General features: G+C 44.3%; 1 protein-coding gene across 1 annotated transcript; it reads left to right on the forward strand.

Annotated features, from left to right (window-relative positions):
- Positions 1 to 19,648: 19,648 nt before the first annotated feature.
- On the forward strand, positions 19,649 to 174,394 carry SSTR5 (somatostatin receptor 5). The gene is made up of 3 exons (XM_086940538.1): positions 19,649 to 20,242; positions 106,272 to 106,358; positions 171,794 to 174,394. The coding sequence occupies exon 3, from the start codon at positions 171,855 to 171,857 to the stop codon at positions 172,947 to 172,949; it is 1,095 nt and encodes a 364-aa protein (XP_086796664.1). The 5' UTR covers positions 19,649 to 20,242; positions 106,272 to 106,358; positions 171,794 to 171,854; the 3' UTR covers positions 172,950 to 174,394.
- The last annotated feature ends 113,964 nt before the right edge of the window (positions 174,395 to 288,358 follow it).

A 288,358-nucleotide genomic window follows, 5' to 3' on the forward strand; every position in this document is an offset into this window, starting at 1 on the left:
CTAGCATCTTCCCATGATGGTGGGGGACGGCCCTTTTGAGCTTCTAAAAACGTTGCAAGCATGTCAGTTTTAATTATCGGGAATAGAATTTGATAAATTTCTAATGGGAGTTTATCAGGGCCACAAGCCTTCCCCAGGGCTAATTCTTTCAGGGATGTCTCAAGTTCTTCAATTGTGATTGGAAGCTCTAATTGTTCCTGCTGTGCCAAATCTAATTGAGGCAATTTCCAATTTATCTATATATTGGTCAAGTAAATCAGATGAAGAATCTTCCTGGGTATAAAGATTTGTATAGTATTCATAAAACACCTGCAGTATCCCCTCTGGTGATTCTATTCGAATTCCCTGATTATTTTCTAAAGAATTTATACGCTGCATAGTCTGTCTCCCACGCATTCTCTGTGCTAAACATCTACCCACATTTTCCCCATATTCATATCTTTCTGCGCGGAACGCCTTATATTGTTGTGCTATATCCTGGCTCCAGATCCCATTTATCTTAGCTTTATGTTTCGCGACTTCATTTTGTGAAGTTTCACTATTTCGTTGTAGTCTAATATCGCGCATTAAATCATGCTCTGCATTGGCTAAATCTTGTATTAATTCTATCATTATATTTTTCCTTTTCTTTTGTATACTCCAGCTATAGCTAGAGGTTTCACCACGTAACCTTGCCTTAAAACAATCCCATACCATTGCATAAGATGTAGAAGCTCTATTATGATCGAAAAATTGCAGAGCCCAGTCCATAATTTGTTTCACATATGTTTCATCTAATAAGAATTTCCTATTAAAAGTGAAGGATCTTTGTGTTCGATGAGTGTTAGATATAGGTAAATCCATAACAATTGGGGCGTGATCTGAGGTGATACGTGGTTTAACAAACATGCTAGATCCTTGTGCCATATATCTAGGTATGAAAATATAATCTATTCGCACAAATTTCTTGTGTGGTGAAGAAAAATAAGTGTATCCAGGATCTTTCAGATGAGTCACAGGCCATCCATCAATCAACCCATGTTGAGATAAGAGTTGACGTAATGCCTTAAATACCTTGGGCTTCCTACCTAGATATCTAGTAAATTTTGGATCCCATGTATTCAGTTCCCCATGAATATTGAAATCACCCAGTACAAATAATGGAGTACTCCATAGGGCTAATTCTACATTTAAATATTCTATCACTGCAGTGTCATCCATATTGGATCCATATATTGTACAAATCGTAGTCACAACATTTCCGATGACACATTCCGTGATTGCCCAACGTCCTACACTATCTACTTTGACTTTCCCCGTCGTGATTACAGATCGTCGACCCAAAATAGCCACCCCTCTGTTCGTAGTAGATTGTTGTGAGGCAGCCAACACTATAAATCCAAGATCAGTTAATACTTGTCTTTTCACCCATGGTATATGCGTCTCTTGGATACATATTATATCAGGTTGTATTAACCGAATTTCATGCATCACACGCTTACGCTTTTGCACATTATTGAGACCACATACATTAAAAGAACATATTCGAAAATTAGAGTTTGCCATAGCAAAAATAGAAATTCATTGCAAAAATTAAATTATACCATTGTACCATTCCAACGACAAAAAAATAACTATTCATTTCAACATGATATTCCATGACTTTGACTGAGTTTTTTTCCACCTTTTCGCCCCGAGCACACCCCCCGTGAACATCCCACCCCACCCAGACCCCAACCCCAACCCCAGCGTTGCACCCCACCCCCGTGACCCTTCCCCAACATTAAGGCAAAGGGGCCTATTGCCCCGGTGATGTATGTGAGAGAACCACAGATGTTTGGGCGTATCCAAGACTCCAAACATTAGAGAGAGTGAGTTTATACCATACTATACACTTAATCTCTGATATTCAAGTCTTACTTCTCACTCTAATGTATTCAGATATGCCTTTGCTAGAGCTTCAGCGGCAAAGCATCTATTTTGACCCTTATATACAATCTTTAGTGTGGATGGTTGGAGCAAAAAAGCTTGCGCACCCTTTTTTTCAAATGGTTCGATCATTTGGCGCATTCTCCAACGGTTTTCTACAGTAGAGTGGCAATAATCAGGGCGTATGAAAAATTCTATACCCTTCCCAGAGCGCTTCTTATCCGGCCTTGCCAGATCATACAATTTCTGTCTTGCCAGGAAGTTATTCAAGGATATCAGAATGGCTCGAGGGTATTGCCGTGTTTGGGTGTTTCGTGCCGTTTGTTTGCGAAAAGGAAAGCGATGTGCCCTCTGAATCTCCATAGACCAGTCCCACTCTTTAACATCGGGAAAGGCTTCTTCAAAAAGTTCGACAACAAACTGTCGTACATCATGCCCCTCACTTCCTTCTGGAACACCCAAAACTTGCAGATTGTTGCGACGGAGTCTATTCTCTAAATCAACCAGTTTAGAATTCACATCTTCTTTCAGCCCCTTAGAATCATCAAGACTGGTTTTAATGTGTGTTACATGATCCTCTAGTGAGGATATACGTCCTTCCGCTTCTGCCATTCTATCTGTAAAATCATTACATGATTTAACTAAGCGTCGCACCGTGTTCTGAAGTTTTTTACACGCATTGTGCGTTTTCAAGTGCTCGGCTTTTGCCTCTTGTCGTTGTTCCGAAATAGCTTTCAATATAATATCAATTGGCATTTGATTAGGAAGTCCAGGGCTAGAGCTGGTTTGTTGAATAGAGTCTGCTAAATCCTACTCTAGATCTTGATCTATGATGGTTGGATCACCTTCTGAAGTTTCCTCGCTCCAAGATCTAGTTGCTCGCATTTCGTCTGTAGCACTAGCATGTGCTTCTTTACTTGTATTCTCCTTACTCAGATTTTCAATCTCCTCCTCTAAGTCCTCTTCCAGGTCAGACCCCTCAGAGTGTTCTGATAGTGAATAAAATTCGCTATCTTTGCTGCCAGTGGGGTCACCATCGCCTTCTACCCCTTCAACTCGGGTGGGTCCAATTCTGCAGCCCTTTCATCCTCCCTTTCATCGTTACCATTGAGAGCAGCATCATTTTGTATTTCTGACAATACGAGGGGGTCAGATGAAGAGGCATATGTGGATGGAGTAACCAAAGAGGTTGTCGGAGAAACAATCAACTGTTCGAGTGCAGCTACCAGAGTCTCATCTTGGTCGTTGGCCAGAGCTAAGCCGCCCTTTTCCGGTCCTCCACCATCATTCTGAGGCTTGGTATTAATTATTATTGTTGCTTTTCCCTTGGAATTAAAAATTTGTGGAATTTTTGGGGTGCCCAGTTGGGTGCTATCCGGGTCGTTGTTGCTAATATCTTGCCTTGATTTTGCCGCAAGTGCAGCACGAGTCCCGATCGGATTATCACCGCTGGGTCTAGTTTTCCCACCACGCGCAGTTTTAGGGGGCATATTGCAGAATCCTAATACTATATAGTTTATACAGGTAATTAAAAAGACCACCTTTCAACCGATAAGCTCCACAGATTCTGCCGTTTAACTGCCGTTTATCAAGTCTCTCTGAGCCCGAGACCTCCTGAGACCCCCTTAAATCCTTTTAGCCCCTTCAGAGTCCGTTTTTTAGTAGAGAAAGAAAGAATAATATACCAGCGTTTTTCTTTTCTCACCACTAAACTTAAATCTGTTTTGTTTCAGCTTCAAGGTTTATAGAGAAATCTTACTCGACAGTGTTCGGTATTCAGCGTTTTCTAAAGCATCCGCTCCGTGGTGTTTCGTTCAACCCTCTGCTGCACCGAAAATCAGCGTGTGATTTGTTCCAGGTGCCGCTGCAGCATCCACGCCCGTCCCGGCACAGCAGGCGCCTCCCACCCGGGCAGAGGATTACGTTCCCCAGCCAGAGTGCTCCAAGAAAGCTCCAACTCCAACTCTCCAGGACTCCCTCCACACGGCTGTTGGATGCAACGAAGCACGGGGAAAACAGCAGCGGAACACCAGCGGTCAGAGACGCATTCCGGCAGCCACCCGAAACGCCGCCAGAGCTCAGATATAGCAGCTTGTCAGGATGCCCAAACGGAGCTCTCACAAACACGCCTGACGTGCAGGCGCCATCTTGCCTCTGTTATGCCAAATCTCGTTTATACATTATTTGCAGTGTGGATTTTTGTAAAAGATTTTCATTTATATGGAATATATACACAGATACTTGCTCTTACAGCATCTAATTCCTTTTGCATATAAATATATTTGTATAATACATTATGAACTGTAAAATTGGTTCACTACCAATTATGGATGTGTTTATTTAACTATGCCTATGCTACAAAAAGTGCCAGTGTGGGTGAATGAAATTAATGGTGAAAAAGTGCATGTTTTTGAGGAACAGAGTAAGTGTGGTTCTTTTTTTGGCCATTATTGGGCTTTCCTTAATGTCAGTTTCAGAGGAAATATTTCTATCCTTTTGGCTTTCCATAATACGTGATGTTCGTATACAGTATCATATAGTCAATAGCTCTTCCCTTTCTGATTATTTGAATGGGGAATAGCATCAGTGCAAATTTAGGCAGGCTATATACTTGTTTAAATACATTATTGATAAAATTGTTTAAAATCAATAAATAAGCATCATGATATAAATACAAATAAGTACAATGGTTTATAAATATATGTAACAATATATACATAAATATAATTTCATATTGGTGTTTGTAGGATATAAATAAATAAATAAACAATCATATTAAATACCAATAAAATTGTAATATAATTCTTATTACCACATATGTGTTATAACCTCATTACCATTCCTCCTAATATCTACAACTATTCAATTACTGCTACTGATGGTGATGGTGTGCAAGTTTTTCTGTAATCAATTAGCTCTATATATAGATATTTGTATTATATTATAAATAATCACATTTAAAAACCATAAAACAATTTCTATTTTCATTGGATGCATTCGGCAACCAACATTTTAGCCCATACATGTATGTAAGTGCTCAGTGGCATTGAGTCCCCATGGTGCTTTCGAGTCTAACTGCAATAAATACCTAGTCTCCATCCTTCGTAACTTATTTTCCCTGTCCCCGCCTCGCCTACTGGGTGGGACACTATTGATAACAAAATACTTGAGGCCTGTGTTGTTAGAATTATGTACCTCCCTAAAGTGGTGTGCCAATGGATAAGTGTTATCCTGATTGCTAATAGCTCGTAGATGTTGCAGGATGAGTTTATGGACTTGCAGTTTAGTGCTGCCTATGTACTGGAGGCCACAAGGGCACTCCAGCACATAGACAGCATATTCAGTTTTACAGGTAAGGAATTTATGTATTTTGAAGTTCTTGCCACTGAATGGTGTTATATATGTGTTTTTATTTACTCCATGGACACATGCTTTACACGTCCGGCATTTAAAAAATCCCTTTTTGGTTTGAAGCCAGCTTGTCTTTTCTATTACCTCTGGGCTGGTATTAACTAAAGCTTGCAGCAGAGTACAAAGTTCCCCAGGGGAAGTGTAACAGCGTGGAGAGAGGAGTTGGTATTGTCAGTACCGTGGCTGGAAGGGTACCCTAGTCGGAACTTAGAGAGCCTCACACACCCAGAGAATTGGGTGTGAAACACACCATTACTGGAGGGTGTCCAGTGTCATCATCGACTCACTGCCCCTCGTCAGACCGGCGCTGCAATGTCTGGCGGAGTAGCCAAAGGTACTCTTTTGGCGGGGTTCTTTTGTTCCTTGCCGATGGTGGGTGTAAGTGAGGATGAAGAGAAGTGTAGTCAGTGCAAACGTGAGTGAAGAGAATAAAAAAGGTAATCAGTCCACAATCCACTTTATTAACGTGGCTGGTTCCTTAGTTAAAAGGGGGTGAGAGGGGAGTTAGAGACTGTATAAGTGTACAGAACACTAACTCAACCCCCTGGTGTGGTCAACATGTTTCTCGCCAGGCGGCGATTCGTCAGGACCTCAAGAAAGTACTACACAAAAACAAGTATGCACTCAATGCTCAATCTCTTTGAAGAAAGCAAATAGAACCTCGCTGGGTCGGAGGAAAAAGAGGGCCACGGGGTCCTGCTTTATTTAGGCGACCTAGAGGTAGGGAAGAAATATAACAAAGAAAGAACAAGTCAAGTCAAATATTACATAGTGACTTCATGCTCAGATAGTGTACCGTGACTTTGGTGACAAAGGCTCCACACTGTGAGGAGTGAGGGGGGGTAGTGTGTGTTGGAAGGGGGAGCACTTGTACCGGGGTATGGGTGCAGAGTCCCTTCTGAGTCATACTAAATATGACATGAATAAAGTTTCACATTTGGAGGATTTTCATAGTGCGTATAAAACATAACTGTGGTGTGACGCCAAAGCTTACAAGACAACACCCAATACCTAGGAAACAGCAGCAAAAGGCAGCAATAGTCATGTCCTTTCCCTAAGGGGATTGTATAGGGCCTCACAGCGTACTCCCGTGAGGCCAGCGCTATTAGGTTGGATGCACCTATGGAGTATATAAGGAAGGTAAGGATTGGTATGTGGTTAACCAGAAAAGAAATGGGGAGATAAAGGCTAGTGGTATAGAGGAGACTAGTAGTACAATTGACAACAGTGTTGGCGCCCCCAGATAGCGTAGGAGACACTATCCAGAATGAGACTCACAGTCAGTGAAGGTGGGAAAGACTGGGAGGAATTATCTCCACTATATCGAACCCCCCCGTATCACAGCAGTGGAGCGTTAAGGATACACCTCACACTCCAGTCCACAGCATAGCACAGGGTTGGAACCATAGATGTGGATATAGGGTATTAATGTATTATACCCGGCATGCCTGAATACCCACGCCGGTAAAGAAAGTCAGGGCAAACCCAGTATGGAGTTTGCAAGATGAAACGGAGGTAGACAAAACCTGGGGTCATGCAGATAACGCAGGTTGTCCAGGGTGCTGCCCTAGTTCCATTCGGTTATTGGCCGGGCAGAGTGGGTGCAGGAATGGGTAATGGCCGGGTGGGGCATATTACCGTGCTAGATCTAGTGCCTATTGACTAGCGGGTACTAACTAGCGGGACAAGGGGAAGGCTGGCAAAAATCAAGGAGACTCGTCGCGGGTCCAGTCAAATTATATGGAGGCTTTACCCGGTGTTGACCCACGGTCTAGGCTCCTGGCAACACTACATGGAGCTTCGGGGGTAGCGACGAGGGCTTACTTTTGGTTATGCGCTGGAACGGCGGATCACCTACCCCTCACACTCGCGGCACCTGGTCAGGGTGCGGAGCAGCTGGTGAGGGTTTCCACCGGTGGGTGCCGTTATGACGGAAATGGACCTATGACGTAGGGACTGGTCCGGTTGTGGCGCGTCAATAATGCGTCATGCGCATGCGCATAACCCCTTCTAATCGACCAGGAAGTGTCTATTCTCGGGTGGCACACAGTGGGGGCCATCTTGGAAGGGGCAATTATGTCGAGAGTAAAGGATCGCTTGGTCAATAATATAACAGGTAGTGGGGTGATGTTCCAGGAGCAAGTGACCAAGCTTGGAGTCCAAATAGGAAGCAAGTTAGTAAGTGATAGTGTGAGAGTCGCACGGACTGCGTCAATGTGTACACAGTGAGTCGGTCTGTCCCTGTATCTATGGTGAGATGTAGGGATACAATGGCCACATCTGGTGGGCCCGGGGGGCGGTGAGGGGGGGGGGGGGTTTGAAAAGTGAAAGAGCCAGAACTAGTGACGGGACAACGTAGAAACGACGTGGAATATCGGATCTACAGAGTAGGCAGGGTTATTTACCCTTATGTCATTGGAGGCTCCCATCACACAGGGCTCTCGTCAAGTTCATAGGAGGCCCCTCTAATGTGCCAGAAGTAGTTGGCTTTTAGGGTGTAAGGCAATGGTCAGTTGGATCTTGAACGGGGCCCAGGATAATGACTAACTAGTACTGGTGAGTAAACAAGGTGTAGGACTAATGATGCTCTGTTAAGGATAGAAGGGGGTGAAACTGGGTGGGGATAACACTCAGAGGCTGGGTTGGGTTGTTAGGTGTCCTAAACCGCTGGCCAGGAGTTTATAGCTAGAGGTATGCGCCCCGGACAGGCTATTGGGACGGAGAGGGTACCTGGGGGGTCGTCTGGAGGCTCTTATCTTATGACACTCGCCCAGGGAATGGCGTCATTCAGCCCTATTATGTCTAGTTGGAGACGATGAACCCATCTTTGTTCAAGCCTGAACAAAGCTTGTCTGGTCATGGCTGGTTGGGACTCAAGCACTAACCATTGGATGCTGTCAGCAGGGTGATTATGTAGTTGGTAATGTTCATAAAGTCTCGTGTGGGTCTTGGAGCATCGTATGTTGCTTTTATGCTCCGTTATTCTGAGCTTCACCTGTCTCATGGTCATCCCTGCATAGAATTTACCACAAGGACAGATAAAGAGGTAAACACACTTAGAGCTGTTACAATTAGTATGTCTATTCAGTTTCCATGTGAAAGAATCTGTTAGCTTAATTTCTTTGCACTGTATAGATTGGGGACAGACCGCACAGCCTCCACAGGGGTAGTGTCCAACAACCGGTGGGAGGTCCCACAGTGTCCGTTGTCCAGCACCTGGTGGTTTCTTAGGACGTGTGTGTATCAAGGAGTCTTTTAGGTTAGTTGTCCATTTAACTGCGAACCTAGGTTTGGGTAAATAAGTGCCCCCTGAGTTGAGAATGCCCCAGTGCTTATTCACTGTTTTTTTGATGAAGTTAGAGTTTCTGGTGAAACTGGTGACACATGTTATTAGATCGTGTGTTCTTTCTGATGTACTTCAAGGAGGGCCTCCCTATGGTTGTTGAGGGCTCTCTTACTAGAGTCTCGTATCAATTTGGTGGGGTACCCCCTGTCATGTAGTTTACGTTGTAGGGTGTTAGCTTCCTGCCTGTAGTCATCCCTTGAGGAGCAATTTCTACGTACCCTCAAGAATTGGCCAAAGGGAAGATTTTTGCGTAGTGCTCTGGGGTGATGGCTGTTAAACAGGAGGAGGCTGTTTCTGTCCGTCTCCTTACGGAACAGCGTTGTGCTCAGAACGGCTGGTCCCAGCCGTATCGTGAGGTCAAGAAAAGGCAGGGCTGTCTCTGACATGGTACCTGTAAATTTCAAGTAGGGATTCTGTTGGTTGATCCAGGTGCAGAACTGATTGCAGCTCTCTCGGTCACCCCTCCATAATATCAGAATATCGTCGATGTAACAACGCCATAGTGTAAGATGTTGTCTGAAGGGGTTGGAGTTGGGATAGATGATCTGGTTCTCAAAGGCCGCCATGTAGATGCAGGCAATACTAGGGGCAAAAGCCGAACCCATAGAGGTACCCCTGATTTGGTGGTACAGCTGTAAACCATATTGGAAGACGTTTTCCGTCAGGGCGATACTCGCGCAGGCCATGATGAATGATATAGGGGTAGGTGAGGACCATTCCTGCTGCAAAAGGGCAGATTCCACGGCCTCTAATGTGGCTGCTTGGGGAATGTTAGTGTATAACGCTTCCACATCAAGCGTAAGGAGTAGGTCCACCTCTTCTCTACCTTCGATAGACTCAATGAGGCGCAAGACATCTCTTGTGTCTTGTAGGAAGGAGGGTATTTCCTTTACAATGGGTTGAAGGAATACATCACAAAACTTTGATAAAGGTTCTAATAATGAGCCAATGCCCGAGACGATGGGTCTACCTGGGACTGGGCTGGTCCCTTTATGGATTTTGGGCAACGTGTAAAAATAGGGGACCACTGGGTCCTTCGTCAGAAGGAACTCTGCCTCATGTTTCGAGGGTACACAGTCAAAATATTGAGTAGGAAATATCGACCTACCATAATATCGAGAATGAAATATCGAAGGAGCAGAATATCGAAGTCAAGAATATCGTAGGACAGAATATCGACCCTAAGGTAAGTAATATCGAAATTCTTTATATCGATGTAAGTAATATCGAAGTTAGTAATATCGATAGCATATATATCGATGTTACTAATTTCAATGACACTAATATCGATATTTGTATTATTTTATAGTTTTTTATTATGTATGTGTTATATGTTTAACTTAAGTATTTAAAATAATTACTATTATATGTGTATTAATTTTATATAATAATAAATTAATTTATAAGAAAATTGTATGTTTTAGTACCGGAGCGGGTTGTGGGTTTATAGAGGAATAGGGTGAGAAGTAATTTAATTATGGTAAATTGATTATTAATTCGTAGGATTTATTAATAAATTATAATTAATTGGTAATTATTTGTAAATAATTGGAAATTAATTGTAATTAATTTATTAATTGATATATATGTTCTGTAGCGGGTTGTGGGTTTATAGGGGAATAGGGTGGGAAGTAATTTAATTATGGTAAGTTGATTAATAATTAGTAGGATTTATTAATTAATTATAATTAATTGCTAATTAATTTTAATTATTTGGAAAAAAAATTTAATTAATTGATTAATTGATATATATGTTCTGTAGCGGGATTTGGGTTGATAGGGGAATAGGGTGGAAAGTAATTTAATTATGGTCCATTAATTATTCATTAGTAGGAATTATAACATAAATTTAATTAATTGGTAATTAATTTTAATTAATAGTTAATTAATTTTAATTATTTGCTAATTAATTTTCATTAATTCATAAATGGATAAATGTGTTATGTTGTGGGTAGTTGTTTTATAGGGAAATATGGTGGGAAGTAATTAAAATGTAATGAATTAATAATGTATTAACAATAATTGTATTGTTAATAATATAAGTGTTAATTAATTATTAATTGGTAATAAAATATTATTAAATGGTATTATTTAAAATTTATTTTAGGTTAAATATATATCGCTAATCGTGTATTTTATAAATATGTATAGGTATTGTATATGGTTTATATTTATTTAATAGTTTATATTTTTATAATTACAAAAATATTTTCTTTATAAGTATGTTATTTTAACCCTTATACTATCCAACACTTTCCCTACTGTTGCACTCTCTGGAGTTGGAATAGTATTTTTTACCCCTACACTATCCAATGCTTTCCCTACTGTTGCACTCTCTGGAGTGGGAATAGTAATTTTAACCCTACGCTATCCAACGCTTTCCCTACTGTTGCACTCTCTGGAGTGGGAATAGTAATTTTTACCCCTACGCTATCCAATGCTTTCCCTACTGTTGCACTCTCTGGAGTGTGAATAGTAATTTTTACCCCTACGCTATCCAACGCTTTCCCTACTGTTGCACTCTCTGGAGTGGGAATAGTAATTTTTACTCCTACCCTATCCAACGCTTTCCCTACTGTTGCACTCTCTGGAGTGGGAATAGTAATTTATACTACTACGCTATCCAACGCTTTCCCTACTGTTGCACTCTCTGGAGTGTGAATAGTAATTTTTACCCCTACGCTATCCAATGCTTTCCCTACTGTTGCACTCTCTGGAGTGGGAATAGTAATTTTTACCCCTACGCTATCCAACGCTTTCCCTACTGTTGCACTCTCTGGAGTGGGAATAGTAATTTTTACCCCTACGCTATCCAATGCTTTCCCTACTGTTGCACTCTCTGGAGTGGGAATAGTAATTTTTACCCCTACGCTATCCAACGCTTTCCCTACTGTTGCACTCTCTGGAGTGGGAATAGTAATTTTTCCCCTACGCTATCCAATGCTTTCCCTACTGTTGCACTCTCTGGAGTGGGAATAGTAATTTTTACTCCTACGCTATCCAACGCTTTCCCTACTGTTGCACTCTCTGGAGTGGGAATAGTAATTTATACTACTATGCTATCCAACGCTTTCCCTACTGTTGCACTCTCTGGAGTGGGAATAGTAATTTTTACCCCTACGCTATCCAACGCTTTCCCTACTGTTGCACTCTCTGGAGTGGGAATAGTAATTTTTACCCCTACGCTATCCAATGCTTTCCCTACTGTTGCACTCTCTGGAGTGGGAATAGTAATTTTTACCCCTACGCTATCCAACGCTTTTCCTACTGTTGCACTCTCTGGAGTGGGAATAGTAATTTTACCCCTACGCTATCCAATGCTTTCCCTACTGTTGCACTCTCTGGAATGGGAATAGTAATTTTTATTCCTACGCTATTCAACGCTTTCCCTACTGTTGCACTCTCTGGAGTGGGAATAGTAATTTATACTACTACGCTATCCAACGCTTTCCCTACTGTTGCACTCATTGGAGTGGGAATAGTAATTTTAACTCCTACGCTATCCAACGCTATCCCTACTGTTGCACTCTCTGGAGTGGGAACAGTAGTTTTTACCCTTACGCTATCCAACGTGTTATATAAAAATAATTGTTAAAAAATTAAATGTTTATTTAATTTTTTATATTAGTTACATTTTATTTATGTTATTGTTTTATGTTTGTAAATGTATTAGTAATTTAGAATATATTTTATTAATTTATAAATTAGTAAAATAATAATTAATACTTATTGTTCAGTACATATATATTTATATTTACTGTATATATTTAATTAATGTATTATTAATATATATGTATTATTTATTCATTTTAAACATTATTAGATACTTTTAACTATGTAGATTTTATTTATTAGTGTTATATACTTTATTTTACATTTATATATTAAAAGAAAAAAAACGATATTTTTAACATCGATATTTTTGACATCTATATTATTTTTTCGATATTTTTGTACTTACCATGTTGTAGATAGGATGTCGATATTCTCGCTCTCGATATTGTTGACTCGATATTCCTGTAGGTCGATATTTAGGAGGTCGAAATTCTGTCAGTGATCCTGTTTCGAGATCCAGCCATTGGCTTCGCCTTCAATGATGAGACTTGAGATGTCTGTGATCAGTCTATTGGTTGGATCTGCTGGAAGGGGTCTATAGTGGGTAGTGTTGGCCAATTGGCGCTTAACTAAGACATCTTTCATAGAGGGGGATTTGCTATAAGTAATATATATATATATATATATATATATATATATATATATATATATATATATATACATTCTTTCGACGAGTGCGTGTGCGGCGTGCATCCAGAACGTAGCGTGTGCTCATTACTCACCCGCGCCTGGGCGTAGATATACCAATAGTTCTCCTTGCTTTTTTCCACACAGAGGCGGCACTCCCTGTAGTGCTTGATAAAATAATTTATTCTTTAGCAGACATAAGCGTCTATGTGTTTCAGTTCCTGCTGAGCCTTATTTTCAATGACTTGCGTCATGAACAAGGCTCAGCAGGAGCCGAAACGCATAGAATCTTATGTCTGCTAAAGAATAAATTTCAAGCACTATGGGGAGTGCCGTCTCTGTGTGGAAAAATGTGCGGACAACTGCTTGCATATCTATAGCTATATATATTAGCTATATATATATATATATATATATATATATATATATATATATATATATATATATATACACATATTTATATCTATATATATATAGAGAGAGAGAGATAGATAGATAGATAGATAGATAGATAGATAGATAGATAGATAGATAGATAGATAGATAGATAGATAGATAGATAGAGCAGTTGTCTTTCTCTCTCTCTCTCTCTCTCCCTCTCTCTCTCTCTCTATATATATATATATAAGTGGGGGTTAGGGGCTTGAATTAAAAATCATCATCTATGATATTGGTGTGCTGGTCATTCTTCTAGCCTGATTGGAGTGGATCGTGTGGAAATATATATATATGTATATATATATATTCATTTTGTTTGTCCAAAAAGCCCAAGAGCTTACAAGAGGGCAGTCGACAGCGCTGCTGCCCTCACGCATAGTTTTGCAGCCTTCCTGGAATTCCCGGCAATTGTGGAAAATGCTGATGCATTTCAAAGATCAATGCCTCTTCTTCTTGGGCTGTATGTTTAAACGTGACAACGAAGGCTCACATGACCTTATTCCCAGCTTTATTTATTTAAGTAACGGCCCCCAGTGGGCGTTGTTTCATGCAAGTGTATTTTGTTGCATCTTGGGAGAAGTAGTCCCTCATGTGAGAAAACAGTTAATTTCCTTTAGCGGTTTCGATGCACATTTATTATTAAAACCATTGTTGTCCTTAGTAGGATTCAGAACTTACTGCAGGCTTAGTTAGCATTGGGGCGCTGTGCTGCAATAGTGTAGATCCCTGCTACTCCACAGCCCCATGTCAGTAATCGGAGGTGCTCCTCTCCACGACAGGGCAGCCTTGATTATGATTATTTTGCCTAAAAAGCCCAAGAGCTTGTGAGAGGGCACTCAACAGCGCTCCTACACTCAGGCATCATGTTGCAGCCTGCCTGGCAGTCCGGGTAATTGTGGAAAATGCCGACGCGGTTCAAGGCTCAATGCCTCTTCTTCTTGGGCTGTTTGTTTAAACGTGACAATGAAGGCTCACATGATCTCATTCCCAGCTTTATTTATTTAAGTAATGACTCCCAGTTGGCATTGTTTCCTGCAAGTGTCTTTTGTTGCATCTTGGGAGAAGTAGTCCCTAATGTGAGTTGACAAAACGAGCTGCAGCGAGGCTTGACAACCTGATGGTGAAAGCGCTGTGGAGTGCTCACTCGCTGCTTTTGGGCTTTTTGAACTTACATATATATATATATATATATATATATATATATATATATATATATATATATATATATATATATATATATATATAGAGAGAGAGAGAGAGAGAGAGAGAGAGAGAGACAGAGAGAGAGAGAGAGAGAGAGAGAGAGAGAGAGAGAGAGAGAGATTCACTGGAAAAAGCAAAGTTACAGAGATGTTATAATTAGGCTGATATTTCACTTGTACATAACCAGAAAAATTCTAGTGAGCTAACTATAACTTGCACCCACGCCATGCACTGCTTATGACCTCACATCTTACCTCACACATGACATGGTCTGGACATCAATGATGACATCTCAAATTACATCACATACACTCACTCACTTACTCATACAGACACTAACACGTACTCACTCATCTATACAGTCACTGACACAAGCACACAGACACCCATACAGCCACTCTCACATTCACTCACTCATCCATACACTCATCCATACAGTCACTCACATATCACATATCCATTCACTTACCTATACTACCTTTCACATACCCAGCTACTCACCCTTATACCACTGACACATGCACTCACTCACCGACACACCATACACAAACTCACTCACCCATACAACCCCTCACACACACACTCACTAACCCATACAACCACTGGCTCACCCAGTCACTCATCCATACAGGCAGTCACACACCCTCTCACCCACCCACACAGAACTTCAGACACCTATAGAGGTACTCAGACAACCAATCACTCACCCATACAGAAACTCTCATACCCACTCACACACCCATACAGCCACTTAGACACCAACTGACAAACAGATACAGACACATGGCAGTTTGTAAAAAGCCAAAAAGTGCTTTTTGAAATGAAATTGCAAAATAGCACCAGCTTGAAGTGTGTGGTAATTTGTGATTCCTTAAGGCAAAATCGCAATTTGCAATGCCTACCAGCATAGCATTTAGAGAATCACAAATTGTGATTCTCTAAATCAGAGCTTTCCAAACACTGTGTCGGGACACAGTACTGTGTCGCCTGCCATGTGTGAGTGTGTCGCGCGATGACTGTTTGTGTGCAGTGCGTGTGCCCGCCCGAGCGTGAGTTACCAGCACAAAACTCACCGCCTCTGCCAGAAGGCAGGCTCGAGGCTCAGCCAAGTTAACCCTATGCCAAGGTTACCTCTTTCGTACGACGAGCCTTTAAAAAATGCTTTATAGAGATGCAATTTCCTATGGATCTCGGGAGATACTGAGTCTGGCTACCTGTCGCTTACACACTGAGATCACAGTGTTGGCACTCAGCTGGCTGTATTATTTTGCAGCACCTAGAAAACCTCAGATCTAGCTGAATAATAATATTGAATGTGTTTCCTGTTGGATGGCTGTTCTCTGCGTGCACAGGCTGCAGCCCACCCAGTCCTTCCTCTGCTGCCCCTACCCCTACCGGCTGTGACAGTGTTTCTCTCTGTTAGTCCCCCGGCCACGGCACCTCCCGGCCCCCTCCCAGCAGCAGTAAGGCCCCGGGCGAGGAACGCAAGCAGGGAGCACGCAGCAGTCATGAGATGTGATAAGAGCTGAGTCCTGTGATGTCACTCAGGCAGGAAGGCTTGTTGAGACCCAGAGGATAGGCCGTACGAACGGAAGGGGGTTTGGGTATGTTTGTGCGGTCTGACAAACACGAACGTGTATGTGGCACTGTCCAGCAGCAGAAGGAGTGGCGGGTGAATGTGACACAGTCCGCACAGAGATAGAGAGACATGTATGTGCCTCCGTCAGCGAGCAGAGCAAAACACGCTGTGTATTTGGCATCGCTGGGGAGCAGAAAATGGCATGTATATGTGCCCACGGCCTCCAAAAAGAAAATGGGGCATGCGTATGTACCACTTTCTGCAAATAGAAGATGGCACCTATGTGACCCATTGTGTAGCACTAGGAAGAGTGGCCTTTGAAGGACCCACTGGCTGCGAACAGAGAGGCAAGTGAAAGTGTTCATGCCTAGTGTCAGGAAGAGGGCATGTATATGTGCCCCTGCATGCCAATGGAAAGATGGCATGAATATGTGCCAACAGTCTAACATGAAGAAGAGGGGCATGGTCAGGACCTACTGCGCACTGCCTGGCATCTGATAAAATTTGTTTGAAAATGCACCATTTGCCAACTTTTTTTTCAAACCCCCTTAGGTGGTTCAGGCTCGCTCGCTACGCTCGCTACACGTCTTTACCATGTCGCAAAATGATGCATGTCTAGAAAGTGTGTCACCAACATCAAAAGTTTGGAAAGCTATGCTCTAAATGCTTGTGCAAAATAAGGAATCAGAATTTTTGCGATTCCTTATTTTGCGTGCGGGTATTTGCCTACCTACATTCCTCACAGCCAAATTGCGATCACAAACGCTGGAATTCTGTGAATTTCAGCATTTGGGATAGCAATTTGGCTTCCTACATCTGGCCCTAAGTCTTTTGTCTTTTCTACAGAAAAGTCTTTAAGCATAGGACTAGCACAGTGCTGTCCATGCCGAGCTGCAAAATGTTAAAAGCCATTTACCACTCCAGGATCAGTATTACAGCTCTGAATTGGTGAAATACCAAGCAAGCCAATCAGAAATGCGTAAAAGAAGCCCCTGACACAGTGTTTTGCTCTACTTAGAGCTCTTCTGAGAGGTATAGCTTTGTCCAGACATAAGGGAACACCCAGTATAAGTCAAAACAATATCTTCTCAGGCACAGAATGATGAATAAATTATGCAAAAAAGAAGCGGAGAACTCTGGGTAGTTCTCAAGTTTAGGTGGAAAGCAGATCCTGTTAGAGCACTCTCAACACCAGCGACACTCTAGATCTGCTCACCTCAAATGACAGCCTTTTTATCAAAGTCTTTAAGCATTGGATTAGCACAGTGCAATCCACGCTGAGATAGAAAGGGACAAAGTCTTTTGTCATTTCTACAGCAAATTCTTTAAGCATAGGACTAGCACAGTGCTGTCCATGCTGAGCTGCAAAATGTCAAACGCCATTTACCACTCCAGGAACAGTATTACACCTTTGGATTGGTATAAAACTAACCAGGTCAACCTAAAAAGAGTAAAAGCAACCTCTGACACAGTGTTTAGCTCTACTTAGAGCTCTTCAGAGTGGTACAGCTTTGTCCAGACACCAGGGAGCACCAGTATAAGTCTCATCTAGAGGACCTACATCAAAGAGGCATCGCAAATCAGTGCTTTTGAAGAACTGCAGAGCCCTGCAATGGGGATGTGTCACACAGCAGTGGTTCCAATGCGGAGCTGTGAAGAGATGTATTGCGCTGCATTGGTACTGCCCAAAAGGACCACAGCTGGGCAGGCAGAGCATCTTCAGGCCCACTTCCAATGATCCAGGACTGGGGCAGCCCCACTGGATGCTGGGGGTAGAACTCACAACAGGCAGAGTCCACGTACAGAGCTCAAGGTGGTTGAAGCCTTTTCTGTCCTTAGGGTTCTGATCATTAGACCGGACAATTAGCCCTCAGAGTCACTCTGGTATTCCTGGGTTTAAGATGCAGGTCCAGTCCTTCTCACTCAGGCAGCAGAGCAGCATAGCAGTCCTTCTGGGTCTTTCACAGGTCCAGCAGTGTACTGAAGAGTGGGGTCTAAGGGTACAATATTTATACCTGGTGCCCACTTTGAAGTAGAGAAGCTTCTGGAGAAATCACCCTACAGGGGTGTTTGGAATTTCCTGCCTCACTGCCCTGGCTCCAGATTGTCTGGGGGCACAAAAGACTTTATGAGTGTGCTGAAGCATAGCCTTTGCGAAGTTCTAGTTTGGTAGGTGACAACTCCGGCCCCCCACCCTGTCAAGCCAGAGATGGCCCATCCTACCCACCCTGATTCTCCCTTTGTCTCACTATCTGGGAGTAATACACAAAGACAAACTGCCACCTACACCTAGTTATGTGACCTAGGATACAGGCTGCAGGCACCAAATGGTTAGGACAAGAACGTGCCAACTTTCTAAAAGTGGCATTCTCAGAATTGTAACTTAAAATCCAACTTTACAATTAAAGAGGGTTTACATTACAATTCTTTAGAGAATAAACCTGACTTTCCTACCTTCTATCAGTTTAAACGTATCACTTATTAAATGTAATAAGGTAAATCCAATGTTATCCTACAGGAGAGGCAGGCCTGGCAGCATGAAAAAACAAATATAAGAGTTTTTTCCCTATGAATACATGCCAAAAGCTAAAAGTACATGTCCGGCATTTTAAATACACTGGATCCTTCCTTTTAGGGCTGTTTAGGGCCTACCCTAGGGGTGACATATGTAGTAATAGAAGAAGGTTTAGGCCTGGCAAAAGATTTATTTTGCCAGGTCGAAATGGCAGTTTAAAAATGCACACACAAGCTGCAATGGCAGGCCTCAGACATGTTTAAAGGGCTACTTAAGTGGGTGGCACAATCCGTGTTGCAGGTCCACTAGTAGCCTTTAATATACATGTCCTAAATGCATGTAGTACCACTTTACTAGGGACTTAAAAGTAAATTAAATGTGCCAATTGGGTGTAAGTCAATATTACAAGGTTTTTAGGAGAGAGTAGAAGCACTTTCGCACTGGTTAGCAGTGGTAAAATGTGCAATATCCTGAAAGCCAACAAAAACTAGTTCAGAAAACATGAGGGTGAAGGCAAAATGTTTGGGGATGACCCTGCAGAGAGCGCCAAGTCCCACGCACATTAATCTCTTCATCAAATTGTGATATTGTAAACTGTGTCCCTGCTTGAGGACCAAAAAAAATAATCAAATAAATGTATTAAATCGTGTTAGAGTCGACTTTTCATTTCCTGTAATTGCCGTGAGAGTGGGGTCCCCAACCTCATGCTGTCAGGAAAGCACAACCCCCCTACAGCTCCCCTTCCCTCTAACCTCGACTGGCTCTGGATATGAAGGTCCTCACACAATCCTTAATTATTGCAGGAGCCCCTGAGACCAATCTCCCCAGCAGATTCGATTAGACTGTAATGCCACAAGAGAGGGGGGGGGGGGGTCTTTTGCGCCAGCCGGCTCCCTCACTGGAATCAATCTGAGAGCCCTGACAGCCAGAGGTGGGGTGAGCAGGGCCAGGCTCCCCCCTCATATAGGCGGGCTGGAGGAAGGGCAGGTGCCCACGGTGCGTGTCCATGGCAGAGAAGGGTGTCTGGAAGGTGCACGTCTGACTCCACACGTCCCTCTTTGGAGAGAGAGATGCGGCCACTTCTGGGTGTCCTGAGCGCAGAGCCCGCCTGCGCCTATCCTGGGCAGTGCCAGCAGCAGCCACGCGCGTGCACGGGCAGGAGACAGGCGCGCGGGGCTAGGGGGCCAGCAGGGCGCCTCTGTGTGGGCTGTGCGTGCTCCGGCGCTGTACACACTCCCGCGCATCCCAGCGCCCTGTTGGAGGCTCAGCTGAGGGGGCAGCGCGCACTTGCATTAGTTACCTGGCAGCAACTGGCACAAACAGACGCGTGCCACCTGTAAGCATGACTTGAGCGGGCTCCTTCTCCGCGAACCACCAGCTTGGGAGCCAATGCAGTGCTGTGTGCCGGACTCTGACCAGGCAGCACTTTAGTCATTGAACCTATGAGAGGGGCGGGGAGAGGACCCCCACTTTTGAAGAGTGACCCACACAGCTTCAATTCCATCACGCACCCTCTGTGCTCGGGGATATAATCGGAAGTCTGCAGCGTATAGGAAGAGAGAAACTTCCAGGAGTGGAAGGGGGAACTCGCCGAGGCAAGGTGAGTTAAGAATGCAATGCTATCTAACGTGCGTGTGCATAAGGCGCACCTGCTTTGGCTATTACCACCTGTGTGCCTAAAAGCGCGCTGTTTCCTCTCGGCGCTTGTGTGCTCAACCTGCGCTGATGTGTCTCTTACCTCTTGTGCGTAAAACGCGCGCCTGGTGTGGCTCAAACGCTCGTGTGCATAACGCGCGTGCTGCTGCTGTGGATTCTTTGCTCGTCTGTGCATAACGCATGTGAAGCTGCTGTGGCCTCTTAGCGCTATTTAGCGCGTGCTGCTCTTGTGGCTTCAGCCTGTGTGTGCATAACGCGTGTGCTTCTTCTGTGAACTCTTAGCGTGTGTGTGCATAACGCGCGTGCAGCTGCGGATGCAGCGTGTGTGTGCGCGTGCTGCTGCTGGGGACTCTTAGCGCGTCTGTGCTTAACGCGCGCGCTGATGCAGCGGCCTCTTAGCGCTATAATGCGCTTTTGTGGCTTCAGCCGGTGTGTGAATAACGCGTGTGCACCTTCTGTGCACTCTTAGCGTGTGTGTGCATAATGCGCGTGCTGCTGCTGTTGACTCTTTGCGCGTCTGTGCACAAGGCGTGTAGCTGCTGCGACCTATTAGCGCTATAATGCGCGTGCTTCGGCTGTTGTGGCTCAGTCGGTGTGTGCATAACGCGCGTGCTGCTGCTGTGGACTCAGCCTGTGTGTGCATAACGCGCGTGCTGCTCCCTTTTAGCGCTATGCCACGCGCGCTGCTGCAGTAGCCTCTTAGCGCTTGTGTGCATTACGCGCCGGCTGATGTTATGGCTTCAGCGCCTGTGGGCTGACCAGGACACTTGTGAGTTAGCTGGAGTGCGAGGCGGGAGAACACGCGCATTCTTAGAGGGTTTTCCGTAAAATATCGCGGATATGACTGGTTCACAGGGGTTTGTGGTGGGAGTATTTGGGGAGGGGCTGTTTTAATGTGAAAGCCAAAATGAAGGTATAACACGTACCCCAGGGTGGTGATAGAGCGTTTAGATCGTTTGCTCGATATAGCTAAACACTTGTCTATAGTGATCATTATCCATTGCTGAATGCATGGATCAATCAATGTCTCTCCTATTCATTCTGGCATGTTTCCATCCATCCATTCATTAATGCGTGCATACATTCACGGCTGCATCTATCCACCCACGCATTCATCTATCGGTCCATGCGCTAACATCTTCGTGCTTTCATGTCTGCGCTCATCCATCGCGTCGATCTGTCGAGTAATTAAGCCATCCATCAATTGATTCTTCCATGCATTCGTGTCTGTATCCGCCCTTCCTTTCACGTGTTGGTTGATTCACTCGCGCATTCAGTGGTCGGCCCATTCACGAGTGCGAGTGAAGTGTAGCGCTGCTCCCAATGCCGAGTGCCGCTACACTTTAGAATGTGGCGTATGTAGAATGTATGTCAGTCCAAAACAACAAAAGAGTATCTAAAACTATAGTACATACAAAGCTCAAAAAGTAGAAACGGTGAGACGACCTGTCCACCACCCTTAAGTGCCTTATATCAGAGAGTGAACTGTGTCAAAAGGATAGTGAATTCCCAGTGTGGAAAAAAGGAACCCTCAGGCACCCTCTCATGGTAGGTAGCTGTGTTTCTTCATCGGGTTCCTGTAGTTAGTATGTGTAAGGGTATAATAAACCAAACAGGTGCAGATTAAAATGGGTGTAGACCACTCCCTCGACCAACACTTTTAATAGAGGGGTGATTCTAACCCAATTAAAATGTACGGACAACAAAGGGTTAAGTAAATTTGAACCCCCTGTCCTAAAAATCGGTCGACATGTTTCAGCTTTAGGGTCCTGTTCGACCCAGCATTCCTCAGGACCAGTGGTAAATTCTCTCCCAACGGGGCAGGACCAACCCTAAGTAGCCTACTCACATTGGAAGGAAGATAATCAGCTATACGTATGTCTTTTTAACAACTTGTAATCGCTGTACTGATAAAAGCTCAGGTGCACAACCTCTGTTCTATGAGGGATATGGAATTCAGTATATTTTCCGACTGTTTCCTAAACACAGATAAAGGCAAAGTTTTGCCTCAGGATTCAGATGATCCTAAATGTAAGGCTTCATGAGTCCGTGGTGGGGGAATTCTTCACGTCAGCATTCTCTAGCTGGCGACTCCCCGCATGGTATCTATTCCGGTCTCTTCCACGGCTCGAAAATGTAGATTGTATGTAGAATGTAGGCCTTGCATGTCTAAAGTGGTCCACTTGGCGGCGCCCTCCATGGGAAGTGCCCCTTCCTGTTTGAGACTCTGAATAGTGAACTCCACGGTTTCTGGGGAACTAACCGGGACGGGTCACAATTCACGCACTGGACGCGGCTGGTGACGTCACGTGCTCGTCTTCAAGGGTTGTCGTGATTCCGCCACCTCAAGGGGAGGGGCCTGGTATTTTAAGGGAGCATCTTCACCAGGCACGAATCGTGTCTGTTTACTTGTAAATGCAGAGGCTGGCATTTAATAGGCACCACTGCCATGGAAAGAGCACAAAGCAATGTCCACACTCACACGGAGGACCCATGTATCAAACTGTGCACACACTGACGCAGATCCGGCACTCTATACTTCGACAATAAGTTAGCAAGATACGTGCACACGTAGCACAAAGTGGAAGAAGGCACACAGTCGCCATTAACTGGAGCAGAATATGCACATATCAGACTGTTCATAGACTGCCACCGAACATGCACATATCACACTGTCCATAGACTGCCACAGAACATGAACATATCACACTGTTCATAGACTGCCACAGAACATGCACATATCACACTGTCCATAGACTGGCACAGAACGAACATGCACATATCACACTGTCCATTGACTGCCACCGAACATGCACATATCACACTGTCCATTGACTGCCACCGAACATGCACATATCAATCTGTCCATTGACTGCCACCGAACATGCACATATCACACTGTCCATAGACTGGCACAGAACATGCACATATCACACTGCCCACAGACTGGCGCAGAACATTGACATATAACACTGTTCATAGACTGCCACGGAACATGAACATATCACACTGTTCATAGACTGCCACGGAATATGAACATATCACACTGTCCATTGACTGCCACAGAGCATGCATATATCACACTGCACGTGACTGGCACAGAACATGCATATATCACACTGTTCATAGACTGCCACAGAAAATGCGCACATCACACTATCCATAGACTGCCACAGAACATGCATATAGCGCACCGACCACAGACTGGCACACAACATACATATATCACACTGCACACAGACTGGCACAGAACATTCACATATCACACTTACCACTGAACATGCATATAACAACTGACCACAGACTGGCACAGAACATGCATATATCACACTGTCCATAGACTGGCACAGGACATGTACATATCACACTGCACATAGACTGTCACTGAACATGCATATATCACACTGTCCATATACTGGCACAGAACATGCATATATCACACTGTCCATTGACTGCCACAGAACATGCACAAATCACACTGTCCTTCGACTGGCACAGAACAGGCATATATCACACTGTCCATAGACTGGCACAGAACATGCACATATCACACTGTCCATTGACTGCCACAGAACATGCACAAATCACACAGTCCATCGACTGGCACAGAACAGGCATATATCACACTGTCCATAGACTGGCACAGAACATGCACATATCACACTGTCCATTGACTGCCACAGAACATGCACAAATCACACTGTCCATCGACTGGCACAGAACAGGCATATATCACCCTGCCCACAGATTGGCAGAGAACAGGCACATAACACATTGCACTTAGAGGGCACATAAAATGCATATAGAACACTGCCCACAGACTGGCACTGAACATGCATATTCCACATTGCCCATGAACTCTCACAGAAAATGCTTTTTCATACTGTGTGTAAAATGGCTCAGAACATGCATATTTCACACTGCCTTTAAACTAGCACAAGACATGCATATTTCACACTGCTCATAAACTGTCACAGAACATGCATATTTCTCAATGCATATTAACTGGCACAGAACATGCATATTTCACACTGCCCATAAGCTAGCACAAGACATGCACATTTCACACTGCCCATAAACTGTCACAGAACATGCTTATTTCTCAATGCATATTAACTGTCACAGAACATGCATATTTCACAATGCATATTAACTGGCACAGAACATGCATATTTCACAATGCATATTAACTGGCACAGAACATGCATATTTCACACTGCCCATAAACTAGAAAAAGACATGCATATTTCACACTGCCCATAAACTGTCACAGAATATGCATATTTCTCAATGCATATTAACTGTCACAGAACATGCATATTTCACACTGCCCATAAACTAGCACAAGACATGCATATTTCACACTGCCCATAAACTGTCACAGAACATGCATATTTCACAATGCGTATTAACTGGCACAGAACATGCATATTTCACACTGCCCATAAACTAGCCCAAGACATGCACATTTCACACTGCCCATAAACTGTCACAGAACCTGCATATTTCTCAATGCATATTAACTGTCACAGAACATGCATATTTCACACTGCCCATAAACTAGCACAAGACATGCATATTTCACACTGCTCATAAACTGTCACAGAACATGCATATTTCTCAATGCATATTAACTGGCACAGAACATGCATATTTCACACTGCCCATAAGCTAGCACAAGACATGCACATTTCACACTGCCCATAAACTGTCACAGAACATGCTTATTTCTCAATGCATATTAACTGTCACAGAACATGCATATTTCACAATGCATATTAACTGGCACAGAACATGCATATTTCACAATGCATATTAACTGGCACAGAACATGCATATTTCACACTGCCCATAAACTAGAAAAAGACATGCATATTTCACACTGCCCATAAACTGTCACAGAATATGCATATTTCTCAATGCATATTAACTGTCACAGAACATGCATATTTCACACTGCCCATAAACTAGCACAAGACATGCATATTTCACACTGCCCATAAACTGTCACAGAACATGCATATTTCACAATGCATATTAACTGGCACAGAACATGCATATTTCACACTGCCCATAAACTAGCACAAGACATGCACATTTCACACTGCCCATAAACTGTCACAGAACATGCATATTTCTCAATGCATATTAACTGTCACAGAACATGCATATTTCACACTGCCCATAAACTAGCACAAGACATGCATATTTCACACTGCCCATAAACTGTCACAGAACATGCATATTTCTCAATGCATATTAACTGTCACAGAACATGCATATTTCTCAATGCATATTAACTGTCACAGAACATGCATATTTCACACTGCCCATAAACTAGCACAAGACATGCATATTTCACACTGCCAAAACTGTCACAGAACATGCATATTTCACAATGCATATTAACTGGCACAGAACATGCATATTTCACAATACCTATTAACTGTCACAGAACATGCATATTTCACACTGCCCATAAACTAGCACAAGACATGCATATTTCACACTGCCCATAAACTGTCACAGAACATGCATATTTCTCAATGCATATTAACTGTCACAGAACATGCATATTTCTCAATGCATATTAACTGTCACAGAACCTGCATATTTCACACTGCCCATAAACTAGCACAAGACATGCATATTTCACACTGCCCATAAACTGTTACAGAACATGCATATTTCTCAATGCATATTAACTGTCACAGAACATGCATATTTCACGCTGCCCATAAACTAGCACAAGACATGCACATTTCACACTGCCCATAAACTGTCACAGAACATGCATATTTCTCAATGCATATTAACTGTCACAGAACATGCATATTTCACAATACCTATTAACTGTCACAGAACATGCATATTTCACACTGCCCATAAACTAGCACAAGACATGCATATTTCACACTGACCATAAACTGTCACAGAACATGCATATTTCTCAATGCATATTAACTGTCACAGAACATGCATATTTCTCAATGCATATTAACTGTCACAGAACATGCATATTTCACACTGCCCATAAACTAGCACAAGACATGCATATTTCACACTGCCCATAAACTGTCACAGAACATGCATATTTCTCAATGCATATTAACTGTCACAGAACATGCATATTTCACGGTGCCCATAAACTAGCACAAGACATGCATATTTCACACTGCCCATAAACTGTCACAGAACATGCATATTTCACAATGCATATTAACTGGCACAGAACATGCATATTTCACACTGCCCAAAAACTGGCACACAACATGCATATTTTACAATTCATATGAACTGGCACGGAGCATGTATATTTTCTCACTGCCTATTAACTGTCACAGAACATGCATATTTCACACTGCCCATAAACTGGCACAGAACATGCATATTTAACAATGAATATTAACGGTCACAGAACATGCATATTTCACAATGCGTATTAACTGGCACAGAACATGCATATTTCACACTGCTCATAAACTGGCATAGAACATGCATATTTCACATCACCAATGAACTGTCACAGAACATGCATATTTCACATTGCCCATAGACTGCACAGAACATGCATGCTTCAGTCGTCATTCTGAAATGAAGTAGCACAAAACATGCACAATTCGCAAAGCGTACACATTGGCACAGAACATGCGTGTTTCACAATGAATAAACACTGACACAGAACATTCATTTTTCACAGTGGCCATAAAACGGCACAGAAATTGAACTGCGCTGAAAACGACTGACACATGGCACGTCTCCCTATCCTTAATGTGACTGTGACGTTTCTGTGCACGCACAGGTGCATACACCAGGCGTGACATTTCACTTAACGTGTGTCCACAGTGCATGGAACATGAACGCTTCAATAGGTACTCAGACCTTCCTAGACAATGTCTATGTCAGGAAGGCGCCAGCGCACGTGACACTGAGCACGCAATCCATCTCCTGACAGTGCGCGTGAACTGCTCAGCAAGGAGCTTTTCACTCCAATTCACGGACTGCGAACGAGGGTAGAGGCGGGGGTAGGTAGCAAGAGGCGCTACACTCCGCATAATTTCGTGTTGCCATCAAAACGTAAAGAGGCCTGATTCCGTAACTGGGGTGAGGCTGTGGGGACCGCAGGGGTCTGAGGTTAGATCGAAAGTGACGTTAATAGAAATCACTCGCTGCCTGGGGGTTCTCATTCCATCAGGACTGTGTCTGCTGACGGCCGTGGGGGGAGGGGTCAGTCTTTGCTGGGGGTGGCCTTGTCAAGACGCGCTGTCTCACCGCCGCCTCGGCCCCCAGGGGCTCGCGATGATCCGTGTCCGCCCCCCTCGGGGACTCTGCTGAGGCAGGAGGGGGCCTGTGAGGGTCATGGTGGAGGGGTGGGAGGGAAGATAACTGTCTTTGGATATGTGATATGTGATATGTTAACATGCTATCATCCGGTCCGATATTAGACATGATTATGTCGCTTTATTCTTCCGCCCGCTAGTATGGCCTCAAAGCGCTTTATGGTATAGCTACTTCTTGATTTCGAGGATTCTGACACAGATTAGTCCAGGTTAGGGCTACGATCAGCACGGAGCGAAACATTCTGAGAAACGTGATATCCGACCATTAATAAAACAATTTCACTCAGGAAAAAACATCGTGGAAATTTCGCTCCCGAACCTTTTCTATGAGATAGTGAAACATCATGAAACGACACGCGAATCGATGAAAACTTGTGGATTTTAAACGAAGTAGAAATCACAAAAAAGGAGGTTCACAATGAATTTCACCGCCCCCCCCCCCCCCCAAAAAAAAACAATGACCCCCAGTTACTAAGCAGTCAACCATGCTAGACCGTCAATCGATGTTTGTGGTTCAGTTATGACGCGCCATTGGGGTGTTTAGTCATTTTTTATGTGAATGAGTCGTCAAGTTTAGTGTCAGTGTGCGCCTCGCGCTCTCACTACAGCAGGTGGGCGCTATCTTGGTCAATAGGCTTGCCATCTGCCCTCCATGTTGTCATTACAGAGCCTTAATGGAGTTAGCAATAGTTTTGCGGAGTCATGATAGCCATCGACTCGACTGTCAGGGCTGCTGGGCAAAGGCTGCAGCCAAGCTTGAGAGTGTGACATGTGACAGCCGTCAATCACTTCATATCTTGGTGAATAGCACCTTAGCTAAGCGCACTGTTCACCAGTACCAAGGAGCCGTTTGCTCCCTCCCACCATCACTGTGCACTGCCTGCAGAGTACATGCGTAGTGTTGAATATAGCCCCCAGAAGTCCCGAAAACCCATGATATGTAGCATTCGTAATAACTAGAATATTAGATAGCTGTGGTGAAGCAGGAGGATATGGTTGGCCAAGAATCACACAATTCGGCAACAATTAGAAGCCGGGATTAGAAGCTGATTCTTTGCTACCGTAAATGTAAATGTAAATGTAGACGTATTTGTAAAGCGCACTGATACCCCGGCAAGCAGTGTGTCCTGGCGCTGTACTCATACCGCTAGGGAACCCGTCCTGGCTTTTCCCCGTGAAATGTCCACTCCTGGGCATCCCTGGGGTGCAACCAGGCGTCCCCAGCGCTGTAGGGGGCCAATGCCCTCTAAGATTACAGGTACAGGCTGTTTGTGTATTTATCCCTATTTATTGACGAGTGTTGTAGCTCTGACAGCAATATTTTTATTGTAGCAGTAGAAACTCTAACATCGCACGTAGAAAGGTATGGTGTGTAGTTAGAGGAGGATCAGGTAACATAACTCAAGTATTGGAGGAGAGGAGGGGGACCGTCACATCCTCTTGTGGCAGCAGCCTCATTCTCTACCGTAGTTTTGTATATTTTTATCTGCATGCTGGAAGTTTCAGGTTAAATTTGCCCACAATCACACAATTTTTGGTCAAGTACCAAACTGGGATTTGAGTCGAGTTTTACAGGTTCCAATCCAAGGCACTACATTCACACTCTCTGAATATCTCTTCATCGGTTTGGGACACGTTTCTTTCTACACTGTTGCTCCTTCGGAGAGCCTGTTAACTTCAGCAGAAGCAGTCCACGTCAGCAGGCACGGCAGTGCTGCCTGGGGATGCTGTGAGGAGAAACTGCACCCACACTCTTTTGGAAAGCAGCGTTTGTATTTTATATTCTTACATCTGGTGTTAATTTGCTCTGCCTACAGCACTGAGCACAGCAGGGGGGCTGTGTCACGCTTTCTGACGTCACGCCGCTCAGTTTGCCCAGTTCTTATGGTATCCCAGTTCTCTTACATTCACATGGCCCTTCCCATGCACTGGGGGGGGGGGGGGGGAGGTTAATAAAGTACGCCAACAGTGAGAGTGAGGGGCCGTTCACTCCCCAGGGACACCCGGTGCTACTGCACCCGATGAACTCCTGACGGCAACACCCCTGGCCTGCGACTTGCCCCACAACAGTGAGAGTGCCGGGGCCGCTCACTCCCCAGGGATCCGGTGTTACTGCACCAGATGAACTCCCGACAGCAACACCCCTGGTCTGCAGCTTGCCCTGGACACGAATTGTGGTATCAAGGGACAGGCAAGAGGAAAGGGGTGCTGCATTTAAACCGACTATTTACAACAAGGGGTGGTGAGGGACAGAGTCTCTGAATTAAGCAGAAAGCTCTCACCCAGTCAAGAGATCAGGGCTAGATCCAACACCGTTTTTTAGCTCACTGCACCATCCCAGTTTCAGAACCTGGCTGTATGCAAATTAGTCTGTTCCTGTCCCAGTGCATGATGGGAACAGGGCAAACCAAACTACATAAGCCAATTCTTACACTGGGAAGGAAACAAGCTCCCGGGTTTTTTTTTTTTTTTGCTTGAATCCTGATGGTGCAATGAGCGGTAAGAGTGGTCTGTTTAACTCAGACACTCTGTTCATCACCACCCCCTTTTCTAAATCGTTTTTGGCCACTATAGGTGTGGCAGGGTATACTCAGACATGAGTCCCTTTCTCACTGCTCCATCAGGATTCAAGCAAGCCGGGCCGAAGAAGGCTGAAATGCCAGAAACCGGTCCCCGGTAGCTTGTCTCCTTTCTGGTGAAGAATTGGCTTGGTAGTTTAGTCTGCCCTGTTCCCATGATGCACTGGGCCAGGGACAGACTGATTTGCATATAGCCAGGTTCTGAGCTGGGATGGGGCAGTGAGATAAATAACGGTGATGGATCAAGCCCTGATCTTTGGACTGGGTAAGAGTGGTCTGTTTAACTCAGACACTCTGTTCATCACCACCCCCTTTTCTAAATCGTTTTTGGCCACTATAGGTGTGGCAGGGTATACTCAGACATGAGTCCCTTTCTCACTGCTCCATCAGGATTCAAGCAAGCCGGGCCGAAGAAGGCTGAAATGCCAGAAACCGGTCCCCGGTAGCTTGTCTCCTTTCTGGTGAAGAATTGGCTTGGTAGTTTAGTCTGCCCTGTTCCCATGATGCACTGGGCCAGGGACAGACTGATTTGCATATAGCCAGGTTCTGAGCTGGGATGGGGCAGTGAGATAAATAACGGTGATGGATCAAGCCCTGATCTTTGGACTGGGTAAGAGTGGTCTGTTTAACTCAGACACTCTGTTCATCACCACCCCCTTTTCTAAATCGCATTTAAACCGACGGCTCTTCGTATTTGTATGACACTCTGAGTCCTGACACCATAGGTTGCCGCACAGTCATAAGTCGTTTATCTCCCATGTAGTGCATAATACACGTATGTTGCTTGTTTCCAAGCGCTGCAGATTTTGACCCCATGTACCTCATGTGCACCTACTTCTTCCCCTCCATTTAATCGTACCTCAGTGCACTGACTGTCATTATAGGGTGTCATTATTCGGTGCTTTCGCTTCTATCGTTTGCAACATACATGCACTTTCCTTCGCTCACGTGGTGTTTACTCTTTGCATACTGTGATCACTGTGCCCTGGCCCGAGACGGCGGCCCCTGATAAATGGATGCGTGCTGGCTGGCGGGGTGTGCATTATTTACTCTGAAGCTTGTCGCCTCCCATTCGCCAGCACTTGTCATTTCGTTCCAAATGAAGCGGGGGCAGGGGGGTGGGGGGGGGGGGTGTGTACGAACATAAGGGGAGAGGATGCAGCCTTACTGCTAGAGCGGATGACGTGGAAGGTGGAGAACTGGGTTCGAGTCTCGGCAACAACGCTCAACATCCTGTGATTCTGGGCAAATCACTTAATCTCCCCATGTCTAACATAAAATGAATGTGTTCTCTGTTGCTATGTAAAGCGCTCTGATACCCGATATCTTAGGGTCTGGTTCGCGCTATATAAAACTAAAAGATAAAAAAACTAACAAAAAAGCCGAGGCAGAGACACTCCAGTTCGAGAGGTGCTTACTATTGCCTTATGCCTTGCGCTGGTGGCATCCGTGTTTTTGCAGGGAGTCAGCGTTTATGTATGATCCATATGTTTCCTTCATTGCATGGCATGAAATAAAAAAGGTTAGCACTTTTTATGTCACTCGCACCTGCTCTTTTGTGAGCCGGCTCCTTTGAGGTACGTCTTCCACTGATGGTTATGAGTTGGCACCCTAAACAGAAACATCCCTAACACGACTATGCACCAGCACAGAAGTGCATTCCCTGATTATAACTCAGTGGGTTGTGGTACACACTTCAAGCCTGTTTGTCAAAGGCTGAACTCAAGGCCTTTCATTCTTGATAAAATGAGTACCACTGCCAAGTAAGATAAAATGAGTACCAATGTCAGGTAATGGTAAGGCCTCTTTTCAGCCCTGGAGTCTGTTGAGCTGGCATTATACAAACAACGCATTATTATTACTATCACCAGATACGCAATGATTACCGTGGAACAAAGCTTGGTGGGTTGATGTGCCTGATGCAGACAAGGTTGTGTTTAACCAATGAGGGTGTCAAGTCTATCGCAATGCCATCCTTATGAGGTAAACTGATTGTTACCGAGTTGAGTAATAACGGTGTATCTGATATTAAACCTCGCTGACACCGCTCAAAACGACCTCAAAGTCGGGCTGGAAAGCACAGAAAAACTATAGCATCATAAATCATGACTGGGGTTTGTGCGCCGCTGTCCAGGGTGCTGAAGAGACAGTGCTTGGTCGGGACGCTGCATTCAGAGGGTGTTATCCCTGGGAAGGCGCTGATAAAGCGCAGCTCTGACTCCCTACTACTGATGTTAATGATTTACCCTCAGCCTCGTGGGGATCCTTCCTACAGAGGGTAAAACAAACAGCTGGAGCTTGTGTCGAGGCGGCAGCTGACGCACCGTGTGCTAATGGGCACTTATTCACGTCCTGCCAGAGTCTGAGCGCGCAGGACACTGGCCGAGGGATGATTAGTGGAGAGAGTGTAAATAAAGGCAGCGCCAGGAAGGATTCCTCGGCCGGTACTCACGCAGTCAGTGCATTGTTGTTGTTCCTTGAGCCACACAGGTGTCACCGCCTTTACAGAGTCTCACCTGTCTCAGGCAGATACCGCTGTCCCTGGAAGTGCTACTGTCCCTAGAGGGCCGGTGTCTCCAGGAGTGTTACTGTCCTGGAGCTGCCGGTGTCTCCAGGAGTGCTACTGTCCTGAGACTGCCTGTGTCTCCAGGAGTGTTACTGTCCTGGAGCTGCCTGTGCCTCCAGGAGTGTTACTGTCCTGGAGCGTCCGGTGTCTCCAGGAGTGTTACTGTCCCTAGAGGGCCAGTGTCTCCAGGAGTGTTACTGTCCTGGAGCTGCCGGTGTCTCCAGGAGTGTTACTGTCCTGGAGCTGCCGGTGTCTCCAGGAGTGTTACTGTCCTGGAGCTGCCGGTGTCTCCAGGAGTGCTACTGTCCTGAGACTGCCTGTGTCTCCAGGAGTGTTACTGTCCTGGAGCTGCCTGTGCCTCCAGGAGTGTTACTGTCCTGAGAGCGCCGGTGTCTCCAGGAGTGCTACTGTCCTGATAGTGCTGGTGTCTCCAGGAGTGACACTGTCCTGATAGTGCAGGTGCCTCAAGGAGAGTTACTGTCCGGGAGCTGCCTGTGTCTCCAGGAGTGCTACTGTCCTGATAGTGCTGGTGTCTCCAGGAGTGACACTGTCCTGATAGTGCAGGTGCCTCAAGGAGAGTTACTGTCCGGGAGCTGCCTGTGTCTCCAGGAGTGGTCCTGTCCATCGGAGTGGTCCTGTCTGTGAGAGTCGAACTCGTACTGGTGTTACTGACACCAGGAGTATTAATACCACTAGAAGTGTTACTATTGCTGCAGTTTTACTGTTCCCGGAAAGTGAGTGACCCCCGAAGTGCTACAGTACTCTCCCCAGCAATGATACTGTTTCTGGGTGACCTACTCTCCCCGAGAATGCTCCTGTCCCTTGGAGGGGTACTGTCCCCGGGGATCCTATTATCCACAGTAGAGCTACTGCCCACGGGAGTACCATCCTGGTAGCACTACTGTCTCTGGAGTGTTTCTGCCCAAGAAAGTGTTACTGCCTTCAGGAGGGCTTCTGTCCCTCGAAGCGCTACTGTCTCTGGGAGAAGCACTGCCCCTAGGAGTACTAATGTCTACAGGATACTTGAAGTGCTACTGTCTCTGGGAGCAGCACTGTCCCTAGGAGTACTAATATCTACAGGAGGGCTACTGTCCCTCGAAGTGGTACTGTCTCTGGTAGTAGCACTGTCCCTAGGTGTACTGATGTCTACATCAGTGCTACTGACCCTCGTAGCGCTGCCTGCTCTGTGAGTAGCGCTGTCCATAAGAGTACTACTGGCTACAGGAGGGCTACTGTCCCTCGAAAAGCCTCTGTCTATGGAGTACTAATCTATACAGGAGTGCTACTTAATCTCGAAACGCTGCTGTCTCTGGGAGTAGCACTGTCCCTAATGTCTTTAGGAGCAGTGGCGTAATAGAACCTGGATGGGCCCCCTTGCAAGATATGCTGAAGGGGCCTATCACACTTACATAAATAGGGGCTGAGGGGGGGCAGCATGGGTAAGCCTGGGGCCCCTCTCACCACGGAGGCTGCGGTGGCCTTTGTTACGTCGCTGTACAGAAGTGCTACTGTCCCTCGAAGTACTAACGTCTCTGGGAGTACTAATCTCTTCAGGAGTGCTACTGTCTCTGGGAGTACTAATCTCTACAGGAGTGCTACTGTCCCTCGAAGTACTACTGTCTCTGGGAGTACTAATCTCTACAGGAGTGCTACTGTCCCTCGAAGTACTACCGTCTCTGGGAGTACTAATCTCTACAGGAGTGCTACTGTCCCTCCAAGTAATAACGTCTCTGGGAGTACTAATCTCTACAGGAGTGCTACTGTCCCTCCAAGTACTACCGTCTCTGGGAGTACTAATCTCTACAGGAGTGCTACTGCCCCTCCAAGTACTACCGTCTCTGGGAGTAGTAATCTATACAGGAGTGCTACTTAATCTCGAAACGCTGCTGTCTCTGGGAGTAGCACTGTCCCTAATGTCTTTAGGAGCAATGGCGTAACAGAACCTGGATGGGCCCCCTTGCAAGATATGCTGAAGGGGCCTATCACACTTACATCAATAGGGGCTGAGGGGGGGGCAGCATGGATAAGCCTGGGGGCCCCCCTCAATACGGAGGCTGCGGTGGCCTTTGTTACATCGCTGTACAGAAGTGCTAATGTCCCTCGAAGTACTAACGTCTCTGGGAGTACGAATCTCTACAGGAGTGCTACTGTCCCTCGAAGTACTACTGTCTCTGGGAGTACTAATCTCTACTGGAGTGCTACTGTCCCTCGAAGTACTACCGTCTCTGGGAGTACTAATCTCTACAGAAGTGCTACTGTCCCTCGAAGTACTAACGTCTCGGGGAGTACTAATCTCTACAGGAGTGCTACTGTCCCTCCAAGTACTACCGTCTCTGGGAGTACTAATCTCTACAGAAGTGCTACTGTCCCTCCAAGTACTACCGTCTCTCGGAGTACTAATCTCTACAGGAGTGCTACTGTCCCTCGAAGTACTAACGTCTCTGGGAGTACTAATCTCTACAGGAGTGCTACTGTCCCTCGAAGTACTACCGTCTCTGGGAGTACTAATCTCTACAGGAGTGCTACTGTCCCTCGAAGTACTACTGTCTCTGGGAGTAGTAATCTATACAAGAGTGCTACTTAATCTCGAAACGCTGCTGTCTCTGGGAGTAGCACTGTCCCTAATGTCTTTAGGAGCAATGGCGTAACAGAACCTGGATGGGCCCCCTTGCAAGATATGCTGAAGGGGCCTATCACACTTACATCAATAGGGGCTGGGGGGGGGGGGGGCAGCATGGATAAACCTGGGGCCCCCCCTCAATACGGAGGCTGCGGTGGCCTTTGTTACGTCGCTGTACAGAAGTGCTACTGTCCCTCGAAGTACTAACATCTCTGGGAGTACGAATCTCTACAGGAGTGCTACTGTCCCTCGAAGTACTACCGTCTCTGGGAGTGCTAATCTCTACAGGAGTGCTACTGTCCCTCGAAGTACTACTGTCTCTGGGAGTACTAATCTCTACAGGAGTGCTACTGTCCCTCTAAGTACTACCGTCTCTGGGAGTACGAATCTTCACAGGAGTGCTACTGTCCCTCGAAGTACTACTGTCTCTGGGAGTACGAATCTCTACAGGAGTGCTACTGTCCCTCGAAGTACTACCGTCTCTGGGAGTACTAATCTCTACAGGAGTGCTACTGTCCCTCGAAGTACTACTGTCTCTGGGAGTACTAATCTCTTCAGGAGTGCCACTGTCTCAGGGAGTACTAATCTCTACAGGAGTGCTACTGTCCCTCGAAGTACTACAGTCTCTGGGAGTACTAATCTCTACAGGAGTGCTACTGTCCCTCAAAGTACTACTGTCTCTGGGAGTACTAATCTCTACAGGAGTGCTACTGTCCCTCGAAGTACTACTGTCTCTGGGAGTACTAATCTCTTCAGGAGTGCTACTGTCTCTGGGAGTACTAATCTCTTCAGGAGTGCTACTGTCTCAGGGAGTACTAATCTCTTCAGGAGTGCTACTGTCTCAGGGAGTACTAATCTCTACAGGAGTGCTACTGTCCCTCGAAGTACTACTGTCTCTGGGAGTACTAATCTCTACAGGAGTGCTACTGTCTCTGCGAGTACTAATCTCTACAGGAGTGCTACTGTCCCTCGAAGTACTACTGTCTCTGGGAGTACTAATCTCTTCAGGAGTGCTACTGTCTCAGGGAGTACTAATCTCTACAGGAGTGCTACTGTCCCTCGAAGTACTACTGTCTCTGGGAGTACTAATCTCTTCAGGAGTGCTACTGTCTCTGGGAGTACTAATCTCTTCAGGAGTGCTACTGTCTCTGGGAGTACTAATCTCTTCAGGAGTGCTACTGTCTCAGGGAGTACTAATCTCTACAGGAGTGCTACTGTCTCTGGGAGTACTAATCTCTACAGGAGTGCTACTGTCCCTCCAAGTACTACCGTCTCTGGGAGTACTAATCTCTACAGGAGTGCTACTGTCCCTCGAAGTACTACCGTCTTTGGGAGTAGTAATCTATACAGGAGTGCTACTTAATCTCGAAACGCTGCTGTCTCTGGGAGTAGCACTGTCCCTAATGTCTTTAGGAGCAATGGCGTAACAGAACCTGGATGGGCCCCCTTGCAAGATATGCTGAAGAGGCCTATCACACTTACATCAATAGGGGCTGAGGGGGGGTGGGGGGGCAGCATGGATAAGCCTGGGGGCCCCCCTCAATATGGAGGCTGCGGTGGCCTTTGTTACATCGCTGTACAGAAGTGCTAATGTCCCTCAAAGTACTAACGTCTCTGGGAGTACGAATCTCTACAGGAGTGCTACTGTCCCTCGAAGTACTACTGTCTCTGGGAGTACTAATCTCTACAGGAGTGCTACTGTCCCTCGAAGTACTACCGTCTCTGGGAGTACTAATCTCTACAGAAGTGCTACTGTCCCTCGAAGTACTAACGTCTCTGGAAGTACTAATCTCTACAGGAGTGCTACTGTCCCTCCAAGTACTACCGTCTCTGGGAGGACTAATCTCTACAGGAGTGCTACTGTCCCTCGAAGTACTACCGTCTCTGGGAGTAGTAATCTATACAGGAGTGCTACTTAATCTCGAAATGCTGCTGTCTCTGGGAGTAGCACTGTCCCTAATGTCTTTAGGAGCAATGGCGTAACAGAACCTGGATGGGCTCCCTTGCAAGATATGCTGAAGGGGCCTATCACACCTACATCAATAGGGGCTGAGGGGGGGGGGGCAGCATGGATAAGCCTGGGGGCCTCCCTCAATACGGAGGCTGCGGTGGCCTTTGTTACATCGCTGTACAGAAGTGCTAATGTCCCTCGAAGTACTAACGTCTCTGGGAGTACGAATCTCTACAGGAGTGCTACTGTCCCTCAAAGTACTACTGTCTCTGGGAGTACTAATCTCTACAGGAGTGATACTGTCCCTCGAAGTACTACCGTCTCTGGGAGTACTAATCTCTACAGAAGTGCTACTGTCCCTCGAAGTACTAACGTCTCTGGGAGTACTAATCTCTACAGGAGTGCTACTGTCCCTCCAAGTACTACCGTCTCTGGGAGTACTAATCTCTACAGAAGTGCTACTGTCCCTCCAAGTACTACCGTCTCTCGGAGTACTAATCTCTACAGGAGTGCTACTGTCCCTCGAAGTACTAACGTCTCTGGGAGTACTAATCTCTACAGGAGTGCTACTGTCCCTCCAAGTACTACCGTCTCTGGGAGTACTAATCTCTACAGGAGTGCTACTGTCCCTCAAAGTACTACCGTCTCTGGGAGTAGTAATCTATACAGGAGTGCTACTTAATCTCGAAACGCTGCTGTCTCTGGGAGTAGCACTGTCCCTAATGTCTTTAGGAGCAATGGTGTAACAGAACCTGGATGGGCCCCCTTGCAAGATATGCTGAAGGGGCCTAGCACACTTACATCAATAGGGGCTGAGGGGGGGGGGGGCAGCATGGATAAGCCTGGGGGCCCCCCTCAATACGGAGGCTGCGGTGGCCTTTGTTACGTCGCTGTACAGAAGTGCTACTGTCCCTCGAAGTACTAACGTCTCTGGGAGTACGAATCTCTACAGGAGTGCTACTGTCCCTCGAAGTACTACCGTCTCTGGGAGCACTAATCTCTACAGGAGTGCTAATGTCCCTCGAAGTACTACTGTCTCTGGGAGTACTAATCTCTACAGGAGTGCTACTGTCCCTCGAAGTACTACCGTCTCTGGGAGTACGAATCTTCACAGGAGTGCTACTGTCCCTCGAAGTACTACTGTCTCTGGGAGTACGAATCTCTACAGGAGTGCTACTGTCCCTCGAAGTACTACGGTCTCTGGGAGTACTAATCTCTACAGGAGTGCTACTGTCCCTCGAAGTACTACTGTCTCTGGGAGTACTAATCTCTACAGGAGTGCTACTGTCCCTCGAGGTACTACTGTCTCTGGGAGTACTAATCTCTTCAGGAGTGCTACTGTCTCAGGGAGTACTAATCTCTACAGGAGTGCTACTGTCCCTCGAAGTACTACTGTCTCTGGGAGTACTAATCTCTACAGGAGTGCTACTGTCCCTCGAATTACTACGGTCTCTGGGAGTACTAATCTCTACAGGAGTGCTACTGTCCCTCGAAGTACTACTGTCTCTGGGAGTACTAATCTCTACAGGAGTGCTACTGTCCCTCGAAGTACTACTGTCTCTGGGAGTACTAATCTCTTCAGGAGTGCTACTCTCTCTGGGAGTACTAATCTCTTCAGGAGTGCTACTGTCTCAGGGAGTACTAATCTCTTCAGGAGTGCTACTGTCTCAGGGAGTACTAATCTCTACAGGAGTGCTACTGTCCCTCGAAGTACTACTGTCTCTGGGAGTACTAATCTCTACAGGAGTGCTACTGTTTCTGGGATGACTAATCTCTTCAGGAGTGCTACTGTCTCAGGGAGTACTAATCTCTTCAGGAGTGCTACTGTCTCAGGGAGTACTAATCTCTACAGGAGTGCTACTGTCCCTCGAAGTACTACTGTCTCTGGGAGTACTAATCTCTACAGGAGTGCTACTGTCTCTGGGAGTACTAATCTCTACAGGAGTGCTACTGTCCCTCGAAGTACTACTGTCTCTGGGAGTACTAATCTCTTCAGGAGTGCTACTGTCTCAGGGAGTACTAATCTCTACAGGAGTGCTACTGTCCCTCGAAGTACTACTGTCTCTGGGAGTACTAATCTCTACAGGAGTGCTACTGTCCCTCGAAGTACTACTGTCTCTGGGAGTACTAATCTCTACAGGAATGCTACGGTCCCTCGAAGTACTACTGTCTCTGGGAGTACTAATCTCCTCAGGAGTGCTACTGTCTCAGGGAGTACTAATCTCTACAGGAGTGCTACTGTCCCTCGAAGTACTACTGTCTCTGGGAGTACTAATCTCTTCAGGAGTGCTACTGTCTCTGGGAGTACTAATCTCTACAGGAGTGCTACTGTCCCTCGAAGTACTACTGTCTCTGGGAGTACGAATCTCTACAGGAGTGCTACTGTCCCTCGAAGTACTACTGTCTCTGGGAGTACTAATCTCTAGAGAAGTGCTACTGTCCCTCGAAGTACTACTGTCTCTGGGAGTACAAATCTCTACAGGAGTTCTACTGTCTCTGGGAGTACTAATCTCTACAGGAGTGCTACTGTCTCTGGGAGTACTAATCTCCACAGGAGTGCTACTGACCCTTGCAGTGCTGCTGTCTCTGGGGGAAACAATGTTCATAGAAAAACTAATGGCTACAGGAGGGCTACTGTCCGTAGAAGTGTTGCTGTCTCTGCTAAAAGCAGTGTCTCTTGGCGTACTACTGTCTGTGGAAGTAGCCCTATCCCTAGGAGTATTAATGGGTACAGGAGTGCTACTGTCCCTCGAAGTGCTTTAATCTCTCTGAGCAGCACTGTCCCTTGGGGTACTAATGTCTACAGGAGGACCACTGTCCCTTGAAGTGCTCCTGTCTCTGCAAGTAGCACTGTCCTTAGGAGTACTAATGTCTTTAGGAGAGCTACTGTCCTTCGAAGTGCTACTGTCTCGGGGAGTGTGTCTAGTACAGCAGGGCCACTGTCCCTGGTAGTGCTACGGTCTCTGAGAGCAGCACTGCCCCTAGGGGTTCTAATGCCTACAGGATTGCTACGCCCCTCAAAGTGCTACTGTCTCTAAGAGTAGCACTGTCACTAGGAGTACTAATGACTACAGGAGAGCTACTGTCCTTCCAAGTGCTACTGTCTCTAAGAGTAGCACTTTCCCTAGGAATACTACTGTCTGCAGGATTGCTACGCCCCTCAAAGTGCTACTGTCTCTGAGAGTAACACTGCCCCTAAGAGTGCACATGTATGCAGGAGTGCTACTGTCCCTGGAAGTTCTACTGTCTCAGGGAACAGTACTGTCCCAGGATTACTAATGTATGTGGGAGTGGTACTGCCTCCGAAAGAACTACTAGACTTAGAATTGTTACCGCCTTTTGGAGTACTACTGTTCTCGGAAGCGTTGCTGCATCTTGGAGTGATACTGTCTAAGGTGTGTCACTGACACTAGGAGTTTTAGAGTCTCCAGGAGTGTTGGTGTACCCAGGAGAGTTACTATCACTTGGAGGGCTACTGTCTTCAGGAGTTCTCCTGTTTCTGGGAAAGCTTCTGTCTCTAGGGGTGGTACTATCTCTAGGAGTTATACTGTTTCTGGGAGTGTCAGTGGCACTGGAGTGCTTTTGTCTCTAGGGGTATTTGTGACCCCATAGTGCTCGTGTCTCCAAGAGTATTATTGTCTCCAAGAGTGCTAGTATTGCTGCAGTGCTCTTATCTCCAAGAACGCTGTTGTCTTTGGGAGTGCTAATGTCTCCAAGAGTACTATTGTCTTCAAGTTTGGAAGTGTACCTAGTGTCCTTGGAAGTGATAGGTTCCAACTAATACAGAAAAAACATAGACTATGTAGGCACTTGTAAATTTATCTTTTTTTGGAGTATACCATTTATTGCATTATTATTGCAAGACTTACTCCCCTTCCATTAGTTATCGGGGTAGTTGGTATATCCTAGAATTGTGCCTCCTTTAAACAATCGCCCGGTTCCCAATAAGTAAAATTCAGTTGTGGGACAACACATAACACACACACTTTAGTGTCAAACTGTGATATGCACAAAAGAAAAAAGTGTGTGAGAGCAAGATGGCACCTCACGGGCGCACCACCAACGGGAACCTGGCAGGTACTCACCAGGATAGCCCTGTTCTCATCATTGGCACCATCGAGCTCGAAAGGAAAGTGTCCAGAAAACACAAAAAGAGTATTGTGAAAAGATGCAGTGAAAACAGACCAAGAGGTGACCATTGAAGTGTCAAATAACATATAAAAACACACACACCAACACAGATATGCAATTTTATTCTGTCTCTTGTGTTGGGTATGGAGGTTAAAAAAGGAAAGTAGTCATGGTTACCAACTATCCAACCAATACTACTTTACTTGCCGACATGTTTCATTGCCAACGGGATTTTTGGCAATTTCTTCAGGGCGTCATGTATATTAAAGCCACTGCATATGGACAGGTTAGTCTTCACAACCTCATTCGGCCATCAGTACTCGAACCAGCCGAGAAGGTGGAGTTCTCATAAAATCTAACCGTAAAAGTCGGTTATTCTTCTCCTTCCCCTTCAATTTTCGGATCGGTGGAAGGTTTCGGGCGGAGTATCAGTGATAGGTTCCACCCAGTGTTTTCTCTTTGCAAGATGGCTATTGTCACTGAGATAGCTAGAGCCCCCAGGAGTGTTAGGGTCACAGGGAGTACTACTCCACCCAGGAGTGCTCTTCTCCCAGGAGTGCAAGTGTAACCAGGATTGGGCTTCTTGCAATAGTGATAGTGTACCCAGGAGTGCTCGTGTAACCAGGAGAAGTGCTAGTGTACCCTAACCCTGGGCGCAGTGCACGTAGTAGCTCTACGCGTAGCGACCCGAAGTGCACTTCGCACTACATGAGCTACGCATAGCTACGCGTAGCTAAGTGAACAGGGTAGTGCACTGTGCAAAATGCTATTCGCACTTATTGCACAGTGCCGGATGCTTGTCCGCACTGTGCAATCAGTGCAAACTGCATCTTGCGCAGTGCAAGCGGTCATTTTCTGCCGCTCGAGCAGCAGCTTTCTCAACGCAGACTGGTAGTTTCTCATTGCGAGCGCTCTCGAGCATACGCGACCACTCGCAATGAGAAACCTGACCTCCCCGAGTTGAGATTCTCGCTAGGAGGTTAATTTTCCACACTCGCGATCGGAACTTGATGTTGTTGATCGCGAACGAGGAAAAAGTCTCGCCGGGATGTCATTTTGCTCACTCGTGGTTCCCAACTTGACGTTGAGGACCACGAGCAAGCAAAAAAAAAAATGACTGAGACACTACGCATGTGCACTGTGCTACGTTCAATTTGCGTAGTGCGAAGTAGCGCAAACTTCGCAAACTACGCGAACGTAGCATAGTGCTTCTCCCAGGGTTAGTACCCAGGAGTGCTAGTGTAACCAGGAGTGCTCTTCTCCCAATAGTAATAGTGTACCCAGGAGTGCTAGTGTAATTATTACTGCTAGCGTAACCATGAGTGTTCTTCTCCCAATAGGGCTAGTCGACTCAAGAGTGCTGGTGTAACCAGGAGTGTTCTTCTCCCAATAGTGATAGTGTACCCGGAGGGCTAGTGTAATCAGGAGAAGTGCTAGTGTAACCAGGAGTGCTAGTGTACCCAGGTGTACTATTGTTACCAAGAGTGCTAGTGTAACCAGGAGTGCTCTTCTCTGAACAGTGATAGTGTACTGCAGCCAGGAGTCAGGGCCGTTTCTACCATTAGGCAGGACTAGGCAGCCGCCTAGGGCGGCAAAAGGGGGAGGGTGGCAATAACATGAGTTTGTGCTGACACAGGCTGGTTCATTTGTAACCAGACACGCATGTAGCCGTGCTTGTTAGAAAAAGCGCTTCTGAAAAAGATAATGTAGTTGACGAAGACTTTAAAAGGAGCGACACAGGATGCAGACACCAAAACTCTGCACGGTCGTTTGTGTGCCTTTTATTTAATAGAATTGTGTTTTTTGTACAGTGTCTGTCAATACGCTTTTTATGATATAAACAAACCAAGATGCCTTTCGAACCGTTGAAAATGAATATATCTAAAAGACAACACGTATTTAGCTGTAGGCAAAACATGAAGTTTTCCCTTTTCATGAACAGCGCGGACATCGACGTGTCTGTTGATCTCTTAAGAGATTCGTTACATTCGAGACATAGGTAAGAACTAGGCCTTAGGGCGCGCTCACTTTTTGCTCGCATGTACAATTTATATCGAGCTTTCAGGTCGCTCTCATCATGTTTAATAGTAACTTTGGGGGTATTGTGCTTTACGAGCATTTCGAGTGAGGGGCTAATGTTTGGCAGCCTCGGTAAACAAAGTTTTGCTTCTATCACTACGCTTGAACACATAGCTGGTAGGCAGTTTTCAACATAATATTTATCTCTCGGCACAGTCTAGCATTGTGAGCCTTTGTGCTTAATTAGTTTTTCCAGTGAGGAACCCATGCATGGGTGTTTTTAGGAAGCAAAGTATCGCTTCCACTACTTTGCCTGTAAATATGATTTCGGTGCAGTTTTCCATCTTATCTCGGCACAGACACAGAGCAACTTTGGGGTTGGAGTGTTGAACCATTAAACATCCCCGTATTCTTTTGTGCATAACATTGAGTAGGTATCTTTATTACATTTTAACGGCTGCGACATATAGAGTGTCATTTCTAGATATCTTCATATGTGTAGACTACACAATAGGACACTTTATAGCAATTGATCCAGCTGTATTGCATTTGCATATGTATGGTGTCTCTGAAAATTTTAGGTATATATAATAATTTCATGACCTCCGTTTGCTTATGTTTGGCGTTACAGGCTCGAAAAAGGAAGAACGTTTCTATGAGAAATAGGTTATAAATTTTGCAGTGGGCCTCATCAAGGAATTACCCTATTTTTTAAACCAGTCAGCGGGATAACGTGTTTCATATTTGGGATTCCCAATAAGTATCAGAAAGGTAATAGTTGGTCAGAGCTCACTTTTGTTATTGCCTATTGCTTTTACCTTTGTTGCAGACTCACATCCTTGAGCTTTAACGTTTGGAGACTTAGGGGCACATTAGGATGGCGGGCGGGCAAAAGGGCGGGGGTCCCGACATTGCCATTAGGATGCGCCCGCCACAGTGGCGGGCGCATTCCTCAATTTAACATTGTGGCAGGCGGTGCTCACTGCTCCGCCCGCCACAATGTTAAAAACAAAAGCACGCCTTTGCACAATCGAAGCAGCAGGCACCGCGCGGTGCCTGCCTCTTCGATTATGCAAAGGCAGGGGGGTACCACAGGTACCCCCCGTGTGACACCCCCCTTTGGCCTTCACTCTGGGGGCCCACAGGGGGCCCCCAGAGTGAACACTGCATGCCTTTGATGCCGCCACGGAAAGGCATTGTAAAAAGCCCATTGTAATATTGCGGGTGGTGTCTGACAGACACCGCCTGCATGTTACTCGTTTTCCGCCCCGGCCGCAAGGCGACCGGGGCGGAAAGGTGGCGGGCGGTGTTTGCCTCTGCTGCAGTCCCCCCGCCATTGTAATGTGGCGGGGGGGAAAGGGTGGCGGGCGGGCATTTCTGTCGGGCGGATCGCCACCGCCACCATGGCGGTGGTGATCCTCCCGACATCATAATGGAGCCCTTAGCAGCAGGGAACACAGTCATCATCTTATGATCATAGGACAGTACTTTCATTCAAGCAGACAAATTGATCGTCCACAAGCACTAAGGTAATAGCCAGGTGCAGTCTTATTAGCTGGACTTTACTGGGGATATGGCATAACAATTCTTCATTCTAAATTATGGTTTTGTCGTTTTCATTAGGACATGTTTTGCAACTACTCCAAATTCAGACATATATGAAACAGCACCAGGTGCCCCATTGTTTTACCAATATTGATGGTCCTTGAATGATTATAGACAGATCCACTTTTTAGGTAGGTCTGTCTCTGCTTGCGACTCAACTCCTGGAATGCGCCGCTTTTACGGCACAGATGTGTGACGCATCTGTGCCGTTTTTGCCCCATGGTGTGCCGCATTGTAAATGCGGCGCATCAAGGGTGGCGGAGCTGTGGTGCACAATTACTGGCGCATCCCTGCCGATATGCAGGGATGGGCCAGTAATTGTAAATCTGCCCCTAAGTGATTTGCCCAGATTCACAGGATGATTGAGCCTCCCGCCAGACTCCAACCTGGACCCCAGCTTAAAAGTCAGAATAAATTCACCTAAAAACAAACACACATCTGTGCCCTGCACGAACACGCATCCAGTCATAGGGCCTGTATTTGTAGTTCAATGATTGCTCATTTTAAATAAAATAAAGTGCATTACAGTTAAGGTGGGTGAATTCGGTACACTATATCTGAGCTGCGTCACCTGCTTATCATCATGCATAGAACCGGAGTGATGTTCCTTGGTACTCACAAGCCTCACCTGTTAATTGATTCTTCTAGCCTGGATGGCGTGGGTGGGGGGAGAGAGAGTGATGGTAGTAAAAGGGAGGGGGCGGCATTTTTCAATTCTCGCCTAGGGCGGCAAAATACCTAGAAACGGCCCTGCCAGGAGTAATAGTGTAACCAAGTGTGCTAGTGTAATCAGGAGTGCCTGTGTAACCAAGAGTGCTCCGCTCCCAAGAGTGATAGTGTACCTAGGAGTGCTAGTGTTACCAGGAGTAATAGTGTAATCAGGAGTGCTAGTGTAACTAGCAGAGCTCTTCTCCCAAATGTTCTAATGTACCCAGGAGTGATAGTATAACCTGGAGGAGTGCTAGTGTAACCAAGATTGCTCTTCCCCCAATAGTGCTAGTGTAGGCAGAAGCGCCAGTGTACCCAGGACTGCTTTTTGCCCAATAGGGCTAGTGTATCCAGGAGTGCCTGTGTAACCAGGAGTGTTATCCTCCCAATAGTGATATGGTACCCAGGAGTGTTAGTGTAACTAGGAGTGCTAGTGTTATGTTATGTTATGTTAATTTCGATTTATATAGCGCCAAATCACCGACAGGTCTCTTAGCGCTTGCTTTGGGAACCCGTCCTGGCTTTCCCTGCGAGATAACCCCTACTGGGCATCCCCAAGGTGAAGACCAGGCATCCCATCGCGGTAGGGCCGTAGTGGAGATTAAGCAAGCTATTGCCCGGAGTTGCAGAGTGTGAGCCCATGATTCGAGTAGGCACCGAGGCGAGAATTATCAAGTCCATGGACATTTTGAGCTCAAGACCCTGCCGCGTCGGGAATTGAACCCTGGTCCCGGGTCTGACCTCTGCATCAGGGTCTGCCGCTCTAACCATTGAGCCACACTTCTCCAGGATTGCTCTCCCCCCAATATTGCTGGTTTACCCAGGAGTGCTAGTGTATCCAGGAGTGCTAGTGGAACCGGGGTTGATATTCTTACAGATGTGCCCTTCTCCCAAGAGAGCTAGTGTACTCAGGAGTGCTAGGTTAACTGGGGTGACTACTCTCAATAGTGCTAGCATGCCCAGGAGTGCTAGTGTAAACAGGAATGCTACTCTAACCAGGAGTACACTTCTCCCAGAGTGCTAGTGTAGCCACGAGTATTCTTCTCACACTAGTGCTAGTGGCACCAGGAGTGCCGATGTAACCAGGAGTGTTCTTCTCACAATATTGCTAGTGCAACCAGGAGTGCTGATGTAACCAGAAGTGCTGGTGTAACCAGGAGTGTTCTTCTCACAATAGTGCTAGTGCTACCAGGAGTGCTAGTGTAACTGTGTGTGCTTCTGTTACCAGGAGTGCTCTTCTCCCTAGAGTTGTAGTGAAATCAGAAGTGCTAGTGTATCCAGGAGTGCTGGGTTAGTAGGTATTAAACGGTTAGTATACCCAGAAGTTCTGTAACTATGAGTGTTCTTCTCCCAATAGTAATAGTGCACCCATGCATGCTAGTTTAACCAGGACTGCTAGTATAACCAGGATTGCTCTTCTCCCGACAGTAATAGTGTATCCAGGAGTGCTAGTGTACCCAGGAGTGCTAGTGTACCCAGGAGTGCTAGTGTACTCAGGAGTGCTAGTGTACCAGGACTGCTAGTGTAACCATGAGTGATATTCTCCTAAGAGTGCCAGTGTCCCAGAGAGTACTACTGTACCCCAGAGTGTTATTCTCCCTGGAATTGCCATTATCCCAGGATGTGATTATGTCCTCAGGTGTGTTGTGTGTCTTGGGAGTGCTAGTGTCTGTAGAAAGGCAAGCAAGTGTCACTAGGAGTGGTAGAATGAAATGAGTACCCTTCACCCAGGAGTACTCTTTTCCTAAGAGTGCTAGTGTAACCCGTAGTACTAGTGTAGCCAAGGGTATTCTTCTCACAATAGTGCTAGTGGAACCAGGAGTGCTGATGTAAGCACGAGTGCTGGTGTAACCAGGAGTGCTCTTCTCACAATAGTGCTGGTGCAACCAGGAGTGCTACTTTAACCGTGTGTGCTAGCGTATCCAGGAGTGCTCTTCTCCCAAGAGGGTTAGTGTACCCAGGAGACCTAGTGTAACCATGATTGCTCTTCTCCCAATAGTAATAGTGTACCAGGGATGCTAGGGTAACCAGGATTGCTCTTCTCCCAATAGTAATAGTGCATCCAGGAGTGCTAGTCTACAGAGAAGTGCTAGTGTACCAGGAGTGTTATTGTAACCATGAGTGATCTTCTCCCAAGAGTGCCAGTGTCCCAGAGAGCACTACTGTACTCAAGAGTGTTATTCTCCCTGGAATTGCCAGTATCCCAGGATGGGATTTTGTCCTCAGGTGTGTTGTGTGTCTTGGAGTGCAGTGTCTGTAGAAATGCAAGTGTCCCTAGGGGTGGTAGAATCCAAGGTGTACTCCACCCAGGAGTTCTCTTTTCGCAAGAGTGCTAGTGTACATAACAGTGCCAGGGCACACAGGAGCGCTCTCTTCTCAAGAGTGCTAGTGTGCCTGTGAGTGCCAGTCACAGCGCATGTGCTGTGTCCCTCGGCTGGCTAGTGTAATCAAGAGGAGCTACTGTACCCAATAGCACTATCGCCTTTGGAAGTGCAATTGTCCCTGGGAGTGTCAATGCTCCAAGGAGGGCATGTGTTCTCAGGAGTGTTCTTTTCAACAAGAGAGCTATGTGTCTAAGAGTGAGTGTGTCTAGAGGTGCCTGGTGTCCCCAGGAGGGCTGGTATTTTAGGGAGTGCTATTCACCCCAGGAATAATGTTTTCCCAAGAGTGCTAGTGTGTCTGTGAGAACCAACATCCATAGAAGGGTTGTGTCCTCAGTAGTGTTAGTGTAACCTAGAGTGCCAGTGTACCCACAAGTGCAATTTTCCCAAGAGTGCTAGTGTCTCCAGGAGTACTAGTGTGAAATGGAGTTCTGGGGTTCTGAGGGAGTGTTAGTGTCCAGGAGAGTGCTATTCACCCCTGGGGTGCCTTTTTCCCAAGAGTGCTAGTGTCCCAGGAGCACCTGCGTACCCCAACGTGCTCTTTTCCCAACAGTGCTAGTAGCCCAGGAAGTGCTACTGTACCCAAGAATGTTGTTGTCTCTCAAAGTGCTACTCTCCCTGGGACTACTAGTCATGCTATTCATGTGCATCCCTAGATGTGCTAGTGCCCCATTAAATGTTTAGCTTGGAACGTTGCTGGTCTTAATAGCAAACTCAAAAGACAATTAGTGCGTGAATAGCTAAAAATGTATAGCCCCCAGTTAGTTCTGCTAACCGAAACTCATCTCTCCTACAAGAATCGGAATCTTTTGTTACTTGTTCAAGTTCAAGTTCAGAAATTTGTATAGCGCACTACTCACCCATTGGGTCTCAAGGCACTTGTGGGAGGGGGTGAATTATTTATCGAATAGCCAGGTTTTAAGTTCCTTTCTGAAGGAAATGTGGTTCTGTGTGAGGCGGAGGTGAGTGGGGAGAGAGTTCCAGGTCTTGGCCGCCAGGTAGGAGAAGGATCTTCCTCCCATGGTGGATCTGTGGATGCGCGGAACTGCGGCCAGCGCTTGGTTGGAGGATCTTAGTTGGCGGGTGGGTGTGTAGAAGGACAGTCGTGTGTTGAGGCATTCGGGTCCTAGTTTGTAGAGGGCCTTGTGAGCGTGGGTGAGGAGACGGAACGTTATTCTCTTGTTGACGGGAAGCCAGTGGAGGTCTTTCAGGTGGCCGGTAATGTGAGCTTGGCGAGGGATGTCCAGTATGAGTCTGGCAGATGCGTTTTGGATGCGTTGGAGTTTTTTCTGTAATTTGGCTGTGGTTCCGGCGTAGAGGGTGTTACCATAGTCCAGTCGGCTAGTGACCAGTGCGTGGGTGACTGTCTTTCTTGTTTCGGTGGGGATCCAACGGAATATTTTTTTGAGCATACGGAGTACGTTGAAGCAAGAGGATGAGACAGCGTTAACTTGTCTGGTCATCGAGAGGGAGGAGTCTAGGATGAAGCCCAGGTTGCGTGCGTGGTCTGTAGGTATGGGTGCTGTGCCCAGGGCCGATGGCCACCAAGAGTCGTCCCAGGCAGAGGGTGAGGATCCTAGGATGAGAACTTCCGTTTTGTCTGAGTTAAGTTTTAGGCGGCTGTTTTTCATCCATTCGGCTACTTCTTTCATGCCTTCATGAAGATTGGTTTTGGCGGTGTTAGGGTCTTTGGTGAGGGAAAGGATCAGCTGGGTGTCGTCGGCGTAGGAGATGATGTTGAGGTTGTGTTGTCTTGCGATGGATGCGAGGGGTCTCATGTAAACGTTGAAGAGGGTGGGACTGAGTGATGATCCTTGTGGGACTCCGCAGATGACTTCGGTGGCCTCTGATTTGAATGGGAGGAGTCGGACTCTCTGGGTTCTCCCGGTGAGGAACGAGATGATCCAGTCCAAGGCTTTTCCTTGTATTCCGACATTGCTGAGGCGTTGAATGAGGGTGCTATGACAGACTGTGTCGAAGGCGGCGGAGAGGTCGAGTAGTAATGTGGATGATCCTTCAATTATTGATGTATTAAACATGGAAAAGTTGAATTGGGAGGGAGAAAGGGTAGTAAAGGGTGATCTTAATTGTGTCATGGATTACAGCATTGATACAACTAGGTGGGGGGCCACCCACAGAATGTGTAAAACACGGGCTGCAATAGTGGAATTAGGTCGTTTGCAGCTAATTCGGGATGCATGGCGATATTTGTACCCAGCTATTCCTGGATAAACGTATTATTCATCCCCACACCATCTGTATTAGAGAATTGATATGGCATGGTGTCAGATCAAATACTTTTGACGTCAGATATGGAAATATGCCTACAAATTACGTCTGATCATAGCACCATAGTACTAACATTTCAGACGCTAGTAGGAGTTAAGATATCTAGACCATTTTAATTTGCAAGATACTTGCTCTCGGATAGTGTCTATATAGATACTGTTAGATAACAATTAGGAATATTTTTTCAAGAAAATACTGGGTCTGCTTCTCCACTTATTGTCCGGGATACATGGAAAGCAGTTTTCAGAGGAATAACACAAAAATATATATGGCAACAGAACAAAACAAGACAAATTACAAAAAAAGGTGGGTATCCTAGCTATACGGCGGGCTGAAATAGAACATACGGAGGCTGTTTTGTCTGGTACTCATAACTAAGAGCAATTGCTTTTTTCTTTAACCACATCCGTGCGGTCCCGATTTACCGCCGGTGCTGAGCCCTAATGAAAACGGGCGTGGTCATGACGGAACGGTTCCGTCATGAGCACAGCTCAACCGATGCTCATGACGGAACCGTTCCGTCATGAGCATCGAAGGTGTTAATAGACCTTAGAGTGGCTACTAAAAAGGTATTTAGAGAAAGAATAGAGGCTAGATTGAACAAGTATCGCTTTTCACAATATGAATATGGTGAACAAATAGGTAGGATCTTAGCTCATAAGGCAGGAGACGATCGGGCTAAAACCTATATCAGGGGAGTAAAAGCAGCCAATGGGATATTGTGCACACAACCGCAGGCGATCCTAAAACAGTTTTTAATATATTACCAAGAGCTATATACCTCAAATATATCACCAAAGGAGGAAGACATACAGCGATATGTACAGAGCAGATATATGTCTAGACTGAGTGAGGAGACTGCAACTACAATAGGAAAGGAAATCATAAGAGAAGAGATAGACTTAGCAATCTCTGTACTTCCTTCGGGTAAGGCGGCAGGGGAAGATTCTTCACCTTTGGAATTTTATAAGTTGTTTCAAGATTTGTTGATCGAACCGTTTAGATTGGTTACACAACATATCGTAATCAATGGTAAGGTAACTGAATCATGGAACATGACTCAGATAGTGTTCTTTCTGGACAAAAAATAAACCTCCTGATGAGGGTGGGTCATATAGACCAATCTCACTCATTAACTCAGATGCCAAAATCTTCTAAAAAATTCTTGCTAATCGTCTTGCTCCAGCTATGTCGGGTTTGGTATCTCCCCTTCAACATGGTTTTATTCAAGGTAGAGATACTACTGCCCATTTTAATACCACAGTCTGTGCTTTCGATCTAGCAGAACAGACGCCTACTCCCCTTGCTATGCTACTTTTAGACGCTGAAAAAGCATTTGATAGGGTAGGTTGGGAGTTCCTGTGGGCTATACTCACAAAGATTGGGGTAAAGGGAGTATTTAGATGATGGATTCAGGCTTTATATGATAAACCACAAGCCAAATTAATCTATTTAGGTTTGTAGTCACCTGTTTTTTCAATATTTTACGGTACACAGAACGGATGCCCACTTTCACCCTTGTTATTTGCTTTATACATTGAACCATTTATCTGTGTATTACATTCTAACCTTCAAATCATGCCATTGCGATCTGGGGCAATGTTTCCTAAAGTCATCGCCTATGCAGATGATATTGCGGTCTTTACAACAGAGCCAGCTAGATCGATTAAGCTTATCAAGGAAGAAGCAGTCGAGGTTGGCCCTTTATCAGGGTGTAAATTGAACACCAAAAAAACTCAAATAACTCTCAATTTTAAATCTAGGGAATTCATTTATGGGGTTTGTCCTGTTGCTACTTATCTGGGGGTCAAACTGTCTTCACGGATAGATTAGATCTTTGCTCTAAATTATGAATCTTTAATTAAAGATACAGCAATATTACTGAAGAAATGGCATAATTTACCTATTGGTATCATTGGACGTTCTAATATTATCAAAATGGAAATATTACCTACATTTTTGTATCTTTTTCGATCCATTCCCCTGCGGGTTCCAACATTTTCTTTAAAAGATTAGAGGGTATTTTAAGCAGTTTTATATGGGGGCTACAAAAAAGCACAGCGAGCTATTGATTTGCTCAAGCTCGCATACAAAAACACGGAGGACTTTCAAATGTATTTTTGTTCTGCATTTTCCAGTCTTTTTTGTAGTCTCTTAAATCCCTCATATACCACTTTCTTCCATCAATTGATGCTAGCAGAGGACAGCGGCATGTATTTATACAGAATTTATGACCCAAACTATTTTAAACGTGCCAAATTCAAGACCTTACGAGACACTATGTTTATATGGCGATCTATCTTATCTAGATGTGACCTATCATGCTATCATGATAGACTCCCCTTATGGGGCAATTTAATGTTCCCAGAGATTTTACAGGATGTTGTTAGCAAACGATAGGCTAGCTATGGGATTATTTCTCTTGGTGATTTGTATGATCATAATGGTCTCGAATCTTTTGAGAATTTACAACTACAGTTTAGGCTACCAGATTACATGTTCTTCAAATATATCCAAATCAGGGATTATTTTTTTAAACCTTTAAATCTGATAAAAATATTCAGATCAGAGATCTGGGATTATTTGTATCAGCAGAAGACAACATTTCTCATAAATCAAATGTACAAGTGCTTCATTAGCTATAGAAAAGGTGATGGTAAAAAACTGGCAGAACGGTGGAGCAAGATATTGGGATCTGGTTTTACGGCAGGCAATATAGAACAAAATGTAAGTGTTAACGGCGACTCCATCCTTTGTACCAACTTGCAATTACAACAACTTCATACTGTATGCCTGCTATATTATACACCAGAGAAAATAGCTAAGTGGGCTCTGCCTGGTTTTGTAAGCACTCGAACAAAATGTCCTAGATGTGACCTGTATGCAGCAAGTATTACACATATGTTTGTAACATGTCCAAAATTAGATATATTCTGGCAGCAGGTGGGCCAAGAATGCTCTCAGAGATTGGGGACAGATCCCTTTTTCATGATTAGGGAAATCTTGATTGGTCCAGAAAATGCAAACTATAGACATGCTCACTTACTCTTGATACTACTGGAAGTTGCTAGGCTGGTAATTGCTCAGGTATGGATCAGTCCGAATCTTCCCTCCATAAGTGATTGGTGGATGTTGGTTAGGGAAACGTATGAGTTGGAATACGCATTGGCAAATGTTAGGGGTGTTCGCTCTATGATTAAACTAAATGCTTTATGTGGGCTTGTATTCTAAGTTTGATTTTTTGAGATAGCCGTAAAGCTCGAATTTGATCTAAACTTTACTAGCATATTTGTATTTTATTTTCCTATATGTTTATTGTGAATTCCCTTCTTTATATGCTGTATATATGTAGCTGTTTGTTATGCCCTCTTGTTGATCAATAAAAATCATTAAAAAAAAAGAAGTGCTAGTGCTCCTGTGAGTGATTTTGTTCTCAGCAGTGCTCTTTTCCAGGAGTGATGTGTGTTTGGGAGTTCCAGTGTCCCTAGAACTGCTAGTGTCCCAGTGGGTCCAAGGGAGTGTTTTTCACTCAAGAAGAGCTTAGTTCCCAAGAGTGCTGTGTGTCTAGGAGTGAGTGTCCCTAAAAGTGCAAGTATCTGAGGGAGGGCTATTCACTACAGGAGTGCTTGTTTCCCGAGAGTGCTGTGTATCTAGGAGAGAGTGCCTCTAGATGTGTCAGTGTCCAAGAGAGTGCTATTCACCCCTGGAGTGCTCATTACCCAAGAGTGCTGTGTGTCTAGGAGTGAGTGACCCTAGACGTGCAGGTGTCACAGTGAGCGCTATTAACCTTAGGAGTGCTCTTTTCCCAAAAGTGTTATGTGTGTAGGACTGAGTGTTCATAAAAGTGCTAGTGCCAGAGGGAGTGCTTTTTATCCAAGGAGTGCTGTGTGTCTAGGAGTGAGTGTGCCTAGAAGTTATAAAGTCCGAGGCAGTGCTATTTATTCCAGAAGTGCTCTTTTACAAGTGTGCTCTGTGTCTAGGAGTGAGTGTGCCTAGAAGTTAAAAAATCCGAGGCAGTGTTATTTATTCCAGAAGTGCTCTTTCACAAGAGTGCTCTGTGTCTAGGAGTGAGTGTGCCTACAAAGTTATAAAATCCGAGGCAGTGTTATTTATTCCAGAAGTGCTCTTTCACAGGAGTGCTCTGTGTCTTGGAGAGAGTGTGCCCAGAAGTACTCGTGTCAGAGGGAGTGCATTTCACCCCACGGTTGCAATTTTCCAAGGGTGCCAGTGTGTCTGTGAGTGCCAATAACTCTAGAAGGTCTGTGGCCTCAGTAGTGCTAGTGTCCCAGGGAGTCTGTTAGCCCTCAGGAGTTCTATTTTCTAAAGAGTGCTGTGTGTTGGGGAGTCCTAGTGTCCCTAGAAGTGCTGTAGTGAATGCCAGTGTCCCAGGAAGGGCTTCTGTCCTCAAAAGTGCTCTTTTCCTAAGAGTGCTGGGTGTCTTGGAGGGTTAGTGTCCCTAGAAGTGCTAGCACATATAGAAGTGCTATAGCATATACGCTTCATCCTCCAATCATATGAGGGAAGAAGCTGGCAGTGGGTAACAAAGGCAACAAAGGCACAGCCATTTGGCACTTCGTGCTGGGCGGGGCTTCCATTTGTGAACACATCAACACCCAGCAGTGCCTAATTTGTAAAGAAGTATCGCTGCCCATGACAGTAGCAACACAACTACAAACATTTGCACTCCCACAAAAGTGAACATTCAGTCAATTCTAGGCCACCCAAAACTATAAGAATGGCAGGGGCAGCAGACATTATTATTTTTTTATTTATAATAAATCATTAAACACTGTTGTTGTGCTCATCTCAAAATTAGACAGACCGTCCCACCATATGGTGGACTGTTATGGACTGTTATTAGTGCTTGTGATGAGCAGTAAGTGCGAGTGCAGAGCACTGGGGTGGGTGGAACTCATGGAGTTTCACTCTGCGGAATTCCTTGGTGTTACAGAAAAACCCTGCGAGATTCAGCAGAGTTCTGCCAACGGGCAGATAATATGCAGCATGTGCTGCAATTTAGCACTCGTAATGTGAGCAGCACTGAAAAATGTGCGTGAACTGCACCATTTGTTGCGCATGAACGCTTGATTGTGCTGCCACTCAAGTATAAAATCTACTTAAGCGGCAGCAAAATCTACTCGAGCGTTTGCCCTCTATGTCTGCTCACAACGCGTCTACGACTGCCTGCGTTAGAAAATCGCTCAAGCGGACGGCAAATCTCACTCACACTCACCAGCGTGCATTTTCTGGAGCCTCGCAAGAGAAAGATTCCACCACAGTGAGATTGTCAGTACTCGGCCAGCTCGCCTCGTTAAAAAGTAACGCAGAGTGACTAAAATTCTGCCATTTCAGCAGGCAGAATGAAACATTCCGCTAAATGTATACGTTTAGTACGCATGCTTTAAATCGCATCCTATTACAATGCGGTCGTTACAATGACCAGGTTGTTACAATGCAGACCATTACATCGCAAGTCATTTCAATGACTTGCTGTAGGGGCAAGCTGGACTTTGGAATAGTATAATTTACTTTTCCTACTCCTGTTTGTGCAACAGCAGGGAAGGTGTTGGATTCTAAATCCAACACCTTCTGCCCCCTACAGCAAGTGATTGTAATGACTTGCGATGTAATGGTTCACGCTGTCACAACACGGTTGTTGTAACGACCGTGTTGTAATGGCATGCGATGTAAAGCATGCGATCTAAAGGCTGTTTCCCCATTTCACCCACCCTTACAGAGTACTGCTAAAATTAAGCAGTGACAACCAGGCCTTTAAGTCTGAACAATTTTTCAAAAGAAACATCAGAAATTGAAACTGTTCCCTATTAGGCCCTATAGTTGTATCCTTAACATTACAATCAAAAATGCTGATTTTTTTTCAACAGAGAACATTAAACGCATACATTAATATAAGTGAGGGGTGAAGTCCATGTTTACATTTCACACCTTTTACTTCATGTTTTATGGTTTGTGCATGCATAGTCCCAATTTCTTTGATGTTGTGTTTCTGTAGTTTTGTTTTCACATGACATATGAGTCTGCACTATATACTTGGTAATGATCTACCTATAGCTGTCTGATAATATTTCAGAGTGTTGGTTTGTGTTCATTATGGGTTACCATTAAGCGCTTTGAAGCTGGCCGGTTGTGAGTTTCACACAGTAAAAGTAAGTGGGTCCTAAAGGTGTTCAAACTGTATGCTCATCCTATTCTTGGCCTCTGTGCAGAGGGATGACCGATTATTTGCCATCTGTTGCAATATTGATGAAAGGAAAAAATTGTGGAGATTATGTAAGAGAGGAAACATAAAGAGTGAGGCATGAAGAAGGACTTCAAAAGACAGATGTGAAGAGGATAAGTGTATAAGTGTTTAGCACATAGGGAGAGATTGTTGAAGAAAGTAGTGTGATAATAAAAGTTATTGTGGGACATGGAAGAACACTCCTTCTCCCAAAAAGCATTGTAAAGTTTAATTCACAATTTTATATTTTCACAGTTTTTCAAAATCTTATCATTTCAAATTTGCAGCATTTTCAATTTTAATCATCCACAGAAAATGTTACGGTTATTTCTCATTTTATTATCTGATATTGGATAAAATCAGTACTAACATGCACTGGCAAAACCAGTACATTTCGCTTGTTTCAGGTGCACGATGGGTGATATGCTCGGATGCAGTAACAGAAAACATACATAGAGGCACCCTGATTCTGGTCAGGCAGCAGGTACACTGGCCCTCATTACGATGTCGGTCAGAGTTGCCTCCAACCGACAAAGTTGGGAACCTCCTGACCGTAGGGCAGCGGTTCCGCACACCAAATTATGATCGACTGCACAATCTTGTGTTGTGGGCGGAAACCGCCCTCAGCAAAAGCTCCCATTGAGAAATGGAAGTTTGTGAACATCCCTGCACTGTGTGACAGGCACCTCACGGGGCCTGCTACATGGTGCAGCGATGTTCAGAGGGGCACCATAGGCTCCCCCCAAGCCCAGATACGAACGGCCAAGGGGCAAGGGGGCTCTGCTAGGGGCCCTCAATGGTGCTTTCCATTTCATTCCATTCCATTCCATTCATTCCATTCCACAGCCTTTCCATGTCGAAAAGGCCACATGGAAACACTGTCGGAAATCAACATCATAATCCAGATGGCGGAATCGCCGTCCTTAAGGGATTATGAGACCTTTCCATGAGCCCGTCGGGAAGCATTGGTCAGTCCCTCTGACTGTTGTCTCTGACAGCACGCATTGTAACAAACCAGCGGTAGATGCAGTACTGTATATTGTGTTGCGGTTCAGACCGCAACCAACAAGCCCTCGGTTGATGTCCGAACCACATCGTAATTAGACCCACTGTGTCTAATTCTAGGGTTTTAGGCCATGCCCTTAATTCCATAGACAACGCTTCTTAAATATCAAATTACTAGTTACCTTCTTCAGCTACACCTCATTTACTCACCTCTCCTAACTACCAGCTCTTCCCCAGGCCCTCGTCCATTCCTCATTATGGGCATCAATATACACTTGTCACCTAGACGTTTGATGTGTGACCTTCATGCTCGTCTACCTACGATGTGCACATGTACACTTTTGCACATTTATTTAAATGCACATGGTAAAATTAATTTATGAGCGTCTCCACGTCTATGTGATGTTTTATTGCCCTTTCGCTCACTTGAAAGTATTTTTAATGGTTTTCTTTTAATTCCTGCAAAAATAAAAATTGATGGGCAGAATGCAGAACAATGTCATACATTCACCCCAGTACAGAGATCTGGGCCTAAATCCATCGTTTTTTTGTTCACCATGCCATTCCAGTTTGGAACCAGCCATATGAATATCAGTCTTGACCCTGTGCCCATGGGAACAGTCCAGCCGGAACTGCCAGGCCAGGTCCTCTCTGGACTGGAAACAATCATCCTAGTACTGGTTTCGGGCTTTCAGCCCTCATCAGCCAGGCTATTAAATTGTAATTGTACCACATTCACAGTAAAATGTTATTGATGTAACGCATGAACGTAGTGACTGGCCAGAACACAGCCAGCTGCTGTTCCTGCCAATTGCATTTTTTGCACTTGATTTAATTCAAAATGTGCACTCTGGGTCAAAATGTATGCGAGGATGCTTTTCATACAAAAAATGTAGCGCTAAATACTAGTTTGGCATTACATGGGATTTTGTCTAAATTGTGCACACCCTATTAACACAGCACAACACTCAGATGAGTGTCCAGGCACAGTCACTAGGAGAAAAGTGCCTAGAAGAGATATGTTTCGGCCCAGGCTTCTCCAACGAGTGTCTCATGATCTACTGGTAGCTCTCCAGTTACCTGCAACTAGCTCTCCTCTGTGCAGCCCAGTGAGTTAAATTAGAAGTGTGTGCTTTAACAAAACCCACCAACCACCTCCAAGCAACTCTGCAAAGAAACTGGAACAAAATCACCATCGACCAGATCTCCTCATCGCTTCTTCTAAACACCCCAGCCCACTCTTCTAACCCAAACCAAGCCGCCGCCAACTTCACCCTATGGTTATCCAACACCGCCGACACCTTAGCACCACTGAAAAAACGTCAAAGCAAACCTGGCAGCAAGAAGGCCTCATGGTTCAACGATGATCTTAAGAAGTCCAAGAAACTCTGCCGCTCCCTTGAAAAGGCCTGGAAAAAAGACCCAACCACTAGCACCAAGGACGCCTTCAAAAACGCCACCCGCACACACCACCAACTAATCCGAAAGGCCAAGAAAACAGCATTCAAGGATCGACTTGACAACAACGCCCACAACAGCAAGGAACTTTTCAACATCGTCAAGGAATTTACCAATCCCTCGGCCAACTCCAACGACATCACCCCCTCTCAAGCCCTCTGCGACTCCCTAGCCTCATTCTTCCACAACAAAATCGCAGACATCCACAACAGCTTCGACAACCAACCCGGAGACCAACCCACCCAACCATATGCTGAACATTCTCCCCCCTTGAACACCCTTAACGACTGGAACCCAATCTCCACTGAGGACACCATCCGCCTGATGAACTCCATCCACTCAGGATCCCCCACAGACCCATGTCCTCACCACATCTTCAACAAAGCAGACTCCGTCATAGCACCGCACCTCCGAGACGTCATCAACTGCTCCTTCAACTCCGCCACCTTCCCGGAAAGCTGGAAACACGCTGAACTCACCGCCCTTCTAAAAAAAACCACAGCGGACCCCACCGAACTCAAAAATTACCGCCCCATTTCGCTCCTTCCATTCCCGGCCAAAGTAATCGAGAAAGCTGTCAACAACCAGCTCACCGCTTTCCTCGAAGCCAACAAATCCCTCGACTCCTCACAATCTGGCTTCCGAGCAAAACACAGCACTGAGACCGCCCTCATCGCAGCAACAGACGACATTCGAACTCTACTGGACAATGGAGACACAGTCGCCCTCATCCTCCTCGACCTCTCTGCAGCCTTCGACACAGTCTGCCACAGCACCCTTTTACAACGCCTCAGAAAGATCGGAATACAAGGAAAAGCACTTGAATGGATCACCTCGTTCCTCACCGGAAGAACCCAGAGAGTCCGCCTTCCACCATTCAAGTCCGAGGCCACTGAAGTCATCTGTGGCGTACCACAAGGATCTTCACTCAGTCCCACCCTCTTCAACGTATACATGAGCCCCCTCGCGACCATCGCCCGCCAACACAACCTCAACATCATCTCTTACGCGGATGACACTCAACTGATCCTTTCTCTCACCAATGACCCCAGCACCGCCAAAACTAACCTACACGAAGGAATGAAAGAAGTTGCCGAATGGATGAAACACAGCCGTCTGAAACTGAACTCAGATAAAACAGAAGTCCTCATCTTAGGTACTTCCCCCTCTGCATGGGACGACTCTTGGTGGCCGGAAGCCCTTGGAAAAGCACCCATCCCGACAGACCACGCACGGAACCTAGGCGTTATCCTGGATTCTTCACTCTCAATGAACAGACAAGTCAGCGCCGTATCCTCATCCTGCTTCAACATTCTTCGCATGCTCAAAAAAACATTTCGCTGGATCCCCACCGAAACCAGAAAAACAGTCACCCATGCTCTGGTCACGAGCCGACTGGACTACGGAAACACCCTCTACGCAGGCACTACCGCTAAACTCCAGAAGAAACTCCAACGAATCCAAAACGCCTCAGCCAGGATCGTATTAGACATCCCGCGCAACGAACACATCTCAGGTCACCTGAAAGACCTCCACTGGCTACCCGTCAATAAGAGGATCACTTTCCGACTGCTAACCCACGCACACAAATCACTCTACGACATCGGACCAGAATGCCTCAACTCACGACTGTCCTTCTTCACCCCCTCCCGCCAACTACGTTCTTCCAGCCAAGCCCTCGCCACTGTACCTCGCATCATCAAGACCACCATGGGAGGCAGATCCTTCTCATACCTGGCTGCTAAAACATGGAACTCACTCCCCACTTACCTTCGCCTTACCCAGAACCACCTAGCATTCAGAAAGCAACTTAAAACGTGGATATTTGACAAGTAATCCTCCCCCCCTCCCTAAGCGCCTTGAGACCCTCTGGGTATGTAGTGCGCTATATAAATTCTTTGACTTGACTTGACTTGACTTGCTTTATTGAATTAATATATCTATACCAAAGTTGAAAAGAGTGTTTTCAAGATGAAAATGGGAGTATTTTCAGAATAAGCTGCTGTTTGGAGAAAAATAGGTGAATTATATTTAAAGCTGATAATTCAGTGATAAAAATCAAACAGTGTTGGAGAGACTATTACTAGCATTATTAACTTTGTGCTAGGAACATTGCAGCTATGGCTTTTATAGATGATCCACCATGTAGAGACCTTCCACATGACAAAACATTTGTTACATTACTGCTGGCAACCGTGCTTGGTGCACTGAGATTTTTGCGCTGCTAATCTTGCTTATGGTGGCCACTAATGTAATCTTGCCTGATGCGGTTACTAATACATCTCAAATACTATTAGTAGCTCGGGAGGATTTTCATTGAACATTGGTAGCTTTTGTTATACAAAAGGTTGGAGACCCCTATTTCAGCCTGTCTATGAATAGGGTCAGGAATTTAGAATTTTGAAGGTCGAATGAAGGAGTTTTCACCATAAAACACCTGTAACTTCATTCTATTTGCCACCGATAGGTGAACGTTTAGTGATGAATCCCATGTAGAAGTCCTGCAACCTCCTTGAAGTCCCCACAAAAACGATGCTGCACTTCCATTATGAGAGTCAGTGGCCTGTAGGTCAGAGTTTAGCATAGACTTGTTCAGATTGGTCCTCTCATCTTCACCAGTCATTAATTATCTTTAAAACTGAGCCAGATTCAATAGAGGGACAATGTCAACGTGGAAAGATTCAAATATTTTCAGAGCTGACTTTCTGTGGTCCTTGCTCCAGTGCTTCTTAGGTGGATTGCCCTCAGGTTACAGAAAGGACCAAGAAACTAAAGCATGGTCAGACAAGGGGGCAAATGGGGTAGAACATGTCCTGTGGTTTATGAATCTCAGGGCCTGATTCACATAGGGCCTCCGTACTTGTGGTGGCAGTGGCTACGCAGTCATGTGGGAGTCTCTGCACTCAGAGTAGAATCTCCGCAATGAGAATTCTCTTGGTGAAGATATTGCCCGCGTGCAGAGACTCCCCCACGACTGCGGGTCCTCCACCACCAGGGCAGATGCCTTTTGTGAATTAGGGCCTCATTGACTAAAGAGCGTGCCTTAACAAGCACGGCTGTAGTGATCCGCTGAATCAGAAGCTGTTCTGTCAATTCGGGAGGGGATGTAGCCTTACGGCTAAAGTGGTCGACCTCGAAGCTGGGGAACCGGATTTCATTCTCTGCAACGACGCTCAACTTCCTGTGATTCTGGGCAAATCACTTAATCTCCCTGTGCCTAACAAAAATGAATGTGTCCTTCTATAAAGAAACTGGTGTTCATGTAAAGGGCTCTGATACCTGATATCTTCGGGTCTAGTTTGTGCTATCTAAAACACAAAAAAAACAAGTGGTCTAAAAAGGACACATCAGCTTATAAACTTGATGTGGCCAGATGTTAAGGTTCCTCCAAACAACTAAAGGCTGTTGAAGCTTAAAACAAATTAAAAAAGTTTGTAGAGTGCTCCTTGAAGGAACCATGCTACCAAGTGACCTCTACACACAAGCGATTGTCAAGGTGAAATCAAGCTTGGCAACTCACAGGCCGCTGCCTCAAATGAGGGACAATGTAACGAGGTAGCTGTCGATCATTTAACATGTTATGGACATTTAGTGCTGCTCCCTCCCCTTGCTAGCCCGCCTATCTACCTTAACAATAACATAGTCATCTTGAAAGACAGAAAAGATATATAGTAAAAATGTTCCTTGTGTCTTGCCTCAGAAATGGGAACTTGAAGCCTCTGCTTATACTGGCTTACCCTGCCAGTATACTTCTTAGACCAAAATTCAAGTTTTTTTGAGGGGCAAAAGATCAAATGTACTCAATTCTTTATTTTTGCAAGATTTATTTATAAATATCTGGCAACACGTGTTTCATGATAACAAATGGTTTCCTCTGGGCCACTCAATCATCTGTCACTCAAGTTTTATTGAAAGACCTTCGATTAAAATGAGACACTTTACCCAGGACACAAAGGACTTTGAAATGTTGCTAAATGAACATATTTGAGATTGGGATTAATAACAATTCTGGAGAAGCAAAAGTGAGAGGACTGTGGCACCTGCATGTAACCAATAAGGAAGGACATCTAAGATGTAAATAGGCCAATGTGCAATAAATTTGGTGATAAGGAAGTGGTGGGTGCCGTGAAGCATGTGTAGGCCAAATATGTATCAAATTATGTTTCGAATAATGCAAACATAACTAGATTTGATGGGGACAGAAGCGCCGCAGTATACCCGATCTAGAATGAATATGTGCCATTTTGAGATTTTAAATATGGCGTACATGTAGATTAAGGAGGCTAGAGGGATAACTACTTTTCTAGATGGAACCTTGAGGGGATTCCCCTTTCCTTCAAAAGTTTTCATCTCCCCAAGGGCATTAATACAATTCCCAGGAGAAATGTGTTATGTTATGTTATGTTAAAAGTACTTATTCAGCGCACGTACACCAAGCCGTTTCATGGCGCTAAGAGCAAGGGGGGAGCTGCAGCAACGGGACAGTTGGCTTACTGATATGCCTGGGAAAAGAGATGAGTTTTGAGCATTTTCCTGAAATATGCATAAGGGGTTGTCGACCTCACTTCCACAGGGAGCGAGTTCCAAAGCTGCGGGGCCAAAACCACGAATCTGAACCCCCGTGCTTTTTGCGTTTAAATGAGGGGGTATTCAACAGATTTAGATTGGAAGTTCTCGTGAAGGAGTATAGTGCTGAATTCTTGAGGAGATAAAAGCTGTGCCATTCCCAGCAAGGGCTTTGAAGATGATGGACCAAGGTTAAGGCCTCAGTGGTTAAGAATCTGCTGATCTTCTGGATTCTGCGAAGGTGTAAAAAACACAGGGAGACCACTGAACCCATCTGAGCCCTCATGAATAGATTGTTACTGATCACGATCCCTAAACTCTTGACAGAGCTTGCTGGTAGTGGGGGCTATCCAGCATAGGAGGCCAAAATTTAGAATTCCACGGGTTTCCTGGACCACCTATGAGAATGAACTCAGTTTTATCTGGATTAAGTTTCAGTTGGTTATCATTCATCCAGTCACTGATAAAGCTCAAGGTTGATTGGAAGTTGAGCACTGAAGATGTGGAAGAATTAATGTCAACCACCAGGTGCAGGTCGTCAGCATAGTTAAAAGTTTTGACTTTTCTTTCTCGTAGAGACCTGACCAGGGGTAGTAGGTACAAGTTGAACAAAATGGGTGAAAGGGAAGATCCCTGGGGAACCCCGCATGTTAGCTTCATTTTTAAAGAGGAGAAATTAGCAAGGCAAACAGCTTGGAATGGATTACTGAGGAAGGCGGAAATCCACTTCAACGCCAGGCCCTTGATCCCGGCATTGATGACACGGTCGATCAGAAGACCATGATCGACCATGTCAAAAGCAGCTGACAAATCCAGGAGTACCAGGGCCTGGGTGAGGCCCTTGTCCACCCCCCCCCTGAGCTCATCCATAACTGCAAGAATAACGGACTCTGTTGAATGTGCCAGTCTGAATCCTGCCTGATGAGAGTCAAGGAAATGAGATTGTACGATGAAGGAACACAGGCAATAAGCCACATGAGCTTCAAGGATTTCCCAAGGTAAGGCAGCAAAGACATGGGATGATAATTGCTGAGCACCAGGGGATCAGCGTTGGGTTTCTTCAGAATCTGGATAATTTCTGCGCTAATGAAAATATCAGGGACAGTAGTAAGCCATGTTTCAGAAAGGAGGAGGCTATCCGGCTTATCCGAGTCGATAAGCTGGAAAATTTTGAGCTGATATTTTACCATTGAGCGGGTGTTCAGGTAACTGATTGTAATTGCAACAAAAAATATGAATGTTTGACAATGATTTGCATATGGCTATGTCTGAATTGGGGTGGCGTGGTGAGCAAAATAACAATGGATTAAACCCAGATCTGTGACTGGGGGTGAATGTTTGACAATGTTCAACATTCAGTCCATCATCTTTTTGTGTTGCATTTTCACCGTAAGTCAGAAGGGTATGCCCAGACGTGGGTCTCGTGCTCACTACGCCACTGGAGTCAAGCTATCCTGGCTGATGAGGGCTGAAAGCCCGAAACCGGTCCTAGGATGCTTGACTCTGGGCAAGGGAAGACATGGCCTGGCAGTTCGGTCTGGACTGTTCCCATGAGGCACAGGGTCAAGACTGATTTGCATATGGCTATGTCTGAACTGGGGTGGAGTGGTGAGCAAAATAATGATGGAATAAACCCAGATCTGTGACTGGGGGTGAATGTTTGACAATGTTTAACATTCCGTCCATCATCTTTTTGTGTTGCAACTGATTGTAATTCCCTTCACATCCTGTTGCTCAGGGATAGGTATAGCTGGTGGGGTCTTGTCATCAATGGGAGATTTTCCACTACTAAGTGTGTTACGGACTTCCAAGTGGGTGTCCCTAAGTGTCAGGATCCCTGCCTTGTCGAGAATGGCTCGGGTCTCAAAATCTAAGGTCCAATTCCCCTGCAGCCACCTCAGGTCTGCGGATGAGTAAGTGGGAAAACGGGCATGATGTATGGCCCCCCCGACCCCGAACGGCCGCAGATGGGTGCAGATGAGCTTGCCTTTGGTGCGCCTTCAGCATGCCCGCTGCGCGCATCCGCTACGCGACGAGGAAGGCATGCGGTTTAAGTAGGCTGAAAGCACTGGGATGCTGACAGTCCTGTCCGTCCCCAACAGCTCCCACCAACCAGAGACCAGGATTCCTGAACGCCGGCACCCTTCACATCAATCGGGGAAACCCCACAGTGGGGCGAGCACAATTGGGAAGTTGAAGTGCAAGTGCGAGTGGTAAGAGCAGCAAAACAAGTTTTAAAAACAATTCATCAGGTAAAAAACAGTGAGCTAAAATTAACGCTAGGCTTTAAGAGTCAGCTGAGACTTAATCAATTACGCCGACGGACTCGTGGCTGTGGCCATCCTCTGCGCCCTGAGGTAGGCATGCGGTTTATGTAGGCTGCAAGCACTGGGATGCTGACCATCCTGCTCTGCCCCCAACAGCCTCCCACTAACCAGCGACCAGGATTCCTGAATGCCGGCACCCTCCACATCAATCAGGGAAACCCTGCGGTGGACCGGGGTGTGGGCGAGCACAATTGGGAAGTTAAAGTGCAAGTGCGAGTGGTAAGAGGAGCAAAACAGGTTTTAAAAACAATTAATCAGGTAAAAAACAGTGAGCTAAAATTATCTCTAGGCTTTAAGGAGGTAGCCGTGACTCAATCAATTTCGCCGACTGACTCGTGGCTGCGCATGTCCGCCGAGGTCCGCGTGGTAGAGCAAAATGCTGCACAATCTCAAAACTTGCTGATTTGGGGAATGAAACAACATTTTCTGATGGCAAATGCGACTGCCTCCGTGGTCACATAACTCTCTCAGACCAAGAGTCATCTTTCCTGGAGGGGGAAGAAAGCTGAGACCATGAGGACCATGATAAGGGGTTCATCTGGGGAGGAGGATCAGTGTCCAACTCTAAACTGATAAAGGCTGGATGCCCAGGTTTGGATAATAATGTTTTCCCCGGGAGTGTTCTATGTATTTATGCCTTTCTCACACTTCTTGGGCAATTTGCTATTAAAGAAAGGGCAACAAACACATGTGCAGCTACTACTGTAATACATATTGTGTGAATGTAAAGTTAGCAATCACCCAATGAACCCTTGCCATTTTCTCATTTACCTGTATGGATTGCCCCAGGAAATGATGTAATGCCTTTGTTCAGGTCACAGTGTTGTGCTACATTTTCAATCAATCAATCAATAAAACTTTATTTCGGGTAATTTGGCCATAAAAGTATACATACAATAACATACATTTCATTCGATTTAGAGATAAAACAGTGGGAGGAAATCCATTCTTCATGTAGCAATGCATGTATAACACATAGATGTACCATACAGACATTCTATATCACAGTCAGTCCAATCCCACTAACTTCATTAAAGAGCAGGTGCAGTACATGTGCAATTTACAATGCCGGGCATAATAAGCCCCAGCTCTAGCACGATGACATAGATTACAGTAGCTTTTTGTAAAGTACTTGTATCTTATCAATTAAAAACTGTAAGCATGAGCATACGCCCAAGCCCAAAAGCCACCATTCGGCTTGTTGGCGGTCTTGCACACTTATGCACTGTTCATCAAGTCAAATATACATCAATAAAATAATAAAAAGGAGCTCATGAAATTCAAAAATGTTACATACAAGTAAAAAGACATCTAGAGTTTGTTTAAAAATATATAACAGAGATTAACCAGAGTCTATGGGGGTCAACTTCAATAATGCTCTGCGTGTACATCACATAGAGGATAAAAAAACCTGCTATTGAAAATGCTACAGGGAGGCCCGTATCATATCTTAATATCCAAAAAAAAAGGGTGTCCTGGAGTGAAGTGTGTGTACAGGCCCCTAACATGCAAATACACCAGATTCAGGCGGGAGACTCCCGATTTCGGAAGCCAGAAAATGGCTTTATTTTGGCTGTTTCCCACCTGAAATGACCTCTATTCCAATTAAAGTCTATGGGAGAAAATGCATTCTCCCGATTATTTTTTTTTAAATATCCCTAGGGCTCGAGTTGGGGGTAGACTCGGGTGGACGGCGACCACCCACTCCTTTCACAGGGTGGACGCCGTCCACCATGCCAAGAAGTTGAGCCCCACTTATATGCAGGACTCGTCCCTGTGTAATTTTGAGACACTGGGATTTATTCAGCAGTGCCTGCTCAGGGATTTATTCAGCAGTGCCTGCTCAGGGATTCATTCAGCAGTGCCTGCTCAGGGATTCATTCAGCAGTGCCTGCTCATTATCTGCTTTCCCGCAGCATCCTGCAGACGGTTGTCATCTGAGACTCTAGCTGGGCCATAACAAAGGCCGAACTTAAGGGCCCTTTTGGCCTTCTATTGTCCAAGTATCCAAGCTGGGGGCTGCCTGTAGCCTCGCACCTAGATGTAAATGCAGAGGAAAGGAAACAAAGGCATCAACTTTTTAACACTTTAAAGGCGCATAAGAGAGGCACAGATTTTGACTTTGTTATAACCCCCATGTATAATAGATATTCATGCATTGTAAGAATGTCAGATGTGTTACTCTCTCCTAGTGCAAAATAATTTAAATACCAGTATTTTGTATTTGTTTTACAGCGCTATTCATCCCAGTATAGGGTGTCAGGTCACTTTACAGCAAACATACACATTATATTGACAATAAATCGCACAAGTTTGTAAATCATTGCACAGGATGTGTTACATAAGACAGTGAGGGTTACTGGGTGTAGGAGTCACATATCATCCTTCAGAGCTCACTCTGGTATACTAGGAGGATTACAATCCAACTGCGGGTAACAAAATGACCTTTGTGTTCAAAGCAGTAACCCACTTTCTTACCTATCTACATAAAATAAAATCTGCCTTCTGCATGTTACATGATGTGCTTTGCAGGAGGCGCATTAACACTGTATGCTACTTTGTCAAAACTAAGACTATCCAAAAACAGATCTTTTCATCAAATGATTTAACCACCAGGCAACTAAAGCGATCACATCTACATGGAAATTTGCTGTACATGCAATATTACGCCTGGTGGGGTAGGCTGGCAGCAGAGTTAGTTTGTCAATCCTTGGGTAAAGGAACCTGTCCTGCTCAGTGATGTCACTTCGGGTGATGCTGTGCGCTGTGATGTCACTTCCTGTGATAATACCTAGCTTGGAGTGTCCCCCCACTTCTTTTTTTTGGATTTGTGCCCTGAATATCCCACTTACCTCTTGTAAAATGTTGGCATGGATGAGACCCTAGTGTGGCATATACCCCATGGTTGGTTGTTTCTTTAGTCCTCACAGTGGGTGGCCCAGGCTTCCAGGTAAAGATCCCTGTGGCACCCAGAGCATAACCATGATGGAACCAACTCAGGCTGCAAACAGTGGACTTGTTCCTGACGTCCTTTTGCCTTGTGGCCCGGGACGGTGTTACATCACACTGTGACAAGAAAGGCGAAAGTGGGGCACAGGCTTTCTTCTTATTCTTACCTAGCAGATACGCCCATGCCAACTTGTTTTGTCTGAAGATACTTGCTTGGCCTCTCTTTCTACATGCAACATGGCAGATAAAGGTAGTTTTAAAGAAGATTTCTTTAAAACCAGATCATACAAGACCGAAAGAAGTGTTTGAAGGCTCACCTGAAGGGGTTGAAATGACAAAAGGAGAGAAGTTGCTCTTAAAATCTATAAATAACCTCCACACCGACCTCAATCAAAAGTCAATACAACTGAAATTGCTGTGAAGGCAATAGAAGAGAAAATGCAGGGTTTATCGACTCAAGTTACGAGGCTGAAGAAAATGAATACAACGAAGGGACATAGCCGAAGCAGTGTAGAGTATAGTTACCTTTAAATATTGCTGAATTTCAGAGCATCAGAAGACCAGATTCCAAGATAGAACTGGTAGACAGGCACACAAGTGGCTCTTACTTGCAGGTGCTTGGAGAGCCTCAAGTTATAGCGGAAGAACAACTGTCTAAAGGGATATCCGGCATTCTAAGAGAGATGCTGAAAAAATGCTGGAACCAGACTGCCTTCTGCTGTCAAAACCTGTGGCAGGCTATCAGAGCCAGTGTAAAGATAATCAGATTATTTCCACCAGAAAATATTTGAAATGCCAAACCAAAATTAGACTCACTTGCTGAAAGAGTCGTATTCTGCCCTTTCTGGACCTGATCCCAAAAACGCTTACGAAAAACAGAGCAGAGTTAGAGGTCCGAAAGACTGGGCAGTCAAAAGAAAGGCCGAGTAGCATCAGTTGGTCCATGGTTGGACTGAAGGCCCTGCTTCAAGGCAGAAGATCTGTATTTCCTACAGTACTTTCATTATCACTGTTGCAGAGGTCACCTCTCTGGTCTCTTCATGCCACTGGTGATACCTCCGTAGCAGGGTTGGATTGGGATTAGAAATCAGCCCGGGCACGCTAATAAAAAGTTGCCCTTATTTGCATATTGCCTTTTCCTCAAAACACTGCTTTGGCGAAGTTTTATAAACACCTGAAAAAAAGTGAGGCCACCTTCCCCGCTCAGTATGAACACATTAATTGGCCGGCCCAGCAAGAGAAAGGGAATGACACCTCTGCTCATTGATAAAAGGGGGGTAATGAACGCCCAGTTGTCTCCAGAAATGGAACTCAGGCCCCCACTGGGCCTCTGGCGACATCTGAACACTCCAGACCCAGCCCAAATTGGCCTCCCAGGCTGCCAAAAAAGCAGCCCACAGCTGAAACATCGATACTGGCCCCCCGGCCTTTGCCCGAAGGCCCGCTTTACCCATCTGACCCTGCTCCTTATGTTGGCTGGTCAGTCTGTCCTCGTTGACCATCTGACTTAGAGTTTTCAATACTATCTTCTCTGGGGAAAGAGGGAGCACTGGGTTTGGGAGCTGGCTTCTGCTAGTTGGTTCTACCTGTCCTAAGATGAGAGCCTTTAGCGCCTCCCTTTCTCTGCAGTTTCTTGCTTGGCCTCTGTGTTAATAATGTTATGTTTATTTTGAGGATTCTGTTACGTAAAATGGTTCTGGGAATATTGCGTAGCTTTGTGATCTTTATATTCTAATGCATCTGGGTCGCGACTGTAGGGATGCTGCTCTAAGGCGAAGGTTATTGCTAATAAAAGCAATGTAAAACCCTTTCCTGCTCTATGTTATTTCTTAACGTAAAACTTCTTCCTATGGTGTTTTTCAGTGTTTTCACAATATAAAGCCTCTTCTCCTGGCACTTTGCAATGAGTTTGCAATGTAAGAGAGTTCACAGTGTAAATCCCTATTGTATCTGTCCGAGTTCACAATGTGTAAAACCCCTACGTATTGTATTTGATAAGTCTGGCGCAGGAGGTCCCAGGGCAGCCGACAGTTACTTGCCCCAGTTGTGTCAATAAGTGTCTTTGGCCTAATGTGCCCTGCAGTATCCATACTCGAGACTCTCTGAGCCCTGCTTATGGTATTTGTCAAAGAGTTCACAATGTAAACCTCCTTCCTTTTGTACTTGTCAGAAATCACATTGTAACCCCACTTTGAGTCTTTTTTTGGCAAGCCACTCAGTGTGAAACTGTTTCCTATAGTATTTTTCAGAAAGCTCACAATGTGAAACCACCTTCTACTGTATTGTCACTGGACTCCATCATGCAAAACTCCTTCCTTCTGTATTTGAGAGGGGTCTGGTTAACAATGTTCCTATCAGTGGTTCCTCTCAGAGACTACTTCTTAGGTTGCATCAACCCACTCATGAAAGCCCTTTGGCTTTAAAAAAAATAAATGACCCAGACTGCTGCCCTTGTCGCAAGTTTCCACAATAAACTGCTCAGACCTATGGCATCTGACATAACTTTTCCTCTATAAATCAACCTACACTGCAGCCTTGATCAATGGCCTATCATGATAACCAGCTGGAGCCTACCCTGTTCAGCATTTTGTGGGCAATAAAAGCATTTGTTTTCGTGGGAGCACCTAGCATCTGCCCAATCGAATCCTGTTTGTAGGTAGGCTTCGATGTGGGCGGAACCAAAAACCAAACTCTTCGTAGTGTTTAAAGCTATTTTTGGTTGATCACATAACGTCTGCAATAGCTGCACTGTCAAGCCAGACCAAAAAGTATACACCTCAGAGGCCCAATATGCCAAACTGAAGTGGTGGTACATAAAGAGATTATCATTTGCATATACAAAATCAGAGAACACATCTAAAGGTTTGTTAAATATGATTAATATCCACGAGAGAAACCACACCAAAAGTTAGTGATTCACAGGCCTTTATTTACCAGTCGAATTGCTTCACAATTCGCTCATTATAAACTGGTCCCATCTGTAATGGAAGTCAAGTGCCTTCAGTTTTCAGGCCCTTGTTACCAGCATATCAGAATACAAGGATGAGGCTGGAGGAGGATGAGACGGATGAGGCTGGAGGAGGATGAGGCTGGAGGAGGATGAGGCTGGAGGAGGATGAGGCTGGAGGCTGGAGCAGGCAGGAGGCTGGAGGAGGCTGGAGGCTGGAGGAGGATGAGGATGAGGGAGGATGAGGGAGGATGAGGGAGGATGAGGATGAGGATGAGGATGAGGTTCTTGTTGGTAGCAGTTCCACAAAATGAAAGAAATAATTAAGACAATATGGTCACTAAAATCACACAGTTTTGTAAGTGCAGACTTGGGTATATGCCTAGTGGAGCACTTTTAACTGAGATATAATACCATAAAGGCAGGATTAGAAAGTTATTCTTGTTGTGGCTTTCCTACCCTATATGATATTTGCATCAAAATTATGCGCATGGAATACTGTGTGGTCAAAAATTCCTAGCCCTAGAGATTTTTTCTAAATGTTACAAACTTTTTGTTTATTTCTTTCAAATGGGAATATTATCCTATTGCCTCGTCTTCCAAAATAGAGGCGGAGTGCTTTCAGTTTCCCATGCTTTCTCATCATCACCTCTGCCTGGTTCATAATGTTCAGGGTGCCTAGAAGTGTGTGTGGAGACGAATGACATATGCTTTGTGACTGCCCCCAAAGTTTGAGTTCTGTAGGAATTCACCACAGTTGCATGGAGAATTTCCCTAGATTCGCTCCCTGCATGCTAGGACTGTGGGTATATCTGTTGATTAGAACTAATTCTGCACACCTTCAATGCCCATTAGATTTCCCATGTTAGACTAATGTCCTGATTCGTTACCTTTGCCTCAAATTGTAAAGCGCTCTGATATCCTTCGGGATCAAGTTTGCGCTATATAAAACTTTATAAATAAAATAAATAAAATCCTAAAAGCCTCTAGGCAGCACCTGGGTCTTAGATTTTTGCATAGCTGAATCAGCAAATTGTTTTCTCACCCTCTTGTATCCTGACCGGAAAAAAACCATGATATTCTATCTCTGCTGCGTTGTTGGAGGCCGGAGAGCCCCCAATTTGTAAACCCGCCCATTTATTTGTGAAAGCACGCAGTGGCAGTACGCCAAGACTAAACTGCAGATATAGCTTCCTTGCAGCAGCCGGCCTTATATCATCCAGTACGGGCTCTAATCTGTACTGCTCTATAATTTCTAAGAACACTGTGGTGATCTTGCCTATTGTGGAGCTCCCATGGGGTGGGCCAGTTTGTTCACCCAGTAGCTCTCCTTCAGTTCCTTCCTTGATACCATGGGACAAGTTACTTCTGGGTTATGCCACAAATTACCCCTTCCCATAGTCAGATAGGTGTTCCAGATAAAAGACAGGCATAGTAGTTTCCCAACCACTGATATACTCAACACCTCTTTCAGTTCTTCCCTATACTCAGCCAATTGTGGGGTAACCCACAAACGTCAACAGAATAGAAGTGGTCTAAAGGCAGCTTCTTCTGAAATTGATCTGACCCCAAGGTCTAATCGAAGTGGTATGAGGGGGGAGCTACGTGGCAGACCAAATCATTGGCTAGCAAAGGTGTCCTCAACTTTTGCCACACTGTCAAGGAGACAGTGGCCCCAAATTTCAGCCTCATATAAGGCAGCACCTCTAGCTTGTACCTTGCAGATTTCTACTACCAGGCCCACAGATTTGTGGATAGAATTTCGGAATACCTTTGTCAGGCCCCCGTCATCTGGGTTAACTTCAGACTGGCTTTTTTAGTTTGTGTCCTCAGTCCATTTTTTCTGTAATCGTGATACCAAGATACTCAAAAACAGGCACCCTCTCCAGGGGTCTGCTTCCTGGCATGGATTTGGGTGGGTACTGTTTCCTGAGTTGAAAACCATAAATGTTGTTTTCTGTAGGTTAATCTCAATCCCCCTTTCCTTGCAGAAGACGTCAAACTTATCAAGAACCCTCTGTATACCCATGGGTGTTTTTGAAAGTAGCAAAGTATCGTCAGCAAACATCATGGCCGGGATTTTGCAGTTCGCCAACTTGGGGGCGTCTATGTCCTTCCCTGCATTTAGAACTTCAACTAACCCGTTTATAAATAAACAGAAGAGAGTTGGGGAAAGGCGCATCCCGACAGATACCTCTATCTACGGGGATGGGCGAAGTGAGTTCCCCATGTTTACCAAACCTAATTTTTGCAAAACTACCTTTGTGTAATCGCCTCAGAAGATGGCACAGGTACACTGGACCCCCAGGTCCAGTAGGAATGCCCACAGTTTATCTCTCAACACCAAATCAAATGCATATTTTAGGTTTACAAATATTAGATAGAGACTGCCACCCTCTATTCACACGGTCTTCCAGTGTAATAATTGGAGCCTAAAAACCTGATCTAGTGTGGACATTTTTTCTCAAACCCAGCTTGGAATGGGCTAAGGACATTGTGCTCCTCCATCCAGCTCTGCAGACGACCCAACTGCACTTGTGCAAATATTTCCCGACTGATGTCAATGAAGCTTATGGGCCTATAATTTGTGGGGAGAAGAGGTGAACCCTTTGTAAACAGGTACAATTTCTGCATCTGCCCTACTGGTGGAATTGCCATTCCTAACAGGATGGCATTAAATAGAGTCCAAAAATAGGGTGCCCAAATGGTGGGTTCACTTTGGAACAGGTCCCCGGGGATCTTATCAAGCCTTGGTGCTTTTGGTGGCGCTATTTGCTCAGTGCTGTAGTATTATCGCGGGGGTATCTTTTTTCTCCTTGAAGGTGATCGTGTGTGCCTCAGGACAGTTACCTGTGGGGGAGAGGTCTTATTATCTACTTTACTATCTACTGCCTCTACCCTTGAGTAGGGGGACTCAAAATGATCCTTCCACACATCTGATACTAAATTCGGTTCTATTGCCGATTTACCCTCAGAACTGACTGTGTTTACCATGTTCCAAAAAGTCCTCATATCATGAGCACTCAAGGAACTTCTCAGAATATCCCACTTGTCTTTTTCCCACCCTTTTCCATATTATTTTTGTATACCTCTCTTTTTTCTTTAATTAGCCGCCTATCCTTGGCCTTAATGGCAGCGATCAAAGCTAATTTGGCCTTACGACAACTTTCATTAAACCAGGGATGCCGATATTTTTTATTGTTCCTGATTCTTTTATTCGGTTAGAAAAAATTGGCCATGTTAGTTGTCAGTCTAGTGTGGTTTAAGGCTACTTTCGGAAGTACAATTGAGGTGCCATCAGCTAAAGCTGATTGCATCGCATTCATAAGAATTGGGATGATGGTTTGGTATAGGGAAGACAACTTTTCTTGAGATTGACACGTAGACACACATCAAACTCTCTTCCTACAGTTGGTAAGGGTTAACCTATCATCCCCTAATAATGCCGGACCAAATACACTCCCAGGGCATGGTGTTACCAACTCTAGAATCAAGGCATTGTGGTCGCTGTCATGCCGAGGCACAATCTTAAAATCTGTTACCCTGTGCCAGGATTTTGTGTCTATCAAGATATAATCTAAAATGGATGCATGCCCAGTTCTGTTGAAAGTGTGGTTACCTGCTGAATCTGATTTTGTTTTACCATTAAAAGCTCTCAGTGAATGTTTTAATGTAAGAGAATTCATCTGAAGCACCAAAGGGGTCCTGACTCTTACTAACTGGCTAGTAGTCTCGGGGATAGCCCAGTGTTGATCTTCTTCTTTGGGATTGCCTCAGTTCAGGCCATCCAGGGGCTCATATTGGCAATTAAAGTCCCCACCAAGAATCACCAGGCAGTTATGAGGGATAATAGACAAAAAAAGACGTTAGCTCATCGAGTGTCCTTGACTCTTGACTGCGACTAACCGGTCTAGAGTAAACATTGATTAGAGCAATTGTAATCCGAGATGGAAAATAAAGAAGAATACATAACATGTCATTTGAGAGTGCTACATCTTCACACACATAAACAAAGTCCCTGTGGGGAAGATCTAACTGTGTGTCACCCAGTCACTCAATGCAATCCCTGGAGCATCCCTTGACAGGGGGACTTAGGATCCCAGGAGCACACTGGGCTCCAGTCACAGACAGGCAACACCACCTCCAAAGGCAGGCTCTGTGTACCCATGCAGAGAACCTGACAGTGCAGCAGGAGGGATGTGTGCAGTGTCTGTGCAGTCATTGCCTGCATCCTAGACTTTGGGAGGGCCATGAAGCCCCTCATAAAGTGGTTGCAGTGTTTTATTGCGCCCATCCTTGTGTGGACATCCATGACCCCCTGAAGGGTCAGGTCAGCTATCATCACACACACATGGTAGGTGAAAGTGCTGCTCCATGCTTCCATGATGTGCACTGTCTGTTACACTACCTTGCTGTGCTGGCGCATGCGCTCCACACAGTGGGGCAGATTTATGTTGGACTTGCGCCACGTTTGCGTCACGCAACGGCGGCGGCGTAAACGTGGTGCATCCCTGCGACCTATTTACAACGTGACGCATCTAGGCAGATGCGTCACGTTGTAAAGCCCTGCGCCACATGTGGGCGTTCCGGCGCGGGGTGGGCGTTCCGGGGCAGGTGCGCCTCGCAAAAGTGGCCGAGTGAAATCTACAAGATTTCACTCAGTCACTTTCAGGCCAATGCTGCGTCAAAACCCTGCGCCTGCTTGAAGCAGGCGTAAGGCTTGACGCAGCATTGGACAGATAGGGAACCCCGAGCCTTGCTGGAGCTGCGTCGTGCTTGCAACGCAACTCCAGCAATGCGTCACCTTTACGGCACAGATGTGTCACGCATCTGTGCCGTTTTTGCCCCATGGTGCGCCGCATTGTAAATGCGGCGCACCATGGGTGGCGGAGCTGCGGCGCACAATAACTGGCGCATCCCTGGGGATGCGCCAGTTATTGTAAATCTGCCCCAGTGCGTCTACTCTCATAATAAGGCAAAATATTGCCAATTAAAATTTGCACGGTATATTGCAGATCCTATGGTCCGCTTTGGGGATTTTGGAGTCAATAAACCTGGGCTTCGCCTTTAGATCACTTTGTAACACCTATTTGGATCCAATGTTCTATCCGGTGTTTCAAATATTTATGTAGGACTCGTAATGTTGCTGGGCAGTATATTTGCCATTTAAAACGTACCCTTATGTTGCATGTGCAACTTACTGCAACTATTTGAACGACATTTGTGAGCAGCAATTTTAGTCAATTTATGTTCCTCAGTTGCAGTCGTGCTAATATGTAGTCTGCTCCAGTGAAGCCCAGAGCTGCCAATTGAAGGAAGCCTTCACTAGTCAGGCAGTTCACCTCGTGGACTGATCTCTGCAATTTGACCTTTTGCTGGGAATAATAACCTTCCCTTTGACAGTGCTATAAGTGCATCACACTGATTAATTTTTTCAAGAGCAATGTTTTTGTGCGCCTGAGAGCGCAGATAGGGGAAATGATACAGCCAGCATCCTGCTGGCATCCCCTTTCCCTGCCTTTATTTAAACAATCACTGGTTTAAAAGTGTCCTTCAGTCTGCAGAATCACAAGAATGTCAAGTAGACTGCACTGGAAGGTTATATCAAATGAAATGTCATAGCTCACAGGATGGTGAAGGGACACAGAAGGGAAGTTGAGACTCATACCAGGAAATGAAAGAGATTCTCTGAATAAGATATTTGATTAAGACGCTACAATTCATCCAGCCCATATCAGAATACTCCATCTGCTGCATGCCGTACAGCAGAGAGCAAGAAGCAAATTGGAACGCTTCATGGGCATGTATCGCAGCATAAAACACCAACTCGGGCCGGATTTAACACTTATGCATGCAGCGTGGTGCAGCAGCTGTAAATGTCGCGCTGCATGAGAAGAAGAGAGCAGGGGCCTTATTTATGAAGGCCTTGCGTCAGTTTTGCGCCGCCGGTGTGTCACTTTTTGTGACGCACCAGTGGTGTAAAAAATGCGCCTCGTCGCGCCATATTTAAAAAGGGACGCATCTAGGTAGATGCGTCACTTTTTAAACCCCTGCGCCACATTATACCTGCGTCAGGTATAATGTATGCAGAGGGGGCGTTCCCCCGGCAAAAAAGCCTCGTAAATGTGACGCAGTGAAATCTATGAGATTTCACTGCGTCACTTTTAGGACGCTGTTGCGTCAAAATCTTGCGCCTGCCTCACAGCAGGCGTAAGACTGACGCAAGCCCTTTCACATGGGGCTTTCCCCATGTGAAAGGACGCATTGCTGGAGTTGCGTCACTTTTGTGACACACTCCAGCAATGCGTCACTTTTGCGCTTACAGAAACGTCAGAAATACTGACGTATCTGTAACTCCTTGCGACATGATGCGTCATACATTAAATATGACGCATCAGGAATGTCGTAAGGAGTGCGCAGTGAAAAGTGACACATCGCTGTTTTCACGCAGCGATGCGTCACTTTTCATAAATGAGGCCCTAGGAGAGCACCTAGTTTATAGAAATATTGCACTCTCCCTAGCGCCAGTGCTGAAATCAGCTATCGTGCGCCACGGAGATGCCTTTGCACAATAGTGCAAGGGTTGTCTCCGTGAGTTTAACATACGTTTTGTACTGGAAGGATAGCTTTCCAGTACACAATACTATGCATAGACTGACTTTAACCCTTTTCCCTCTTTGTATGTGTGCTGTAAAGTGCATTGCACATGCAAAGTTAGAAAAGGAAGAAGAAATGAAAGCATTTCTCCGTTCTTGCACCTACTTCAAAAGAATGCAGTTTTCTGATGCTAAACACTGTATGCTTTATATAGTACATAGGGCTTCGCATCAGAAACCTTGGGTGGTTGCATGGGAACTCCCATGCGCCCCCTTGGCGCTAAGTAATACAAAGCTGCACGCACTTTCACGTTATTTCCAGTGCTAAATAGTTTTGCACTGATTTGTGTCACTTTGTAAATCTCCTCCATGGTGTCTTCAACTGGACCTGCTGCAGCTTTAGCAGGGACAGGTCCGGTAAGGGAGGTCTGGCGGGTAATGTCCAGATATTGGGCCTTACATGAAGACAGTACACAGGCACACAAGTGGTCCTTGAAAAAGTGTACTGCTGAAAATTGGATGGAAAATATCTTTCTGGTGTCCTACCAAGGCATATCTGTGTTCCAATTGTAAAGTAGATGAGCAAGCGTCTGCTGCTGCACATCGCCTGGGAGATATGGGTTGGCTAGCTGGATAGTTTGAGAATATACTTTGTCTGGCTTGTGCCTGGCGGTCAAAAACTCATGAATCATTTGAGGATGCATGATCACAATGTTTAGCATACCATGCTCTACTTGTTTACATTTGCAATTAGCTGTAATTTCTTTCCAAACCTTTAAATGCATTCAAGGGGATGCTCCTATGGGCATATCAAACCCTGTATCTCTTTACAAGTATTGCCTTAGGTTAGATATCAACTGTGCTAGGTGCAGGAAGCCTGGGGCTAACTTCTTGCACTTGTCTTGGTCTTGCCCAGATGTCTTTGCATACTAGGAGGAGGTGTTGCACATGCTTTAATCCATGGTGGTGCATGAGCTACCTAGAGACGCTAGGGTGGCTGCGCTGGGATGGGTGCGGGACATCCCTGTGTCTCGCCGCTGGTACACGGCGCTGGCATTGCTGCAGGCTTCTAGATTGGTGGCCTGCAGTTGGGATAGAGGATGGTCCCCGAAACACAAGAGTTGGCTCAAATCTTTTCTTTACTACAATGATCAATTTTAGGTGTATGCTACAGTGCTCCCCCCGTTGTCTCGGCCTAGAGATATTTGGGACCCCCCGAAAGCATTCCTACTGTCATGAGCGTGTTGATGCATATTGGCCCGGCTGTGTTATGCCGCAATGGACTGTGGAACGCTGTGCTGTGTGACCCACAGCGAAGTGCCACAATCAGGTAGCTGTCAATGGATATGAGACCAGAACTGATGATTTGAGGGAGGTGATCATGCTGGTAAATATGACCCTACATTCTGTATGAGTAATGAAGTCTGTGTACACTGCCCAGGATCAAAGATTCTGATAATGTGGTCTTTCCTGTGTGCCTTCTTGTTGAACTTTGTCATCTTCTGCAACTTAAATATATATTTTAGTTTTTTGTATTCCAACATGCAAAAAGGCAACTAAAAAACAAAAGTGCATTCAAGGAATGTCCTGAACTGTCTTAGCTGGAATTGGAAAGTGGGAAAAGAAAGCATGTTTTGAGAGGGAACAGTCTTTACACTAGTTTGTGCTTTTACCACGCATATTTTTACAATGAGTATGCCTTTGCATTGCATGCCTTTTGCACACATTTAAGGTAAGTTGGGAGTGTCTCCCCCCACAAATACATTGTTTTTATATCTAAAAACCAATGTGTGGTATTGGCATGCGTTGTAAATGCAAAATCTCGGTATACACAAGTGTGCTAAAAAATGTGTGGCAAAGGCATACAATGTATTTACCTGCATTGTACCGTTGTACAACCGTTTTGAGGTGACCTGGAATAGTCCAACATCTCTTACTTGTTTGTATCTGGTCGGTAGTAGATAATAGTGGGTCTGGCATTCACCAGCAGGGGCAGGGTCTGTGCCAGCTTCAGTGGTATCTTGTAAAATGCCCTGGGCCCTGGCACTTTATTAAATGAGGCACTGCCTGGTTCCCATCATCATCAGAACCTAGGGCCATTACTCAACTATCCTAATTAGGCACACAGTATATATGAGATATTGTTATACTTGGAAAGTTGAAAAGCTTGGAGTGTTTCAAAGGGACGGAGAGCCCTGCTACATCCCTAGACAGATTTCTATGCTTAAAGCTGTGTAATAATGTAGAATCCATGCTCCCACAACACTGCGACTGAGGGTCCCCACACCCATCTCACTTACCCGCTCAGATATTGAAGCTGATGATTGGCATTAAACCACCATCTCACAGTAGGGCAAACCTGAGGTGATAGGAGGATCTCGGCCTAATATGAACCGATAAACAATGGACATTCTGCTGTACACAAATTAGACAGGGCTGCCTAAAAAGCAGACATACAGGCACATGCATCAAAAGAAAAGCCGGTCCCAAATGGGCAGATTCTCAGCATCTGCCCCTTTGCGACCGGTGTTTTTGCATTTGGGATGCATTATCCCAAATGCAAAAGTGGCCCACATGGTACTAAGGCTGTTTGATGTAACTTGATTACTTGTGTAAATACAGTTGACTAAATGAATAAATAAAGTGTTATAAATCAAGCAATGTCTCACAGGGAGCTTCGACTAGTCCCTCGTGTTATTTGGCCCACAAATGCTGGATCGATCATCCAGGATCCGCGCTTTCTAAGATGGCCCTAATATCTCAGTTATGTCCAAAAGGTGCCCACATATACTGCACTTGTTCGATGTCGAAGATCCAACAGTGGCCTTAGAGATGGGCGTTTATACCTATACAGATGGCACTCGGCTAGTTCTCCAGCTCCCTGCCACTATCAGAAAGATGGCGAGATCCCTACGGGACACCGAAAGAAATGAAATCCTAAATGGCTGCGCATTATTGGGCTGTGAAGGCGGGAAACTGAAGGGAACAGAACAGGTTCTACACAAGCTACTTGGTAAATATAGGTCCCTGAGCGTCGGTGTGTGTCCATTTCCAACTCTGAAGAAAGTTAAAAAAATAAGGATACACCAGACTCCAGACTCTCCATGGAACAGCAAATCAATGATGGGGCTACAAGTTGCAGCTATTGATGGTTGGTTGTTCGCAGACTCCAGCCATGAGTACAGGGAAAGGACATAGCCAGGGGTGTGTTTTAGACCCCAGCAGTATGTGTCGCATGGGGGGTGGGGTCCTCAATCCTAAAGGAAGACCCCAACTATTCAAGGGGGGTCCACTTAGCCCAAGGCCATTGAATATCTTTGAGAAATGGGAAACTCAAGGGACTCTCATTCTATTCTGCAGGGCGAAAGTGTGGGATGCATCATGTTGCTTTGCGTCTCCGGACAGAGACACTTTAGTTACTGCTTAGACCACTGCATATTTTTAGGTCGAGCCTAGAGCAGCGCATGCGCTGCAGCTCGACCTTTAGTAAGGGGTTTTCAAAGTGCTACCCCACAAGCTTTTCCTGGCCTAAAGCTTGCGTGCATGTGCGCGTGAATGTGCGCAGCCTCCAATTGCCTTTCTTAATTCATTAATTAATATTTATGAGCCATCATGGCTCATTAAGTGCTTCGCACACAAGTTCCTCCTCCGCTCTCTCCCTCTGCAGCCCCATCTATGCATTCGCAGATAATAATAGCTTGCTTTTTGCACAGAAGTTTAGCAAGTCTGCATTCTTTGAAAGAGCTGCTTGGGGCCAGTTTAGGGATCAGCTGCTTTCTCCCAGATACAACAGCGGGTTTGCTCGAGATTACACCACTGGGAAGGAATCCATGTTAGATTTAGTAATATTTATGTGAACACCACAGAGAAGGCTTGTTTATTATATTTTACAAATTAAACAATGCTTTCCAGCAACAATATTTACTACCGCAGTAGTTTATATTTCTCGTGTAAACTAACAGTAATCAGCTCTGTTTCTCTTATTGGTTTTAACAATACCTTAAAAGAACACCATGTTTGGCTTTGAAATGTTATCTCAAGGGAGCACTTTGAAACAATGTGGCAAAGCTTTTGGCAACCTCTCTCCCAGCCCTCCGTGTAGCCTCAGAGTAATCTATAGTATGTTCCCTAAACATATTTCGCCCCTTTATCTCTAATTTCTGCAACTCCGGTATCTGATTCCGCTGCTCGTTTCATGATGCTACATTTGTTGCATGTAGACTTCTGAAATTGACAAACGCAGTGACACTTGCACCACCAGTAACAATTTCAATTTCGATAAAGATTAGCTACTACAGAAAAAACACGTTTTATGGTCAATTTAAAAAGTGTGATATGTACAGTTCCCGACTTTCTTATTTATTATATATCCGTCCATATACCAATAGGCTCGTTTTGGGGCCTACAAAACTGGAGAAATTAATGGCAACCGCATAATTACTACACAGTTATTCCATTGCTGCAGAGTTTTGAGTCATGTGGTAATAATGTGATGCTGCTGGGCCTTCACGTGGGTGGGAAGCTCGGGCTATGAGTTCAATGCGCACATGGTGGGGACCACCACCTTTATCCACCAGGTTATAGCTGAGGTCACTCCTCGAAGCCACCACCCAGGCTCACTGAGCTTTCCTACAGGGGCGATTCAAGGGTGATTTGGGCCCTAAAGCATGCAAGAACAGTACACCCTTCCCACTGTTCTCCCTCTAAATTACAGCTCCAGTTGGGGTGTAGTGTGACTCACACCCATAGACTCTGGCACCACTGCACCTGCTGCACTAACAATAGCTGAACCTCTGCCTGTTTCTAGACAGTGGAGAAGTGTATTTTTACTGTCCCTTGCACTCTTTGGCAGGAATACCCGGCATGAATTGAAGCAGCACACAAGCCTGCTTTTGGTTGCAGTGGGAGCAAGCACGTTACCTGGCTGCGGCCTGTGTGACGTTTGCTTGGACCTCAACCTTGGCTGGACTGGCCGTAGCGGGCACCGGGCATTTCCCCGGTGGGCCAAAGGGCTGTGGGCCAGTTTTGTGCCTGCAGGGCCGGTTTTGCAACAGTGCTACAATATCGGCCCCCTAGAAAACAAGCATTGGCATAGCCAATAGGTTTCGCCTTTGGGACCTTATAAGTGTTTAGCCATGCAACAGTTGATGTTGTTGCACCAAGGATATTGTGCTGCATAACTAAATACTTATAAGGTCCCAAAAGCGAGACCTATTGGCTATGCCAAGGCTTGTTTTACTTGGTACCACTGAAAAAACTGTTAAATTAATTTTAAAAAACTACAGAATACGGTGGCCTGGGCAGTGACCATCGCTCCCAGAGAAAATCACATTGTTTCTCTGTGCAGATTGCATTGTCCCATGGACTTCCGTTTGCACAGTCGGTGATAGTCACCACAGCCAAGGTCACTCTCAGATGTATCAGTACAAGGCCACTGATTGGTTCATAGGAGCTCTTTTCTCTTGTTGTGTCTCTGGGCGAGAGCTTCGTTCATCTTTCTCAGTATGTGTGTGCTAAGCTACAAAGTTTTTATTCATTAACATGTCACAATCCAAGTTTTAAATGTTTTTGCTTTGTCCGAATCTAGTGAAAAACCACTTTTCGCAAATTTATGTCGCAAAGGCCTGTATGTCTGCTTAACAGCAACAACATAATTCGGCATTTTATATCATTTGCAGAGAACAGTTAGCATTCTTTCCCTGAACAAACACTATAGAACATTGAACAACGCTGAAAAAGGTATACTTGTAGAGAAGCATTTTGCATACAATTCCCAGCCTGGCCGGGCCTGATTAGATTGAAAATTATCTTCCTACACAGTGAAAGAAATTGTTATCAGAATGTGTGAAAAATCAGTGGCGGCTGTCACAAACAAAGGGTGATGGGGAGGGTGGAGGAAACATGGGAGCGTTCGCGTTGCCTGGGGAGGGGGTTAGTAATAATATATCAATTTAAAAGAAGAGCTTATCTGATTCTGTTGTCCGCCTCCTGTGTCGCGCCTCTTCTGCTCTCCTCTTTCAGGTCCCAGCAGCCCCTGGGACAGACTCCCGTCCAATCACTGTGCTGCAGTTCAGGGATTGGACTGAGCGGGCTACAAAAACACTGCTCTCAGGTCAGGGAGTCTATGGTGTTTCTCCTGCCCCGCTGCTCAATGCAGCCAGGGTGGAGAAACCTAAGTTTGCATGTGTGCTTTGGACGGTCGGAGGGAACTGGCCGAAACACATATGCGCACTTAGGGAGCGCAGATAGCACTCCTCTTCTCTCTCCCATGCCTTGGCACTGCCCCTCCCCACAGCACTGGCTCAGAACTGGTAATGAAACATAAAACAATGCTAGAACATCATTTTCTTTTTCATTTGCTGGCTCTGAGCCAGGGAGTGGGGTGATGCTCCTCCGCCATGGTGGAGGAGCAGCCGCTGTTGTGTGGGTAAAGGTGAAAGTAAAGGGGGGAACGTTGCAAAGTTCACAAAGGAAAACCATCAAGAACTTTTAAAACTTCACTGATGGAAAAACATTGCACACCTCAAACTATGAACGTCTTGCTGGAATCCTGTGACCAAGAACTTTGTTTAGTTCGAAACGTGTAAGGAAAAGCAAGAATATTATTTTTTTCAAAACCGGAAATACAACTACCTAATTGAATAAATACCTGAATCAGGAGTGCTCTTTGTTTTTGGGACACACTTGTTTCATATACACACATATATATATATCCCAGCTCTTATCCTTCAGGAAAGAAAAGCACTCACGAGGATTCTGTAGCTCAGCAGCAGTTTATTCAGGACAAACGCGTTTCGGATTTACATCCTTCGTCAGTGTCGTAATATATATATATATATACACATACATATATACACACATATATAAATATATATATATACATATATATATATGTATGTATGTATGTATGTATATATATATACCTGTATATATATATATATATATATATATATATATATATATTTATGTATGTATGTATGTATGTATGTATGTATGTATGTATGTATGTATGTATCCATCTATCTATCTATCTATCTATCTATCTATCTATCTATCTATCTATCTATCTATCTATCTATCTATCTATCTATCTATCTATCTATCTATCTATCTATCTATCTATCTGTCTATCTATCTATCTATCTATCTATCTATCTATCTATCTATCTATCTATCTATCTATATATATATATATATATATATATATATATATGCAAGGGTTTACTTTTCCACAGTACAGAAACCAGAACCAAATGAATGGAGGCAGGTGAAGAGAAGGGACGGCAGAATGCATCTAACAGTAGAGAAATACTTGAGAGATTCATGCAGATCTCTACAAGGCTAAAGGACACATTATAAAAGAGCCTGATGTGGGGATACTTGTGAATATCAGGGAAGTATTGGAATAGGAGAGTTTGCAGGTTTGCCCTGAATTGAAGTAGATTTACATCTGAATTCTTCAGGAAGAAAGTTGAACAGAACTGGGAACGGTGATAAAAAAGCCTATGTACATGCCCTCTGGTTATGTACATTATAAATACAATGTAGATACATACATACCTACAAACATACATATTGATGCAGCGGGGTGAAGATTGAATTTCTTCACTTCCAATCTGAGATCCCTTAAGTTGTTGCTTTCCACCACAGATCTTTATGGGTGGTGCGAGGTAGGGTGGATGTTTAAGATGAATCTCCTCCATGGCAAGCATTCCAAGCTGGACTTGCTGCGGGCTTTAATCGGATAACTCATGTTTGCCTTTCGGTACAAAAGGATTAATAAAAAGGCAAGAATTGCAGAAGATAGTCTGTGGCAGGAGGGGATCTGGAATGACTATGAATAGTTCGTTGAACAATAGTGAGAAGAGAGAAAAGATTTGACAAAATAATGCTTGGGTGCATCATCACAGAATAAAAGAACCTTGTGGGTTTACTTGGCAGGGAAATCCTCCCTTCTGCTTCCTGCATCTTGTGCTCACTGTGAGACTGTGCCAGGGTTCAATGCTCTTGTTTAATTCATGTGCTATGCAAACAAATGATGGACAGCCTGCTGTATAAATCATGCATTCACCCCCCAGTCAAGAGATCCGAGTTAAATCCATAGTTCTTTTGCCCACTATGCCACCAGATTTGAGACACAGCCTTATGCAAATCACTCTTGACCCTTTTCCTTATGGGAACAGTCCAGCCTGAACTGCCAAGCCAGGTCTTCCCTCGACCGGAAACAAGCATCCTGGACCGGTTTCAGGGTATCACCCGTCATCAGCCAGGCTAGCGTGAATCCAATGGCACACTGAGCAAGGGACCCACGTTTGCACAAACACATCCCACTTAGGGCATTTTTCTAGATGCCGGTACTGCTGGCCATAGTGACGCTCATGAATAAGCATCCTGCCTGATGCCATCTGGGGGGTACGGTTTCACCTTTTCTGATGTTCCATCCCAATGGCGGAAGAGAAAGTTTGTTGGAAAAATGCCTAGGGTACATATTGAGGGACTAAATAAGGGGCTATGTTGGCATAGACACTCCGCTGTTGTGCCACCTTTGGTGACATATTAAACAGAGAGACACAAACAAAATCACAAAAAATAGTAAACGAAAACCCACACTTAAAAAGGGCGATAAAAGCCAACAAAAAAAGTAGCTGTAAATCGAGTGCATTAATAGTTGTGAGAAATAACACGTATGTTTAGTTGGGAAAATAAGGGGACTACTGCCTTCGTTATGAGTGGCCTAGGAAATGGGTCAACATTTCCCCACCATAGGATTTACCGATATCAGAGGTACCAGTAGATATAGAGTTGAAGAAAATTCTGTCCATTACAAGTTGGATCCTGAGGGTCTGCTAAGAAATGAGAAATTACCAGGCAAATCAGTAATTTCGATTCTGTATCTCCCACGAGTTAAATCCAGGGATTTCAGCTACTTTAAGCAGCCGAAATCTCAGGGTAAAAGTTGATATATCCACAGTGTTCTTGCCTATCAAATAATCCTGATAGGGTCGAATACTTGTGTAACTGGCCCGTCAGAATGAAGTGGCCACTATTGATTTGGATCAAAAAGATATTGTCAAGTTATCTTAAGTTGGTTAAATCTGTACCAGAAAATGAAAATATATGACTTTCTAATTTTCTTGCTTCTGTTCCTCCCTTTGGAGGGCTGCCTTTTTAGGTCAAGCATTCAAGACCTCTTGTAAATACTTTAGTATATACCTATATGTGTATGTACTTTGTGCACACTGGAGATCAGCCCCGGGACTTGCCTGCTTCCGCTTAGGAGCTTTTTTTCTGTTCAGCTGCCTCCATTTAACTGCCTTGATAGAAAACGACCAGTAGAGGTCAGTAAAATACCAGACTTGCTTTCTGCTTGTTCAACTGCCTTTATATAACTGTCTTGATAGAAAATGACCAGCAGAGGTCAGTAAAATTACAGAATTGCTTTCTGCTGAGGGATTTTCTTTTTTTGATTTTTCTGGCAACTGCCTCTATTTAACTTTCTTGACAGAAAATGACCAGCAGAGGTCAGTAAAATACCAGAATTACTTTAGCATTCTCTAGATCCCAGTCCACAGAAATTGTCTTCCACGAGCACCCATAGACAATAATATTTTTTTCACATCTTGCATTTTCAGTAAAGGCCCTGATTTTATATTATAAACAGAGCTTTGGACTTTACTATTTCCTGCTGAAAGGCAACATTTCTCTCCATGTGTTCCCATACCCGGTGTGTCATGCAGTTTGGTGTTTACTTTCCGTCCGTGCTAATGTGCTGCATAGCTAAATACATATAAGGTCCCAAAGGCAAGACCGATTGCATTGCAAATTCTTGTTGCTTCTATAGGTGTGGGAGAAGTGCTGCCTTTGTTATTAGACAATCTCAGAGAGAATTGATCCTCACATCCCTTCTTTAGATGTGATTGTGCTTTAATGCTTTAACCTACCCAGAGGAAATAATATTGTTCAAAGCTGCTTAGCATTAAACCAAATCAAAAAGTACATAAAGGGAACACACTGGAGGATTGTCAGATGCCAAATATAATTTTCGTTGGAAAGCTTAATACATAAGGTAAAATCACACGCCTGTGCACAACACTGCTTTATTTTTGAAAAGTGCCAAATATTAAGTTCCAGCTGCCGCGATAAAGGAACACACCTATGTGTGGCTCATACTGCTGTAAGGTTACCCAATGACATGATAGTGCATGGGTCAAGGTGTGTCTTGGGGTGGAGCCACTGACACTGGCATCATTGTAAAGGGTCTGATGTCTGCCAATGGAGAGGAAGCAGCTGGTACCTCCTCCTTGTGAATAAAGGAACATGGAGTGAGCAAGGGATATATAGATATGTGTTCAGCACCTGACTGCGTCTGGAGCTATTGAATAAAGTGTGCTTTGTTGCAAGACAACTGTGTGTCCTCACTGTCTCTGATACCAATCAGCACACTTGCTATCGTGCGGGTCACAAAATGGCCGACTCCTTAACTCGATGGACTTCAAATAGAGGCTGCCAGGGAGGGCAGTTGCAACACTTGGTCTGCCCTTTGGTACCCCTAGCTCTGCTGTTGGAAGCCCTGGCCTCAGGAACAATGAAGGCAGCAGCAGAAACAGCAGGGAAACAGGGAGTCTAGGATCCCTGACAAATCTCAGTATTGAACACTTGTAGCTCTTACCCAAAACCTCAGCAGTGAATGGAGTGCTTCCAGGGGGCTAATAGTGGGACTGCGGGTCAGCACAGTGACGTCGAAAAATGCTGATGATGGCCGGGAGCCATCATGGCACACAGTGCTGGCGTGCTGATGACGGCTCCCGGCCGTCATGACCTGACCCGCGATCGGAATGTGCCGCACAGGCGCAGAATCGCGGCCGCGCCCAAGGCGTTAAGGGCCAAACGTTGTGTGTTGTCACTTTTGCGAACCTTGGAAATTTGGTGATTTTCTTTTCTTACCAAACTCATTAGCATGAAGCCCAATATGCAAACAAGCTCATTCCTCCTAAAAAAGAGTAACTGGTGGAACTCGCTCAATGATGCAGCGGATTCGTGCCTCCCAAAGGTATAAAAATGTAAAAACTCAAACCATGGCTGAGGGTCTTTGGGAAAATGTGATAGTCCAAAGGCGATAAGATGGAGCAGAAAGCAACATAATTTCCTTCATGCAGGATTAGTGCACCCAGTGGCATAGAAAGGGTGTCCCTGGCTCTATTGCAAGAAAACAACACCCCCCTCATCCTGCATTCATTGGTTGAATAGTAAAATAGAGTCAGAGTTTGTGTGCAGTGAGTCCCTAATGCACCAGGACCCCGGTGCCACTGAACCTGCTGCTCTACTGATAGCTATGCCGCTATTTGGACCCTTCACCATGATAATCGCAAGGCAGCCGCTACGGTGAAAGGGCAGCACCCCTGACGGCTGCTCGGTGCGTCACACGCTGCCGGGGTGGCACGCAGTGCGGATTGTGCTCACGCGTCACTCACAAGTCAGCCTACTGAATATTCATGCTCCAGCTGCAGCACAGTATGTTTGATCCCAGGGCATACATGGTCACCAACGTTGTTTAGGTAAGAGGGCTCTACAATGGAGAAGAGTATTGCTCCTGACAGCATTACAATTAGGAATGGAAATAATGAGCTCTAATATGCATCAAAACATCCAGCCTGTCGCTCTGCTTCGCTTACGTTTGACTTCCATAGTTCTCTGGCAGTGTGGCCTGCATCAAAATATACCCATGATCCCTTCCTTGTAGATGTGCAATTGTCAGACCATGTCACTCTCACATCACCCTCTGCATTCCAAGTGATGCTGTCTCTTTACCAGATGTGAACTATCAGTCTCATTTTCATACATGACCACATATGCAGTAGTTTTTTGCCAATTGTCCACTCTTTCTTCCAAGATAATGATTCCGCAAGAGTGGGCAATGGTTGTAACCACGATTTATAGGAAAGCGCTTCTTTTGTGAAATATTTGGTTTTTAAGTGGCTTTACGTCCCACATATAGGCGCGATGAGATGGCGGATATATTCTGCAACTAGCGCTATGTATAGTATGCATACAAGTGTGCATGCTTAGTTTTCCTTTTGATCCCTGTGTGAGTGATTCTTATGTGTGTTTATGCATGTGCATTACAGTGAGTGTGCTTGGTTTCTGTGTTAGTATGTTTGCTAGTGTATCTGTGTTAGTTTATATGTGTATGTCAGTTTTATGTGTATGGTTGCTTCTATGCCGGGCTCCACGAATGAAGTCTAGATGTGGTCAAATCTACTCACCTCGAGCTGAATAAATGTTAGAACATTGAAATATTGAATGCTCCATTGAAGACAATAGAGTGCTCCGGGCTTCTAATGTCTGGTAGAAGCCCAGGATCATTATTTTAATGTTTGCCTTTCACAGCTGTTGCTGTGAGCAAAGGCCTCATGGAGCCCAAGGCGATTTCAACCCTCGTGGGCTCGTATGAGGCCTTTGTTTTACAAATTAGAACATTCTGCCCTCTAAAGATGGAATATTCTAATAGCCTTAGAGCCTGCGTAGCGGGCTTTACCGACCATTAAAGGCCTGCTCCCTTGTTAAAGGCCCTCACCTTCAGCTCAGGCCGTTAAATCTGTAGTGGGCCTTTATTTAACAGGAGAGTACGCTATGCCAGGCTTCAAGGCTATAGTAGACTCTGTGTACACTGGCAGGGGCCAGGCTGTGAAGTGGTCAGTACGGCCTGTCCAGCAGCTCTGGAGAAGGGAAGTATTGCTTTAAAAATGCCACCATCTCTAATGCCACCACCTCAACCCAGGTGATATTTTAATGGCTTTCTTGGCTGTGCCTTAGGCAAACATATATTGGAGATGAGGAAAAAGTGTGGTAATAGGTAACCTTGGGCAGAGTACTCTGCTCCGCCCGCGAAGTTTGCGAAGTTTTACCAACTCCGCGCTCCACTGGGAACGCGAAGTTGGGGCAAAACTCCGACTCCGTGGCATAGCGGAGTACAAGGCCAGTCCCTTAATACATTTTTTTTGTTCTGTGAAACTACAAGGAGCATCACTCCACATACTCCGCCCAGGGTTAATAATAAGGCATAATATATAAACACAATTTTAACACACTTTTTCCTCACCTTGCTCTCTATAAATCCGCCTTTTTGGGTAGATTTACCCCCCTTTCACTTCCGGGGTGGACATGACTGTGAGGAAAAAGCATGAAGCCTGAACACATTTTTTCATCATATTTTCTCCTGTGCTTTACGCAATTCAGCAGAGTATAAATGAGGCGGTATTTGTAATTTTCTACACATTGGCCCAGCCACTAGGCTGCCAATTTTTTGTGACTGCCAGCCCATTGCATTCGAAGGGATCCCATTTCCTTTTCACCTGGCATACAGCTTGTGCGATTTACTTCATGTTAGCTAAGCCAGTAGGGGTAGACTTGGAAAGACGGTAGTGTAGATGCTAGATGCTTTTCTCCTTCTTTGGGCCTGTCTCAAAGAGGTGCATTCTTTGGTTCAAAGCCCAGTCTGCCATTATTAGTAGACATGGCGTTGCTTCAAAATCATCGGTGGTAGTGTGCGAAAATGCATGCACTACCCAAGGTACCCCCTCTTCCTGCAAAAAACTGTTCTGCAAAGTGCTATGTTGCATTATTTTGAGCTGGAGCCAGCTGTGCACTGGAAAGGAAATCCCATATCAACACTTTGCACCAGTTTGCATCACATTTGCTGACTTTTTAATGGCAAGGAGAGTTTATAAATCTAGCCCACAGGTGATGTTGGCAGCACTAACCAGCTGAAGTCTTCTAGGCTGAGAAGAAAAGGTGCAAAAGGGGAAAATTGTTCCTAGCATCGGGTCCTAAATTCCTTGCCCATCTCTTCACCCAGAGATTTGCCGCACTGTAGCCTTAACACAGAAGTTCACCCAAGTGTTTTTGGGAGCTTTGAGGGGCGAGCAGTTCTATTGCTGAAAGACAATGCTCAGCACCCACAGAATGTGCCAGTGCATCCATCAAGGTGCCACCTCCCCTGCTGATACCTAAATGGGGAGCTGACAGGCTTTTTAATTGGTTTTTAATGGTTTTACATCCCATTTCCCCCTAGGCATTTATAGGTTTCTTAAGTCACTACAAGTGTTTATTGATACTTATTTTGGTACCCAAAGAGGTTTTTCACAATGTTTGTCTGCCTGTCTCATTTTTTAATAAACCATTTTATTTGGTTTTGTTATCAAATTTCGTGATAATGTCATTGCAGAATGTTAATTAAACAAATTACATTTTCGTTAGTGTCAGTTGTAGCGGTGTTCTTGTCAGGGTGTCAATTCTTTGTGGAGCATTGGTAGATAATGCAATGATGCCTTATATCGTGTTTACCTGTCACATGTGGGTTCCTCCATCTTGTCTCGTATCTGGTGTGTAGAACTACCAGGGGATAGTGGGGCATATTACCAACAACTAGCGAAAATTATCGCTAAATAGGCTTAGCGACAATTTTTCTATCGCCAAGCATCGCCGAATTTTATCACTGAGATAACGTGCTATTAGAAACGTTTATCTCAAAACCGATAACATTTCCGGCGATAGCGGCAAAATCCGTGAATATCGCTAAGAATACAGCGATATTCACGCATTATCGCTAATAGGGTCCTAGCCATAATATCCACCTCCCATTGGATATAATGGCTAAGAACTGGTCTGAGCAGGTGTTAGTTTTTGGAGATATTCGCGCTTAGCGCAAATATTTCCATTGGTTCGCCTGCCTTGCTAATAGGCGATAGAGATGTTACCGACTGTTTTCAGTCACTAACAGTTTGGGTACGCCCACTTTGCATGTCATTAGTGATAAATATCGCTAACATGCAAAGCGGGCCCCAAAACTGCTCGCTATCGCCTCAAAGCTGTCGCTAACAGGGCGATGTAAATAATCTAATATCGCCAAGCTTGGTAATATGCCCCTCAGTTTGTTACTAACTTTGGGTTCAAACAGGGTAGAAGTGGTGGGGAAAGGCGAGGGTGTGTTTGGGCAGGCTGTTCTGGTCTGTAATGGCTTTGATCTGGAGATTAAGGGGGCTTGTTTCTGTTTATGGCAGTCCTGCCTTTGTCGGAGCTGTTGGGTGGGCTCTTTTCGCTTATTGTGTGCGAGGGGTTCTGTGGTGTTTGGGTTCCATGCTGATCGCGATTGGGGGGGGACTGAGTTAGTGCCTCTGTGGGTGTGGGTGAGTCCTGGTGTGGTTGAGGGCCTGTCGAATTGTGTCGGAAGCATTCCAGGAGTGTGGCCCATTCTGTGGAGATGTGGCACTTTCGTACCCCTCGTATCTCTTCCTGCCTAACGGCATCCTCCTCTGCCGCTCCCCATTTACTGACCACTCCTATCCAAGCTGCTATCAGGGGTCTGGCTGGGGCCCACCATTGCACAGCTGTCCCACGCTTTGTGGTCTGCCTGTCTCTTATGTATATACAATTGTGTTTTCTTTCTTCCTTTCATCTGCCTTTCTCCCTTTAACTCCTAGTTACATAGTCGTACAAGACTTCTCAAATGAAATGTACCTAAAAGAAAAGCTGAATGATAAATGCACATAAATTCCTTAGCAACATATACCCTTGACGCCACTAGTAACTGCTCTGCCTGAATCAAGAAAACCGATAGCTGGGTCAGAGCAGCACGACGAGAACCCATCCTGCCTTCATGGACTTTGGAAGGGAAAAATATATAATAAGTAACATATTCCCATTGGACTGAGAAATAATAGTTCATTAGGAAGAGTTATTTTTCATTATTTAAGTTGAAAAACAACAAACAGTGACTGCAATCGAGGCGGAAGAAGAAGAGGAGGGTAAAATATCAACTAGGACCCCTAGCCCTACCGTGGTAGAAGGATACAATGCCTTCATTGGTTGGGTGGTCTAAGGGAGTGGCTGTTGGTGAAAGAATTTAGCATGAAGACAAACCGTAGTCATAACAAAGCCATGGAAGGCACACTATGTACTGGGGAGCAGGGTCGGGCCGGCCTCTAGGACAATCTGGCAGTGCCAGAAAGGCGGGGCTGACAGGTCAGTGTTTGTGGTTGTTCTTTGCCTGTTTGTGTGCCTGTTTTATGTTTTTTACTGTTACTTTCTCTGATGTTACCACAAACATTGCTTGTAGAAAACTCAAATGCATGCCATCTCCCATACCTTTCAAAGCACATGTAGGCGTGTCTTTTCAAGTTCAAAACTATCTCCATTTGCAAATATGGATTATTTTTTAGCCATCTGGTTCGCTAATGGGGAGCTACTTTCATTTTGGTGTGAGAGAGAGAGAGAAACAGAGAGAGAGAGAGAGAGAGAGAGAGAGAGAGAGAGACCAGCCGAACTGTTAACAAAAGTAGTGGCTGCGTAAGTCGCTGTATCTTTAAATCAAAATGCTAATTGAATTAATCGACAAAGATGGCGTCACAAATTGTAAATACTTGTTGATTGAAGTGGCATTTTTAGTAATTCACACCTTAGACAGACACTGAGTCATTGTGTAGCTGTAAAAGTAAACCCGTTTTGGGCCAGACCTAATATGTTGGCCTCTACTGATGCCCCCCAAACCATGATCAGCTCAATATTATCCGACCCATGTGTCAAATGTTTTGCTCTCCCTTTTGCCCCTATCCCCCCTATCCCCCCCCACCCCACCCCCCCTCCCCCGCCCCCTCTGCCCCTAACACTCTGTGTTCAAGGGCAGCCATAGTCTTAGGGTTGTGCATTGAAAGTTCAACGGTTACGTAAGAAATATTATTTAATCTTGAATCTAGTAGTGATAGTGTGTGGTTATGTATCACCCCTCTTGGTCATTTGGCAACGTGTGGTGTGCATGTGTGCCTGTCTGCCTGTGGTGTTATCGGTGTGAGCATGTGTTCCTGTCTTGTTATATTTTTTGTGTCTGGGCACTTGTAATGTGGGCAAGAGTGGCTGTATCTTTTCTGTATTGCCTATATTGTTGTCAGTGCACATCTTTAGGAAAGCCATACCTACTGGCTTTATCAATGTTTGTTTCTATAGTGGAGACAGGAGAAAAGTGATAGAGAGGGACAGGAGTTATAGGGGTCTCGTCATCGTTTTATTGCTCTGGAGAATTTCAAAGGAAATCTTTCCTACTTGACAAAGGCCGCGGGGTTTTACCCTTTGCCACATTTGTGTGAAATTCATGGCTTTTGCAACAATGTATTTTAAAGAAGGTTTACAGGTGTAGCAAATTCTGTGCATAGTTAGCATTTTGCATTGATAAATTCTGCAAATTGCAGAGTTGAAGAGAAACACCTGCACAGATGTTCCATCATGACTCCTTATGATTAGAATGAAAATAATCTCATAATGCAGAGAAAATGATCTCGCATTGCACAGAAAAACTTTGCACAGGCGAATGAATCTGGGGAATTTTACAATGTTATTCAGGGAGAAAATAGGGCATTCCACCCTAACTACCATCTAATAACTGGTGGTAAATTTATGCGAACAAGTGCAATAAATAAGAAGATTGTGAAAGGCTACTTTTATAAGTTGGTAGGCATTCCGAGTTGGGTGTCATTAATCACACCCTGTTAATAGTGTGCGGTAAATCTTCACCCTTTGTTACATTTCAGCAGACCAAACTTGCCGGGGTTTAAATGGGAAAAAATGACGCTATTTACAGAACAAACCGCCCGATTCATCACAGAAAATAGCGCTCGCAAAGGGCCAGATTCTGAGAATCTGGCCCTTTGCGAGAGCGATTTTTGCATTTGGGATTCAGCATCCCAAATGTAAAAATCGCTAATTGCGATCTCGCAATTTTGCGAGGAATTACATTTAAGGAATCTCTATTTGAGATTCCTTAAATGCAATTCATCATCCAATTTAATTTTGCGAATTCGCAATTTCTAGCCGCAATTTACAGCGAGGTCAGACCTCGTGGTAAATTGCGAAAACTCAGAAAAATGCATTTAAATGCATTTTTCTGAGTTGCATGTTACACACACACATGTCCAAAGGACATGTGTGTGTGCAACACCTGTGTAAAATTTCATTTGAGGGATGCTACAGGCACCCTTCAAATCGCTATCTTATTTGCGATTAGCAAATTGCTAATCGCAAATAAGGAATACTCCCCATTCATTCCTATGGGCCTTTTGGCCCATAGGAATGAATGGCGAGTTATTCCTTATTTGCGATTAGCAATTTTCTAATCGCAAATAAGGAATATGTAGGAATCGCATATCTTCATGCAATTTCTACATGAATCCCGTTTTGCGAGTCCTTAATAGCGATTCGCTATGAATCGCTATTAGGGCCTCGCAAAACGGGAGAATGATGAATCAGGCTGAAAAAGCACCAAAATCCACATGTTATTCCCCAAAAACTCACAGTAAGTGCAGTTTATCACACCTGATAAATTCCGAACCCCAGGGAGTGTGAGTGCAATAAGTACACATTGCTTCTGACCTACTAATAATAAGGGCAAACTTGTATGGCCCAGCACAAAAACACAATCTGTGCCAGTTTTTCCATTTTGAGCCACCACTTAAATCAGATCTTTTAGCTTTTCTCTGAAAAAGGAGTCAGGAGTGAGCTGTCTTGTGGCAGGAAATGATATGTTTGCAGAGGAGGCCGAGGGTGAGTGTTAGGTAGGTGAAACAAGTTACCTTTTTCCTGGGCGCAAGTCGGAGTAATGGGAGAATGGAAACACTTTTCTCATACTTACACCTGCCCTGCCTTTACTGTTCCAACCCAGAGGCCTGTGCTGGCAGGCGAGGGTCAAGGCTTAGCCAGGTTAAGGTGCTCGCAAGATCTAGGCACAAAAGCCTCCCCCTAACCCCACAAAGGTAGAATGTGAAAAGGGGACTTTTCATTTAGACAGTGGAATATTTCAAACCAATGGTATAATATTTTGCATTTATATTTGGCACTGTATTTTAACTTTCAATTAGTATCATGTTTTCATCTGAGTAATGGTGTTAATGAGCCGCCCTTTGATACATAAATACAAGGTCTTTTGATAACACTTCCACTTTCAGCTTAATTTGGTATTGTGATCTACAAAGGTTAAAGTTGTGGACATACCGCACACAAAACCAGCATGCCCTAGGAAGTGGCAGGGCGGAGGAAGGGGGGGGGGGGGGGGTAGTAAGATAAATAAATAAAACAGACCTCCTCGCCGTGTCTCTCCCTGTAGTGCCTCGTCATCGTCGTCCCTCCGCTCCGGCCGGAACCAAGAAGGAAGAAAACAGGCTCCGCGAAGCCAATCACAACACTGCAATGCAGCGTTGTGATTAGTCTGAGCGCCGTGGCTTAGCGCTCAGCCAGGGAATGGGAGCGTGGGCATGTTCTCCGCCCAAGCTGTCAATTTCTCCGGCCAGGCTGTAATGCAGCCTGGGTGGAGAGCATGCAAAGTGCACATGACTGTTGGTCGGCCCGAGACAACCGGCCAAACATTCATGCACACTTTTTAGCGGGCTCACCACTCTTCCCGCTGCTCTCAGAACATCCCCGCCCGCCCCGCAAAGCTACTGCAACATGCACAAATAAAATGATAACAACTAGTTATTATCATTTTTTTTCCCTTTATTTCCACAACTGAAAGCAGTGCGGCGACGCTTCTCCATCTTAGCGGGGAGCCGCCACTGGTCCTAGCCCGATACACATTTATTTCTTCTTTTTTTATGTGGGTTTGTCAAGAGTGCTCCACTCCTCTTCTTTTGACCACATGAGACCACTTTACATAGGAAGGGGAGTACACTTGATGGAGTGTCTCCTGTGGTGGTTTGTGGTTCTGGGTGTAACACACTCTATTCATTGGTGAAATCATGATTTGTGAGTAAACAAAAAGGTGTACAAGTCTGGGTAACTGACAGCCCAACTATTTTCTCTGGCATCCGCTTGGCATCAGGAACCACTTCTGCTTTAAGTTTTACTGCAAGAGGTTGGAAACAATCGCTGGATGCAGGGTAGCTTGGGGGTAGGGGGTGAAATCAATCGATCAATCACATGTTTGTTAAGCGCTACTACTCCCCAGTGAGGGTCTAAAGGCGCGGGGGGGGCAGGGGGTTCGCAGGTTCCAGTCCATCAAGGAGGGGTTCTGTCAAAGAACCAGGTTTTGAAGTTTCTTGTGAAGATGGGGAGAGATGGTGTCTGTCTGAGATGGAGAGGGAGGGCGTTCCAGGCTCTGGCCGTGAGGAAGGAGAAGGAGCGGCCACCTGATCTGGTCTTTTGGGTGCAGGGGACCACGGCTTAGGAGAGCTGGGCTGATCGTAGGGTCCTTTGGGGTGCGTGAAATTGGAGTCGGCTGTTCAGGTTTGCTGGTCCGGTGTCGTGGAGGGCCTTGTGAGCTTGGGTAAGCATCTTGTGGGTGACTCTAGCTTCAATGAGGAGCCAGTGGGATATGCGCAGATGATGGGAGATGTGGCAGTGTCTTGGCAGGTTGAGGATCAGTCTTATTCTGGATGTTCTGTAGCTTGTGTGTGAGGTTTTTGTTTATGCTGGCGTAGAGTTTGTTGCCGTAGTCGAGTCTGTTGGTGACCAGGGCTTGAGTGACGTTTTTTCTGTGTTTGTGGGGGATCCATTTGAAGGTGAAATTGAGGTGCATATGGACTCCGAGAGGAACCAGTATGGTTAGGCCAACCCAGCACTTAGGAGGTCAATTTCAAGTATGAAATGAGCTGGATGTACATCCTAAGTGCAGAGCCATGTCATTATGGAATCCTCATTCGAAGATGTACCATTTAGTGGGTCAAAGACCTTAGCGAGGCAGTAGGACCAAGAACAGCCATCCTTGTGCACAAGGCACAGTGCCAGGACCTCTAATTTGGGATCTATTTTAGGGAAATCAGTTTTGAGGTAATGCTAGATCTAATGTGAATCGTATGACACTGGCCTCAACAAAGTTTGAAGAAATCGTTTTTGGTCAGTCTACTGTGAAAGGTGCTGTAATAGTCCAACCTGGAAATGACTATGAAAAGTGTAAAGTTGTTTATATGTGGAAGATCATGAAGAGGAAGAACAGCAAAGATGGGAACGTTTGTAGAATGCATTCTTGGCAGTTGTGTTTACTTGGGGTGTAAGGAGGTCTCTATTGAAAAATATCTCCAAATTGTGAATCTTCTGAAGGGATGGAGTAGGTCTCTCCATTGAGTCTCATTAAGAGAATGGGAAAGCCAGACTTTTGGCTACCCAACATCATTTTTTGGGTAATTTTTCCCATTTGAGGTACATCTGGGAACCATCCACTGTCTAGTCATAGCTAATGTCAGCTTGTTTGCTAGATGGATAATGTAAACACATAAGCTGCTCAGGAAGTCGATGTGATCCAAGCATTGGCGATTATGGTGACAGAGGAGAACGGGCAAGTTTGACTACATTTCTGTGGTTGGTCAAGAATGATTAGTGATTGTTTGAGTTTTTGGAGAACGTCCTCACTGAGCAATTATATTTCTTTGGGTTTTGTTGTAATTGGAGCCTGGATGGATATGCCAGATTATGGACATTCACTGTCGATATCAGAGGGCGCATGGAATTTTGAAAGCTAGCAGGACCCTGGAAATATCATGTCTGCCAACTCAAAAGTGTAAGTTCACAATTAAGACAGTCACAGCAGATAGACATGTGGCTTTATAGATATTGAACCAGAAAGCTAGTGAAGTTGGCTGTGAATCCTGAAAGCTGGATGGTAATCGTTTTGTTGACTGTTGTTTGAGAATCCTGACCTTTTGCTTTGATGGGCTGTTGTCAGTGGTGACCCAAATGGTAGCTTTCCTGTTGCTCGTACTTGACTGAGTGCCCAGAGGATGGACAGCTGAAAAGGGCTTGAGTGACCTTTATCTCCGGGGGGGGTCTATGAATTGTGTTGAGAGTAATGCATGTGGATCCGGCGCAGTCAATAGATCTTTTGAAAATACATCAAAGAGGAATTTGGATCACTTTCTCCTGGATTGCTTCTATTTTCCCAAAACATTTGTTGTGCTTGGTGTGTGTGTTAGATGAAAACTGAAAGCTGTGTGTTTAATGGCACCATTAGCAATGTGTCTAATAACATAAACCCTTCAAGATGTGCTCAATAAGCCCTAAATGCATGCCAAGCACATGCTGGCAAGCCTAAGCCACAAGTCCTGACCTAAAAACAGACCACATAACTTTTCAACAAAACTGATAAATCTGACACAGCACAAAAAAATGACCAGGTCGCATCACAGATGCTGTGCAAACGGTGCTACAACATGACCTGGTGAATGCGGCATTTGGTCCACAGTTTCTATATCAGGTCAGGACATTCTGGTTTGACGCGTGAATCTAGTGGCTTCAGCGGATCAGAGCACGGTGCTTTGCACTCCAAGGATGTAGCTTGCAGGAAGCCAGACATGTAACTTTGGCTGCTTTGTTTTCCAGGCCTTTGGCCGTGCCGTGTGGGATGCGGTGAGCATGACCGAAGGACATGATTCTTTAAAGTCCAGGGTTTTGATTGTAGTCTATGGGAAGGAAATATTGCTATCAGGCTCACCACAAATAGGCTTGTCACAGGTATTCACAGAAAGTCTGTCTGCAATATTCATTATTAAATGTAATGGGGTGACCCTGTAACCCTCAGAACCTGGGTGGGTATTAAAACAGATAATAATGGTTCTGTCGGACCAAAATACACAGTGATATAGTATTTCCTTTTTGTGTTATTTACAATCATCCGTCCCTGTGAGGGTACAACGACAATGGTACTTATACCAATATGTCAAAAAAACAAGAAAAGGGAGTTCCCAATGATAAAGGGGAGTTAATCCTAACTCTACAGGAAAAGCCCAAAGAACAGCTAAATGATATCAAATATTTCTTTTTATTAACATAGAAAAATATATCAGTTCTGGAGAATTAATATACAATACATTTCTTTATCATAATTTTGTTTGAAGTTATCATAAAAAACACATACAAGAAATATTATGGCACCAGCCTAAGGACAAAAAGAACATTAAAAGATTGGCACACAAATCACTCACTCTCCCAGTCAGACAAAATTCATACCCATCCAATACACACAATCACACTCAAGAAAAAACATCCAGGAAAAGCACAGACGCGCGTTTCGGAAAAGTGCCAGTAAAGGCTTCCTTCATCAGGGCGCAAAATATATATTGTCTTGACTGTTCCTCCGTATAAGAAGAAGCGTCTCGGAGGCAGCTGCTTTGACCACCTTGCAGCTGCCTTCTGGAACTCTCTTCCCCTTCATCTAAAACTTAGTGGCAACATCCTCAGCTTTAGACACTCCCTGAAGACCTGGCTCTTCTCTCAGGCACATCACTGAGCTGCTTCATCTCCACCATTGACTGTCGCGCCTTGTTCCTTCCTACAGCGCCATGAAGCCCCCGGGCGTACGAGCGCTTAATAAATGCCGAATAACATTAACATTAACATAAGCGTGGTCTTTCAAGATCCAACAACCCAATCCTGGGAATGTGTCCTAGTAACAATCAAGGCTGGCAAATCTTATCGTAGAGACTGTCTGTAAAGGGGTCCTCTATGTGGTAATAAGTGGCAAAGGCGAGTCGTATTAGTCCTCTATATTAACACGCTAAAGCCCGGATTCAAATCAGAAGAGGCAGATGGCTGGTAAAAACGTGGAAAGGTGATGGATGGATGGTAGTGCGTCTAATTGCTGCCGCCAGTAGGTCTCTGATACACAAGATGTGTTGATGTTTGTGCTCCTGGTGACCAAGTTGTGATGGCCAGCAGCTGAAGTGCCTGGTGGAATCCGCTGATTATTGCAACGCACAGAACAGCTTGGCCAGATGCACAAAACACACTGACCACAATGTAAGTTATAGCAGCGTTTTAGTCATGCTTTATTTGAATTGTATTAAAACTTTAGTCTTGCTGTCCAAACAAAAATTAAACATATAAACCACATATATTGTGTGTAAGACTAATATACATTTAAAACAACATACAAAAATGTTAAATCACAGAATTATTTAGCGAAGTCAACTGTATATACAATAATCTAATCGGTGCATCAATTGATTCTTGGGTCGTAGTAGATTTTGTACAATTGATTCATAAAAGAAAGGATTGTGTGGACGTTTCGACCCTGGGGGGCGATGCGCTGATTGTGCGCATCAGGCGCATGAGGCGCAATATTCACTAGGCAGGAATGCTGTTGTGAATCCTTGCATCCATTGTAAATGCAGAATACAGGACGGCAAGTTCAGCAGACCTCCATCTTTGCATTCGCATTCAGGAATTGCGGTTCATGCAACCCGTTGATTGCAGAGACACTGATTGTAATATTGTATACTTGTAAAGCGCACAGCTGCCCACACCGCGGGCGTCCCGGCGCTGTATACCGCTGGGGAACCCGTCCTGGCTTTCCCTGTGAGATGGTCCTTTCTGGGCACCCCCAAGGTGAGACCAGGCATCCCTGGCGTTGAAGGGGCCGTGGTGAAGATTAAGCAAGCTATTGCCCAGAGTTGCAGAGTGGAGCCCAAGGTTAGAGTAGGCGCCGAGGCGAGAATTATCAAGCCCGCAGACATTTTGACCCAAGACCCTGCCGCGTTGGGAATCGAACCCTGGTCCCGGGCAGATCTCAGCTTCCGGGTCTGCCGCCTCTAACCATTGAGCCATTGAGTGGCACATTGAGAAAGGGACCTGAGGAGGAGCACGCATCAGTCCATGGGGCTGCTGTCTGCTCCTTTGATGCCCTCCACTGTCATACTCAAAGCGCACACATTGCTCAAAGTTACTAACTGACAAATAGGGTTGGTAACTCTTCCGTGCTTTATGACAGTTAGAGGGGCGCCTCTTTTGACAGCAAAACCAGATCAAATGAGGTGTGTACAACCCACAGCAATTGTGATTGGTTGCTGGAAGCTAAAGGGACCTATTTTGATTGGCTATAAGGGTGGTCAAACAGATTGCTGTTCTTCCAGCAATCTGGTTGTCTGTCCTTTTAACCAAAAAGAGTAGGGCTAGGTGTTAGATCCATTTTAATTGGCCACTGATAAGCAAAGAAAACACCTCTCTCAAACAATTTGTGAACTGCCTCTGACGCACATCCTGGACAGCCATCTAGTAGCTGTCTATGAAGCTTATTGAAATTAACTCTTGTAGTTGCTTCTACACAGAACAGGTCCCCCCAAAATTGAGAATTTCACAGTCATTCATTTCTGGTTGTTTTACTGGCAAGGTGTGTGGACCAGGGACAATAAGTTCCTGCTTCCAAATCTGGCAAATATCATACAGAGTTATTTTAAGAAAAGGAGAAAACACCTCACTGGCCATTTGATGGCATGCTTCAACTTTGATGTCTTCCCACGTCCGGGTAGGTTAAAACTGTATGGATGGGCTCAACCAAGAAGTGGGAGCGCGTACATGATATTGTTCTGGACAAATGCAGGGCTCCAGTTAAAGTAAAAAGTTTTATGGATATACCCAGAATATTCCCTTTTATTTGATGAATACCCTTATCATGGTTAAAAATCGAAATTGGGATGTTCAATTAAAGCACAATGGTTTCAACAATCCATTTTGCTGACATGTTTTAGCCGAATAAAATATTGCCTGAATGGGTCAGATGGCTTTCATCAGGGCTTCTAAACATCCCTGCCTATTCCTTCTTAATTGCAGAAGAATGTGTGGAAAAAGGAGACACAAAGCTCTCCTAACTGACAGTAGTGTGATAACAAAACCCTATTTGGGTTTATTTCACAACTCATCAGCTGTGAGGAAGTGTGCACTTTCTTGTAGTCAGACTTGCCTCAAGGCCACAGTGCCTCCTTTCCTGAACCTACCCACAATTCTCTCCTCTGCCATATTTCCCTTAGTCAAAAAGAACATTTCACCCATTTCTACTCACCACGGGCCGGATGTATCAAGATATTGTTTTGCAATTTCTAAATAGAGATTTTATGCGAATTGCTATTTAGAAATCGCAAAACGGTATGTATGTAGAAAATTGCTATTTTGTAGCGATTCCTTATCATTCTTTATTTGCGATTTCGCAAATTTGCGAATTCGCAAATAAAGAATGATTTCCAATGCATTCCTATGGGCCAGGAGGCCCTTAGGAATGATGGTGCAATAATTCTCAAATTGCGAATTCGCAATTTGCTAATCGCAATTTGAGAAATATTACAAAGGTGCAGGGGTGTCTCAAAGACACCCTGCCGCACCCCTGAAATCTACATGTGTGTGCATGTGGCACACATACATGCCCTATGGGCATGTATGTGTGTCACATACCACCCTCACAAATGCCAAATAGGGCATTATTATAAGAAATCGCAAATTACCACCAACTACAAGTTGGTGGTAAATTGCGATTCCTTAACACAAATTCGCACTTCAAGAATGTATCATACATATCATTTAAGGAATCGCAAAATTTGCGATTCCTTAAATGCTATGGCAAAATAAGGAATCGCAAATTATTGCGATTCCTTACATTGCGATTTTTTGATACATTGTAAAAAATGCAAAAAGGCTGTTTGCGAATCGCAAAGGCCGAAATTCTGCGAATTTCGGCCTTTGCGACTCAAAAACGATTTGATACATATGGCCCGTCATTACACAATCAATAGCTAAGTATGGAAGATGCAGCACTGCAGTATATAAAGGGGAGGCACACTCAACATACAATTGCGGATTGCTCCAACAGTCGCTTATTGCATGGTTCCCACTGCAATGTTTGTAAGTTTCATTGGCAGCTGTACATGCTAAGGACAGCTCTCCTTGCACAAGATGTACTTGAAGCCGCTCTGAATGGAACACCTTCGCATAATTGATGGCTGGCGCTGAACAGGCGCACATGGCCAGCGGGGAGCTGATTGGTTCATAATCACCCACAGTTCGGGGGTAGCCATTAAAATGCTCTCAAACAACAGGGCAAATTATTGTGAAACTGCATGCTTCTCCATTAGCTTCGCCGAATCACCCTATGCATCTGTGTACAGGCACACATATCAAAATACTTCAAGGCAGGCCTCAACACATACCTGCACAACTCGTCTACATTCACCACACAACAGCAAAATCATTATTTCCTTTCGCTTTTCCTTTCATGTTCATTGACTTCTCTGTTTTTGTATGCTTTTTCGTTTCTTTCTTGCATGTTGTTTCCTTCCCTGTCGTTTATATGTATGTTACCCTTTTTTTAACAATCATTTCCGTTTCTTCCTTCCATGCTTTCATTCGTTTGTCTTGCTCGTCCATTCATGCACCCATCATCCCATTAACATGTATGGTAGTCCTACCATTTCATATGTATTTCGTCCTTTCCTTTCATATGTATTCACGTCATTCCATTTCATATGTATTTGTTACCTTCTCTTTCATATGTATTTTCGTCCTTTCCTTTCGTATGCATTTTTGCTTCCTTTCATATGTAGTCACGTCCTTCCCTTTCATATGTATTTTTTTCCTTCCCTTTCTTATGTATTTCCTTCTTTCCCTTTCGTATGTATTTTTTCCTTCCCTTTCATATGTAGTCACGTACTTCCCTTTCATATGTATTTTTGCCCTTCCCTTTCATATGTATTTTTGCCCTTCCCTTTCATATGTATTTTTGCCCTTTCCTTTCATATGTATTTTTGTCCTTCACTTTCATATGTATTTTCGCCCTTTCCCTTTCGTATGTATTTCTACCTTTCCCTTTCGCATAAATTTCACTAATTCTTTCATCTGTTTCTTCTTCAATATGCATTTCTTTCCTTTAATATCTGTTTCCTCTTTTCCATTCTCCTTAGCCCTACCGCATAGAATTACCAAAAAACCAAAGAGCAAGCAACAATCCATGCACTATCCCCATCAAGTGAGCTGGAGTCCGCCATGCTGTGAGTACTGGGGGGAGGGGCTTCTGGAAGGTAGAGGTGTTTGGAATACGTGGGCATATTATCAAGCAGGGTGTTAAAAAACTATCGCCGTTTTAGCGGCAGAAAATTGCTGCTATAGCGGCGATAATGGGCTTGATAATATGCCCTGGAGAATTCCCATAGAAGCCCATGTTCACACCAGAACATAGACTTCTATTGGAATTCACAAGGCCATATTATCAAGCCCATTATCGCCGGTTTAGCTGTAGTTTTCTGCCCCACAATTCGGCTGCAGTTAAGGGGCAAATTGCAAAAAAGTAAATTAATTTTATTTTGTGATGACACTAGATTTCTTTTTAGCATGCTGTTTTCCCCACACTCTATTTGCAGATATATATTTTTTTGCAAATAGATTTGCTGACAAACACTCAGCAAAAATCCAGTTTGCAGATTGATATTTCTGCAAAACATATTTTCCTGAAAAAAATCTGCAAATTGACCATTTGCTGGGTTTTATTCGAGGCGTGTTTTTTGTTGCAAAGACTGCTTTGGAAAAGAAAAGAAAACTTTGCAATGAACTTTGCAAGTTTTCCACAGAATACCACACGAATTCAGTGCGGCAAAGTCTCACAATTTCATATACCTCTTGCAACTTTAATGTTGAGTGTTGTTTCCATAAAGAAGATGAAAAAAGGACAATACTACTAAATGATGAAACATGCAGTTTACTCCTATTTCTGCATAATTTACAACTGTATCATGGATTTTTCTTTCAGAAAAATGTGTACCTGATACATGTTACAGTCTGTGTGGTAACACGAGGGCATTCACCACAACATGGGCTTTGTGCCTGCTTTCTAGCCCTATATTGTGTAGTGTGGCCATCATCTACATCAAACACTTCTAAGTGTCAAAGGCTTTGAGAATACCTTCAAAGTTCTGACTTTGGGGTCTACCACTATTTTCAAAAGCATGCCCCTGACCAGTCCACTTATTATATATTGTTCACTATGCTTGCAAGGGTAGGCAACATTTGAAAATTTCTGCAGATCAGCAGTAGACCGACATTTTCCAATTTTACTGGACTTTGCTTGGTGTAGTAAAAACTACAAAATCTCCTCTCCAAGATCATTTCCTTGTCCAGTTTGTCCTAAAAAAGAGCATTCTTTAGAAGAAAAATGGAGGATGAAAGGACCTTTCGGTATCACCAGTAAACGTATGCAGTGTGCCTGGTGCCATACAGGGGATGGGCGGGGAGGCGCGGAACTGCCAATCTTTAACAATTTTTCAGCATGTGGGAGGAATATAGAGAGGTTTGAGGTTGCGTTTATTGGTAAAGGGGACAGAGATTTAATCCGTTAAGTGCTGCGAACATTCGGCGGACGTCGCGTGCACTACCTCGCTAGTGCTGCGCACGTCCGCTGAATGTTCTGTTTCCGCCCGCGCAATGGAACGTCCGCACTGGGGCGGAATTTGCGGCACGCTTAACGGGTTAAACTTGTCATCTCCTCACTAACCCTGGAGGAGCACAGGGAGGTGTGACACCACTGACAACTAAGGGCATGTTTTTTTTCCAGGTCTTGTATGGGCCCACACACCTACTCTCACTCTTTCAACAAAACACACAAACAGATGCTTTTGAGGCATCCATTGATGAAGTAAGTGTATGCAAAATATCCTGCTCTGCCAGTGGAATTGGTGGAATTTTGGTGACTCTGTGTTACTCTTGTAAAACTGAGAGGCATATTATCAAGGGGGTTTATCTCCACTTTTTTGGCTTTAAAAGCCAAGAAAGCAGAGATAAAATTATCTCCCTATTACCTAGCTGTCGCTAACACCAGTTAGCGACGGCTAGTAGGAGATAGCGACCATCTTGGGCCCCGCTTTGCATGTCAGAGAAATTTATCACTAATGACATGCAAAGTGTGCGTGCCAAGATGTTAGCGACTGGAAACAGTCACTAACATCGCTATCTCCTATTACCAACTTTTGGAGATATTCGCCCTAAGCGCGAATATCTCCAAAAGCTAACACCTGCCCTGAGCAGTTCCTAGCCATGTTATCCAATGGGAGGTGGATAACATTGCTAAGAGCATTAGCTCGGTAATGCATGACTTTTCATCGAAATTCATGCATTGCGGCCGATTTTTATCGCATTTGCGATAACCAAGGTTTATCTACGATAAAAATCGCCGCAGGTCTGCGATAAATTTTTGTCTCTAACCAAGCAATAGCGATAATTATCGCTATTACTTGGTAATATGTCCCAAAGTTCCGGGGAAATTTTGCCAATCACCACATGGCAGAATTGTTTCTGAAGTGCAGCGCCAGAACAGTAAGTTCGCAAGCTAGATTTATTGTCACCTAGTGCAATTTCCTATTGCTAAGAGGACTTCTGGTAACATTTTTCTAATGAGGGAGGTTGGGACCGTTCACGGTCAGAAAGCTTCTGCTCAAATAGAAAATCTCAACTTGATTAGTTGCGTATTCTGGTGCACCTCGTGGAGCCGTTTACGACGATTTTTCAGTGTGGGACGTGCTCCCGGCATTAAATCACAGTGCAAGCAGCGTGATGAGCCTATCTATGCCCGTTGGCAGAACTCTGTGAATCTCGCAGAGCTTTTGTGGAATTTCAAAGAATCAAATTCTGCGAGTTCTGCCCACCCCTGCTAGGAAGATTGAATAACCCCCGAAGGAGTTCATCTAAGCAATGCAGGGGTTTCCACCTCACCTTGTGGTACTGTGTGACTTGGCAGATCTGTCAGTGGAGTGGAGTTGGTTTCGGCTGCTAGATTGTGCAGCATTGTGTGGGGGTTCAAATCAGGAAATGGGGTCAATGGCTGCTGAATGAAGTCAATCCCTCTGTCAACTTGGTTGGCCATTGTAGAGGCAGGGATCTTTTACCTTTGTCACCAATGGCCTATGATGCTGCTCCTCAGTTATGCTTTTAAACCACAGGAACCACATTTTTTGCAATGGTACCAATAATTGTATAAAATATAAGCAGAACTTCAGGGGATCAGGTTTCGCAACTTTACTGTTCCCAATTCTATTCATCAACAAGGAACTGCATGTTTCATCATTTAGTAGTATTGTCCTTTTTTCATTTTCTTTATGGAAAAAACACTCAACATTAATAAGTGTTTACTTTACGTATACTTTGTATAATACACACTTGTAAACATTTCTGTATTTGTAACATAGATTTGCACGCTGCATAGACATTGGTCACGCCTAGGTTATGACATTTCTGAGATGAAGTCTTGCACAGTTATAAAGCTTTGCGAATCATGGCTCATACTGTGCAGACCTAGGTCACATGTTTCTCGAGTTGACACCATCACTTTGTATGGACATAAAAACTTCAGAGTAATTATTGAATTAAATCACTAAAATATGTTGAACTTGCAAAGTTGTATAGTTGTGTTGCAAGTATGGGACTGGCATGCATTTGGGCTAACTGTAGGCAATGTTTGTGTGCATATCAGGGAAATCAACAGTAAAAGCCGGCCTCGCAGACCATAAAACAAGCCCATAAAAAGCCAAAGAACGGCCCACACACTGACCTGTCAGCCCAGCCCTTCCAGACTGCCAGATTGCCCTAGAGGCCAATTTAGACCTCACTGGCAGCTAAAAAGGATGGAAGACCCTTTAGCAATGGCCAGGCGAGATGCATTTCAAAAGGCTTTCGTTTCCATTGAAGCACAACTCTGAAAATGGCTGGCAGATTTCCTGTTGCCCACGCGGCCGCCGCGTGCTTCAGAAGCACGAGACACCAGCCGTGGATGAGTCATCCGTCTGCGCCTCCGTCGCGCGCAGAGGGAGCCGGGGCATTGCCTGTCCCTATCTCAGCAGAGGCAGCGGCCATCTGGCCCTTTTAGTTTCACAACATCCACTTCAAACTCTTTTGTCAGTGGTGATTTATGCAACAGACCAAACGGAGCCTCCATTTTGTTTCACCTTCCCAATGTGATGTTTTTATGTCGGCATTTGTTTCATGGACCAGGGAAGCATCTGGACAGCTTTCAAGCACATTAGGGCCACGATTATCACTTTCTTGTGAAGGGTTTGTTGTTTATTGGATGCAATAAATACCAACAATACATGTTTTGGCTTGAAAATGCGACATAATGTGTGGACTTGGGTGCTCACCATATAAAAATCTGCACATCCCCATATTTTTGGGACATTTTTCACACTGGACCTGCTGAAATTTATCAGGTGAAAAATGGACAGTCAGAAAAATCATACATTTTATTCCCACAAGTGCTTATTGCAATTTAACAATTTTATGACAGAGGCTGATTTAGATCCTGCCTGAGGGGTTGCTCCTTCAAAACCCTGATGGCTATCCCATCCTTCGAAATATAAATCCCATAGGATAAAATGGCAATTATATTTTGGCAGACGGATTATCCGTTGTGATGGAGTAACCCGCCCTCCAAAATCTAAATCTGGCCTCATAGTGGGAGTGCTTATTTCTGCTTTATTTTCCACCTTAGCACCCAAAACCTACGTTTGGCCACCCTAGTCTACTTGCTGCTATACTGGGGCAAATGCTAAAAGCTTTATTAGTTATATTTGTTTCGTTTAAAACTCTAAACAGCACTAGTTGCCTCAAAGCACTTTAAGATAGAAGCAAATATAAGAGAATGATTAACAAACTTGGGCACTAAACAAACCTGTCAATCAGCCAGCTTAAGGGTGGGGCCTACTGATGAGACTCCTCCCATGTATACTTAAGTTTCACATCAAAGTCTTTGAAGTAGAGCCAACAAAAGCCCTCATATGAGTGGCTTGGCCCCGGTGGTGATGTGGAGATTATCACATCTGCTGAAGTCGTATACCCCATTGATTGAAATGTAACAGAGATAATTGCCACTTACTCCAAGTTCATCTCTGGAAAATGGGGCATAACATGGAATTTTGGAGCTCACTGCACCAAAATCAGTACACTCTGCTACTCTTCAGGCATTCTTTCCTCTGTAACTTTCAGCATGTTTGACCTGTTGAAAAGAACATAGGGAACATTTAATTTTCATGGGCCACTATTAATGAGGACCTAAGTTGAGAAGTAACCTGGAATGGTGAAGAGACTAGCCATTTTGGGTGATAGTGGAATTGCAATTCAGATGTTCATCTACAAACACCTTAGTCACACACATGCACTAGTAAAAGCCAATCTAGTTTGCCGTCTGATAGAATGGTCTAAATTAAGTGCCCTAAGCACACAGCTTTTAGGTCAAAACCTTTCAGACCAAAAGTACTGAATTTATACAAGCAAATAGTTAAATCTTTTTCTTATCTTGTCACATTTGCTGTGCATTCAAAGACAGAGGTCGAATGTCAGATTGTGTCTTCCAGGGTACGTGGGGCCCCATTACGATGACGAGGGGACTTGGTTCGCCCGCCACCGTAACGGTAAACGGGACAGAGCACCAGAGGTGCGACAGTCCCGCTAGGCCAATTCGGATGCGACCGCCATCCTAAGGAGGAGGTTGGGGTCTGAAGGCAAGAGACGGCACAGCTGAGCTGCAGGGAGAAAGTGGACTTTGACCGAGACTCTGTGCCACTCTAATCTATTATGCACCATTGTACTCTATGCCACTTCCCCTCTATGCTACTCTGCTCTACACCTCTACTGTCTACCCTGCTCCACTCCACTCCACTCTACTCTGTACCACATCACTCTACGCCACTTCATTCACTTTTGAAACAAACTTCTGTATGTCACTGCACTCTACACCACTGCCCTCTAAACCACTCTGCACATCTCCATTCTATGCCATTCGACTCTATACCTCTGCAATTTATTCTGCACCACTCTACTTTATTTCACTGCATTCTACACCAATGAACTCTACACCACTTATCTCAGTCCAATGCACTCTATGCTAATCTACTCTGCATCACTCTACTTTATGCCAATCTACTCTGCACCACTCTACTTTATGCCAATCTACTCTGCACCACTCTACTTTATGCCTCTTCACTCTAGTCCGCTTTACTCCACTTCATGACACTCCACTCTACAACACTCCTCTTCACTCTATGATGCTCTGTTCAGCTCTTTGCCAGTCCACTCTACAGCACTCTACTCCACTCTATGCCCCTCTATGACCCTACTTCACTCTATGACACTCTGTGCAACTCCCTCTACATCACTCCATGCCACAATACTACACTCTATTCAATGACACACAACTCCACTCTACTGCTCTACTCTACACCACTCCATTCTATGCCACACCACTCTTACTCTATGCCACTCCACTCTACAACAACTTACTCTATGCCACTCCACTCTACAACACTCTACTACATTCCATGCCATTCCACTCTCCTACAATACTCCGTCGTTAGAGTTTATGGGCCAAGGGAAATCTATTAATCGCATGCTACATACTACATTTGAGATCTGAGAACGGATAGACTATTCAGTCCTTAGCTGCTGTCATATTCAAATGGACTATACACATTTGTTAATGGAGCAGGTCTTCGAGTCTACATATAAACATGCCAATAAACTAACATCATTTGCACATGACTTCCTTCACTGCCATTTAATGCTGTTAATGTTACTTTCCATTCAGGAAAACAGTTGTCATTAAATATTCAAATGCCTCAAATGTTTCCAGTATCAGTCTTTCTGCATATCCGTAACGGTGCACAGACATAATATCGACTCAAAAATATCGACTGGACATAATATCGACTTTTAAATATAGACTGGACAAAATATCGACAGGACAGAATATAGATGACCAAAATATCGTTATTAAGGTAAGTGATATAATATCGACTGTAAAAAATATAGATAGTAAAAAATATCGATTTTTTAATAATATCACATTTTTTATAGTGTATTTTTATGGTATAATATGTGTGAAAAGTGTGTATTTATGTTATAATTAATTTATATTAATGATTTTTGTTTTTATAATTATTGCGTAATTTAATTCTGTAGCGGGTTGTGGGTTTATAGGGGAATAGGGTGGGAAGTATTTTAGTTATAATTAATTAAATATTTAAATTAATTTATTGATAGTAAATTTAAATTAATAGTTAATTAATTTATAATAGTTAATTAATTACATTTTAATTGGTAATTAATTTTAATTAATGGATTAATTGGTAATTATGTAAATTTTACAAAATTATTTTGTAGCGGGTTGTGAGTTTATAGGGGAATTGGGTGGGAAGTGATTAAATTATAAATAATTAATTAGTTACATGTATTTATATTTATTTAATTTCAAATAATTGTTAAATCGTTTTTCATTATTAAATAATTAATTGAATTTTTTTTATTAATTAGTACTAATAGGTGATCAATAGAAATAATTATTGTTAATTAGTAAATTTAATATATTAATTATTATATTGTATACTAATATTATTAAATTTTAATTAATTATTAATAGATATTCAATAATATTTTTTAAATTATTTTTGAAGTATTTACTTTCCCTAATGTTGTATTCTCTGGAGTGGGAATAGTAATTTTAACCCCTACGCTATCCAACTTTTTCCCTACTGTTGCACCCACTGGAGTGGGAATAGTAATTTTAACCCCTACGCTATCCAACACTTTCCCTACTGTTGCACCCACTGGAGTGGGAATAGTAATTTTAACCCCTACGCTATCCAACGCTTTCCCTACTGTTGCACCCACTGGAGTGGGAATAGTAATTTTTACCCCTACGCTATCCAACGCTTTCCCTACTGTTGCACCCACTGGAGTGGGAATAGTAATTTTTACCCCTACGCTATCCAACGCTTTCCCTACTGTTGCACTCTTTGGAGTGGGAATAGTAATTTTAACCCCTACGCTATCCAACGCTTTCCCTACTGTTGCACCCACTGGAGTAGGAATAGTAATTTAAACCCCTACGCTATCCAACGCTTTCCCTACTGTTGCACCCACTGGAGTGGGAATAGTAATTTAAACCCCTACGCTATCCAACACTTTCCCTACTGTTGCACTCACTGGAGTGGGAATAGAAATTTTAACCCCTACGCTATCCAACGCTTTCCCTACTGTTGCACCCACTGGAGTGGGAATAGTAATTTAAACCCCTACGCTATCCAACACTTTCCCTACTGTTGCACTCACTGGAGTGGGAATAGTAATTTTAACCCCTACGCTATCCAACGCTTTCCCTACTGTTGCACCCACTGGAGTGGGAATAGTAATTTTAACCCCTACGCTATCCAATGCTTTCTCTACGCTTGCACTCTTTGGAGTGGGAATAGTATTTTTTACACTTCTGCTATCGTACGGTAATATAATAGTATCCTATTTAATTATAGTATGTTACTATATATATATGTTTTAACAAATATGATTGTAAAAATTTATTTTTATTAATTTCATTTATTATTTAATTATTATAAGTTAATTTAAGTATTTTTAAGTATATTTTAGTAATTAAATTTTAATATTAATTTAATTTAACACTGTTTTTAATAAAGTCGATTTTTTTAAAACTATATTTTTGTAAACAATATTTTATACTCGATATTTTTGTACTTACCTGTTTGTAGATACAAACTCGATATTCTGTCTGTCGATATTTTGTCCCCGATATTTTTGCAAGTCGATATTTTGTCCCTCGATATTATTTCAGTGATCCTATTGTAACATAATGCAAAGCACATCATAACCAGTAAATTCTTTCCATCCACTTCCACATCCCTATTACAACATTTTACTCTAAGCTTAGTCCTTGCAGCATGTACGTATAGTACCTTTACACATTGTAATATTGTCCAACATAGGGCAGACCATGGCTTCCATACACATTACTCATAGCATGTACAGATGCAAGATATCAAACCCACAACATTCCTGTGTTTGTGAATGAATCGTGCATATGGGGATTTTTAAATGATAACAACGTGAAATGTTTTATGAAGACATTCCTGTTAAACCCTCACTATATTTCATATCCCAAATTTACAAGTCATATACTAAACCTCCTGGAAGGCTGATATTTTCCGAAGACCGAAGTAAAGTATGTGAAGTTCTTTCTATCATCATATTAAGAGACATTCTATTCGAATACATAGAACATGACTTTAATTGAGGTGATTAGAGTGATTTTGGAATATCCTTGCATATTGGTCAAATTAGACTTTATCTTGTTGGACACCAAAATCAGACATATGTATGACTCACGTGCGGGAAGATCAGGGTGACAGGTCAATGTCCTATTTGCAAGATAACAAAATGGTGCTAGAGATGTTGGAATTCATTCTCTACCACAATCAATCTTCAATGGCCTATTTTCCCTCAAACCCAAATGTCTGCTATGGGGTCGAATTCAGCACTTGCATATGCCAACAAACTCAAGAGAGTCAGTGACTGAACAGTATCCAGTAGCCAGGGGCACTCAATGTGAAAAGTGTATTTACTGGAAATACATTTTAATTAGGAAGGGCAACCTTTATGTCGCTTTTATAGACTTAAGGGCTGCATTTGACCTAGTCCCTCGCTCTCAGCTATGGGAGACTTTAAAGAAAATTGGGGTCCCTTTGGAAATACTAAGGCAACTAATTAAGCTACATACTGGGAACTATGCCACAGTGCGTTGGGTGCCAGGGGGAGAATTAACAAAACCAATTCCGGTGGGAAGAGGAGTAAGGCAAGGGTGCGTATTGGCACCAACCCTTTTCTCGCTATACGTAAACGACATCGCCGACTTTCTATCAGGAAGTACGCATGATTCTCCTCATCTGGGAGGAGAGGTGGTATCAGCTTTATTATTTACCAACGACACAATTTTAATATCTCAAACACCAAAGGGACTACAATCACTAGTAGACACCTTCGATAGATAGAGTTTACAAAAGGGACTTGAAATAAACTCCAGTAAAATGAAATACATGTCACTAAACCCCCACAAATCTTTTTAAAAAAAAATTGTTTTAAATAACCAGCCACTGGAATACGTAGACAGTTTCAATTATCTAGGAATCAACTTGGATAGCAAAATGACCTGGAAAGGTCAAATTGAAAAAAGCAGGATTATGATGGTCCAGAATTCGGTACCAATTTTGAAAAAACACGAGGCTAGCACACGCAGAGCTGTTTCACCTGCACTGGAGGTATTCAAATTCAAAGCACAATCCGCCGCGTTCTACGGAGCTGAGATTCGGGGCCCCCAGTGTAGGAAGAGCTTTGAGCGGGAAGAATATACATTTTACAGGCAAATACTAAAGCTTCCCAACAGGACCCCTTTGCTGCCAGTTTCATTGGATTTAAATATAAAACGTACCGACCATCATGCGACCTTAAGACCACTTTTGTTTTGGGTCAGGATCTGGACTACTCCCGAAATGATCCATTATAAAACTGGCTTAGTTGAAATTTTAAAGGCCAATCAAACCAAGGATATTCCATGGTTAAATCACGTTATGACGTGGTTGCAAAAGCTAGACCTACCACACTACTGGGACGACCCACAACAGCTACAATCATTAAGTAAAAAACAGCAAAAAATGATATTTTGGGCCCACATAAATACCAACTGAATACACAATTCATCTTTGGGGCCTCTAACTGCGAAATTTCTAGCATTTAAAGATGTAGCTTCCTTAGATACATTCTTGGATGAGATAGAACCTCCCTTAGCTAAATCCTTATACTTACAGTTTAGATATGGTATCTTGCAAATAGGCTCCAACACGGTTAGTTGGAAAGGAAACGGGGTGGGCTCAAGAAATATCACATGTTCTAAATGTGTAACATCAGAAATAGAAAATGAAGCCCATATATTATTTTTTGCCAATCGTATACAACTGCCAGAAACTGCTGGATCAGACCCCTATGTAAGCTTTTAGGCATAAGGAGTTATAGTGTTGTTGAGCGCATATTGAAAACTGACTCATCACAAACTATAGTCTTTTCTGTAAGTAGATTCCTATTTAATGTATTCCTGATTAGGAAAAGAATGGGGTTGAAATTTTAGGGTTGCATGTAGCCCAAAATATTAATCCATAGCTGAATTAACACAAGGTCTATTTTTATCCCTTTTAACTTTTTGTGTGATAAACTATTTTTAGCCTTCCCCATCCACCCTCTGAGGTCACCTTGTGTATGATCTTTTTTAATGATGTAATATTTATAACTGTTTTTAAAACTAAATTTTATATATTAATGTTTGATGATCTAGTAAATCTTGAGTGTGTAGTGGCTGAGAGTAAAAAAAAAAATGCTTTTTTTTTTACCTAAGATATCTTTGTCCCTGTCCCACATGTTGACTATATCTTTGAAATGTAATATGTAGTAGCTGCACTGACCTGTAATGATTTTATGAATTGTATCTTTTATGGTCCAAGTGACCGAAAATAAAGAATAAATGAAAATGAAATGAAAAGTGGAACCAACATTTTATTCTCTGGCTGAGCAATGCTGTTGAATTCTTTCTAGTGTAAAATTATGAAGCTAGAATTTCAAAAGAGAAGCTCATAGCCTTAAAAGAGCATGGTTCAAATTTAAAATTCAGTTATGCTTACAAAAACGCTTCATGAATTATTGATTATTATGAGTAAGATTAGGAGGAAACAATTAGAAATGTTCTTGTTTTGGAAAAAGTCAGCTGCTAATTCTATGATCTGTGCCTTAAGTTCCCATCCAAGGACCTAAATTAATCGAAATACATGTGGTGAGATTTATAGGGCACAGATAGACGGCTCCAGTAATGAGGATAACATTTCTGTAGCTTGATAACGATAGACTGGTTTCTTGGCTGGGGACAATCAAATCAAGCTTTAGATTATTCAGTGAGTGGAGTTTCATCAAAGATGCACAGCACACTATTGCATTCTGAATCTAGGAAAGTGAAAAAGAGAGAAGAGTGAGCTGTAAGATTAAATACTACATATATGAACCAAAGTAAATAAGGATAACATAATGTTCATTGGAGAATCCAATAAATAATTAGGAATTAAAACTGCACATTAACTTTAACCCTCTGTGAAATGGAAGAAGTAAAAATTAATAAAGGAGAGTCATACAGAGGCGCCTGTCAAGATGTTGAAGAGAAGAGAAACTGCCTGTGAGGAACATCAAAAGCTGAAGAGATATAGAATGTGTTGAAGAGAAATGTATCAATGGCTTTAAAGTGCTGTGTTGTGGATGACATTTCTCTATGTGTGGCGTGACATTCGCAAGCCCTTCATCTAACCCCCTCTGGTGCCCCACCCCCCCACCAACACAGCCGTTGACTGCTCAACCCCCTGCTGACACTTATCCCCCGCAGTTGCCAAACCCCATAACACCCACAGAGTCAATTAAAATAAGGCAGAACTTATTGTTTTGTCAAAGACTCAAAGTAGCAAAATAATAGTGGCAGGGCCTATTTGCTTTATCAAAGGGTCAGCACTAACCCGGGTGCCTAACTCCGCTCTGCCAGCGGAGTTTGCAGAGTTTTGCCAACTCCGCACTTTGTTGGGAATGTGTAGCTCAGGCAAAAACTCAGACTCTGCGGCGGAGCGGAGTTAGCCACTGCTCCCACTCCCAATAAAGAAAAAAAAGGATAGGAAATAAACACTTACCTGCTCGGCATCTCCGGGCTGCCCTCCTCCTCGCCATGGTCTCTCCTCCTCACCGTCCGCTGTCCTCACCGGTCACAAACCCTAGTTTGTATGTCCTGGGAGGACTTTACATGTTGTAGTAGTAAAGTTAGACTTTTGGTCTAAACTTAGACCAAAAGTCTATGTTTAGACCTGAAGTATAAGTTACCTTTGTGAATCAGGTCCAGAGTGTTTAGAGGAGTTCTGACAACATTCAAATCATGACACTATTGCCCGTAAGGACACTGCACATGCGACTGTCTGTTTTGTAGTACAATATTGCAATATTTGCTGTTTAGAGGGATTCCTAGAGCTTTTGGCCACTGTGTCACTGCACCTGCTGCACTTTTGAAATTATGCCCCTAGTGCTTTGTAGATAACTGCAATAGTGATTGCCTGTTTAGTTGTAAAATATAGCAATATTAGGTGTTTAGAGGAGTTCTGATCACTTTTGGGCAAGGCGCCACTGCACCATTCAAATACTGGCCCTGTTGCCTGCAAGATAACTGCTCTTGTGACTGCCTGTTTAGTACTAAAATATAGCGATATTTGGTGTTTAGTGGAGTTATGACAACTTTTTGTCCTGGTGACACTGCACCTGTTGCACCATTCAAATCAAGACACATTTAACTGCAAGATAACTGCATTTGTGTCTGCCCTATAGTAGTAAACTATAGCAATGTTAGGTGTTTCGAGGAGGTCATGACAAATTTTGGGCCAGTGCCACTGCACCTTCTGCACCATTCAAATCCTAACCCTGCTGACTGCAAGGTAACTATACCTGTGACTGCCTGTTTAATAGTAAAATATAACAATTTTAGGTATTTAGTGGGGTGCCTAGAGCTTTTGGACCCAGTGCTACTGCACCTGCTGCACCATTCAAATCATGACACGTTTGGTGAGAGCTGGGTGTAAAATTCAGGACAAAAGTCTTTTGGAGGGAAGAATTTTAAGTGAAACGTTGAGCAAGGGGACAAGCTCAAAGATTTATAGAACACTTATTAATAATATCCCTGATAACTGACAACACTTAAAGGAGCGATGTCAGAGATGTAGGGGACCCAGAGGGCAAAGACTGCATGATGCACTCAGACACCCCGGAGAGGTAGCAATAAGATCAAACTTCAGGTTTATCCAACTTAAAATATTACACACAACCTATTTTCCCAGTGCTCTAGATGGACCTGTCTCCAAGCAAACATTTGTCTCAAATGTAAAGCAGAAGAGGACACATTTAAGCACGGACTATGGAAATGCAGACAGATGCAAGGTTTTAAATGTAAATACAGAGGGAAATGCCAGAAGTCGCAGGAGAATTTTTATTTATTTATTTTAAGTTTTATAGAGCGCAAACCAGACCCGTGAGGGTATCAGAGCACTTTACAAGATTGAAGGGTGGTATACAAAAATATTTAGGAGGGGAGGGTAACAGTGGGGTAAAAATAGGTCGATACAATATACAAGGAAAACAAGCAGACAAAGTCCTGGATACATTTGGGATGAAAAAGATAGGTAGATACATTATACAAGAAGGCACGCAGTCTCAGCTTTTGGGTGGGATGCCCAGGAGTGCAGGGTCGGTATCATCCGTAAAAGCCATGGATAATGCTGAGGTGGAGGGAGGAACAGGTCGTTGAGGTAATTGTAATATGAACGTTATGCGAAGAATTTGCCCATTAGGAAAGTTTTGGTCTCCTTTTTAAAGCGAGCGAAAGACGGAAGTCTTCTGATGGCAGGGAGAAGAGAGTTCCAAATTCTTGGAGCGGCCCCCGAGAAGGCCCGATTGTAGTTTTTTTTCTCCGTAAGCATACTGGCTTGGTAGTTTAGTCTGCCCTGTTCCCATGATGCACTGGGCCAGGGACAGACTGATTTGCATATAGCCAGGTTCTGAGCTGGGATGGTGCAGTGAGATAAATAACGGTGATGGATCAAGCCCTGATCTTTGGACTGGGTAAGAGTGGTCTGCTTAATTCAGACACTCTGTTCATCACCACCCCCCTTTTCTGAATCGTTTTTGGCCACTATAGGTGTGGCAGGGTATACTCAGACATGAGTCCCTTTCTCACTGCACCATCAGGATTCAAGCAAGCCGGGCCGAAGACGGCTGAAATGCCAGAAACCGGTCCCCGGTAGCTTGTCTCCTTTCTGGTGAAGAATTGGCTTGGTAGTTTAGTCTGCCCTGTTCCCATAATGCACTGGGCCAGGGACAGACTGATTTGCATATAGCCAGGTTCTGAGCTGGGATGGTGCAGTGAGATACATAACGGTGATGGATCAAGCCCTGATCTTTGGGCTGGGTAAGAGTGGTCTGCTTGATCTTTGGGCTGGGTAAGAGTGGTCTGCTTAATTCAGGCACTCTGTTCATCACCACCCCCTTTTCTGAATCGTTTTTGGCCACTATAGGTGTGGCAGGGTATACTCAGACATGAGTCCCTTTCTCACTGCACCATCAGGATTCAAGCAAGCCGGGCCGAAGACGGCTGAAATGCCAGAAACCGGTCCCCGGTAGCTTGTCTCCTTTCTGGTGAAGAATTGGCTTGGTAGTTTAGTCTGCCCTGTTCCCATGATGCACTGGGCCAGGGACAGACTGATTTGCATATAGCCAGGTTCTGAGTTGGGATGGTGCAGTGAGATACATAACGGTGATGGATCAAGCCCTGATCTTTGGGCTGGGTAAGAGTGGTCTGCTTAATTCAGGCACTCTGTTCATCACCACCCCCTTTTCTGAATCGTTTTTGGCCACTATAGGTGTGGCAGGGTATACTCAGACATGAGTCCCTTTCTCACTGCACCATCAGGATTCAAGCAAGCCGGGCCGAAGACGGCTGAAATGCCAGAAACCGGTCCCCGGTAGCTTGTCTCCTTTCTGGTGAAGAATTGGCTTGGTAGTTTAGTCTGCCCTGTTCCCATGATGCACTGGGCCAGGGACAGACTGATTTGCATATAGCCAGGTTCTGAGTTGGGATGGTGCAGTGAGATAAATAACGGTGATGGATCAAGCCCTGATCTTTGGACTGGGTAAGAGTGGTCTGCTTAATTCAGACACTCTGTTCATCACCACCCCCTTTTCTGAATCGTTTTTGGCCACTATAGGTTTGGCAGGGTATACGCAGACATGAGTCCCTTTCTCACTGCACCATCAGGATTCAAGCAAGCCGGGCCGAAGACGGCTGAAATGCCAGAAACCGGTCCCCGGTAGCTTGTCTCTTTTCTGGTGAAGAATTGGCTTGGTAGTTTAGTCTGCCCTGTTCCCATGATGCACTGGGCCAGGGACAGACTGATTTGCATATAGCCAGGTTCTGAGCTGGGATGGTGTAGTGAGATAAATAACGGTGATGGATCAAGCCCTGATCTTTGGACTGGGTAAGAGTGGTCTGCATAATTCAGACACTCTGTTCATCACCACCCCCTTTTCTGAATCGTTTTTGGCCACTATAGGTGTCACAGGGTATACTCAGACATGAGTGCCTTTCTCACTGCACCATCAGGATTCAAGCAAGCCGGGCCGAAGACGGCTGAAATGCCAGAAACCGGTCCCCGGTAGCTTGTCTCCTTTCTGGTGAAGAATTGGCTTGGTAGTTTAGTCTGCCCTGTTCCCATGATGCACTGGGCCAGGGACAGACTGATTTGCATATAGCCAGGTTCTGAGCTGGGATGGTGCAGTGAGATAAATAACGGTGATGGATCAAGCCCTGATCTTTGGACTGGGTAAGAGTGGTCTGCTTAATTCAGACACTCTGTTCATCACCACCCAATTTTCTGAATGAAACAGAGCGGGCGGAGCTTCAAGTCCCTACCCCAGTACAGCATACCTCGCAGAACAGCGCATGCTCTGCCCAGGCCCTACCTAAAAAGGGATGGACATTTCTACTGAGGCTGAAATGACAATGAATGAAGCAAGAGTTACCTGAGAAAGTTCCATAAAATATGAAGTCTGTGGTGAGAAAACATGGGACTGGCAGACGAGATGTAACCAAAGAGGGGAAGGGAACTCTGTAGATGGGAACCATGGAAGAGGGAAGGTAACGCGGACAATAAAAGAACTGAACTGCGCGGAGCATAAAACAACTAAACTGCTATAAAAGACCCTGGGCCTTGGAAATTATAGGAGGTGACCTGAAAGTGTGATAACTTGTCAGGGATATTGAAAAGCTATGCTTCTGATTTAAATAAGAAAATAAATAAAAGAATATTTAAAAAAGAATACAAAATGATAAATCGAAGTCCCATTTCTTGCAGCGTTCTGTCTGTGATGCCCCGTACAGTACATGAGAATTATGTTGAGATAAGAACCACAGTGTCTCTTTACATTTTGAAAGATTGTAGTTAATGCCGGGATAGCATATTTATTAAAACGCTATATGCCACCTAAGTGAGCCTTCAGGGTGCTTTAGAACTTCGCTGGAGAATTTACACAGCTTATAACGCAACTGGACTGTAACAGTTGCAATCACACAAAAGGATAAAATGGATAAAAACGAGAAGGATGAATAAATAAAAACCTAGGCTTCTAACAATGTTTTAAAATAGACCAATGACTTCAGGTGCTTATGTTTGTCAGTCAAGTTACTGAACAATACTGTGTCTTTAAGTCTTATGAAAGCACAACAATATTTACAAATAAAATGAAAATGTTATTTCCCATTTTAACCCCTTCGCTGCGTCTGCGATTTTACCGCTGTGCGGTAAACAAAAGAACAGGGCGGGGCTGTGACGAACCCCAGCCGTCGTCAGCACACGCCCACCGAGGGGCGTGACGGCCAGGGTTCGTCACCAGCATGGGAGGGGTTAAAGCACTGGCTATTCGGACTGGAATGGAAGTGGGGCCGCTGGGATTCTGAGCCACCTTGTGATTCGCTTTCGTACAGCTGTGAAGCTGCCAGCTGTTCCGTAAAGACCACTTCCCAAACAGCTGACGCTACACACGAAGCAGAAAACATGAGATATGTCTCAATATTAAAAGGAGCGAGTTCTCGAGGCAGCTTTTTCTATTTTTACCCCAGATTTTGGGTCGGTGTGAAAGCTGCTGAATATAATGAGGCAGATTTACAAGCCCCTTCTGCCACTTTTATGTCATTTTTCCCATGTTAAAAGTGATGCAAAAGTGACGCAACTGGATTGTAAATGTGCCTCAATGTGTTTTGATTAGGCGAGACTGTGCTGTAAATAACCACCCGTGAGTGTGCATCATTCACATAGAAACCCATGTAAATCCTTACTTAACTCTGATTAGATACACACAGTGGTTGACTGGTAATCTAAGCGCCAGGATACCCTTCGGGTGGCAGATGCGCTATACAAGTACTCCTTACATTACAATTCACAGCGCCTGCGTTAAAGGACCGACTGCTTTCCAGGTGGCAACTCTTCAAATAATCTAACTCAACAACCACACCACACCCTCTCTCTGAAGGTGCCTGACGGAACCGTGAACTCATTTTCCATCAGCATGAAACACAATACAATAACAAAACAATAAGATACGTTGCAGGTTAGAACTGCTGGCTAAGACAGCATCTGCAAAATACTTTAAGGAGTATTTGCAAATCTATAATCAAAAAGATACAAGCACTGCGGAAAAGGAGGATATGTGGTACAGCAGCCAGAGCTGCGGACTCCGGAGCTGGGTTTCCCAGTTCGAGTCTCAGTGGCGCAATAGTCTGTGATTCTGGTCAAATCACTGAATCTCTCCATTGCAATATGTAAATCTGTTAATTTAATCACACAAGACGAAATACAAAAAAGAGGCAAAACTATATGGGAAATAAAAGTTCAGAGGCACAAGCATTGGTAAATGCAGGAAAATATGCCACAGCCAATAGAAATGGAGGAAAACTAAGTGGCAAGTACAGGAACCAATGAAAAGTAAGGAGGCAAGCGATGTGCAGGTGAAACTTAACAATTGCTTCAGTGCGACTCGGAGCAAAGAAATAGAGTCGGGTTCTGCCCGCATCACAATGGGTGCTGGCTAGGGAGCCAGCAGTGGCTTATGAGACTTTGGGTTGCCCCTGACCCACAACTATTGACTTGTTGTGGGTGGGCACAGTTAAAAAGGTGTGGCGGGGTAAAAAAAAACTTTTCAAAAAAGGAATCATCAAAGGATGCTTCTTTATTATTCACTGCTCCAGACAAGGAGCTTTCCATAAAGCCCTGCAAGGGTTTTTATTTCTACTTTTAGATCCTGGTGATGCCCCAAGATGGGGTGGAGGCACCACCAAGGATTTATTTTAATGTTGTAGGGGATGACTCCTGAGAGCTCTGCAGCCCTCACCCAACATTAAAAAGAACACAGCAGGCCTCCTGGGTCTTTCAATTCATGACCAAACAAGTGCTTGCCATACTTTTTAAAGTATTCTGAGAGGGAGCTGTCTGTTTTTCCGCTGATTTGTGGGGACCGCTTGTGGTTGGTTCCATGACACTGTGTGGCCTGAAAAAGGTTAAAAGAAATTCTCAAAATCATGCTGAAATGTTTTTTAATAAGGCTGTATTAACAAAATTAGGGGCTTATTCATGATCTTTGTGGCATGTGGTGAATTTAATAGAATCGGGCACATTCCTGTCCTTTCCCATGTAGTGGTGCACAATGGGCTGCCTAGTGTCTAGCAGGCACCCTTGGTCTGTGGGCGTGTAAGATTTTAGGACATCCCCAGGTTTACAGGTTCTTGTAGATCTGGGAATGCGTCAACATCGATGAGGGTTGCTTGGGAACACCCACCCAAAGCCCATGGAACTCCTTCCCAGGGCAGAGTAACGCAACACAGCGATTTGAAAACTCAAGAATAGGGCATCTACAATATAGCACTAGTCCTTATTCAGCAATCATTGGGCCTCATTCACAAAGGTAAAGTTACAATTTACTGTGAGTTTATACTTTTTTACAAATTTTCTGAGTTGTGTCTTTACGACTGAGAAGTCTCTACACTCGTAGCGGAGACTCCACACATAAAAAAATAGGCCTAGCCTAATCCAAATATCTCACTGTATACTTCCTCACCTCATAATCAGTGCACAAGTGTTAGACCTGTCAGCCTTAACTCTTTTGACGCTATTGACGGAACCGTTCCGTCATGCCCCTTGGGTGGGCTGTGCTCATGACGGAACGGTTCCATCACGGTCCGCTCGCCGCGCCTGCCCGGCGCTGATTTCGCGCCTGCGTGGCGCGTTTCATTAAGCGGGCGGAGCTGTGACGGAACAGTTCCGTCACAAGCACAGCTCACCTGCGAGCCGTGACAGGACGGTTCTGTCACCCGCGCAGGTGAGCCGCGCGCCCCCCGTGACCGTTAGCGCTGCGGCAGAATAGCCGCCGCAGCGAAGGTGTTAAAGTGGTTTTACCCCAAATATTTTCCCTTCTTCCTCCATGTTTTTTTGATCTCAATTTGTTGGCCTTAAGACTCTGGGCACTTTGCCACTGCTAACTGGTGCTAAAGTATGCGTGCTCCCCTTTAAGACATAGTAACAGTGGTTTATCCCCAGTTAGCACATTTAATTTACTTATAATGTGGAAACGCATCATAATCCATGGGAGCTGCGTTGGACTACAAACGCAACACCCATGAAACACCCTCCCAGGGCAAAGTACTGCATTACTTCAGACTTCTGAAGTCACTCAGAGCCAAGCAAAGTTGCTTTGCGTTGCTTCATATATCTAACTTAGAGGTCTGTGTCGCGCCTGACCATATTGCAACTGTCAAGCGCAATGCAAGTGTCTCATAAACATGCCCCTAAGTTTTTTTTAATAAGGTACATTTTCATTACCACAAGCATTTGCAGGTTTAAAGAGTTGCTTTAATGATGTGCATATTTTTAATTATTAATTAGGATTCTTAAATATACCGAATTCAGATAGTTATTTCAGAAGAGTTGTTTTCAGATATTTTTTTTGTTTTTACTACAGCTTTCATCAGCGTTAGCGTTTTTTTAAAAAAAAGAATCTGTTGCTAGATAAAGATGTCGTGGTTTGGAACTAGGATAGATAAAATGTGCGTCCAGTGCCATAACGCAGGCAAGGGAAAAGCGTCCATCTGCCGCATGTTGGATATTAAACGAAAATCATAATTGAGGAACAGTAAACTCATCAAACTCCTGACCCCAGTTTCACTGCACCTGCTCCACTATCTTTAGCTCTGTATCTGTTTTCCCCTTGTTGAGGTGGTCTAAGTATCACACACTAGATTTATGAATGCCAGTGTGCAAGTATAAATGCTCCTTTGCATTTAGGTCCCGAGGAACACATATGTGTGGTCAATCACTCTCGCCTGGAAACCCAGCTATACCATAAGAGCGCCAGGCTGTTACTTGCCTGCCATTGCTACTCAGAAGAATGATTATATATATATCACCTTGTAGCCAAAAATGTCATTCAGGTGTTGATGATGTGGCATGTGTTCACCCTTCTTTGAGATTCCGTCTTCCGTCCCAGTGGTCCTTTGAAATAATGTTGTTGCCCAATGCTCTACTTTCAAGGTGAAGGCATCTGAACCTGTAGTTTCTGAGCCACTCTGACCCTGTCACTTCCGCAATATCAGATCACTTAATGCTGAACAGCTGAACCTCGTGAATACTGAATATCTCCTCCTTCGCTAGTTCAACACAAGAAATTGCTTGCCTCCTTGTGTTCTTCCCTCTCTCCTCTTCATGACCTTCTACATTAACACAATGCCCATGAGTTCACCATGCTCCCAAACCTGGCCCACAAACTTCGTGCATTGAGTAAAATGCCCTATTGTGTACTTGAGCCACTTATTATGGCAAAATCATGTGTCGGTGATGCTCCCATGGCCATTAGCTTCTTTTATGGGACCTTCGCATTGCCATTCACATTTTTCATGTGCAGTTCCTCTTGTGTAGTCGTGCCTGCTTGGGCACATGATTTTACTGCATGCTTCTTCTCCACCCAACTACGGGGCATATTAACAAGATGTGCGTTAAAAAACGCACATCGCACATTTCACTATCGCCGGATTTTTTCGCCGTGTTAGCGCGTTATTATCAATGCGCAACACGTAGGCGATAGTAAATCCTGGGATAGCCGGCGATAGTGAACATTAGCGCGTGAAAACAAGCGTTGTTTTCACGTGCTAATGTGTGCCTTGATAATATGGGGTGAGTGGATTCAGCTTTATGATCCACACCCCCATGTTATCAATGACTAACGCCTGGTCAGAGCAGGCGTTGGGAGACCTGCGATAAACAAGTTTATCGCAGATCTTTTCCTCCCACCGCCTGCCTTGGTGATAGGGTGTTCCCACCTCCAACCACATTTTACATGTGGTTGGACGTGGGAACGCCCACTTTGCATGTCATTAGCGATGTTTCTCGCTGACATGCAAAGTGGGCTTGAGGCAGGCGTTGCAATGCCCTTGTTAATAGGGCGCTGGAAGTATCCCCGCTTTGTCGGCGAATTGTGCTGAGAAAGCGGCGATACTTCAGCTTGTTAATATGCCCCTTCATTTCCTGTCTCCTCATCCCACTCTTGCAGAATATTTTTCACCCTTCATCCTTTATTTCACCCTATCTTCCCATGTTTTTCATGCTCCTCCTTAACCCTATTTAAACTAGTTTCTTGCTGTGGGTCAGAGTATGATGATGGTAAACAAGTCCCTGTCTCCACGTCTCCCCGTGGACTTGGAACAATCCCTTCCTGGTTAATAATGGGTCTTTAACACAGAATTTTTGCACTTTGTGGAATATCAGTAATGTTACTATTTGCTAGGCAACAAAACGGTGCCAGTCTTCCCAAGGGCTCACTCTGAACAACCCCTCCACAGTGCCTCATTCACAGTAAAATGCAGCTCCAGTGAAAGGATGAAGACCCAGCCAAATGTCAATTTGTCTGTTTATGTTCTCCCATTTTCTCAGCAACATGACCCATTTTAGGTAGTATGATGCAATTGGGCGCCATCTCGTGCATTTGTTACCTTCTGGGAAAATAATATCAGCCAGCCATCTTGCTCCATTGACAAGATGGCTGGAAAGACACTGTTTCACGATAGACTCTTTGGGGCTTATTTACAAGAAACTGTTGCATCGGCGTAAATGAGTCAGTTTCCCTGCACCTGCATGCGAAACCTTTGCGCCACCATGGATGCACCAAAAATTCTGTCGGGCAAAAGAGTCACTCATTGTAGGAGTCGTGTAGCTAGCGCAACGCAACTCCAGCAACACATGGGGAGGCCTATTTTTAAAACACCGCGCCACTCCTTACGTTTGTTCCAAGCAGGCGTAGGGATTTGGCACAGTGGCGTCCTATAAGTGGCACAGTGAAATCTTGTAGATTTCACTGAGTCACTTAAACAAGGTTTTCCCACGTGGGAACGGCCTCCCTGCATACATTATACCTTATGCAGGTATTATTTGGCGCAAGGCTTTACAACGTGACACATCTCCCTAGAGGGCATGTGGCATATGCGTCAAGATGCATGCTCTCTAAACATATGTGTTACAACACATGCATTCACATTGGTGGCAATCTTGGAATGGGGTCTTTAATAGAAACCCTGTTCGAAGTTTGCCTGCAATGATAATAACGAATGGAATTTGTGGAGCACACAGAAGCTCTGAGGAGGTTTCCCAGAGCTAGATCTTCATAGGTAAGCATTTACACCTGAGCAAAAAGCGATGCTTTCAGCTTGTTCTTGAAGATCTTTTTGGATCCCAGAAGATGGAGGTTAAGAGGAAGTTTATTACAGGCAGAGGGACGCAGAGATGAAAAGTAATGACCACCTATCCTTTATTATAGAGCCTTGGAACCATAGCCACAGCCATATTAGAGGCACACCTGACATATGGCTCTATAAGTATGAACTAAATTCTTGAACAAAATAAGTTTCGTAACTAGGAGCCAGTGCAAAGAGTGGAGATAGGGGAGACCAGGATTCTCGGAGGAAGGTTGAGAAGCAGCTGTGCTGCTGCATTCTGAACCACCTGGAGATTTTGGATTACATAATCTGCCAGGCCAAGGTACACAAAATTCCCGTGATCCAATCTCGATGTAAAAAGGGCCTGGATTACTGTTTTCCTGGCTGGTACAGAAAAAAAAATTCAAAAACGTTTTCAATACACGGAGGGGCCTAAAAGAGGTCCCTAACACAGCCCTGACTTGAGGCTGGAACGAGAGCTGATTGTCAAACTTAACACTTAGGGCCAGATGTATCAAGGCTTTTGCGACTCGCAATAGGCCTTTTTGCATTTTTTCATATGTATGAAAAAATCGCAATTTAAGGAATCGCAATAATTTGCGATTCCTTATTTTGCCATAGCATTTAAGGAATCGCAAATTGTGCGATTCCTTAAATGATATGTATGAAACATTTGGAAATTGCGATTTTGTGTTAAGAAATCGCAAATTACCACCTACTTGTAGTTGGTGGTAATTTGCGACTTCTTTTACAAAAAGCCCTATTTGGCATTTGTAAGGGTGGCATGTGAGGCACATACATGCCCATAGGGCATGTATGTGCGCCATATGCACACACATGTAAATTTCAGGGGTGCAGCAGGGTGTCTTTGAGACACCCCTGCATTCTTGAAACAATTCTCAAATTGCGATTAGCTAATTGCGAATTCGCAATTTGAGAATTATTGCACTATCATTCCTATGGGCCTCCTGGCCCATAGGAATGCATTGCAAATTATTCTTTATTTGCGAATTCGCCAAAATGCGAATTCGCAAATAAGGAATAATAAGGAATCGCTAAAAAATAGCGATTTTGTACATACATTCCATTTTGCGCTTTCTAAATAGCAATTCGCAAAAAATCGCTATTTAGGAATCGCAAAATGGATGCTTGATGCATCTGGCCCTTAAGTTCTTAGCCACTTCTATTTGAGGAAACAAAGGGGGGACTCCCTCTGGCCAACTAGCCGACCAGTCCGGGTGTAAGGCCATGCCAGAAAAAAGTTCTTCTGTCTTATGAGCATTACACAATAGCTGGCTCTGGTGCAACCAAGAGAAAACCGCATCCTGGCATGGGCTAATGAAATCCCAGGCAATACATTTGCCTTTATTAAAGCAGAAGAGCAGCTGAGTGTCCTCCGCATACGAGATTATTTTAGCTCCAGAGGATTCAACCAGGTATGCAAGATGAGTAAGGTAAATATTAAACAGTATGGGGCTTGGGGCTGAGCCTTGTGGGACACCCTCCTGTTATTGCCTTAGTACCTGATGAAAAAGGAGGGGTCCAGACCTCTTGACCTTTGTTCCCTAAAAAACAGTTCATACAGCGCAGCACAGACCCCTTCAATTCAGTCGTCTGAAGATGATGAAGAAGGTTGGAGTGTGGAACTGTCTCAAAGTGCTGTTCTTTTATCTGGTCAACTGCATGCATTTCGATGCCAGCACATGCATGCAATCGGCAAAAAGCATTGGCTCAGCCAATATCTTGGCTTTTTAGAGCACACGTTTTTTGACATGATGCCAATAGATTTTACGTCTGGCCACTTGTTCAGCAGACTGCTGGCCACATATGACCACGATCTGTATTCAGCACTTGAAAAAACCTTCTATTTAATGGGCCAGGGTGCTGGCACCATGAACTTTCAACATGCATCATCGATTTCTAAACCATCATGTGTGAAACCTTTGTACTTCACACTAAGGGGCCGGTTACGATGTGTCTTGGAAGGCTCCAACCAACACCGAGCTGCATCGTAATAGGCTCCTTGGTTTACTTTCCAACAGCCTCATTATGATGGAGGCGGTCAGAAAGAACACCAGCCTATCATTCCGGCTGGCTTCCGCCCTTGAGATTACAATGCATGGTTTCCAACATTGTTTCCATGCCGGCCTGTCCAACATGGAAATCATGTCGGAAAGTGTGTTTTGGGGCCCCCAGCAGGGCTCCCTTGGGTGCGCGCCTTCAGTTGGTGGTGGAGGAAATACCTATGGTGCCTCCCTGTTGATCACTGCACCCCGGGGTAGGCACCTTGCCTTCCACAGGGTGCAGGGATGAACTGCACCTTCCTTTTCTCAATGGGAGCTTGTGTTATGTCCGGTTTACGGCTGTAACATGAGCTCCCATTGAAAAAAGGGAGCATGCAACCGAACAGTGTTCGGTCCCATTGTAATGGGCGGGTCAGGACAGCCAATCGGGTGTCGGTTGGTCTCAGGACTGAGTTGGTGTCGAGCGGTAGCAATTTCGCCCGACATCAAAATCAGGCCCTAGTGAACAGTAGCATATAAAATGATGTCTCCGTTATTCCTTGCTCCGACTTTCCACTTCTATAGTAGGGGACGCATCACCTCTGTGCATGTGTTTGTGAGCATGCACGTGTCACCGGTGTTTGTGTGCATGTGGAGGTGTGTGACAGCATGCACATGTGTATTTACACATGTATGCATGTATGTATGTATGTAGGCATACTTATATAGCGCAGCTGTCACCCAAAGGGCATCCTGGCGCTTTGACCACAGAGCATTCCTACCGATGTCAATTACACTGCCTTCGGAAAAAGATAAGTTTTGAGGTCCTTTCTAAAGGACATGAGATCCTGCTTGCACCTTAGGGCCAGAGGAAGAGAGTTCCAAAGCTTGGCGGCCGTAAAGCTGAAGGAGCGGCCGCCCATCCTCACCCTTCTTATCTTAGGAACAGTCACCAAAAAGGCCGAGGAGGATCTCAAAAGTCTGGCAGTAGAGTACCAAGAAAAAAGACCTTGCAGTACTACAGGACCCAGCCCATGCAAGGCTCTGAAGACCAAGCAAGCTGATTTAAAACAGATCCGTTTTTGCACCAGTAACCAGTGTAGGTCTGAAAGGGCAAGGGAAGACGAAGCAGACCATGGCCGCGAAAGCACCAGTTTAGCTGCCATATTCTGTACCCGCTGTAGCTTCATAATTAGAGTGCCGGGGGCCCCCAGAAGCAGTGCGTTGCAGTAGTCTAACCTACTGAGGATGATACTCCGCGCTGCTTCCGTCCTCGCTGAATGAGGAAGAACTGGCAAAATCATCAATGTTAGGTTGCGTGAGCATGTGCATGCAAGTGGGTGAACCTGTGAGTGTGATGGGGTGTGTTTACAGTTGTATGTGGCAGCGCACTTGTGTGTGCAGTGTATGTTTTCTACTCACACAAACATCCGAGCCCTTGAGGTGCTTCTGCCCTACCTCTGTTAGTTTATCTCCCTCTGAAAGTGCTCTGACGCAGGCCCACGCTCTGCTTGGCTTCTCAATGTAAATAACTAAATAGATAGGCAAATACCGGTGAAGGGCAGAGCGGCATTGTCCTCCATTGACCCCGAGCAAGGTCCTGTGCATTAGGAGATATGGACAGACCTGTGTTAGGAGTATCTGAAGCATGACTAACACACCCAGATGTGCTGCTTGTTCCATAGATGAGACCATAACACCAGCTTTTAGTTAAATAAATGACACAATTTCAGGTCAGAGATTAGTTCTTGGGAATCAAGCAACCATCTGAGATCCACTGTCCCGGAAATGATCATTTTGCTGCAGGAAAATGACGGGACCTGTAAAGTAATTTACAGGTGTTTGAAGGGAGAAGGCAGAGGCCGCATCCATTGCTCATCTCATTTCAAACCTTTTTTTTCTATCCGTGGTTAACTCTTTCTTTCCAAGAACGAAGCTCAAAGATCTGTTAGTAAACATATTATCAGTCGCGTCTGGCATGACTCGCGGGTGGGGGGGCAGGGGGATCGTGCGGGAAGGGGGTCACGTGGGTTGGGGTGGTTAATATAATTAAAAAAAACCCAAAAAACGTTCCTTCGTCTCCGGTCCTGGACTCCCGCGTCGCGTCTCCTGCTCTCTCTCTGCATGCAGTCCACATGGAGAAAACGGGAGTGACTGGTTTGGTCAGCCCTGGGGCCGACCAAATAGTCAGCACCTATAACCAGGGCCGGCTCTAGGCTCATGGTGGCCCTGGGCAGGGAGCATAGGTAGGGGGCCCGGATGAGGGGGTCCGGGCGGGAAGGAGCGCGCAGGCCAGTAAAGAGGGGAGGGGGTCAGGGAGTTTAGAAGTGGAACAGAGCCAGAGGCCGCCAAATCCCTGCCAGGGGCCACCACGCAAATATGTATCCATCCTCAGAGGATTAATATATTAAGGATATATATTGGCGTGGTGGCCCCTGGGGTTTGGTGGCCCTGTGCAGGTGCACAGCTTGCACATGCCTAGAGCCGGCCCTGCTATAACATTGGGCTAGCCACTCCTCCCCGACCCGATACCACCCAGGCATACACTTCTTCTGCTTTCTTGCAGTGCGAGAAGCAGCAACGTAAAATGGTATTCATACCATTTTACGTTTCTGCTTCTCGCACTGCAAGTTGTTACTGACTCTTGCGTCTTTGGGGATATTGGGGCATATTGCCAAGCAATAGCGATAATTATCGCTATTGCTTGGTTAGAGACAAAATTTTACCGCTGAGCTGCGGCGATTTTTACCGCAAATAAACCTTGGTATTACCAAGGTTTATCGCAAATGCGATAAAAATCGCCGCAATGCATGAATATCGCTGAAAAGTCAGCGATATTCATGCATTACCGAGCTAATGCTCTTAGCCATGTTATCCACCTCCCATTGGATAACATGGCTAAGAACTGCTCAGGGCAGGTGTTAGCTTTTGGAGATATTCGCGCTTAGCGCGAATATCTCCAAAAGTTGGTAATAGGAGATAGCGATGTTAGCGACTGTTTCCAGTCGCTAACATCTTGGCACACCCACTTTGCATGTCATTAGTGATAAATATCACTGACATGCAAAGTGGGGCCCAAGATGGTCGCTATCTCCTACTAGCTGTCGCTAACTGGTGTTAGCGACAGCTAGGTAATAGGGAGATAATTTTATCTCCGCTTTCTTGGCTTTTAAAGCCAAAGAAGCGGAGATAAACCCCCGTGATAATATGCCCCATTGTTCCATAGTTTCAGTCAAGCTCATTGCTGCAGATTTTAGTCTCTGTTAATGTGATGAGCTACGAAGAGGTATTGTAAGAGCAACTGAATGTCTTCAGAAGAACACATGTTCAAGTCTTTACCCAGAAATATCCTAGACTAAGTGCAACGAAGTGATTATACCAAATAACTGGATTAAAGATAAGCATATCAATATCCATCCAGTGTGGTCACAAGAATGAAGGGCAGTTAAGAGCTTTAAATTGTAGGTGGGAGATACATGCTATGATCGATGCCAGGAGGGTAAGGAGGCAGGGGGACAAGCGGACACAGGGCTAAAGAGTTTTAAGAGGTGCGCGGAGGCAAGAGGTGTCTGGAAACATGGGAGGCAAGAAAAAATGGTATGTGAGGATGGCAGGAAAAAGCAAGGGGCAGAGTGTCAGGTTTCCAGAGAAGGTGAGGCTAGAAAGAGTGGAGTAAGGTCCAGTGTCATATAACCCCATGGGGAGGGAAATGGACATGTTGTACAAGCACTAGCAGGTGGACTCGAGACTAGGAAGAAACAGGGACATGGAGGTACCATTGCACAAGAGTGTAGATGCAAAAGAGTGGCATAACCAGTGAAAATACCAGTGAAAACCCAAAGAGGTATGAACACGGTGGCAAATAATAACAACAATAATAAACCACATTTGTACAGCGCAAACAATCACCCGTAAGGGTCTCTAGGCGCTGGGGGCCGTCAGGAAGATTAAGCAACAAAGCTGCCCGCAACTTCACTCAATGGCTCAACAACTGCGCCGACGACCTCGCACCTCTGAAAAACCCACCCAGCAGACCTGGCAGCAAGAAAGCCCCGTGGTTCACCAACGAACTCAAAACTCCCAAGAAAAACTGCCGTACCCTCGAAAAGACATGGCGCCACGACCAGACTACAGGAAACTTGACAGCCCTCAAGAACGCCACCCGCATACACCACCAGCTGATCCGCACCAGCAAAAGAACAACATTCAAAGAACGACTGGACAACAACACCCACAACACCAAGGAACTCTTCAGCATCGTTAAAGAGCTCTCCAACCCCAGCGCCGGAAACAACAACATCACACCCTCGCAAGACCCCTGCGATTCACTCGCCTCATTCTTCCACCGCAAGATCGCCGACATACACAACAGCTTCGACGCAAAGACCACGCACCCAACAACCGAACCAACGCCCCCACCACCACCCTCTGCAACTGGACGCCAGTCAGCACTGAAGACACCACCCGCATGATGAACACCATCCACTCCAGATCCCCCACCGACCCCTGACCCACCATGTCTTCAACAAGGCCAACTCCATCATCGCACCCCAACTCCGAGACATCATCAACATCTCCTTCACCACCGCCACCTTTCCGGAGAACTGGAAGCATGCCGAGCTCAGCGCCCTCCTGAAGAAACCAACGGCAGACCCCACCGACCTCAAGAACTTCCGCCCTATCTCGCTCCTCCCTTTTCCTGCCAAAGTCATCGAGAAGACCGTTAACAAAGAGCTCGCCACCTTCCTCGAGACGAACGGATCCCTTGACCCCTCACAGTACGGTTTCCGAGCCAACCACAGCACAGAGACCGCCCTCATCGCAGCCACCAACGAAATCAGATCCCTGCTCGACAACGGGGAAACAGCTGCCCTCATCCTCCTGGACCTCTCCGCAGCGTTTGACACAGTTTGCCACCACACACTAATACAGCGCCTCAGCAACACCGGAATCCGAGAGAAGGCACTGGACTGGATCATCTCCTTCCTCACCGGAAGAACCCAGAGAGTCCGCCTCCCCCTGTTCCGATCCTCGGCCACCGAAGTCATCTGCGGCGTACCCCAAGGACCATCGCTCAGTCCCACCCTCTTCAACGTCTACATGAGCCCCCTCGCAGCCAGAATGCTATATAAATCTGTTTGATTGATTGATTGATTGATTATTGCCTAGAGTCACATGGTGCTGGCCTAATCTGCCGCCTGCACCATAGATCAAACCGTGATCCCCAGATTCCGGAGTCAGTCGCCCTGGCCGCGGCGCCACACCTGTGATGCATGAGCAGGGAGGAACATGTGAAACATGAACAGGCAGGAAAACTGGGCACTGGTATAAAGAAACAAGGGCCTAAGTTGATAAACAATGGGGAAATAATAAGACGGGGGCACTGAGAAGGTGTGAGGGGCAGTGAGGGTAGTAGCACACTGGAAGATGGTAGTGTAATGAAATAACAGGGAACATATCAAGTGCAGGGGGGTACAGGGAGTGCAGGAGAGGCACAATAAACTGGAGGCATATGCAGCTGAGAGGATTGACAAGTATGTGTCATTGGAGGCAAACAAAGGAAGAGGTGGCTCATGTTGGCATGGGATTGCATTGAGTGGGAAAGGAGCAGACTTGTGCAGGGAGGTTCAGGTAGGTATGGTGAGGGACTCAATATGCTGTAAAGTCCACATGAACTGGGCATTGTGTCCTTGCTCTGTACTAGGAGTGATTTATGGTCCCTACAACACCAAGACATTTCCAAAGAAAACTTTGCAGCTTCATGTTGAATCTTCAGTGGAGTTGACAGACTAAAGAAATCACTGTCCTTCCTTAATGGAAAGCAAAGTACAAACCTCACAAAAGGCATTATTGGAGAAAGGAAACTTGCAATAGATTAAAAGCAGGCCTGAAAGTTTCATTGGCATCTTGCCTAGCAACACAGCAGTGTCTAACACCCAGGGTGCAGCCCTGTTACAAGAATTCAAGTGCTGCATGTCTAGTCCTGCGACCCCTGGTTAGAGAATGGATGTCCTTTTCTCTTTGGACACTTTTAAGTGCAGAGTTGAAGGACTTGCCACACAGTAGAAGGGACTCAGTCTCACCTATGTTCTGTATCATTCAGAGGACGGAGTGGTATACATGGGTCTCACCCCACTCCCTAAACTAGAATGGCAATAATATGAACCTTCTGGACCATATGTAGCTTGTTGTGAACACTCAATGGCCTCTTATGGAAGGTGAATGCCTATACTAGTGATGGTGCTGCTCCAGTGGTTGGTAATTACATGTAATTTAAGTCTGTCATTTAGCATTATACTTAAGCACAAAATGTGTGTAAATGCTTGACCAAAGGATTCTTTTTGCACCAAAATAGTGTAAAAAGCTGCACGTGTTCTGTTGTTCCTGCACAATTACAGTAAGTAATGCGAAATTACTCAGAGTGGCATAATGGTGTAATTTTGGGGAATGTTGCATAAAATGAAACATGGTCATCACAAAATTACATGAACTATTCCTAAGTAAATTAAATTTCACCCAGGCCTATTGTTAAGTGTGCGTTATGTTGCTATAGCCTGCAACAGAAACACTGGTGCTTGGAGCTTGGTGTACTGACAGAGAAATGAGGCTGCATCACTACTGGGAATGGTGTACTGCCAGGCATCTCCTAGGGTCATAGTGACTATGGAGCCCTGTGGCAAATGAGAAAAGAAATATGTATTTTAAAAATCGTTCTGCAACTGCATCTAAGTATTTTATGTGTGGTTCTGTAATATATACAGTGTCTCGCGGTATATTAAAACAGTATTTCATGGAAGTAGGCATGTACATAAACTATTTCCTGTCTGCCAAGATGCAGTAGTCCCCGATGAATTTCTAAATTTATGGTTTATGCAGGGGTAATATTGTGTGCGGCTCCATTGCTGTCTAACAATATTACCAATTGTTTCGAAAATAGCCTTTTAAACATTGCTTTCTATAAGAATATTACTCTTGCTACAAAATACCCCTCTTTATTAAATATTTGCAATTTTAGCATTTAGTTTGCACCATATCAATATTGAAAGTGTGTTTCATAAGGTTTGTACAAGTAATATTCACCCAGATGCTCATGTAGGAGGAATTTTATCTGCCTGACGCTTTCCTCCAGATCCTTGCTTTTTGGACATCTGGATTTTATGCTCAGGAGTCCTGTCCAAACCTTCAGCCACATCATATAATGGAACAGGCATGACTTCATGCTAGGCTACCAGATTAACAGTGTGTGATGCCAATAGCACGGTTAGAAATTATGGGGGATAGTGACAAAGGGATTTAGAGTAAACTAACTAGTAATCGTGCCGCACTCTTTTACATACTCTTACAGATACTTGTTAACTGGTCCCAATACATCAAAATATGGGATACAATGGGAGTATTCATTGAAATAGCTCTATTGCACTTTTACTAGCACGAAGTTGGATGTTTCGGATCCGATTTACAAACACAAGTAAGAGTACATATAAGAGTACTCCATACTTCCCGTACTCATAAATACTTTTGCAAATTGGGCTCTTAGGGCCGGATGAATGACCATTTTTCGTAGTCAGAAACGGCCAATTGGGCCGTTTGCAACCGCTAATTAGGTCAGTGGCATGTACAAACCCTATTTTGCGAGTCGGTAGCCTATTGCCTACTCTCAAAATAGGGTTTACGAGTCGCTATTTGGAAGGGGCATTCCAAGGGGGTCCCTTCCTAATAGCAAATTACACTGGTATGTACAATTGTTTTGTGACCGCAAATGAGTCGTACATCTGGCCATTAGCGCCATTAGTAGTAGTAGTATTTTTTCTTTATCAGTTTACTAGGAGTGAATCACAAGGATGTAATTAAGGATAATTATCTTCGAATTACAAGATGCCACCCATGTCATAGTGTGCTATGTTGAAAGCTGAGACCAATCCTGCAGCATCATATAAACAAAACGTACAATTAAGCCATACATCAGTACTTTAGGTTTTCGTGGTCATTATAAAATTTATATTCACATTGCTTATGTAATGTGGCTTCAAAAATCTCAGTGCAGAAAGAGGAATTACATTAGTTAGTTTAGTGTCTAAAATATGGATTATTGTGTTCTATTTCCAGCAAAGTTGAAATAATTTTGTAATGAAATCTTTTGAGCGTGAGCAAAAAAATTCCCCTGACTGCCTAATTTTCCTCTTCTCCAAGTGCAAAGAATCTGGAAACAAGTAAAGGAGTTTCTTAGCTATTGCCTTCTTTCCTTGAAGGTGTGCCAAGTCGACTGGTACTGATATATTTACTCCCTGGCTCTTTTGTCATTGGCCTACCCTGATTTTCATGTCTTAAGAAAATCTTTCAAGTGGAGAGGGCACAACTGCTCCCCAAGGGTTGGGCAAAGGAAAGAGCTTGGCAGAGTAGGAATCGCTATTAGGAAATCTTTATTTAGGAAATGGTGATGTATTCGTTCCTCTTGGCCTGAAGGCCCATAGGTATGAATAGTTTTGCATGTCCACCTTTGCAGCTTCTGAATACAAATTTGCAAATTAGGGAAATATAAAACCAATGGTGCCTATGGGCTAAGGCTCCTCCTTGATGCACCCCCTCAAAAAAGTGGTGCACATGTAAAGTGCACAAGTGCCCTAGGGCCATGTGCACGCTACATGGCACTTTACACAAGCATTTGAATGCAATAGGTCTCTCATTTGTGAGAGTTTAAGCTATTGGCATTGTAAATGACAATGCCTTTTATTTATCTGTTTTGCTAATTAACACAAAAATAAAAGGCATTGTCATTTACACAATAGCTCAAACTCTTGTAAATGCGAGACTTATTCAAAGAAACGGCCACATTGTCCCGGCTGCTTGGAAAGTGAAAGCTCACATGAAGCATTAAATGTTGCAGGATTGCATGTTATGGCTGCAGTAGGAGAAACTCATTAAAGAAAATAGTGCTTATAGACTAAAAAAGACATACCCTGTAACAACCGAAGTAAAGGGGCCAGTCCTCATGGGAGGTTACAAATGAAGACAAGGCGGTACTAAGGAGGGACTAACAGGCATATTAACGAATCAGAAGCTAGCATTTACTAAGGACAAAGACTCAAGCCAATGACAAATATGGGCAGAGTGGGCGGGACTTCTAGTCAATATTCCAATACAACATGCCACAGAGCAGCGCATGCGTTGCCCAGGCTCGACCTAAAAATGCATTTTGGGTGCATTTTTTAAAATTGCACTTGGTTACCATCAACTTGGAGTTGATTGTAATAGCATTTCCTAAATGCCCATTTTTAGGTCTCGCCCTGGCGAAAGCGCGCGAAGCGTGTTCTCGCCGCGAGACCTATAGCAGTCAGCTCTGCTTACTAGGAGCCAAGGGAGACGCGTTCACCATCTCCTGTCTCCCTTCAAAGCTCCAACACACACAGCCACACCTCCCCCTGCTTTCACACATGCTCACGCTCGCACACTCACACACACACACAAGCGCATACACAGAGAGACACACACACGAGCGCACATACACGCACACATGCACACAAGCGCACACATACAGAGACACCCCCCATGCCACACACACACACACACAAGCACACAGAGACCCGCGCGCACACACACGAGTGCACAGAGACACCCCCTGCCCCCAGCCCCACTCACCGCATCGGCGCCACTCCTTCTAAAGCCTCCGCGGGGCTCTCTCTCGGCATGGGAGACCCTTGTCACCACTGCTCCTCTGGCCAGCCGTGGCGCGGGCTGCCATCAGAAAACGGAAGTCCCGCCCCACGACAGGTTTCGGCAGTGCACGCGCAGTACTTTCCCTTTTAGACAGATGACTTCACATTCGGCCTGTAGCAAAAGCGAATGCCGGAAAGAGGTACGTTTTGCCCCGATGGCTTTTTAAGCAAAAATTGAGAACACATATGGCTTGCTATGAAGTGCGTGCACCACTTGCGGCCGTGTTTTTTTTTTTCCAGTGCCGCTTGTTTTCTGCCGGCGCTTAGTTGTGAACATAGCAGCTAGTTGACGGAGATAAAGTACTAGACTGCGAACAGCTCCTATTGGACAGCGGATGTGATGCTGTACGTTCACCCGTGTTCAGTGCTAGGCATGAAGCGGTCACAGCTGCGTGGCCGCAGTGACAAGTGCTGGGCAGTGGGAAGATGGCGGCGTCTCGTACCCCCAGCTGCCCATGCTGTGCCGCCCTCCCCGCCGCGGACCCCAGCCTCTCCCAGTGCCGCGGCTTGAACACAGAGCCCAAGGAGGAGGCCAGCGGAGCAGCCCCTAGCGCCGTCCTGGTTGGTGCTCCCTGCAGCCCTAGCCGCCCGATCCCTCTCCTATGGGGGTCACCTCAGGCTCTTGCTCGTCTTCCAGCAGTAGTGGTAGTACCAGCTGCCCCTCCTCCGGCTCCAGTCCTATGGATAGCCCCGCCGAGGCTGCTGGTGTGTCCGGACCCTTCCGAGAGCTCTTCGAAGCTTGCAGGAATGGGGATGTGTCCCGAGTAAAGCGACTGGTGGACACAAGCAAAGTAAATACCAAGGATATAGCAGGCAGGAAGAGCACCTCTCTGCACTTCGCGCCGGTAAGAGAAAGGGAGATGCATTGACAGGACAGCTCGGCCATTGTGTCTCTTGGCTTATATTTATCTTAAATAGCCCCACTTGTGTATTTATTTATGTTATCTGCCGGTGTCTCTAGGCTATCGATCATGAAACCTATTCGTCTGTCCAAATGTTTACATTTTATAATAGACTTGCTCTGTGTCAATAATGAGGTGGTGTTATTCGTTGCTGTCACTTCTTTGTATTGCATAATTTATGTAGCGTTTGCTACCCCTGTATGGGATACTGAAAAGCTTGTGTACATGGACAGCATGCTCCGCCCTATTGGGTGTGTTGTTAGAACTAGGTTCTCTTTGTTTTGATTCTGTGTGGGAAATAGTTCCATGCCTTGCGTGATGACCACTGGGGTGCTTTTATCGTGTTATGGGGCGCACCGGGGTGCTTTTATCTTGTTATGGGGCGCAATGCTTAGTAGAGTGAGAAAGATGTGCTGTTCATGATTTTCCAGTAGCTGCCGACTTTGAGCTACTCTGCAGGCCCCTGACAAAGCCAATAGTGACCTATGGGATTTGAGAATACTTGTTTTGTTATGGGGTTGGGGGCGGGCCAACCTAGACTGTGCGAGGGTGCAAACAATGAGAGGAACAGTGGGAGGGATCAACAGAACTGGAGATGGTGGGGGATCAGCAGGGCCAGGAAGTGGGGAGTCGTTAGCAAGACCACAGAGAGCAGAGGCAGTGTGGGAGTGCTCAAGAAAACCAGAGAGCAGAGACAGGGGTCTGCAAGACCACGGAGAGCGGGGCAGGGAACAGCAAGGCTACAGAGGGCCTTGACCATCAAGACCACAGAGAGCGTGGGGAGAGCAGAGGGGTCAGCAAGACCACAGAGAGCTGGGGTCGAATGGGAGGCATCCGCAAGACCATGGAGAGTGGGGGGAAGACGGGAGGGATCAGCAAGGCCACGATTGAGGAGAGGGCAGGAGGGGACCGCAAAAGCATGGAGAGTTGGAGCAAGGGTGGGAGACAGGATTACGATGACTGAGAGCTGGAGAGGGTGGCAAGCAACTCGGTTGTAGGAGGGGGCGGGCCAACCAATGACAGGAAGCTTGGGAGATGATTGCAAACACACGGAGTGCTACTCCTATATTAAAAAGAAGTACCTCCAAAAGCGTGAGTGGAAGGACACTCACCAATGAAGGTACCTACAGGGAAAGCAGAAACGCAGGAAGAGAATATGAAACTGTTAGGCGTTGATTATGAGAAGAAAAGAAATGAGTGACTTTGAAGCTAACCTGTGGTAAGTAATTGGTGGGGTCTAAGCCATTTAAAAAATATACATATATCTATATATATATTAGCAACAAATCTCCAAATTGCCGTAGACAAGACCTAAAAATGATTGAAATTCACCATTTATGGTAAGCTGTACAAACTATAACTCGCACAACAGCCATGCAACACATAACTCGTACATCAGAGGTTATGCTCATAAATTCACAGCATTTATACCACTGAGTAACATCACCTAGAAAGACGACATTAAATAACGCACAGCACACAACTACACACACATGCAACCACACACAAACGCAACCACACACACACACAACCACACACACACACAACCACACACACAACCACAACCACACACACAAACAACCACACATACAACCACACACACAGCCACACACACAGCCACACACTCGCAACCACACACACAACCACACAGTCAGTGCACACTTTCACCAGGCACAGACAACATCAGTTGTCAGTGCACCCTTTCACCGGGCACAAACAACACCATCCGTCAGTGCACACTTTCACCAGGCACACACCACCAGCCGTCAGTGCACGCTTCCACCAGGCACACACACCACCAGCCGTCAGTGCACGCTTCCACCAGGCACACACACCACCAGCCATCAGTGCACAATTTCTACAGACACATATACCCCACCAGCCATCAGTGAACACATCAATTGTTAACGCATCCACAATTATTATTGTAGCAATCGCAGTATGGCGCACTTTACTTTTCCACATATTTATCTACGTCGCAGCATGCCACCATTGCTACAAAAATAAATAAAAAAAATTTTGGACCACAATTTATAGACCTTTGCTGCAATTGGTGTTGCAATATTTAGCAATGCCAATAGCTCAAACTTAATTAATGCGAGACCTATTGCATTGCAAATGCTTGTTCATTTAGGAAACGCTTTGCTGATGTGCTTAAGAAATCGCAAATAGGAAATCTCTATTTGCAATTTCTCATTTAGGGAATCGCAAAATGCGATTTCTACTGGGTAGACATTGCATTTTGTTATTTCCTATCTGTCTTTGAAAATCTGGAAAGGCAATTTAGCATTATTTACTTAGCAGACCAAAATTATTATTCGGTCTGTTAAGAAATGCTAAATCTTTTCGTACATATGAACCATAGTCTCTAAACTAGACAAGTTGAACGAGCTAATAAAAACTCAACTGAAATGCCTTGCTACAGTCTTCAGTTAATGGAAAAGCTGGTCACTCCTCTAGAAAGAATGACATCTTTAGTACAGGATTTAAAAAGTTTAGCAATGGATTCATTATTCGTTTAAACAAGCAATTCAAAATCAGGATTTAGCCACATTTTCTAACCCTACTCAACATATGGGGCAATTGAGAGCAAGATAGCAATGGAAACATCTAATAAGCAAGCGGCGTTGCCAGTCCAACTAAACAAAAAAACGATACATCGAAAAGAACACCATTAGCTCCGGTACACTCGAGAAAAAATAAAAAACAACTCAAGAAATTGAATAAGAAATCAAAAATCCTGCCAGCCCCATTACAAAGATTCTACTCTGTCTTCAAAATTAATAGGGGCCACGAGGAAAGCGAAGAATTCAACTAGCAGAACACCAAAATAACCAATCTGGCAAATTATCTCAGATGAAAAATAAAAGTGAATTAATACTTGAGAGCTTCAATCGAACCCTTGAATGCACAGAATCTCTGGAAAAGTGCCCTACCACCTAAAAGACTAGGCAGAATCTTGATGAAACAGGCAAAATGAATATCAAGAGATCTTGACATTGAAGGCGTTAACAAACTTGCCTTTATAAGTACTGTTCCACTCCAATACAATGCGGACAGCATGGCAGGTTTTCTGGATTATCCATGAAACTCCACATGAAACAAGCATTTGCAATGCAATCGGTCTCGCCTTTGGGACCTTATATGTATTTAGCTATGCAGCACATTAGCCTAGCTGCTGAAACATCTACTGTTCTTAAACATGGAGGGAAAGTAAGCACCAAATTGCGTGACATGCCAGGTATGGGAACACATGGAGAGAAATATTGCCTTTCAGAGTGAAATGACATAGTCCAAAGCTGCTTCTGAGGGTTGTGTTGTTGGTGATGCAGTAACCAGGAATAGATAAAGCATGGTGGATAAGGCTGTTGCTGGAGCATGCCATTATCGTGTGGACAACTGTACATACAACAGAGCGGCCCCCTACATGATGGTAAGTTAACTAGGCAGCATTGTGTCATGCAGCTTGCCATTAGTTACTGCTCTTATGAATCAGCAGTGCAATCAATCAATCAATCAAGTATTTGTAGAGCGCACTACTCACCCGTGAGAGTCTCAAGGCCCTAAGGGGTGGGGGCGGCAGCTACTGGTGGAACAGCCAGGTCTTGAGGCGTCTTCTGAAGGTAAGCAGGTCCTGGGTCTGACGCAGGTGGACAGGGAGGGTGTTCCATGTCTTTACGGTGAGTTGGGAGAATGATCTGCCGCCGGTGGTCATTCGTCGGATGCATGAGACGGTTGCGAGGGCCAGGTCGGCGGAGCGAAGCTGGTGGTTCGAGGTGTAGAAGGACAGTTGTTTGTTGAAGTATGCAGGTCCGGCGTTGTGTAGTGCTTTGTAAGCGTGGGTGAGGAGTTTGAAGGTGATCCTCTTGTTGACCGGGAGCCAGTGCAGATCACTTAGGTGGGCGTTGATGTGGCGAGGAAGTCTGAGGATGAGGCATGTGGAGGCGTTCTGTATGCGTTGGAGTCTCTTCTGGAGTGTGGTCGTGGTTCCTGCGTAGAGGGTGTTGCCTAGTCCAGCTTGTTGCTGACGAGTGCTTGGGTGACCGTTCTCCTGGTTTCGGTGGGGATCCATCTGTAGATCTTGCAGAGCATTCGGAGGGTGTTGAAGCAGGAGGAGGAGACAGTGTTGACTTGCTGGTCATAGAGAGCGTTGAGTCCAGGATGAAACCCAGATGCGTGTGTGGGTTGCGGGGCGCTCCCAGCGCGGTCGGCCACCAGGAGTCGTCCCATGCAGAGGGGTTGGTGCCAAGAACGAGAACCTCCATTTTGTTTGAGTTCGGTTTCAGTTGGCTGGTCTTCATCCAATCTGCGACTGTCTTCATTCCCTCGTGGAGGTTGGATTTGGCGATGTCCGGGTCTTTGGTGAGGGAGAGGATCAGCTGTGTGTAATCGGCGTACGAGACAATGTTGAGGTGGTGCGCTCGGACAATGTTGGCGACCGGTGCCATGTAGATGTTGAGCAGGGTCGGGCTGTGGGATGATCCTTGGGGTCACCGCAGGTGATCGTGGTGGCTTCGGATCGGAACAGGGGGAGGCGGACTCTCTGAGTTCTGCCGGTGAGGAAGGAGGTGTTCCAGTCCAGGGTTTTGCCTGGGATCCCTGCGTTGTGGAGGCGTGCGCACACGGTGTGGTGGCAAACGGTGTCGAAGGCGGCCGAGAGGTCCAGGAGGATGAGGGCCACGGTTTTGCCCCTGTCCAGTATGGTCCTAACGTCGTCAGTGGTGGTGATGAAGGTGGTCTCGGTGCTGTGGTTGCTGTGGAAGCTGGATTGGAAGGAGTCCAGGACGTTGTTCTCCTCCAGGAAGTGGGTCAGTTGTCTGTTGGTGGTCTTCTCAATGACTTTTGCCGGCAACAGGAGAATGGAGATGGGTCGGAAGTTCTTGAGGTCCTTTGGGTCCGCCTTAGGTTTCTTGAGAAGAGCGTTGATCTCGGCATGTTTCCAGCTTTCTGGGAAGGTGACGGTCTCAAAGGAGCTGTTGATGATCTTTCGGAGCTGGCCTTGTTGAAGATGTGGTGGGAGCAGGGGTCGGAAAGTGAGCTGGAGTGGATGGTGTTCATGATTTTGATGGTGTCTTCATCGTTGACGTTGTTCCAGGAGAGCAGGAGGTGAGTGCGTTTGGTGGGTGTTGGGTTGGGGGTGTCGGCGTCTGTTGTCGACACCTGAATGTTGAAGCTGCTGTGGATGTCTGCGATCTTGCGGTGGAAGAAGGTAGCCAGGGAGTCGCAGAGTTCTTGTGACGGCGGTACATCATTGGAGCTGGAGCTTGGGGTGGTGAGTTCTTTCACAATGTTGAAGAGCTCTTTGCTGTTGTGTGCGTTGTTGTCGATGCGTTCCTTGAAGGAGGTTCTTTTGGCAGATCGGATGAGTTGGTGGTGTTTGCGTCTGGGGTTTATGAGGGCTGGGTGGTTTGTCTGGTGTCTGGTTATTGCGCCATTGCTCCTCGAGTCTTCTGCAGGTGTGCTTGGAGTTCTGGAGGTCGGTGTTGAACCAGATGGCTCTCGTTTCGGTGCGCCTGTTGGAGGGTTTCTTGATCAAGGCGAAGGCGTTGGCGCAGTTGTCGATCCATTGTATGAAGTTGTGGGCTGCTGTGTTGGTCTCGGTGGGCTCGGTGGGGGGAACGGGTCAGGTGAGCGTGGTGGTGAACTGGACTTCGGTGACTCTTTTCCAGTTGCGGTGTGGAATACGTTGCGGTTGGTTATATGCGGTGTGTTTCTTGAAGGAGAAGTAGATGAAGTGGTGGTCGGTCCAGTGGAGTTCGGTGTTGTGGCTGAAGGTGACGTGGTCGCTGGCGGAGAAGATGGGGTCGAGTGTGTGTCCAGCGGAGTGGGTGGGTGTCGTGACGAGTAGTTTGAGTCCGAGGTTGGCGAGGTTGTCGATCAGTGTTGTGGAGTTGCTGTCGTTGGCGTTCTCGAGATGGAAATTCAGGTCTCCGAGGAGAATGTAGTCTGTAGAGGCGATGGCGTGCGTGCTGTTGAGGTCTGCAATGGATTCGCTGAACTGTGGCCGGGGTCCTGGAGGTCTGTATATGAGGGTTCCTCCGAGGGTGGTGTTGTTGTTGACCTGGATCTGGAAGTGTAGGTGTTCGGCCATGCTGACGGAGTCCTCGGTGCTGGTTGAGATGCTAATGGTGTTCTTGTGGATGATGGTGATTCCTCCTTCTGGTTTGTTGTTGTTCCGGTCCCTGCATGTGACCTTGTAGCTGTCTTGGATGGCTATGGCTATGTCCGGTGCAGAGGAGGTGTTCATCCAGGTCTCCGTCAGGAAGGCGATATCTGGGGTGGAGGAGTCGAGCAGGTCCCAGAGTTCGATGGCGTGTTTTTGGACTGAGCGGGTGTTGAGCAATATGCAGCTGAGATGGTTGTGGTCTGCAGTGTTGGGATGGGCAGGACGTGCTGGTGTGCGCTGGTTGGTGTAGCTGCAGTTTCGTCAGGTGAAGGGTCCGTGGGTGAGCCCCGGCGTGGTCTGGAAGCAGGTGGAATTTCGTCCGGCGTTGAGTGCATGATGGGTGTTTGAGTCGCAGTGGCATCGGGTCTTGCGGTGGTTGAGGGAGCAAGGGGGTCTGGTGCTGGGCGCGGTCCGGGGTAGACAGGCGCATGCAGGCTTGCCTTAGGCTTGCCTTCTGTGCGCCAGCGGGGCACCAGCTGCACATCCGCTGCGCGACCCTGCAGCAGTCAGCATAATTGGGGAGGGGGGAGGGACGAGCAGCTGCAGGCGGGGTGGGAGGGGTCAGAGGATAGAGGCGAGAAAAACCAAACTACAGAGTGAGGGGCACAGATGGAAAAAGGTAAACAATTAAGCAGTAGCAGGCACAATACTATTCAAATATAGGAGAACGACACGTAAAGCAGTAGCAGGCAAAAAAAACAGTGAGCAGGCACAAGGTGGAAGAAGGAGCAGAGAAGCTCCAAACCCTGCCCAGGAGGGCTAGCTGGAAACAAGGCAGCACAGAGCACCGCTGAACTGCCGGGGAGAGTGATATTCTGGGACCGAGGTCTTCGGACTCATGCATACTCCCCTGCAGCGGACGGCTTTTGTAGAGGAGGGGGGAGGGACGAGCAGCTGGGAGGCAGGAGCAGGGCGGGAAGGGTCAGAGGATAGTGGCGGGAGAAACGGAGGGAAAACGAAACAACAGAGTGAGGTGCACAGATGGAAAAAAGTTAAACAATTAAGCAGTAGCAGGCACAATACTATTGAAATATAGGAGAACGACACGTAAAGCAGTACCAGGCAAAAAATACAGTGGGCATGCACAAGGTGAAAGAAGGAGCAGGGAAGTCTCAAACCCTGCCCAGGAGGGCCTGCTGGATATAAGGCGGCGCAGAGCACTGCCGGGAGAGTGAGACCCTGGGACCAAGTGTAGCACAAAGGTTGTCCGTGCATTTGTGAATGCTTTCTCTTTCTTCCCCATTACTCCGCTCACACGCGTAACTGGGTGGAGTTTTTTGGCACCTCCGTGGAATTACACAGAGGGAAACTCTGTGAACTCTGCCCACTGCTAGCTGTGGGGGAGTATCTGCATTTGGGGCAGAATTGCAGAAGGAGAAATCTCATTTTGGAGATTCATCCTCAAATGTGTACACTCCCTATAACTGCAGGACCTCTGCCGCAAGTGCAGAGGCTCTCCTTAATTCAGGCTGTCAGGTACCAAACGTCGACCCCGTTGATCTTCGAAATTTAAAGCAGTCTCTCCTCTCAAATGCATTTCTTGAAAACAGATTTTATTTGATAGATTGCACACATATTTTATTTGTATTTATTTTATTTTATTGAATTTATATTGCGCTCAGCTACCCGCAATGGGTTTCCCGGCGCCAGGGACAGACTGAAGAAAGAAAACAAGCAAGTGCAAAAGAAAAGATCACGAACAGGGGAAATCAGAACAGAAAAGTCTTCAACTTTTTGCGAAAAGCCAGAAGATTAGTTTCTGTTTTTAACGTCAGCTGGAGAGCATTCCACATCTTTGGTCCTAGATATGCAAATGAGCGACCTCCTATTTTTGCCAGTCGGATTCTTGGAATCAAAAGATTGCCATTATTAGATGACCTTAAAGAACGGCCAGGTAGATAAGGCTGGGCAAGGTTATGAAGGTAAGTAGGGGCAGAACCCTGACGGATCTTGAACAAAAAACACAGAGTTTTAAAGGTCACACGATCATATTGCAGCACCCTGCATTTCGTAGGAAGCCGCCAATCGTTACAAGGCATCATTGTCATAGCAATCTTTACATCATTTTGTCAGGCAACAATATCAAACTGAACATTATGAATTTCTCCTCCCCCTCACCCCCCCTGGAACCCCCCCTGGTCAAACAACTCTGTCTCCCTTGTTCAGCAATTGATGTCGTAGGCCAGAGTTTTACATACATCCTTAGCCGTGGCTCATCACATATTCCCCACAGTAGCCTCTCGCTCTACCGGAGGTTCCAGCCACAGGCCCCTGTAATCAGCCCACCTCTTCCAAATAAGATAGTGTTTACGCGGGCAGCCTTAGGCCACAAAAATTGGCTGCTCTAATCCCATGCAGAAGTCTAATCCCTTCTTCCACACCGGTACAGAAGGAGCTCGGGGAACCTTCCATGCTTTTGCAATATCCCTCTTAGCAAGGGTCAAGCCCAACACCAACAGGTGTCCCTTGCACCTGTTCCCCCAACCCCTCCCATCACATGTAGCAAATCCAGTTGCGCCGTACGTGGGAGTTCCCACCCCAGAACCTCAGACAGACAGCCCCACACCCCTCTCCAGAATCTAGCCAGTGAGGTGCAATCACACACCGTGTGGAGCAATGTTCCCACCTCCCCCCCCACATCGCAGACAGTTCGGGCTAGCGATGAGACCTGCCTTCCACAACCGCTCCCTATTGTAATATATTCTGTGAAGATATTTGAATTGAATAAGCCGCAATTGCATCGCTATGGCCATGCCTCTAGGGGCCTCCAGTGCCTCCCGCCAATCCTCCTCCTCTAGTGCCCCAACATCCCCTTCCCAAGACTCCCCGAGCTTCTGCAGTGTCGAGGAACAATGTGTGGTGAGAGTCTGATAAATGCGTGATATCTTTTTGTCACCTAAGTCCCCCATGAAGACCTTGGCTTCCACAGGACTAAACTCCGGGAGGGAATCCAGACCCACCAGGCCTGGTGTAATGGCGTGACGAAACTGCAAATATTGGAAAAATTGGGACCGGGGCATATCGTATTCCGTTTGGAGGTCCTGAAAGGATTTAAGTGTAGTACCCTACATGACATCCTCCAGTCTCGAGATCCCTATATTGTCCCATCCCCTGAATCCCCGAAGGGACTCCAGAGCTGGAAAGCGTCCATTATGCCACAGGGGGGTTTCCGCTGTCAGTTTGCCCCACCAACCCATGCAACGCAATGCCTCAAATACATTTCTAATATTTTATTTTTATTGTTGTGTGAAATAATTTCTTTAACCGTATAATCTGATAGAAGGTTGTGATTGCAGCAATATGAGCTCATTTGCTGAATCTTCCCTACTGGGCTCTTCTCTACCATTTTCATTGATGGAATAGTTGCAACATCGGATATAGGCAGTGCCGTTTTAATGCATGGACTCACTGGGCAGTTGCCCCGGGGGCCCACAAGCATAGTGGCCCCATGCAAACTAGAATTTAAATTTAATTTTCAGTTAAACATCTTTATTCCTGTGAGTGGTTGTGTAGGCAAGGCCATGAGAAGTCACAAAGGATTGCTTTACGTGGCCTTGTAAATATGGGCAGGCCCATTGCGCCATCGGTGCGGCAAAAAAGTGACACACCATCGGCACAATGGGCTTGTTAATGAGGCCCAGAATTGCTACTTTGTTTTTATTTAACAGTGCTTCCATCTGCATTAAACTTGCAACCCGCTACACTCAGGGTCAGACTCACAAAACCTTTTGCGTCACTCCACAAGTGCTTCTTTTGACTTACGTGAATCTTTTAATTTCTAAAGTCCATTTTACTTACAGACGAAAGCTTTGTGAATCAGTCCCACTGATCTTGGAGTCAGTTATTTTATAGCCTTATAGCCCGCCGTAGAGGGCTATACCGGCTATTAAAGGCCCTCTCCAGCGTTAAAGGCCCCGAGCCGAAGGCGAGGGCCTTTAACAAGGGAGAGGGACTTTAATAGCGGTATACCCCATCTACGAAGGGCTATAAGGCTATTAGAACATTCTGTCACTAGAGGACAGAATGTTCTAACAAAAAAACAAAGCCTTTTGGAAGCGTGAGGGGATTGGAACCCTCTCAGGCTCCCTGAAGCCTTTGTTCACAGCCAGAGCTGTGAACAAAGAAACATTGGAATGTTGGAGCTCCAGGCTTATACCAGCCATTATAAGCCCGGAGCACTCCATTGTTTTCAATGGAGCTCCCAACATTCCAATGTTCTAATACCCATTCTGACATCCTGGCAGCTGTATGTGCCTTTGTCTTCCCACGGTGGTTGCAAAGAACAATGAACACTTCATTGGCTTGCTGCACGGCGCAGTGCATGGCAACCACAATCTTGTCTGCAGGTCATTGGCTTGGATGTAAATAAGAGATATTGAGATTGCGGGCACATACTTCTGATCAGGCAGAAATCTGATTGCATATTTTTAGCGCTGTCAGTTTCAGGCCCTTCAGTTCGATGCCATTGAACAGGGAATGAGAAAGTGAGCCAGCTATCATCCACCTCAGTAACCCCCTCTCCCCCTCCCAAATGACTCCTTATTGATGCTGATTCCACTTGCTTCTGCAGCTGCCTCAAACTAAAATCTGTCCAAAGACACATCTTAAAGCAAACTAAGGTTTTTTGAGATGTAGGTTCATGTTTATGCCGCTTATTTCTTATAAACTTGAAATCCATAAGGCCATATTTTGCATGGAATGGTTATTTTTCATGTAATGGTTATTTTTCATGGAATGGTTATTTCACAACACATTCTGAAGAGCTATGGCTGTTTTCTAGTTAATGTAAAAACAAGGGAAAAAAACTCCATAAAAATTTTCAAAAGTCTATGGGCCAGATGTAGGAGGCCATTTACCGACCGGTAACGGCCGATGTCGGCCGTTACCAACCGATAAATGGGTATTTGTGATGTAGGTGACCAATTTTACCGATTCGGTAAATTTACCGAATCGGTAAAATACAGAATCGGTATTTTTACTGATTCGGTACTGCCAGATGTAGATGGGACTCTTCTGAGTCCCAAAGGCCTTACAGATTCGGTATTTTACCACCCAATCCAATTGGGTGGTAAAATACCGAATCCAGGTGTGCATGCACATGTGTGCATGCACACCAATGCCATGTGACAGACAGACATGCCCTTAGGGCATGCCTGTGTGCCACATGGCGCACATGCCTGTATTTGGGGTGCTAGAGGGTGTCAAAGTGACACCCCCTGCACCCTTGCAGGATTCTGTATTTACCGATTCAGTAATGCCCATTGATTCCTATGGGCTTCAAGGCCCATAGGAATCAATGGGCATTACCGAATCGGTATTTACCGTTTCGGTAAATACCGATTTTTACAGATTTGGTAATTCAATGACCGAATTTACCTACATCTCCCTCCTTCAATTTTACTAATTCATAAATACCGAATCGGTAAATTCGGTATTTATGAGTCTGTAAAATATACTTACCTACATCTGGCCCACAATTTTAAAAACGTGTCTCTCTAGTTTCAATCCGTGAAATAACTTATTATCAAGTGCGTAATAAAACTATTTTCACCCAAAAAATGTTGGATGGTGGCTAAAAATAAGGCAAGATGCCAAAACACGCACAGAGCTGGAGTAAGTTTCTTCGATGAATAATGAAATCTCACTGAAAAGGATCCGAAGGTTTTCTTCTCTGAGTGCAGCCTGCCTGCAGAGGAGGGGAGGAATGGCAATTTGTCCTAAAAGATGTCTTGCAAGAGGGAGTGTTGACTTTCTACTTTGATTACTGTGGGTTCTTATGTAGTATGAGTTATGCTATTCATTTATTTATTTTTTCAATTATGTCCAAAATTGTCTTTCATCTTGCTGTCAACATGTCCCTTTTCAGCCCCTACAGACCTTTTTTACATAATAGATTCTGACACCTTATGTACTTCCAATTGATGAGACAATAAGAGACTTGTGGGTTACTAGCATCTTTCCTTAGATCAAGCATGAAAAGTCGTATTTGTCAGCAGCATTGATGTTATTAGTTTTTAGAGAGGTGAAGTGAGGAGAAGGGATGTTGCTAACATCCAACTCATACTTGCCAGCAGTCAGTCTGACTATTCAGAAATTACTTTTTCACTGTACATTTTAATTGCAGGGCTGTCCATGAAACTCACGTTTCCAGAGCTTATGGCCCTTTATTCCCAATGACATTGTCCCATTTTTTTCGACTGCCCCCTTGGTAGCAGAGGGTTTTTTAATGTGCTAAGAGCAGCAAACTTGATGGTTCATGATGAAGGGGCAGTTTTTCAAGATCACCTAAGGCTGGCTTACTTAGGTGTCCTGGGGCACGGTGGGTATTTGTGCCTACCTTTTGTGTGCCCAGACACTTCAGAATTTCAAAAGAGGCCACAGATCCTTGTACTTCCCCCTTTATACAACCCATTGGGTGAGGCCACATTTGGTACCTACATAATTTCTGTGGGGCATACCCTCATCTCCATGAAAGTGTGTCCCCATGCAAATGAGGGAACTATTTCACCCTTGTGTATTAGTGATGAGGTCTCAGTGTTTCAGGCGGCCACAGCTCGTGCCTGTAAGCTTGGTGGGGCATTCGACAGACGACGAGGGAAAATTAAATAAATAATCAATTTTCCCTCATCTCCATTTGGCAAAATGCCCCCGGCCCCACCGCTCTTACCTGCAGGTACCTTTGCAACACAAAGAAGGCAAAGATTGTGTGGACCTGCAGTGGGATTCTATAGTATAGGGCTGATAACTGCACACTTGAGGCACAGAGGGATATCAAAATTGGAAAGAAATAAAGTAGACTCTTGATGATTGGATATAGAGAATAGAGCCTAACATAATGGGCCCGATTCACAGAACTAACTTAAGACAAAATCCTAAACTTACTACCATTTTGGTATTCACAGAAGGCACTTACTCATTTTGGTATTCACAGAAGGTACTTCATTTCGGTATTCACTGAAGTTAGGAGTCCTAACTTTAGGACTCCTAAATGCCTTCTGTGAATACCGAAAGTCTTGAAGTTAGGATTTTTCTCAGTTTAGGAGTAGTAAAGTTAGGACTCCTAACTTTAGGACTCCTAAATGCCTTCTGTGAATACCGAAAGTCTTAAAAATAGGATTTTTCTCAGTTTAGGATTAGTAAAGTTAGGTGTCCTAACTTTACTACTCCTAAACTGAGAAAAATCCTTACTTTAAGATTTAAAGTTAGGATTTTTCTCAGTTTAGGAGTCCTAAAGTTAGGAGTCCTAACTTTACTTTACTAAACTGCAGAGCTCTGAGGTGGGAGTACACCAAACCGATGTCTAGGTAAGTTAATAATGACTCTAACCTCAGCATTTTTAATAACCTGTAGGAGAAATGTAAGAGATTTTGGGAGTACTGGTTAGAGAGGGTTCCGTTAGTCAAGTCTTGCAGGAATGAGGGTATGCACTGGTGCCTTACAAGAAAAAGAGGGGGGAAAGCTCTAAGTTTTCTGTTGGGATTTGAGTACAGAGAAGCATGTAGTTGAAATCATCAGAATTTGGGACGCCAAACAAAGATATTGGTTTAATTTACCTTTTTAACATGGTGAACATCCAAGTGAGAAAGTCAAACTCAAGGAGATGATGGACGGAACGCTGAAACATTTTAGACACTCACCCTCAGCCACAGATCTCTGGGTTGAATACATCATTACTCCGTTCTTGTAGAGAGGCGTTTTTTAAAATACAAAGGATGGAAACCCCGAAAAAACTTTTTACTCTAATCAAATTTTTGAAATTATTCGTGAAATTTAGAAATTCAATGAATTGACTGTACATATTTTTTTTAATTGTTTTAATTTATAGGGTTCTGAGAACCGTATAATTTTATAATTTTAAAGTATTTATTGTATTCTTTGTGTATGACTATGACTAATATTTCCCCTTTTTCATCCAAACTGAAATGGTACTGGCTTTTTGTGATTTATAGTGAAATGTGTATTGTGTTTTTGATGTATTTTAAATGTACGCTTTTATGATCTGAAAAATTTATATCGAAATAAAGCTTAATTTGAATACATCATTGTTATTTAGCTCACTTCGCCACCCCAATTCAGACCGGGCTTTATACAAATCAGTCTTGACCCTGTTCCTCATGGGAACAGTTCAGTCCGAACTGTCAAGCCAGGTCTTCCTTGGACCGGAAACAAGCATTGTGGGACCAGTTTCGAAGTAACACCCCTTATCAGCCAGGCTAGCTTGAATCCAGTGGCAAAGTGAGCAAGGGATCCATGTCTGGGCATACCCTGCCAACTTAGGGTAAACAAAACAAACACAAGGAACTGATAGACGGAGCGCTGAAACTTTTCAGACACTCACCCCCAGTCACAGACCTGGGTACATCATCGTTTTTTAGCTCACTTCACCATCCCATTTCAGACCCAGTCATATGCAAATCAGTCCTGACCCTGTGCCTCATGGGAACAGTTCAGTCCGAACTGCAACAAGCATCCTGGGACTGGTTTCAGGGTAATAGGCAGAGAGCAACCATCTGTTCTGGCCCATTGAATGCAGTGATTGGTTACCAGATTAACCACCGAAGATCTGTGGGATTTTATAGGACTACATTGCTTGATGAGGTTTTGAAGCTAAATGGCCCCTTGTTGGCCAGTGCTTGGAAGATAATTTATTATACTTTTGTAGACAGGAAGCAAATGAAGCTCTCTGAGGTGGGAAGAGGCCAACCGATGGCAAAGTCTTGCAGGAATTAGGGTATGCACTACTGCCTTACAAAAAGAAGAGGGGTGAAAGCTCAACCGTTTCTGGAGGGATTTGAGAACAGAGAAGCAGGTGGTTGAAATCGTTTGGATTTGGGACATCAAAGAAAGATCTTGGTTTAATTTACTTTTTCAGCATGGTGAGAATCCAAGTAAGAATGATCAATTAAAATGAAGAAATATAGAAAAGCACATGCACATCAGCACAAAAAGGAGGCAAGAGGCCTTTTAGCAAGTTAAAGGCAGCTGAATGAATATGTACTTGTTGCAGCCTGTTAAAGATATTTTTTAAAAGGCTACTATAAATCAAGGCTCATAAATATAATGAATAAATGGTAGATTTGTAAAGCACAACAGCTGTTCTATACTGGGGCATCCCAGAGCAAAAAACACAGAAAAGTGGAGGAACTACTAAAATGAATATAAAATCAAGGTTTTCTGCTTCCTGCGGAACTTGGGCTCACAGGAGGAGTGGCGTAGGGCCTCGGAAAGACAGTTTTAGAGGTGAGAAGGCAATGATATTTTGAAGATAAAAGGGCCCCTTGTTGGCCAGTACTCTGAATAGAATGAGCAAGATTTGGATAGAATTCTTTTGTAGATTGACAGCCAAAGATTTGCTCTGAGGTGGGAAGAGACTAACTGATGCTAAGGTAAGTTAAGAAAGAGTCTAGCTGCAGTTTTTTCAATAAGTTGTAGGCAGAGTGTAAGGTATTTTGTGAGAATTAACTATAAAGTGTAAGCCTTAGTCAAGTCTTGATCTTGGTTGACTTGTATTCCTAGATTTTGGCCGGAGCATGTGGTTGACTAAGTTTGACCGACCATCAGGCCATGGACCAGATAAAATCAGGTTTATCGAAGATCAGGTTTTCAGTTTCTCTGAATTGTATTTCAGGCAGCAGTTTCACATCCATGCTGCCATAGATGAAGGACAAGAGTACAATTTTTCTTGAGCGGAGGTAATGTTTTCAGCAATGGCGACAATTAGCTATGCATAATTGGCGTAAGATATCAGCATGTAGTCATGATGGGTTGTGCCTACTCCATATGGTCAACGAGTTGAAGAAATGGAGGGTCCCATTGAGCATTGGTAGCTGTCAGTTGTCTAAACACACAATGGGTCAAATTCACAAACATTTTGCTACTCTGATTGTGTTCCTAGCTTAATCCTGAGGATTAAGAGTACTCCTAGTTTACTTACATCTTACTTCTAGGCCCAATTCGCAAAGGTGAATCTTCATGAGGAGATCGTCACACCCCAGATTGCCAATGCTTTGGAGTAAATCTCCTCCTAGATGCAATTCACTAACATCCGGGAAGAACTTATTAATAAAACATACTTGCCCACATTACTACTGGGAGAACATAAATAAAGCCTCATCTTGGGCTCTGACCTCTTCCCCGTGTGTTAAGAGAAGTTGTGTGAAGTTGTGTACCAAGCTATCACCTTCATTTGTGCAGTGTGTCATTGTGCATGTGTTTTGCGTTTGCCACGTATAATGAATTATAATGTGCCTTTGAGTGTATAACGAAGAGTGTTTTTTTAATTCACTAACAGATTACGTATGTATAATTTTAATTTTTTTTACTCCGTTATGTCTACATTTTTATATTGTGATTTGAATAGATGTCTACAATGTTTAGAGTTAAATAACTATTTATACTTTTTTAAAATATTTGTATAATGGGATTTGATAGATGTATGCAATGTTTCCATAATATGGCTTTAAATATTTTTTATTTAACATTTTTTAATGTTTGTGTAATGTAATGTGGATGTATGCTAAATTGAGATTTTATGTGACTATTTTTGAACTGATTTTATTTTAGTTTCATGTATTTTATTTTTTTATCTTTTTTTATATTTGTGCCGTGTGGTGTAACAGAGTGTATCCAATGTCTAATGTGATATGATGCTTTTTTGTCTGATATACATTTATTTTTAGACATCTCCTGCAGACAGTTTTAGCTGTTTGTTGCCAGGCCTAATGTTTCCAATACATAACATACCAAGAGTGAGCCTTGAATCAGCCTCTTGAACATGATTAGAAGGCTGTGTTCTGTATCTCCGTTGTCTGCTCTTGGTTCATTGCGTTCTTCCGTGTTCTTATGCCTGCTCTGCCCAGGAGCATTTCAGTTTCACAGTGTTCTGGTTGGATGAGTTACATCCTTCCACTGCATACTTTTGATATTTTGCAGTAAGCAGTTCTTGTGAATGCATTGTTTCCTCTCTCCACAGCTTGTTTCTCTTTCGACTTATCCACCCCCTGTACTCTCTTATTCCTCCTTCATTACTTTGTGTCCCACACCTTCTAAAAATATAAATTTTTCTAGTAGTTTCCAGCAGTATCAAATTGCTAAAAGATCACTTCTTTTTTTCCGCTGACACGCACATGCTTTTCACTGTTTTATTTTTTAATTTTAATTAACCGTTCTCACATGTATGTTCATCATGTTAAAACAGTAAATAAAAATGGCTGCCATGCTTCACTGGTCATGCATACACATGCACCGTCATGAGGCACGCATGCAGATCTGTCCCAGAGCATACGTGCTGGTCATCTTGGAATTGGTTTTCTTTAAAAGAAAATGTACGGCAATCTCTCTGGGCATGAGTGCGCGTGCTACTTACAGCCAGATTCATCATCAGCATGTTTTGCGAGTCTGTAATAGCGAATAATAAGGAATCGCTATTACAGACTCGCAAAACGGGATTCATGTAGGAATCGCAATATTTATTGCGATTCCTACAGCTTCCTTATTTGCGATTAGCTAATTGCTAATCGCAAATAAGGAATAACTCCCTAAATCATTCCTATGGGCCTAAAGGCCTATAGGAATAAATGGGAAGACATATCAATGTGCGAATCTCTATTAGCGATTCGCATTTCGATTTTGCGATTTCAAGGGTGCAGGGGTGTCCAATGGACACCCTGTTGCACCCCTGAAATGTAAATGTAGCCTGATGTTGCGCACAAACATGTCCAAAGGACATGTATGTGTGTAACATACCACTTAGAAAAATGCACTACAGTGCATTTGTCTAAGTTTTCGCTATTTACCACGAAGTTACACTTCGCGGTAAATAGCGGCAAGAAATAGCGAATTCGCAAATATTAAATGGATAATGAATTGCATTTAAGGAATCTCAAATAGAGATTCCTTAAATGCAATTCCTCGCAAATATGCGATTTCGCAATTAGCGATTTTTGCCTTTGGGATGATGAATCCCAAATGCAAAAATTGCGCTTGCAAAGGGCCAGATTCGCAGAATCCGGCCCTTTGCGAGCCGATTTTTCTTTCATGAATCTAGCTGTTAGTGAGTTCGTTTGCCCAAATTGGTTTGGAAAAACCATAGCTCAGCCTCTTAGAGCTAAGACCTTGACCAAATATTCTGTTTTTTAATTATTTATGTGTTTGCTGGTTGTTGTAAACGTTGGCTTCGTGGATTTATTTGTGATTCCCTGACAACACATGTGAGTGGTCATGTGTGATGCGTGACTTGCTCTAAGGCTTGTCTGGAGTAGATGTGAGCCTTTTTGAGCTGTAGTACTATTGGAGTGAAGGATTGTGTAGCTGTAATATATTGCAACTGTCTTAAACATTGGGACTAGACTGGCTTACGTCTGCAATCCAGCAGTACTACAAGAGTACATGCATTTTACTGGTCGCAAACGACCCGATTTGCATATTTTGTATGTATGAATTCCAATTTGTGATTCGATAACATCACAATTTGGAATTGCGAATACATACTGATTCAGTATTAGAAAGGGGAGTTTTTAGAGCACCCCTTCCTAATACTGAATTGCAGCAGTATGTAGGAATGTTTTGCAAGCAAAATGCGGTCGCAAAGCATTAGAATTTACTTCAAGTAGGTCTTAACCCATCCGCAAATGGGAAGGAGTCCCGGACCCCTTCGGGACCCATTCTCTTTTGTGAATATTCTTAAAAATATTTTTTAAGAAAAAAATTTGCATTATTTAAAAGCAATCATAGACACGGTGGTCTGCTGGCCCTAGCAGGTCACCATCCCTCTGATTTTAGTGATTCCTAATGGGCCGCAAATTGCGACCTGCCTCATTAATATTATTGAGGTAGGTCGATTTGCGACCAAGTAGAAAATGCTAAATGGAATTTATGGAGTTTCATACATTCAAATAATGATAACCTAGTTGTAATTCGTAAATCTTTGTGAATCATGCAATTGGGACTAAAATATAGGACAGGCATATTTGGAAGTCCCAGTTTGCACCTAGTGAAATGCAATTCGAAGTGAATTAGTACTTCTGGAGCACCCCTTCACATTCTCAAAGGCCTTCATGAATCAGTCCAAATGTTGCATTGAAAGGAATATCAACACAAGTATGCCGACAAGGTACACAACTTTCTAGACTAGTACTGCTATCAGCTATTGTGATGCTAAAATTGTCCTTGCGCCGACATCTGAGCAATCCACGAATGGGAGTTGTTTGATGCCATCAAAACACAGAAAAATGCCTCGCATCCAGTGTTTGATGTCACTTTCAAAGCAAGGATGCAGCTGAGTGTTGTATGCTAATTCTAAAAATCCTAGCAGGGGCCTTTCTTTTCTACTTGGATAATTTGGTGTCGTGTAGGGAGAGAATGAGTGCTTGCCTACCAATTAATGTTATATCCCCTTTTATTGCGAGAGGAACTTTTTGTTTATTTGTACTATGGTGCTGTATTTTATTAGGAGAAATGGGTCTGACGTGTAGTTTGAGAAATGTGTTATCCCACTATAGAGAGTCAAGACGTTCTGTATTGAGAGTGATCTGTCTGCTATGCTTTACTTCATACAGAAAAGTGACTTTGCAGGAAAAATGGCCGCTCACTCAAGGTCATTAATACATAAGTGTAAATCACTAGTATGATTTTAAACTGAGGAAAAACACCGGTTGCGAGTAGGAGCGAGTGAAGTTCGCGTGAAGTGCTTTCAAGTAATTACGCACAAAATTATTTAAAAATACGCAAAATCTGAGAGTGAAATGCGCCCTTGCATCAATTCTTGGCATGAGTATGCATTTAAATAAAGCACCGCAAACAAATAGCCAGTTATATTCCGTTGCTCGGTTACGCTGCGCTGCAAATGTTTGCCACAATGCCGCATAATTGCGCAAATTGGCTAATGGCGTAATTTTGGGAATATTGCGCAACAACTATAATGTGATATTCTCAAAATGCCGCACATTATCTCAGCGTAATTTGCGTAATCATGCAAGGAAGAAAAATGGCTTCCAGAGTGAAGCATTTCATGCACAAAAGTTTCTGCAAGACTAGCATTCTAATATGGTAGGGGGAGGAGGAGGCACAAAAACATGTTTGAGTATGGAAACCAATGCTTTTACTTACATACTATTATTAATTGGTCCAAAAATATTAAAATTCCTGTTAGTAAAAGTGAAAAGCAGGGACAGTCATTTTGGGGCTACACATAGTAGTACATCTGTACTAGACTCTCACAAACTGTTAATTGGCCCCAAAGCATCTAAAATTGGAATTAAATGGGAATAGTTATCTACAAATAGTACAAATAGAAAGGACTGTCTCTTTTTACAGTCTCTCTAAAGCAGAGGTCTTCAAACTTTTGGATGCCGAGACCCCCCTGTCAACATTTTCAGGCGTAAGGACCCCCTCCTGAAAAACATTTCTAAACCTGTAGGCAGGGCTACTGGAATTGTGAGGCAGGTTAGGACTAAATTATGGGACAGGCTTGACTAAATTGTGTGGGTAGAAAATGTAAATAATGTTCTGTGATGCCACGTATTTTGGGATAGCATTGCTTTAATATTTTGAAATTTTTTAAACATAGTAACACTGAGGAAAGATTTCACCCCACCAGTACCAGTTTATAACCAAAATATAGCAATTAACATCAAAAAGATGTCTAGTCAACCTTTGTGAAGGGCCTCCCACTCCGCACGAATACGCGCTGCCACACTAGAAGCTCAGCTGGCCCTGGCCGGGAGCAGCAAGGATCCCTTCAAACCCTGGCGGTCTTGTGCCGAGTTAAGCAGTTTACGCATGCCCCTTTACTCTCACCCCTTCCTTCCATCCCTCTCTTCTCTCCTTTCCCAACCCCTGACCCCTCTCTCACATTGCAGGCCATTTTCTTTCATGCCTTTTTACAACTTCTGAACTCCCCATTCAACCTCTCACTTCACCTTTAATCACCTCTTGCCAATCTGTCTTTTCACTGCCCTCATCTCTAACAGTCTTTTGCATTTATCTCATGGCCTCTCTGGCTCCTTCACCTCCCATGCACCTCATCACTTCTTATTCACCTCAAGTCTCTCCATTCAAATTTTTGTCTATTTGTATCTTACACCTCTCCAGTCCTCCCATTCATCTTTCACATCTCCCCTTTGTCTTCCACACATTCTTGAACCAACGTCCCTCTCCCCTGTTACCTCCGCACCAGTGCCTAATTTGAGCAAGTAGTTTCCGGTGCTCCGCACTTGCACCTAATTGTGCACACTGGCACTATAACAGACTTCCAGATGGTGGCTCTATCTGTGTAATTTAGAGATAGGCAGAACAGCTGTTCATTAATTCAATATACACTAAAAATGATAATCTCCTGACACCTATGCCATTCTTTAGAGCTTTGGGGGCTTGAAATAGTCTGAATAGTCACACTTGTACGAGTGTTCTGGTTGGTTGTTGCATAGGTATTGTCATTGGCCGCACAGGCAAGGCAATGGGTGGGTGGTTAAAGTTGCAGTGGCCTACTGGTGAGGGCCCTGGCATATGTTGTATTACAAATTAATCACTGCTCAGCACACACCCCAATACTCCCTCTCTTCCCCTATCGCTGCTGTCCCTCACCTATGTCACATCAAATTATCTTTTTAGGTCACAGATCATCTCTGAGCTATCTTATCTCACAGTTTAACAGTAGCCCTCATCTTTTGCTCTCACTCACTTCTTGCGTGTTCGCGCTTCGCTTCAGAGCTTCACATTTCATCTCATCCCTGACCTCTTCAATCGAATTCTCCCACTCCCTTGCTGTTCTCTCATCTCTCCTCATGGAGCATACGGGTCTGACCAGTATGCTGCTGTCGTCCTGTGCCACTGTGCTTATTGTTCCCTAATTCAGGAAGGCATGAATAATCTGTCTTGTTGTTTTGGTGCAGGCCGCGCAGTTATGGAACTTGCACCCTCCTTTGCTTCGCTAAACCAAGAATCTATTATCCTTTAGGAAGATGTAAAAACCTGGCTCTATGTTCTGTAGATCACCCCATTTGGCTGGTTCTCCTTCCCCTTCTTTTTGTTTCTCGTTTGCCTTCAGGCAGCAGATGGTTATTAACCCCAGGACACCTTTTGATAACAGTAGCGCACTTCAAATGTAAATAATAATAGGCGGAAGCAGGAGATCCACTAGACCCGAACATCGGGGAGGGGCAAACACTCCCAGCCAGGGCTGGCCCTAGCACTGGTTGCACACGGTGCAACAGTCTTTCCACCTTCTCCATGAATTCCCTCACTACCACTCACCAACACTACACCTCATCTCTCTATAGCACCTTTCTGACAAACATTTCATTTTTTTATAGCGCTACTCATAGTTTACTCACAATCAGTTCTGTGATGTGCATGGTACATGTTTGTTGTACCAGGCACTTTAACCTTCTGCACTGTGTGGGTGACAAGAGTGCCCATGTGACTGCACGGTGAGCGATGCAACAGTGTGAGAGTAGGGTAAAAGGAGTGACTGCAGGGTGAGTGAGGTGACCATATGAATTTGGGTTCGGCTGTAAGTGCAGAGTAGAACGAATTAATGCATGGTTAGTACTGGCCTTGTTTGAGTGAGCTACAGATTGAGCAGTGAGGGGGGACAGGTGAGTGAAGTGTCACATGAGTGCAGGGTGAGTAGTCTGTTTGTGTGACTGCAGGGTGAGGTACAGGGTGAACAATGCAAGTGCATTGTTAGTGCAGAGTGATCACTGTGAGCGCAGGGTGAGCGGGTGAATGTTGTGAGTGCATGGTGATCAGTGTGAGTGCATTGTGATCACTGTGAGTGCAGGGGGAGTGGGTGAATGTTGTGAGTGCATGGTGATCAGTGTTAGTGCATGGTGATCAGTGTGAGTGCATTGTGATCAGTGTGAGTGCATTGTGATCAGTGTGAGTGCATGGTGATCAGTGTGAGTGCATGGTGATCAGTGTGAGTACATGGTGATCAGTGTGAGTGCATTATGATCAGTGTGAGTGCTTGGTGATCAGTGTGAGTGCATGGTGATCAGTGTGAGTGCATGGTGATCACTGTGAGTGCATGGTGATCACTGTGAGTGCATTGTGATGGTAGTGCAGGGTGAGCGTGAAAGTGAAGGCGAGAATGAGGAATGAGTTGTCTGAATGCAGGGTGCATTCCCAGAAACTTGAAGCGTAGGGTTTCAGATATAAGTTAAACTGTTGCTATAATGGCATTAATCAGGGATCGAGGGTGGAGGAAATAAATAATGTGCTGATCCTGCAACAAACTACCAGTCTTATGATTATGATTACCAGTTCATTATTTTGATGGCCCAGAAATAAGCAGTCACCTAAAGCTCTTATTTTTTAGGACTTATCTGTGAATACTTAGAACAGCAAATGTAAATAGAAAACACTTTTAATGGTATTACTTTTAATTGTGTTCTGGGGATGCCTCAATGATCCATGACTAATAATTAAAGAGAATAAAGACAGAAAAGTCACATAACTAATTAATACATACTTTCTTATTTATAACTCTATTTAGTGTCAAGAGCAGGGCACTGCAGGCTCTTTAAACAACACACGGCAGGCATTTTTCTTTTGGCAACCCAACTTTATATTCCTTTTCATTAAATGCATTCTCACACTACAGCAGTAAGTGTGAAAATTTAAATGTAAGGACTAGGCAGAGTGGGGGCCCAGGGGGTACTGGAGCCATAAAAAAAACTAAGCCTCGGTAACCTTTTAACAAAGGCATGTAAATATGCAAATGGTCTTTAAAGACCTGTGAAAAACTCCAGAGATAAGACTCCAGACACTGCCCAGCTGAGCCCCCAGCAGTGCGAGCTGCACTGCAGCAGCCTGGGCTGAGACACAGGACGAGGGAGGAGGGAAGCTGAAGCCCTGTAGGCCAGGCTGAAGTGTGACTGTAAATGCGACCCCCTTCACATCACTCCACGGCCCCCTTGGGGGTCGCGCCCCACAGTTTGAAGAACCCTGCTCTAAAGCCACATAATTATTCAGTTTGTGATTACACAATACATTATATTTATAGAGGGATATATGTTGTTTTGCAGATTAATTAGTAGTAAAAAAAATTACTTTCTGAAAGAATTCCTTTTGCATCTCAGTTGTTATATATTTGTTACTACCATGGAAGTTGATGTCACTGGACTGAATCTTCCTTGCTGTTTGTCAGAAAAATATCCTGTGATTCAAGTTTCTATATTCCATTACTCGCAGTGTCTGTTCAGGTCCCTGTGGACTTTATTTTTTTTTTAAAGTTCCAGTTTTACACACCGTGGTAGCTGAAATATTCATTACTGTAGGCCAGGACTTTATCTGTGACATGTGATTTTTTTTAACTCATATTTCATGAACTGCATGTTTTTCCATGTAACTGTTTTAGGAAACAAAATGCTCAGATATCTGGACCAAGATCTGGTGTCTTTTGTTTTTCAGCCTATTGCCATAGACAATAATCTTTTGTTTCTGTGTGTCTTGCCATTGTGGAGCTTTGGACAGCACCCTTAGGCAATGCTTGTCCACAGCTCCAGCTCCTTCATTTGAGAGTCATGCTGGCTACAAACCCGAAGAGTAAGATGCCAAACCAACATGCGCACTTACAGTGCCCATGTTAGTACTGGGGGTTTCTAGTTGGCAGAGGTAGGTACCTTTGTCCAAGTAGGAACCCTTGCTTCTAGTTAGGGTAAGGGGGATACACACTTTAGATAACCCCTGCTCACCCCCTTGGTAGATTGACACGAGCAGACAAGCTTATGCCACAGGCAACCTGTGAAGTATTTGTACTCAAAAGACACAGTAATACAGTGATAACACCACAAATGGACACCACACCAGTTTAGAAAAATAAATTATCTTTATCTAAACTCAACAAGACCAAAATGACAAAAATCCAACCTACAGGTAGTAAAATAGCACTTAAAAACTATTATTTCCAAAATAAAGCTTGTAGAAGACAAATAGCTCCAGCAGGGGCTATTACTACGTTGTGACAGCAATAAATCCAAAGTACGGCGCTGACCGCGAGGGGCACAGTGTCAGGCATGGAGTCACACAGACCCCCAAACAAATAGTACCTTGGAAAACGGAGTCTATGATGATGCACAGGGTCCTGGAGGTGAGGGGTCAGTGCTGAGGTTGAGGCCGGTTTCCTGGCTGGCACAGGGAGGCTAGGCGTCGTGTCCACGAGGAGGTGACGTGTTGAATCCAAGACAGGGGAAGTCGGTTGCATTGGCGGTGAGGTGATGTGAAGCCGGCAAGTTCATGGCGTCACCCTCAGCCTTTATCGGCGCCGACAATGATGGAGTTTGTGCGAGTGCTGGCGTCGGGAATGCTGATAACTGAATGCATTGAAGGGCATGGTAACTGCGGTGCAGGCCGGGCAGTGCGTTGTTCACATCACAAGCCTCGGTGCAGGTTGTGGAGTCAAGGCGGCATCGCTGCCGGCATCGGAGATTGCTTTTCTTGCTTAACTTAGGTTCTTCCAGCTCCCAATAGCAGGAACAAATTCCAGAGGCCCAAAAATGATTTTAGGGGAGCTGGTGTTGAAGTCTTTGTGTCCCTGAGACTCCAGAACAGGAGGCCAGCACACACAAGCTCTTAGGGATTCTTCTTCGAGCAGGTTTCTCAGCAAAGTTCTAGTCTTTGTCCTTTCTTTGGCAGAGGCAGCAACTGTAGGTCAACCCCACACAGAACAGAGCAAAAGTGTCAGTAATCCTCCGCACAGCTCTCCATCTCTTCTCCTTGGCAAAGTTCAGAAGTGATCTAAAGTTCTTTGGTTTAATGTCCACTACTTATACCCCATTTTGTTTTTGTTGTTCTTTGTGTAATGGTCTCTGAGCCCAGTCCAAACCATTTCTGTCCATACTGGTGCAGTATGACCATAAGGGGTAGAGACAGCATTGTGCAAGGGAAACGGGCCCTATTGACGTGCAAGGAGAACTCCTCATCCCTGAGTCATCCAGGAAGGGCTAGGCACACCTCAACCCCACCCACAGTGGCTGTCTACAGTGAATGCACATCCCCAGCCCCTGTCACTCCAAAACCAGACAGTCAATCCAAAACCAGGCAGAGGCACACAGAATGGTTAAACAAGAAAATGCCTACTTTCTGTGGCATTTTCAAACACGCAATTTAAAAACATATTTACTAAAAGATGTGTTATTAAATTCAGAGAGCCTAAATGTATTCCTCTATCTTGTCCAGTGGGAAGTTATATTTGTAAGAAGTTACAAAGTATCTTCCATGTTATCCTATGGGACAGATAGCCTTTTAATAACAAAAATGAAATTAACAGTATTCCACTACAAGGACATGTCACACACACACACCAGTATGTGTCCTACCTTTCACGTACACTGCACCCTGCCCATGGAGTTACCTTGGGCCTACCTAAGGGGTGTCTTACATGTAAGAAAAGGGAAGGTTAGGCCTGTCAAGTGGGTGCTCTTGCCAGGTCGACATGGCAGTTCAAAACTACTTGTAGACACTGCAGTGGCAGGTCTAAGATCCCTTTTCAGGGCACTCGTGTGGGTGGCACAATCAGTGCTGTAGGCCGACTAGTGGCATTTGATTTGCAGGCCCTGGCACACTCAGTGCACTTTACTAGGCACTTACCAGTAAATCAAATATGTCAATCAGGGAGAACCAATTACAATAACAGTTTAAACAAGGAGCTCTTGCACTTTGACACTGATCAGCATTGGCAAAGTAGCCAAAGCATCAAAGCCAGCAAAAACGAAATTCAGCACAGCATCAACAATACAGGCAGTAGAGGTGAAAAATCTCGGGAAACTCCACCAAAGATGCCAAGTCTAACGGCCCACCACTCTTCCTCCCTGCTGCAGCTGCTGTCAAAGGCTGGCCCTGCCCTGTCCTAGGACTCGGCTCGCTGGCAGCCTGCAGGTCAGGTGAAAAATAAAATCATAATAAAAGTGTTTTATTGTCATTTTATTTTTCATGTGTTTGAATCTGCTTGCACTCAGAATTGGGGTGACGCTTTTCCGCCATAACGAAGAAGCTGCCCCTGCATTTGCATTTCCTCTTTCCCTACAGGACATACTTATACACTTTTATACTGGTTCTCCTCCTATTTAGGACATCACTCCAATATTGTGGCCTTGACCCCACAGGTACCTTTGACATGGTTCTTACAGTACGCCTTCCTGCACCTGCAACCTAAAAACAACCCAGAGTACAGTAAACACAAGGAGATGATGGGCGGAGTGCTGAAACTTTTCGGACACTCAACCTCAGTCACAGATCTGGGTTGAATCCATCATCATTCTTTAGTTCACTTCGCCACCCCAGTTCAGACAGAGCTATATGCAAATCAGGCTTGACCCTGTGCCTCATGGGAACAGTCCAGCCGGAACTGCCAAGCTATGTCTTTGCTGGACTGGAAACAAGCATCCTGGGACCGGATGGACAAAGTGCTGAAATTTTTCAGACACTCTTCCCCAGTCACAGATATGGGTTGAATCCACCATCATTCTTTAGCCCACTTAGCCACCCCAGGCCAGACATAGCTAACTGCAAATTAGTCTTGAAACAAGCATCCTGGCACCGCCTTAAGTTGGCAGGGTATGCCCAGATGTGGGTCCCTTGCTCACTTTGCCACTGGATCCATGCAAGCTTGGCTGATGAGGGCTGTTAGCCCGAAACAGGTCCCAGGATGCTGGTTTCCAGTCCAGGGAAGACATGGATTGGCAGTTCGAGCTAGACTGTTCCTATGAGGCACAGGGTCAAGACTGATTTGCATGTAGCTGGGTCTGAACTGGGCTGGCAAAGTTAGCTAAAGAACGATGATGGATTCAACCCAGATCAGTGGACGGGGGGCAAGTGTCTGAAAAGTTTCAGCGCTCCATCCATCATCTCCTTGTGTCTGCAAAGTACAGTTCACAGCACACTTTCCAATTGTCTATTAACATGGTTTTGTGCAGGTCTCACCTCAGCATTCTCTAGTGTAGTTTAGATGACAAATGAGATCTGCCCACTGACAAAAGCTACTGCAAAGAGTCTAGGACCATATCACAGAAAAAACATAAAAGTAAGGTTCTCTGCCTGAGCTTACCTTCAGTAGGTTTTTTTCAGTTCACCAATATTCCCAGAAGTAAACCTGGAAGGCTGCTCTGGTGAAGGTTTTCGGGTGTACTACTCTGAATGTCATGTGATATCTTTTGCGGTCTTCTATTCCTTCTGTGGGGAAATCTGTATAGCATAGTTTTCAGAAAAGGGGGACTGCAGCCCGGTCTGCAAATGCACTTTTTTTATTCCACAAAGAAATTCTGTTACCGCCAAAGAAATCCCTCCCCTACACCACCAACAAATGTCGAGGTGATCCGTTATCCTTCCCCTCCTGGACCGACATTTTCCATCCCTTGGCTGGAGACTTCTCTAATAGTAAATTTTCAGGGTGGAAACGGGTGAGATTGGAGACTGTGAATGCCCACAAACGTACGTTTGCCGCATACACAAACTTAGAAGTCAAACCACGCCCGTTGATGTCAACTTCCCTCCCCTGCATTTCCTTGCATGCGTGCTGGAGAAATCCCATGTAATAAACCCATTTATACAAATTAGGAATCTTTTTTTGCGAATTAGACCTTTTTGAATAGATCCCTCAGTTTTTTCGGCTGATCTAAAAGACACTGAATGTAAACTCAATGCAATAATACTATAACAGAATCTGAAAAAAATGAACCAGCAAAGGGTTGCACAAAACAACCTTGAACAGCAAGGGTTATACCCAATATGAAACAAACAGCTACATGAAATTGGTAGTTAGTTTTTTTTTTCTGACTGTTCATCTCAGTGTAGCAAAAGCTCTAATGATTTTTATTTCTGATATTTTTCTGATATTGAATCCTTGCAAACCCAACTTTTGGATGTGGACATTGATTGTGTCTCTCAATCTTGTCATTCTATCAGTAGATAAATGGGTACAGTAAGAAACAAAGCCTTCCAGGTATTACAGAAGCAGGAAAACAAGATCATAGGAATAATGCCAAACACATTTGAAAAGATGAGACACATTTATCAGAAATGTGTATCCAGCACCCAGTCCAGCTGCCAAATTCCAAATACCCTGCCAAGGTGCCTTAGGATAAATTTAAGTAGACCTTGTAAAAGGGAACACCTGTAGTTGATGTAAGCCAAACAACAATTTTAAAATACAACATAGAACAATGCATTCCAACGATTCCCTAAAACCAAAACTTTAAGATTTCAGAGGTGTTGCAACAGTTTCGCACACAGGTGTTTGTTTAATTTCATTTATAAGGTACAAAACAGAGTTAAACGCTACTGGAATTAAAATGTTAAGCATTGATCACAACGTTGAAACCAGAAAAATATAACACAATGCAAAAAGATGTCTCCATGATTTCATTTAATCACTTGTAAAGTTTACAGACTATTATTTAATGTACACTGTGCTTCCAAAAAACAAATGCATTCTTTTTTCTCTCTCCACATTATTTTAGGAGCGGAATGCTTGCAAAAGCGGAATCCTGTTCTTTCTGATCCCAGCAGCGAGGCAAGAACATGGATCCGGGATATTCTGCCACGCCCGTCAACACCACGGCTGGGCTCCAAGATGGCTGTAACTTCTCATCATGTGCCAATACCACTGAGGGACCTCCAGTCCCGCCCAGACTCAGCTCGATCCTTATCCCCCTTATCTACGTCCTGGTGTGTGCCATTGGACTCAGTGGGAACACCCTGGTCATTTACGTTGTCCTTCGCTACGCCAAGATGAAGACTGTTACCAACATATATATTTTAAACTTAGCCGTGGCAGATGTACTCTTCATGTTGGGGCTCCCCTTCCTTGCCACACAAAATGCCATCTCTTACTGGCCCTTTGGCTCCTTTTTGTGCAGGCTTGTCATGACCATCGATGGCATCAATCAGTTCACCAGCATCTTTTGCCTGACGGTGATGAGCATCGACCGCTATTTGGCAGTTGTGCATCCCATTAAATCTACCAAGTGGCGCCGTCCCAGGGTCGCCAAGCTCATCAGTGCCACTGTTTGGACATTTTCCTTCCTGGTCGTGCTTCCTGTGATTATATTTGCAGATGTGCAGGAAGACTTCCACACCTGCAACATCAATTGGCCTGATCCCGTCAACATTTGGTCTGCAGCTTTTATCATTTATACATCAGTCGTAGGCTTCTTCGGACCTTTACTGGTCATCTGCCTTTGCTACTTACTGATTGTCTTCAAGGTGAAGTCGTCAGGCCTTCGAGTGGGCTCTACAAGGCGTCGCAGATCGGAGAGGAAGGTCACCAGGATGGTGGTCATTATCGTTGCTGTCTTTGTGTTCTGCTGGCTTCCTTTCTACATCCTAAACATAGTCAACTTGTCCTTTATTTTGCCAGAGGAGCCAGTTGGGGTTTACTTTTTTGTGGTGGTGCTCTCTTATGCCAACAGCTGTGCCAATCCTATCCTCTATGGGTTTTTGTCTGACAATTTCAGGCAGAGTTTTCAGAAGGTCTTGTGCCTCCGGAAAGGCAATGGAATCAAGGATATAGACATCAACGATCACCGACATGAAAAAAGCAGCCACCTGCAGGAGACAATGCTAGTCCCAAGAAATTCTGAAATCAATGGAGACATGCAAACAAGCATGGTCTGACCAGCCGTAACATAGAAACCTTGTTGAGCATTGTGTATGGGCAGCGGTTCAGAGTGCCACAGCAACAGAGGGAATTATCTTTCATACATTGGAAATTTGCTATGATTACTTGAAGGGAAGACAGTAAATCTTTACAGCATCAGTCTCTCCTGGCTGGTATTTAACTGATCACTCCTTCAGGAACTCTGGCTAAATATTTCCTATTTTATCTGCACTTAACACATGTGTTCTTTTAAACTGAAGACGTTTAGAGTGCATTTAAGCTAAGTCTTTAAGATTTCAATTTCAATTCTGAGTTCAGGCCCACTGCATGTTCATCTGGCCCAGCTCAGCTTGGAAAGTCCTACCTTCCCTCCAACCTGAGTTCAAAAAAAACTGTGTCCCCCTCAACCTGGGGTATGAAAGTCCCAGAAAATAGAATATCTGACATATGAATTGCAAATCTGCTGTTCTTATTGAAAAAAACCTTGATCACACTTGGGAGACTCAACCATGTTGGATAAGCTTGGACAGGGCTGCAATCCAAGGCCACAGTGTGGTCAGAACTTCACTTATTTAAAACCTTCAGTGTACTGAATACAACGAAACTGTTTAGCCAATCAACGGCCATTGTGTTGGGGATCTCTAATGAATCAGAACACACAGTGGACAGGCCAAATAGTTCATTGGGGTTCTTTAATAGGAATCCGCTACACACTAAATCGACTTTGGTTTACGGAATCTGCATTAAAGTGGAATTCTTTTGAATTGTGAGCAGTGGAACAGACTGAGGAACAATGAATGGTATAGAAGACACACAGCTCGGTTGTGTAAGAATGATTGTAAAAAAGAAGAAAAACTTAAGCTTTACCTCATTAGGTGTTCTCCATTCTCACTGGAAAAACCCCACCGAATTCAGCTGTCAAATCTGACATTCTTTGCTCTTTAATATTATGCACTACTCTTCTTGCTCGTTGTTGCACATCCAATGCCATGTAACCATAGTGACATAGCTTGACATGTCATGAGAATATACTTTAAACACTTTAAATTGCGGTGTGAGGATGGTCTGTGTATTATTAAAGTGGCCTTGTATATTCCATAACATCATTTGTATTAGTCCGTCAGTCAGTCAAAATACACTTTATTCGATTTTTGTTAAAATCATAAAAGGCAAGGATAATACATAAATTTAAAACATTTTAAAAACATTTTAAAAATACCCACAATACATTTATTTTACACATCATCCTTAAAAAAGTCAATCATTTGTATTAAAACAGAATGTATACAGACACCATGTGTGGCTCAAAGTTCACCGGCCAGTGCCAATGTACAGACTCCCTTGTACAGATTCACCCAAGAGACGTCATTCAATGTGTAATGAATGTATATTCTATTTATTGTTTTTCAGAAGTGTGGTTGAATATTTTCGGAAAGGCAAATAAATTGTGTTCCTTATTTTACTCTGTCTCATTGAGAGCTTATGTTTACCTTCTGTTTGATTATTTCTAGCACTTGCTTCAGCTCCTAACAGAGATCAATTTGCCAGGATTCAGGGAAAGAGGTATCAGGATGCATACTCAACTTGGAGCCCTTTTTCTATCTCATTTCAACAATGGGACTTGTGGCATCCTTTGGGGTCTTGAAACTACATTCTGCATAATGAGTGCCAGTGGTTGAAGGTAATTTGCAACAGCATTCATGTTTGAAGACTAGGAATTATGTTTCACCATCATCCTTTGACACAGAGCAAGAGAAAGAAAAGAGGAAAAGCCATAGGAGGGAGTAAAATAGGAAAACAGTGACAAATGGAGAAAGAAGGGTGAGATAAACCTACAAGAGTGAGAAAAAGAAGAGGTGTAGGTTGATGGAGGAAAGAAAAAAGACGGCAGCTGCAGCATTCAGAACCTCGGTTGGCTCCTAAGAAAATAAAGTGGGCCCATTCCCTTATATTTTTAAGAAATTAGGCACTGCCTTCATCCACTAATATTTGGTGTTGTCATGGCCTGCTACTCTCCTTCATAAAATAATTTATATTGCGTTCCATTCCGCTGTAGGCAACACATTGGTGCCTAAGGGTATCTCAGAACCAGGTACGTTTAACTCAATGGCTTAGTCATCATGGTACAGATCAATGCTTGCGAGCGATCCACTACTGTTTGTAGCTAAAAGCTGCTTTGAATAAAACTGAGTTGCTGCTTATGGGGAAGTCCTCATAGTTGTTCAAAATTTTAAAAGCTATTACTAATTTTAAGCCCTGGGGTGACTTTGAAATACCAATGATCATTGGTGGTAAAAAAAATTACTTTTTCAGTACTTTACATTGGAAAAAGAACATGCCACTGCTCGCTATGAAGGACAAAGCCATTGTAACTGGGTCTGACATCAAGTCACATTGCCAAGTTCTCATCTCTCATTAAGAGCAAGCCATTCCTGGTCAAATTCCTTTCATGCATGCAGGTAGTTTACAACCCAAGAATCCAGCCAGTCTGCGTCGTGTAAAAGAGGATCATGTCAATCAAGTGCTCAGGTAGCTGAATTCCTAAAGGTGTCAATCAGATCCATTTAATTTAGTTGGATTATTTATTTACTTATGCATTCACATGATGCTCAAATGCATTTTAAGGCTCTGTGCTGAAAATATATATTTCTTTTTGGTTCAGGTCAATGCTATTTTCAGAAGCAAATGGTAACCACTGACAAACTTGAACTTGCGTTCTGTGTACCAATCCCTGTTTATGGTCACAATTTCACTATTTATGTCAGTCAGTCAGTCAATCCACTTTATTCGATTATTTAAAATCATGAAATTACAAAGTACAAAATGCAAAAGCACATTCCAAAAAATCATATGAGCGATATATATAATACGGTAGCTTGTATCTATTTAAAAGGAGCCAAATATCTCCAATTTTTTTTAAAAGTCCATACAAAAAGTAAACTTTATGTCACAAATTGAAGGCTCAATCGGCAAGGGAACAGGAGCGTTTTTCTTGCTGACACAAAAACGCTGTTGAATTATTGACTAGCAAAATTACAGCATCTTCCATATCGGCTACCACTATATTGTCCAGAGATTTATACATAGGGAAGTATAGATTGACGGCTCGTAATTCTGCATCTACTTACCATAACAGTATAGTGGTAGTCTATATTGTGGATGAAATAGTTTTGCAGGCCAATATTTGGACCTCGATTTTTTGTGGTGTATCTTCAATCAAACCAAAGACAAAACTGTCAAAAATAAATTTAAGAAGATTCCAAGCCAACTTCCCATTTTGGTTCAATCCTTAATCATGTCTAACAGATTACAATGTTACAATGTCTTTAATATTAGATGTCCTGGTCCATAAAGAATGTAAGATTTTGAAAGACACATCAACATTTTTAAATGGTGTAGTCCAACTCCTAAAGTGGAAAGATCTGAACTAGTTCATCTTGAACGGTGCTGGAGGAAAACATACTAAAATGCAATGAACATACACAAAACAACTATCAAAGTACAGTCATCCTATCATGTCCACTAAAAGAAGATACTGTTTAAGTACAGTCATCCTATCATGTCCACTGAAAGAAGATACTGTTTCTTGAAAATAAACTCTCCCGCCTCCTCCCTGAAATCACTTCCAAAATGGTTCATCCCCAGGCTCTAATCCCCACTCTGTCTTCAGCTAAGTCCCTTGATGTCTTCTTTCTTGATACGGTCAGTCCGAATAGACAGGAGACACAATTGAATCTCAAACTCCTGACGATGGACGATGAGCCTATTCCCCAGCCTCTGGGTACCACAGATGATGAGTCTAAGTCTTTCGCATCTTTTATCCTGCTCAGTATGGCGGAGGCAACCTTGATAATTTGACAGTGTACGCCACCAGAATCACCTCTTGATATCTGCCCAAATAGGTTCTTGAAATTAATCCTCAAAGGTATTGCACCCAGTTTCATTTCGTTCATAAATGCTTCTCTGGCTAAAGCAGTTTGGCAGGTGAGTTTACAATAACTATCGTTAACACCCTCCTGAAGAAACCTTTGCTAAACCCCAAGGAACCCAGCAACTTTCAGCTTCAGTTTCATGTTGCCTTATATCTCAAACCTTAATGAGAGCAGAGTCATGGTGCAACTCCTGAATTTTACTGAAACAAGTAATTTATTAGATTTTTCTCAATTGAATTGAAAGTCAGGGACTTAGGACAGAGCATGTTGTTGCTTCAGTCTCAGAAGAGATTTGATTCATGTTAGACAACAGCAGTGTCGGGGTTCTGATGCTTTTGGATTTTTTTGCGACCTTCAACACCATCAAACGCGACATCTTGATTTCCCCCTGTCTGACCTGAACATCTGGTGGACATCTCTAGACTGGAATAATCTTTTCTCTCAGATTCAGGGCCAGACTGGGAACAGGAACTAAGACTGGCAATACAGCTGGACCATCCCTGGGTGGTGGGTGTGTGTGGGGGGGTGCTAGTGAGAAGCATTTCTAACACTTTAGCATTGCTGCCACTTTTGTTACTCGGGCCGATATTGTAGAACTGCTGCAAAACCGGAACCCAGTAACAAAACCTGCCCCCACCACTCGAAAAACAGCCTTCACCCTTCCGGGCCACCGGAAGAACGCCCTGCTAGGACCACACAATGAAAATACACGTAGAATCTTTTCTTTCTAAACAGAAACTGACAGCCTGGGGTATTTCCCAGAGCCCAGACTTATCATACCTCCTATGTAAAGTATGTATGCACCTATTGGTGCCCCTTTTTGGGAAGCTCGATGTAACCTTTGTGATGTATGTAGATGCCACTGAGCTCCTACTAGATATCCTCCATGTAAGGTCTTAGTGAATCCCCTGCAATATCAGCTTAAGCGATAGTGCCACCGCAACAAATATAATTCTTTTGGCTTTTTGTGTACTTCTATGGCCCCCAGATTGAGCAGGACGGTAGGACAATGTAATAAAAAAAACAATAATTATTTACTATGGCAGGGGAGTGTGGACAAAGGTTGCCAAAGAAGCCAAAAATGGTGACAGAGAGAAAGACAAATAATATAAATGACAAAGAAAAAATAGGTTAGAAGCAAAAAATAGGTAGAATGCAAAGAAGGAAAGACACCAGATCGGAAAAACAGTGCAAAAAAAGAATCAAAAAAGAAAAAAGATAGAAAGAAAAATAAAGGAATGAAGAATGATGGTAGAAATTAAAGACAAATGAAGGGTGTTTAGAACAGCAAACAATCAAAAGAAAATAGATCACTTGCCCTGTGGTGTTACCAGGGTCTTTGGTTTTAACCGCCTTAAAAACCCTCATTCACATACAGTGGAAGGGAGCGGTATATCTTGATTATCCACTTTGGTAACTTTGTGAAAAGCAGCATCATAGGGTCTTAATGTATGTTTTCCTCCACCTGGAGGGAGACCAACTGGTGATTACAAATGGAAGTGAAGTATATTTAAAATGACCTCCATCTCTCAAGATAAGGCTTTATTCTGTTGGTGATGGGGCAAGGTTAAAATAAGATGTGGTGCGTGTCTAGAAGGGCGACTTTTCTATAGCACCCACTGTGAAAACCTGGGTGGTCGACATGTTTCAGCCCTTATGGTGCCTCGTCAGGTCGGAGGGCTTTCTTCAGGACCATTGTGTGGCACGTAACTGGTGACGTGTGGAGGCAAGCTTTGCACTTACCCTTCTTCGCAGTGAGCTGTTAGACCACTAGGTGGTCATGGGTCGATAGTACCTATAACTTGTTATTCAGCATATTCGCTTCCTGGGGGGATGAACAGAGTTGACTGCTCACTAGCTTGAGGAGTCAGGGTCACGACGACTTCTGTGCCCCGGTTTAGAAGGGAAGCAAGAGAAAAGAAGGAAGGACTAAATAAAGAAAAATGAAAGGATGGGAAGTTGGAAAGAAGGAAAGCATGAAAATAAAGTGAAGTAATGGAAGGAATAAATGATGAATAGAAAGAAGAAGAGAGAAAAAGTTAAAGAATGGAATACATTGAAAAAGAAGCAAGGTTGGGAGAAAATTGAGAGGAATGGCCAGAGGTTTATAAGAAAGGAGAAAAACAGCAAATAATGTAAAAACAGAAAGATTGAATGAAAATATCAAATTAAAGGAGAAAAGGACATAAAAAGGAGAAATAACCTTTACAATGCAGTCATTACATCACACTTCACTTACAACGCAGTCATTACATCACAACATCCCTTTCAGCGCATGTCACTACAACACAGGCATTACAACGCATACCATTACAACGTATGACACTACATCACTGCCACTACAACGCAGGCATTATTACGCATACCATTACAACGAGTAGCATTACAACGCATAGTACCCCTACACTATCCAACACTTACCCTACTGTTGCACACTCTTGAGTTAGAATAGTAATTTTAACCCCTATACTATCCAACACTTACCCTACTGTTGCACCCCCTGGAGTTAGAATATGAATTTTTACCCCTACACTATCCAACACTTACCCTACTGTTGCACCCCCTGGAGTTAGAATAGTAATTTTTACCCCTTAACTATCCAATACTTACCTTAAATGCAATGTAATGGTATGCGTTGTAATGGTATGCATTGTAAAGGTAGTATGCGATGTAATGGAATGCTTTGTAAAGGTAGTTTTTTAATATGCGATGTAGTGTCATTCGATGTAATGGAATGCGTTGTAGTGGATGTTACGATGTAAAAACTGCATTGTAAGTTCATGTGTTGTAAATGTATGCGTTGTAACGTCATGCATTCTAAAAAAACACGTTGCTAGAAAGAAGGAAGTAATTAAAGAAGAATCGGCAGAAGAAAAGAAAGAAGGAATAAAGGAAGAATGGACAGAAGTAAAGACGTAATAATTAAAATATGAAGCACTCAAATGTAAGAAGAACATATGCGAGAAGATGAACACAATAAAGGAAATAAATAATTCAATAATGCTAAATGTGCATTTTTTTGTGCAGTTCCAAAAATTCGAAATATATTCTTTTAAAATCATGCTTTGAAAAACATCATTGCTTTTTGAACATTTTCTTTGGGGGGTGGGTCAAATCCCACTAGTTTTCATAGGAAAGGTCAGTAGCATTCACTTTGCTCAGTCATACCACTCAAAGTGAGAGGTATTTTATATTTCTGTCTACTTCCTTGTCTCAAAGGAAGCTCTCAAGACACCTTGTACTTCCTCTCATACAGGATCTCATCACTTTTTGGATGTGACGAGGCTATCTTAAATCCTTCCAAAACAGAGCAGCTACAATCCACACACCACTAACATCGGTGTATGTCAAAACTTGGCTCTTCATATGAGAGACTGTTCTGCACCAGAAGTGATTGTAAAATTATTGGAGCTTGCATAGATCATAAGTTTTTGTATGATCAGCATTTTGCAGCTATCTCTAAATCGTGTTTCCCCAGACAATAAATCTGAGGTGAATAACACTATTTACCACCTTCTCTCAGAAAATTGTGGTGGCAAATGACTTCATCCAAGGCAGTATTGATGATTGCAATGCAATCTGTCTAGGAATCACAAAAATATCTGAACAGATTTATACACATTCAAAATACTGCTCCACATTTCACCATTGGCTTGATGAAAACAAGATCAGTTTCAGATGTATTGCCCTTAAACTGAGTGCATGTAGGCAGCCATATTATTTTTGAGCTCTTTGTGTGGTGCCTTAAGCTTATTACACCTCTTAACCAGCAGAGATAAAAGTAAAATTCAGTAAACACAATCCAATTAACATCGACTGTCTGTCCAAAACTTCAGTAAACTGCATGCTGATCACAAATCTTCAGTGTTATTGGATGAAAAAATGGAAAACACTTCTATTTTTGCTCAAACTTAATCCTGATATTTTCAGGTGTAGGAAAGCTCTAAGAGCCTGGTTGTTCAACTGTTCCATCTGATTTAAGATATGACTACTTTCTCCTTTATATTTAACTCCTTCTGTTAATCTTCATGTCCGCATATCCATTTAAGTGTTATTCTTTGTCTGGAAACTAGCTCCTGTAGAGGCAAGAGACCTCTTCAACTGTGCACATTCAGTGCTTTGCAAATGATCGCGAGTTGAGACCATACTTATCCACTTATAAAGCAAGTGAGCGAAAAAGTCTGTAATTACAGGTCTACTGAAATGCAAATCATACTGAGCCTGACTCACACAAACATGTGTATAGTTACACTGGCGTATTTACATTCTTGCATAAGCATAGTTTTCTGCAATATAAGAATTTGCAAAACGTCTCAGAGTTCATACCTGAATACTTTCATTAGTCACAGCTTTCACCATGTCCAGAGAGGAAAACGGCAGGAGAACAGTTGAGGAATTCTAACAACCTCAAGTGTTTTTGGGCGTTCAGAAACTTTAAATGCTAACGATGTCTTGGAATGCTTATTCCACACCCCTAACACAAGTGGGATTTACTACTACACAAAATTGTACAACCTTACATTATACGAGAGGAAAATAATTTAAGACTGTATAGTCACCTTTTGTGAATTCTCAACATTTGTAAATTCAGACATGATTTGGTATTACAATATCATAATTAAAATACCATCCTACAGAAATATTGCATCATAAACATTGTATAATAATATTCCTAGTTGTTACTAACACCGAATCGGACAATATTCTTGTACACACAATTTAGACATGACATTTCTGTCATAATATTTTTGTTATTGGTATTGTTACTGCAGGCCAGGTCGTTCCCTATGTCGCATACCTCCACCAGTTATGCCCGTGTCTTACCCCCCTGCTGCCACTGCCCCTGTGAGTTCGCCACTACTATCAGGCGCCTGCCTGTGTGTATTTACTCGTCACTGTTATTTTGTGCCTGTGTCTTTATTTTGTCACTGCTGTATTGTGCTTTCTCCGTATTTTGCCTACCTTGAGCCCCGCTGCTCAGTTCCTCTGCCTTCTGTATCACTTCCCGCAGCCCATTCTCCGCCCGCTCCCCCTCCCAGCTGCTCTTCCCTTCCACCTCGCCTTAAATGGCAGCCGCGCCGCTGGCGCGCCAGAGGTGTGCCAGAGGCAAGCACGTCTGCGCCCGTCTGTGCCTGGACCGCGTCCAGCGCCATAACCCCTGGACCCCCCGAACCCCACAACACCGGACTCCGCTACAACTCCAACACCCTCCATGCTCTCAACACTGGCCGAAACCACCGCTGCTTCCAGTCCGCACCGAAACTCACCCACGGACCCTTCTCCTGCCACACCTGCAACTTCACATGCGACAGAACCACCAAACCTTCAAGGACCGAACCTACCACCTTCGCTGCTTACTCCTCAATACCCGCTCCGCAAGCAAACACGCCGTCGAGCTCTGGGATCTGCTCGACACCTCCGCCCCAGGCGCTGCCTTCCTGACCAAGACCTAGTGGAACGACTCCTCAGCGCCCGATATAGCCATAACCATCCCGGACGGCTACAAGATCACCCGCAGGGACCGCGCCAACGGAATCGGAGGAGGAATAGCCATCGTCCACAAGTCCACCCTCAAGGTCGCCACCCACGCAGACGACACCCTCAACACTGCACTTCCGGATCCACACCGACCCCAACACCACCCTCAGAGGAACACTCATCTACAGACCCCCCCGGACCCCGGGCTCAGTTCAGCGACTCCATCGCCGACCACGCCAGCACCCACGCACTCGCCTCCATGGACTACATCCTGCTCAGGGACCTGAACTTCCACCTAGAGAACAACAACGACGCCAACTCCGTCACCCTGATCGACAACCTCGCCAACCTCGGCCTCAGACAACTTGTCAACGCACCCACCCACGCCGCTGGCCACACGCTTGACCCCATCTTCTCTACAGGCTCCCACGTCGCCTTCGACCACACCACCGAACTCCACTGGACCGACCACCGCTGCATCCATTTCACCTTTAAGAAACCAACCACGCACCACCGCACCCAACAGCTGCCTCGGCGCTGCTGGAGCAAAGTCACCGAAGACCAACTGACCACCTCCATCGCCAAGAACCCACCCACTGACCCCACCAACCCAGACGCAGCAGCCCGCAACCTCAAACAGTGGATCGACGACTGTGCCAACACCCTCGCCCCGCTCAAGAAACCCTCCAACAGCCACGCCAACAAGAGACCCACCTGGTTCACCGACGAGCTCCAGGCCTCCAAACGCGCAGCCGGACACTGGAGAAGACATGGCTTCACAAACGTACACCGGACAACCACGCAGCCCACAAGGACGCCACCCGCAGACACCACCACCTCATCAGATTAGCCAAGAGATCCTCCTTCAAAGTCCGCCGGGATAACAACACACACGACAGCAGAGAGCTCTTCAGCATCATAAAGGAACTCTCCAACCCCAGCGCCAATGCCAAGGACAATCCGCCCTCACAAGAACTGTGAGACTCACTAGCCATCTTCTTCCACCACAAGATCGCTGATATCCACGACAGCTTCATCACCACGACCGCCCGACTACGCCAGACTCTACGCCCCCTGTGGACACCACCAGCGCCAACTGCTTGACCTCCTGGTCCAACGTCAACGACGACGAGACACGCAAGGTCATGAACTCCATCCACTCAGGAGGATCCCCGTCTGACCTGTGCCCACACCACGTATTCAACAAAGCAGACGCAGCCATCGCACCCCTACTACGGAAATTCATCAACATCTCCTTCGAAACAGCGATATTCCCGGAAAGCTGGAAGCACGCCGAAATCAACGCCCTCCTCAAGAAGCCCAAAGCGGACCCCAAGGACTTCAAGAACTTCCGGCCCATCTCCCTACCCCCCGTCAAGGTTATTGAGAAAATCGTCAACATGCAACTGGCCCGCCACCTGGAAGACAACAACATCTTGGACCCATCCCAGTCCGGATTCAGACAAAACCACAGGACCGAGACAGCTCTCATCGCCGCCACAGACGACATCAGGCGCCAACTAGACAACGGCGAAACATCAGCCCTCATCCTCCTGGACCTGTCAGCCACCTTCGACACGGTCTGCCACCGCAGTCTAAAACACGCCTCCTAGAAGCCGGAATCCAAGAGAAGGCTCTTGACTGGACCACGTCCTTCCTCTCCGGCAGAACCCAGAGTGTCCGCCTCCCACCCTTCCGATCCGATGCCACCGACATTATCTGCGGCGTCCCCCTGGGCTCATCCCTCAGCCCGACGCTGTTCAACGTCTACCTGGCCCCCCTCGCACAAGTGGCCTGCCATCACGACCTCAACATCATCTCCTACGCCAACGACACCCAGCTCATCCTCTCCCTCACCAAGGACCCACACACCTCCAAAACCAACCTCTACGAGGGAATGAAGGCCATCGCCGACTGGATGAGGAGCAGCCGTCTGAAGCTGAACTCGGACAAGACGGAGGTCCTCATCCTTGGACCCAACCCCTCACCCTGTGACAACTCCTGGTGGACGACCACACTGGGAACAGCACAAACACCCACCGACCATGTATGCAATGTAGGATTCATCCTCGACTCCTCCCTCTCCATGTCCAAGCAGGTCAACGCTGTCTCCTCCTCCTGCTACAACACCCTTTGTATGCTCCGCAGGATCTACAAGTGGATCCCGACCGAAACAAGGAGAACAGTGACACAGGCCCTCCTCAGCAGCAGACTGGACCACTGCAACGCACTCTAAGCAGGAATCCCACCCAAACACCTACGTCGACTACAACGCATCCAAAACGCCTCCGCCCGACTGATCGTTAACGTCCCACGATGCAGCCACATCACCCCCCACCAGAGAGACCTACACTGGGTCCCCGTCGACAAGAGGATCACCTTCAAGCTCCTAACCCACGCACACAAAGCACTCCACAACGCTGGACCAGCCTACCTGAACAGCAGACTCAGCTTCCACACCCCCACCCGCCAGCTCCGCTCTGCCAGCCTCGCCCTCGCCGCTGTCCCCTGCATCCAACGAATGACCTCCGGTGGCAGATCCTTCTCCTACCTACCGCCCAGACCTGGAACACCCTCCCTACCCACCTACGGCAGACCCAAGACCTTCTCGCCTTCAGAAGGCTCCTCAAGACCTGGCTCTTCGAGCAGTAGCAGCAACCCCCCCCCCCCCCCCCCACCTCAGCGCCTTGGGACCCTCACGGGCAAGTGGCGCGCTTTACAAGTAATCTGATTGATTGATTGATTGATTCTATATAGCAACAGGCATTTATGTTTGTAATTCAAAAGTACGAAATTACGTTGATTTGTGAAACATCAATTACGTTTTTGTTTTAACTTATGCCCAATATATTTTGTAACTCATCACATCTCCTCCTTTTGAAGTGAATACCACTCCTCTCTTAGCCTGCTTTAGTCAGCTCTATATTGAAAATGTGCAAGAAACCATGAACAAATTTAAAAACGGCTTTCTATATGAGTGGTAAATTAGAGAAAACAATGCAGGTTTTAAAAACTTTTTAAAACATAACCACACTCTAAATAAGGCCCTTGATTTGCAGGTCTGTCATCCAGTTGAGCTGTAGTCATCAGCGTGTTATATGCTGCAGTCTGTTAATTGCTGGAAGGCCCAATATGATGACAGAAAAAGTAAAACAAACGTATGTCTATGTTCATTCAAAGGTTGTACAGTCCTATTAGCCCTTTTAATTGGCTATTTTACATTACACTGATGTCCTTATTAACAGAACTGAAGACCTGACTCCTGCCAGGTGGAAGTAATATTCTAAATATTCGCATATGTGTTAAAGTTATGGTACATTTAAGCAGAAGCACATGTGAAAGAAAGTGAAATTGTAGCCCTAATTCTTCAGTGTGTTTCTACAATGGGGTGCAGAAAAAGACAATCTTTTGTGGGTTAAACATGCAAGTAGAGGATCTTTAATATGGCCACTTTTGGTATTTTAATCGGGCCCGATTCACAGAACTAACTTAAGACAAAATCCTAAACGTACTACTTTTGGTATTCACAGAAGTTAGGATTTTGTCTTAAGTTTGTCTTAAGACAGGCTTAAGGCAGACTTAAGACAAACTTAAGATAGGATTTTGTCTTAAGTCTGTCTTAAGACAAACTTAAGACAAATACCAAAAGTAGTAAGTTTAGGATTTTGTCTTAAGTTAGTTCTGTGAATCGGGCCCGGCGTTTTTATCCAGTTGCTAGGTTAATCACTTAATCAATACAGAATCAACTGGAGCTAGTATCTGCACTGGCATGGCAACTCTAAGACTTCACAGATGTGTTTGAAATGTGGAGGGGTATGAACCAGCTGAACTGATTTTCCTCCATGGTACACTTCAGACACATCAATGATCTATACCAAGGGTCTCCAACTTTTTCTGGAATAAGAGCTACCTATGTTCAATGAAAATTCTCCTGTGCTACTAATATTATTAGAGATGTAATAGTAACCGCATCAGGCAAGATTACATTAGTGGGCACCATATACAAGATATCCAGCTGTAAGCACCTCGGCATGGTTGCTAGCAGTGATGTAATAAATGCTTTGCAATGTGGAATATCTCTACATGTGTAACACCAAACAGGCAGTGCTGCACTGCTCCTAGCTCCTAGTTAATAATATTAGTAATAACTGTCCCCAACAACCTTTGATTTGTATCACTCAAATATCAGCCTTAAATATATGCTGGTAATTTAGCCATTTTCTTTCAAACATCAATTTATTCGTTCTAAAAATACAAACATTTTTTTACTCAAAATACACGCTTTTCAATCTGGGTGTTCATACATGAATTCAACCAAGCAAAAACTTCTAATTGTGTTCACTGGACTGAACCGAGGAAAGCTACTTACAGGGAGCTAGAGAGCTACCAGAAGCCTGATTTATACATAATCTGTAAGTACTACACGTCTTCAAATACCAAATTATGGTAAAGAACCACCATTGAATTTTGACCCTCTTTTGGTCCTTTTTCAAAGGTTCTCTGACAAATAAAGCTAAAAGTTGTTCTTCTTCATTCTCTTTCAATTGAGTCCCAGCACTATTGTAATCCCATTGTCACAAGCATCCATCTGACCTATCATATTCTGCCTGCAGTCTCAAACCTGAAGCATGCTCCCTGTGGACCCCAGTACATAAGTACTGGGGTACACAGAGAGCATGCTTCAGGTTTTCAATGGCCTTCTGACATTTAGAAATTGTGTTCACTGGACTGAACCCAGGAAAGCTACTTACAGGGAGCTAGAGAGCTACCAGAAGCCTGATTTATACATAATCTGTAAGTACTACACGTCTTCAAATACCAAATTATGGTAAAGAACCACCATTGAATTTTGACCCTCTTTTGGTCCTTTTTCAAAGGTTCTCTGACAAATAAAGCTAAAAGTTGTTCTTCTTCATTCTCTTTCAATTGAGTCCCAGCACTATTGTAATCCCATTGTCACAAGCATCCATCTGACCTATCATATTCTGCCTGCAGTCTCAAACCTGAAGCATGCTCCCTGTGGACCCCAGTACATAAGTACTGGGGTACACAGAGAGCATGCTTCAGGTTTTCAATGGCCTTCTGACATTTAGAAGTTTATTTGACAACCATTGGCTGCTTTGTCCAATTCATTTCAGTTGATTGTGTGTCAATATCCTCAGATGCCCTAATGAAATCCCTATATTACCTAGTGACTGTATCTTCACACTGCAAACTTAGTGACCAACATTCAAGGCTTTCCGATTCGCTGTATGGCACACAGTATCCTTTATTTTAGGGCAGGGAAATTTTTTATTGAGCAAATGTAGTCTCTTGGATCTTCTAATTATTGACCAACGCGTGAGTGATGGGGTTTCCTACTTTTCCCATGTACGTGTGCAATTTTCCCTTGAACATCCTAGATGGTGCCGTAAAACATCAATTCTGCATGTGATTATTCCACTGGCTAAGTATTTTCCAGCAAGTGCTATAAAACCATATTATATTGCTAATTAGAGAGGATGTGGCGTAATAATCAGAGTTGCCGACCTTGAAGCTGAGGAACCAGGCTTGAGTCTGGCGGAAGGCTCAAACATCCTGTGATTATTGGCAAATCAAGTAGTCTCTCCGAGCCTAAAAATGATGTGTCCGTTGGTAATGCAACTGGTGTTCGTGTAAAGCACTCCGATACCTTTGGGTCGTGTTTGTGCTTAAATAAAAACTGCAGAAAAAAAGTTGCAAGCTTTCTTTTACAAATGCATGCCTTTATTAGCTTTCTCTCATTAGTACTTTGAAATTACATTGACAAGTAAATTACAAGCATTTTGCATGCTTGCGAATGTCCTGATTTGTATATAGAAGTAACCAATGGACCAAACTGCGGGCAATTTTTATGCTTTCTTTTTCGTTTTGCAATAATAATGATTACTTCAAAAGCAAAAAAAAACTGTGCAAGAGTTTATTTTTGCTTTATGTGTGAATCAAACAGCCTTTGAAGGGGCCTAAATGATATTGTAACAGTTTAAAACACACCTGAAAAATTGCTCCATGTGCTGTATAACCAGAGCCGACTTTGGAGCCGGTGGCGCCCCTCAATGACCACCTCACACATGGATTCCCTCACCACCACACTTTAACAGTGCCCAAGTCCACCCTCTCTCAGATGCATATATAGCGCCACTCATACCAGTGTAGGGTGTCAAAGGACTTTGTGTCAAATACACATTACAGAGAGACAACCGATCATACCTTTGTAAATCAGTATATAGGAAATGTTACATAAGACAGAGGCCTACAAGGTGCAGGAGTCCCATGTCATCAATACTGGTAGGCAGTATAGTTTAATAGTGCTTGGTCTAGAGAAACACAAAATCAGAATTTAAAAAGGAACACTGTAGTTGGGTGTTCTCCTTAATAATGAAAATAGATTTCTGCCAAAACTAATCCTTTTTGCAACATTAATCTTTGTTCAAATCCATACTTTCCAGCGTGCATACTGTTATTTGATAAAAATTAATAGTTCAGTCCAATTACAAAGTGCATAGAGTGTAAATAGGTCAGCGGGTTACTGCTGTTGAAAGAGACATCATTTTGTTACTTGCAGTTTATAAATTCAAATCCTATATTAGGATTTTAATTTATAAATTGCAAATAACAAAATGATGTCTCTTTTAAAGGACAGTAACCCGCTGACCTATTTATATTCTATGCACTTTGTAATCTGCTCAGTACTTGTTTTCTGCAACAGAGGTATTAACCCTCTGCACTACTTTATAGTAAATCAAAACTCCAATTAAACACAATGAAACAAAACTCCGATCTCTCTTCAGAAAGAACGATAATCTCAGGCTTTATCCGGACATGTTTTTGTTGCCCGGAAATTGCTGGAGGAAACTAATGCGGCAGCCGTTGCTTTAAAAATAATAATAAAGTTGCAAACACGGCACACCACGGAATCCAGCACACGGTGCTGTGGCACTGGTCGCACCGTCCTAGAGCCGGCTCTGTGTATAACACCTTGGTATTTTAGTCAACATCACTTTGCATTCTGCAACTGTGAACCCATAAAGAACGCGTGACTTTAAAAATACCAGCCCCTCAATGCTGAATGCTTTTGCATGGTAACCGAAGAATGGCCAACATGTCATAGTCAAGAACAGTGAAATTATGCAATTGTGCAACTGCAGTGCTTTCTGCACAATGACGGACTCGCCACACACATCACATAATCCACCATCTTCTGCACAACTTGGAGATGTTTACTAGCTCAAACGGATCAAAAGTTACTAAAAATGCTGCATCGCATGTTGTCACACAATGGCAGAGCTTTTGTCAAGCAGCTGATTGATGTATTTAGCTGTTAAGTTGATATTAATGATGTGAACCATTTGCCCCAGTGGTTAATTTGTAAAAGAAATAAGTGTTTGGGCTCTACTCAGGAGGTAACTTGCACCAGCTTATTTCTTCTGTTAGCGCTGCCCAAAACAGAACTATCTACTAGAGCCTTATAGCCCGCCGTAGCGGGCTATACCGGCTAATAAAGGCCCGCTGAATCGTTAAAGGCCTGAGCCGAAGGCGAGGGACTTTAACGAAACAACAGGACTTTAATAGCCTTATAGCCCTGCTAGGAAGGGCTATAAGGCTATTAGAACGTTCTGCCACTAGAGGGCAGAATGTTCTAACAAATTAAACAAAGGGTTCTCGAAGCTCGAGGGGATATAAATCCCCTCAAACTTCGAGAAGCCTTTGTAGAACATTGGAATGTTGCTCTGCAGGCCTTTAACGGCCAGTAGAAGCAAGGAGCACTCCATTGTCTGCAATGGAGCTCCCAACATTCCAATGTTCTAATAACTATGAAAACCTACAAGTGGGGAGAAGATGCGTCATAATGGCCAGAGCTGTTGATGTTGGATCTGGGAAAGTGGTTGAAGTCTCGGCGTCGGCTCAACATCCTGTGATTCTGGGCAAATCAATTTTTTCCCTGTGCCTACCAAAAATGAAGTGTCCTAAACTGGTGCCATTGGAAAGCGCTTTGGGTCGAGTTCACAGTAGAAGCACCAGTGCTGATGATTAAGCGTGGGTGCTGAGCACCGGAAACCACTGACTCAAATAAAGCACTGCTTAGTCCATATAGTGTTAACGTGTAGAAATGAGACACTAGTGCAGTAATGCTGCTTCAAAATGTGCTGCCTTACAACACAAAATTTGCATTTTCTTGCTGCATAATTTATTAAACCCTGCTGCATAATTCCAGTTGACCTGGTCATAATGCAGGTTACACACCAGTGAAAAGAACCAAAAACTTAGGGGCATATTATCAAGGGGGTTTATCTCTGCTTTTTTGGCTTTAAAAGCCAAGAAAGCGGAGATAAAATTATCTCCCTATTACCTAGCTGTCGCTAACACCAGTTAGCGACAGCTAGTAGGAGATAGCGACCATCTTGGGCCCCGCTTTGCATGTCAGTGATATTTATCACTAATGACATGCAAAGTGGACGTGCCAAGATGTTAGCGACTGGAAACAGTCGCTAACATCGCTATCTCCTATTACCAACCTTAAGCGCGAATATCTCCAAAAGCTAACACCTGCCCTGAGCAGTTCTTAGCCATGTTATCCAATGGTAGGTGAATAACATGGCTAAGAGCATTAGCTCGGTAATCCATGAATATCTCTGACTTTTCAGTGACATTCATGCATTTCGGCCGATTTTTATCGCTTAGGAGATAAACCTTGATAATAGCAAGGTTCCTAAGCGATAAAAATCGCTGCAGCTCGGCGATAAAAATATCGCCGCTAAACCAACATAGCGATAATTATCGCTAGTTGTTGGTAATATGCCCCTTAGTTCCTGACTTTCTACGTTTTTTCTTGAGGACTCAACAGCCCAGAGGGTGAGATGGTAGGCATAGCCTTTCAAATGCAAAAAACATCTCACTGCAAATAAGCTGACTTTAAAATTTCTTGGTGAAAAAAATGGTATACTAAAAATATGGGGCATATTTACAATGGCATTGCGCCAGTGAAGCGTCACTTTTTGCGACGCCCCAGTGGTGCTGTGCGCTGCTCCATGTTTATAAGACGGCACTCAACCACTTTACATGGCTCAATGCCACCTTGTAAATATGGGCTTCCTCAATGCAGTTTTCTGTGGCAAAGGGGATGGCAATGCGTGTTGCTGTGGGCGTTGTCACTGCCCTAGATATACAAGGGATCTGTAAATCTGAGGAAGTGTCAAAAACATATGCCTCCCCAGGGGAGTGTAAGAGTGGGGCAACAAGAAGAAATACTTTTATTTCTCCTCGCTCTTCGCTCTTTTTATGTGTGCTGCATTCTGCAGCACACAGAAGGAGAAAAACGCCATTGATGATTGTTTTGTGCAGGAAGGTGTTCCTCCCTGCACAACAACAAACATCTCTGCAACACAAGCACCCTTGCACCAATGTGCAAGGGCACCTGTGCTGGCGCTAAGCTGTTATTTTTGCCCTAGCACAGGGGTGGGTACAGGAATGCGCCATATTGTTGTAAATACAGCGCATCCCTTTTCTTAGAAAATGAAGCAGCTTGGTGCTGCAAAATCGCTTGTGGCACCGGGCTGCTCCATTTTATGTAAATATGCCCCATTATTTCACAGAACAATGCGAGCAGCAGAGAGACTATGAAAGGAAATACAACTGTGCTGACATCCTCTTCCTGAGCTCCTGCCTTGGCCTTTGCCTTCAAATGGTACAGCATGTGCTGCAGATCCTGTCCCCCGAGCGCCACCAGTGCTCCATATCACTTTCTCGTTCCCCATTCTAGGCACTACCTGAGTATGGTAATGCAGCACACATAGAAGTTAAAAAACGTCATTTTTTTAATGATTGTTTATGTGCAGGAAGGGACCCCTTCCTGCACATAAACAATGACAAGAGATGATTTCCTCGTTCTATGTGTGCGGCACAATGCAGCACATATAGAAATAGGAACAAAACAAGGAGAAATTAAAACATTTCTCCTTGTTGCGCCTCCATTGGCCTCCCCAGGGGAGGCGAGGCATTCTGATGCATTTCCAGATTTACGATTTCTCGTAAGTGATATGCAGCACTGGCACCTTGATGGTGAAAAGCAGAATCACTATAATGTGGGTACGGTCTCCTATCTCACGGAGAAAGAATGGATTAACCCCTTGCATGCTCATGACGAGCTGAGCTCGTCATGAGCTACAGTGCTCCGGTGCTCATGTCATGACCATTAGAACGCTCGCACGCTGGGATAATTCCCCTGCTGTGCTGAACGTTCTATTGAAATGGGTGTGGTCGTGACAAGCTCAGCTCTTCATGAGCACAGGAGCACTGTAGCTCATGACGAGCTGGGGCGCTGTGCGCGCCCCCAGCAGGAAAATTACCCCAGCAGCCAAGGGGTTAAAGCCCTAATCTATTCTAATGATAACATGGATACTCCTCCCCACTACTCGGTCTCCACTACACTCATAGGGCCCGATTCACAGAACTAACTTAAGACAAAATCCTAAACTTACTACTTTTGGTATTCACAGAAGTTAGGATTTTGTCTTAAGTTTGTCTTAAGACAGACTTAAGACAGACTTAAGACACAATCCTAACTTAAGTCTGTCTTAAGTCTGTCTTAAGACAAACTTAAGACAAAATCCTAACTTCTGTGAATACCAAAAGTAGTAAGTTTAGGATTTTGTCTTAAGTTAGTTCTGTGAATCGGCCCCATACTTACCAGCAAGAGGTGTTTCTGCAGGTCTGGAAAATAATGAACAGTAAGCTTGTGATTAATGGCAACCAAGACATATGTGGTCAAGAGTAAGGACTGAATATAACAAGTACATATATGGTATGAGCTGCTGAAAATTTTAGTAATGGTATATAAAGATTACACCATCTAATTGATTATTAAAGGCGTTTAAAGTGTGCTGTTTTGTAATTCATGCAGAATTTCAAAATAAAGATAAAAATAAAATTATTAACAATACTAAGAAAATTATATACTTACCCTCCCACAATATTATTCCAATGGCAATATTTTTACCATGATATTATGTTAAAACTATATTTTGCAGTGGATATTCAGGTAGGACCCCCATGTGACCATAGTGTTAGTATCCAGTTATCCTACGTTTCAGAAGCATTCTTGCTATGGCTACATTTTTGCCTTTAAATGATTAAACCACGTACAGGCTTAAACTGGTTACATGCTTCTGTGTTCCTTTGCATGCTTTTTGCCCAGTTTAAAGGTACATGGATTTCTTGCTCTGATTTGAAACTTGACTCTGCTCATCTCGTGCTTCTGGTAACGTTGTGCTTTCATTTTGTCTGTTGGACTTTAGAATCTTTCAACAAACTCTACTTGTCTGGGGATGAAAAGCATTCAAGCACATGAAATTACTCCACACTCATCCACATAGCCTTAATGGAAGGTGGCATGACATTCTTTCTCTGTTTGAAACAACTACTATGTGAAACCTATTCTGGTGACCACACAGAGCCCTGTCCTTTATTGTGGTAGCCTCACTGTGAGGTGTAGTCTCCTGGCACCATGTTGCATGGGTTACAACCACTGAGATGAAAAGTATCCTGGCAGTAATACAGCAGGACAGTAATATTAATATCCACATTTCCATGGGTGCCAACGCCACTGCCAGTGGTGCCAGCAGGTAATAGTCAAACCTTAAGCCTTCCAACATCTTGGCAATGCTGGAAAATCCAACAACAATCATTTATCCTAATATCTACCAGTAACAATAAAACTGCCTAGCGAGCTTGTGATAGGTACTAGTAACACCAAAATGTCTGCCAAAGGAATGTCTTGTTAACCAACAAAGAAGAGGTGCCAATACTGATACAAGTGATTTAACAAGATCAAATCACAACCAAAAAACCGAACAATAAATTTACAATATACACAGGGCAAGAAATAAGGATATTCTTCAATCATTCACTCATTCAATCAAAAAGATACAGGCATATCACAAACAACCATTAACATACATACAAGGGAAGGAAATTAAGAACATATACAGTAGGGACTAAGAATAAACAATGAAAGAACAAGTGCCAAGGTCTACATATTTTTAGAAGATATTTAAACTGAATGTTTATACAGGTACATTCCTGTGTGTCTACAAGGATAAAAAGTAAATGTCTTGTGGCCGGTGCAATGAGATCTTTCTACAGCACTGGGGCACCATGAACAAGACATTTGGCGACCACAACAGGACCCACTACCCATATATGTATGCCTAGCCACCTTCTACCATTTCTTCTCACTCCTTTCAGCAATAGCTCGAATGATAAGGTGCAGTTCATCAATAAAATGCATAAGGAAAAGGCAGGTAGTCTAGAGCACTAATAGACACTACAAACGAAGCACGTCATACAATCATTAAGTGGAAACAAAATAGAAACTCTGAACCTGACGATCTGAACAACTACTCAGGGTCCATCATGAATGCTGAAATGGGCCAGTGCAAATTCACCGGATCCGCTCAATGAAGCCAGAAGGACCTCTGCAGCGATGATGTTTTTTGACATCCAGACATTTAGAGGATAACAGCGGGATGGTTTCAGTCCAGGTCATTCCGAAGCGAGGCTCCCTGGGCTGAGGCTGGGATGCATCATTGAGCATTTCACAATTCAGTCTCTTCAGACAGCAGCCAGCATACTCTGGGCTCCAAACACATCCCTCTCACCAGGGGGTAAAGCTCCAAATGGATTGATTTCACATCAGTTGCCATCTCATTCGTTCTCTTGGAACAAGTAGCAAAAATAGCAATTTTTATCAGCAAACAGACAGTACCTCCCATTGGTGCATCGGGTGCAGTGGTACCAGGACCCTTATTTTTGCTGCATTTGATTGTTCAAACAGCGGCCAGGGGCCCATTTCCTTTCTTGCACTAGGGCCCATGACACACTGGCTACGCACTGTCAACAACAACATACGGAAGCAGGAATTCAGGTGCACATTGCTGGGCAGGAAATCTGAAATATAAAATGTAGTAAAAGGGGTTGGGTCATAAAACATTTTTTTATTGGCACTATTTTATGTCTTTGGTGGTAAGTAAGGCAGTGGTTGGTGGAACACCCTTTACTGCTGAATTATAAAAGAAGATTGCTGTAGTAATTTTCTGTTGCATTATTGCAATGTAATGTTGTGCAGAACTATGGTTGTTGTGTCGTGTTCACGTTTGGACTGATTGATTGTGTTGATCGTTTTCGTGTTTTAATTAGATTATGTTGCTTTTTATATGTTATTTTATTGAGTTGTGTTTGGCACTGTGCCACATGCCAACAAATGCTGCTAGATTTCCAGCCAAATGCAGCACATCTTGTAAATTTCAGTGACAACCAACCATTTACCATTTGCAATTTGAAAAAATAGCTCTGCTCCAGCACTTCAGCTATTTAAGGCATCAGTCAGACCAAGATTTGGCAGATATCTTTATTTATAGAGCTTTTTTAATGTTCATTTTTTTTATATGTTATATAAACATTGGGCCTCTCCAGTTCAGGGATAGTGCATTACTACAATTGCTTCTTTTCCACAGAAATTGACATTTAATTGCATGCCCTCTGACTCCTTCAGCCACCTGCATTACATCACAGGATATGTCGTCAAGTGATGCCCTCTTTGATACCATCGCAGGAACTGGCATTATATGATGGTAAACCAAAGTAATTGCTTGCTGTGCAACGTTTACATTGAGCTACAGATAGACTTTCCTTTGCAGAGTGACGGGTGATCAAAGCCCTTACACCACAAAACATTTGCACTCCAAGGGCCTCATTTACAAGGAATTAACGCAGCGCTGTGCTGCAAGCCATTTGGCTGTGCCACACTGCGTTAATTCTGAAGGACAGGGATGCGACATATCTACAACACTATAGTGCAAGGGTGTCTGTGTTGAGGGGAATGATTGTTTATGTGTAGGAAGATGTCCCTTCCCGCACATAAACAATCTGAAATGGTGTTTTGAAACTTCTATGTGTGCTGCTTATTGCAGCACACATACAATTTGAAAAATGTAATTTTTAGAAATTATTGTTTATGGGACACCTTCCTGCACACAAACAATCACAAGAGGTGATTTGCTCGCAAAAACTAGGAGAAATGATAACATTTTTCCTGGTTGCGCCTCCCAATGCCTCCCCTGGGGAGGCATAGCATTCTGATGCATGTCCAGATTTACAATTTCTCTTAAAACTGGAAATGTTGCAGAAACCATGGGTGTTGCGTGGAAATACCCACAGCAACATATATGGCATGCCCCTTTCACACAAAGTGTTGCATGTCAAGAGGCCATATTTACATGGACATGAAAGCCACGCATAGTGGCTTTAAGAGTCCTTGTAAATATGGGGCAGTAGGCTGCACCTTGTGCCGCTGGATTTTGGAATAGTTTAATTTACTATTCCAACTCCAGTCTGCACAACAGTAGGGAAGGTGTTGGACTTTAAATCCATTCCACCTATGAGCCCCCACTAAGGCAAGTCTTTGTAACGACTGCGTGTTGAATGAATGTGTGCTAAAGACGTGTTTGTTCTTTTGCCAGTGCTGTGAAGGCACAGCGTGACTCAGGCTTCGTCCTTATGGACGTTTTCCAATGTAATGCGATACATACCAGAAAGTATCCCCATTGGTTCAACATATTTGCATGGATATGACAACTGTATATCTTTCCTTGATCCCTTATTATTGGGTGTAAACCTCTATAGCAGGAGTACTGATAAATAACAATGGTTTTACACTTGGTGGCCAACAAAGAAGGACTACTGCTGAGCTCATGAGAGCACTCAAAATTGTGAGAGAATGTGTTCCTGTGATGCATGGCACTTGCCAGGGCTGGTTCGTTCAATGACCACCAAGTCTACTCCTGTTTCCTAGTCAACGGGCTTGTGTAAAATTCCTCCCACAAAATGTCCCATCACCACCAGCCGAAAGCACTCACAGGGGTTAAGATGGTGCAGCTTCCCATCTTGTTGTTCTCATTTGGTAAAGACCTGGCATCTGCCTGCTCGTTACCCTTTCCTTCATCAACACTACCAGTAAACAATACTGATCATCGGCCTATGAAGGGATCAGTAAAGTAATACATTTGCATTAACACTTTTGGGACCTGAAAAAAGCATTTTCCTTTGTACCAAACGCATTTTGCGATTCAGTAACCTTCCACCGAATTGCAAAACGGGTTCGTTATTTGGTAGTAGGAAGGTATGCGTCCCTTCCAAATAGCGGCTCTCAGTGCTATGTACAAATGTTTTCCAACCAAAATCCGGTCACAAAACATTCGCATTTTACCACCTACTTCAAGTAGGTGGTAACTCATTTCCATTAGGGAAGGGGATCCCTTCACCTTTGTGAATGTACCTCTTAAAAAACAATACTGAAAAGTTTCTATTTTTTTTTAAACACATCCCGTTTTCCTTTAAGGAAATGTCGCTTTATGTAAAGGCAAACACAGACATGGTGGTCTCCTGTCTCCCACAGCCTACCATTCCTGTGTTTTTAGCGATTCCCAATGAGTCGCAAATTGTGACCTACCTTATGAATATTAATGAGGTAGAAAAACCAAAGGGGATGATGGACAGAGCGTTGACAATACAAACACTCACCCCCAGTCAACTGATTTGGGTTTAATCCATCACCGTTCTTTAGCTCACTCCGCCACCCCAGTTCAGACATGGCCATATGCAAATCAGTCTGACCCTGTGCCTCATGGGGACAGTCTTGCCCGAACTGCCAAGCCATGTCTTCCCTGGACCGGAATCAAGCTTCCCAGGACCGGTTTCTGGCATTACAGCCGCCTTCAGCCGGGCTTGCTTGAATTCAGTGGCAAAGTGAGCAAAGGACTCACGTCTGAGCATACCCTGCCAACTTAGGGCGAACAAAGAAAAACCAAAGGGGATGATGGACGGAGCGTTGACAATACAAACACTCACCCCCAGTCAACTTATCTGGGTTTAATCCATCACCGTTCTTTAGCTCACTCCGCCACCCCATTTCAGGCATGGCCATATGCAAATCAGTCTGACCCTGTGCCTCATGGGAACAGTCCAGCCCGAACTGCCAAGCCATGTCTTCCCTGGACCGGAATCAAGCTTCCCAGGTCCGGTTTCTGGCATTACAGCCGTCTTCAGCCGGGCTTGCTTGAATCCAGTGGCAAAGTGAGTAGGTCGATTGCGAACCCCAGAAGGAATCAATAAATATGTCAAAGACACATTACATAGTTGGTTGCGATTTCCTAATGGCCAATCACAAAAAATGTCTATTAAGAAATCATCAAATGAAACCTATGTTCATGTGGCCCTTGGTTCTCTGTAGCAAAATCAGCCAGGGGAGCTCAAAACCGAAAAGCATATCTTGCTCGTCTTCCATGACATATGCGGATTCGAAGCTCGCCGCCTGCCCCAACACAATGCACTATGGGTTTTAAACAGTCAGAGCCAGGGAAGCTGTGCCAAGTGAGATCCTGTGCCAAAAAGTCCAGCTGGTATTTGTGACATGAAGGATCGACTTTTTGTTTTCTTTCTGAATGTGGGTTGCAAAATGTTTGGCAATGATGTGGATGGAAATTGAATAATAATGACAAAAGTAATACCTAGAACAATGTGCACTCCGTTCTTCCATATTAAGGCTGTAAAATGTCACAGTAGGATTTCATGAAATGCAAAAGCAGTGTTCCACGGAAACCTAGTGTGACATTTCACAGTTTTGAGTATGTGTATGTTGATAATGAAAAAAGCATGCACAGATTTCTTCATCTGTCTTTCAACTCACTCCCAGTCTCCTATACAATTCACTCTTTTCTTCTCCCACTGTTAGTCTTTCTAGCCACATTTATACTCATTTATTCGCTTCCTGTTTTTACTTTGCACTCATTTATGTATTTATTTATTTGCAATTTTATATAGTGAGGACATGGCCCAAAGGTATCAGAGCTCTTTACAACACACAGAATACAGGGTTACAGCAGGTTACATTAGTAGTAGTTAAACCCAGATGTTTACATTGGTGGGTTGTGTACGGGAGTTACCACAAGCAACAATTACAAAAATTGGGCAGAGGATAAACACAGTTAAAGAATCCATTTAGATGGTTGGATCATATAACAAAGGCAGATCAGGGCACAGTGAAGAGAGGACTAAAGTGTGGTTGAAGGTGACTTAACCAAGATGTCTTTTAAATAGGGAGAGCTAGAGGCCTTTTTTGAAGGGTGCTAGGCAGGTGGTTAGATGGAGTGAGGGAGGCAGAGAGTTCCAGATTCTAGTAGCTCTATCAGAGAAAGACTTGTTCATGTATCATTCTCGACTGAATGCATGGGATTCTGTAGCGAGGATTGGGCTTTTCTGTAAAGATTTGGGTGGTATTTGATCTTGAAAGCATTGGTGCCAGATCTGGAAAGGGGGGATGTGGGAGCTGGTAGCAGTGGGTGTCGTCGACATGTTGAAGGTTAACACCAGTTGAAAATTAAAGGTATTAACCTAGCAATCTTTCTAAACTGGTGTGGTGTCCTTTTGTAGTGTTTTCACTGTTACTGTTGGTTATGTGCAAATGCTTTATACACTGCCTCTGAAATAAGTCTGATTGCTCGTGCCAAGCTACCAAGGGGGGGAGCAGGGGTTATTTCAGTAGTGTATCCCCCTTATCCCGACTAGGAAGAAGAGTCCTGCTAGGACAAAGGTGCAAACCACTGCCAACTAGAGGCCCCCATTTCTAACTTTAAAGAGAAAAAAACTAGGATAAATAAAAGTATTTCTCCTTGTTGCCCAACTCCTAAGAATCTGACGCATTCCCAGGTTTATGATTCCTCGTTAATTTGGGAATGCTTCAGATTCCATGGGTGCTGCGTGGGAACATTCACAGCAACAGCGATGGAACGCCCCTTTCACTCAATGTTCTGTATGAAAGGGGCACATATTTACAAGACCATGAAAACCCATGCAAAGTGGCTTTGCAAGGCCTTGTAAATATGCTGCAGAACATTGCACCACCGGAGCGTAAAAAACATGATGTTCCAGCGGTGTGCAAGTGCTGCCAGGGCCTCGTAAATGAGGCCCACGGTCTCTGTTTGTATAAGCCATTGTTCCAGTGTCTGAAGCAAAGTGTGACTTATTGCCCTCGGTATTTCTTTGTTTTTCCCTGCTATGCTCAGCTCCTGTGCATGCAGCAGCTGCATAAAAGAAACCAAGGGGCATATTTACAAAAAAATGTCGGAATGCTGTGTTGCGTCAAATTCGGCAATGTCAAGCTCGGACATTTTTAAAATGCAGGGATGCCTGGTATTTAGAATAATGCAGCACACCCCTGTGTTTCTCCTAGCGCTGACCCTAAAAAGTTGCCTTGCACCAGCTCAGGCACCCTTGCACCATGCTGGAAGGGTGTGTGCGCTGCTGGGGTGATAGTTTGTTTGCAGGAAGGGACACCTTCCGGTACATAAACAATCAATAATGGTGATTTGATCTTTCTATGTGTACTGCAGAATGCAGCACACATAGAAAGAGAAAACAATGAAGTGAAATTAAACATTTCACCTTGTATTGCCGTTCTAAGACCAGGTATTATCTGGTCTTCGTTTTTGGCTCAGCCCCAGCCTGGCAAATTATGGGTCGCATCAAAAAGCAATGGGTGTTGCGGTGGGAGGCCCAAAGCAACACCCAATGCCTGTCCCTTTGCAGCAGCAGACCGCTGCGGAAAGAGGCATATTTATATGGTGGCGTTAAGCCACGTTAAGTGGCATAGCCCCACCTTGTAAATATGTGAAATGGTGGTACGCCACCAGAGCATCAAAAAAAGTGATGCTTTAGTGGCGAAAGGGGCTTGTAGATATGGCCACAAATCTGTTGCACTATACATAGAGCAAAATAGGCATTCTTGGTGCAAATGGGCTCTGGGCCTCAATGGTGCCCTGTCTAGAATGTCTCAACTCGTAGGCACTCATCTTCCTTACAGAGACAAAACTTTGGAATTAATGAGTCCACCCTGCCGTGTCAAATTTAGCAGGCCCAGTTGAGTAGCTGAGTCCTGCATCTAATTAAACTGCTTCCTGTTCTGTGATTGAGGACCCACCAAACACCCGCCCTTTTCCCACACCATGGGGGCTGCGGGACCTAGTGTTACACCATTCATTCAGTGTGCGCTCTCCCTTGATCTCAGCTCAGGATGTATGATGATACAACGCGTACCATCACAATGCGTTATGTTACATCGCGGTTTTCACAACGCAAGTCGTTACATCGACTTGCGCTGGAGGGCTTTGGACTTAGGAATAGTGTGAATTACTATTCCAACTCCAGTCTACGTACAGTAGGAAAGGTGTTGGAATAGTAATTCACACTATTCCTTAGTCTAGAGCTCCTTCCGGTGCAAGTCGATGTAATGACTTGCGTTGTTAAAACCACAATGTAACCATACCGCGTTGTAATGGTTTTGTGGTAAAGGGTGTTTCCCCTCAGCTCATTCAGCAGAAAGTTTACTCATAAGCTGTGAAGGCAAAAACAGACTCCCATCTTAGCCAATCACCACTGCAAAATGTAAACATTCTCGCGATGATGTGGGTTGATCTAAAATGTGAAAAGTACTTCAAAGAAGTAGGGTCTGAAGGATGATGACCCAAAACAAACAATGAAAAAACAAACAATGGCTGATGGGTGTGGACTCAAAGACCAATCTCTATTCATGTTCATGACATTACATGTTTGTTTGAATCAGCCATTGTGTAACCATCGCTGTCCCCCGCAAACCAAATTGCATGTACACCGCTGATGCGATCAATTCAGAGGGCTGAAAAAATAAAATCTTCTGAAAGCACAGGAATGTGCCCAAAAGTGCATGCAGCCCGTGTGGGCCCATCTTCTGCAGGCAGACATGGAGGACAGGGTGCAGAATTAGATTCCAATTGACCACACAAGAGTGTGTTTTTTGTTTTTCGTATACACAAAGCTATCCTGCCTATTCCTTGTAACTTTTTTTACTACCTTGTCCTCGAGTTTATATTTTTATGAAGGAACAATTTTCTATTAATGCCTTGGAAGAGTGAGTTTTGTCTCTATAACTTATGAGTAGTGTTCATTATTTCATTATTTCAAGTCCAATCATCATCATCATAGCCCGTGATTGTTGGGGGATTCTGTTACTGGAGCAGGTCGATATTTTTGTCCTCTAATATATTTTTGGAGAAATGTTCTCTCTTCGTATATACACCTGCAGATTCCTTAAAAACTTACGTTTTTACAGCTCCCTCCTCTGATCATTGAGGTGCCTGTCCCACCTCAGGGAACTTCTGTGTATACCTAAGCAGTAGCAAGAAGCCATAGAGCGACTTGTAAGAAACTGGAAGTCTGGGCAGTGATTAATAAGGATCACTGGTAGGTAATCTGAACATTATTCTTTCAAACAACTGCTTGTCCCAGATAATAAAATACACATATAGAGCAGTGAATGCCTCCAATAATCCATTGGACCATACTGATTTGCTGCATGTAATGTGTGAGATAGTCTATGACACTGCTGCACATCTATAGTGCTGCACACCCTGTTCACTGACAAATAAAAGTTCCTAACAGATATGTGAGGGGATTCCCAGGTAGCTGTAAGTACACATGTCCTGTAATACTGACTCAAAGTGGTATTTCACAGGTGGCAACTATATGCCTACAATAGACCTGTACTGGGTAGCCAATATAATCGTGGGTCTTGGCTTCTCTGATAGTTATAGGTAACTGGAGTCTGCATTGAGCAGTGACTAATGGTTTCTCTCTTTTCCAAGTCAAACTAAATGTGCCATAAAGAGAATATTCATTCCATGTAGAGACTGAAACCCTCCTGTCCTTAGATGAATTGAGGGGCCCTTCCTTTGGCATGAAGGGATTTGGGTTGATCCATGGGAGAAAGCTATCCACTCCTAAATGGACCAATGAACAGACATTTTTTTCCAAATGCTCAAACTTGGTTAGAGCACTAGTTTGGCAGAAGTTACGGTAGACATCTCCAAACCAGGGTATCGGTGGTCCCACATGCCTGGATGAAGTAATTACTGTATAAAAGTACAATGTATTATGAAAATGTCATTGGGGCCTGCAGTAGGTTTTCAAAGAGCATCCTTTGAAGTACTTGCAGGGCCAGCAAAAGATCCCCTGATAGCAGTAGGGAACAATCCTCCAGACTGGGATTCTCAAAAGAGTGCAGAATCTATTTGCCAATGCCCCTGGTGTGGTCCTACACTTATTGAAATAATCCACAGTGGACCACAGAGGACTGGCTCACTTCAGACCAATCACTGTCATACCCTATGGGGCAAGCTCCTTGAATAATGTACAGCAATCCAACTTCAGCACCATCTTTCTAGCCATGCTCTTCTTCTAAGCTAATATTTCATGCACCTGCTGAAAGACTGAAGTACTTATTTGCTTTTGCTCTTTGATATCCTACCGGCTTTGAAAACAATCAATAATGGGGCTTTCCTGTCCACGACAACTTCCCACATGCATGTTGGGCACAGTGCTATGTTGTTTGTCATCCTTTCTCTCATTCACAGTATGTACAGTTGGGCCCTTCTAAGTCTGCCACTATTCCAATGCCCTCTGCCTACCTTGGTCTTATCACATTTGCTTTTCAAAGTCTATATTAATCCTCTGGGCAGCATGACATGGGCTTCTCCATCCAACAGTAAGACAAGGAAATACTTTGTATGTCTGGGAATCATCAAAAGCTGTTGTTCAAACTTTATGAGACTTGCTCTCATGGAGGACTTTACCTTCTTACGGGTAAATTATTGTTAGCCCCTCTGGTTCCGTTACCCTAATAGACCACAGCAGGGTGTAGTCCTCAACAGTGCTCATTGTAAGGTGGAGCAGCGCAATTTTGGCTCCACCCTTAGATGTCACAAATACACAATATATGTGTTCATTAAGAACAAGTACTCTGTGTGTTCTAATGACATTAATGTAACGTGTTGCACTTAACATCATTATTGAAGTGCAATCACTGTAGAATTATGTATATATATATATGTGACCAAGGCCGCAGGGACGGCCGAAACGCGTCATGACTAGCTGTTTGGGCGAATAAATTGTATGCTACAACGAAGTGGTCCATGCCTTGTTTTTCACCTGAGTGGTGGAGCGCTGCGAGGTATTGTATATATATATATATATATATTATATATATATATATATATATATATATATATATATATATATATATATATATATATATATATATATATATCTATATCCATTCTGTTTGACCCACATTGATGCCGGCGCTCTGTGAATGGCGTGGTGTGTGCTTTCGATGGGGTCAATTCGAAAAACTCTTCCAGTGGCTAACTCACATTTGCAATGTAAGAACGCACTCACTCGAGCATAGTTTTAAATTACAACGGCTTTATTGCAACCAAAAAGCTTTTTGGTTGCAATAATATATATATATATATATATATATATATATATATATATATATATATATATATATATATATATATATATATATATATATATATATACTAGCAGCCCGTCCCGACGTTGTCCGGGTATGAATTGCTGCCGGCCAGTAGTATATTGTTTTGTAGGATTTCATTTTGATAGCATTTCTTATCTGTGACAGGCCTGTATTGTATTGTATTGTATTGTATTTATTATTTGTAATGCGCAACTGTCACCCTACGGGTATCCTGGCGCCCAACAGGAAGTGGTCAGATGGTAATCAGATGGTATACAATACACTAGCTGTCATGACATACAAACCAGCCGCCAAAGCTATTAAATAGAGTCAGGGGGGTTATACTTTGGCGAACAGCCAGGTTTTCAGGCTCTTTCTGAAACCCAGTAGGGTGTCAATTTGTCTGATGTTCTGGGGAAGCTCATTCCACAGCCTGGAGGCAGAGGTACAGAACGCTCTGCCTCCCATCCTTGATCTCCTGATCCTGGTAATTGCTGCCAAACTCTGGCTAGCAGAGCGCAGGGACCTGGACGGACTATACCAGGAGATCCTTTCCTGTAGAGGGATAGGTCCTGTGTTGTGCAGGGCTCTGTACACGATACATAGGGACTTGAAGGCAACTCTACTCCCGATTGGCAGCCAGTGTAGATCTCTTAGCGCCGACGTAGTGGAAGAACTGCGAGGTCTTTTAAGTGCCAGCTTGGCCGCTATAGACTGGACCCTCTGGAGCCCCTGTAGGATATATAAGGGGGCCCCTAGATATAGCGAGTTACAATAGTCCAGTCTGGCCAGAATCACACTCCTAACTACTAGTGGTCTAGATTCGTCAGGCAGGAGGGGCAGAATCTGTCTGAGTGCCTTCAACAATCCATAACAGACACTGATGGTTTTATTGGTCTGAGAGGTCATTTGAAGATCCGCATCAAACAGTACCCCTAGATTGCGCACGGTCTTAACTGGGATGCAAGGTTCTGCTCCCGGCGCGAGCCTGATCTCATGGGAGGGTTGTTGACTCAGCTTGGCTGACGAACAGTAGACAACCTCTGTCTTCCCCTCATTAAATTGAAGGGAGTTTATTGTCAACCACCTGGACACCTTGTTCATGCAGTTCTGGAAGGTCTCCATAGTCACCGCCTGTCTTCCTTCTAAATATAACACCAATTGTGTGTCATCGGCGTAGTTTATCAGATCTATACCGAAGGATTTGATCATGGGGATCAGGGGCTGCAGATAAAGATTAAAAAGAATAGGGCTGATCGAGGAGCCCTGAGGTACTCCATGACTGACCAGGGACTTGGGCGATGAAAAGGGTGCTAGGGTTACCATCTGTTGTCTCCCTGTCATGTAGGATTGTATCCACCTCAGGGCTTTGCCCTTCACGCCCAGTTTTTCCAGCCTGTTTAGCAGAACTGCATGGCTGACCGTATCGAATGCGGCCGACATGTCCAACAGCACCAAGACTGAGGAGTTGCCATTGTCGGCGCGCATTCGAAGGGTGTCCAGCATGGTTGCTAATGCAGTTTCTGTTCCGTGGCCTGGGCGGAAGCCGAACTGGTCCTTATCTAGCAGGCAGTTATCTTCCAGATAGCCTGACAAGGATCTACTGACCACCTTCTCCAAAATTTTTATCGGGTAGGGCAGGAGGGAGATGGGTCTAAAATGCGCCGGGATAGTAGGGTCAAGCGAAGGCTTCTTAAGCAGGGGGGTAACCACTGCCTGTTTCCATGCTTCCGGCACTATGCCTTCTTCAAGAGATTGGCGACAGATCTGATGCATCCAGGGGAACAACTCTGGCCCATATTCTTTCCAGATCCTGTGCGGAAGGGGGTCTAAAGGGGACCCAGATGATACATTCTGGGCCAGTCTAAGAAAGAGCTCTTCTGTGAGAGGGGTGAAATTTTCCAGTGATGACAATATTGGTGAGGGTTCCTCTTCTTCTGTCTGTGCCTCTGCATCTTTGCAGCTATCCCTTTCCTCATTCAGCCCTCCCACAATTTTAGCGATCTTTTCCTGAAAAGAGGTCGCAATCTCATCACAAAGTTCTTGTGTAGCAACCACCTTATTACTCGTACAGGTGGGATGTGAGAGATCCCTTATTATGTTAAAAAGGGTTTTAGTACTGTTAGGGGACTGAAGAATAGTAGTGGCATAGAAGAGAGCCTTAGCTTTGGCAATGGCTCCTTTGTATTTAGCCTGTTCCACTTTCAGCAGTTTTTTGTCCATCTCTGAATAATATCTACGCCATTTCTTTTCTGCCTGTCGGCGTGCATTGCGTAGGGATTTCAGCTCCTCATTAAACCAGGGGGCAGATGGTTTCGTCTTATTTTTTATAATTTTCAGAGGGGCAAGTCTATCTAGGGTCTTTATGATGTAATTACAATATTTTTGATAGTTCAGGTCTACCGATTCCTTTGGATCATAGGAAACATTGCGCATGAAAATAGGCTTTGTTTTATCCTTCGGTAATTTAGACCAGTTCCGTCCCTTCCTATAGGTTACCGGTCGTTCACTTCTATTCCCCTCAGTAGATATGGAGATCTCAAAGTGGATTAGGGAGTGGTCGGTCCAGTGCTGAGGTAGGATATCAACCATCCTAGTCTCAGTCTTGTTGGCGAAGACCATATCTAGGATATGTCCCCCTGAATGGGTTGGTTTCTGTACCAACTGATCCAGACCCCAGTTTCCACAGTTGTCCTTCAGATCCCTCAGGTGGCTCCCCAGGGTCCCGTTGTCCCATAGGTTAAAATCTCCTAGAATCAACATTCTGGAGTGGGACAGGGCGAGGTCAGCAATGGTATCAAACAGCGCCTGGTATTGTGTTTCCGCACCAGGTGGTCTGTAACATATCAGTCCGGTCAGGATCCTACCTTTTGGTTCTTGCAGGGAGAACCCCAGTAACTCTACCCCCGCCACCCCATCGGTCTGTAGAGGGGAAAAGTCCCACTTATCTTTGTAGATCACTCCAAGCCCTCCTCCTCTTCCCAGTGGCCTAGGTTTATGAAATAACTTATATCCTTCAGGGCATGACAGACCCAACTCAACAGTGGTATCCACAGTAGTCCATGTCTCAGTGATAAATAGGACATCTAGGTCCATATCATTTAGCAGCTCTGACACTTCCAGGTGATGTTTTACTAAAATACCCCTAACGCTCCGATTCACAGTGCACTGCTGATGCACTTAAGAGTGCGCGTTCAGTAGTGTTTGAACTCGAGTTTCCCTACTTTATTTTTCCTTGCAATATTATACAGCGCGAACTCGACAACATGGCATGAGCACAATTTACATTACAGAAGAACACATTCATTTGTGGTAGGCACGGGGAGACAAAGCGATTTGCCTGAAATCACAGGATGTTGAGCTGATGCCGAGATTCGAACGTAGCTCCCCAGCTCTAAAGTTCGCAATACTAGAACTTGTGGCGGGAGGTGTGTCTAAAAGTGTATGTCGGTGCTGGCCATCAATGAGAGAGACCTGTGCATTTTTCAAATGGGTGGTGAAAAAATATGAGTATGTTACTGGAGATGTGGGCCGCCGTGCCACCAATGTACCTACCGGGGGAGGGTAAACACCCATTATTCCGCAACTTTCTTTCCGCATACCATCACTGCGCATACTTTAATTACGAAAGTACCATGACTCCGCAATGCCATTATAACGCATTGGCATTACATTTTATATGCTTTTACCACGCATACATTTACAACGAAATTCGTTGTAAATGCATGAATGGTAAAAGCATGTTTTTTTAAAATGTGTGGATAAGGTAAGTATGGGTGTAGGGATATATGTTTTGGGGTACTGAGGTATATGTTTTGGGGTGTTTGGGTATTTTAAGGGTTCAGATAAAGTTGTGGGTTATGGGGTACAGGGGAATGTTTTAGGGTTCAGGGCTAGGTTTGGGGTTTGGGGTATAGGGGTATTTTTAGGGTTCAGGGGTAGTTTTGGGGTACCGGGGTATGTTAAGGGTTCAGGGCTAGGTTTGGGATTTGGGGTACAGGGGTATTTTTAGGGTTCAGGGCTAGGTTTGGGCTTTTGGGTACAGGGGTATTTTAGGGTTCAGGGGTAAGTTTGGGTTTTGGGGTACAGGGTTATTTTTAGGGTTCAGGGCTAGGTTTGGGTTTTGGGGTACAGGGGTATTTTTAGGGTTCAGGGGTAGGTTTGGGTTTTGAGGTGCAGGGGTATTTGTAGGGTTCAGGGCTAGGTTTGGGTTTTGGGGTACAGGGGTATTTTTAGGGTTTAGGGATAGGTTTGGATTTTGGGGTACAGGGTATATTTATAGGGTTAAGATGGGTTAGTGTTTAAGGGTGTTGGGGTATTTTAAGGAGTAAGGGTGGGTTATGATTATGGGGTGCAGGGGTATTTAAAGGGAGCAGGGTGGGATTAGCACACAATATGAGACATGGCATGAAGGGCGGAAAGCACCACACGCCCCCAGAATTTGTCACGCCCCCAGCACACGCCCACAGCACAACGCAGACACGCCCACAAGGGACTACTTTGTTGGCACGGTTCTTTTACCTTTTAAATGTATATGGTGGGCGTCTGCATAGCCCATGTCTTTCTGCTGCACCTGCCCTTTCCAACGCTGTATTGGGTGTTGTGATTGGTGCTGAGGTTCCTGAGATTACCCGCCTCAAAGGTTTGGGCTCTCTCTTTATTATATTACTAGCAGCCCGTCCCGACGTTGTCCGGGTATGAATTGCTGCCGGCCAGTAGTATATTGTTTCGTAGGATTTCGTTTTGATAGCATTTCTTATCTGTGACAGGCCTGTGAAACGCTCCGATTCACAGTGCACTGCTGATGCACTTAAGAGTGCGCGTTCAGTAGTGTGTGAACTCGAGTTTCCCTACTTTATTTTCCTTGCAAAATTATATAGCGCGAACTCGACAGCATGGCATGAGCACAATTTACATTACAGAAGAACACATTGATTTTTGGTAGGCACGGGGAGACAAAGCGATTTGCCTGGAATCACAGGATGTTGAGCTGATGCCAAGATTCTAACGTAGCTCCCATCTCTAAAGTTCGCAATTCTAGAATTTGTGGTGGGAGGTGTGTCTAAAAGTGTATGTCGGTGCTGGGCATCAATGAGAGAGACCTGTGCATTTTTCCAATTGGTGGTGAAAAAATATGAGTATGTTGCTGGAGATGTGGGCCGCCGTGCCACCAATGTACTTATGGGGGAGGGTAAACACCCATTAATCCGCAAATTTCTTTCCGCATACCATCACTCTGCATACTTTCATTACGAAAGTACCATGACTCCGCAATGCCATTATAACGCATGGCATTACATTTTATATGCTTTTACCACGCATACATTTGCAACGAAATTCGTTGTAAATCCATGAATGGTAAAAGCATGTTTTTTAAAAATGTTTGGATAAGGCAAGTATGGGTATAGGGGTATATGTTTTGGGGTACTGAGGTATATGTTTTGGGGTGTTTGGGTATTTTAATGGTTCAGATATAGTTTTGGATTATGGGGTACAGGGGTATTTTTAGGGTTCAGGGCTAGGTTTGGGTTTTGGGGTATAGGGGTATTTTTAGGGTTCATGGGTAGGTTTAGGTTTTGGGGTACAGGGGTATTTTTAGGGTTCAGGGCTAGGTTTGGGTTTTGGGATACAGGGGTATTTTAGGGTTCTGGGCTAGGTTTGGGTTTTGGGATACAGGGGTATTTTAGGGTTCTGGGCTAGGTTTGGGTTTTGGGGTACAGGGGTATTTTTAGGGTTCAGGGGTAGGTTTGGGTTTTGGGGTACAGGGGTATTTTAAGGGTTATGGGCTAGGTTTGGGTTTTGGGGTACAGGGGTATTTTAGGGTTCAGGGGTAGGTTTGGGTTTTGGGGTACAGGGGTATTTTTAGGGTTCAGGGGTATGTTTGGGTTTTGAGGTACAGGGGTATTTATAGGGTTCAGGGCTCAGTTTTGGTTTTGGGGTACAGGGGTATTTTTAGGGTTTAGGGATAGGTTTGGGTTTTGGGGTATAGGGTAGATTTATAGGGTTAAGATGGGTTAGTGTTTAAGGGTGTTGGGGTATTTTATAGAGTAAGGGTGGGTTATGATTATGGGGTGCAGGGGTATTTAAAGTAGGGGTGGGTGGAATTGGCGCGAACTGGGTACAATAAATCCGCAATATTTCGTTCCGTCAGATTTCCAATTATTAAAACAAAAACCTCATATATTCAAGGTAAAATAACAAGTATTTCTACATGCTAAAATGCATATAGTCATTTCACAAAAGTGAAATTAGCTTCCAGCAAGCAGTGAGAGAGGTGATGATTTTGAGATCAAGCCCCTGCAAACCATTATGGGACGAGATTAGCAGTGGGAAGTGAATATTATAGTATCCAAATAATTCTACAAAGAGCTGCAGTTCACCTCGTTCTCCCCAGTTGTCCCCAAGAGGCAAATGCAATAGCATTTAAAATATTATACATCAAGCTGCAGTTCACCTCATGGTCCCTAGATGTCCCTGATGAGGCAAATGCAATAGCATTTAAAATATTACACATCAAGCTGCAGTTCACCTCATGTCCCTAGATGTCCCTGATGATGCAAATGCAATAGCATTTAAAATATTATATATCAAGCTGCAGTTCACCTCGCCGTCCCTAGATGTCCCTGATGAGGCAAATGCAATAGCATTTAAAATATTATATATCAAGCTGCAGTTCACCTCGCCGTCCCTAGATGTCCCTGATGAGGCAAATGCAATAGCATTTAAAATATTATACATCAAGCTGCAGTTCACCTCGTCGTCCCAAGATGTCTCTGATGAGTAAAATTCAAAAACATTGAAACCCTTTCATGAATGCTAAAAATTATGCTAAGCTTATCCCATAATGCTTTGCAGGGCCTTTTAGTTGTATTTTTGCCCATAACTGTGCTTGGGGTGGTTCTAAGAGAATGGGACCTCCACTGAATTACTATTTAAAGGGAGCAGGAATGTATAGAACCTGGGAAGAAAAAACAACACTCGCGACGGAATGCCCCCAGCGATTGTCACGCCCCCAGCACACACCCACAGCGCAATGCAGGCACGCCCACAAGGGACTACTTTGCTGGCACAGTTCTTTTACATTTTAAATGTATATGGTGGGCGTCTGCATAGCCTATGTCCTTCTGCTGCAACTGCCCTTTCCAACGCTGTATTGGGTGTTGTGATTGGTGCTGTGGTTCCCGAGTTTACCTGGCCAAAAGGTGCAAGTTCTCTCTTTATAATAGTAGTATATATATATATATATATATATATATATATATATATATATATATATATATATATATATATATGAACTCCGCATTGGGCGAGGCGCAATGTCAGACTTGTCCCCGTGGAAAACATACCTGATTGCGGTGGTTGTGCAGTCAGGGGACGTAAGGAGCATCGATGTTGTGGAGGGCTTTTGCGGGATATTGGGAGTGAGCTGTTCGAGGTGCCTGCAGTTCCTGCGGTCAAGCGGCCGCTCAATCCTGGCAAACTACTGCATGCTGAGATTTGCAGTTTGTTCCACCATTGGTAATCTGAAGCAGGTGACATTGATCTCCGCTTATGGGTGGAGCCAACCAGAACTATATTTGGGGCAGGACCTTTTGGACAGCATACTCACCTCCTGTTACAACCTGGGCGCTGACGAGGCCACACGGCCGAAATGCATATGCCCATCTGCCTATTCTACAATAAAGAGACTCCAAGCTGTTTCCCTAATGTGGCCTCTGCCTTTTTCTTTGGAGAGGGGGGGGGGTTTATTAAGTGTGATGTATTGTTTAGATGATTGAATAAAACCATCCTCATAGTATTAAAATTTATTTTTACTTTAAAAATGAAAAGGATGTATGTACTGTGTGCACTAATGTGGAAGAGGTGTGGCGCAGCAGCCAGGGTGCCTGACTCCGGACCACAGGGTTAACGGTTTGACCCCCGGCACTGGGGGCAGGTTAGCCCAGCACCATGTGACTCTGGGCTTTATTTTCCCGACTGCCCCCAGCGCCAGGAAACCTCCATCAGGGGTAGCTTTCCGACTACTGGGATTTACATTTATGTACTAATGTCTCATATTTGCATTTATAATGTAAATCCGTATTTATAAAGTAAATTGTAATGTAGTTCTTAGTCACATTTATACACAGGTACTCATATTTTTTATCTGTATGCAATGTGTAATATGAAATTAATGTACTGACATTTCCATTCATTTGTGGTTGAAAGTGAACACACATATAAAATGCGCACCATTGACTTAATACATGAACTTGCCATGACTAGGCCTGTATTTCTTTCTGCATAGAATACTGTTTCCAATTTTCTGCTTGTGTGTCGTTTCCTTGCAGGTAGATTCACAAGGTTTGTTACTTTGAGAATATATACAATACAGTACTAGTGATAGAGAGAGCCTGAGAAAAGGACCTTGAGAAGAAACATGGAGAGCAAGAGTGTTACCTGAAAGTTTCCATTTAATAATGTTGCAGGAAAACACAGGTATCCAAGGACAACATCGTTCCCAGGTTTGGCCTGGGATATTTGGCAATTGTTGCAGCTCCCAATGTTGAGAATGGACAGGACAATAAAGCCCCTGATGATGCGAACAGAGAGGTGTTACATTCGAGACTCTTGTGGTAATAACTGCCTGATATCAGAAGCACTTTCCTTTGGACTTGGAGAGGTGTAGACCTCTGTGCTTATCCCCTTTGACTTGTTGCTGAGTGTGGCTTAAGCTAACACGTATACCCCTATCCCAAGAAGATTCTTGATCGAGATTCTGAAATGCTGACACCTTCCCAGACTTCCCTGCATTTGTCAATTTTACTGCATTTCCATTATTTTTTAGATCCTTTTAGAATTAGCCATTCACTTTAGTTTACACTTTAACATGGGTGATTTTAGACTATACTCATGTTTAAAACAGAGAATCAGAAAGACAGAAAGTCCTCTCTGAGCATCAAATTCTATTATCGATCTTTTGTATTGCTGTGACTGACCTTCTTGTCTGCCATATCCTAGTACACCAGAGCGTCTTTAGGAGGTTGGGTAATCCAGTTGTTATTCTGTATCTTTACAGTATCTTATTGAGATTCATTTAACTTAACCTGACTGCTAACCTATAATAAACCTTGTTAACTATAGTCACTAATCCTTATTGTGTAGCCGAATGGGTTGCACTGTAAATTAAAATTGCTCGATTAAACGCTAACTCCCTTTAGCTCTCAGTCAACGAAAAAGGTCTATCGGATAACAAATGGTAAGAAGGTTGTCCCAGAGCTGGATCAACAGTATTTGTTTAGTTATACTGGGTGTGCACACACCACTGCATGACCTAACAACACTCGCAAGGAATTCTGAATGCCTACCTGCTAAGAGGAGGAATAACAGGAAGCACAACTTCAGTTGTAACTAAAGTCTCATGTACCAGGATCCATAACCTCTCAGAAATGAATTGACCTCAGCGCACAGGGCCTAGGGGGACAGTTTCAGTCATGTAGACTAATCAGCTGACTTTGCTTCTCAGTACATTAACGAAACACTGGGACATATTCACCATACTGTTGCATCGCCTTTGTGCCACACAAGGGGGCACAAGGGCGACGCAACACTAAAGTCAGATTTATGCAAGGCAGCCCAGCTTGCCTGGCCTTGAGTGGCCTGGTAAATCTAGAGTAACACAGGTGAACAACCTTTACAACGAAACTTTTACAACGCACTACCATTACAACGCAACCACTACAGCACAAACCATTACAACCCATTGCGCTGGGGGCGCTCTAGGATAGGGAATACGTTTAATTTACTATCCAACACCTTCCCTAGTGTCCACGGGGACTGGAGTTGGAATAGTAAATTAAACTTTTCACTATCCAGCACCCCAAAGCGCTATGCGTTGTAAAGGTTTGCGATGTAAAAACCGCGTTGTAAAGGCATGCGTGGTAAAAGTATGCGTTGTAACGTCATACATCCGTAACACAACGCAGCGCAGATCTCTGCCTTGGGTCTCTCTGCCCCATGGAGGCGTTACATGGGTAGAGCGTGGGTGTTCGCATTCTCCGGTTTACCAATGGTGATAGACCTAGGAATGCGTCAAAATGCTGCCCCTCCCCAGGTGAGGTGTAACAAGGAGAAGTATCATTATTTCTCCTTGTTTTTTCCTCTTTCACAAACTAATCAGAGGAAAATGCCCCTCAGGATTGTTTTCATGCATGAAGGTGTCCAGTGGCACTAGGTTGCCAAAAGTGTGCCAGCACTATGAAAGGAATGAGCTGCATAATGTTAAGTACAGTGCATTGGTGCCCTTTCCCTTTCACACAGCGCAGCGCATCTCAGCGCAGCGCAGGACAGCAAGGTGGCTTCCTGTGCTGCACTGCATGAAAAAATGATTAATCTGCCCTCTAGTGCCAGATGTATGACGTTACAACGCATGCCTTTACCACGCATGCTGTTACAACGCAAGAATTACAACGAAAACCTTTACAACGCATAGCGCTTTGGGGTGCTGGATAGTGAATAGTTTAATTTACTATTCCAACTTCAGTCCCCGTGGACACTAGAGAAGATGTTGGATAGTAAATTAAATCTATTCCCTATCCTAGAGCGCCCACAGCGCAATGCGTTGTAATGGTTTGCGTTGTAATAGTTGCGTCGTAAAGGCACTGCGTGGTAAAAGTTGCGTTGTAAAGGATGTTCCCCTCTAGTGCCTAGTGTGCCAACACTCAAGTGAGACGACGAGGAGCACCAGGGAGACGTAAAATAAATGACTAAATAAAGGGTGCAATCATGCTTTTCCCATATATTTGGGTCTCCATATATGAGGTCAGGTTTGCTGCTTCATAAGATGTACCTTGTTGGGACTACTCTAACTGACCCCTAAACCTGGGCACCGCAAATGGAACAAGCTGTAAAGGCACAGCTCATGCCGGAAATGAGGTTTATTGGGCATTTGGAAGCATTCCAACGGCTTCCGGTGACGACTTCAGGAGCAGATGTGTTGTTATGGAACAGCAGTAATTACAGCACTCAGGAGCACGCGCGTGACGGGCAGTGGCGCGTGCAGCGGAGCAGAGAGATTCAGAGAGATCCAGCTGTGTGAAAACAAGTCAGGCTAACGATGGAGGAACACGTTCGGTGACAAACGGGAACCTGCAGCGAGAAACGCAGATATCAAAAGAAACTCGAAGGAAGACAGAACATTTCCAGTCTGCATTGATTCTGAGTGCTGTACCTGCAGCTATACTGCCAGATCTTACAAGCCCTTGATGTGAGCGTTGGCAGGAAGTCAGCACACACTGATGTGCCAAACCTTTCAGCTTTTTCAAAGGTCCTGTTTTTAGCAAAGCAATTGGTGGCTGACATGAGTACCACCAGTAGGGGGTGCCAGACTTCTCTATAAGCTGTTACTGCCCTAGTGGTCAGCAGAAATCCTCGCTTTTCTTAGGATAGCCATAATCCCTGCAGCGACCCTGACACTCTCAGCATCAGTGCTCCATGTGCACCAGGCTCACTGTTGTTTGGCATTGATGTTCCAGGACTTCATTAACCATTTATTCCCCATGAGTAACCAAGTTATCCTGTTTGAGAACTTGACTCTCCAATGGTAGCGCCTGCAAGGACTCTAGGAGACTATTGCTTTTAAATGTACCTGGTCAGGTGTTTTATTTCATATGGCCCAGGTTAATGGTGGTCTGTAAAATGCTAAGGCCCTTGCTGAACTTTTGCGCCACCGGAACGTCACTTTTTTGACGTTCTGGTGGATGCGCTGTGACTACACTGGTATAAGGGGCCTCATTTATGAAAAGTGACGCATCGCTGCGTGAAAACAGCGATGCGTCACCATGTGAAAGGGCTTGCGTCAGTCTTACGCCTGCTGTGAGGCAGGCGCAAGATTTTGACGCAACAGCGTCCTAAAAGTGACGCAGTGAAATCTCATAGATTTCACTGCGTCACTATTACAAGACTTTTTGCGGGGGAACGCCCCCTCTGCATACATTATACCTGACGCAGGTATAATGTGGCGCAGGGGTTTAAAAAGTGACGCATCTACCTAGATGCGTCACTTTTTTAAATATGGCGCAACAAGGCGCATTATTTATACCGCTGGTGCATCACAAAAAGTGACGCATCGGTGGCGCAAAACTGACGCAAGGCCTTCATATATAAGGCCCAAGGTATTTTAATGCTGTGGTGCTAGCCCCCTCAGTGCAGCTCCCACCCGTAAGTACAATGGTAATAATGAATGTATGATGTTACAACAAAAACCATTACAGCGCATGCTTTTACAACACATTTTTTATATCGCAACTACAGATTTTACAACGCATACAATTATAAAGCATTTTTTTAAACTACCATTACAACGCTTTCCATTACAATGCTTTACATCGCAACTCATAATATTACAATGCATAATACTGTTAGTGCAACAGTAGGGTGAGTGTTGGATAGCGTAGGGGTAATAATTACTGTTCCCGCTCCAGTGAGTGCAAAAGTAGGGAAAGTATTGGATAGTGTATGGGTAAAAAATACTTTTCCATAAACCCATATCCACCCTAAAACTTAAAATTCTCCATTACTTACCTTATAATGCGTTGTGATGGCATGCGTTGTAATGGCATGCATTATAATGACATGCATTGTAATGACATGCGATTGAAGGCGCTTGTGTTGTAAAATTTGCTCTGTAAAGGTATTGCGATGTAATGATTGCGTTGTAATGGATGTTTCCCGTTAATAATGTGGCGCTGTGCCTGCTTTCAGGAAGTATTTCCTATTTATCTCTTGCAGGTCACTCTGCAGACTGCCACCTCATGCAGCAGTGCGGAGGTGCAAGGATGTGTGGGGACCGCCAAATTTACTGCCAGTTGCGTTCAAATTGTTTTTCCACAAAGCTTATTTCAATAAAAGTGGCCTCCTCTGCTTAAGTGCGAATACAGGAGCTCCCAAGGTCCTTTCCTTAAATGTGAGACCTTCACACTGCCTTTGGTGCCACAGTTCAGCCCTTTTAAAAAGCTCACTCATTAATTGGAGGCACAGTGGACTTTGTAGCGCGGCATGGGTTCCATTGAGCATAATGCAAGGATGGGACAATTTCCCCAAATACAGCCATAGTTAAACTTTAGTGGATCCCTTAGGTGCCCAGGCCCCGGTGCCACTGCACCTGCAGCACCACCGATACCCATGCAGGGGTCAAGACGCTTCGCTATGTCATGGCAGAAGAGAGTTAATTTATATCAGTCCCTTAATTCTAAGGTGAAAGAGAATGTTTTTATTGGTGGGTCTGTTTTCCAGAGGAGGTTGATTTGAAAGGTTGATCTTGGACAAATTAATTAGCAACCTGAGGGTGTGTTTGGTTTACTCATCAAAGTTCAATTAGAATACGATTATTTCTGGTAGCCATTATTGTGCTCTCTAAGTCCCTTTGGAGGCCCTGAGATGTAGCCAGAAGAGGAGAAATTAGAGCATTGCTGAGGCAATGTGGCTTAGGGACTCGTTCGAATCCTGGCCTCGGAGCTGCACCCAGCATTGTGTGATTCTGGGCAGATCGCCTAATCTCCCTGGGCCTTATTTATGAGGGACTTGCGCCGCCGGTGCGTCACTTTTAACATGGGAAAAAGTGACGCACCGGTGGCGCAAGGCTTTCATAAATGAGGCCCCCTGTTCCTAAATATGTGTCAAGCTATTGGTGTGATTGCCGACTTAATGTACAGATCATCTCTCAACCCCTCATCTAAGGTACAGCGGTCTGTTGCTTCACAGCTAGGTTTGTGCTATACTATCACTGATACATAAATAAGAAGATGGGGGCCTTGGGACAGGTGAATTCCATTTGCTCCAATAATTGCAGCTAATTCGAAACCTCCATTACCGGGTATAGAAGGAACTGCAGACATTTGCATTTTGGCCACGGAGGCAGGCTCATTACCAAAAATTACGGTGGGGCTGACTCTTCCAGCAATATGCAGAGTGGAGATGCAGGGGCTCTAAGAAGGGCTGAACAACAACAAAGCCTCGTTAACAAGTAAATGGTCTTTTAAAGACCTGTGCAGTACTCAGGTGCGGCTGCAAGAAAACGGACGCCAGACCAGCCAGCCTACAGCAGCTCTAAAACTGTGTGTGCCCGGGAAGTTGTGTCAGACAGGCTGACACACATGACGGGGGGATGAAGGCCTTTGGCCTGCGTCATCATCAAGTCATGACAATCTGGGGCCTCATTTATGAAAAGTGACGCATTGCTGCGAGAAAACTGCAATGTGTCACTTTTCATTGCACCCTCCTTGAGACACCAATGATGCTAAATATGACGCATCATGTCGCAAGGAGTTACAGATACGTCAGTATTTCTGACGTATCTGTAGCCGCAAAAACGACACATTGCTGGAGTGTGTCACAAAAGTGACGCAACTCCAGCAATGGGTCATTACACATGTGCAAGTCCCATGTGAAATGTGCCTGTGTCAGTCTTACGCCTGCCATGAAGCAGGCGTAAGATATTGATGGTTTCGCGTCCTAGAAGTGGTGGAGTGAAATCTTATAGATTTCACTGCGTCACATCTACGACCCTTTCTTGCATCGGAACACCCCCTGCATACATTATACCTGGTGCAGGTATAATGTGGTGCAGGGATTTACAAAGTGGCGCATCTACCTAGAAGCGTTACTTTGTAAATATGGTGCAACAAGGCTAATTTTTTACGCCACTGGTGCGTCACAAAAAGTGACGCACCATCGGCGCAAAAGTGACGGAAGGGCTCCTAAATAAGCCCCCTGGCATCTAACACCAAAAGCAAACCATACACAAATATAATACAAGGATATTGCTGAATAAATCTCAAACTTTCGGCAAGATAAACAAAATGTCTTTTGGTGGGCTAATGTTATTCAATGCACCCTTTCCTTGAAACCAGAATCTCTGTGGGCCATCGTGGTCAAGTCCTCCAGGCCTTGCACAGAGTGTGCGAAGCCAGGGGCGGCTCTAGGCTCATGGCGGCCCTGGGCAGGGAGCGTAGGTAGGGGGCCCCGGAAGAGGGGGTCCGGGCGGGGGGGAGCGCCGAAGCCAGTGAAGAGGAGGGGGGAGGGGTGTCAGGGTGTTTGGAAGTGGAACAGAGCCGGAGGCCGCCAAATCCCTTCCAGGGGCCGCCACGCAAATATATATCGATCCTCAGGGGATTATTATATTACGGATATATATTGGCGTGGTGGGCCCTGGGGTTGGGTGGCCCTGTGCAGGTGCACAGCTTGCACATGCCTAAGGTCGCCCCTGGCGAAGCGCTATATTAATACTGAATACAGTTTTTGCCTGGCAGCTTGGCCACGTGTGAATCATGTATTAACAGAGAGTAAAATGTAGACTCGTAAAGCACCTGCTCACCCATGCGTTTCTTGGCGCTACATAGATGTTCATTGTTGCCTAACTCAATAGTAGACATTGGATCGACCTCATGGGGTTAAAGGCTAACTGAATCCCCAGGATTCGAAGCTGTGCCCATGCTGTCAAACACTAGTCCCTGCACTGGGTGCATTAGTCAAGTGCACCATGTGACCATAAAAACAGGGTAAAGTGCATCTCTGCTGAAACGAATCATGTAGACTGTCATCTCGGTTATGAATTCTGAAATGTGCAAAGATGGCTCCCTCCAGTCGTGTATTGCTGGTTGATGCCGAGAATTCGTTGTGTAGATGTTTCCCAAGCAGCCGCTGCCATCTTTAATCCAGGCAAGCACTTCTTCCCTGAACACAGGTAAAGGGTTCTACTGGCCTCGTGGATTGTTCCACATTACCAAGAACACAGGCAACAACGAATGATTTTCATTTGTAGCAGACATTATTAAGGTGGTAGAGGGTAGAAAACCACTTCTGATAATAACAAGGTAAAAATAAAAAAGTCTTACCACCTTACTGCATAGTGCAGGATTCACACCCTTCCTTCCTGCACCCATATGCTCCACTGGACACGTGCTGCCCCTTCAGACTTCCTTTTCAGCATCAGGCATGGAGAGAGGTAGGGCATATCTTTACTTCTGTCCATCTCATTTACTCCTTCACACTGTCCTGGAATGTGGTTTGTATGACATGGGAGTATGCACCACACATTGCAGATTCCATCAGATTGGCAAGAGTTACAAGCATGCAGCAGCACCTGGGTTGGGATCAGACCTGCTGGAAGACCAAAGGAGAGTAGGCAAGCGAAAACCAAAATGACTCCTAACCTGAGAGAGGAATGGAGCACGTACCAGAGACACGCCTCTGACATGGAGCCGAGTCAACAGGTTGTCACTTGTGGTGGGTAGAGCGTACGTAGTGGAGGTAGCGGAGTAGTGGTGTTGGGGGTTTCCACGGTGGTGAGGTTTAATCACCTTCATGGTGTGCAATAACTAGTTGGTCAAATGAAGTAAGGTGTGTAAAAGTCAGCAAGCACAGAGGGGGTGGGGAAAACTGGGCGGGACTGCAGTGGGATGACCGAAGCGTGCTTTGGAGAAGAGAGCAATTCTGGTAGGAAAATATCTGAAGTATGTCCGACTTCAAAACAGTGTAGCAGGGAGGCTGATAACCATATGCCAGTGGGCTTCAATTGGTGATGGACCTTGGTGAAAACAGTTGCAAAAGAAAGCTTTGTGGAACTTCTTAAACTCACCGGAATAAACCAGGATTTGCACCATGGCACCAGGAGAGGACGTTACTTAAAATAAACTACAATTTCCATACCTGCGTGAAATGGAAATTATATTGCCATAAAGCGACCTATGTCTTAAATTTTAATATTATCAGTTATGCAGGTTTGACTTGATTCTGAGGGAGGTGAGATGGTCTACAAAAATGCTAATTTTCAGTTGACAAATGCTGCAAACAGTAACGTGAAAGAGCAGGGCATGCCCCACATATCCAATTTAGGGTCCATGCTTTTTGAACCCATACAGTTGTTGTGTAAACTACAACTTTGGCGTGACATCAGTGAACTTGGGTCAGTACACTAGCGCTGAATGTGAAAGATGGGAAACATCACTTACAACACAACTTTTACAACGCAGTGCCTTTACGACGCAACTTTTACAACGCAAACCATTACAACGCATTGCGCTGGGGGGCGCTCTAGGATAGGGAATAGGTTTAATTTACTGTCCAACACCTCCCCTACTATCCACAGGGACTGGAGTTGGAATAGTAAATTAAACTATACACTATCCAGCGCCCAAAGCACTATGCGTTGTAATGGTATGCGTTGTAAAACCTGCGTTGTAAAAGCATGCGATGTAAAAGCATGCGTTGTAATGTCGTACATCCGTGAAAGACAGGTCATTGTAGCACTTCAGAGCCCTACTCAAATCATTGTTGTAGTAACAGAAACAAACCGATTTCATTATTTAAAATATCACAAATACACTGTAATAAGAAAAATAGACACTTTTATATAAAAAGTATTTATTAGGGCAGGAATAACTTCTTTCCCAGTTCCTGAAGCAACTGCACAGTACACCATAAAAACTGACAGATGGCAGGGTTTAAGCAACAAGCATAAAATGAGCATTTCTCAGAAGTTTAAAATGTAATCTAAAACCTAACACCCTAAGACCACCTTCTAAGATCTACACTGGGAGAGCATGGAAAGCAGCGCAACTTGCAGTCTAGAGTTTCACAGGGAGCAGGGATGCACTGCGTGCCTTGTTGACAGCAAGGGCTGTTGTTACGAGTGGAGGTGCAAAGATAGTGCTCCCTGCAAAGGTCCAACTCATGCTGCGGTAGCAGCCTTCCTCCGGGACCGGGCGTTATCAGCACTGGGCGGGATGTAGCGTCTTCGAAGTGCGCTGGCAGTTGGTGAGATCTTCTGGCTGAATCTCACACGATCAGCTAAGCAAAGGACTTCTCCTGACAAGTCGTCAAATTGCCGTCCTTATATACTAAATCCTATTAGAGATTGGAATTTCTGAGATAAATTTAAGGATGTCTGACGTAGATTATCTGTATCAAGGTGTGCATCCCAGATGTTTCCATATGAACATATAAAATGAGAGGATGCCAATTCAGACTACACTATTTTGCCATATGTCTGTACTTGTTCTTATTTGACCTTGACATGGTGATACAGTTTCTCAGACTGATGTTGCATCAGGTGTTATATCTATGTCATTCGTCGAATGACCTGACACTATCACTGTTCTTAGAAAGATAAGGTCAGTCAACATTTGCGTTAAATGGCAGACATGACAATGATTCTGCATGAATTGAGAAATATGCAACCTCCACTGTCCAAAGACTGTGTCCTGCTAGCACAGCCTTGTAACACAGAGTAACATGCATTGACAGGAACTGCCGTCACGGCAGTTCCTGAAAATGCTTTTATAAATGATCGCCTGCTTTGTGGTTATTTATAAATTAGGTGGATGGTCCCTCTGTCATGGGTACAGAGTAAGATACTCCTTCCCAAAGGTGAAATGGCGGACCATCCACCTACATTTAAATCACCACATAAATCCAAAATAGGAAAAGACGTAGAAAAAGTCTTAATTTTCGCACATTTCTGGTGCTTTAGTCCATACTCTTTTCTGCATTAAAGATGAAATCCTTTTCATACTGAGACATCTCCTGTAAATAAGATCTAATTCATGGAATGCAACTGAGCAGCAGCAGTAGGCTGTTGGGAGAAGAATGTGGGAATTAATGGACTTTTTTCATAACTTCTTCTGGGATCTTGATCAAGAAGTGATTGTCCTGGATGCTCAAAATGTAGGGGACTTGCTAGAATCTGTCCACCTACCTGCCCTTGATGCAGAAGTGCAAGATAATCTAGTAGTGCAAGAAAAAAGCAGAGGAAGAAATACTTTTTGCTTTATCAATAATAATAAATGGAAGTCCTCAGGACCAGATTGAAGTCCAGGTGAAGTTTACAAATGCATAGCTAATTAAATCAGTCCTATATGGAAGTACCTATGTGATTCCTTTGTTCTCTTCATCTCCAAAGACCTGAAAAGATTTTATTTTGAGTCTAAAGCCAAGGAGGATCTTAACTCAAAGATGCCTACACTAAAACTGATCTAAAGTATAAACACAGTTATTGAGCCAACACTCCCATTGAACCATCTACCAATCTGCAATGGTTCTCTCCTATGCAAACTGTTTGGAAAAGCTAGCTGCATACATTTAGGGCTAGATAAAAGAGAATGACCTCCTCTCAGATATAAAAATATGATTCCACCCAAAAGAACACAGCATCTGAGCTAACTGCAGCATGGGACTACATCAAGGCTACAGTGGACACTAACGACATAGCAACACCTATGCTATTCATCTTTCTAATGCCTGTGGCACAGTCCATCATGCCATTTTGCCACCCTGCTATAAAGACTCAAATTGATGGGCTCTTGGACATACCTGCCATAGCAATTTTGTTTTTAAAATTTGCAAGCTTAAACTTTGTAAAGCTAAAGAAAAACTCAAAAGGTTGAGAGTTTGCAGACTTAACATTTGCACATCTTCCTCATAACATTTATTTATGTACAGTGTACCTGGAATCCTACAGATGTATCTAAAAATGTAGGGGCATATTAGCAAGAACCTCATTAAAATGATAGCCGTTTTAGCGGCAGGAAACGGCAGCTAAAACGGTGATAATGGGCTTGCTAATATGCATTATAGAATTCCAATAGAAGGCCAGGTTAGATGTGCAGGACATCTAACCTGGGCTTCTATTGGAATTCCATAACGTATATTAGCAAGCCCATTATCGCTGTTTTAGCTGCAGTTTCCTGCCGCTAAAACTGAGATAATTTTAACGAGGTTCTTGCTAATGTGCCCAGTGGTTCTGATTGCATTTTGAAATAGAAGGTTACAAATGAAATGCCACATTTTGTTTTATATAGCAGTGGATATGTTCCTGCAGTATATGCATTCAGCAGAATACACAGGTCTGGCACTAGCCAACGCCTATTGATTTGACTAAAATTATATGCATAATACACTTACTTAAAGGAGCTTTTAGCCACCTCTATTCATCCATTGGTCTGTTGAGTCACATTTTGCTTCCCCTCACTACAGCACTTAGCATGGGGCAATGGGTCAGCCTAATTCAACGACTGGTTACCTTCACTTTGAGTGATTGCATTTTGCTCTTTCACAATGAGCACATCCACACACACTATATTTCTATTCTGTGCCAGTGTTCTTCGTTTTTTCTTTGTTATTATTACTTTAGTGTTGGCCTTGTGTTTAGTGTCTGAGGTGATAGCAGGATGCTTTCTACCAGATGAGAGCTCAGGTTACATTCCAGCTTTATCAGTTTCTGTCTCCTGCCAATGCTATTGTAACTTCCTTTTTGAAGTGTCCTATTTCACAGTATAACAGATTGTACCCATTTCAAACTGTTCTGAATTATGTTCTTTACTTTTTACTCGGCATGCAGTACACAAACCAAAACCTTCAATATTATACATGTGAATTCATACGGGAACAATTCTTCAGAACACATTTATTCTGGACTCAATTTCCCCAATAAAAGTTGCTCAGGAAGAAAATCAGCCTTTATCATGTTTGATTCGCAGCACTTGTAACACTTTTACTTATTTCCTGATCTTTTTTTCATTTTTCTTTCCTACTTTCTTTCTATCTTGCTTTTCTTCCTTCCTTTCTTTCCTTTTTTCTTGCTTTCTTCTATCTTTCCTTCTTTCTTTCTTTCCTTCATTCGTCCTTCCTTGTTTCCTTCTTTCACTCATTCCTTCCTTCCTTTTATTGTCTTTCTCTTTCTTTTCTTCATTTCTTTCTTTTTTTTTTTTGTCAAATCTGTTTATTGGCATTTATATTTATAGGCATTACAATACTTGTGGAGTTGCATACATTACATCGCTGTGGGTATGACAAGCGTTTGTGCATATGTAGCATGTTAAGTCCCCTGAGCGTTGCAGTTAGACACATGGATAAAACCGGGTTTAGTACATGTACCAGGATATGTCTACAGCCAAGTGGGGCCTGTGCAGCCCAGCCCTGTACACAGAAATGATTTTCATAGAAGAACAGTAAAATTTATTTTCAAATCAGAACAAACAAACTGCGGCATGGGCACAGATATACAGTATGTGCTGTCCCCATTCCTATCTCCTCCCTCCGACAGTCCCCCCCCTTGCTCCCCGGCCCACATGCACCTCCCACCTCCACTGTTCCCCTGCGCGGCAGCACCGTGCATTGCACCAGTCTGGATGTCATGCACACTGTCCGCAGTGTGCCACCCCAGCGCCCAATGTGCTCGGCTAATCCCCCGTCACTCCCCCGCTCACAGTACTGCCTGCTGATTGTGGGGCGTTAATCATACGTTCCCAGTGCTCTGCAATAGGTTCCCTGCGGAGCCCCATCGTTTCCTCCCGCCGTATGGCGGTACATTCCGCCTTCTGTCTTTCTTTCTTGCTTGCTTTCTTTGCTCCTTTCTTGATTGCGTTCCTTCTTGTTTGTTTTCTGTCCTTCTTTCTTGATTTCATTCCTTTCTTGTATTCTTTTTTTTCCTTTTTTTGTTTTGGTTTCTTCTTTCTTTCCTTCTTTCTTGTTTTATTGCTTTCTTGCTTTCTTCCCTTCTTCCCTTCTTTCTTCATCCTTTCTTTCTTTATTTCTCCTGTTTTCTTCTTTCTTTCTTTCATTCTTTCTTCCTTTTCTTTTTCTTTTCATGTGTCCTTTTTTCTTTCTATACTTCTTTTTTCTTTCTTCCTTTTCTTCCTTCTTTCATTCTTTCTTGCTTTCCTTACTTATTTAATTTCTTTTTGCTTTCATTCCTTCTTTCCTGCTTTCTTTATTTCTTACTTTCCTTCTTCCTTTAAGCCTTCCATTTTTTTTCTGTTTTCTTTTTCTTAGCTTCCTTTTTTCTTTCTTTCTTTCTTTCTGTTTTTCATTCTTTCATTTCATGTTTCTTTCCAGCTTTCCTTTATTCCAACTTTCATTCTTTCTTTCTTTCTTCCCTTCTTTCTTCCTTTCCTTATTTCATGCCTTCTTGCTTACTTTCTTCCATGCCTTCTTTCTTCCCTTCCTTAATGCTTTCTTTCTCAAAGGCAAGAGGCTAGCTACCAATGGTGAATCAATTAGCTTTTTTAGGTCTGTGTTAACAAAGACATTTTGATTTTACAAAAATTCATTGTATGATATTGTTATTCACAGGGGTTTTCACCATACTTCATCCATTTGTTGGATGACGACACCACTGAGGCTGAAATGAATCTCAAAAACTGCCTCAAAGCCACATTTGAATAGATGAGTAATAACCACCTTAAGTGCAATTCAGGGAAACCCGAAATTCTGCCATATGGAAAAGACAATCTTTTCAGCCCCAAACTATGGTGGCCGGAAGATTCCTCCCAACACCATTAAGGGAGTCCGAAACCTAGGCGTCAAATTCGAGGACACCCTAGCATTTAAACAGCAGGCAGTGGCCGTGGCAGGAACCGGTTTTAGTATTATAAAGGGTTTGAGAACATTTTTCGACTTGATACCTCTCTCAGCACGGAAAATGAGGCAGTAGCGCTCATCACATCACAACTTGATTACTGCAACAGCCTCTATGCAGGGACAAACAGGACGGTTGGGCATAAGCTACAAATGGTTCAACTTCTAATCACTTTCAGGGCCTACCACAGAAGAGGGCTCAGTTACATCCAGGTCATGTTTGAGCAATACAAACCCTCACGACATCTGAGATCCTCAGAAGCTAACCTCCTTACCATCCCCACCTTTAGACTAAAGACTAGGGGAGGAAAGGCATTGGCGGTCCTGGACTCAAAGGCCTGGAACAAATTGCCCCTGCCTCTTCAGCAAATCACATCCTAAGCAGTCTTCAGAAAGACCCTAAAAACTTGGATATATAGCCTACCCGATACACTATGCAAATGTTTAGTATGAAGTAAATTGCTCGACCTGATGTACAGCTGATCTAGTGCTACCCCTTCCCTGCATAGTCATCTCGAAGCACCAAGATGCTCCCTGGAGTGATAGTTTGCGCTATATAAAACCCCCCTTACATTACATTACATTACATTTGTCTGTGGTGGTGTCATTCACATTTTCTCACTTAAGCTTTCATCAAGGTGCCTCTTCAGCCATTGGCTGACTTTACTAAGAGCTACGGCATGCTGTCCTGTCACACTGAGCACATCCACATACAAAGTAGTTCCTCTCAGTGCCTTGCATTACTATGGTAATGTATGCTTTTTTGAGGCCAAAGGCATTTTTGCCTTCAGTCAATGTTTTTTATAGATTGACAAACAATCAGCACCTCCCCTAACAACAAAGTTTTGCAAACCCCATAACAAAATAATAATTGAGTCAAGGTTGGCACACACCTATTGACCTTGCCGATTCTTGTTACTACATGATTTAGTTCTAGAAATCGTTCGGCCAATTTTTCCTTTTTTGATTTCTGTACCTGGACTATGGTCAGCTGTACAGGAATATTGTTTATAGACAGTTATGTCCCATGAGTGCTAAATGCGATGTGTTAGAAAATAAAGAGAGTATACCCTAAAACAGGGATAATCCTGGATGGCCCAATCAGTAGCCAGCTTGCACTGAATATGTGAAAATACCAACTCCGCAGAGCAAATATTCAGGGAATACACTACAAAGATGTAGTTTCTCACAATGTGGTTTAGATGGGTCCTAGTCCAGTTGAAATTGAATCCTGGTAAGTGACCACCTCCTGCCCAAAGTTTCGCACTGCACATCTTCAGATACTGCTGTTCTCTAGATGCACTGAACTTATATTCGGGCAGATGGGTACAGCTGACTCTGGAAAATAGAGTATTTTTTCTCCAAAGTTGCCCTACACATTCTAGGTAACTAATGTGTAATGGACATGTTTAAATCCTTGTGTAGGCAACCAGATTGTAGGCAATAGCGGTACAAAACGGGGTGGTGATGGACGGAGCATCTGAATCAATCAAACACTCACCCCCAGTCAATGATCTGGGTTTAATCCATCACCATTCTTTAGCCCACGCTGCCACCCCAGTTCAGACATGGCTATATGCAAATCAGTCTGACCCTGTGCCTCATGGGAACAGTCCAGCCCGAACTGCCAAGCCATGTCTTCCCTGGACCGGAAACAAGCTTCCGATTGTAGGCAATAGCATAGGATTCTGGGAATTCATTACCCTCCCCCTTCTCTCTCCGTCTATTCTTCTACATAAGTCTCTGGATGTTCATGGTAAGGTGCCCCAGACAGTCTATTTGCATCTACCCAGGGTCCATGCGTGAGTCTCATGTCCTACTTGTAGTTATCATGGTTAGTCTCAGCTGTCCTGGCATCATGTTCAATCCTCCTCTGGAGTAGGCCTGCCAACAAAGACTTCTGTTGGCCTACATTCAAACTAAATCCCATATACCAAAACCTTATGGAGGCCCTGGAACACAATCATTACTGATTAGATTTAGGGACATTAACTAAATGTTGACGTATCCCCAAAACAGGGCTACCCTGATGCTACTGGTTGTGACACATGGTGTCGTACGCGGGCTGCTGATGAAATAGAACTGGAAATATGTGACTCTTTCCTTTGCAAGTATTATATTTTGCTATTTATGATCTTTCTGGACAAACAACCCTGTGAGCCCTGGCTGAGTCCTTCCTGTATTAAGCACCAGGTCTTCTGATGTACATGCTGGAGACCATATTTAAACTATTCTAAACTTTTAACTGAAACCCTGATAGAGTAAGCAGTCTTACTTCCACAGTGGTACTTAATACAATGCCCACTGATTCTGTGACTTTCCTTCAATACTGCTCAAGCTGACATTATTGGTCTATAGTGTAAAATATAAAGGATTAAAAACATGCACACTAATTATAAAATCTTGGCTTTACCGGATTCACTCTATAGCAAGCCAAATAGAAATCACCTTACTTCTAAGCCAGCAAGAAAGTAAAGTGCACCACAGGCAAGGGGTGATTGGATGTTCCCTCAGCCTAGACCTTAACTATTGAGAAAAGCTAATGGATGTACAGCTTCTATCTTCTTGGTATCAAAAAGCTCTCATGGAAACGTAGGACTCATTCAAATGTGGCACTTTGAATCTTGGAGCATATACCTTGCTGTTTAGAAATTTGGTAGCAAAAGCTTTTGGATATCACAAGCTGCAGTTATCAAGGAAAATTTTCATACTGAAGTCCAGCTCCAAACAGCAAGTTCTGATGCCCTCTACTGACCACAAACACGGATTCTGTTAAATTAACCTTGCATATAATATTTAAAAAAACAGTTGTCATCTTGCTTACTTGGCTCTGTTGTTTAGGTCTGACTTCACAGTTGTCTGTAAGACCTAGGGGCATACTTACAATGAAGTGGCGGAGCGTGTCGTTAGCCTCCTGGGCTTAATGACTTGCTCCGCCACTTCGGAAACGCAAGGCTGCACCATATTTACAAGAATATGGTGCAGCCTTGCGTTTCCCCCTGCGATGGCGCTAAGTTTAACAGCTTAGTGCCCACGCAGGCACCCTTGCACCAGAGTGCAAGGGCGTCTGTGTGCAGGGGAGGATTGATTATCTGTAGGGAGGTGTCCCTTCCTGCACATAAACAATCCTAAAATGCCATTGTGCAACTTTCATGTGTGCTGCTTCATGCTTCAAATGGCATTTTTTTTAAAGGTTTGTTTATGTACAGGATGGGGGACCTTCCTGTACATAAACAAACTATGGCATTTTGCTTTTTCCGTGTGTAAGGCAGCTCACATGGAAAAAGCAAAAACAAGGAGGAGTAATGCATTTCTCCTCGTTCCGCCAACTTAAGACCAGGATTTTCCTGGTCTTAATTTTGGCACTGCTGTCTATGTATGTCACTCTTGTACATAGGGGGCAGCATCAACTACAATAGGTGATGCGGTGAAACACCCACCACAACACCCACTGCACGCCCCTTTCATGCTAAACATAACGTGAAAGGGTGCCTTATGTACAAGGCAGCGTTAAGCCACGTTAAGTGGCTAAATGCTACCTTGTACATAAGGCAAGGCCCCTAACGCCATGGGAACATCACAAAAAGTGACATTCCGGGGGTGATAGGGGCTTGTACATAGTGTTTCCAGTATACAGAAAATGGGTTTTCCGTCAGGCTCCTTCATCTATTGGCTTACTTTGGTCCATCACCAAAACAGCCCAGAAGATTGCACATCACACATTTAATGTTATTAACTTTTTAGTATATCATTCCACCTTATAGGTAGTGGTTCCATTGCAATGCATGAGGGACTATTTCAGATCTGAAAAGTACAAACAACCTCACACTCACACTTTTCGAAATTATGCTCGTTTAAATGTTGTTTTTTTCTATTCAGAATAGAATCCTTTTTAATGCTTTTGTTCGCTGAAGCAGGCATTATTCAATGTTTTGTTCAGTACCAGAGTACTGAGCTTGACCATAACTTGTCCACCTCAATGTGTGCTTCTCTTTCACATCAGGGTAGCCATCTTTGGATCAGGGCACCATTGATGATGCTAAATCCCACCAAGTGGCTTCTCGGCCCATGTGGATCATTCCTCCTCCATCAAACAGCAACAGAGTAGTTCAGTGCCTACAACAAAGTTAGTTTCTAAAATTCAATGTTTTATAATTCCTTTAAAAATAACTGTGTCTTCACCTGTTCTATTTGAACACACAGGAAATGCAATCAGAGTCGTGATAATGACTGTTACCTTTGTAATCCAGAATTGGCATATTTATTTAGCCCATATAAAAAGCACAAATCATTAGACTAGCAAAGGTGAATATGCATATTGACATGTTGAAGCCGTGTCCTCTCTATGATCTGCTACACTCCATGGATTTAATGGATTGGTGTGGCTCACTGGTTAGAGGCGGCAGACCCGGAAGCAGAGGACGGCCCGGGACCAGGGTTCAATTACCGACGCGGCAGGGTCGTGAACCAGGGTCAGCGGTCTCGATAATTGTCACCTCGGTGCCTACTCTAACCAAGGATCACACTCGGCAACTCTGGGCATTAGCTTGCCTCATCTCCACAATGGCCCCCCACAAACGACAGGGATGCCTGGTTTCACCTTGGAGATACCCAGGAGGGAACATCTCATGGGGAAAGCCAGGACGGGTTCCCCAGCAGTCTATAGCGCCAGGACACCTCCGGGTAGCAGTGAGCTTTACAAGACACACACATTTACATGTACAGGAAGGACCCCCTTCCTGTACATAAACACTCTTGCCATGCCATTTTGTGACTTTCATGTGTGCTGCATTAAAATTAAGCAGCACACACGAAAGTGACAAAATGGCATTTCAGGATTGTTTATGCACAGGAAGGGACACCTTCCTATGCATAAACAATCCTCCATTGCATGCAGACACCCTTGCACTAGGGGATACCATGTTTGCCTAAACACATAAAATTCTCTGTTCATATTACATAATTGTTTAACCTGATGTGATTACAAAATACTGTACTCTGTGTAAAACTCACTCGCTACTTACCTTCCATTGACCTTATTATTGTATGCGAAGATTTCAATAAACCACTCGACACTTGCCAAGATTGTCAATATGCCTGTAACTATCACGGACCAATGTCCCACAAAATTTTACAAAAACTCTGCACCAAATATAACCTTAATGATACATGGAGATTGCAACATCCTGACTGCAGGGATTATGGGCCAGATGTAGGTCGGTTGGTAACGGCCGAAAATCGGTATTTTCGGCCGTTACCGACCGGTATACATGATTTGAAATGTAGGGGCACAATTTTACAGAATCGGTAACTTTACCGATTCGGTAAAGTTACCGATTCTGTAAAATACCGAATCGGTATTTTTACCGATTCGGTAAATCTCAGATGTAGGTGGGACTCTTCTGAGTCCCAAAGGCCCTACAAAATCGGTATTTTACCACACAATCCTATTGTGTGGTAAAATACCGATTTCAGGTGTGCATGCACATGTGTGCATGCGCACCTAGCCATGTGGCAGACAGACATGCCCTTAGGGCATGTCTGTGTGCCACATGGCGCACATGCCTATTTGTGGGGTGCCAGGGGGTGTCAAAGTGATGGTGATGGTCATTTTGTTGTCAGGAAAAGTGGAAGAGAGAGTACAAGAATGCTCAAAAAGGCATTACACACTCACTAGTAGCTGCATTACAGTCCCACCAAACACATTCTGCATGTTTATGTGGACCAGTCACTGTCAGAGGCCATGATCAAACTTATGTTTCTAGAGACACTAATAGAGAGAACAGAAGGAATACATTTCATTCAGTCACTCACTCACTCACACCATGACATGTTTAAGAATATTAATGTCAGTACAAGATGTTGGCCGAAATCAAGTTTATCTCACTTTGCCTTCTAAACCCACCTACAGAGTCAATATCATTCCATCTACTTGCAATTCTCCCAGGGTAACTTAAAGTATCACTCTGTGTGGATGCAACACTCACAAAGATACAAAAATGGAAGCCCTTTCACACTGTTCAGATATTAGTAGTCTTGTACCACCAACAGTATTCCAACACCCATCAGGGAAGCAGTCACACACTGTGAGGCGTCAACTCTAGCAGTCTCCAACAACCAACAGACCTCACATTGATTACACATGTAAGTAGTTAAATGCTCTACCAATGTCACTCAAACCCTTCATAGAGTAATCAGACAACACTCACAGCCCTTACCTTTAGCACTCTCACACCACCAACAGCTCTCTCACATCTCTATCACATGTAGCATTCTCACACCACTAATAGCAATCTCCCAACCCTCACAACATAGCACTTATCAACACACTAACAACACTCATACGCTACTTGCCGGCAATCACACATATCTCTCAGACTAGTGGTTCAAAGTCACTTGAAGAAATCTCACACACCTCTCAAACTGGCCACAAAGCCAACATCTTTGTTTGATAAGTGAAAGTGCATATTTATGGAACGCTGACCACGTGTGTGGTACTCTGGATGTGGATACATCCAAGGATGAGTCAAGGGGTGGGTGGACAGAGACGGAGATGAAAGGGTCAATATGATGATGAGGGGTTAGAATCAAGGACGGATGAATAAGTGATTGCGTGGACTGAAATATCTAGGCACTTTAAGTTAAACGCCACACCTATTGCCTTTGCTGGTTATTTTTTATTGTTTTTTGCCAATGCTCCTTTATTTTTGGAACAGGAAGACCCTAGGAACTGCCCTTTAATCCCCACACCATACTCTTGTGTTTGTCACTTTTCGTCCTCCCCTCAACCCCCACGCCCCTCCCCGGAATGTTTATTTATGATTTTATTGGTAATTGTGGTATTTGGGCCTCAGGCGCTCATACTAATAAATGATGATTGTAGACACCGATAGTATGGTTGGATAACTTGCCCAGAGCACGTGCACTCAGCCCCTTCTATTGTCAGGGTCATCTGACTGATGACACCTGTGGTGGGTGGGTGTTCAGTGTGTGTTACAACATGCTGACAAAACGATGTTGGGAGAAACCCTTTATTGAAAAGGGAGGGGGTTTATATATGTGCAAAAATTACAAAAGTTCCCTTTTCATCTGATCTTAAGTTGAGAGACTTAAGTCTCAGAAGGATCTTAGTTACGGGTAATAAGCAACCACAGGGCATTTAGAGTTTTAACCAGATTAACAAATTCACAAATTTGCAATGTTGAGGTATTTCAATTGTCTACATCAGGCATCAGGCTTAACAATGAGAGTGAGGAAACAAAAGAAAAAGGTGTTTATGTCTGGTATTCATTATTTACTTATTATTGTATGTATTACAAGTTAAAAAAACTCATATTCATTAATATAAAAAAACAGGCAGTTTAACAAATGTCAGTGCTATGTTCTATCATGGAGTTGGGATTATCCAATGTGCAGCAGGGGGAAACCTTCCTCTCCATTTGCCCTGCATCACCTTCTCCCCCCCATTAGAGGTCAACTTTGTATTCATCCCCCAGTGTTCAGAATCCCAATTGCACTGAGAGCAGTACCACTTTGTAGTGTTCATAGGGTCCATGCTGCCACACCCATCTCTATTTTTCATACAGCGATGTTGAAAGAAATCAGACCTGGAGCAAGATAACCATTCACTGACCGTATTAAAATGGGCAGCATCGCTGGCACGGTCAAGGTGCAGATGGGGGCTGATGGGCTTGCCTTAGGCACCTTTTTGATGGGCCAGCAGCTTACTCTCTGTGAGCATCCGTGCATTGGCCCGTTTTAAGGACGCAGTAGTGCACAAGAACACATGGGCTCTATCAGGCCCTGTCGAGAACACACAAGCTCTAATAGGCCCTTCCCACAGGCTGCAGCACACTGGCTGGCAAGCACCAATTCCCCCAAACAGTAAGTACACACTAAAACTGTTCACAATTCAGACTCCACTAAGTTATAAAAATGGCCACAAAAGTTGCTATGGCATGTATTGCCCCCGCAGCTTCTTACCGCAGCTGCCGTCCGCTCTTAGACCCGTTTTAAGCACAAGATGGTGATCATGTGATCAGCACTGGAGTGCTGACCAACCCCTCACAGTGGCAACCAAAAATGGCTGCCGATCGAGAGCGCATGCGCTTTAAAAGGCCCTTTAAAGAACACACAGGCTTCAACGGGATCTTCCCTCAGGGTGCAGCACGCTGTCTGGCCAGCACCAGTTCCCCCAATAGATAAGTAAAGGATTGTGTGCAATAAGTCTAACTAGCACTCATATCCACCTAAATATCTTTATAAAACAAACGATTTAGGCGTACAGGGAGAGATGATTGTGGTTGTTGGAGCCATATGGTGACGGCGTCCAACTATTACCCTCAGTCCAACAGCATTATGAACTTTTCCACACATTTCTGGAGCAATTTCTTGTGCCTTTTCACTCCCTCTCAAATTAAATTTTTCATTTATAAACCTATGTTTGACTAGATGTTAGTATTTCAAGAAGCCATTGAGCACAAGAAGATTAATTTTGCTTCTATACCAATTGCTGATTGTCTTTTTGTGATCAGGAAGAATGGAAGAGAGACTACAATAATGCTCAAAGAGGCATTACATACTCACCGGAAGCAAAATGATGGTACAATCAAGTGCATTCTGCATGTTTATGACAACTAACCACCCTCAGAGGCCATGATCAAAACTATGCTTCTAATGGCATCTCTAGAGAGAACACAGGGAATAACATTCACTAATTCACTCACTCATATCATGACATCCTAATAGTTGTTTAAGGATATTTGTGTTAGTACTTTACACAATAAGAGGATGCCAGAAATCTATTTTACCTCACTTTGGTTTCCAAACCCACCTAATACATAATTTTCCTTCACTCCTTTCCTTCACACCTATTGGCTTTGCCACTTCTTATTTATTATTTGTGTTGCCATTTCTCCTGTGAGCTGCGCCATCTTTTAAATATTTTCCACAAATGAAGTCACTTTAAAACTTACTTAGAGAACCTGGAAGTTCTGTGCCTTTCTAGGTCGATGAATTTTTGTCTCCATTTCACAATAGAGCATCGCACAACAGAGGCATCAATAATTACATTTGATGCTCAATCAATAAAGAACGGTTTGGTGAAGTTTTATTTGCTCTTCTTAGAAAGTTAGTCGATAATTTTGTTCTTTTTATTCAAATTAATGGTCAATCAATTACAGAAATAATAAGAAATAAGATTGGTTAGAACAAGCAAAGAAAAAAACAGCATGTTCCATTCAGAGTATAATTCATGTTTCAAACTAAAGGACCTATCCTAACAAGACCCCATAAAGAGTTCCTTCTGTAAAAGAGCAAGTAAAATTTGAAGCAAAGTCGGATAACTAAGGAAAAGATCAACTTCCCATAAAGGTTTGTTCTGGAGACTCAGCCGAGTCCAGACAATTGCAGTAGCAAATGTCTAATCAGATGAGAAGGAAAGGATCACCACATCTGTGGCTATGATCAGCGTAAAAACAGAAAATCTCCTCACTTAGCAAAAGGATAAAACTGAGGAAATTACTGTCTGCAGGACCTTATGGTAAATCGAGTTAGCACAATAACGCACTAAGGGGCATGGAAGGGTAGGGATGCATTAAATGCCTTAATTTCTAGCTACACATACTATATAAAAAAGCAGCTAAAGCATATTGCAAAAACATGTGCATGTATAATCAGCGTCCAATGGTGAGAGATCTTCCAATGGTCTGTTATCTTTGTCCTCAATTCCCACGGTAAACGTCCATGTTACCATGAAATCACTTAGAGGTGGCTACAACGTATTACAAAAGTTACTGCTATGAAGGTTCTCATGAGATCCTTTTGCAAGCCTAATCTGTTAGCTGTCTAGCGTCCCATTATGCCGCAATGAGCTACTGTGTGAAATGCAAAATTTAAATTCTGGTGTATCCTGGTAAAATCACGAAATGTAAGCTGCAGCCAGCATTGACTTTTCATTAATAAATGTGTTATGTATATGTGGCAAAGAAAACAATCTGAATACAGTGAAGGCAGATGGTGTGAGGAAAGAATGAATACATTTTGCAGCAAAAGGCACACTTAACAAAAGGTCAAGCCCTAAAGTTCAATTGTAACATTAAATCACTAATTTATGAAAAGCGTTTATTTGCTTAAAGGGATAGAATAGAATAAAAGAACAGTGCGGTCTAGTAAGTGGAGAGTTATAGTTGTCTGCAGAAAATAAATGTTTCACTTTTGCACATTAAATGAAGGCACATTTTCTGACGTTTAACATGTTATGCATTTTTCATGTTAATGTTTAGCCGTTTTCTATATTATGATGTGGTGAGATTTTCATAAACATTTTTCAACTTCCACACTTTACGTTTCCCCTCATCCCTCAACTTCACAGACTTGTTTGTGTAACTTTCTATTCACTCCTTAACTCCCTTCCTCAAAACACGTAGATAATAAATAGCTATTTATGATTTATTTTCCTAGTAATATTGTCTAGATTGTGAGTTCTTTGGATTTGAGAAAGAGATTTTCACATAATACAAGAAGAGCAGGAGTTAATAGCAGTAGCGGCTGTTACCGGGAAGCAGCAGTGGGGTGGTGAGATGGGAAGAGGCGGAGGAGGGTTAAAAAAATAACCAAGTACCTACCGCTTCTCCTCCGTCCTTTTCCTTGCTTCTTCTATGGAATCAGGAAGCACCCGGACTCCCAGGCTCCCCATAGCCAATCACAACGCTCCATGCAGAGCTGTGATTGGTTTGAACGCCATGTTTCGGGGTTCAGCCAGGTAATGGGAGCCTGGGCATGTTCTCCACAAAGGCTGTAATGCAGCCCGCATGGAGAACATGCAAAGTGCACATGAATGTTTGGCCAGGCGAGAGGGATGGTCAAACATTCATGCGCACTTACATAGTGCCCATCATTCCTACCCCTGCTCTGGGAGCAGACCAGATCTGCCCACCCACAGAGAAGCAACAGCAGTAACAAATACAATCATAATAACAAGAGTTATTATAATTTTATTTTTCCTTTTTTTTCAACTGCAAAAAGCAGTGTGGTGATGCTCCTCCCCCTTAGCGGAGGAACCGCCACTGCTCAATAGAAAGCCAATTAGAGAAATCTAAAGAACACATAAAACAATAGAAGATCTAAATCAGAAAATCACCTTTATTAGCTTTGCCAAAACTAAGGCACTTGAAAGAAAGGCTCTTTCTGATTAATCAATCGCCTGTCTTCTGCCACTGCCCCTTCTTGTCTCATCAACCGTAAGCAGAAGTGTTAGATTTCACCATAAGTGCAGCAACATAATTTACTTAAATGCTGTTTGTGCAGAAACAAATTTCAAACTCATTACATAAACATGTAATGAATCAAGAAATGGAAAATGACTCAGAGAAGAATCAGAGCAGTTGGGTACGTGTAATAGGAGAGCTCTGTTGCTGTAGTTCCTTCCCAACAAGAATCATATATTAGACCTTCGAAATGTGTTGCTTTATGTGAACAACGCCTTAGTCCAAAGAGAGACAGCAAAGTGGGTATATATGTCATATATGCACATATGTCTTTAATAGTGAAGCGGCACAGTGACAAACTTCATAAAATATATATATATTTATATATGTATGAAGAACCAAGTCCTTTGGAAACACAAGTAAGGCAATATCCACCTAGCGTTTTTCACCGCTGCATGAACGGACCACACCACGGAAAATTAGATATTTAAAGTGCAATTTTAGTATTCATCTCCTCTAACATAATATATATACTGGTCCAGTTGATGGCAGGAGCCGAAACGCGTAGACCGTCTATTTTGATGCACTTTCTTTTGCACATGGTGTGTAAATAAAACTGTGAGAAGATCGATTGTTGCTGTGCCGTGTCTTTATCTACGAACTCGTAGGAGAAGAAGCGAAGGTAAAAAAAAAAAAAAATATATATATATATATATATATATATATATATATATATATATATCCAACATGGCAGGAAACCCAATTCGAAGAAAGCCACTGGAGGTATTAACTTTTCACACGATTTAATGGCAGCATGCTAACAATTCACAAGACGAAAGTCACATCAACAATATTCCCTTGCCAGACGCGTTTTAGGAATCAAAAGTTCCCTTCTTCAGTGGCGTTGTGCTGTGACTTAGTAAAAGCGCTATAGATCTCATACAGTTCATTTAAACCACCTGTCGACCAGGGCGCGGCCGGCAGCACGGCATTCTGGATATGGTAGTCTTTTCATTTTTCCACAGTGGGTAGCGCTCTTAAACAAAATAAAACACAATTCCTTCCCAGTGGTGGATGTGAAAAAAGCGTCTGTTCAGTGTCCTGCTTTGCTGTTGCCATTGTGAATTGGGCAGGCGCTACCCTACATAGACGCCTGCTCACCTCCCATCCGTGTAGCTAGACACCCGTTTGGAAGCTAGCATGGACTCCGCACCGCAGCGGGCTTTCCTCCCGACCGGGAACAGCTGGTATACATCCAACATGGCAGGAAACCCAATTCGAAGAAAGCCACTGGAGGTATTAACTTTTCACACGCGCTACCTACTGTGGAAAAATGAAAAGACTACCATATCCAGAATGCCGTGCCGCCGGCCACGCCCTGGTCGACAGGTGGTTTAAATGAACTGTGTGAGATCTATAGCGCTTTTACTCAGTCACGTGAACAGATAATGGGTAACCCAATATACCCTTGTAGTTTTTATATAAAGAATTAATCTTTATATAAAAACTCTTTCAGACCTGTTCACTTGCCCGTGTGTTCTTGTTTTTCCTGTCAACATTGATTGCTTTTTATGAATATTAATCAGTTAGATTCCTTTGAACTAACTTCATTGACTTATGCTACCGAATTCATTTTACTCAGTGAATGAACGAAATCCCTTGTAGCTTCCATGTTCTAATTTACTCAGTCACAGCACAACGCCACTGAAGAAGGGAACTTTTGATTCCTGAAACGCGTCTGGCGAGGGAATATTGTTGATGTGACTTTCGTCTTGTGAATTGTCAGCATGCTGCCATTAAATCGTGTGAAAAGTTAATACCTCCAGTGGCTTTCTTTGAATTGGGTTTCCTGCCATGTTGGATATATATCAGGGACATAGGTTTTAACAAAAAATGCAACTGTATTCTTGTGAAAGTGATCCACTTGTGTTCTAAAGGGAGATGAAAATGTGTGCTCCTGCATGTATTTCATGTATTTCTGGTGTTTGATTGCTGTGCATTTCTTATAAAGTTCACAACTAAAGTCAGTTGCTTTGTCTTGTCAGCTTGTTTGGCTTTCCAATGTAGCACTGATTTCTTATAACAGGAATTCTGCCTTGCAGCCACCATCTTCACTGTTCCTCTTCAATATTTTGGAAGCACAACACACGCTGAAAGTAATGCCTGAAATCACCCGACAAGTACCAATAAAAGATTGGGTACACGCAACTCTTAAACAGCAGAATGAACATTAAAATCTGAACTTATATTGAACAGAACAGTGTATCCTAGTAGGAGGTCTATGAAAGTGAAGGGCTGCACTAGGAGCATCTGTACAATGTACTTTGAAGGCAGGAGAACCTTACGGATGACAAACAGCATGACAACCATTCTTGTCCTATCAGACCCCTTATACTTTATGTCAATAACTGGAGGGACTAGTGTTTTTTTTGTGTTCAAAATGTTTTATTAAATGAATTTTTCATAGATATTAAACACAATACAAAGAATAATACTGAACATTATGGTATAGGAACATATTGCAATACAAGGAATATAAAGATGCATTAGCATCTAAATAGAATACCTATAACAAAATTAATATATACATAATAGATATAAATGATAATATTAAAAAAAGGGCTACATTCAACATAGATTGACTGATAAGGATTCAAATAAATAGTTATTTTGAAGAACATGCAATGGTATAGGAATCAAGACTTGGCCACATTTTAGACCTGGAAGGAGATAAATCATTAGGAGAATGTTGAAAAGAACATTGCCCACGTCTAAGAAAAATAATCCATTCCCACCATGCATTAACTGAAAGTAATATAGCATTTTTATAATTACAGGTAATAGATTTTATTGCTGTAGAAATAAGGGAATCAAACAATTTACTATCCATAGGGGATAATGTAGATTTAAAGAGAGAGGATTTAAGGATTAGAAAATGAAAAGATAGAGTTGTTTGGATCTTAAGGATCTGGGTTATAATATTCCATATGTCTGATAAAAACTGATGAATAAAAGAACGATTGAAAAATAAATGTTGTAAATCACCAGTTGTAGAATGACAATGCCAACGATTTTGAGTATCTAGAAGTTTAGCTTTAAATAATTAGTTTGAAGGCCAAAAGTATTGGTTAAGAAATAAATATTACTTTGTATGAGAGTAGCCGGGAGATAATTAGCTGTGTTGGACTTCCAAATATCCTTCCAGGATACGGCAGGGGATTGAAGATTTTTGTGTTGTGACCAATTTTGATTAAGATGTGTGAGGATGAATTAGGAGTAGCAAGTTTTTTATATATTTTAAGAGATATATGTCCTGAGCGACTGAACATAGAAATACAAAACTCCCTACCAGAGGACTGAGACATAGAAAGTAGTTGCGGATAGGCATTAAGAACAGTATTACATAGTACTGTATATTTGGACAACTCAGATAAAAAAGTAGGTTGTATTTAGCTTGAATAACATAACATGTGTAAAACATATCATATAAGCAGCAAAGATAAACCAGCAGTAATCCATAAATTCCACAAAGAAATATGTTTATGATATTGGAGTTTGGTATTGAACCAAAAAGAAACTTTTTTAGTGGAACCCATGGTAATAGAAAAGCTACAATCAAATGATGAAAGGGAAAGTTTAGAGTTTGCAATAATGGGAGAAATATTTACCAAAGGAGCCATATGCCATGGTAAGGAATGCAGGTAATGGATATGGAGCCAAAATAAGCCATTTAGATGCGTTGGAATGAGAAATAACATGGAACCATAAGAAACATTGTGCAGCAAGGTATGCAAAATTATATTTTTTTAAATCTGGAAGCCCCATCCCACCTTCACATTTGGGCAATTGCACATTCTTAAGAGTGATTTGTGTGGGTTTATTATTCCAGATGAATTTAGCGAATCATTTATGTAATTTAACATAAAAAGTGGACACGAAAGAAAAGGGTATCAGGGACAATAGGTAAAGAATTTGTGGAGTTATAGACATTTTATTTGGCTCAATATATCCCCACCAATTTAAATGAAGATTAGACCATCTATCCAGTTTCTCTTTGGTATTAGCTAAAATTGTGGAACAATTGGTTTCTACTGTATCTTTAACCGAATCAGTAACAGTTACTCCCAAATATTTGAGTTTTTTTGGAGACCCTACTATATCAGTATTTGCTAACATTATAGAATTACAAAAAGCATTTAATGGAGAAAATTAAGAATTATTAGTATTCACAGAGTAACCAGAAACATTAGCATACTTATGAATGATATTGAGAATATTAGGTATAGAGGTAAGGGGATCATTAACATGTAATAACACATTGTCAGTGTATGTATACATTTTAATGTTAGTATTTTTCAAAACAACACCTGTGTAATTATCACTAACGCCTTGCAGAACGGACGCTGCATCGAGGATTTTACTGCCTCTTACCCTTCAACTTCGAGTCGGACCATCGCTGGGGGCCACAGCCGAGGGTCAAGCAGAGAGGACTGTGTGAGGCGGGGCTGCGAGCGCGGGTGCTGGGACTCTGATTCCCAGGAGCACCCGCCTGCCCAGATAGAGATCACCTGGGCTGCTCTCCCCGACCCCTCCCCCCCGCCTTTGAGCCTTTTTAAAGTTGTGCTGCTGGTCAGATCAGTGGGACGCCTTGCAGAACGGACGCTGCATCGAGGATTTTGCTGCCTCTTACCCTTCAACTTCGAGTCGGACCATCGCTGGGGGCCACAGCCGAGGGTCAAGCAGAGAGGACTGTGTGAGGCGGGGCTGCGAGCGCGGGTGCTGGGACTCTGATTCCCAGGAGCACCCGCCTGCCCGGATAGAGATCACCTGGGCTGCTCTCCCCGACCCCTCCCCCCCGCCTTTGAGCCTTTTTAAAGATGTGCTGCTGGTCAGATCAGTGGGACGCCTTGCAGAACGGACGCTGCATCGAGGATTTTGCTGCCTCTTACCCTTCAACTTCGAGTCGGACCATCGCTGGGGGCCACAGCCGAGGGTCAAGCAGAGAGGACTGTGTGAGGCGGGGCTGCGAGCGCGGGTGCTGGGACTCTGATTCCCAGGAGCACCCGCCTGCCCGGATAGAGATCACCTGGGCTGCTCTCCCCGACCCCTCCCCCCCGCCTTTGAGCCTTTTTAAAGTTGTGCTGCTGGTCAGATCAGTGGGACGCCTTGCAGAACGGAGGCTGCATCGAGGATTTTGCTGCCTCTTACCCTTCAACTTCGAGTCGGACCATCGCTGGGGGCCACAGCCGAGGGTCAAGCAGAGAGGACTGTGTGAGGCGGGGCTGCGAGCGCGGGTGCTGGGACTCTGATTCCCAGGAGCACCCGCCTGCCCGGATAGAGATCACCTGGGCTGCTCTCCCCGACCCCTCCCCCCCGCCTTTGAGCCTTTTTAAAGTTGTGCTGCTGGTCAGATCAGTGGGACGCCTTGCAGAACGGACGCTGCATCGAGGATTTTGCTGCCTCTTACCCTTCAACTTCGAGTCGGACCATCGCTGGGGGCCACAGCCGAGGGTCAAGCAGAGAGGTCTGTGTGAGGCAGGGCTGCGAGCGCGGGTGCTGGGACTCTGATTCCCAGGAGCACCCGCCTGCCCGGATAGAGATCACCTGGGCTGCTCTCCCCGACCCCTCCCCCCGCCTTTGAGCCTTTTTAAAGTTGTGCTGCTGGTCAGATCAGTGGGACGCCTTGCAGAACGGACGCTGCATCGAGGATTTTGCTGCCTCTTACCCTTCAACTTCGAGTCGGACCATCGCTGGGGGCCACAGCCGAGGGTCAAGCAGAGAGGACTGTGTGAGGCGGGGCTGCGAGCGCGGGTGCTGGGACTCTGATTCCCAGGAGCACCCGCCTGCCCGGATAGAGATCACCTGGGCTGCTCTCCCCGACCCCTCCCCCCCGCCTTTGAGCCTTTTTAAAGTTGTGCTGCTGGTCAGATCAGTGGGACGCCTTGCAGAACGGACGCTGCATCGAGGATTTTGCTGCCTCTTACCCTTCAACTTCGAGTCGGACCATCGCTGGGGGCCACAGCCGAGGGTCAAGCAGAGAGGACTGTGTGAGGCGGGGCTGCGAGCGTGGGTGCTGGGACTCTGATTCCCAGGAGCACCCGCCTGCCCGGATAGAGATCACCTGGGCTGCTCTCCCCGACCACTCCCCCTCTTACCCAGTGAGTTCTATATTTTGCGGCCAGTTCTCCCGCGGCGCGGGAGCGCGCGGGAGGGCGCCGGGAGAAGCCCGGGACAAGGGCGGGACCGTCTGTGGCCATCAGGGGCCAAAGGAGGCCGGGCTGGGCCACCCTACTAACATTTTCTTCTTAATTTTAAGTAATTTTAAGTGGTATTAAATATTCGTTATTGTTTGAGACTAAAGTGATGTTTGAGTCCCCATATTTGGAAGGAAAAATTTCGTGGCTTTGTTGATTGAATACTGAGGTTGGTGTTAATCTTGCTCGTTGTATTTTTAAAAATGACTCCAAGGTCTGGTAAAGAGAGGCAAGTTCAGGTCTCCACCTCCAATGGTACTTTCACTGGAACCATTGATCAATTTTTTAAACGTTCAACTGCTATATTGGAGAAGGAGATCGCTTTAGTTGAAAAACGCCTTTCGCTTGACATTATTACAGGCAAGCGTTCCTCACTAGGTAAAATTAATGAGGCTGTCTCCCCTATCCCACTCTCCACGTTGAACACAGATAGCCTTCTTGATAATGTAGAGGCAGTGTTGGCAACTGCTCCTGAGACTCACACTGTGGAGATAGTGGGGTCAAACCAAGAAAGTGCATTTAATACTGCGCATGATAATTTACAAAACGGTGGGACCATTTACTTAGATCAGTCCAGGGAGAATTCTGGTCTCTCGGACTCACCAAAACTTAATATTAGCACTGAACAAATGGATTCCCTTTCCCAATCACAACATACACCCACTCATAACCCTGGGAAACGCAAAAGGATAGACTCTCCGGACCCAGAGGAACAAACTGAGGGTCTGGGAAACCTCACTCCCGCCCCCCCACAGCTACCTAACACTAACGCAGCTGTTCAGTCAGGGGAAGGTGAGACCATAATTAGCATCACAGAAGGGATATTTTTGGCTAAAATTGAGTTGCTATTTAAATCTTTACTTTTACCGCTATTTGAAAGGACAAGATTATTAAACACTAAAATGGATTCCTTAGATATGCTAGTGAAAGATAATATAGCGACCTCTAACAGAATCCTTGCTAGCCTAGCATCTACTGGTATGACCCCCCCTGTCCCAACCATCCCGAAGCCCACCATCATGAATAACAAAGCAGGGGGTAATAGCTCTAAAGCGGGACCCTCCATACCAAAGGCCCCGCAACAAAAAACTGTACCCGCTCCCAAGAAAACAACTTCCACGGAGAATTCTTCAAGGCCTAAGCCTGTAAATAATCTTCAGGTCCAGAAAAACCACATTCCCACTAGGGGTCATGACATAAGCCACCAGCCCAACCCCAAACCCATCCCAAAGAAACAGTGTGTGAACCTCCCACCAGAGTCAGTGCCTTATACTATCATCTTAACTGGCGTGCCACCTCTTGGTGATGGTAAGAGGGAAACACACAAGGATCTTTATAATAAGGTTACATTTTGGTTCAATAAAAATCAGCCGCTCCCTCCTAACCTAAATCCCGAAATACTTAATGTAAGGAGGGTGGATTGGATAGGTTTTGGTAAGAAAGATCTTGAGGGGGATTGTGTGGTAATTAGCTTTAGAGAGCCTTGGGTTGCTGAATTCATCTGCTGGGAACCAAGATTCGGAAGAGTTGGGGATGTGCAAACGTTATCGTTGCATTACTTTTATCCAGCTTTATATGCAAACAGACCCCAAACTCCGTTTCATCACACCAGAAGGGACAGGTCTAGAGGGAGATTTCATTTTGACACTCCGCTTTATCCAATGTTCTATCCCCACCTTGCGAACCGGTTTGCTCCCCTATCCGGTCTGGAAGGTGTGGATTGACATGACATAGAACCTTTGGTCGCTGGGTTTTCTAGTGCTGAAGTGAACTGCTCCCCAAATAACGTAAGTGCCCCCAGGGAAGAGACTGTCTCAGGGCCAAGTGCAATAACACAGAGGGTGGTAACAAGGGAAACATTCTCAACCAGTATTCCTAGACCTTCGATCTCTGAGGATATTGTGAACTTAGTTGTTAATACGGTAGAGAAACCAACTCACACCCTCGCAGTCTTGTCATGGAATATAGCGGGTTTAAAGGGGAAAATGTTAGAGGTTGAATGGGGCTCCTTTATGGATCTACATGATGTAATTATCCTACAGGAAAGCTGGTCAACTGATGCTATCTATCGGGTTGGCTATCTTAATTATTATAAACCAGCCTGTAAAGGTCCTAAGGGACGCCCCTCAGGAGGTCTGGTTATTTGGATAAGACAATCCTTAGCTTTCAAAATCACAGACCTTCCTACTCTAAGCAACGACATCCTAGCCTTGAAACTATCCGGTAAAAATAACCAGGACCTTTTCCTGATTAATATATATGCAAGAGGGCAACCAGGTGGGAAGCCTGCGGGAGTGGTATCTGAACTAGACTCCCTATTGAATAATATTAGTAGAGACAAATGTGTTATGGTGGCAGGAGATTTTAACTGTTCTTTTGAACCGTTTCCCAATCTTGACAGTGGGGGATATGGGGAAATTGATCAGATTTGGAATATTCCCCTTTTGTCTATTCCTCCAATTAAAAAAGTTACGGAGGCAGTTATGCAGTGGTTGGGTCTTTGTCTTGAATGGGATTTGCGTGCAGCGAATGGAAGGACCAAATCAGACCTGATGGGAAAGGTTACATTTGATAATTCCCAGCATTCGAGCCGCATTGATTATTTTTTGTTAAGGATAGAGTTTTGGAAAATATTGGAGGACATGGAAGTAGTCACAAGACCAGAGAGTGATCATAATCCCCTGGTAATAAAATTATCAGTGTATGAGGGTCTCCTTATGAATTCTGCAACCAATATCGTTACAGCAGATGCTGGTCTTACAAATGATTGCAGAAGGGTACGATGGGCTAGGTTCCTAGACAACCCTGTTACTATCAATAGGGTTGCTACTGAGGTCTTAGCTGCTACAAATTTAATGGTACCCATACTTGATGCTGGAACCTCACTTGATCAAATCCGGTCGATTCATGAGTCTCTTTTTATTAAAATTAAGTCTTTTTTTATTGAACCCGTTAAAGGAAGAAATAATGGCCCAGCACAATCTAGGACTAAATGGTATGACAAAACTTGTCGTATTGCCCATAGCTCCCTGTTAACTGCTATCAAATCCAAATCAGCTACGGATATAAGGTTAGCAAGGGTTAATTATAGGAAAGCACTTAAAGTGGCAAAAACCAATTGGGATGACCAGCGTTGGTTAGATTTATATCAGGCAAGTACTTCATCTAACCAACAAAAATTCTGGGAGGTTGTGAAATGGGGAGGGACTGGGGATCTGCATATTCCGGTAAACCATGTCCCTGCAGAGCAATGGGTCAAGCACTATGCGGCGCAGTTCAGCCACACGGAACGGATCTCCCTCACTATTAGGGAAGATGCCAGTGTGCAGTCTGAGGTGCCCTCACTTGATCACACTGTTTTTACTGAAACTGAAGCTATTTCTGCTCTTAAACAAGTGCAGAATGGCAAAGCCCCCGGCATGGACTGCATCCCTGCGGACCTCTTTAAGTTTGATCAAACACACTGGGTCCCGTACATAACAATTTTAGCAAATGCGATAGCCAGTGGGACTAGGATCCCGAACTCGTGGAAAGGGGCTGAGATCTTGCCCGTGCATAAAAAAGGGGATAGATCTGATGCAGGAAACTACCGACCCATCAGTCTTATCGATGCCCTACAAAAGGTAATAGCCAGAATGCTGTTAGGGAAAATCCATACGTGGATGTCAGAAGTCGATATTCTGTCTCCACTACAGGCGGGTTTTAGGGCTCACATTAGCACAGTTGATCAGATATTAAGATTTGTCATGATCTATTGGAAAACTGTGTTACTGAGAGATGGGAAGATATTCGCTGCATTTGTGGATCTCAAATCAGCGTTTGATCTGGTCCCCAGAGGGAAGATGTGGGCAGCTTTGAGAAGGATGGGTGTCCCTATTGCACTACTAGAACTCACCATTAGGATGCATGAGGGAAACTTTGCAAGAGTCAGATGGGGTCGTCAGGGCCAGGTTACAGAATCCTTCCCCGTGACCCGCGGAGTGAGGCAGGGCTGTGTCCTGGCCCCCACCCTATTCATACTCTTCATTAATCAGGTGGTTAAGTTCCTCTCAGATACCCCCACTGATGCTCCATCACTGGGTGGGACTAAATTTCCCCTTTTAATTTTCGCAGATGATACTCTCATACTGGCCAAAACTCAGAAGGGTTTACAGGTAGCTATAAATAAATTTATGGACTTTTGTAATGAGAACGATCTTGAAATTAACATTAATAAAACCAAGTTCATGGTCCTGACAAAGAATAAACCATTGAGGGGCCATGTTTCAATGAATGGGTCTAGACTGGAGCAGGTTGATGTAATGACATACCTTGGTGTCACTTGGTGTCACTTTGGATTATAGGCTGCGGTGGAAAGAGCAAATAGCGGCACTTAGTCTGAAATTTGCTCGCCTGTCCGGTTGTCTAGTAAAGGAGCAGCGGTGTTCCTTGACCAAAAGAGTACTGCCCGCACTCAAAATTTATAGTGCTAAAATTAGCTCAGCCATATTATACGGGGCCGATATTTGGGGTTGTGTGGACTTGGCTGTCCTAGATAGGATACAGAATAAATTTCTTCGAAACTTAGTCAGTCTCCCTTCCTCAACACCAGTCCTACCACTCTTGATGGACATGGGCACTTATTCCATTAAACACCAGGCCCTCTATAGGATGGTGGCGTTATGGAGACGCATATGGTCTACCTCGGAACTTGCCATGTTTGCCCTAGAATTACAGGACGTGAGAATGCAACAAGGGGCGGGTGATATACCATGGCTAAAGCAAATTAAGAATACTCTTCCTTTGCTTTGGTCTGAGCCGGGTTCTCATACCTTTCCTCCAAAGAAAGAATTTAAACTTCTCTTTTGGTCCATGATAAAAACGGAACACGTCGCTCTTTCAGAGAAACCGAACTTGACAGGCCAGTTTTTGCTCCATAAAGCAGTTCCCCATAAAGAAACATACTGGGATGTTATTCTTAAAACATTAGATAGGAAACTATACCATCAGTTTCGTGTAGGCACACTGCCACTAAGGGCTTTTTCTAGTGGCTGGCAGAGGACAGAGTCAATCTTCTGCCCTTGTTGTACCAATTGTAAAGAAACACTAGGTCATTTTTTATTTGTCTGTACTGCTTATCGTGAACCACGTTATAAGTGGTTAAAACCTATATGTACTAGACTAAACACCCGAGTGAGCAGTGAAGCATTGCACATTTTGAGAACTAACACTTCTGAATGGCTATCCATCGGATTGGCCAAATTCCTTGGGTGGGCTTGGCTAATAAGGATTAAGTCAGTTCATAGCACCTTGATTTGAATAACTCAAATAATATGTTAGCCTACTATTTTTTGGTCTTTGATTTTACCAGTATTGATGATCTGCCTTTTATATTAATACACACTTAAATGTTCTAATAATTTTCCCTTGACGTCTTTATATGTATGTTTAATTGAGATTTTTAACTATTCTTGTTATTTTTGATTTTGCTTAGTATGCTTATATAAATATTTATGACTTTATGACTTTGTCACACTAAATTGTATTTTTTGTTTATATGTGTGTCTTTTATGATGAAAAATCGAAATAAAGACGTTAAAAACTGAAAACTGAATTATCACTAATACGGAAAGAGCATACGAGGGGCTCTATTTTCAGGGTTTTTTTTGTAAATTTTTTATTTATTGCATAGTAAATAGAAAGAAGGAAACATAGAGAGAGAGAGAGAGAGAGAAGAAAACAGGCGGCAATATTGCAGTATCACATATGCAGGATTTGGGAAGAGTCTCAGACAGATGCATCTGCAATGATGTTCTCCAGCAATTAGGCTGTCCTGGATGCAAGGAAAGCCAGCAATAGTCAAGGAACTGATAATCATACGTTTCTGGATGTCTCGGCTGCCTCCTCCAAGGAGAAAGTCAATCTAGCAAGTTCACGGGTCTCGAGAGCCCCCGGGTAAGCAAAATCCTCCAGCAGCTATGCAGTGCCACAAACAAGAACCGAACCCCCCCCCCCAACTCCCCCCCAACCCGCCTCCCCGTACTCCCCGTCCCCCCAAGGTGGTGGCGCCAACATACATTCTCATTCACAGTCGCACTATCACACAGTCTACTTAAATCTGGAAAAGGTGAAGGGCTCGCAGGGCTGATGGGCAGACCGCAGATGGCAAACCTCGCGATAGAAATCGGACCAAAGGGCCCCACCGAAACATAAAGTTCTTAAAGTTGCCCAGGAAGATGTCCGCCATTCTCTCCATGCTCATAGCTTCGCGTGCCACAAAGAAAGAGCCGGGCCGTCGGTTTCTTCCAGCCCGCAGCCAATGTAAGCTTAGCCGCTCCCAGACAGAGCCACAAAATGTGTTTGTCCGCCTTCGTTTGGTGCTCCAATAGCGGATCCCGCAGGCCCAAGATGACAAAGCCAAGGAATCCGGGATCGGATATCCCAATATTTCTTTGATATGTGACAAGATCTCGGTCTAGAAGGGCAGTAACCGGACAATCCCCCAAATGTGGCTAAAATCTCCTAACAGTCCACAGCCCCTCCAACAGCGGTCCGAAGACGCCAGGCAGATTCGATGCAGTTTAGAGGGGTACAGGTACCAGTCGAACATAGTTTTAAAGTGGGCGTCCCGTAAGTCCACTGAGTGATTATGAGTCCTAATGTCACGCCAGAGACCTTTCCATTTTCCTTCCGTTATGTCCCTACCCAGAAGGCCCTCCCAGTGGTCCATGTAACGCGGACGGGGAGAGATCGCCGTATGAAGCAAGAGTTTATATAGAAAGGAAATCGTTCCCTTCATCGTGGCAGTTCGTAAGAGAAAGGCCTCGAAGGTGAGAGCGGTCTAGTTGCTGCTTCTCGCAGTCCCGTCGAGGTAGCCCAGTGGATCAGTTGGGCATACCTAAAATGCTCCGTAGAAGGAAGGCCATAGTCAAGCATGCAATTAGGAAATGAGAGTGGCTCCGTGCCGTGAAACAGGTGCGTAAGGGCTCTACAACCTCCCTCTCTCCAGAGTCGAAACGGCCCCTCTTGCAACGCCGGCGGAAAGGCCGGGTTAAAATGCAAAGGAGTAAAGGGAGAGGGGAACGTCGTCCAGCGCTCATCCCCCGTCACTGTGTCCCACACCTTCAGGACAGTGCCCGTGGGCGTGCTGTTGTAGGCGTTCCTGGGCCTGTCAACTTTGGGTTTCCAGGCCAGATCCCAGATCGACCTTCCAGCCACACTCCTGTCCATATGCAGCCAGTGTTTCTCAAACTCCTGCTGTGACCAATCCACCAGCACCCGCAACTGTGCGGCTTTACAGTACAAATGCATATCAGGGAGTCCAACCCCCCCTTCCTCCCGCGGGTGCCGCAGAGTCGCATAGGAAAGGCGTGCCCGGCCTCCCTGCCAGATGAATTTCAGCAATAGAGTCTTAAGGCGCCGGAAGAAGTCCATCTCTATAGGAATGGGGAGCGCTTGGAAGAAGTATAAAAATCTGGGGAGGAGAACCATCTTAATGGCATGGATCCTATCCAGCCAGGAGATGTATTTCGCCTTCCAGCGGTCCAATTCCCCACGTACAGCCGATAGCATAGTAGAGAAATTTGCTGCGAATAGAGATCCAATGGAAGGTGTTAACCGCACACCCAAATACAGCAGGGAGGCAGGTGCCCACGCCAATGGCGTAAGCGGGCGGAGTCGCTCCAACTCGGCTGGCGGGAGCGTCAAATTCAAGATATACGATTTGTCAAAATTAACTTTGAATCCGGCCACTTCCTCATAATCAGATAGCAGTGATTGAATGTGCGGCAAAGATTGAGCCGGGTCCCCCACCGATAGCAACACATCGTCCGCGAAAAGGGAGATTTTATGCTGTTCCCCCGTAAAGGGGATTCCCTTTATTTGCTCTCTCTCACGCACCGCAAGGGCCAGTGGTTCAATGCTTAAAGCAAAAAGGAGGGGTGATAGAGGGCAGCCCTGCCTAGTTCCCCGGGAGTGAGCGAAGCTGGCGGAGCGGTGACCATTAATTACCACCCTGGAGTTGGGAGTGCTGTAGTTCACACGAATCATGGTGATAACTCAGTGTGAGAAGCCAAAGGCCTCCAGAGTGCGGAATAGGAATCCCCAATCCACTCGGTCAAAGGCCTTTTCTACATCCAACCCCACCAGTACTGCTGGGATACGGAACCGAGAGGCTTTCTCTATGAGATGTATAACTCTTCTCAGATTGTCATGCGTCTGACGGCCCTTAATAAATCCCGATTGATCCGGGTGTATTATCGCCAGCATTAGGTCCTGAAGCCTGCGCGCTATGATGGTGGAATATAGTTTAGCATCAACATTGAGAAGAGCTATCGGGCGGTATGACAAGCACTAAGACAGGTTTTTACCCGGCTTGGGAATCACCGTGATCACAGCTTCCGCCATGGAGCCCGAGGTTCGTCCCGTGGCCGCCATTTCGTTGAAGAGGGGCACCAAAATGTCACAAAGTTCCAATGCAAATGATTTATAGAACAACGCCGTGTAGCCATCGGGTCCCGGTGCCTTGTGGAGCTTCAGATCCCTGATAGCATCCAACACTTCTGATCTGGAGACGGGGGCAGCAAGATGTTCATTCCACTCCTTCGACACCCGCGGGATGGGAAGGTCAGCCAGAAAGCAATCCTGAGCCACTTGATCTAGGGAGTCACCCCTATATAGTGCCTCATAAAAACGGCCAAAGATATTGGCCTTGTCCACATCTCTGTGGTGTAACGACCCAGTGGGGTCCAGGATGCCTCCAATATAATCTCTCTCCCTCTTGTCCCGAAGCTGACGAGCCAAGTGCTTGCCTATTTTATTCCCCTGTGAGTAGGAGATTCGCCGAAGCCGAAGGCGGGTAAACTCTGCGCGGTTGTTATAATGGGCCTTCAATTTGCCCCGTACAGCAGTCAATGGTCTAAGGGTCAATCTAGATGGATTGGTTTTGTGGGCTTGCTCTAAAACAGCCAGCTCCGCTTCTAGATCTTCCCGCTCCTTCCTCCTCAACCTATTGAGGTTCGCGTTGAGACTGAGGCAGGTGCCCCGCAGGGAGGCCTTACACGCATCCCAAGTGTTAAAGAGGGAAGTGTCCGAAGCCAGGTTGAGGGCCAGGAATTCCCCTATCGCTTTTCGCAGTTCCTTACAGGAGGTGTCATCCCGAACAAGGGCCGGCGGGAAATACCATTTCCTCGTCCCATCTCCTCCAGTCGGCCAGTGGAGCACCAGTAGGCTATGATCAGACACTGAAAGAGGGAAAACGCTAGAATCCCGGACATCTCCCCTGAGGGCCTGGCTTACAAAGATATGATCGAGTCGGGAATAGGTATGATGAACATGAGAATAGAATGTGTAGTCTTGTGTTTGTGGGTGCAGGAATCGCCAGCTGTCAATCAAACCAAGGTCACCAACCATACTCTGAGTGTCCGCAGAAAAAACCCCAGTGCCCGCTCTCTGAGCTCGAGAACTGTCCAAGTCCTTGTCCCATATCATGTTGAAATCCCCCATAAGAACCACATGCCCCTCAACAAAATCCCCCGCTCTGTCCAACAGATCGCGGAGAAAAGCATTCTGCCCCGAGTTGGGGACATACACCACCACAAATGTACAGATCGTGCCATGAAGTACCCCCTTGACCATCAGCCAACGCCCCTCCTTGTCACAGCTGATCCCCATAGGTTGGAAGTGCAGGGATGCTCGGAACAGAAGTGCCACCCCTCTATGTTTAGTAGCTGCAGAAGATCTATAAATGAGTGGGAAATGCCTATGACGCAATCGAAGCTCATCTTTACGCGCCAAGTGGGTCTCTTGGAGACCCACAATGTCTAAGTGGTGATCGGAGATATCTTTCCAAATTTTTTGGCGCTTCTGGGGTTAGTTGAGGCCCTTCACATTCCAAAGTCCCAACACTAATCGGCATGGGAATTAATCAGAACCCACCCCTGCATGTACGCCCCGACAACCTGCCTACACTCCCATCCCCCCAAAGGCAACCAAGCAGACCCCCAAGCCCCAATCAGCACCAGATCTTCACTGAACACCGTACACCTCCCAGATCCCGGAAACCCAGGCTCAGCAACAGCTCCCACCCAGTTAGCAAACCCTCCCAGGGGCCCGACAAACAAGATCACAATCAACGCAAAGGAAGAAAGACCGAAGCATACCCCACAATCATTCCAGATGCCACCACCTAGCAGCCCAACTCCCCCCCAGTCTCCAACAACCCCCCCGCCAAAGCCCCAAAGTGTCCTCCCGCCTCCCCCCCCCCCCCCCAAGACCAAAACCAAACCCAAAAGCAAACAAATGCACTTAGCAGTCCCAGTGGATGGTAGTTCGTAAAAATCCTCCTGGGTTGGGGCCGGGGGACCATAGTTGGAACCCCAAGAAACCATGGACCGGGGTGTCTTCTCCAAAAGTACAATCAAACCCACGGTACTTGAAGTCATGTGCCCCTCCGGCACCTACCAGCTGGCGGCTGAAAGATCAAGCAGCGCCAAAGTCGCCGAAGCCACCGAGGCCACAGCATCTCCCCTCTCCAGCAAGCTAGCCGAACGGTCAGGCCTTCTGGTGTCCAAATCCGGGCCTACCCTCTGCCATGAGGAGGAGCGCCTGCGCCTCCGCGGCGGCGAGCCGCCTGCTTCCTGCGAGGGGGTCACGTCGTCCAAACCCAGGAGATCCTTCGCCACTTGGAGAGAGCAAATCTGACTAGACTGTTCTCCCACCGAAAGATGATGCGGAATGGATGGCCCCACGAGTAGGAAATGCCGCGTGCCCGAAGGAAGGCAGTCACTGGACGGAACTCCCGCCTTTTCTGGAGGGTCGAAGCTGCCAGGTCTTGGTAGAGCTGCGGCCGGTGTTCCCGAAATTGCAGGGAAGTGATGGTCCGTGCCTTCCGTTCTTTTAGTTGGAAATCGTGAACACAAACTAGTATGTCCGGAGGCGGCCCCCCTCTCCTTGGAAGACCAACTCTATGCACCCTGTCCATTCTGATTTCCTGGACGTCATCATCACCCAACACCTGCAGGAAAAGGGCCTGGACATAACCCCGCAAATCCCCTGCTTCTCCGTCCCACGGTACTGCGCGGATGCGGATGTTGTCCCTGTGGGAACGGTTCTCCAGGTCTTCCGTGTGAGATTGGAGGTCCAGGTTTTGCTCTGTGAGCCGAATGATGTCTTGTTGTAACTGGTGGACATCGTTCGCCATACTTAAATCGTGATCCTCCAGGGTAGCCACCCTCTCTCCAATACCATCAACATCTCGCCGCACCTCACGGAGGTCCGATGCAAGTTGGGCGCGTAGTTGCGAAATGTCTTCTTTAATGGAGGCAAAGAGCTCCGTCATAAAGGCCTTAGTCGCTGGGGCCTCATCATCCGATTTCTTGGGTGATGCGCTGGGTCCAGGGGACGCCGGTTGCTGAGTAGATTTCGCCGCACCATCTTTCCCAGGCTTCCCCTTGTTGCGGGATGCGTTTGACATCGTGGCACTTCTCATGGGATGCGGCGTCCCCCAGCTCCAGGTGGCGGTTCCGGCACCCCAATAATCCGCCCCCTCCCGTCAACGCCTAATGCAGATGCGCCGCACAGGCCGCGCTATCAATTCCTATGCGATAGCTCTCTCAGGGTGGGCCCAACGCGGCTCCGCGAACCTTCACCCGCAGTCACAGTGGTAGAGCGCGGCAGTCCCCACGCGAGGCCCCCCTAGGCGCCAGGCGGCCACAGTCGTCGCAGCAGGCAAAGTCAGGGGCGGTGGGGAAGAGTCCATGCAATCACCCAATCCGCTCTGCTATCAGGCTTCGGTTGAAAGCTCCTCCACTCCAGTAGGCCTCGCTCCAGCATGGTCTCCCCACAATCTCCAATTCCTTACAGGTCCTTCAGCAATCGGCGAGGCTCAAAATCGGTAGATTCCTCCTGTCACCACTCTGCGACCGCCTCCGGCACTCTCCTTAGCAGCGCAGTAAGATCAGGCCCAGTAGCAACGCAAGGCCGGGGATCACAGGCCTGCGGATCTCAAAAAGCCCCGGAGTCCAGGTCGGCCGTTGCTGGGACCGTACTCCTTGCCAAGTCCCCCCTCACCACACCGGGGGAGGAAGCCTCCCGGCGCAGCGGCTTTGCCGGAGCGGTCAGCAGAGAGCGGGAGGAAGCCGTCACTCCGCCAGAGCACCCCGCCGGAGGACACGCGGTGGCCGCGGTCCCCGATTCCAACGCCGTCTCACTCCTCCAACCCCTTGCCAGCAGGCTTGGTAGGCAGCAAAGCTGGGGCCGCGGGTGTCGACGCCACCTCCGTCCCGCCTCAGAGTCCTCGCTTAGTAGCCGCGTCAGGGATCAGGAAGTCCAGCACCTCCAACACGCTAGACCGGGGATCTCGGGCCGCGTGGCGTCGCCGCTCCAGAGACCTTGTTCTGACCCCCAAAGGTCCCGTGTGTGGCACCGGAGCTGGCCCCCACTTCAGGGAGCCGAATCAGTCCAAGTGGGACCGCAGAGCATGCCGCTAAACGTGCTAAACAAGGCTAAGCTAGGCTTGGCGCCGGAGGGACTCGAAAAGACGTCTTACTCCGCCGCCATCTTGGCCACGCCCCACGAGGGGCTCTATTGCAATAAGAAAAAGTAAAGGAGAAAGAGGACATCCTTGGCGAGTGCCTCTATAAAAATGAAATGAGGAAGAGCATGCACCATTGACTAAAATGGAGGCTGAGGGGAATGAATACAATGCTTTAATCATATTAATAAAAATAGGACCAAAACGGAATACTTCTAGAGTTCAAATAAAAATTGCCAATTAACTAGGCCTGGGGAGTGAACTTCGCTCTGTTTGCGGACTTTGCAGAGTTTTTTGCACTTCGCACTCCGAGGAGCAAGCGGAGCGTAGAAAACTCTGCTTCGCGATGTGCAGTGGAGTTTTTTACCCCCGCTCTCGAACAGTAAGTTCGCAATCGTGAACAGTAAGGGGTAGAATTTCTACCCGAAAGGCAGAAATACCAGCACAAACTGCAGATCGCACTGCATTCTGCCACTCGCGGAACTTCACAGAATATTTTTGTAACTCTGCAAACTTCGCCCAATCCTACAATTAACCATATGAAATGCCTTTTCCGCATCTAAGGCGGATGTACGTTGTTACTACGCATGCTTTTACCACGCATGCTGTAACAACGCAAGTTTTAAAACGCATTCCATTACAACGCATTACACTTGGGGGTGCTAGATAGTGAATATTTTAATTTACTATTCCAACACCAGTCCCCGTGGACACTAGGGAAGGTGTTGGATAGTAATTTAAAACGATTCCCTATCCTAGAGCGCCCCCAGTGTATTTATTTATTTATTTGGAGCATTTTTTATAGCGCACGGATACCCCAACGGGGTGTCCCGGCGCTTCTGTGGGAGATGAGACTGTGACTGGCTCAGAAGGATTTAGCAGAAGAGATAGGTTTTTAGAGCTCTTCGGAAGGGGAGTTCCTCCTGGATGGTCCGGATGGTCAAAGGAAGTTTGTTCCAGTGGGTGACTGCACAGACTTGGAATGTTTTTCCCCCAGAACGAACTTTTTTGAATCTGGGGGTGGTTAGGAGATGTTGAGAGCTGGAGCGGAGAAGTCTGGTGTTGCTGTAAGGACGTAGGCAAGAGGATAGGTACGCAGAACCTTTTCCCTTGACAGCCCGGTGGGCCAGGGTAAGTGCCTTAAATTCCGCCCTTTTGTGAACTGGAAGCCAGTGTAGCCTATGACGGTGGGGAGTGATATGTTCACGAAGGGGGAGGCCGCAGACCAGACGGACAGCAGCGTTCTGGACTGTCTGGAGACGGCGTTGGAGGCCCAGGGGGAGTCCGAGGTATAATCCGTTGGCATAATCCAAAAGGGAGGTGATCAGAGCCTGCACAATTGTTTTCCTTGTATGACTGGGAAGGAAATTGATGAACTTTTTTATCATCCTCATCTTTGAGAAGCAGGCCGCAGATACCGTCTGAATTTGTTTTTGGAACGAGAGGTTGGTATCCCAGATTACCCCGAGGTTTTTTACTGAGTCTTTAGGCGAAGGAGGTGCGCTCAGTTCGAGGGGCCACCACAAGTTGGAATCCAGAGGTGCGGGCTGGTGGAAAAATATGACCTCGGTTTTACCAGCGTTAAGCCGGAGGGAGTTGTTGTCCATCCAACTAGCGATGTTACGGAGGCAATTTTTCAGCGGGTCAAAGGTGGATTGGGAAGGGGAGTCATATGAAAACAGTAGCTGTATGTCGTCAGCGTAAGAAGTGGCCTTGATTCCAGATTCAGCGATGATCTCGGCCAGGGGGGAAAAGTAAACGTTGAACAGAAGGGGGCTAAGTGAGGAGCCCTTAGGGACTCCCCACCTGAGCGGACGGCTGTCAGAGGTGAATGGAGGTGTGAATACAGCCTGTGTCCGATTGAGTAGAAAGGAAGCAAACCATTCCAGGGCCTTGCCTTGGATGCCTTTTGCTTGCAGACGGTCAAGGAGGAGGGGGTGGGAGACGGTGTTGAATGCTGCCGACAAGTCGAGCAGCACCAACACCACTCTTGACCCCTCGTCCAGCTTCCATCGGATGGCATCAGCCATCTCAATGAGGGCGGATTCGGTACTATGACTGGATCTGAATCCATGCTGTGAGTAATGGAAGGCGCTGTGGGTTTCCAAGAAGTTGGCCAGTTGCCGTTGTACAAGTTTCTCTAGTACTTTTGCTGGGGCGGGCAACAGGGAGATGGGACAGTAATTAGCTGGTTCCGTAGGGTCTGCATTCGTCTTTTTAAGAATGGGCACTAGTCTGGCGCGCTTCCAAGAGTCAGGGTAGTTGCCGGTCTGGAGGGAGTCATTCCATATCTCATTTAAGATGGGGTTGAGCAGGGGGGCTAGGGATTTGTACTGTAGTGTAATGCGTTGTAATGGTTTTCGTTTTAAAGTCTGCGTTGTAATAGCACTGCGTGCTAAAAGTTGCGTTATAAAGGTTGTTCCCCATCTAAGGCCATTACACCAATTGGACAGCTGGATTCTTTAGCCAGAGATAATGCATGACAGAGCAAACAGGTTTTATGAGCGGATAATCTACCTTTCATAAAGCCAGTTCGATCAGGTTGTATAATATTGGAAAGTAGGGGTGATAATCTATTCACTAAAATTTGGCATAGATTTTACAGTCCTGAATAATTAGAGCTGTGGGACAAAAATTTGATACTAAAGCTTCATTAAAAGATCCCCCCATTATGGAAGTTCGCTGAAACTCTGTAAAAAGGGAAAGTAAGATAGCGGATTATTGGTCCTGATAACATGTATAGAATTCAGCCGGAATACCATCTGGGCCAGGAGATTTTTTGGAGCTTAATGCATAAATTGCTGCAATAATTTCTTTAACATCAATGGGATTATCTAAGGTTGATCAATCAGTGTTAGAAAACAGAGACAATTGACAAGAATTAAGGAAATCAATGATAACATTGTTATGAGGGTCGAGAGGGGCGAGAGGGGTAAGAGGTCCGTGATATAAAGAGGAGTAGAAAGAAAGAAACCCTTTCAGTATATCCTCAACATCTGTCACCAAGGTAACATTATTCATTTTGATGGCTTTGATTTGGATTCTATCTCACTTGAGGCATCTATAATTAGCAAATTGTTGACCAGATTTGTTAGAATTCTTTTGAAATAAGTAAACCTACTCTTTTACTAAGCATACAATTATATTCGTATCTATATTTCTAAAGTTGGGATTTATATTGTGGATCTCTAGATGTAATAAAAAGTCTTTCCACAGATGCAATATGTTTCTCTAATTTGGAGAGGTCGGGGTACAAAGATTTATTTTCATGCGCCATAATAGAAATCGAAACTCCCGAATGTCAGCTTTAAAGCATCCAAATGTATAATTTTGGAGGTGTTGCATGAATAGTTATTCATAAAAATAATCATTAATAGCTAAGGCCATTTTTTTTTATAGTTGGATTAAGAACTATTTCAGAGTTCATTCTCCATCTTTTATTAGGAGTGTGAGGGTCAGAAATACATAAAGAAAAGGAAATTAAAGCATGGTCCGAAACCATAATAGGACTCACTAATCATGTGGCATAAATTACGTTAAGTAAGTAATTAATCAATTCTAGAAAAAGAAGAGTGAGCGTTAGAATAAAAAGTAAATTATTTGTCAGTAGGATGTTCCAATCTCCAAAAATCAACCAATTTGGTACCAGAAAGGAAAGATTTCAAAGCAAAGAACGCTTTGTTAGGCCGGAATCTAAAAGCAGAAGACCGGCCCAACAAAGTTTCCCTGATGAGATTAAAATCACGATCCACTATAAGGAACATATTACATATTTTGAGTATTTCAGCAGAGACGTAAGACCAGAAGGCAGGATCATCAGATGTAGGAGCATGTACATTAATAACATTTTAAATGAGTTTGTTAATTTTAACTTGAGCATACACAAATCTACCATCTGCGTCATGACGATGAGACAATATTTGTACATGAGCTCTGTGTGAGAAAAATATAGCTACACCATTTTACGTTTTGCAACAGGAGATGAAGCTATAAGCCCTATCCAACCTTTGACCATTACATGTAATGGGGTGACCCTGTAACCCTCAGAACCTGGGTGGGTAATAGAACAATAATAATGGTTCTGTAGGACTGAAATACACAGTAATATAGTATTTCCTGGTTTGTTACTCACAACATCCGTCCCTATAAGGGTACAACGATAGCGGTACCTATACCAATATGAAACAGAACACACTGACCACACTGACCACAATGAAGATTAGAGTAAAGTTTTAGTCATATACTTTTATCTTCTCTGAATTGTATTAAAACATTGATTATAGCTGTCCAGACAAACACAAAACATATATACCACATACATTTTGATTAGGACTCATATACATTTAAAACAACATACAAAATTGTCAAGTCACGAAATTATTAGTAGCATCAACTATAAGAACAATAATCCACTAGGCATATCAATCAATTCTTGGTTCCTAGTAGATTTTATAAAGTTGATTTCACGATAGAGAAAATGCGTTGACGTTTCGACCCTGGGGGGCGATGTGCTGGTTGTGCGCATCAGGGGCGGGTCTTCATCAGGACTGTACGGTTGTGGGACAGCCTTTTCTGGACCTCGGCTTCTCTTGGGTACCTGGTCCTATATATGTAGTATTGGTGATCAGCCGACTCAGCCAATATCGGAATAATTCTTAGATCTCTGTATTGATTATTTATACAGCGTTGACACGATCGGTAAGGCGTTGTGTCCGTGATATGTAAAACAGGTGTCACGGTCTAACTCCTTCCTTCTGAGAACCGGATCAGCCGGCTGAGTCGGCTGATCACCAATACTACATATATAGGACCAGGTACCCAAGAGAAGCCGAGGTCCAGAAAAGGCTGTCCCACAACCGTACAGTCCTGATGAAGACCCGCCCCTGATGCGCACAACCAGCACATCGCCCCCCAGGGTCGAAACGTCGACGCATTTTCTCTATCGTGAAATCAACTTTATAAAATCTACTAGGAACCAAGAATTGATTGATATGCCTAGTGGATTATTGTTCTTATAGTTGATGCTACTAATAATTTCGTGACTTGACAATTTTGTATGTTGTTTTAAATGTATATGAGTCCTAATCAAAATGTATGTGGTATATATGTTTTGTGTTTGTCTGGACAGCTATAATCAATGTTTTAATACAATTCAGAGAAGATAAAAGTATATGACTAAAACTTTACTCTAATCTTCATTGTGGTCAGTGTGGTCAGTGTGTTCGGTTTCATATTGGTATAGGTACCGCTATCGTTGTACCCTTATAGGGACGGATGTTGTGACTATCCAACCTTTGGACATGGTATGCCATATTATGTCATCCACATGGGTTTCTTGCATAAAACAGATATTTACATTGGATCTTTTCAGATATTTCAAAATGTTACGTAGTTTAACTGGGTGCCTCAGATCCTTCACATTTAATGAAGCAACAACTAACATTTGTGGCCTAGACATATTATCCTATCAGTAGTAGAAGAGAATAAAAGAAGGACAGTAACCAATATAAAAAAGGCAAAACAAGACATACAGCGTATAAAGAGGTCAGTCTCCAAGACCTCATACCATTAGAACATTGGAGACGGAGGTACAAAGCAAGTAAACCATTATTATATGCACCTGCATAGAAAAAGAATAACAACCTTCAATAAGGGGTATAATATATTAGCCTGAAGAACCAGTTGGCTGAGAATCAATGAGAATATGAGTATGCTGATCCAAGAATCTGATTAAATTGCAGGAACTAAAAAAGACTTGAAGATATCTTTTGTCCAGAAGCGCATAACAGAAGGGTCAAAGAGGCCATATTTGGATCCAGCTTCTCGCAAACGAGGTCTCAATTCTGAAAATTGCCATCGTATTTGAACTGTCTCCTTTGCAAAATCCTGATGAACAAAGACTTTATTTCCGGAAGAAACTTTATTCGAGTTATAGACTCATAAAAGCACAACATGCATATTATAAAAACATCACACTTAATCAAGGCATTTCATCCAATACATTAAAACAGTTGCGCAAGCTTAAACATTGTAAAACAACACATTATACAGGTAAAACATAATCAAGAAGCATTAGGAGAAACAGAAAGGGCTCTCCGCCTAATGGACCAAGCCCACCCCAGGTACTTTGCTATTCCCATGACAATAGGCTCCTCAGAAGTTGTGCAAATAATTCTCTGCGCCTCAGCCGCACTGGATGTCCCAAGGTTCTTGCAGATAGGGGTTAACCAGACCCTTCTTGGGGAGGCATAAGCCTTACAAGCAAATAGGAAGTGTCCCACACTTTCCTTAGTTGCGCCGCACGCTGGGCAGCACTGGGTGTTCAAACTCTTCCACCTGCCTGTTAGATCTCTCAACGGGAGGGAACCAGATCTTAATTGGAAAAACAACTTTCTGTCCTTAGGAACAGTTATACTGTCCCAGTAATTTTCTAAAGCAGGACACATTTTACTTTCCAAAAAGCGACCTCCCGTTGAGTCAAATTTAACCCTTCTCCAAAGCCTCTCGTCTATCCATTCCCAATATAGTGCTTTAAGTGTGTTTTTACTTGGGAACACTTCCCCCGACGGATTGTCCCAAAGGTTGGAAAGACCTAGTTCACCTAGCAATACCCTTAGGTTTTTCAGCCATGATATTTTATGGAATGTATCAATCTTGATTATTGCCAGGAAGCCTTCCCCATAATGCCTAATTTCAGGGGTAGACCAAAGTCGCCTCCAAAATAAGATGGGACGCAGTCTGGCTCGGTCGGTTACCGATCTTCTTCCCAGGTCAAGACTAAGAGGGATTAATGGTGTACTCTGGGGCAGTCCCGTAATACCCCTAAGAAACCTGTTCTCAGCTATCTGTAATGAGGTTAAGTTGTCAAAACCAAACAGCTCCGCCCCATATAAGGCCGATCCTATTGCCTTAGCATCGTATACAGCGAGGACAGGTTTTATGGGTTTAGTTTTAGATCTATTGTGCTCCACCCGTAAGGCCCCCGATATTTGCTGATGTTTCAAGACCGCCTTTTCTATGTGGTGGGACCAACCATAATTACTTGCGATTTGTACCCCTAGGTAGGTGAACTCCCTTACGACCTCAAGCCCAATATTATTCAAATGTATCCTAGGGCGAGGCTTCTGTCCTCGGGAAAAAGCCATCAGCTTGGTCTTGCCTATGTTAACTTCCAGGCCATGCTCCTGGCAAAAGTCATCAAAGATATTCAGGGCCCGTTGCAATCCAGCTGGGGTTTTGGACATTATCAGAGTGTCGTCAGCGAACATCAGGATTGGAACCCTGATGCCCGCCAACGAAGGCGCATCCACACTAGCGTCCTGCATCCTGCTGACTATCCCATTGATATATAATGTGAAGAGCAAGGGCGCCATTGCACAACCTTGGCGCACCCCACGCTCCACAGGGAAGTCAATTGAGGATTGGCCATTTGTCCCCCACTGTACTTTGGCAAAATTGCATTCGTGCAACCTCATAATTAAAGTAAGCCATTCTGCGGGAATGCCTATCTTACTTAACACTGCCCAGAGCTTACCCCTTGGGACTAGGTCGAAGGCAGCCCGCAGGTCGACAAAAGCGACATACAGGCTGCCCCCACCAACAAGAACCGTCCCCCACCGTAACATAGTGAAGCGAAACACCTGATCGATGGTACTGGTAGCCCTTCGAAAGCCTGCCTGACAAGGGGAAAGAGAATCATTTTCATCCACCCAGTCCATAAGTTTGTTTACCACCATCTTCCCAATTACTTTTTGGACGGTGGCAATCAAACTTATGGGCCTGTAGTTAGCTGGAAGGGATCGATCTCCTTTTTTGTGGACGGGTATAATAATGGCTCCCTTCCACTGTTCTGGGACTTGCGCACCCTTTGCAATTGCGTTCCCCAATAGGAGCACATATCTACCCCACCTATTTTTATCATTTTTAAAAACGTCCGAGGGTATCCCGTCTAATCCCGGGGCCCTGCCCCCTTGAACGGAGCTAATTACAAATTCAACTTCCTTGGCGGAAAACAATTCATCCTTGGGAAATACAGCCAAGATTACATCCCCACCACCCCACTCCTTTGTCTCAGCATATTGGGGCCTAAAGTAATTCACCCAATCGGATTCAGCAACATTATTATCCGGTTTTTTTGGGGTACCGCCTCTGCCCCACTTTACTATCTTCCAGAAAAGCCTGGAATCCTTTGCACCACAGGCCTCCTTCAGTTCCTCCCAGTGCTTCTCATCCCAGTCTTTTTTGGCCAAGGAAATGCTAGTGTTATATTGCTTCCTGGCAGTTTTGATTGCTACACTGTCCCTGCTTCTGATAGCATTACCCAGTGTTAATCTGGCTGCCCTGCACTGTTGGTTAAACCACCCTGCTGGTTTAGAGGAAGCTGTGCGATTACCCTTACATGTTCTCATAAAGTATGGCTTTAGGGTGGCGAAAAGATTATTATGGATTTCAGTGATCGCCCTAGATCCTGGCAGTGTTGCACTAGCTAATTCCATGGAAGCAATTGCTTTGTCCACTTCAGACCCAATAAAATCCATGGAGGCTGCATTCGCCAACACCGAGGGCCATTTCAATCTACGCATATTATTCGCCAGGTCTGGGAGCAACCCGTTACTAGCATGTAGATTAGGCTGAGTGTGCTTCCACCAGGTATGGGTCACGCAGAGAGGGTTGTGATCACTTTCTATCCTGCCCTTGACTTCCATGTCACAAACCCCCTGCCAAAGATTAAGACTACAAATAACGTAGTCTATCCTGCTTCTATTATGACCATTATCATATGTGCACACACCTTCCTTATCTCCCTTTGTTCTACCATTGAGGGCACGCATACCATATTCTAAACACATAGCATTTAAGGAAAGAATATCTTTTGACCAACGTTTGACAGGGGCAAGATTCAGAGAGGGAACACCCCATAGATTGTCCTCTTCCTGCCCCAATGGGTTTTCGGTACTGTCTAGAGGTTCAAAAGTCCTATTTAAATCCCCAGCTATTACTATTCTGTTCCCAAGGGACTTTGATTGCAGAAAATTAAATAGAGCCTCTAAAGTGGGGGAACTCCCATTATTGCAACCTCTGGCATAGACATTGTATAAATCTATTACACCCCACTCTACTGAGGAAATTCGTAGCATTTGAATATCTCTGCAGCCCAAGTCCCACATTTTCACAGTAAGTTCGGAACTCTGTCTAATCCAGACTGTGAGGCCTCCTTTGGGTCTACCCCTAGGACCTCGACATGCCGGGATTGAAAAATTTAGATAGCCTTGGAGGTAAATAGGATCACAGGCCCAAGTCTCCTGGAAGAAACACAGTTCAAACCCATTAATGAAGTCGGCCCACGATTGTAACATCAACTTACTCCCCAATCCTGCAATGTTCCAAGATACAAAACTTTCCATAGCAGGGCTATCACTACCCATTATATTAAAAATGGGCAATCCCATGGGACTCAATTGTCCACCATCCTCATCTCCCAAATTATGATCATTGTCCACAGTATTCTGTTCCGTTAACACCTCACCACTCATGTTTTGCATTGAATCCCCGGTATTTTCCTCTACAGAAGCAACCTTTACATCGTCTTCTGTTACCTTCAACACAACATCAGTACTCAATTCCGGGGTTTCGGGGACCCCACTTGGCTTCCGGTGTGAGGGGCATCCCCTTATGTTAAGCTTTGGTCAATATCCCCAGTTCAAACATTGAGTGTCTTCCAGATTATTATGATTTGAACCAATATTTTGGGGTTGCCATTGCAATAGGGTAGAGGGTGGGGGTGCAATCATTACCAACGGAGGATTGGTGGAACTATTTAGATTCATGGGCCCGCCTTTTAATAAGCATGTTTGCCTTGGGTAGAAAAAAGAAAGATCCACAATCCCAATTCCACCACTACTTGTACCCCAACCCTGCCTTGTAATCCAACCAGCCACCCTGGGGTCTTGAAAATTGATGATAATACAGTCACCCCCCAAGTTTTTACTGGTGTACCCAATCCAGTCAATCCTCCTTGCCCCTATTATCAACCCGTCCAGCCCCCCCGGGAGTGGTCTGTTTTCCTTCAACCAGTGCATTACTTTGTTTTTGAGCATCTGGAAGTTTTCTCTTTGACCGACTAAAAGAGGTGGAACATTAGTGAGAACCGCCACGAAAGGGTGGGAATCAATTAGGAGAGAAGGAATCTCTTGTGCAGCTTTTCGTAGGAGTAGGAGGTAATGGTGCCTCAGAACTTTCATGGTGTAGACAAATATAACAAAAATGAAGCTTTATCAATCTCAAAACATTCTGGAAATGTGATATTTTATAGTTTAGGTAGAAATATTTCCAAGAAAAGACAACTTTGTCCCTCAACTCCCTCTGTGACATTAAATATTTGTAAGTATTGTCTGTTTCTATTTTCCAAATCAAGTGACGAACATTGGAGAGAAGCAACCTGAGGAATAAGTGGAGCCATAGTTGTAATGTCTTTAGTATTATCACGAATTTTAATATCCATATCTGCAACTCTGATAGATAGTGAAGTCATATCTCTCTGAATGTTTTTAATATCTGAAGAATTTGTGTCAGTATTAATATGAATAGCTTGAATTTCCTCCCAATTTATTTACATTGAATTATCTTCTGAATCAGTAGCTTTGTATTTTGTAGGAGCAGGTGAAACAGCTCATTTATGTTCATTTGACACCATTTTTGACTCCATACTGTTGAACCGAGAGCAGGCAAGTAACAGAAAATAAATTACACCACAAATAGCAGAGATTTTGAAGTGTACTATGGTTTTCTTTCAGAATAGTATAATTAATGAGGTGAAAAAGGTTCCAGAAAGTCTTAAACGGTGTCTCAATAAAGCTTCAAATAAACAATAAGCAGTGATTTATTTATCGCCCAATTACCAAGCTGTTGCTACCTTCCAGGCTATAGCGACCACATGACCACTTTGCATGTCAGCGATATTTATCGCTGATGACATGCAAAGTGGGTGTACCCAAACTGGTAGCGACTGAAAGCAGTCGCTAACACAGCTATCGCCTATTAGCAATATCCACAACGTGATAAAGAATTCGCACTAACTGCGATTAGCGCCAGGATTTTACACCGGGTAAAAACCTGACTTAGCCATAATAGTCAATGGGAGGTGTATTCTACGGCTAAGTCCCCACCTGCCTATTAGCGAGTTTTCCTTAGCGATAGGGTTTTTATTGCTGGAAATCTCACATTAAAAGATGGGATTTGCTGCTATTGCTGGATTTTTTATCTCTGTGGAGATAAACGTTGGTAATACTGCGTTATCTCCGGGATAAAATCCAGCGATAGGAGGCGATAAAATAAATCACGCTAAGCGTGGATTGCGATACTTATCGAAGGTTGTTGATAATATGTCCCAAAGTGTGGCACATAAGGGTTACAACAGAAGGACAGCATTGACAGGCATTCAAATTACCAAACCTGCCATTGATGGAGGAGGCAAACATCAGCCTTTTCCGCCAGACCCATGGTAAAGAGTGAGCTGAACCTTATAGGACTCAATGGCTGGATAGCTTTGGAAGCAGGCCTTGACAAGCCACTGGCAGGCGGATTTCTTGTGGTCCATTGTATCACCAACTCAGACATACAAGAGGAAGAGAGGACAGAGAGTTGCTGTACCCAGATGTGGCATTCCTTCTTTTGGCAGTAAGTGGATGATATGCTGTGAGTCATCACTATAGCTGACTATGGATCAGCAAATTCAGAGCAGCAGGTGGGATCCGAGTTCATCATCATCATCAGGTTAGAATCTGTTCAAAGACATTGGCCACAAGGCATATCTTTAAGGCGCATGTCTTCCACACAGAAAGATATAGTTTGCAACTTTGGTGGAATACATGGGATGTAGGAGTAATTGCCCTCCCATCTACTCAAAACGAAGGAGGCGAGAAGTACCATTAAGTCACAAGAATGTGGGAGTCACGGAAACTAGAAAACATGAGGTCTGGGGAAAAGTTTTATGCAGAACCACTAGAGTTGTGCATTTGAGCAGCCGCACCATTTTCAATTTATTTTTTGAAACACAAAATCATTTAATACATTTGCCAAATAATCCATACATGTTGCATAAGTTTCAGCTTTAAACAAATGGAAATTTGTTTTTTAGCTCAAGTGGATTTAAAGTTAACAAAAGAAAGTGCCCCACGTGGAGCAGCGACAACCATTTTAGTTGATGATTGCAGTTTTAAGGAGTTAAACTGATGTTAATGAGGCAGATCTTTTGTTTAGACTGTATTCATGTGTTTTGAAATTATAAAATAATAAAGCCAAGCATTATGCCAAATACTTTCCCTATCCTTGCACCATAAATTCAACCCTCCTACATAACTTGGTTCTTTATTGCCATATAATCTCAGTGGTCCTGTTTATATAATTACAGAGTGAGTGTGGATGCACAAGATCACAGAAGGGCTGTGTTGGATAATAGTAATATTTTGCCATTCTCTGACAGTGGCATTGGTATACAAATGTCCACATTAGGGCACCGCTTAGCAGTATTACGGTGATTTCTGCCCCAGAGTGTGACTCACATGGAGTGTTATCTGGACCGACTCTTAGGCTAGCAGCACTGTAACTTCTAAGTATGTTGAGGCTTTAGGTTCCAATAGTACAGAGGCACAAAGGACTAGTATTTGTTCCTACACCTCTACGGGTAAGTGCTAATCTGACCCACAAATATTGGTATGCTTCTTAACAAATCTGCATACCCTAAGGCAAGTTCTCCAAAGTCGGTGCTGGAGGGCCAGATCCATGCCAGATCTTTAAGATAACTTCATTTATCTGAAGGGGGATATGCCAAAAATTGTGCATGGATCCGGCCTATCAAGACTGACTTTGGAGAACCCTGCCCTAAGGGGAGAATCCAACACTACATTGGTCTCAGATTCATGGATGGCCAATGTTTATCCCATATCCTGCTTAATATAGCCTTTGACACCTCTATTTTGATCTAATGGGGATTGAAGTCAATGCACTTGTGAATTCCAGGAATTGACAACCTGCTGTGAAAGGCAATGCTCTTGTTGTCATGCTTTGTTTTCTTCTTTCTGACATCCACACACACAAACACACATACACGTTACTTGCACCATCAAATGAAAGAAGCCTAATACACAAAACGCTGACAGAATGCCACAAAAAATCATTGGTATTTATGGTGTGCAACTTCTCCAGCTGAACATAGGGTGAGCAAATAATGACCAGAGCTCTGGATAACCTTGGAGACGGTGGTCATGGCCACTGATGTTAGCCACAGTGCAGTGATCTATGTTTGGGCTGTAGCTTGCCCCCTGTTCCACAGGAATATTGTCAAGAAATGGTAGGAAGTGCTGACTCCATAAGTGCATTAATTTTTTAACTGGATTGCATTCTGATGTCCCATCCCTTTGAAGCATACATCCCACATCGCTGAGGGCTTTACATTGCACTGTTGATTATCTACGGGGAGATTCCTCATACTGGGTTGAAATCCTATGTGAATATTTTATTTCTCCTGTTGTACCTTAGTGAGGTTCATTATTCTATATTTGAATTGTTATTTTTAATTTTTATTTTACATCGCTTTATATAGCGCCAACTTTACCCGAATCGGGTATCAGAGCGCTTTTCATAGCACCAGTTGCATTATATGAGGACACATTTATTTTTGTTAGTTTTGTCAACACCATGTATGATCCTGCCTTTTATATATTTCGTTTTAACCCCCTCTAAGGTTGCTTCGTTCGGGTGGGAAGTGCTGTACTACCATCTCTATGCCGTATAACTGGCGGTAAACGAACTTTATAACTCAACTGGTTCAGTAGAGGGTTACATCTATATATTTGAGAGGCTTTATTCAGGGGAGCTTACTGCTGTTTAGTTAGAGTCAGTAAGGTTTTTGACAGTGACCGTTGTTAGCCTGTCTTTGGGGTCCTACATTTATGTCTCGGTCGGGGGCATGGGAGGAGGGGGATTATAGTCACCTTTCATGAAAAAAACTGGGCATTTGTTTAATGATATAATTACTCTTTGACGCTTTGCAATGCACCTGTACAGAAGTGGACATGTCTTAGTCCTTGCCAGATACCAACAAGCAGCCACTACAAATTCCTCAGGATTGTAGTGGTTGTTTTTCAGCTCAGATGATGTTTGATGGATAGATTTTATCGCTGGTGAAAAGATCCTTCATAGTAAGCGTTTGGCCTACAATAGGATTGTGAATGTAGAGGTGACATGCTTCTCCCCAATGACAGCAAAAGAGAAGTGTGGCATTAAAATGATCTGATAAGTCCAGCATCATCTTCACTGGCCAGAAATAGTTTGAAGTCAGAGGATCCAGCAAGCTGTCAATTGCATTCATTGTGCATGCAGTTTAATCAGATGATACATCTCCAAATTACAACCTTACACCCGTAGCATAATGCTTGCCATGCTGGCCACTATGCACAGATTTTTATTCAGATTTAAATGTAATTCTTGTAAAGGATATATTGATCTAAAACCTGGGATATCACCTCTGTGAAAGCACCAAAGTCAGTAACTGGTGGACCTCATGCTCTGATATTGTTTCCAGTTCCTGGGTTGTTTGGTTGTTGTGTATCGATTCTGGATCCCTTGTGGTTGCAGTTGCCTTATGGCGCAATTTATTTTTGGAGGGAAAAAATGAACCAATTAGTACTCCCACAAATGCCATGAGCATTGACATTTCTATCTTTTAACCAAATAGATATACAATCTCATATGCATAGCTACAGTAGAGTATTGATCAATAATGTGAATTGCGGCTTTTGTTCTTTTTCATGGCCCTCGGGCAGGCGTTTCTGTGTCCCTCCAACTTTAAAATGGAAATGGAGGCAGTGTTGAACCGCTGCCCTTTTTAGCTTTACCACTCCCATTTTCACCAAAAGAAAACCTTCTTATATAACCATAGCGGTATTTTGCCCCTATTCCAGCACTATATCCTGCAACTCTATTCTTCTACTGAATATTACATCTACAACAATAAGGCCAGCAAGAAGACTCCCCCCACTATGGTCTGGTGAATACCATCACTTTGTTCTTCTTGGCTACTGTGTGGAGTGGGTAGACAATAATTCATTTACAGACCCCCGAAGAATAGAAAGGATTTTATCCCAGTTCCTGCCTCACTGTCGGTCCTTTCCACAACGGGCAGTTTCTTGGCTGCTCCTGAATTTGCAGATGCTACTTTTATTTTATTTTATTTTGTGAAAAAAAGGTTGTTTTTCTTGTACCTGCAGTCAAGAGAAAACAAAAAATCGTGACTGGAATAGGCAATAAGTAACAACAGATGTTGAAGAACATGTACAGAGATTATGACTAAACATAATTCATGTTGGGCACCCAGAGGTGCTCTGACTCAGAGCCCCAGTGGACAAGAACACAGGCTTGAAAAACATAAAGTGGGAGGAGATGGATTTGAGAGTGCGCAGTATCCTTTTGTAAATATCTTGACTTGTAAATGTTGTAGCGTAGATCTGCAAGCGCAGATGACTTCTATGAATTGGGCCCCGAGTCATATAAAAAAAGTTTTAAAGTACTTTCAGAAATGCCTTCTTCTCTTTGAATGTACTTTTATGCTTTTAAAAACTGTAAAAAACTTTCCAAGGGCACGGGTAAAAAGATCCCAGGCCTACCAAGTCGGGAAGGATCATAACTTTAGTTTCTGTTACTTGCACTCCCATTTGAAAAATGCTGAATTGTTTACAGGATAAAACTGTGCACTGCCCTATGGCATTCATTTTCTTCGATTGCTCATGTACCTCTTTTCTTCTTTTTACTTCATGAGAAAAATATCTACTTCTTCCAATAGACCCCCAGGACGTTTAGGGGTGTTCCGATTCCCTTGTCACCCTGGAACTGGATTGGCAAAATCAAGTCCCCAAACATTCCAGAGTGGGAAAGGCATAGACACAAATGTATGAGTGTCCACAAAGTGCCTGACGTGATTCACAAAATGACCTAATTGTATTCTTTATAGAACATTTTAAAACTCCCGGTGGGAATACCTAGAAAGCTCTGTTAGTCTCCAATTTTTAGGCCTGTGAGTTACATTTTTGTCATATGGGCTATGGAATTATACACAGGGAGGGCGCAGCCTTTTAAATGATAGCACCTTGGCACTTTTTTTCTCCATAGGGACATAGGGCCAAGTGTAGGTGTGTAAATACCGGTTGGTAACGCTGTAATTCGGTAAATTTCACTGTTACCAACCGGTATTTAGCCATTCCTAATGTAGGTAAGGAATCGGTAAATACAGATTCCTTAATACCAATGGCTTATTGCTCTTGCATTTAAGGAATCGGTGATACAGATTCCTCCTTAAATGCAATGTAGGAAGCACATTGAAGAGTGCTTTTGAGCCTTAAGAAATCGGTAATTACCACCAACTTCAAGTTGGTAGTAATTACCGATTACCCTTAAAAAAGTACTTTTTTGCTTTTTTTAAAGTGCCATGTGGCGCACATCCATGCCCTTAGGGCATGGATGTGCGCCACATGTGCACACATGCACATTTCAGGGATGCATCAGGGTGTCCTTTGGACACCCTGGCACCCTTGAAATACCTCCCGATATTACCGATTCGGTAATACCGAATCGCTAATACTGAATGTCTTCACATTCATTCCTACGGGTCTCCAAGCCCATAGAAATGAATGGGTAGGTATTCCTTATTACAGAATTTCAATTACTGATTCGGTAATAAGGAATATTAAGGATTCTGTATTTTTTACCAAATCTTTACCTACATAGGAAATACAGATTTCTTAATAGCGAATTGGTAAAATTCGCTATTAAGAAATCGGTATTTCTCATTTACCTACATCTGGCCCTTAGTTTCTTTCTTTGGAGACACAATGGCTTTCACGTTCAGCGCCCAACTCAACTGTCCTATGCATCATGTCAACTGACATCAGAAAATGACCAAAGCAGTACAAGCAAAATTGTTTGTACTCAACCCTGCCCAGTGACCTAAAAAATTAGAAAGATTTCTCAGCCTAACCGCTAGACCCAACCAATGACTCTTCTCCCGCACACCTACGGCATGCCACCAAAATCATAAAATTATAAAAATAGCAACTTGCACTACCACCTTTCTACTAACCCACTGTCTCCCTAAAATAAATAAAAGCACTTACCTGTCTGCAAAAAACTCAAAGGACTACCATCAGAAGCATGGCTTCCTGTTTCTTCCCTCATCAGGACGTCTGAGCAAACACAGGTGAGCCACGGGCATAATAGGAAGTGGAAGTGGCATGCTGTCTCTGCAATGAAATCCAGTACCTGCTCGAGTCTATCATCTTTTAGAAGGGTTAGCAAAACTTAGACTTATTTTAAAGACATAGGGGCATATTAACTAGAAACTGGCAAAGCATGGTTACGCTAAAATTGGTTACCCCGTGCTCCGTCAGAGAGGTGTTGTATTTACAAGAATGCAGCACACCCCTGCGTTTCCCCTAGCGCTGGCGCTGAAAAAGCTGCCTAACGCTAGTGCAGACACCCTAACGTCATTTTGCTAGGGTGCCTGCGCTGCAGGGGCGATTATTTATGTGCAGGAAGGGACACCTTCCTGAACATAAACAATCTTTACTGGTGATTTGCTCTTTCTATGCTGCAGCACACACCGAAAGAGCAAAAAACGAGGAGAATTAAACATTTCTCCTCATATTGCCTGCTTAGTACTCACTGGTGATATTTTTGGTGCTGCCCCTCAACTTTTACATATGGGGCAGCGTCAAAAAGCAATGGGTGTTGTGGCAGAACGCCCACTGCAACACCCAATGCACGCCCCTTTCACAGTAAGTGCAGAGTGAATAGGGATATTATTTACAAGCAGTGGCGTAGCAAGATGGGGCGGAGGGGGTGACGGAAAAATCCCTGGTGGCATGAGTTTTGGGTGGGGGGGCAAAAATCTTCTCAAGCAGCACCCACCGCTTTTCAGCGCTGTGTGCGATGGCAAAAGGCAGGGACCGCCACGGGCGGCAGAGTGCCTAGCTTCACACCTGTTTACAAGGCGGCGTTAAGCCACTTTAGGTGCCTTAACGCCGCCTTGTACATAAGGCGAAGGAGTTAACGCCACCAGAACATCGGAAAAAGTAACGTTCTGGTGACGTTATCTCGTTGTAAATATACCCTATAGATTTTTCAATCAATATTTTGTAAGGATTATTTTTTGCATAACGCTTCTGCAGGTAAAAAAAAAAGCAAAATATACTCCCAGCAGAAACAATTCGGAAATGAGGCTTGCAGAGGAACATAAATGATATCTGGTTTGTAAAGTAAAGTATAGATTCTACTCTATCATTTATCAAACTTAATATATTGCTATTTTAATGTATGCAAAGTCCATGGGTATTCATTTGAATTTGTAGCAACTTTAACAAATCCGCGCGTCTAATGAATCAAACAGGACTTTTTGATTCATTAGACCCGCGGATTTGTTAATGTTGCTATAAGTTATATTTGGGGAGTTTATCCGCGCTGGTCTCTAAACGTTCCCTGAGACCCTCCTTTCCTAATGAATCGTTTTATTCATTTGAATTGTCCCAAGTGAAAAACTTTGCAAATTTGTGATATGTGGGACACTTTTGGGGAATGCCTAAAAGTTCATGTAAGCACTTTCCACACCCCATCTTTAAAGTCAGAAAATCAATGCATCCTCTCTGGTTGATCCCTCCAGATGTTCAGATTCTGGCGCTCCAGATGCTTTGATTTGCCATTGTCATGATTCATGCGGCCCATGCAGGTGAGAGCAGTGGGATGGTTAGGATAGGTTTTTGGAGGATTTGACAGACCACAACAGGAGCAAATTAAATAAATTATGAATTTTCCCTCTGCGTCGTTTGTTGAAATCCCCCGCACCTGGCCCTAATAACCCTATTCTCTTACCTGCACAAGCCGCAACTGGATTCATGATTTACCTCTGAGAAATAAATCAATTGCTAAATCCATTCATTGTTAAGTTTTCAGTGTACTAACTGTTATTACAACATTGGGATGTTGTGAGCGCCATTGAAGACAATGGAGTGCTCCGGCTTCTAACGGCTGGTAGAAGCCATCAAGCTTTAACATTCCAATGTTGTCCTTCATAACTGTTGCTGTGAACAAAGGCCTCACGGAGCTCAAGGGGATTCCAATCCCCTCGGGCTCAGTGAGGCCTTTTTTTTATTTGTTAGAACATTTTGCCCTCTAGTCGCGTAATGTTCTAGCAGCCTTATTGCCATCCGTAGCTGGGCTATACCAGCATTACATTCTGGCTTCCTTGTTAAAGGTCCTCGCTTTCGCTTGGGCCTTTAACACTGGACCTGGCCTTTATTGGCCGTTGTAGCCCGCTAAGCCTGCCTATAAGAGCTAATCCTTGTAGAAATATCATCTAGAATGGCTGAATTGATTCTGTGGAGATTATGCCACTTGTTATACTGGATAGATAGGATGACATATAGACTAGGATCAATTTCCAATAACTTTCTGGTGAGTATTTCAGGCTAATGTTTTGATACACACCCCCTCATACTGAATTGATACATACGCAAGCAAAGGGGCCTTCCCATTCCTGTCAGGTACAGGATCTTCCCATGCAAGGATCAAGGCATTTCTTAGCCTCATTAGTCCTATGACTCAGCTGCACGCTTTGTGCCTGTTTTCCTCAGCTGCACGTTTTGTGTTTATGGACACCTTGGCAACAGAATGCTACGCAGTTGTATGACATCCTGCACAGATGCTCCGTCCATCACCACCCCCTTGTGTACCGCTTTTGGCCGCCATAAGTGTGGCAGGGTATGCTCAGATGTGAGTCCCTTGCTCACTTTGCCACTGGATTCAAGCAAGCCGGGCTGAAGACGGCTGGAATGCCAGAAACCGGTCCTCGGAAGCTTGTTTCCGGTCCAGGGAAGACATGGCTTGGCAGTTCGGGCTGGACTGTTCCCATGAGGCACAGGGTCAGACTGATTTGCATATAGCCATGTCTGAACTGGGGTGGCAGAGTGGGCTAAAGAACGGTGATGGATTAAACCCAGATCTTTTGACTGGGTGTGAGTGTTTGATTGATTCAGATGCTCCGTCCATCACCACCCCCTTTTGTACTGATCCTGCACAGACAGCACTTCGAGCAGCCTTGACATGCTTTCAGGTTGTCTCCTCTGACCAGTGAGGTTTTTACAGGAGGAAAGTGGTGGCCCATTTAACAGAAGCACATGCAGACTTAGGCAGGAAAACAGGGCAGCCAATTCTGTCTATACCAGAAATCTCCAAACTTTCTTATAATAAGAGAGACTTCTGTTTAATAAACTTCATCCTGAGCAACTAACACAAATTAGCAGTGTTACAATAGTGACCACTTCAGACAAGATTCCAATAGTGGCAAATGCCTGCTGGATTACAAGCAGTGACCTCCTCAGGTGAGGTCACCAGCAGTAATGTCAAACAATGCCCCCTGGACTCCAAAAAGAACATCAATATTAAGAGCCCAAACGCATAATAAATTACAATTTACATAGCAGTGTCAAATATATTTTGTTCTGAAAACTTCAGCTAATCAGTTCTGAAAATACAGACATTTTGGTTTCAAATACATCCTTTTCAATTTTGGAAACAACCTAATTCAACCAGTCGAACGCTTATCTTTTACTAGGTTTGGATATACGTATGGGAGCTAGCAGTTTCTCCCAAGCTACTCGGCGAAGAACACTGGCCTATATATTCACACTAGATAATTGAATGACAGAGGAATGCTGGATTGTGGTTATGCCACTTTAAGTGGTCTACCTTCCAGCTGAGATCAAGTCCAGAAGAACCCCAATTATTCTTTGAGAATGTGCCATGTGAACTCAGCCACCATGTTTTCAGCTGCAAACACTAGATAAGCCTGTTAGGGTGAGCCAGACCTCAGGAATGCACAATACTTCTGAGCTGCACACAACAGAACAGATTGTCCACCAGAACCCTTCGCCTGTCCATCAACGGGGCATATTACCAAGCAATAGCGATAATTATCGCTATTGGTATTTCCCATTCACTGGACTGATGCGAGCACTCTGACCTTATATTCAATATGCCATCCTCCAATAACAAGTGACAACAGACTAGGCTACAGAGCAGTCATTGTTGCTGAGCACTGTAAATGGGAGTAAGGAAAAAAACATTCTGAAAATAGCAAGGATGCTCACAAAGATCCAAATTGTATAGTAGCAATGAAAGACAAGAGGTTTTTTAAACCATTTGGTGGCATATGGGGCTCTGCAGAGCAATGGAGAGACCAGACTTGCATGTTGAGTTCAATCCAAACAATCATGGAATTTCTTCTTTTATTGTTATCATTAGCTCAATTTTTTGCGCTTTGGGAAAAGGCAAAATTGCTCCTTTTTAGCATCCATCTGAACACTGATGACTCTGCTTACAACTAGTCTTATATAAGAACCTACTACACCCAAGCTCATGAACCTATCTAACCTCTAGAACTCTCCCTGTTAACTAACTTATGTGGGTCAATGATTTTTGTGTTTTAAGGTGACTATTTAAAGCACCCAAGTTGCTCATTGAATGAACACTAATTAGATAAATAGATACGAATTGCAGGAAATGGCATGTCTACATCTATTGGTGATGACACCCTTGGCAGATGGCGCCATAGTCAACTAGCTGAGAGCTATGCAGGGGGATAGAACCATATGGAGGGAGAAAGGTGTTTGTACTCAATACCACACGATGGGTGCCTAATAATCTTCATGCCAAGATGGGGTGATTTGGTACCTCTGGGCCCAGTAGTGCAGGATTCAGAACCCAAAACATTAGGTGCAAACAAACATCTCCAAATAACGTAACACTACTGTTAGAAATGGGGTCTCTAGTTGGCAGTGGTTTGCACCCTGCCCAAGCTAAGATAGCCCCTGCTCACCCTGGCACAACCAGGCAGGTTTATCTGAAAGGCAATGTGTAAAGCATTTGTACATGCATACAGTCACATATTGAAAACACTACAAAATGAGTCCACACCAGTTTAGAAAAATTCTGAATATTTTCTGAATAAATCAAGACCCAAAAATGACAAAAATCCAACATACACAAGTCAAAGCATCACTTTTGAAAGATTGCGTTTAATCCATAGAAATCAATGGATGTGCTTGTTTTAGCACAAAGGGGCATATTTACAAGCCTCTATCACCACCACAACGTCACTTTTATCAACGGTGTAGCTATGATAATGGCTTAGCCTTCTATATAAGGCAGCGTTAAGCCACTTAATGTGGCTTAACGCTGCCTTGTAAATACGGCCCCCTTTCACGCAATGGTTAGTGTGAAAGGGGTGGGCAGTGGGTGTTGAGGTGGGCGTTCCTTACTACACAGGGGAGGTGATGTGTCTGTACCTTCCCGGCATGGGAGGTGATGCGTTGGTTCCTTTCTGCTAGGCAGGGGAGGTGATGCATTGGTTCTTTACTGGCAGGGGAGGCGATGCTTTGGTTTCAGGACACGTGCCCACAGTTCCTTACTGCGGTGCAGTGCGAATGAAGAGTTGTTGTCGAGGGACGATGCGTCAAAAATCTAGTTACGCCGCTTAGGTGCGGCAACAGTGATGCAGGTGCTGTGTCAAATTCACTGCCGTGAGGAAGGCGCTATGTCAATTGTTCAGCCACAGGTGCTGCGTCCGTGTTGGAATGGGTGCCATGGACATCGGTGACACGATGTTCGGGACTCAAACTGCAGCGATTTTTCTGACGTGTTGCAACAGCAAGTTGGGGCCTGCGGTGAAAGCCATGGTCGATGCTTCCAGCAGCAACTATGCTTCGGTGCAGGCAGAGATGATGCATTGATCTTTTGCAGCGAAGCATCAAGAAAACATGCGCTGGGAATTGATGCGTGGATTTTCTCTTTAAGAGCACTAGGATACACTTCCAAGGGCCCAGGAACTGGATTTGGCACCACCTGGCAAGACATGCTTCTCAGCAGAAGAGCCCAGGCACTTGTAGGTGAAGTCTTTGATGGCATTGAGACTTCTTAAAATGAGGCAAGCATGCACACGCCCTTGCAGAAACTTGAAAGTAGGATGTAGAAAGCAATGTCCAGTCCTTTCACTCCCAGGACAGAAGCAGCAAACAGCAGGCCAACACAAAAAGCAACAGGTAGAGTGGCAGTCCCTCCTACAGCATCCAGCTCTTCTTCCTGGTAGAATGTCCTCAGTCCAGAAGTGTTCTGATTTTGGGGTGTCAAAGGTCCAATACTCACAACCCTTTCTGCCTTTGAAGTAGGCAAGCTTCAAAGGAAAGTCTTTGCAGTGTACAAGACCCTGCCTTTCCCTGACTTGGCTCCAGGCACACTACAGAGGAGTGGAAACAGCTTTGTGTGAGGACAGGCACAGCCCTAATCAGGTGTCAGTGACAACTCCACCCACCACTCTAGCTCAGGACAGCCCGTCAGGCTGGTGAGGATGACCAATTAGCATATGCAGAGGGGCACACCTCAGCTCCCTTTCTGTGACAGTTTAGAGTGAAAGCACAAGAGCCCAACTGTTGGCCAAGTCAGACGTGTATGCTACAGACAGGCAGAGGCAAAGAATGATTGAGCAAAAAAATGCCCACTTTCTAAATGTTACAAAGAAACAACAAGGGAACCCCACTCACATATGAACCAGGGTAATTACTGTATGTCAAGAAACAATGGTTTTTGTGGCAAAGATAATGTATAGTAATGCGACCATTTAAAGATAATACCAATGTATCTAGACACTGTGTACAATAGACAGTGCTGATGTGCTGATTCGTTTCTCTTTTAAGTCGTCGGCGTTTCTACCTCTCTGTGGGTACGGGGTCTCTTCAGGACCTAATAGTGTAGGGACATCTGAATGGGTATGGATTAATATGCGCAGCCACGTGCAAGAAGTGTTATTATCCATAAATGGTCTCTTCCCGTATAAAGGAAACCAAGTTGTATATATCACTGTTGTCACAAATTCGCCCTTTCTTTTTGGTTTCAATGCACACTGGGGACACTAAGCACTAGTTGTTGTATATATGTGAAATATTTCTGAGTAATTGATTTAAAATTGTAAATACTCAATCACACTGTGTTCGGTTTCTTCTTTGCCTGACATTCATATGATCCATTTTTATGCCATTGCGCAGTATAATTATCATTACTATACATTATCTTTGCCACAAGAACCATTGTTTCTTGACATACACTTTCTAAATGTTGCATTTTTAAACACGCAATTTAAAACCCAACTTTACGAAAAGATACATTTTTTAATTGTGAGTTCAAAGACTCCAAATCTCTATCTGCTCCCAATGGGAAATTACACATAAAATATATTTTAAGGCACTGCCCATTTTACCCTATGGGAGAGGCAACCCTTGCAATGGTGAAACATGACATTAGCAGTATTTTACTATTAGGACAAGTAAAACAACCCAGTACATGTCCTACATTTTAAATACACCTCACCGTGCCCATGGGACTGTCTTGGGCCTACCTCAGGCCTGACTTACATGTAGTAAAAAGAAGGCCTGACCCTGGCAAGTGGGTGCACTTGCCAGGTCGAAATGGCAGTTTAGAACTGCACTCACAGACACTGCAGTGGGAAGTCGGACACATGTTTGCAGGGCTACTCATGTGGGTGACACAATCAGTGCTGCAGGCCCAATGGTAGCATTTGATTTTCAGGTCCCCTGGGCACACACAGTGCATTTTACTAGGGATTTATTAGTAAATCAGATATACCAATCATGGATAAACCAATCACCAATACCTTTTACACAGCAAGCCCTTGCATTTTAGCACTGGTCAACTGTGGTAAAAGTGCCCAGAGCCCCAAAACCAGCAAAAACAGGTCTGAGAAAATAGGAGAAACAAGGAAAAATGTTTGGAGATAACCAGGGCCAGGTCTAACAAACCTTAATAAGGTCACACTGCAATTGCTGGGTTTAAACGGGCTGCAGCCCTCCTTCTTTGCTCCTATGTAGGAGCTTAAGAGTGAGACTTAATTGAGTATAGATGGTAAATGAATGGTCCTGTTCAATAATATACTTTATGTCTCATCGGGGACTGCGTGATCCGCAGTCACAACACACTAATGGACCTTAGATAGAGTGTGGAAGATGCAATACTCCGGCAAACTGTGGAGGATATCCCACCAACCCTATTACAAATGTTAAAACATCAGACAAAATATTTGCCACATTTGTGATAGAGTATCCTGTCCACAATGCTCTAAATAAAGCTCCAAGTTATACAAATGGGACTCAGGACATTTGAAATCAATACACAACACCTTCTACAAGGTTGATAAATTGTGATAAATTTTAATCACAAATACCCTGCCCCCGCTCCTTCCCGAACCCTGCAGTAATGGCTATCCTAATATGACGGCAGTTTTCAATCTTCCTCCATTTAGTGTCAAGCCTCTTAAGGAGGACAACACTTAAAAGCCGCATTCCAGATCATCGTTGGTCACACCAGATGACAAGCTGGTACTGCCTAATTCTCCCTGTTTGCATCAAAAGCCCCAACTGAAAACTCATCCATGGGTAGTGGGAGAATTTTGCATCTCTTCACATTGCAACTGCAAGAGACCTTGTGCACAGCATCGCCCTGCAGAATGCTTGTGGAGCCCAGCATGAGGTTGAGCGCGCCATCACTCAACTGGTGCCTTGTGGTCGCAGGACACCCCAGCGGTGGCCATCTTGTCATCCCGCCCCTTTCAGCGCTTGCAAGGTAGGGAGGCATTTACTCGTTTACACCATAAGTGAGCCTGTCACTTTCTGCTATATTTTTCATTTCTACTTCCAACAACACATAATTATGTATAATGTGTCTGCAAAACGTGGTCCAAAACAAAGCTCTAATGAATGCACAGAAAATACGTTGGAAAAAACCCAGCTATTAGCAAAATAAAATGATAAACATAATTAACACAGCTGTTTTTTTATCCTCACAAGATAAAGCATTCTATTAACAGGATAACAAGATTTTCCCAAGAATAATGCAACTAAGCAGCTCAGAAAAGGTTAGACGCTTCCGAATGTAAAATTAAATGAGGTGCACTAAATCTGCATGTACAGAACAAATGGTTGCTCTACTATTAGCACTTTTAACAGGAAGGATCTGGAAGGCCAGGCAGGGCTGATTCCAGTCCTCAGACAATCCCTATGGGCAGCCACTGTCCGTGCAGGTAACAGCAGTGGGTCGGTGGGGCAGAGTAAGGGGGGATTTCGAGGGACGTTGCAGAGGGAAAATTAATTATTTATTTAATTTTCCTTCATCTCTCGTCTCTCGAAATCCCCCCTTACCCGGCCCAAACCAATGTTACCTGCACGGACCGCGGCTGCCTGTGGGTCAAGTTTGTTAGGTTAAGAGTCTCTTTATATGTCCCGTTTTTTTACAGTCTTTTGAAGGGTGGCTTTAGTTGTCTCAAGACAGCAAAAGTGTTAGTATCGATAATGCTGTCTATGGAAGACTGAGGACCTGATTCACAGGCCCTGGGCAGGGAGTGTAGGTAGGGGGCCCCGGAAGAGGAGGCCCCGGAAGAGGCGCGGAGGCCAGTGAAGGGGGGGACGGGTCAGGTTTTTTTTGGAAGTGGAACAGAGCCGGAGGCCGCCAAATCCCTGCCACTGGGGCCGCCACGCAAATATGTATCCATCCTCAGAGGATTATTATATTAAGGATATATATTGGCGTGGTGGCCCCTGGAGTTTGGCGGCCCTGTGCAGGTGCACAGCTTGCACATGCCTATGGCCGGCCCTGTTCACAAAAGGCCTCCGCACTCGTGGCAGAGGTCCCACAATCTTTACACCACTGGGTATTCTCCACGCTCGGGTGGAATCTCGGCAATGAGAATTCTCATTGCAGAGATTCTTCCAGAGTGCCGAGACTCCTTAACAACTGTGGGTCGTCTGCCACCAGTGCATAAGCCCTTTGTGAATCATACCCAGAAAGTTTGATCTATCTGCCATAGACACCACTGTGACCGAACATGTACCATATGACTAAAGAGGGAATTCGGGCTGCCCCTTCCTCATGATTGGATGTCTTTCTAGTTCATTTCAATTCCCTGCATCTGATTGGATAGTTTACCTCCCTATTCTTGTGTTTGTCACGCACTTGGAGCATTTCAATTTCATTCTGCTTTTCAATTGTTTGAGGTTATCCTTCAATGCTGATGTCAAGGACCTAGGCTTTTTGTTGCCTGTGTCTCACTTATTTTAGTTTTAGCTTATGATAGGAGTGCTTGTTCACTTCCCTTTACTTGATGAAGGCGGATCCTCTGCTCTGATTATGCTTGATTCAAGCTCCACGTTCGATACCGTTTCCCACGAGATCCTGTTGCATCGTCCACAGGAGATTGGCATTGGCAGCATGGCACTAACTTAGCTCATCTCCTTTCTAACTAATAGATCCTTTCAGGTCATCTCCTGACCCTACCAGTCCCAGATTCAAACGTTATGTTATGGGGTCCCCCAGGGCTCCGCACTGAGTCTAACTCTGTTTAATATTTACACACATTTATCACACAACATCATACGGATTTCCTATGCTGATGATGTGCAGCTGGTGATCACTTTCTCTAAAAATTCCACGCAGAACCTAGCCAAATTTCATGATGACATGGTGGCCATTTCTGAGTAGATGGCGGCCAATTGCCTTCAGTTAAATTCTAGTAAATTTGAAATTCTTCTCTTAGGGAGAGATACCCACCTATGGGGCGATCATTGGTGGCCTCCCCCATTAGGACCACCACGCAGCCCAAAAACGGCAGTAAAGAATATGGAGTTTGGGTCGATAATGCTTTGTCCTTTTAAGCCCAGGTGAAATCGGTGGCAAGGGTCTGCTTTGGACTCCTACGAGGTTAAAAACCCATTTTAGAATTCTTTGACCCCAACACTCGCCAGGTAATTATCCAGTTCACTATGCTCTCTAGGCTCTCTAGGCTGAATTACTGCAACACGTTGTTTCTGGGTTCCCATAAAGCAGTGAGTGAAAGGCTTCAGATAGACCAGAATGCTGCGGAACATCTTTTATTCGCCATTCCGAAGTTCTTTTCAATTTCATCCACAGGTTGCACTGGCTCCCAATGGATCAGAGAATCCTCTTCAAGGTCCTATGCATTACTCACTAAATTCACACCTGTCAGGGTCCTCTCATCCTAGCTAATCTGCTTCGTCCTCATGTCCCCTCTCGAGCCTTGGGCTCTGCTTAGCTCCATTTAGCCTGTGTTCCTCGGGTAAGGAGAGTGAAAGCAGGAGGCCATTCCTTCTCTGCCAAAGCTTCCGTCCTTTGGAACACTTTGCCTGTGTCCATTAGGAACCATCAAGAATCCCTCGGCCTTCTGAAGGGTCATGCAGACCTGGCTATTCTATGTCTAAACTCTGTTCCTCTGCCGATCTCTTTTCCAAAACTATCGCTGGCTCGTTGCTGGGGAAGCCATGTGCTTACAAACACTCTAATATAACATGTCCTACTTCATCATCTCTCCTACCTCCCACATCTCTCTCCTCCACCACTGCCTACCCAGCCATCCTTGTGTTTCCCACTGAGGCACATTGTTGCCTTAAAGTTCTCCATACACCTCCCCATGCTGCCTTTCTCGGCTGACACCAAACAGTGCTGCCACTCATGTCTTTCTTCTCCTCCTCTGGCTCTAACTCTCTCTGCCCTGCCTCTCGTCCCCTCTGCCTCCACTGAGTGCCTCCTTGGCCACTGCCTACACTAGCTGTGGAACTTTATTGCCTCTTTTCAAAGATGGCTGTCATGATCCCGCTAAACTAAATGTGACAACTATCCTGGAAGTTTAGAAAATAATGGTCCAAGAAGATTATCCACCACTCATGCCTTTGTCAGTGCTTGCAGGTAATTCTACAAACATTGGCAAAGCCATTAACAGCAGCAAATAAAGCACTGGCAAAGTGAGCCCACTTGGCATTGCCAATGCTTGTTTTCAATGTCATCTTCCTACTTGTTGCACCTTGAAATCATTTTAGTCTCTGCTCTAATGTTTGCCTGTTATCCGTCTTCCCTCTGCTCTGAATCTGGCGCCAGCTTCCTCCCTCTTATCATCCACTCATTCGTGTCTCTACTGCTCCTTCCCATTCCATTTATCGCCCATTCCTTCTCTTTCTCATCTCTCTGTTTTTTATCTGCTTTGAATATTTTCTTTTAACCCCTTGCATGCTGATGACGGCCCCCAGACGTTATGCACTACGGCGCTTGTGTGCTGATGACGGCCAATTTGCGATTTTGCCGCACAGGCGCAGAATCACGGCCCCATGGAAGGGGTTAAAAAAAATTGTAATACAAGAAAACATTAGCAAATCTGTTACAGAGTTAGCATAGGTTGTAACAATTGCTTGTATACATCAGTGTTGGTTTAGCTAACCCCACATGATGTTATTTAGTGAAAAAGAGAGAAAGGCAGACAGAAAAGGGCAGGAAAACAAGGGGTGAAGAAAGAGGTTTTCATCTCTCTGTTATTCCACTGCTACTTTAACCTGATATTACAATCAACCCTTCCTTGCAACATCCCATCTAAACAGATTGTTGTCAAAAGTAGGGACACAAATGTGCAGATCAAGGGAAGCACTTATGTGATATCAAAGAAAGAGCAGGACTGTTGTTAAGATAGCAGACAGTGTACTTTTCAGGCCCGTCAGGCTAATTTAGAGGGGTACAAAATGGGACCAGCTTCTCAACAGTCCAAGAGAAGACGGGGACATAAAAAAGAAAAGAAATGCTACTGTAGGAAAGATTATGCACATCAGCACTAGGCATGGGCGGAAAATCCGTTCCGCTCGCGGATTTTGCGGATTTTCGGAAATCCGCAATCCGCGAGATTTGCGAATTTCCAGCAAAATCCGCAAATCCGCGAGCAGCGGATTTTGCTCGCACTGCTCGCACTGTTCGCGTGAGTTCGCGCCCCGCGAATAAGTGCAAAATTGCAGAAATACGATCTTAGCAAAACTGAAAGTAACTACTTACCAGGTTCAAAAGTTCAGGCTCATCATTAGTAGCCATTTCCTGTAGTGCTTCCTGAGGGGCCCCTCCAGAGTTCAGTTGCCAGTTGAAACTATTATGTGACCCTGCTCTGAACCTCAGAATAGTTACACATATGCCACAAAGGTCCTGAATTACAGCTAAGGGAGACAAGCAGGAGCCAGGCTGGAAGTTAAAATCCATTAATCAGCCCCTAATTCATTATTGTCAGTTGGGGCAGGGCAGGTGTTGTAACTAATTTTGCAACAATGAAAGCACTTAGCAAGTGCAAAAGATCACTAATCAGGGCGCACTAAGGAAGCAGGTGCCAGCTAAAAAAATATTCTGTGACACATTAATCAGCCCCAAATTAATTCAGGTCACTTGAGGCAGGGAAGGTGTGCTTTGCTTTGCCGAAAATAATGTACACTGGACAACCAGAGGGTGTGGTGATGAAACAGAGGGTGGCATGGGTGGGCCAGAGGGTGGCATGAGTAGTCAGAGAGTGGCAGTGGTGACAGAGAGTGGCAGTGATGAAGAAGAGTGTCCCAAACAGGCTGGACACGTAGAAACAACAAGTTCGCGAAACTTGCGACCCGACAGGTAAGTTCGCAATTTGCGAAAGTGTACAAAACCCTCGCGAACTGGCAGAAACACGGGCGAACACAAAAAAAAAAAAATCTGCAAATTCGCGGGAATTCGCGGATTTTGCGGATTGCGAATCCGCAAATCCGCAAAATTCGCGAACGCGAGATCCGCAAAATTCGCTCATGCTTAATCAGCATGCCTATGCCCCTTGGGTAAGGAGAAGGGAGGGGATACACCTGCCGCGAGTAAGGCAAGGGTGCACTCGAATCCTTTGGCAAGATTAAAGGCCAGCATCCCCCAAAACAAGATTTACAAGAAAGTGACAATGCACGGCAACGCTAGCCCTTTGGCTGAGCCACAATGAGGCACCTTCAAAGCACAGGAATGCGAAATATTTACAATAATATGTTGCATTCCTGTGCTCACCATGTTGCAAGGATGCCTACGTCATGGGGAGATTGTTTCTGTGAAGGAAGGGGCACCTTCCTGCACAAAAAGAATCACTACAGGCATTTTCCTCTTTCAATGCGTGCTGTAGAATGCAGCACGCATTGAAAGAGAAAAAAAACGAGGAGAAATTAAAGCATTTCTCCTTGTTTCGCTCCTCTACGGCACCCCTAGGGTGACGTAGCAAACTGACGCATTTCCATGGTTACGATTTC

Source organism: Lissotriton vulgaris, chromosome 10 (assembly GCF_964263255.1).
Source record: "Lissotriton vulgaris chromosome 10, aLisVul1.2, whole genome shotgun sequence".
Classification (NCBI taxonomy): domain Eukaryota; kingdom Metazoa; phylum Chordata; class Amphibia; order Caudata; family Salamandridae; genus Lissotriton; species Lissotriton vulgaris.

Coding starts and splice junctions, on each gene's coding strand:
- SSTR5 (XM_086940538.1), top strand. CDS start 171,855: ATGGATCCGGGATATTCTGCCACGCCCGTCAACACCACGGCTGGGCTC.